Below are 288,358 nucleotides of genomic sequence, written 5' to 3' on the forward strand. Positions count from 1 at the left end.
ATTATGGTGATAGCTATTTCATTCTTCTCACCGATGACTATTCTAAAATGATGTGGGTGACATTTTTGAAGGAGAAATCAAAAGCATTTAGTAAATTTAAATCATTTAAAGCTCTGGTTGAGAATGAAACTGGTAAGAACTTGAAGTGTTTAAGATCAGATTGAGGAGGAGAATTCACATCTGATGAATTTGTTAAGTATTGTGATGAATAGGGTATCAAGAGACAGATGTCAGCTCCGAGGACACCAAAGCAAAATGGCATAGAAGAAAGGATGAATAGGACAATAATTGATGTTGCTAGAACCATGTTATTATCAGAGATTACTTTAGTGGTGAATATTTGCCAATGGCAAATTTTTCACGTCGGTGACCTAGGAAATGGTGAATATTTTGTACCAACTGGGGGTGGCAAGGTCGCCAAAACATTATCAATTTCTATCAAATTCATGACCTGATTGCCATATGTTTTATGTAATTAAATGTTTCTATGCATGGATTTTGCCAATACAATATACATTGGGCACACGGTAAATTTAATTTTTTCGCCTAAACTCTCCGAGGTTGCCTTAATAGATGACCATAATTCATCTATAGGCATGTGAATATTTGTTCACTAGGAGGACCCGATTCACCTAACATTTTGCCGACGCATGTCTCCATTCACCCCAACTTTCACCAACTATATTGTATTTTCTAATTATTTGGACTACCCATAATCGCCTCAAAAATTATATAAGTCATGTTATAGTTACGCGAGATTCACCAAATATTTGTATACCATATAAAATTCCCATGAAATTTGCCATATAAGGATTGGTATAAATACATGCAAAGATCAGATCTATCTCTACACAATCTAGTGGGTTCTAAGCTCTGAATTCTAATCAATAGCAAAGTTTCAGACTAAGGAAATTCATTGTTGTTGACTGCATTGGCGACTACTAGTGACCTAAAGGTGAGCGATCATATTTTTGAAGTGTTATAATGTTATTTTGAATTTATCTATATTTTTTTGCAATGTTGAGTTCATTTTTATTCAGTGGTGACTCGTCAGTGCCAAGTGGTCAGCAGAGACATTCAGACCTCAAACATCTAGATTGTAGATCGTAGGGACAATGAAACATATATTATACTTTATAATCTGTTATTGCTTCTTCAAAAAATTGATATTCTTTTGGCAGCCTTTATTTTGTTGGAGATGTCAAACAAGAAGAAGAGTAGGAAACCTGAATGTGGGGAAGGCCATGAGGGGCCAACAAAAAGAAGAACGTTGTCTTCGTACTTTGGCTTTGGAAAAGAGTGTGGTGAAAATCAGGAAGGTACATCATCACAAGTACAAGTATGAAATTCACAACCTACACCACATGTTGAAGACGAGAACGAACCTAATATCTCAGATCAGGATGATCTCAAAGAAGATTATCTGGTAGATGCCCAAGTTAGCTGGATTGATATAATCAAGTTAGGTGATAATGCCATTGATGATAATGCATGGAAGGGAAAAGAAAAGCCAGATCAAAAAAGGATGAACCACAATAAAAAAAGGATCGAGAGTGGGATATGTCGGTGAGGAATTTTCAACTTAATTGGGAATCAAAGTATCCATTCATTGAACTAGTGGAGAATCTAATTGAAGGTGAGCCTCCAATAGAATGCAAGTGTAAGATTTACACTTGGAAACATAACAAGGAAATTAGGTTGTAGCTAAAATTTGACACCATAGAAAAGCATATGGGTAAAGTTTATGAAAAGCAAATGATAGACGGGGTTGAAAAATCAGTGATAAGATGGAAAACAATGGAGGAATGTAAGCATGTGAGGAATGCCAAAGAGTATTATTTTCATGAGAAAATATAGATGAAGCCTACTGAAGTTAAAGGTTCTATTGAAGCTTTTTTTGGAAAAGCAATGCAAATAGAACAACTAGGAAAGTTGTTCAGTTAAGCGTTGTTTTTTATATTTTGAGTAAAGGGTGTGCTATGACAGATTTCCCATCAATTAGTGGTTTATTACAATTTTTGAAAGTTTCTAACTATCCTAATAGACACTGGTCAGTAAACAGTGAATGGGAATAGGCAAGTTGTCTTGCTGAGGTTGAAAAAGAAGATGTAAAGGAAAAAATAAGAGAGTCAAACTTTATTGCATTTTCTTTAGACGAAGTTACGACAGTAGAAAATACTTCATGGGTATGCATGCATGTTTATGCTATAGAGAATCATACCCGCAAACCTCATCTACTATCTATTGGTAAAATGAAGGAGAGTGTGACAACAAAAAATTTATTTCAGCTAGTAAAGAGAAGTTTAATTGAATATGGAGGTATGGATGACATGACGGTTGCCAAAAAATTGGTTTGTGTTGGAGCAGACGGAGCTTCAGTAATGCAAGGTCATAGGAATGGTCTTTGTACAAATATTGAAACTTCATTTGCACCGTACATTACTGCAATTCACTGCATGGCTCACAAAATGAATCTAGCTTTTGGAATTGTGAGAAAATTTGCTTCAGTTAAAAAAATTAAAATTTTAATTAGAGAGCTCTACTCACACTTTTATCGAAGTCCCAAGAGATTTATGGAATTTCAACACTTTGCTGATGGAATAACTGATGGGAACAAGCTTCTCAAGGATAATGATACCAGATGGATCTCTTTGGATGGTCGAACACATCTAGTTTTTTCAGAATATCCATCCTTGATTGGACTATTTCACACAACTCGTGATGAATCAGATCAACCAAAATTTCTTGAACTTATTCAGAGGTTAATTAATCTAGAAACACTCTTAACTTTAGCAGCTCTTCTGTCCATACTAGAGGAAATAAGGAATATTATGATGGCTTCCCAAAAAAGAGCTCTATATATTACAGAATATGCTACACTATGTAAGATGACATGCATAACCCTCAACAATCTCTATCAAAATCAACCAACACTATCTGATGAAAAATTTGTTAAGTGGCTATTATCTCATCATTGATCCTTCGTAGTAGGAGTAAATCACCCTACAAAATTTTATTTGAGTCCTTATCTTTCTAGAAATTCCTTGGTTCAATCCTTAATCCATTTGTAAATTGCCTCTTAATCTGTAGCGCCAAGTTTTAATGGTTTGTTTGAACCCCATGAACTCATTGAACCATTTTGAAGGGAGTTCATAGTGTTCATTTAGGTTCCACAGGTTCTAAGGTTTCTAAAAGGTTTTCTTGCTAACGTTCACTCAAAGTGTTTTGCAATAGTTCTTTTTCATGATCACGTATGATGTGTTATATCTTCTTTCTTCAGGCCATGAACCCTTTGAACCTAGTTCAAATAGTTCAGTGGTGTTCAACATGTTCAATGAGGTTCAAAAGATCGACGACACTTAATAGAGTTAATCTTTTCAAAAGAGAATTTTCTTGGCGCAGTGTACGCTTTGCACTACCTGAACTCTCGTGAAGTCAGTTCAGATTGTTAATGCATGTTCAAATCAGGTGCATCCAATGGGCTAAAAGACATGATGGTGCATTTATTGCTAAGCATGATGAAGATTGAACCATATCTTGGGTGACGTCAACTAGTTGAGTTTTCAAGGCAAGTAATCATTTTTGGGAATTGGTAGTTACTCCAAAAATGCTGCCATGCATTCAATGTATGAGTGTGATGTCCAATCCCAATGCTCAACACATTTGAGTTGATGATTGCAATTAATGCACTAAATAAGTTCGTATCATTTCTTTTTCTATAAGGTATGAAGTGATTAATTTTTGAAAACATGTTCTTCATTACTGCAGAGTTTTTGGATAGAAGATTTGTTTGCTGGTAGTCATCCGACTAGTCTCAACTATGAAGGTAAAGATAAGAAGCCATCTCACATCAAGCACAAGCTTAATTTGGCTCTGGACTTTTCTGCTCCTCAATAATCAAGGTCTCGGAGTGCTGTGCAAAAGAGAATGGACGAGATCAAAGACATGGAGGCTAAAGAAAAAATTCTTGATGCTTAGATTTTCGAAGTCGAGGACCTTGACAACGACATTGTAGACACCATGGATTCTCATGCAGTCACTATAGCCATGACACTGCCACCTAAGGTGATTAGAGGAACAGCTAGTTCAAGTGCAACTCCTAAATGGCTAACCACTTCAGTAAGCAAGAAATGAAGTTTCATTCCAGTGACCATCCCAATTTAGGACATGGTGGTTAAATACACAGGGAGGGGTCCCAAACAAAAGAAGTTCAAAACAACTACCAGATTGGATGCTAATGAAGAGACTGGGAAGTGGGTTGCCGAGATTTCTTCTTATAAGCCCAAAAAATGAGAATAATGAGGTAAATGTAGAGGACTTTGAGATCACCAAAGTGGAGCTCGGGAACATGAGTAGAGATTCAGATAATCACCTTTTCCAGGTATCAACTAAGAAGATGCTCACTAGGTCAAAAAAAGATGGGTAGGAGAAAAGAGAGCTAAAGCGACATATCAAAATTCTTTCTCAATTCATTGATAGTATCGGCCGCTTTGAAGCACTTCCCATATCACATGCTTCAGAAAGTTTTGACCCTACTACGCTAGAGAACAAGAAGCCGATGGGTCAAGTTCAGCAAGCCAAAAGCATTGCGGGGGCTGTGGAGAAATGGATTGAAGGAGTGATTAGAGATGGCAAAAATTATATCACAAGCTCTAGGAAGTTATGCGACAAGATGCAAAGACTCATTACAGAGATTCGGAATTAGATCGTGCCATGGGAAAAAGAAGAGCATAAATGGGAAAATGTCTTGCCCATGCTCACCAAGGTAGAAGAGTACGGAGCAACGAAATTTTTGACAGAACATTCAATCAAGTTGGAAACTAATGAGTGCCAACTCTTTGTATTGAAGAAGACTATAATGTGGCGGGTAATCACATTCAAGTTTGTGATTTCTGATGCCAGGGTTTCTAGTCATGAGCTTCAGGACTTTCAGTATAGCTTGGTCAATGACAATAAAGTGGTTAATCTGAACCATGATTGGCAACTAGGACTTTGTGGGCTAAACATGCAGGACATAGTAAAGGCTTTTAGGCTGCACATGGAGAAAGTTAAAGCCAAAGGCAATTTTACTCCCAAAGATATAACACAAATCACCCGAATCAAGTCCATGACATTTATTGGTAATGATCAGTTACCTAAGCATGTCGAGAAAATGGTGAAGCACAGGTGGGATAAGGAAGCCACAAAAGCAAAGATCAATGCCATGAAAAACCCAAGTCAGACTATAATTTAGGAGCTTGCAACTACCCACGATGCCCAGAAAAGTGGAGGAGAGGATGGTGATGGAGAAGAGGCATACCGAGATGATAATGCATTATTTTTATTTATTATGTTTTTTTCATAATCTGGCAACGACTTTGGGACATCTGTCCCTCAAATACGCTATTGGTTTTTATAACTGTTTCAGACTAGGTCAGGTTTTGAGGGAGACCTCCTCTGTTCTTTAAAGCTACTATAAATTAGATTAAGAGAGATAGAGAAGGGGTTGGAAAAAGTGACTTAGATTTTTTTTTAGAAGTTTGGTTTTGGTTGGAAGGAAGTCATCAGTTTTCAAATCTGAATTTGGAAAGAACTTATACGTGTATTATTGTGTCTTTGTTGCATGAAATATATATATATATATATATATATATATATATATATATATAAAGATCACATGCATTTTGGAGAAGGAAATCCTTTGAGTTTTGAATCTGTGTAATGGTATTTCTTTGCAAATATTAATCTAATTAAATGACTATGATCACCTTTCTGATGGTAAATGTTGTTATCATTCTAGGGCTTCTTTCTATGTGATTTAAAAAAAAGGATATATGTTTGGAAAGAGACTTTATTTCTCTTGCTGATTTTCTATGAAGTGTTGAATCAGTGTTTTTGAACTTAGTTTTGATTACCTCTGTTTTATATGGTGAAGTGTCTTGAAGAATAGTTTTTTCTGAAATATGTTAGCCTCTCATCTAATAATGAAGTAGGCAGCCTTACGTGCTTTCAGGTTAAAAGCATACCAGTTTATTTAGTTGGATTATTCCCTGAATAACTAATGGAGGGAGTTGTACCTATCAAAAATTTAGAGGGAAGTGATGCATACCAAACTTACCCAATTGTTTAGTTGAACTTTTGTCTTTCTAAAAGTGTAACAAAGCTTTGAATTAATTTAATTAGAAGAAGGACAAAATCTGTTCACTAACATATTTTTGGTGACTCCACTATGGAGATCGACATTCAATAGATCAGTATGCTATATATTTGCTAAAACTAAAACTCAACCAACAGTATCAATAAAGATCACCTGGTGTCAGAAAAAGAAGAAGAAAGAGAATGGTTGATAGATTTTTTTAGAGGTCCTAAAAGAATCAACTCTGGATTCTCATCCTTATACTAGATCACAAAGGAGGGAGGGAGTTTTTGATAACTTTTTTCAAAAACTGCAAGGGTTCTCATTCTCTACAAATTTCACTCCCAAGAGAAAGGTTAAAAGTAGACCTTCTTCCCATACTAGAACTACTCCCAAAATATCTCAATCTTCTAGCAATTGGAAAGCAGTAACACTTTCTGGAATCCAAGCTCCTCCTCTTGTAACCATTTTTCCTTCTTCAATCATGGCCCAACCATGGGGTGCCATAGTTGGCCCTCTTGCTCTCAGTGCCAATAATCCTCTTTCAAAAGAGGCTAGGGATGTTTTACCTAAGTTTAATGGAGATGGGAAAATCTCGGTTGAAGAACATTTGAATTCCTTCAATGTAGCCACTGGGATACTAGCAGTACAACATGAAGATGTGGTTGTTAGGCTCTTCGCCCAAACTCTTACTGAGGGAGCAGCAAATTGGTTCAGTCATCTGCAGGCTGGATCCATAATTGATTGGCAAACAATGAAAATTGCTTTTGAGAAACGATTCAAGAGTGTTGATGATGAGCACTTACTTTTGGCTCAGCTCACACAAATGAAGAAGGAGATTCATGAGCCAATGAGAGATTATGTGGCTAGGTATAATAAGATTATTCATAGGATTCCCCAGGCAAAAAGACCAACTGCTGATAACCAACAATGTTTCTTTATAAATTCTATGCCTCCTGATGTTGGTTTCCATCTCAAAAGAAATAGGCTAGCTGATCTTGACACTGCACAGAATCAAGCTATAGAGCTTGAAGATGATTTAATAATAGTTGGGAAGTGGAGAAAAGATGTGCAAATCCCTCAAGGTCAATCCCAACCTTCCACTTCTTCAACTGATCTAGTTGTCCAAAGATTAGTCAATGATATGATTGCTTTGAAGAGCCAGATACCAAAACCTGGAGTCTCCTACCCACAGCCCTATCAAGATATAAGTAGAAAACAACCAAACTAGTATAATTATGGGCAAACTTTGCAACTGGCTGCTTCCCTGTAAAGATTGCAAATAGAGGCCCCTCCTTATAAAGGTGCTATGTGCTCTTTTCACCTTACTACAGATCATGATCGGAATTCTTGTCCTGATATGATAAGGCATGTTCAAATGAAAAGCACAAAAGATGAACTGGGTGAGTTCACTGAGGCGGATAAGATTCAAGAAGTACCTAGTGACTCTGGATCATTCTACCTTGAAAATGAATCAGATTCAGAAAGAGGTGGTAATATTTTGTTAACTCTTAAAGACCCAGCATGTGCAATCCTTACAAGGAATCAATGAACCACCCAACCTGCTCCTTTTGCAAACTCTATTGGAACTAATTTCAAAGGTAAGGGTCTTGCAAGTAATGATTCTTCCTTTCATGCAAAGACTCCTAATGTTGAAATTCTACAAAGAAATACTGAAAGTAATGATAATTTTTCTCCTTCTCCCTCTTTTGGCATAATTGAATTTTGCAAAGCTTCAACTATCTAACTTTCCACTGTCGAACATTTAAAACTGAACTCGAGGGAATTAGACAAGTTGGTCAAATATGTAAAAGGAGATCCTACTTCAGAATCCTCAGTGCATAAGTGTATGGTTGATAATGATTTGTTTGCTGCTAAAAAACCTACATCAGCTCCTTGCCCTTCCACTGATTCGAGTAATCCTTGTGCCTTTCACAATGCCGAAGATAAGCTTGACATTGAAGGTCTGAAACCTGAACCTTTTTATATTTCTCTCCTCCTGAATGGCCAGAAGCTAAGCAATTGTATTATAGATTCAGGGGTGTCAGATAACATAATGCCATCATTTGTTTCTAGAGCATTGGGTTTAACGCTTACCAAGACATTTGGGAGATGTTACTCGATGGATGGGAAACAACTTCCTCTCATTGGGCAAGTAGAAGATGCTCAAGCAGTACTTGCAATGTGTCCTGATAAAAGGGTAAAGCTGACTATTTTGGTTGTTGACATTCCTACAAGTTATGGGATGCTTTTAATGTAAGGAAGTAAAGTAGCGGAAACAACTTCCTACACTAACCTTGAGAGGAGGGTAATGCAAAACTTTTTCAGATTGTTACAACAGTTACAGAAAATAGAAATAGATATAATAACATTCATACCACAACACAATGATTTACGTGGGGAAAACCCTTTCGGGAGAAAAACCCCACCCTCCAAAAGCAGCTCAATATTTTATTCAGCAATCAAAAACAGATTACAAAATACTTGCAGAGCAAGCTCTTTGCAGGAATACCATTAATTAGAGATTTAGAGGCAACTCAATAGCCATAAGACTCTTACACACAACCTCTATCTCACACACCTCATAAATAGGAGATACAATATAGGAAACCGTCAAACGGTATTACAAAACCATGGGCTAAAACCACCCAATAAGGTGTAGCCGACCTTATCTCCCTTCTAGATGCCCTATGACATGTTAAAGCACACATCAACACATGTCGCTCCCTTTTACAGCTCATTTATGTATTCGATACAAATTATTTTTCCTATTTCAGGAGTACAAACTTCCGGAGGCCATAACTTGAGAACCGGGTGTCCGATTGACGAACCGTTTGAAGCGCCGGAAAGCTCGCGAAGTGCTCTATCACCTCGTAACCTGCTTCGCCAGTTACGGCAACTTTTCAGGGCATTTCGGAGCCTCTAAAGTCCCCAAAATTAAGTTTAAACATTTTATTGCACCCCTCCAAGACGAAAACTTTAATATCTTCAAAACTAGCTGTGACCTTGCGACGCAACTTTACCGGAATGCTTATCTAGCCAACCAGAAGCTTCAGGGAGAGTTTCGCACCATTTCGTGCTCAAATAAAAACTTACTATAAATAGTAACCTCGCATAAATGCAAGGTTGAGACACCATTTTTCCCAACAAATCTCCCACTTGTCGAACACCTTGCATGAGCGGAAGGGAATGTCAACACAATGAATCAATTGCTAGGGGCCATAAGGCCCATAGACTCTGAACACCATCTGAACTTCTCTGTGCTCACAGCCTTAGTTAAAGCATCTGCAACATTCATCAAAGTGTCCACCTTAACCAGCTTCACCCTACCATCTTCGACCATATCTCTAACAAAATGATACTGAACATCAATATGTTTGGTCCGGGCATGAAATGTCGGGTTCTTAGCTAGGCTAATTGCACTCTGACTGTCACAGTAAACTGTCACTGTACCTTGTTTTATTCCAATATCCGAACACAGTCTCTTAAGCCAAATGGCCTCTTTACAAGCATGAGTAGCTGCCATATACTCTGCTTCAGTAGTGGATAAAGCAACCACAGCCTGTCGCTTACTCATCCAACTAATTGCACCACCAAACAAAGTAAACACATAAGCACTGGTGGATCTTCTGCTATCAATATCACCTACCCAATCTGAATCCACATAACCATGGATATCAAGGGAAGTCATGTCTCCAACTGAATTACCATGATAACACAAAGAATACTCTGAAGTACCCTTCAAATATCTGAAGACTCTTTTGACTGCATCCCAATGAACTCTACCAGGATTAGACATATATCTAGAAAGTACTCCCACTGCTTGGGCAATATCTGGTCTAGTACAGACCATAGCATACATCAAGCTTCCAACTGCACTCTGGTAAGGCACTCTGCTCATGTCTTCCATCTCCAATGGGGATGTAGGACAATCTGAAACAGATAGTTTCGTTCCAACTGTAAAAGGAACACTCAATGGTCTACAATTCTGCATGTTGAACCTCTGTAACACTGAATTCACATACTTACTCTGGCCTAGCCATAGCTTTCTGTTCGCCCTATCTCTTCTAATTTCCATCCCAAGAATGTGCTTTGCTGCACCAAGATCTTTCATTTCAAATTTAATAGCGAGCTGAGACTTCAGTTCTGAAATCATACCTTTCCCTTTACCAATGAATAACATATCATCAACATACAATGCAATGAATAAGAAATGATCACCATCAGATTTATAATAAACACAGTGATCTGATTTAGAACGTTCAAATCCCAAACTCAACACATATGTATCAAATTTCTGGTACCACATCCTAGGACTTTGTTTGAGGCCATACAAAGATTTCTTCAATTTACAGACCAAATTACTTTTGCCTTTCACCACATAGTGCTCCGGCTGTGTCATATAAATATCTTCCTCCAAATCACCATGAAGGAAAGCAGTTTTCACATCCATTTGTTCAACCTCTAAATCATAAGCAGTAGCAATAGAAAGCAAAAATCTAATGGATGTCATTTTTGCAACAGGAGAAAATATCTCACCGTAATCAACACCCTCAACCTGAGAGTAGCCTTTTGCAACCAACCTTGCTTTATACTTCTCAATGCTTCCATCTGAACCAATCTTTTTCTTGAACACCCATTTACAACCAACAGGTTTTCGTCCTTCAGGCAATGGTACAAGATCCCATGTATCATTCTTTTTCAAAGCTGCCATTTCTTCCTCCATAGCAATCTTCCAGGATTCTGCATCATTCATACCTAATGCCTCTTCTACAGATTTTGGTTCATCCACACTAGTATTCAGAGCAAAAATACATCTCCAATCATCAGGTGAATACCTTTCAGGTGGTTGTCTATGTCTTGTAGACCTTCGAACAAGCTGAGTTGGAGGTTCTTCCTCCTCTTCTGAAGATTCAGAGCTAGACGAGCTCTCCTCAAATTCTTGCCTATCTAGGGGTCTCGATTCAACTCTTTCAGGTGTAGAAGGAAGTTGAATCACATCTTCTTTTTTAGTCTGTTCTGGCTGCAATGTAACAGAAGGAGACTTAATTTCTCTAAAAATAACACTTCTACTGTGAATTACCTTTTGTGCAACAGGGTCCCAAAGCTTGTATCCTTTCACACCATAACTATACCCGATGAAGATACATTTCACAGCCTTGTTCTCCAACTTTGTTCGCTTCTCCTTTGGCACATGTGCATATGCCTCGCAACCAAAAACTCTAAGATGTCTCAATGAAGGCTTGTGACCTGACCATGCTTCCATAGGCGTTTTATCAACAAGAGCTGATGTAGGAGACCTGTTAATCAGGTAGCAAGCAGTGGCAACAGCTTCAGCCCAAAACTTTTGTTCGAGACCAGCACCACTCAACATACTCCTAGCCTTCTCCATCAGTGTCCTATTCATTCTTTCTGCAACTCCATTCTGCTGTGGAGAATACGGAGTTGTCTTCTGCCTGTTAATTCCACAGTCTTTACAGAATCTATCAAAATCATTAGAGCAAAACTCACCGCCATTATCAGTTCTCAAACATTTTATTTTCTTTCCAGTCTGCAACTCAACCATTGCTTTAAATTCTTTAAAATGACTAAAAACTTCAGATTTACTCTTTAGAAAATAAACCCATGTCCTTCTACTAAAATCATCAATAAATGAAACATAATATGTGGATTTTCCAATCGAAGAGACATCTACTGGACCAAACACATCAGAATGGATAAGATCCAAAACACCACAAGTTTTATGAGAACTCGAGTAAAACTGAACACGGTTTTGTTTTCCATAAATGCAATGCTCACAGAAATCAAAGTCAAGGTTACAGTCATTCAAACCTTCAACAAGGTTTTTATTTTTCAAGGTCCTTAGACCCTTTTCTCCAATGTGGCCAAGTCTCTGGTGCCATAACATAGTCTTCTCTGCAGGTAACTTTGCTTCAGACGAAAGAGCACCCTTAGGTACCCAAAAACCATTTCCATCTACTGAAGGTGAAACCTTCAAATCTTCCAGTGAAGTATCTGCAGATTTACTTTTTACAGAAGTGCTATTACACTCAATAGTGTATGCTTCAAGATTATACAAAGTGCCAAACCTGACACCTCTAGCAACTACCATAGCACCCTTAATCATCTTACATCCTGTTTCAGAAAAGACTACCTGCACACCTGCATCTATTAGTTTGCTCACAGATAACAGGTTTCGTTTTAATCCAGGGATATGCAGCACACCATTAATCCTTTTTATTCTACCATCAGAAAACCTGATTCTAACTTTACCTCGACCAACAATGTCTAGATGTGAATCATCACCCAAGTACACCTTACCTCCATTAAATCCTTCATATTCAGAAAACCAATTTCTATTGGAAGTCATATGAAAAGATGCACCTGAGTCAATTAGCCAGGCATCATTACCTGCATGAGTCGCCAAAGCCGCAATAAATGCATAGCCATCTTCCTTGTCGGACTCAGAATCAGAATCGAACCTTTTCTTTTTCTTCTTCTTCTTTTCTTCTTTGCAGTCCTTACGGATGTGACCCGGTTTACCACAATTCTAGCAAATGACTTTGGACTTTCTAGGAGATTTCGATCTCCCTTTGGATTTGGACTTGTCGCGCTTCTCATTCTTCTTGCCTTTCTCCTTAGGTCTTCCACGAACGGTTAGGGCTTCCTTTGAACTGATGGATACCAATTGAGCCACCAACATATTGAATGCTTCCAGGTGGTCCGCAATTCGTCCACCCTCTTCCATCTTCAAGGAATACAATTTCTTTCTTAAGAAAATTTGATTTAATAAAGATTTCACTTGATACATCTCACCAAGCTTAGTCCATAGCTTCTTTGCAGAGTTCTCTTCATGGACATTGATTAGAACAGAGTCTACCAGGCACAGTCTGATTAGACCCTTGGCTTTTTGGTCCATAACATCATACTGAGCTGCCGCAGTAGGATCTGAGGGCCTTTGGACATTCGCATCAACAGCATCCCAAAGATCTCGATCTATTAGCAGATCTTCCATCTTCAGCTTCCACATCTCAAAATTACTTCCATTAAATTTCTCCACCTCTATTCTCCCTGACGAACTCGCCATCTAAATATTCCTGCAACAAGATCAAAAAGTGTCTTTTGCACAATCTCCCACTCAAATCTGGATTAGTTCAAAAAACCCAACTGCCCACAATTGAAACCAAAGGTGATCAAGCTCTGATACCACTTGTAAGGAAGTAAAGTAGCGGAAACAACTTCCTACACTAACCTTGAGAGGAGGGTAATGCAAAACTTTTTCAGATTGTTACAACAGTTACAGAAAATAGAAATAGATATAATAGCATTCATACCACAACACAATGATTTACGTGGGGAAAACCCTTTCGGGAGAAAAACCCCACCCTCCAAAAGCAGCTCAATATTTTATTCAGCAATCAAAAACAGATTACAAAATACTTGCAGAGCAAGCTCTTCGCAGGAGTACCATTAATCAGAGATTCAGAGGCAACTCAATAGCCATAAGACTCTTACACACAACCTCTATCTCACACACCTCATAAATAGGAGATACAATACAGGAAACCGTCAAACGGTATTACAAAACCATGGGCTAAAACCACCCAATAAGGTGTAGCCGACCTTATCTCCCTTCTAGATGCCCTATGACATGTTAAAGCACACATCAACACGTGTCGCTCCCTTTTACAGCTCATTTATGTATTCGATACAAATTATTTTTCCTATTTCGGGAGTACAAACTTCCGGAGGCCATAACTTGAGAACCGGGTGTCCGATTGACGAACCGTTTGAAGCGCCGGAAAGCTCGCGAAGTGCTCTATCACCTCGTAACCCGCTTTGCTGGTTACGGCAACTTTTCAGGGCGTTTTGGAGCCTCTAAAGTCCCCAAAATTAAGTTTAAACATTTTATTGCACCCCTCCAAGACGAAAACTTTAATATCTTCAAAACTAGCTGTGACCTTGCGACGCAACTTTACCGGAATGCTTATCTAGCCAACCAGAAGCTTCAGGGAGAGTTTCGCACCATTTCGTGCTCAAATAAAAACTTACTATAAATAGTAACCTCGCATAAATGCAAGGTTGAGACACCATTTTTCCCAACATTTAAGTAGGACTTTTTGTAGAGATTTGGGGGGGAAATCAAGATGGACTGGTCAAAGGCTATTATTCCACTGGGAAAACAAAAGATCAAACTTGAACCTAAAATGAAAAATAAATATACAGTTTTTCCTTCTGATAATCCCAAAGCCTAGATTTTATTCCAAGAATGTGAGTTTGGAAATTATCTCATTCTTGCACCTAGTAGAAAGGAGTTAGAAGAAGCCATAGATGAACAAGAAGAGCTATGGCAAATGGAATTTGATGGAAGTTGTGCCAACTCTGGTTCGGGAGTAGGAGTAGTTCTGCTTTCACCTAATGGTAATGTTTTTCCTTTTTCTTTCAAACTAGATTTCAAGAATACAAATAACACTACAGAATATGAGACATTACTTTTAGGGTTAAATGAAACCAAATGTACGGGCATAAAAATGCTTAATATGAAAGGTGATGTTGAGCTGATTGTTAAACAAGAAGAAATGTTTACTCTATTAGGAATGATAGACTAAAACATTATAGAAATAGAGTTTGGGATGAAATAGAGTTTTTTGATGCTTTCTCAATTGAAGCTATACCAAGAGAGCAAAATACAAGGGCGGATTCATTGGTCATTTCAGCTTCTCTTCTATTGCCACACCCAGATTTTAAGAATGATTCCTATAGGATTGAAATGATTTATAGGCCTAGTATCCCTGACAATGTGAATCATTGGCAAGTTTTTGATACAGATTCTTAGATTAGAGATTTTATTGAGTGTACCTGTTCCTTTGTCCAATCATATTTTGAGGGTTCTGAAGATATGTGTAAAGAATTTTGTCCAGATCCTGGTATTGATGCTGATAAGAATTTAATTCAGCTCAAGGGGAACAAAATCCCAAAAGGATTAGTGACTCTAGAGAGGTTTTTCACCCATAATGATGTGTTCACCGGCAAGAAAATTCCTGATGATGATAGTAAGGTGGGTTGTGAAAAGATCAATCTTGGTGATGAATCTAATACTAAAATGGTAACCATCGGCAAATGTTGCTCTTCTGAAGAGAAGCAAATGCTCATTGAGTTATTGAAAGAATACATTGATGTGTTCGCTTGGTGTTATGATGATTTGAAGGAATTTAGAAGAGGTCAGTTTCAACATCAAATTCCATTAAAGCTTGGTGTTTCTCCTTTTAGACAAAAACTGAGAAATTTCAATCCCATGATGTCAGAAGAAATTTTCAAAGAGGTAGATAAAATGCTAAAGGTCAGAATTATATACCCAATGCACCATTCTACATGGGTAGCCAATATAGTACTTGTAAGGAAGAAAAATGGGGAAATTCGAATTTGTGTAGATTTCCACAATTTGAACCAGGCAAGTCTTAAGGACAACTATGCATTACCCAATATGGACCATATTTTGCAGACTATGGCTGGATCTGAAATGATGTCAATGTTAGATGGTTTTTCTGGCTACAATCAGATTAGTGTGGCAGAAAAGGAACAGTATAAAAAAAATTTTATCACCCCGTGGGGAACATTTGCATATAATCATATGCCTTTTGGTCTAATTAATGCCGGGGCGACTTTTCAAAGGGCCATGGATTCTTCTTTTAGGGATTTCTATGACAGGATTATTGTAGTTTACCAAGATGACTTGACTGTGTTTTCTAAAGAAAGGAAGAATCATCTCAAAGATCTGAGGGCATTTCTACAACGTTGTCGAGAACATGGTATCTCCTTGAATCGCAAAAAATTAGTGTTTTGTGTAACCGAAGGTAAACTATTGGGGCACATTGTTTTGAAAGAAGGTGTCAAGATTGATCCTGAAAGAGTCAATGCAATTAAAAACCTCAGCTTGCCTTCAAATCGGACTGGAGTGAGGTCATTTTTTGGCCAAGTAAATTTCCTAAGAAGGTTTGTACCTGAATTTGCAGAAACTACTAGGCATATCATAGGCTTGTTGAGTGAGAGGTACCCTTTTAAATTGATTGTTGAAGCCAAAGAAGCTTTTGAAAAGATTAAAAGTTTAGTTGCCAATGCACCAACCCTCATCAACCCAAATTTTAAATAGGATTTTATTATATACTGTTATGCCTCAGAACATACAATGTCAGGAATATTATTATAAGTAGATGAATCTGGGACTAAAGCACCCATAGCTTTCATGAGCATTCCTCTTTAAAAACATGAGCTTAAGTATTCACTCTCAGAAAAATAAGCCTTTGCTATGGTAAAAGTTGTAAAACAATTCAGATATTATCTGCATTCTCACTCTATGGTGTTTGTTCCAGATTCTGTAGTAAAAAGTATTTTGACTCAGTAGGAAGTTGGACTCAATAGAAGAGTGACATGGGTAACCAAAATTCAAGAATATGATCTGGATAATCATCCTACAAAGACGGTTAAGGGACAAGGTTTGTGCAAATTGATTGCAGAGAATAAGGTGGAAACAAATGAAGAGCTACCATTGACTCTTTTTGTTGGGTTGCAAGATACATGGTTTTCTAATGTGGCTTATTACCTGACCTATGGAAGTTGCCTGAGTCATTTGTCAACTAAAGAATAAAGGAATCTCAAATTAAAAGTAGCTAAGTATATAATCTAGCAAGACATTTTGTACAAAAAAGGCTTGGTTGGTACCTATTTGAGATGTGTAGATAGGCCTCAACAACAAAAACTTCTAGAAGTTTATCATGATGAAGCCTACGATGGACATTTCTCATCCTCAATAACTACTTTTAAGATTTTAAGAAATTGTTTTTATTGGCCTGGTATGTTTCATGATGCATATACTTATGTTAAGGGATGTGAAAAATGTCAACTCTTTTTTGGAAAACCACATTTAGTTGCTCTACCTTTAAGGCTTGTGGTGGTGGATGAACCTTTCAAACAATGGGTTATTGATTTCATTGGTCCAATAAATCCTCATTCCAGTGCTGGTCATATGTACATTCTGACAGCAACACATTATTTTACTAAGTGGGTGGAGGTTGTTCCCACTAAGAAGGAAAACTCAGAGGTGGTATGTGATTTTCTCAAAGATTGCATTTTAGTCCATTTTGGGGTCCCTCAAAAGATTGTAGCAGATAATGCATCGTATTTCTCCTCTAAAGAATTGACTATATTCTATTATGAACATCAAATTACTCTTTCACACTCCTCCAATTACTTCCCACAAGGCAATGGGTTGGCAAAATCAAGCAACAAGAACTTGGTAGCAATCATGAAGAAGTTAGTTGATGATAATGCTTGAAACTGGCATAAAAAGGTATATGAAGCCTTATGGGCAGATAGAATTACCCCTAAAAGGGCCATTGGAATGGCACCTTTTGAGCTGGTGTATGGGATTGGTGCAAAAGTTTCTTTACCCCTAGAATTGTCGGCATCCAAGCTTCAAACTATAATTGAGGATTCCTTTTTCCAAAATGCTCTGGAGAAGAGAGTTATGTATTTGATGAGGTTGGAAGAGGAAAGAGAGATGTTAGTGGATAGAATTACTGAGCATCAGAATAGGGTGAAGAAGATCTTTGATATGAGAGCTCGGCCAAGAGGTTTCCTTAAAGGAGATGAAGTACTGTTATGGGACAAGAGAAGGGAACCAAAGGGTACACATGCAAAATTTGATTCATTGTGGAAAGGTCCGTTCAAGATCGATGAAGTAGTGGGACCAAATGCATTCAGATTGAATTATTCTAATGGAACAGTTATGCCCTATACCTATAATGGGTAGGACCTCAAGCTCTACAAACTTTGAAATCTGTGGTTAAGAGTTCCTGTACATAGTAGATTAGTTGTTTTGTTTTGTGTTTGTTTGGTGTGTGTCCTCTTTGCCCCCTTTCTATTTTTGCTATGCAAAACCAAAGATGTAGAGTTCTTTCCATTTTTCACAAAATACAATACCCAGTCAGAGCCAATGTTATCTCGTCATTCATCCTTCATAGCAGGAGTAAATCGCCCTACAAAATTTTATTTGAGTCCTTATCTTCTGAGAAATTCCTTAGTTCAATCCTTAATCCGTTTGTAAATTGCCTCTTAATCCATAGCACTAAGTTTTAATGGTCTGTTTGAACCCCATGAACTCATTGAACCATTCTGAAGGGAGTTCAAAGTGTTCATTTAGGTTCCGCAGGTTCTAAGGTTTCTAAAAGGTTTTCATGCTAACGTTCACTCAAAGTGTTTTGCAGTGGTTCTTTTTCATGATCGCGTATGATGTGTTATAAATTCTTTCTCTAGGCCATGAAACCTTTGAACCTAGTTCAAACAGTTCAGTGGTGTTCAACATGTTCAATGAGGTTCAAAAGATCGGTGGCACTTAATAGAGTTAATCTTTTCAAAAGAGAATTTTCTTGGCTCAGTGTACGCTTTGCACTACCTGAACTCTCATGAAGTCAGTTCAGATTGTTCATGCATGTTCAAATCAGGTGGGTACCATGGGCTAAAAGACATGATGGTGCATTTATTGCTAAGTATGATGAAGATTGAACCATATCTTGGGTGATGTCAACTGGTTGAGTTTTCAAGGCACGTAATCATTTTTGGGAATTAGTGGTTACTCCAAAAATCCTGCCATGCATTCAATGCAGGTGTGTGATGTCCAATCCCAATGCTCAGCACATTTGAGTTGACGATTGGAATTAATGCACTAAATAAGTTTGTATCACTTCTTTTTCTATAAGGTATGAAGTGATTAATTTCTAAAAACTTGTTCTTCATTGTTGCGGAGTTTTTCGATAGAAGGTTTGTTTGCTGGTAGTTGTCTGACTGGTCTTAATTATGAAGGTAAAGATAAGAAGCCATCTCACATCAAGAAAAAGCTTAATTCAGCTTTGGACTTTTCTGCTCCTTGATATACAAGGTCACGAAGTGCCGCACAGAAGAGAATGAACCAGATCATCATAGAGGAAAAAGACAAAATTCTTGATGCTTAGATTTTCAAAGTCGAGGACCTTGATAGCATCATTGTCAACACCATGGACTCTCATGCAGTCACTGTAGCCATGACACTGCCACCTAAGGTGATCAGAGGAATAGCTAGTTCAAGTGCAACTCCTAAATGGCTAACCACTTCAGTAAGCAAGAAATGAAGTTTCATTCTAGTGACCATCCCAATTCAGGACATGGTGGTTAAATACATGGGGAGGGGTCCCAAACAAAAGAAGTTCAAAACAACTGCCAGATTGGATGTTGATGAAGAGACTATGAAGTGGATTGCCGAGATTGCTTCTTATAGGCCCAAAGATGAGAATAAAGAGGTAAATGCAGAGGACTTTGAGATCACCAAAGTGGATCTTGGGAACATGAGTAGAGATTCAAATAATCACCTTTTCTAGGTATCAGCTAAGAAGATGCTCACTAGGTCAGAAAAAGATGGGCAGGAGAAAAGAGAGCTGAAGAGGCATATCAAAATTCTTTCTCAATTCATTGATAGTATCAGCTGCTTTGGAGCACTTCCCATATCGCACGCTTTAGAAAGTTTTGACCCTACTATGCCAGACAACAAGAAGCTGATGGGTCAAGTTCAATGATCCAAAAGCATCGCGGGAGCTGCGGAGAAATGGATTGAAGGAGTGATTAGAGATGGTGAAAAGTATATCACAAGCTCCAGGAAGTTATGCGATGAGATGCAAAGCCTCATTGCAGAGATTCAGAATTAGATCATGCCATGGGAAAAAGAAGAGCATAAATGGGAAAATGTCTTGCCCATGCTCACCAAGATAGAAGAGTATGGAGCCACCAAATTTTGATAGAACATTCAATCAAGTTGGAAACTGATGAGTGCCAACTCTTTGTATTGAAAAAGACTATAATGTGGTGGGTAATCACATTCAAGTCTGTGATTTCTAATGCTAGAGTTTCTGTTCTTGAGCTTCAGGACTTTCAGTGTAGCTTGGTCAATGACAATAAAGTGGTTAATCCGGACCACGATTGGCAACTGGAACTTTGTGGGCTGAACACGCAGGACATAGTAAAGTCTTTTAGGCTACACATGGAGAAAGTTAAGGCCAAAGGCAATTTTACTCCCGAAGATATAACAGAAATTGCCCGAATCGAGTCCATGTCATTTATCAGTAACGATCAGTTACCTAAGCATGCTGAGAAAATGGTGAAGCACAGGTGGGATAAGGAATCCGCAAAAGAAAAGATAAATGCCATGAAAAACCTAAGTTAGACTATAATTCAGGAGTTTGCAACTGCCCATGATGCCCAGAAAAGTGGAGGAGAGGATGGCGATGGAGAAGAGGCATACCGAGATGATAATGCATTATTTTTATTTGTTATGTTTTTTTAATTATCTAGCAATGACTTCGAGACATTTGTCCCTCAAATACTCTGTTGGTTCTTATAACTATTTCGGAGGAGGTCGGGTTTTGAGGGAGACCTCCTCTATTCTTTAAAGCTACTATAAATTAGATTAAGAGAGATAGAGAAGCGGTTGGAATAAGAAACTTAGATTTTGTTTTTAGAAGATTGGTTTTGGTTGGAAGGAAGTGATCAGTTTTCAAATCTGAAATTGGAAAGAACTTATACGTGTATTGTTGTGTCTTTGTTGCATGAAATATATATATATATATATATATATATATTTATAAAGATCATATGTGTTTTGGAGAAGGAAAACCTTTGAGTTTTGAATCTGTGGAATGGTATTTCTTTGCAAATATTAATCTAATTAAATGACTGTGATCACCTTTCTAATGGTAAATGTTGCTATCATTCTGAGGCTCCTTTCTATGTGATTTAAAAAAAAGGATATATGTTTGGAAAGAGACTTTGTTTCTCTTGCTGATTTTCTATGAATTGTTGAATCAATGTTTTTGAACTTAGTTTTGATTACCTCTGGTTTACATGGTGAAGTGTCTTGAAGAATAGGTTTTTCTGAAATATGTTAGCCTCTCATCTAAGAATGAAGTAGGCAGCCTTACGTGCTTTTAGGTTAAAAGCATACCAGTTTATTTAGTTAGATTATTCCCTGAATAACTAATGGAGGGAGCTGTACCCATCAAAAATTCAGAGGGAAGTGATGCATACCACACTTACCCAACTGTTTAGTTGAACTTTTATCTTTGTAAAAGGGTAACAGAGCTTTCAATTAATTTAATTAGAAGAAGGACAAAATTTGTTCACTAACAGTGGTGGACACTCACAAATTTGAACAATCCTGATAACTTTTTACAAATCAGTGCAAACGGGGAGGTATGTGCCAATGTATGGGGAGTTGAGATACCAATGCACTTCTATGCCACGGTCGACCCTGAGGAACCAGGAAAGCTCCCCAGGAAGCAACTAGCAAGAGTTACAAGGGAAGATTTTGACAAGATTTTTGAGACTATAACTACTTCTGTGAAGAAAATTGTGTATGATCTTTCCTCAAAAATTAGAAGTAGAGTTCCTTCTGACAACCTACTCGAAGAAATGTCTATCATGTTTCCTCATTATTGGAGCCTCAATAGTGTAGCTGATTTTGAAAGTAAGCTACTGACTTTGATAAAACAATTTTGCATATCCAAAGAATTGAATGGAGTAACTATAAATGGAATATTAGATGAAAATCATCTTCAAGAGAAATCATCTCATTTTTCATACACTATGGCAAAATGGAGAACCCCAGTGAAGAGGGATCAGTAACAAGGCTTTGGAAACATATAGCTGAGAAGGCAGCGTTGCGTGATTCAATGTCAGAATATTTGAAGCTTGCTGATTTATGTCTGACCATGATATTGGGTTTGGTGGAAGATGAGAGAGTTTTCAATGCTTTGGGGTTACTAAAATCAAAGCTAAGAAACAAACTAGACAAAAATTTGGAAAATTGTTTGAGGCTCTATACATTTAGGTATGATGTCCACACTTTTCCTTACGATAGGGCACTACAAATCTGGAGGTCCAAATGTGAAAGAGGAGGTTTGGGTAACACTTCAAACCAAAGTGCTAGTGGGACTATTGAATCATGTACTGGACCTATTGGTAGCATTGAGATGCAGTTCAACGAAGGTATGCAAACTCAGAGTGAAGAAACCATAGACAAGAATCAAGAAAGCTCTGAATTTGATGAGGATGAATGGCAATTGTAAGAGATTGGTATTTATTAATCTTATTACTATATCTCATCATTCATATTACAAAAGCATATTACTTTTTGCAATTAGAATTTAATATTGATTTGTAATTGTATTTTTCAACTTTCTATTTCTAGATTTAAAATAGCATAATAAAAGACCATAATGTGTTTATTCATACAAAGATGTTTATTGTTTATTTAGACATGTTTGAGAACTTATATTTTCATTAATTATTTCAAAATATAGCCATATGATACAATTCATTTAATAGTAATACACCAATCTGTGTGATTCTCCATGCAAATTGCAAAAGTGAATACAAAGTTTCAGAACACTTTGCAAATGACCCTGAATTCCCTTTTATAGAAACAAGAGAGCAACAATAACTCCTGTGTGATTCTCCAATGTCCATGCAAAAGTGAATACAAAGTTTTAAAACCCTTTACAAATGACCCTGAATTCCCTTTTCTAGAAACAAGGGAGCAACAACACCTTCAGGTCAAATTGCAAGTTTGCAACATGTGAAGACTCAACATCAAAATCACAAACTCAACATAGATTTACATGGCCATCACAGGTTGTATTAGCAATTTAACAACTCCTACATGTCTGATGTCTCCTATTCAAAAAATAGAGATCAAAATTAAATATTAATTCATGCCATGACTATGGGATTTTGCCAAGATCAAGGGCACAATGAAAAGTATAAAAATAGAGACAAAGGAATGACAAGAACAAATTGTATTCTCATCAATATGAAAATGATCAATTGGATTCATCAATACAATGAATATAGGCTTGCTTATATAGGCAAGGCCATATGGATGTATGAGCACACAATCATGACATGTGGCTCAATGAGAAACAAGGGTAGGTAAGAAATACTAGGGGTAGGTAGAAGAAATAATATAATATTCCACAAGAGGTGGATGACCCACCGAATGTGGAGTGTAATAGCAAAATAAGACCACAAAAGGTGGAATTTCTCCTACAAGTTCTATCCCTATGTGCACACTTCCCTAAGTGTCTCAAATCCAAACTACGAAGAGATGCATTATCCTAAGTTAACTTAAGTAAAGTGTAATAATATCCATAATGAATATTTATTTACACCAACACCCCCCCTTAAGTGCAACTTAGGGGAATGAAGACTTAAGTCAACAATGCAAGATGGGTCCCGGCTACTAGGCCATGATAGGTACCCATGTACAATATGAAAATGCAAGCAAAACTATGCAAAGCAATCTCTCACAAACGGAGAAAGGGAGAAAATCCAATGGGAAAAAAACTCCCCCCCAAAAGAGAGATGAAAGTACTAAAGACTCTCAAAGAAGAAGGACAAAACCTCAAAGAGGAAAAAGTCCCCCCCATAAGAGAGGAAGGAGAAGTCAGCTAACCCCCCCTAATGACACATCCCGCACCTCCAAGAGAGCTCGCAACTACTGGAACTTACTTTCGGTGAAAGGTTTGGTGAATATGTCAGCAACCTGCTCCACTATAGGACAATACTACAAATCAATGACCTACTCTTGAATGAGCTCTTGGATATAGTGCATATGAATCTCAACGTGTTTGGTCCACTGGTGTTGGACCAGGTTCTTTGAGATGGCAATAGCACTCTGATTGTCGCAATGTAGAACTATCGGTCATGGAGTGGTGAATCCAAACTCTGTGAGAATTTGCTGGAGCCAAATGGTCTCAGTCATTGCGTTAACAGCGCCTTGATACTCAGCCTCAATCAAAGAGAGAGCAATAGCATGTTGCTTCTTTCTCTACCAACAAATGGGGCTTGAACCAAGGTGAAAACTATAACCGGAAGTAGACTTATGATCATCAAGATTGCCAGCCCAATCGGAGTCTATGTAACCAACCAAGTGAAGTCCTGTGCCTACTACATAGTGAATCCCATAGTGATGTGTACCCTGGATGTAATGAAGAATGCATTTGGTGGCTTTCCAATGAAGCTCATGTGGTTCCTGCATGAAGCAGGAAACCATGCCAACTATAAATGAAATATCAGGGTGTGTATGGGTCAAGTAGATGAGACTACCCACAAGCTGACGATACAAAGTGGCATCAATTGGTGGAGAAGAACACTGAGCCTCAAGCTTGACTCCTAAAAGAAAGGGAGTCGGGGCTCGCTTACAATCAGCCATATGAAAGCGTGCAAGTAGATCAAGAGCATACTTGGGCTGCGATAGTGTAATCCTAGAAGGTGACTATGAAATCTCTATCCTGAGAAAGTAGTGCAAAAGACCCAAGTTAGTCATAGCAAATTTGTCATGCAAAGAAGATTTGACCCTGCTAATGATGGATGCGGTACTCCCTATAATGATCAAGTCATCAACATAGAGCACAAGTATCAAGTGAGAGTCATCCTATCGCAAAATGTAGACATTCAGATCAGAATGACACTTGGTGAACCCTGCTAAGAGAAGAAAGGAATCCATCTTGGCATACCAAGCCCTGGGGGCCTACTTAAGGCCATAGAGATATTTCCTTAGTCTACAAACCAAGGAACTATCCTGGATGAAACCCCGTGGCTGCTCCATATAAATCTCCTCATCAAGATCACCATGAAGAAAAGCAATCTTCACATCCATCTGATGTATAGCCCAACCATGAGCTGCAACAATAGCAAGTGTCAAGTGAATGGAGTTCATCTTGGCTATGGGTACAAAGGTCTTAGTATAGTCAACACCTGCTACCTGGGAGAAACCTTTTGCAACAAGTTGAGCCTTGTACTTATCCACACTACCATCCACTACAAACTTGGTCTGATAGATCTGCTTACATCGAACCATCTTTCTCCCCTTAGGGAGATGGACTAAATCCCATGTGTTTTTCCTCATCAAGGAACTATACTCTTCTTCCATAGCTTGGTCCCACTCAAGAACCCCTGATGCTTCCTGAAATGTCTGTGGATCAAAAGCAGTAGCAATGAATGCATGTGGAAGATCCTGATGTTGTGATCAAGTTCTCCACGTATTTGAAGGATCCCCAACAAGAGAACCCATAGACTCAAGTGTCTGTCGAGCCCAATGAAATCTAGGTGGAGGTGGAGAACAAGGCTCCTCAACTGCAAGTGGACCCTGTGGAGGTGTAATCCTGCAAGTCGGAGTTGAAGGAGTCTCATCATTTGAATCACTAACATCACTATCCACAATGGAGGAAGGTGGAGGAGGTAGAGAGGCTAAGCTAGGAGAGATTTCCTCAAAGTGAACACTCCTCTCAATGAATACCTCATGTGTCTCAATATCCATCAATCTATATGCCTTAACACCCTCAGGATATCCAACAAATATGCAAGGTCGACTCTGTGGTTCCAATGCCTTGCATTTCTGCAGAGGTATGCGAGCCCATGCTGGACACCCAAAGACTCTTAAATGTCTCACAATCGGTTTCCTACTAGCCCAAGCCTCAAAAGGAGTAATACCTTACAAAGCTTTGTGAGGAACTTGATTTTGGATGTGTGTGGCACAACTGATAGCCTTGGCCCAAAAGGCGGGATCAAGAGAATGTGCATGAATCATACAACTAGCCATTTCTTTGAGAGTTCTATTCTTGCATTTTGCAACTCTATTCTGCTATGGAGTGTATGCTACAAAATGTTGAAGATCAATCCCCTCAAATGTACAAAAAATCTCAAGTCTTTTGTTCACATATTCCCTTCCATTATTTGTGTGAAGAATCTTCACCACTTTCCCGGATTGCTTCTCCACACGAGTCTTGAAGTCCTGAAATCTATCAAATACTTCACTCTTATGAATAATAAAGTAGACCCAAGTGAAGCGGGAGTAGTCATCAATGAAGGTGAGGACATAGCGGGCCTTACTAAATGAAGGTGCTGGAAATGGACCTGCTACATCGCTGTGAACAAGTTGAAGAACTTCCAAATCTCTCCAAGCTTTCCCTTTATCAAACTTTTCCTCGGGATGCTTGCCCATGGAACAACCTGAACATACACCCTCTAAAAAATTGATTTGAGGTAGACCTATGACCATGTCTTTAGTGCTGAGCTGCTGAAGATAGTGGTAGTTGAGGTGACCAAACCGCTCATGCCATAGCTTACTTTCTGAATTTGAATGAGTAAGCAAGGCCCTAGAAGGTTAACTTGGTACAAAGTGGGAGAATGAATAAAGCCTTGAGTTGTCATTGACTTGTCCCACTGCTACCAAGGCATCATCATCAAGTTCCTTTACCACAACTGAATCTGGTGTAAACTCAACCTTTTTCCCATTCCCATGGTGAGTGATTTGGTAGATAGAGAGAAGGTTGGTAGACAAGTTAGGAACATAGAGAACATTCTCAAATGTTCCATCATCCATGTCAATTGAACCTTTCCCTTCAACCTCTACTTGTGTATCATCACCTATGTAAATGTGAGGTACCTTAGATGGCTCCAATGAAGAAAACTACTCCTTTGTAGAACCCATGTGATATGAGGCACCTGAGTCAAGTATCCATTGCTATGAAGAACCTATAGTAGCCACAAATGCTTGCCCTTTTCCCTTAGATTGTGAGGAAGAGGAAGGAGTTGAATCCTTCTTTGTGTAGGCGGATGGCAAGTTGATGTTGTTTTTCTTGAGAAGATTTGTCAACTCATCAACTTGCTTGGTGTGGCATCGATGCTCATCATGACCATACTTCTTGCAATATGCACAGGTTGGCTTATCCTTCTTAGGTGGTGTCCCCTTCTTGGAAGAGGATAAAAATTGCCTTGTGATGGAGAGGATGATTGTCCTTTTTCCTGTTGTGGCTTAGACTTGGACTGCTTCTTCTTCTTGTTGGAATCTTTGCCTTGACTTTCTTGATTCCCTTGATTAGCCACCAAAGCCTGGGACTTTGAAGACTTGAGAAGCCCCATGTTCAACAACTTAGATTGTTCCAATATCAACATTTCTGTGAAAGCATCAAATGAAGGCATAACATAGGAACTCCCCACTATCAAATGATGAGTTTGGAAGCTAGACACAAATGTTGCATATTCTGGTGCAAGCTTGTCCAACAAGTTGAATATCAACTGAGCATCCTTTTTGTTAATTCCCCAATCTTAAGCTTTGCTCTTACCTCATTTGATTTGGTGACATAATCTTGGATTGTATCAAAACTCTTGGGATCCAAGTTGGTGAGCTCATTATCAATCTTATAACCTTTGATTTCATCAACTTGACCATACAATTTCTGAAACATATCCCAAGCATCTTTGAGTGTAGTACACTTTTCAATATGAAAGATGAGGTCATCTGATACATACTTGCACAAAGTTCCAAGAGCCATGCAATTCTTAGTGAGCCATTCTAACTAAGCATTAGGATCAGCCTTAGGATTAGGTGGTGCTGCTATTGTTCCATCTATGTAATGCATGAGACCTTTTTCCATTAATTTGCTCCATACTTTAATTTTCTATGATGCATAATTATGTGGAGTTAAAGGTGGAAATTTATGAGGACTCATTGCAACAAAAATGAAAGAGCACAAGGAAAGGGAGACACAATCACACAAGACGCCCCCCCAAATTCACTCAATCAAAGAACCCCCCCAAAAGTGATGATTTGGCACTTTATACTTAGTGCATGTACAATGGGCCACTTGCAAAAAATGGCAAAGTGGACTTCTGATTTCAATTTTACAACTGCCTCAATAAGGCCAAAAGAGACTCAAACTAATAATGCAAGAGATCTAAACTAAGATCCAAGCAATTTACAAGTACCAAATAGGTCAAATAAGACTAATATCTGAAAGTACAATTTCTACTTAAAATCTCTAAAATCTGATCATAGATTATGAAAGTAGATGAAAAAACATGTACTTTAAAAAAAAAATGGCACCTGAAAAGGAGGTTGTATGAGCTCAAATGAGGCCTTTGAAGTTGCAGAATTGAGGATTAGATAGGTACAGCTGAGAGAATCTGAAAATTCTGAAAAACCTATGCACCAAAACTAGAAAATAACCACACCACTATGAAGAGCATGAAAAATTAGACCAAATAAAAAAAAATTGCACCCAAAAAGGAGAAAAATTGAGCAAGTTATGGGCCTCCAAAGTTGACCCAAAAATCCAAACTGCTCAACGGAGAGAGGTCTAAAAATTTCCAAAAAAAATGCTGACTGGGCACTGACTGGGTGCTAACTGGGTGCTATTGACTAGGTGCTGATTGTGTGCCACTGACTGGGTAGAAGGTATGGATCCCAAAAATAATTTTCAAATTTTTTTTTCTTTTTTTTTCAAAAACAAATGTTCAAATTGGAAAATAATTTTTTTTTTCTTTTTTTTGAAAAAAATCCGAAAATTCCATACCGTACTACCCGAATTGGGCAGAAAATTTCCTCCACACCCAAAAATCGATTTTCACCAAAATAGGTCGAATTTATACTCAATTTTTATGGAAATCACCTCCCGGATGCAATGGTGAGGTCGAAAACACTCCAAGATGCCTCCAAAAAGAACAGTTCCTCAAATCCAAAAATAGAAGCCTTCCATGATGTCTCCAAAAACCAATCAATGAAGCCCCAATGGCTCTGATACCATGTGGGATTTTGCCAAGATCAAGGGCACAATGAAAAGTATAAAAATAGAGACAAAAGAATAACAAGAACAAACTGTATTCTCATCAATATGAAAATGATCAACTGGATTCATTAATACAATGAATATAGGCTTGCTTATACAGGCAAGGCCATATGGATGTATGAGCACACAATCATGACATGTGGCTCAATGAGAAACAAGGGTAGGTAAGAAATACTAGGAGTGTAACAGCAAAATAAGACCACAAAAGGTGGAATTTCTCCTACAAGTTCTACCCCTATGTGCACACTTCCCTAAGTGTCTCAAATCCAAACTACGAAGAGATGCATTATCCTAAGTTAACTTAGTAAAGTGTAATAATATCCATAATGAATATTTATTTACACCAACAATGACAAATTAAATATAAATAATAGTAGTGCCTAAAACCTAGTAATCAGAAATAGAGAAATGCATAAATGTTAAAGCTTGGGAGAATTTGAGAATACAAATTTACTGGCTGAAGTTTTGCACTGTGCATCATAGATTCATAGGTTGAATTAGCAAATTAGCAATAGCGAGTGCTGGTTTTTTCCTATTCACAAAATGGAGTTATTTCAAGTGATGCCAAATTCCAAACAAAAAAAGCATAAAACCTTGAAATTAAGAGTAAAAGAAGAAAATTGTGCAATACATACTATGATTCTTAAGATTTCTATCTTAGTTTTTGTAGGGTGCTTCACTCTTCATCTGATGGAAGGTCAATATTCTGTAAACTATGGAAAGTCAACTGCAACTTCGTCAACAATCCATATTTAGAAGATTGACTTGACATCACTGTTTCATCCAATACCGAATTTAGAGTTGTAAATGGTTGGATGAATTCCAGAAAGCTTTGGGGAGTTGTGTCCATAGGAAGCAAGTCTAAATCAGACTTCATTTTTATCTCCATTCTTTTTTTGTAAGCTTCTTTTCCAATGAAATTATTTGATGGGTCAACAGTCTTAGGCAAACCAAGTTTAATCAGATTATTTTTCTTTTCTTGCAACTTCAATATCTTTTTTCCACATTTTTCCATAACTTATGATGTTTCCCTTAGTTTCTAGCATTTTTGAATGATAGATGATGTGTTAACTGTGGCATCATTGTGGCTCTTAATTCCCTTGGATGCCAAGTAGCTGTCCCTGGTACTATAGACTACTTGTAGCATTTTTTTGCCATATCCTCTTTTGAATAAACATGTATGCTCTTCTCAAAGTGATTTTCATATAAATTACTCTCAGACTTTCATTCAATTCAAACCATTCACACACTTTGTCACTCCTCTGCATTATTTACCACCAAATGTTTTCTTGTATATACTTCGTTGTATTTTTCGTATTATCTTTCAATCTATCCTCCAAAGTTTTTATTTTATCATTTTCATTGTGTAGGTCTTCTTTCATTTGTGCACATTTTTTTCTTTCTTCCTCTACTTCCTCTTGCAAATGTTTTTCCTTTTCCTTCCCACGATCTAATAGGTCCTATATTTTTCTTATTTTGGTAGCAGCAGACTCATAACTTTTGTATAATTTTTGAAAACTGGCTCTTTCCTCATCAATTTTTTTACTACTTTTAGCCAGTTTTTCTATCAGGTCCTTCAATTCTACATCCATCTTCTCCTGCTCTGCAATTTCTACTGCAAAGCCTGATTTTTTTATCCTTTTCTATAAATCATTGCACTTGTTATTTGCTACTTTACTCCTTGATTTTTCATTTGCCAGGTCTGCCTATAACTTTTCTATTTGTTTCTCCAGTTTATTTTTTTCTCTCTCCACCTTTGGCAGTGAAGTTTAGACCACGTCGTTAGTCCTTTTTGACACACTAATTTTGTCCACATTATGTACTTTGGAAAAATCCATTTGGAGGGTGCTAACTTGAAATTCAGAGGGATATATCTGACTGTGTGGTGGATTTTTATCTTTAGTTGGGGTCGGGGGCATAAGAACCATGAACTCCATCATATCTTTATGTGGGTCATATGTTGGAAATACCTTGTTCCTTGCAGGTTGTTCATCTAAAACTTCAGTCAGGGAAACCCTATGAAATGCTTTCTTTTTTTCTTTATTTGCTTTTGTTGTGTGTTCATATTTTTCATAGTAATCATGAAATTGAAAATCTGGGCTTGCTGAAGCAATTGAATGTTTGAAAGGTGACATAGGAATAACAAAGGCTTTAGTTCCACTTGTTCCTATAGTTTTAACTAATGTTTGGCTAGGATTACCAACAACAATTCTTGATCCTGTCCCACTCCCATTGACACTTTCATGTGTAGTTTTCATAATCTTTTGAGGTGTGTGATCTGAAGCTGCAAATGATTGTTTTGTAGTGTCAGTGGCACTTGATATAGGATTTTGAATAATATGAGTATCTACCACTAGTGGCCTCTTGAGAGAGATATTTTATTGTAGCCCTTGTCCAACACCCAAACAACTAGTATCAGTAGTAGTACCCATGCCAACCCCACTAATCACAAGGACACTTGAATGAACAATAATGGGAATACTATACCTAGATTCCCCACCTATGGCAGTGGCACTTGATTCACCACCAATGGGAATACCATGATGTGGTGGTGGTTGTGGATTTGATCCTGAAACAAATGTAGGTTGACCTTGAGGGTAATGAGTAATACCTATCCATGATGAATCTAAAGAATCAAGTCCAATGACTGGTTTAACAAGAGCTTTTTATTTTGAATCTGATGAAGTTGTACCTGAAGTGGATACCAAATTCCCTCTCCTCTGCGGCCTAGACCACCACCTTCAAAACCCATTTTCTCCACAATGCTTGCCCCTTTGCTATATTTTTCTTTCATGGACTCATTGACTCCACCTAATATTTTAGGGACTATAGTAGTTATTGGAGTGGGCTCAACCTCATACTCATCATCATCTTCACTCATGTCATATGTTGTTGTGGGATGCTCCATATTCCACAATTTGCTAAACTCTTCATCCTCATCGATGGTCTCAAATTCTGCACTGGTCTTTGGTTCACCAAGATTCTTCCTCATAGTCCAAAAATCATTTATTTTGGTTTGAGTCCAAAAATTATCTTTACAATCTTGCATAATTGATTTGGGAATAGATTTTTTAGATGGATTAGTATATTTTTGGTAGAAATTGTAGGACCTCCTATTTTGGATGCCCTGGCCCTCCTCTGTTGTCCTTTGTGTGTGCAATGCCATAATTTGTGATGAAATTTCTTCTATTGAAATGTTATTGTCAACTAAAATTTTCTCCATCTCTTTTTTTACCTCATTCCAGGAGTCCATGTTTCTAATATTTTCTAGCAATGGTTTACTTTCATGTTGACATAACACTGAAGAGTTCCCATTTTTCTTAAGCCTTGCTTGAACTACACTGATTAGATCATACTGCCAAAGACCTATTGCCATTATGTGAACCGGTATGAGAACATAATGACATTGTATGTTGTCATTGATGTCAATATGTGAGAAGAGAGAACCGATATGTGTGTGAACTGGTAGATGTGTGAACCAGTAGATGTGAGAACTAGTATATGTGCCAAAGTGAAGCAGTATGTTTGTTCAAGGTGAACCAGCATATTGATATGGGAACTGGTACATGTTTGTTCAAGGTGAACCGACATGTTGATATGGGAATCGGTACATGGAACCTTTGTATGACTACCGGTTGGTAGTCTTAGGGTTTCTGGTTGGTAGTCTTAGGGTTTCCAGTTGAAGTACCTCAAGCCTGTGTGATGAGTTAGCAGTGTAACGAAGAACAGATCGTGTTGCCATATTAGCCTTGTGTGCATGAAGGATCTTGCATGAATGAGATTGTCCCTATCTACCTCGAGAATGTGCAAAGTCTGTAAACGGTGATAACGCGTGATGGGTTATCAGCTGCCATGAAATCGGTGGAAAATGAATGATGGAGAATGTCTTGAGATCAGGTCAAGACTATTGCATTTAATGCAATGTGCTCAATGGTTAGGATTGAACCATTTGAATTGCTTAACCTAACAGGTTTAGGGTTTAGGGTTTATGCTATCGACCTATCTGTTTCCTATAAGGTCATCCTTCTGAGGTTGTTGGCAAAAGTTGTGTGTGTGTATCCAAGTGAAGTGATACGTGATTCTTGCTAGACTAGAGGAGAGAAGTGATATCTACAGAGTGCAAGTGCAGAAGGTGAAGGGGAGCTAAAGCGGTTCTGCATTGGCATTGAGTGCTATCATCAAATCATTGTAATACTTGTTGATCTTTAACCACTTCAACAGTTGAGAAATCCCTTGACAGGGTAGCCTTAACCGGCTTGTTATAAATCCTTTAATAGGGTGACTCAAAGCTATTGAGTTCTTGAAATCATTTAACAAGGTAACCTTTAATCGGGTTTAACCCTTAACCGGGTATTCTAGCCATCCCTTAACCAGCTGATCCCTAATAGGATCGGTTCATAACAGAACCTATTGTATCATTCTTTAACCAGACAAGGCTCCTAACAGAGCGGACCTCTAAAGAGTTCAAAGACAAGCTTGTGGGTATTCATACCCACTGTGTTTTTTCCTAGTTGGGTTTCCACGTGAAAAATATGTGTGTCATATGTGATGTTTTCTTCATGTGATGATATGTTGTTTTCTGTCAAGCGGTGAATCATGTTGATCTAGTTGATTATATATATATATATCTTTGATGATAGATTACCTATTCATGCATTAGGGAGAAATGGAAATGAAGTGTTAGATTGTATGAGAAGATTAGTGTCAATTGGTTTATGCTTGTCTTAGTTATTCTGAGTTTTGCCAGTTGTACTCTGTTTAAAGACCGATAATACTAGTTGTCTGTCAATGCACAGTGTCTGTTGACAAACTAGTTTAAGATTGTGTTTTTGTCTGTAATGATTCACCCCCCCTCTTAGTACCAGTTTAGTACTATCCATTCATCATTGAGTTATCAATTGGTATCAAAGCGTCCTCCAGGTCCTCTGTGTTATAAGCTTAACCGCTTGAGGAAAAGATCCTAGTCCAAGGATGAAGAGAGAAGGTCCAAAGTTCAATAGAGATAACTTTAGTATATGGAAGGATAGAATGAAGATATTCATTAGAAGCATGGGTGCTCAACACTGGAGCTATGTTGAGAATTCTTATGTTGTCCCTACCGGTACTCTCACTGATGACCAAAGGAGAGAGATATAGGAGAATGGGCAAGTCGTGGAAGCCCTAATTAGTAGTTTATCTGACATTGAGATTATTGATGCCCAAGATAAAGTAAATCCCAAAGAAGTATGAGATACTCTTGAAAGTATCTATGGTGGTGATGAGAATGTAAAACAAGCTAAGGAAGAAATCCTTAGAGGGAAGTTTGAAGACATGCGGATGGTTGAAGGTGAAACCATTCAACAGTATGGAATAAGAATCAAAACTATTGTCAAAGATATCAAGAGTGCATGTGGTAAAATAGAAGATTCCATTGTAGCGAGCAAAGTTCTGAGATCCTTACTACCGGTCTATGCAATAAGGGTTGCTACTATTCAGGAGTTGAGATCGATTGACAAGACTAAGGTATCCTTAGACTCCATAATTATAAAGCTGACAGCCTATGAGCTGAACAGTTTTGATGGCAGTGTTTGAAAGACTGAATAAGCTTTTAAAGCCTCTGTTGTACCATCCAAAAAAGGAAAAGAAGAAATCACCAGTGATGAAACAAGATAGAGAAGAGTGATGGATGATGAGGAGTTTCTGATGGAATTTGAAGCTCTTTTTGCTAGGAAACTTCCAAAAGGAACTAGTAAATACAGAGGTAAGCTCCCTTTGAAATGTTTTTCTTGTAACTAGATAGGACATATTGCTATAAACTATCCTAATAGTGACAACAAGGATAAATTGGAAAGGTTCAAGAAATTCAAAGGAGGAAACCAAAGAAACTATTTTGTTGCAGTTGATGAATGTGTCACAGATGATGAATCAGAAGATGAAGAGAATGAAGACATTGTTTTTGTTGCTGTAAAGGAGGATGTGTTAGACAAGAAGGCTCTTGTCTCCCACTTTGATAATTCCAATGAGTGGATTATTGACAGTGGTTGTTCTCACCATATGACTGGTGACCAGAGCATGTTTCTATCCTTGGAAGAATATGATGGTGGTGTGGTTCATTTTGGCAATGATGCACCATGTATGGTTAAAGGAAGAGGGTCCATCTCTATGAATGGAAAGAGTAGTGCTGACAATGTGTATTGGGTTGATGGTCTTAGACACAACCTTTGAGTGTTGCCCAGCTAAATGATAGTGGACTCACGTTGGAATTCAAGAATGGATTGTGCAGAATCAAAGAAAAGTACGATGAAATTGTGGCCACCGGTATGTAGACCAAAGGTAACCTGTTTCAATTGAATGCTAATATCAGTACCTGTCTTATGGCTAAGTTTGATGATATCTAGATATGGCATAGGAGACTCTGCCATATAAACTTTGATAACATTGTGAAGGCCAATAAGAACAAGGTAGTTAGAGGATTGCCGGTGCTGAGCAAACTAGAAAATCCTTTGTGGAGAGAATGTCAACTAGGGAAAATGTCCTCCTCAACATTCAAAGGTAAATCTTTCACTGCAAACAATTTACTTGATCTTGTGCATATTGATTTGTGTGGTCCTATGAAAACTAGGAGTGTGCAAGGAGATAGGTATTTCATGATTCTGATTGATGATTTCTCAAGAATGATGTGGGTCACATTCTTGAAAGATAAGTTTGAAGCTTTTGGAAAGTTCAAAGCTTTCAGAGCACTGGTAGAAAAGGAAAGTGGTAGAAGAATCAAATGCCTTAGAACTGATCAAGGAGGGGAATTCACTTCTAGTGAATTCAACAAGTACTGTGAAGAATTTGGCATCAAGAGGCAATTGTCTACCCCCCAGACTCCACAACAGAATGGCCTAGTAGAGAGGAACAACCAGATAGTGGTTGAAGCAGCAAGAACAATGTTGATTCAAGGAAAGGTTGCTCACACCTTTTGGAGAGAAGTGGTGAGAACTTCAGTCTACACAATGAACCGGGTACTCATCAAGAAAGGTAAGGATAAAACTCCTTATGAGTATTGGACTAGTAAGACGCCTGTGGTTAGCTACTTTAGAGTGTTTGGTAGCAAATGTTACATCAAGAGGAGCGAACACCAGAGAAAATTTGATGCTAAGTTTGATGAGGGAATATTCCTAGGGTATTCCACCAAAAGAAAAGCTCTCAAGTGTTTCAACAATAGGACTCAGAAAATTGTTGAAAGCATCAATGTTAGAGTTGATGAAAACTCTAAAAAATCTGAGGAAACCGACAGCATTCAAGTAACAGATGAACCGGTTGCAACCTTCTAGGAACCGGTTGCCAATCAATCGAGTACCAGTAATAGTGTCCCTACACTGGTAAATACTGATGCTGATGAAGATAAGGATGAAGAGGAAAAGCAAGAAGAACTAGTCAAGACTATTCCTCAGTATGTAAAACTAAATCATGATCCTAAGCAGATCATAGGAGATAAGGATGCATGAATCCTTACAAGAAGGAAGATCAAAGAAAAATCATGTATGATCTCTGAATTTGAGCCTAAATCATTCAAAGAGGCACATAAAGATGAAGACTGGATCAAGGCAATGGAAGAGGAACTTAACAAGATAGAGAAAAACGGTACATGGTCCTTGGTACCCAGACCAGAGCATAAAAATGTCATTGGTACCAAATGGGTTTTCAGAAATATGCTGAATGAGGATGGCACAGTGATTAGAAACAAAGCCAGATTGGTGTGCAAGGGATATGCCCAAGAAGAAGGAGAAGACTATGGAGAAACCTTTGCTCCTATGGCTAGATTAGAAGGAGTTCGTATGCTTCTTGCATATGCTACTTTTAAAGGATTCAAAGTATATCAAATGGATGTAAAATCTGCATTCCTAAATAGTGTACTTGAAGAGGAGGTGTATATAGAGCAACTAGATGGGTTTTCCCTATCTGAAGATAGTGACATGGTGTGTAGGCTACATAAAGCCTTATATGGTCTAAAACAGGCACCTAGAGCATGGTATGAATGTCTGCACTCCCATCTTGTGAAAATTGGACTTGAGAGAACAAGTGAAGATAGCAATATCTACTTGAAATCTGAAGGAGATCAGATCCTGATCTGTGAGGTATTTGTTGATGACATTATTTTTGGTGGAGATAACAAGATGAGTCATGAGTTTGTAGATGAGATGAAGAAAGAGTTTGAGATGTCACTCATAGGGGAGATTAAGTTCTTCATTGGACTACAGATTCAATAGATGAAAGATGGAATCTTTATCACTTAGTCCAAGTATGTCAAAGAGGTGTTGAAAACTTTTGGCATGGAAGATAGCAAACCGGTTGGTACACCGATGGTGATCGGTTGCAAATTATCAAAAGAGGATGAGTCAGCACTGGTTGATGAGAAGGAATACCGATCAATGATTGGTAAGTTGCATTATGTAGTGCATAGCAGACCAGATATTGCACATGCAATTGGGATTACTGCAAGGTTCCAGAAAAGTCCAAGAGAATCCCACTTGGTTGCAGTCAAGCAAATTCTTAGGTATCTGAAGGGAACAGTTGACTATGGATTGTGGTACCCATATAGCAATGATTTCAACTTGAAAGTATTCACAGATGCTGATTGGGCAGGTAATGTGGATGACCAGAAGAGCACAACCAGTGGTGCATTCTTTCTCAGTGGTAGACTGGTCTCATGGATGAGTAAGAAGTAGAGTTGTATCTCTTAGTCTACTGTGGAAGCAGAGTATGTTACAACATTCATGAATTGCACTCAGACAATCTAGATGAAGCATGTATTAAATGGCTTCAAAGTTCCTATATCTGAACCAGTAAGTATATTTTGTGATAACACAAGTGCTATCAATATTTCAAAGAATCCAGTTTTACATTCCAGAACCAAGCATTTTGAGCTAAAGTATCATTTCTTGAGGGAAAAGGTTCAAAAAAAAGAGATTGCACTAGAACATGTTTCTAGTAAGGAGAAACTAGCAGACATATTCACTAAGCCTCTCCCAAAGGCCACATTTATGTACTTAAGAAGTGAATTAGGTGTACTGCCCCTTCAGGAGGTGAACTAAAAGTATTTGCTCCACATCAGTCCAGTATTGCACAGTCAAATTTTTTTTGGATTGATGTGTTGAAGGATGCTACTCCTTAGGGGAAGCAGCATAATGGAACAGGAAAGCTTGTGCCTCCACTTTGGCATTATTGTCAAAGGGGGAGAAGATGTGAAGCGGAGAAGATATCTGTAGAAATTGGGGGAGAAGATGTGAAGTGGAGAGATATCTTTGTATATTGCCATCAATACGAAAGGGGGAGATTGTTGGCATTATGTGAACTCGTATGAGGACATAATGACATTGTATGTTGTCATTGATGTCAATATGTGAGAAGAGAGAACCGGTATATGTGTGAATCGATAGATGTGTGACCCGGTAGATGTGAGAACCGGTATATGTGCCAGAGTGAAGTGGTATGTTTGTTCAAGGTGAACTGGCATGTTGATATGGGAACCGGTACATGTTTGTTCAAGGTGAACAGACATGTTGATATGGGAACCGGTAGATGGAACCTTTGTATGACTACTGGTTGGTAGTCTCAGGGTTTCTGGTTGAAGTACCTCAAGCCTCTGTGACTCAATTGGTGACCTTGTGTGATGAGTTAACAGTGTAACGAAGAACAGATCATGTTGCCACATTAGCCTTGTGCGCGTGAAGGATCTTGCATGAAGGAGATTGTCCCTGTCTACCTTGGGAATGTGCAAAGTCTGTAAATGGTGATAATGCATGATGGGTTATCAGCCACCATGAAATCGGTGGAAAATGAATGATGGAGAACATTTTGAGATCAGGTCAAGACTATTGCATTTAATGCAATATGCTCAATGGTCAGGATTGGACCATTTGAATTGCTTAACCTAACAGGTTTAGGGTTTAGGGTTTATGCTACTGACCTATATATTTCCCTATAAGGTTGATGTTGTGTTTCCTTCTGAGGTTGTTGGCAAAAGTTGTGTGTGTGTATCCAAGTAAAGTGATACATGATTCTTGCTAGACCGGAGGAGAGAAGTGATATCTGTAGAGTGCAAGTGCAGAAGGTGAAGAGGAGCTAAAGCGGATCTTCATTGGCATTGAGTGCTATCATCAGATCATTGTAATACCTATTGATCTTTAACCACTTCAACAGTTGAAAATCCCTTGACAGGGTAGCTTTAATCGGCTTGCTATAAATCCTTTAACAGGGTGACTCAAAGCTATTGAGTTCTTGAAATCCTTTAACAAGGTAACCTTTAACCAGGTTTAACCCTTAACTGGGTATTCTAGCCATCTCTTAATCGGGTGATCCCTTATAGGATCAGTTCCTAACAGAACCTATTGTATCAGTCTTTAGCCAGACAAGGCTCCTAACAGAGCAGAATTCTAAAGAGTTAAAAGAAAAGCTTGTGGGTATTTATCCCCATCGTGGTTTTTCCCAGTTGGGTTTCCACGTGAAAAATATGTGTGTCATATGTGATGTTTTCTTTTTGTGATGATATGTTGTTTTCTGTCAAGCGGTGAATCATGTTGATCTAGTTGATTATATATATATCTTTGATGATAGATTACCTGTTCATGCATTAGGGAGAAATGGAAATGAAGTGTTAGATTGTATGAGAAGATTAGTATCAACCGGTTTATGCTTGTCTCAGTTATTCTGAGTTTTGCTGATTGTACTCTATTTAAAGACTGACAATATTGTTTGTCTGTCAATGCACAGTGTCTGCTAACAAACTGGTTTAAGATTATGTTTTTTGTCTATACTGATTCACCCCCCCTCTTAGTACCGGTTTGGTACTATCCATTCATCATTGAGTTATCAAGACCCTCATCACCAAAGTTAAAAATTGTCAAAAAATCATGTGCCACATTGAATTCTTCTCTCTCAAATGTGAACCCTCCACATGAGAAAGGCAAGGAAGGAAATATGCTCTTCTTTTTCTAACCATGGAAGTCCCTATCTTTGGTCTCCAATTGCCGTACATATTCCAATGCAAATACCCTCTCTATCACATGTATTGGAATTTTAAATGGTTTTATTGTCGAATTGTAAAACCTTAACACAATGAATTCTTCCATGAAGAACTAGTCAACCAAATCTATTTGACTTCCGAGTTGAATGCAATCTCTACAAGACACATGCAACCTAGGCATTGGAGTGCTTGTAATTTCATTATACATTGGTGCCAAAAAGAAGTCTACAAAATGGTTGTAGTTCTTTTTGTTATCATGCATCCTTATCTTTGGTGTCCATTCATATATTGGACACTCTATTCTATTCTGAGTCTTCTTGTCAATCTTATAGTTCACAATTTGAAGATTGTTGGTCTCAAATATTGCATGATACTTGGATAGAAGGAGATAGCACAAGTAGGATGAGAACCTAAATGTCTTATAGGAACTTTTTTTGATCATTAGTAATTTGTTTTGCATGGATCAAACAATGTGCTCAATAAAATTATATCTTACTGGGTGACCTACACAATGGATATTATAAATCATTTCAAGAAGGCTTGCACCCAATTCCCTATCATTTTCCAATCCCAGGAAAAATGACAACAAGGAAATAGTATCCCCAACCCATGGAACAAAAATGTTAGAATCATAAGGAGGTTTATGATTCTGGTCCAACTGAATACCACTCTTTATTAGAGCTTTGATAAATGAATCTCTACGACTTGGATCTAGACTCTCATAATTCCCTGCCAGCTTTCCTATGTCAATTTGGACATTTGAGTTTTGTGCTTCAAATCCTAGGTTCAACAAATGAGCAAATTCTCCCTTGTTTATGGATAGAATTTCCTTGTTTGTATTTTTATTGACAATTTCTTTTTTATCTTCATCATAATTTTTGGCGCACACCATGACAAAATTAGGGCAAGGGAATACTTTAGGTAACACCATGCTTCCCAATCCAACATCCCACGATGCAATTTTATCTGTTCTTTGTTTTAACATCAGGTTGAAAATAGTAAATTTTGCCCTGGATGCATCTGCCACCTTACTAGACAATGCATATCATAAATATCTATGATATAATTTTCACCATGGATAGCAGGGTCATAAATATCATGGTATTCATCAGTGAAACCTGGTGTTTTAACTAGTTCGGTTAGGTACTTGGCTTCCTGTTTTCCCCATCACTATTGTTGTTAATAATTCAAAATAATGCTAGATAAAAACCTTAAAATGCTAACCCTCAAATTGGACCACGAGATTAAAAAAAGAAAAAAAGGTGGGATGTAAGTGTTCTAGATTTTACTCGTAATTTCTATTTCACTAGATTGGTGCAGCCAGTCTCTGTTGCAACTTGCATTCCTCAATATAGTAGTTGTTTTTGAATCTCCCTCGATTTACTAGTTTGTCCATGAAATGAAATATGATTATGATTTATGAGTCTTATTTTGAAAACTTTGAAAAGTACAAAAGTAATACCTAAAGGGAAAAATATCTAGAATCATGTTGTAATTTTATTAATTATTATTAATAACTATTCGATGTCGAAGGACAAAACATTCATTACTTCAATATAAATTTTGAGGACATTAAATGTAAAACGTTCAATTCTGGGCGAAGTTCTCACAAATGTGTTCATTTCCCACATTTGGGCTGCAATCCACCCTAAGCCATTGATCTTTGCTCATCCAATGGACAATGGTACCTATTGTCAGATGTCGTGGGTCCCATAACTTCTCCCATTTTTTGGGCACATCACCATACTTGTGTCACTTTTGAAGACTATTTTTTAAGTCTGTTTGATCATTTTAAACTTCCGGCCAAATTTTTTTTATAGCTTAATTATATTTAATTAAATTTTAAATGTTCAATTCCGGGTGAAGTTCTCACAAATGTGTTCACTTCCGACATTCGGGCTCAAATTCACCCTGAGTCGTTGATCTTTGCTCATCCAACAGATGATGGTACCTACTGTCAGATGTTGTCAATCCCATGACTTCTGCCATTTTTCAAGCACATCACCATACTCGTGTAACTTTTTGGGTCTATTTTTTAAGTTCGTTTAATCATTTTAAAATTCCTCCCAAAAAAGAGCTTTATAGACTTAATTATATTTAATTAAATTTAAAACATTCAATTATGGGCTAAGTTCTCACAAATGTGTTCACTTCCCACATTTGGGCCAAAATTGACCCTAAGTCATTAATCTTTGCTCATCCAACAGACGATGGTACCTGTTATCAGATGTCATGGGTCCCATGACTTCTACCATTTTTTGGGCATGTCACCATACTCATGTCACTTTTTGGGTCTATTTTTTGAGTCTGTTTAATCATTTTAAATTTCTGCCCAAAAAAGAGCTTTATAGACTTAATTATATTTAATTAAATTTAAAACATTCAATTCCAGGCGAAGTTCTCACAAATGTGTTCACTTCCCACATTTGGGCCAAAATCCACCCTAAGCCATTGATCTTTGCTCATCCAATAGATGATGGTACCAGTTGTCAAATGTCATGGGTCCCATGACTTCTGCCATTTTTCAGGCACGTCACCATACTCGTGTCACTTTTTGGCACTATTTTTTAAGTCTGTTTAATCATTTTAAACTTCCACTCGAAAAAGAGCTTTATAGACTTAATTACATTTAATTAAATTTAAAAAGTTCAATTCCGGGTGAAGTTCTCACAAATGTGTTCACTTCCCACATTTGTACCAAAATCCACCTTAAGCTGTTGATCTTTGGTTATCCAACAAACGATGGTACCTATTGTTAGATGTCGTCGGTCCCATAATAAGAGACATTTAAATATGTGCAATAGTTTGAGATAACTATAAAAAATATAATGTAAATATTATTTGTAAAAATATGAAATTCAAAAATAGTATAGAACATGAAACTTAGTTTCTAGAATAAAACAAATAACTAAATATAAATATAAATTTTGATATACAATTTGAAAGGTAAAAGTTTAATATAAAAAAGAAAACATTCAATATTAAATCTAAAATATTAATTTAAAGTTTAACAAAATTCTTTAAAAATATGTTTAAAAATATATATAAAAGTTCAACATAAATTTAGTATAATATAAATTTTAATTTAATAAATAAATAAAGACTAAAAATATATATAAAATTTCAACATAAATTTAGTTTGATATAAATTTAGTTTAATATAAATTTTAATTTAATATAATTTTATTGATAAATAATGTGGTGAATCTTATTGATAAACCTGCACCTCCTAAGGACCTATGCAATATGCATTACCTTTGATCCTAGTGTGACTATTGGAAATTGAAATTTAAAACACTTGACGGCCCACTATAAGTCTATATATCACTTGGAAAGATCAAAGAGATACTTCTCATTGATGATTGATCCAACATGTATGGTAAATGTAATAAGTTAAGAATATCTTTATACTTTACAATTGCATGAAGTAACATATTGATATGATAAATTTGATTTAGTGGTTAAGATCTTAGATGGTTTCTCTTGTCTTATTATAGGTTCTATTACTCATCCAGTTCCTGTTCCAATTGGTACTAAGTGCTTAGATGTCATTTTTGCTATCATTCCTAAATCCTACTTCAGATCAATTTTGTGTGAAGTTGGGACATCCTTGCCCTTTGATCTCTTCCATGAAAGCGATCCCATCTACCCTTCATAAATGTCTCAAATTTCTTCATTATGACAAAATTTGACAAAATATTAACTATAAATCATAGCATGTACCCGGTACCAACCCACACATGCACTAGTTCAAAACTTCAACAACAAGTAAGTTGGAGTTTTAATTCAAATCTTAATTGTATATTTATTAAATTATAATCAACCATAATCAATATACAAATAGTTAATGGAATGAACTGAATTTTTTATTTATATATTAAATATAGAGGAAGAAGCATTACATAAAAAATATCACAATATTAAATTTATTTCCATTGTTTAACATAATATTGAAATAACGTAGCTCATAGACAAAAAGCATTTGAAAAACTTTCATTAATTAAAAAGAAATAAAATTATAGAAAGCATTTTTATATCCATAAGACTCTAAGAGGCAAACTGAAACAAGCTGGAATTTGAAAAATTATCATTAATATTTATGCTTTGTAAATTTACAATTTTTACGTCTGAGACTTGAGTCCCTCAAAAACTTAAAAGTCAAAATGAGTGAGCCACTGAGCCTATGAGGTTTCGAGGACATAGGCAAAAAAAAAACTACTAGGGGGTTGGGGCTAGGGCACAGGTAGTGGATGATTTACAACTTTGCCCTAAGAATCTAGCCCTCCTTCCATGTAGAATTCTTTAGAGAGCATAAGCTGAGGGAATTCTTCAAGGCACATGTAGTTTGGAAAGTCATCAAGGAGCAACCATTTCTGGAGGAAGTCCCTGCCAATCCACACCCATTTCCTATGATGTGTCAAGTGCTCCGTATTCAGGTTTAGGAGAAATAGTTGCTTGGCCACTGACACTATTTAGTCAGGGAGGAGAAGCTTGGATAATTCACTTGCCCAATGGATCCCCATCCCTACTTATGCAAGGATGACAATAGTAATATCATCTCCAAGGAAATCTTCCTTAAAAACCTTCTTCAACAACATCAACATATCCACCTTGTCTCCTCCTAGGTCCAGATGAGATGCCAAGAATCGGGATGTAATGTCTGTGTTAACACATTATCTATTTTTCGTTTCATAGAAACTCTCTACCCAACATGACCCAACCTCCTTGCAGACTGATTGAGGGTTGTGTCTCTCACGGAGCCCAGAAAGGCCCTCTGGTCTTCAGCAAAAATGCTTCTCAAGTGGATGGGAATGTCCATCTCGAGAAATCAGATTAACAAATTAAACAACCTGAGCCTATAAACCTAAACCAGAGGAAGAATTTAAATACCATGAGCTCTGATGATTTATCTAGCAAATGGGAAAGGCTAATTGAAGATGAAAGAAGCAGAGGTCGTATATAAATAATTGAAGCTCTTGATTGTAATAATTACTTCTCTAACCGTATTAATTGCTTTAAATTTTTTTAAATCTTTTGTATCTCTGTAAATCTTTCCCATAAATGCACGAGTGTGTGAAATTGGAAACAACTATAAACTAGTACCAAGTTGGCAAGTACCAAATTGGAAGTCATGGGGATAGAGTGGATTGTAGTAAGTGAATAGATATATATTAAATGACCGAAATTATCGATCGTGATTCATGAAATTTGATACGTGTCTATTGAATCCAATTCCATTCTGGGCAATTTCTAGTGAGCTTTGTTCTCTTCAAAAAATTGGGCCGAAATAAAACTTCAGCCATTGATATACGATCATCGAACAGTTTAAAATCATTGATGGATTTTAGGTATGTGTCATGCTTCACGTGTCAAAGAGGCCACACTTATTGATACACCCTACAAAGTCTGGACTCAATGTGATGTACTGATGTGATGTGATGTTCCTTGTCTATTAAGGGCAATGAATTCATGAAATCGCCAATAAATTATATATTGTTCCATAAATAACAAAATATTCGCCAAAACAAATTAAATAATTTTTCAAGTGGTGGATAAAAATCGCCAATAGATTTCAATAATTTTTCCTTGGGAGTAAAATTTTTTGCCCATACAATTATATATTTGTTCCTTTTAACAAAAATTATTCACCTCCTACAATATATATTTTCCCCATAGAACAAGGTATAATTCACCAGAAATTTATGGAATTTTCATACCCTAGAAAAAAATCGCCAATACAAAATAATTTTTTGCCCCATTTTGAAAAAAAAATCCGCCATCAATATGAAAATTTCCCCTCGAAAATAATGTCTGATTCACCAGGATTTTACATAGTTGCCCAGGGGGTGGTTTCTTAAAGTTATCCCTGGTTATTATAGGGTGATGCACCTAAAATGTTTTGGAGAGAACTAGTCAGTACTGCTGTATACACTTTAAACTGGGTACTAGTTAAAAGAGGTAACAACAAGACACCTTATGAGCTACGGTATGGAAAAAATCCTTATGTAAGTTATTTCAAAAATTTTGGAAGTCAATGTTTTATTAAGAGAGATAAATTCACTGAGAAATTTGATGGAAAATCTGAGGGAATATTTCTTGGTTACTCTTCAAAGAGTAAAGCATATAAATGTTACAATAAGAGAACTAAGAAGATTGTTGAAAGTTATAATGTGAAGGTGGATGATCTTTCTGATAAGATTGAAGGTACAAGAAGATCAAAACCTGAAAAGGATAATGATAAACTTGTGATTATTGAACCGGAGGCACAAAAAGAAGAAGAACCGGCTAATGTAGAATTAGGTGCTCAACCAGTAAGCAATGACAATGGTGAAGAAAAGGAAGAACCTGATGCAAAAGATGCAGAACTAGTATAGGCAATACTTAGACATGTCAGGTTGAATCATTCATAAGAGAAGATAATCTGTGATAAGAATGTAGGTGTGCAGACAAGAAGAAAAATCAGAGAGAACTCTTGTTTAATATCAACAATAGAACCCAAGACAGTTAAGGAAGCACTAAAAGATGATGATTGGATTAATGCAATGAATGAAGAATTAGATCAAAATGAGAAGAATCTGGCATGATCACTTGTTCCTAGGCCATAGGATAAGAATGTAATTTGAACAAAATGGGTCTTTAGGAATAAGTTGGATAAAAAAGGAAAAGTTGTAAGAAAAAAAGCAATGTTAGTCTACAAAGGGTATGTACAAGAAGAAGGTGAGGATTATGGAGAGACCTTTCCACTAGCTGCTAGATTTGAAGGAGTAAGAATGTTGTTAGCATTTGCTGCATATAAAGGTTTCAAAGTTTACCAAATGGATGTCAAATCAGCCTTTCTAAATGGGATTTTAGAAGAAGAGGTATACATTGAGCAACCAGATGGCTTTTCCTTAACTGATGATAAATAAATGGTGTGTAAATTGTATAAAGATTTGTATGGTCTAAAGAAGGCACTAAGAGAATGATATGAGAGACTACATGCCCATTTAATCAAGATTGGATTCCAACGTACTAGTGAGGACAACAACATTTATCTGAAAACTGATGGAGACAAGATGCTAATAGCAAAAGTGTTTGTAGATGACATAATTTTTGGTGGCAATGATGATATGTGAATGAATTTTATTGATGAGATGAAAAGGAATTTGAAATGTCTCTAATCGATGAAATAAAGTTCTTTATTGGCTTACAGTTCCAACAACTGGATGGTGATATCTTTATTTGTTAGAGAAAGTATGTCAAAGAGGTGTTGCAGACATTTGGCATGGAAGAATGCAAACTGGTAGGAACACTGATAGTGACAGGCTGCAAGTTTTCCAAGAAAGATGATTTCCCTGTTGTTAGTGAAAAAGAGTATAGATCTATGATTTGCAAGCTACACTATATTGTTCATAGCAGATCAAACATTTCTCATGTTGTTGGATTAGTGGCTAGATTTCAAAAAGAGCCTAAGGAGAGTGGTGGCAGTGAAGACAATTTTACGGTATCTCAAAGGAACAGTAGACTATGGTTTATGGTATCCCTATAAAGGATATTTTTCTTTGGATGTCTTCACTGATGCAGATTAGACAGGTAATGTGGATGACTGGAAAAGAACAACCGATGGAGCCTTTCTACTTGGTGGAATATTAGTGGCATGGATGAGCAAGAAACAAACATGTGTTTCTCAATCTACAGCTGAATCAGAGTATGCAGCTGTATCCATGAATTGCATGTAGGCCATATGGATGAGACATGTTCTAGAAGGATTCAAAATAGATATGTCTAAACTAGTGACTATCTATTGTGATAATACAAGTACAATAAACATTTCAAAAAATCCTATTTTGCATGCAAGGATGAAAGATATTGAGTTGAAGTATCATTTTCTAAGGGAAAGAGTTCAAGAAAAATAGGTCAAGATGGAATATGTGAAGAGTAAAGATTAGATAGCTAATATCTTTACTAAGCCCTTACCAAAGACTACCTTTGAGTTTCTTAGAGGCAAATTAGGGGTTAGACCCCTACATCTAAAGAATTAAGATGCTAGAGATGCATCAATCCTGTGGAATTAATGTCTATCTTTCACTAAGGATTGATTAAGGTGAAGACTACTCCATAGGGGAGCAAGTCTGATATGATATTATGATTTTATGCTCTGATAATTTTATGATTTGACTAGCAGAGATGATGGAAGAGGCAGCAACAAAATTGAAGACAAGTGATGCATTTATGACACTCTTTGCATCCACAAATTAGAGCCTGCGTGTCTTGGAATAATGAGGGCCAACAATAGTCTATGCAAATAATTTTCATCATAGTGGTTTGAGCTTAGAAATGACCTCCCATAGGGCCACTATGGAACTCGTGCATAATCTTTTCAGTTTGTTGTGTGTTCATAAAACATAGTAGAACTTTGTCAAAGTTTTTCTTGAATAGGACACCCTCTAGCAACTAATAATTGCCACTTTGTAGTTTGTAGAACCTTTTATTTTCCACAGGGAGGCTTGAGGGAAAATTTCTGATTTTCATGAAAAGCTTCTGGTCAACAACCCAACCCATTTCCTATGCTTCTGTATGCATCAACATGGTTTCATCTTGAGATTCTCACAGATCTTTGGGCTTTTGATCTAAGTATTCACAGAGGCCCTTTCCTCAGATTACCTTGGTAGGCCTGACATCAATGTCATACTCAAGGATCTTGGTTATCCAATTCGCTCTCTGTTGGCATTGTGTTGTCATTGATGTCAATGAGTATGGGATGACCACCGATAGATGAGATGTATGTGCAACACTACTATGAAGGAGTACAGGATGTGATATTTGGATATCATCTTGTCTGCAGAACACTAGTATGCTGTGAGGTTGTAGAACAACAAGACTCCTACCGAATGAAGTGATGAATACTAAGAGGGGGGGTGAATTAGTATACAGAAAAATACTGTATTTAAACACTTAAACAGTCTAGTAATAAACCGGTAAAACAGTTTGACAGACAAACTGGTTAACACACATGCAAACCAAATAGAAAATAAGACATTCACCCACAGGAGAAATAATACCATAACACAAGATATTTGATGTGGAAACCCAAATGGGAAAAACCAAGGTGAGATGAAACTCACAAGTAACTATCTGTAGAATAGGAACCAAACTCGGTAAGGTCATACAATATTCTTTACCAGAACAAATCCTATTAGGAATCTCAATCTCTGGTAGGAGATAAGTCCGATTAAAGACTACCTTCCTAGAGGATTTTAGATCCACATATGTGAACCACTTTGTTAGAGGATTTTACAAAGGCTTGTTTGAGCCTACTCGGTTAAGGGTTTCAAACTTGTCAAAGATGTAAGTAATCAACAAGTGAATGATCTAGCAAATGGCACAAGTTGCTTGATTGGATCCACTAAGGCTCATAGCTAATGCATTTCAACATTACTTCAGTCTTTAGTAACTCTCACTCTGTTACACCTCACAGACTTGATCTTCTTAGTTAAGATCATACTTACAAAAACTCATCAACCACCTTAAACCCTAGCAATAGCCTAAAACCCCAGACATGATGTCCTTATAAAGGAATCTGATTTCATGTCGGTCCAATAGGATTACAATCCAATTTCCTAGGTTTAATGAATCTAGGCATACTAGGTAACACGACACAAAAAGCACCGCCAGAGTGTCAGCACCATCAAACAATTGGTGGATGGTAACTCATCACAAAATGCCGGTTGGTAACTCATCATAGAGTATTACCAGTTCATACAAAATACTGATTTACACAAAATACTGGTTGCCGATTTGACAAAAATGAAGACTAGAAAATATGTGTTCTATTGCTTTGATCCCTCGTACCGCTTGACATCCACGAGCCTCTTGGGGTCAACATATTGCTTCAGACCGATAAACACATTCAAAAAAACATCGATAGTCTAAAGATGATAATACATCATACTGGTTGGAACAAATACTGGTTGAGCTTTAACCCATACATATAAAAAGTGATCTCAATGCAAGTGTGTGTCCATCAATGACAATCACAACATAATCATCAAAAATGCGAACATGAAGATGCAGTCATCATGAAAAGCAATGACTGACAGTGTATGTGCTCACATCGGTTTACATATGCCTATTTGAAGATATGCTACACAAATAGGGAACTCACATGAGTAGATGACAAGGTGTTCCTCCACCAAGTAAGTGAAGCTTATCTCCTATATGCATTAAGTGCATTATAGTTTGGTGGGATAAGAGTAAATAAGGAAAGAACTTGAAGGATCACTCTAGGTCCACCGGTAAATTGAGGGAATGCCTTAAGTGCACGAGATTAGGGTTATGCACTAGACCAATAGAGAAGGCATGTTGAGATGTTGATACAGCAAAAGAGTGATGTGTCTATCATTCAGACAAACCGGCTGAGCAGATACAGTTAGAGGAGAATGGTCTGACCGATGAAGGAGTCTAGTGAAGGATGATGACTAGTATCATCAAGAGTGATAACCGGTATGTAAAACCCACCGATAATATGAGCAAGGTGTAGAATGCAGATATGATAAGGTTACTAGTATAGTGTGTGATACCGGCAAGGTTAACGAATCAATAGGAAAGAGGAACTAGTTGAGTGACTGGTCGGTGATCCTATTTGGACCAACATGAAGTGACAAGCTGAAGTTAGTTGATATGGATGCCACACGGAGTCAACATGGAGAACATGCATGTGGATAAAGATGGAATGTACATTGACAGGGGTATTGCAGGGTTGGTCAACTTTAATGAGAAGTCACTCAAATCACAAGACATGTTGCAGAGCTATTGCAAGGTTTTGAGGCTCAAGGTCTGGAAGGAAACTATGTGTCAGCTAAGAGTGATTGAGAAGATCAAGGTGAGAAGGAAACAACATAGTTATTTATAGTGGTTTTGATAGATGCAAGTCGAGGTAGAGGATCATGTTTTCTATATTTGGAAAATGTGTTTTAGAAGGCTCGTTAATGGTGGACATGTGCAGATGGATGTGAGGAAGATCAAATCATGCAAGATCTGATTGGATTTGGTTTTCCTTGAGGATGGTGAGGAAATCCTGACCGCCTAGATTTTGAATTGGTTATTGGAGGGAAAACCTGGCCATAAGTGTGGGGGCAGATAAGAATGTTTCTTGCTGCTGAATAGAAGAATATTGTGCAATTGCGAAGTGGAAGAGTTCTGCAAGTAAGAGCAAATCAGCCAAGTTCTCAACAAGAATCTATGAAGAGAGTGGGAGTTAGAAAGAACCTGGTTGAAGCTTTCAACTAGCTAGAAAGAAGAACTGGTAGTGTTCATACTGGTAGAAAAGATGTGAAGGAGACTGCAGAGAAGATAGACAAAAAAATGACAGAGAGTTGAATTAGTGAAGAGAAGAGCAGTGAGGAGGAGATACAGTGAGAGCAATTTAGAAGAGAGACAAACTAGTAGGGCTTACCAACATAGAAGCAATAGGTGAAGAGAAGCACATAAGTGAGTTGGTGAAGCAAAGAAGGTATCTCATCGATAGAGTAAGATATTTATAATGGTTGCAAGATTCACTTGTAACAAGATAACTACTTATATATTTGATATTTATATTGTGAACACTAAGTTGTAGCTCGGTGCAGGGGTTGTAGCTCCTTGGGTTGGTGCCCTAAAGTCAAGGGTTGGTGCTCCTTTAGGTTGTAGCCCATAAATTAGGTAGGGGTTGGTATCCTAAACTTTGTAACTGTGTTTTATTGTGAGGTTGGATTGGAGCAGTAGACTCCAACAACATTGCTCACTGAGGTTTTTCCCATCTTGGGTTTTCCTCATATATGTTGGTGTTATGTGTTGTCCCCTTGTGAGTGTGTTTGCATTTATGTTAGCCTCCTCCATAACCAGTAAGTCTGCATTGAGTTAAATCTATCAACTAGTATGCTCAAATAGGATTACAAAAGGGAAAGAGATTAGAGAACCACTTATTCACCCCCTCCCCCTCTCAGTGGTGCATTGTGTCTAACAATTGGTATCAAAGCATAGGTTCCTAGTTAGAAGAGTGTTCTCCAACTTGGGTAGATTTTGGCTTAAGGATATAATGGTTTGTTTAGTGTCTATCTTTTCTCTAGTATTTGATGGTTCAAAATTTTCTTTTTGGAGTTGTAGAATGGAAGTTTTCCTATCCTCTTTAGGGTTTGATGTATGGATGTTAGTAGTTGATGGTCTCCCTAGAAATGTCAATCTTCTTACTAGATTTGTAGAATAAAGAAGAAACCAGTGCAATGAAGAAGCCATGAAGGCTATTTTCACTGGACTCACTGGTGATGTCTCTTCACGGGTGGACAGGTGTAAAATAGTAAAGAGCTTATGGGAAAGATTGAAAAAGCTCTATGGAAATGTACCCTCAACTATAGAACTAGAAATTGAAGAAAATATGAGAAATACCTCTCATATTTATCTGGATGATGAAGATAGATCTCCTAGCAGCCGCAATAGTGATGAAGAAGGAGCTCAACTCTTCATGGCCCAAGAATTTGAAAGTGGTTGGGCAAACAGTTCCCCTCAACAAGATGTGTTGAGCAGTGATGATGATGAAGAGGAAGACAATGTAGATAAATCTAGCCATCAAGACCCTTCTGATGATGAAGAAGTAGCAGAAGTTGACCTTGAAGGAGAGCTTGTAAATACACTTGAAGAACTCAATAGAGTTAAAAGAGAATACAAGCTATTAAAGAATGTTGCTATTGTGGAGCAGAACCGATAAGTCAAATGCCTTGAAGAATCTGAGAAATGCATCTTAGAGTGTAAGACGTAGGTAGAAGACACCAATAAATTCTAGTGTGAAGATCTAGCCTCTCAGCTAGAGATAAAAGACAAAAAACTTTAGTGGCTAGTTGGAGAGAACAAAAGCTAGACCTCCCAAGTTAGATATGCTCCTTGAAAGAAGGTTGACCTGACCACAATTGGTGTGGAATTGCAGACAAAAGGGAAGATCAATGCTACAAAAAGGAATCTTCTTGCAGATCCCAGAGGTAAGGGGAAGATGGAAGAAGAAAACTTCATCGGAAGCAAGAAGATGAGGAAGCAGCAAAGGGGACCCTGTATCGATAGAGGACAGAAAAATGCTACTACCTATAGGGGGAAGCAAGTGTGGGAGAAGAAAAAGAGATCAGATGAAAGAGTTGCTCAAAATGGACAACCAAGGGTCCATTCTCAAAAAGGAAAAGATGGGGATGCGAAACTGGCAAGATCTCCTCATGGATGGCAAAGTAAATATGTAAGTCATATGCCATCATTTACTGGTTACTACTTTACATGTAATGATTATGGCCATATAGTAGGGGAATGTAGAAAGAGATCTAGAAAGGATAATGTAGGATCTCATAGAAATAATGCTTATGGGAAAGATGCATTCAGAAGTAGATACATGCATGTCCCTTCTCCCGATTATGCAAAGATTGTTTGCCATAACTATAATGGATCTAGCCATAGAGAGTTTGAATGTAGGAAGAGGAACCTACAGTCACATGGGGGCTGACAAAATGGCCATGCTCTATAAAAAAGTGAAAACAGAGCATATGGAAGGTAGAGACCTACATGGAACCAAAGGAGAAATGTCCCTAAAGGAGTAAGAGGTTCACTAGTTCCAGTTTCTAGTCAAAGCAACATGACAAGGAGAAGATGGTCAAGCTAGTATGCCAAGAGATTTCCCAATCATGATATGGGATGGAGGTTGTGTGCTACTATAGTACTACTTCTGGCCATAATGAAGAATCTAGAAATGGGAAGAAGGGTGAGATCAAGTAGGTATGGAGGAAGAAGACCATGAACCAGCACTATGCACTCAGCGCACAAGTGATATCTCCTAAGGCCTAAAGGAGATGTAGGATCCTAGGGGGAGTAGCATATTGAACTTATCTTCCACCCCCTCAGTAAAGGAGGAAACATGAAAGAACATGATGTTGCTAGTATGAAGGATGAAAATGTAAAGATAAGTGTGTATAGATGCTACCTTGACTACACACCTACAGATCAATGATGGATCACCACTGCATGTTTCAAAGAGTGAAGGTTAGCAATTGGCATCAGATGTTAAACAGTATGTGCATGATGTTACCAACATGTATGCTAACAGGTACTTGCAGGTTATGTAAGACAATGAGGACTGGAGAGCATTGCATTAGCTCCGGTAGCATGGAGTGAAATTATGTCTCAAGAGGTGTTGATGGAGACCTAAAAGACATATGTTGGCCCTAGTTGTTGGTCATATAGGCTTGCATGTCTTTAGGCTAACTGGTTTGTTTCTTGGCATGATGATGTCATTATATGGCATTGGGAAAATTCAGGATCATGTCATAGGTTGTGGTGGTTACAATGGAGTTGAAGGATCATCAAATGATCACATATGCATAGGTAAACCAGTATACGGAGAAGATTGAAGTCCTAGTAATGTACCTGACCAGAGATAAGAAACTTAGATGTATGACTTAGGGGGAGTTCAAGTGCTCATGATGAAGAGCTGGCTTGCTTGAACTTGCAAGGATACTGACTGCCTAAGTTGCAGGAGATGGAAATCACAGAGGTGTTGCAAATGTTTAGTATTCACTGACACATCAACAATTGGTATCAACCTTTCTATAAATTAAGTTCAAATTACATCGAACATGCATGCTCAATTGGTGTCAGTTGATGGTTAAGTTCCCCACCTCAAGTACTGTGAGTTGAGAAGATGTAACAACTAGTGACAAGATGAAAAATGGTATCAAAGGAAGTGTTATGTCCAAAAAGGACAAAGGGGGAGGAAAGTATTATGTCAGTGACCAGTACATACAAGAGAAATAATATCCTAACAGTGCCCTCTACCATTGTTGTCAAAGGGAGAGAAGGATTCTTTAGTATACCGCATATTACATGTATGTAAATCCATGGATCACAGTAAGGGGAAGAAAGACTATGTAGTATGTCAGATACTACATGTGTTGACATCAATGCCAAAGGGGGAGATTGTTGGAATTGTGTTGTCATTCATGTCAACCAGTATGGGATGACCACCGGTAGATGAGATGTATGTGCAACACTACTATGAAGGAGTACAAGATGTGATATCTTGGATATCATCTTGTGTACTTCTAGAACACCAGTAAGGGGGAGAAGATTGAATAGGTCACTGATATGTTGTGAGGTTGCAGAATAGAAGGACTCCTACTGGATGAAGATGCAATCATCATGAGAAGAAATGATAGATAGTGTATGTGCTCACACCGGTTTACATATGCTTGTTTGAAGATATGCTGCACAAATAGCGAACTCACATGAGAAGATGACAACTTGTTCCTCCACCAAGTAAGTGGAGCTTATCTCCTATATGCATTAAGTTCATTATAGTTTGGTGGGATAAGAGTAAATAGGTAGAGGTAAGAACTTGAAGGATCACTCTAGATTCACTGGTAAATTGAGGGAATGCCTTGAGTGAATGAGATCAGGGTTATGCACTAGACCGAAAAAGAAGGCATGCTGACATGCTGATACAGTAGAAGAGTGATGTGTCTATCATTCAGAAAAACCGACTAAGCAGATATAGTTAAAGGAGAATGGTCTGATTGATGAAGGAGTCTAGTGAAGGATGATGACTAGTATCATCAAGAGCGATAACTAGTATATAAAGCCCACTGGTAATATGAGCAAGGTGTAGAATGTAGCTATGATAAGGTTACCAATACAGTGTGTGATACCAGTGAGGTTAACAAATCAAAAGGAAAGAGAAACCAACTAAGTGACTAATCGGTGATCCTATTTAGACCAACATGAAGTGCCAAGCTAGCAGTTAGTCGATATGGATGCCACATGGAGTCAACATGGTGAACATGCATGTGGATAAAGATGGAATGTACATCAACAAGGTTGTTGTAGGGTTGGTTGACTTTAATGACAAGTCACTCAAATCATGGGACATGTTGCAAAGCTATTACAGGGGTTGAGGCTTGAGGTTTGGAAGACAAATATGTGTTAGCTAAGAGTGACTAAGAAGATCGAGGTGAGAAGGAAACAACAGAGTTATTACTAGTGGTTTTGACATATGCAAGTCGAGGTAGAGGATCGTGTTTCCTATATTTGGAAAATGTGTTTTAGAAGATGCATTAATGGCAGACGTGTACAGATGGATGTCAGGAAGATCAGATCATGCAAGATCTGATTGGATTTGGTTTGCCTCGAGGATGGTGAGGAAACCTTAACTACTTATATTTTGAATTGGTTTTTGGAGGGAAAACCTGGTCATAAGTGTGGGGGTCGAAGAGAATGTTCCTACTGCTAAATAGAAGAATATTATGTGATTGCAAAGTGGAAGACTTCTACAAGTAAGAGAAAATTAGCCAAGTGCTCAACGAGTAACTGTGAAGAGAGTGAGAGTTAGAGAGAACCTGGTTGAAGCTTTCAATCAGTTGGAAAGAAGAGATGGTAGTGTTCATACCAGTAGAACAGAGGTGAAGGAGACTGTAGAGAAGATAGATAGAAAATTGGCAAAGAGTTGAATTAGTGAAGAGCAGAGTAGTGAGGAGGAGATATAGTGAGAGAAATTCAAAAGAGAGACAAATTCATAGGGATTACCAGTAGAGAAATAGTAGGTGAAGAGCAGTAGAGAAGTGAGTCGATGAAGCAAAGAAAGTATCTCATCGACAGAGTAAGATATGTATAATGGTTGCAAGATTCACTTGTAACAAGATAACTACTTATATATTTTATGTTTACATTGTGAACACTGAATTATAGCTTGGTGTAGGGGCTGTAGCTCCTTGGGTTGGTACCCTAAAGTTAGGGGTTGGTGCTCCTTTGGGTTGTAGCCCATAAATCAGGTAGGGGTTGGTGCTCCTTAGGTTGGTGCCCTAAACTTTGTAACTATGTTTTATTTTGAGGTTGGATTGGTGTAGTAGACTCAAGAAACATTGCTCATTGAGGTTTTTCCCATCTTGGGTTTTCCTTGCATATGCTGGTGTTATGTGATGTCCCCTTGTGAGTGTGTTTGCATTTAAGTTAGTCTCCTCCATAACCGGTAAGTCTACATTGAGTTAAATCTATCAACCGGTATGCTCACATAGGATTACAAAAGGGAAAGAGATTAGAGAACCACTGCTTCACCCCCTCCCCCTCTTAGTGGTGCATTTTTTTTTATCACTTTCTTCTTTGTGATTTCTCCTTCCATGATGTACTCATGGACTGAGGGATGAGCCATGTAGACGGTCATTTTGTTACACGAAATGAAATTATTGAACTTCTTGAAGCCTTTTACAATGGAAAAGGCTTGTTTTCCCACAAAATTATATTTGATTTTATATGCTTTAAGCATTTTCTAATGTAAAGCAATTGGATTCTCACTTTTAGACTCTACATCCTTCTGGGTCAGCACAACAATGATGTTGAAATTTCTAGCATAAACATACATTATAAAATCCTTAGACATGTTCGGGTTGGCCAAGATAGGGGCAGATGAGATAGCCTCTTTAATATTTTCAAATTCTTCCTTGGCTTCCAAGTCCATTTGAAATGCATATCATTTTTAAGAATGAGGGTGATAGGTCTTACTATCCCAGCAAAATCCAAAGTGAATCTGCTGACGAAGTTGATCTTCCCCAAAAAAGACTGGACACCCTTTTTTTTCACTGGCAAGGAAATCTGTTTGATGGCTTTGACATGATCTAGGTTGATTGACACCCCTTCTTTGGATACTACATGCCCTAGCAGCTTCCCTTGAGGCACCCTGAAGATGCATTTCTTAGGGTTCTGGGAGATGCCAAATTCCAAGCATTTCTGAGAAACCAGCTCTAGATGATTGAAGTAATCCTCTTTGTGTTTTGAAAACATTGTTAAGTCATGCAAGTAAATTAGGGTTATCTTGTTAATTAGTTCTCGAAAGGCTATATCCATGGCCCTCTGAAAAAGTGGCACTGGCATTGGATAACCCAAAAGGAATCTTTTGATAGGAAAACATTCCCCACTTGGTGGTGAAAGTCATTTTATGCCGGTCCTCTAGTTTTAAAAGGACTTGATTATAATTGGAGAAGCCTTCGAGCATGGAGAACATTTCAGACCCGACCACTTTATGCAAAATTTGCTCCATCGGAGGCAAAGGATAATGATCCTTCAGGGAGGCTCTATTTAGGCCCTATAAGTCTACACAAAGGTGGATATCTCCATTCTTCTTCTGTAATAGAACCAAGTTAGCAACCCAGGTGCTATGCTTAACTAGATATATAATCTTGGAAAAAATCAGTATTTGCAGCTCTTGCGACATTAGGGATTTAATCTTTGGATTGACTGGACATTGCTTCTGTCGAACTGACTTTTCTCCTTCAGTTAGCTCAATGGTGTGTTGGATTACCTCTAAATTGTACCCACAAAGTTCATCATATGATCATGCGATCACCCCCATATATTCATCACAAAAATAGATGAGCCTTTCACTATCGCATTGGGGAACATCTTTCCCTACCTTGAGTTTTCGGTCATCCCCAACTTGGAGCTCGGTGTAATCCCCTTTGTCTATGGTGAATTTCCTTCTATCATTCATGGAATCTTCACAATCAAAAAGGTTTTCTAGAGTAATAAAACATTTGGGAAGTTTGTTTGTCTTTAGTTGGATCACCTGGTCACCATATGCTTCAGATACCTTAGGCTACAATTGGTCTACAAATTCCTCAAACTATTGGATGAACATAGCTATATGTTCATCTCTTTCAAAAACTTGCCAAGGGATGTCATTGTTGGGTATAACAGGTCTGACAACTACCTGAATGCTTTCTTTCTAATAATTCTGATGCTTGCCATACGATCAGCCACCTCATTTTATTTTGCAGGGAATTCTCTAAATATTGAATTTTTCAAAGTTCTCAATCAAGTCCTAGACCTTATGGCGGTAATAATACATGCAGACATGCTTTGCAGCTGAAATTCCTTAGAATTGATGGACTGCCAATTCTAAATCTCCTATCACTCTCAGTTGCTTGACTCTGAGGTGCTCTGCAAGACTTAAACTATGAACAAAGCCTTCACATTTTGCCTCATTGTTAGAACATGCAAATTGAATGCGGAAAGACCTCAAGGTCTATTCACCGGAAGGTGAACTGAGACAAATGCCTACTCCAGATCCGGTTTTGCATTTGGCTCCATCAAAGTGGAGGGTCCAAAGCACAGAGGTCAGGTCTTCTTTTTCTTTTTCTCTATCCTATAGGTCCTTTGACACTTTAGGAATTAGTTGGTCTTCATCAAAAATCACATACATCCCAATTTCAATAGAGTGGTAATTCCCATAAGGATCTAGATCTATGAATTCATTTAGGGAAACCTCTCAATCTGCAAATCGGTCTCCAGTTATCTCTTCCTTTTCTAATAATTCTACACATCTCATTTCTTCTCCTAAAGTGGACGTGTGGGTAGCTTCAAAGTTTATCATAGCTTCATTAGCTATATGCTCTGAATGAAGGTACTCAGATAATATTTTCAACTTGGCTCCATGTTTGGTCCTAAGGATAAGGTGAGACCAATCTAAATAGAGATATCCCCAACCTTGGCAGTGAAATCTTAGGACAAACAGAGGCTAGAAATAGGCGGAATATCAATGACTACTACCTCTTGAGCCACTGTGATGCTAGAGTGGGCGAATAAGGTAAGCGAGAGGTTTTTTATAATGCCCATAGTTTGGACTCTATTTCCATCTAACTACATGACTTCTCTATTTATGGGCTCATATTTGAAATTTATAACCTCTACTATTTTCTTAGGCATAACACTAGTACTAGTGCCATAATCAATCATGGAGTTGCAGAGCAACTTATCTCCAATGATGAGAGTCAGAAAGAAGGGATTGTGTTTTGGTTTACCTTCCCTTGTGTTAGTAGCAGCTTCAAGGCCTTGATTGGTAAGTACCACTGGAGTTTGTGATTGATCCCTTGAAAGAGGTCCACTATTCTTTGTATGAAAGCCGATTGCTGCTGGCTCGATGGATAGCTTTTCGGTTTCACTGAGTGCTTCCCACAAATGGTCTTTCTGCTCAAGAATGGTGAGGATATCCCATAGGGAAACATTCGTAGGAGCTTTCTTCAATTTCTCTACTATGTCAAGAATGGTAGGAATGGGAGCCTTTGAGTCTTTGGCCATATAGGGTATAAAACCTTTTGGGTTTTGAGGATTGGAGACTATAATAGATTGTTCTAACATTTTTTTTGTATTTTTTCGTAGCTATTGAATCATAGGTTCTCCTTTAAACCGGTGCTTGGAGCAGAGGTTATAATCATACTATACCCGTGACATCTTGGCAAATGATGTGGAGGCATCATTTGTGAGAACTGTCTCCTCTTCTTCCATCCATGAAAAGAGACTGTGGTCTAGGGTTATCCCGACCTCTTGTTCCATTGACATGCTCTGCATTTGAGTGGTCAATGAAGTGTTATCCATACCTAGAGAGGCATAGACCCTAGCATTGGGGCATATTCATTGACTCCTTTTCTTAACCACTTTCTATTGTAGGTTTCCTTTTAGAAAATTTTGTGACATAAGGGCATCGTTGTAGGGAAAGCACCATGAATTGGTATCCTTCGCTAGGTTATTCTGGCCAGCAATTAACTCTGTATTATGGTTAGGAGGTATAGATTTTAGAGAGGTCAGTATCGATACCAGCTAGTTATTTGACTGACCTTGGTTAGCTCTAGCACCACTTTGGTATTGGTTTTTTTGGTAAGGGGGTCTTGCTCCTTTATAGCTTTGACAAAGGGGTCTAGTAGGAGCCTGTTGGCTTTTAAGGTTAATGATTTCATTTCAAAAGGTCCTAAGAAATTTTTTCATATCATTGACCTCTACAGCTAGGGAAAAAGGAGAGAAAGTGCTCACTTGCTGAGTGTTCGAGTAGACATACATGGATTGAGAGGTGGAGGTAATCGAAGATGGTGTCTCAAGTGCTTGGCTTGTTAGCTTTAGAAAAACCAACATGGGTGGCGTCAAAGGAAGCTTCCTTGCATCAATTAAATTATTTTTTTCTCGAAAAAAAACCTCATAGGAATTTGAGAGTGTGCTACCACCCAAGGATTGGATCATGATAGAGATATCTAAATTGAAATCTTTTAGATAGAATATGAAAGCCATATTTGGGGGGATGAGCAGATATAGGTATTATTTGTTAGGTCTTTTAGAATCTGGTGTTGAAATCTATCATAGCCTCTAGAGGAGCCCTTCTTATCATTATAAGTTGCTACATCAAGGAAGATCTATCACCCTTTTTTAGTGAATCATTCAAAGAAATGATCTCTCAGTTGGTCCTAGTTCCCTATTGAGTTTGGCAAGAGAGATCTATACCAATCTTGAGCTTTTACTTTGAAAGAAGCAACAAGCAATCTCAATGCTACATTTTTCTATGTGACATTATGTATGATGCACACATTAGCTACATCCTGCAAGTGTTCCTTAGGAGTCTTGGACTCCTCACTAGTAAATTTTGTCAATTCTTTTAATGCATTAGTGGGGATAGCATCGCATTGAGCAGGAGGGGTTGGTGCGATAAGAGGACTACCACTATTCCAAGTGACAAAGTTTATTTGAGGTTGGACCACCATCATCATGTGAACTATCTGGAAAGGGATTTGCACTCCAACTCTCAATTCTACTTGGACCACAACTAGGGGAGGTAGCAATAATCAGCTATCTGATAAGAGTTCAATATTGAAACCCAAATTTCAAGGATTGGTAGACAAGGGTTTCACATAGTTTGTGAAATTTTCAATGTTCTATTAACACAAATGGGTCAGGTACATATTGAGAAGAATGTATGATGAATTTATGTGGTTGGACAGGCCCTACAAGATCACCAAGTCAGTTATCCAAGTTGTGATAGGTTTGTGTGCAACCAAAGAGCTGACATCATTAAAAGCAATAAAGAATGATATTGTTACCAATGCAACCAGGTCTAAGTTTTATAAACGGGTGATGACTATTGATGACATTCTAGAGGATGACATTTGGTTTGTATCAATAGTTATTAGTTATAAGATTTAATATTCTAGCAGAGTGAACTCTGTCTCTGGTACTGCTATATACGTTGCATATGAAATGATGAGAGAAAATAAGAAATATGATCTTTGTGAGTTGCTCTAGAGTGATCTTATTAAGAATCTGAACAAGATTAAAGAGAATAAGAAGCACCCTTTCAAGTATGGTACCCTACTTCTATGCATATTCTTCTACTTCATGAGTGAGGTTCTAGGAGTTGGGCAAGTGCAGTGGGCATTGTCGATTGATAAAAATGCTTCTATGAAAATAGCCTTATGGGAAACTCAGATGGGGGACTTGTGCGTGTTCACTGGGTGACCTCTGAGATTTTATAAGATGACTCTTCATACATGGGGGGAGAGAAGGGAAAGAAGTAAAACTTAAAACAAAGCTACTCTATAGCGATGCATTGAGATGATTTTAAAATAGTACAAGCACAAAGAAAACTTCACATACGTGCAGCTCTAAGGCCCATTCAACAATCTACATTCTCTAGAAAATCAAGATTGGAATACAAACAACTGCCCATTCAACATAAAGGAACAAATGCCATTCATATATCAGATAACAAGTGCAAAAGACATAGTTTAATCCATAGATTCTTACATCATATATTTTAGAAGTTATATAGAATTACAAAATGCACCAAAAAACACTCATGCAAGCTAAAATATAGTGATCATAAAGGCTAAAGGAACAATTTGATTATCATAGTCTCAAAAGTACAATCACAAATTAAAGGTGTAATTCTCCTAGCAATTGAATGCATTTTTCTTCTAAAAAATTTGAACCCTTAGAAGAGCAAAAATCATCACTTATATAATCAGGAACCAACGGTTTGGCAAAAAAATAGAGAGAGCAACCAAAACCATAAGCACAACTACCATCAAATCTTATAACAGCTGGATCAAAATGGAGGAACTCGTAACTGTTACTGAACTACATATCGCTAGTAAAAAACATCCCATATCTTAAAACATGTGCCAAATTCACTCGGTGGTTGATATAAGTATGACATGGTAGCAGGAGAGAGTTTTCTATGAACTGAACCAAACTGCATAAAGCACCCTGCGAGGAGTTGCTACATGACACAAACTAATTTTTTTTTAAAAAAACATTAGCCCACTAAAAGGTAGCAAAAAGGCAACCTGCCACACATTAACCTCTCTCAGCTTCTTGGCAAAGAGAAATGAAAAGCTCCAACTACGTGAGCCATGCTGCCACATGGAAGATGCGGGGATGTAGAAAATTAAAAACCCAGTCAACAAAAAATGAAAAGCAAGTCCTCGAAAGGGGCATGGTAGATGAAATTCTACAAGCATTTGATAGACTGATAGTTGTGATAATCTAGGAATACCTATACAAATCTGGTGAGTCCAAAGCCCAGAATGTAAATCTATGGGGTTATTTAAAAAATTTCTAGTAGGAGATGCATGAGAGGGACAAAATCCCTAAAATTTTTGTGGAGAAATATCAAGACACAATCTTCTTTTTGGTTACTGATCAGTGTTTGATTGAAGCAGTAGAGCCTCAGATGGTATGGATTCTACCTATGGGTTATGAAGTTGAGGAATTTTTTTTGGAATTATAAGCACAACATTTGCTGAGCCAACAAGTGGAGCCCAACGACGAGAGGTTTAGAGCATACAAGGAAAAGAGCTTAAAACTACATCAATAGTTCAAGAAGCCTGTAATCCAAAAGAAGGTGAGGAAGGAGGTAGAGGCTCTTATAGAGAACATGGGGATAACAAAGGAAGTGGTCCAGAAAGCTAGAGAGAACATTCTCTCTAAAGAGTATACTATGAAGAAGGAGTCTAAACCTGAAGCACCTAAGCTAAAGACAAGACAAACCGAAAGCACATCTCCCTCCTCCAATCGTGCTAAGCTTGCAAGCCAACCCAAACCATCAGTCAAGCCATCTGGTGGTGAGAATAAAAGGAAAATAGTTAGATTTGTGACTATAGATGATGAGGAAGCTGAGTCGAATGAAGTAGTGAAGGAGGTGAAGACTAGAGTTACTAAGGCCTCAAAAGTCACAAGGGAGAAGCCATCAGATAAAGGTAAAACTGGTAAGAAACCCAACACATTTGAGTTTGAAGAGGCAATAAAAAAAGGTAAATTCACTATTGTACCTCTTATAACATTAGGTCAGATTGTGAATGAATCAATAAAGAATGGGAACTTGAAGCTACTATCTGAGTGGTATGAAAATTTTGATGAAAATGGGAAAAGAACATTAGAAGAGGTTATTGTAGAGTATATGAATGTATATAGCAAAGATTTGATACAATTATTGTTAGTGATTCCGAAGAGTTTGTATGAAATTTTGTATGAAAGGAGACTAACTACTAGCAAAGAAGACTCAGAGAGACTAAAAGAGTATGTACTAGTAGAACTATTTTTGGTGATAGCTAAGGAGGAGATAGATAGAATTCTTAAGCTAGATAAAAATTAATTGCAAAGTAAGACTAGGGTAAATGATATAATGATCAAAAAAATTGATGAAGTTGTAAAGGATACAAAGAAAATTTTGAGGAAAGTTTTTCTTGAAAATCAGTATGAAGTCAATCTGAAAAAGGATCAAGATGATACTCATCTAGAAACTGAACAGACCAAGGTAGAAACACCTCCCATTCGAGAAGTACAATCAATTGAGCAAACTAAGGATGATATCACTTCAACTCTAGAAGATCAATCAATGGATGATACTTCTATCCCAAACATGCAGATTGGTGATCAGGGTGATGGAAATACTTAGGGAGAGGTTAGAGATGAGGATGCTACTGATAAGGGTAAAATAGGTGTAGGGGAAGAAGATATAGATAAGGGAAAGGATGATAATCCTTTGGACACTGAAGTACTTATGAAGGAAGTAGAAATAGAGATGGTTATAGAGAAAGTGTAGGTAGAGGTCAAGCAAGAAGCAATTCCAAAAGCAAGAGACACTGCAAAAGTAGTGAAGGGTAAGAAAGTAGTTGATGATTTGGAATTTGTGCAAGGACCAACTAATCTTGACTCTATGTCCCCCATACAAAATCATTAGTTAGTATCATTCACACAAATAAAGGCTAGTGAATATCTCTTAAGATCTCACATTCAGGACAAAATGTTTCTAACCCTGACATTTGGTATTTTGGAAAATTTGATGTCCTCATTTCAGAAAGTTCCATTAGATACCCCATCTAGATAGTTAAAGAGTTGAATCAATTCTGTAGATTCCCATTTTGAGTCCTTTGATAAGTATACTGAAGAAAAGATTCAAAATGAATTCAATACAAAAAGGCTTCAAACTTTCAAGAAAATGATTGTAAAAGATAGAACCACATTAGGTGTTTGTGTAAAGAGCATGCGATATGATAGTTCTGATACCTAATATAAGTATAGATCCAATAGCCAACAAGATGAGAGGGGGGGGGTGAATCATACAAACTTAATCATCCATAAAAACATTAGATTCAACCTCGGTAACATATATATCAGTCATATAACCAAAAACTGTCAAACATGCAAACTCAAAAGCATATGAACAATATAAACATCATAACACCAGATTTAATGTGGAAACCCAAATAGGGAAAAACCACTGTGGGATTTCAGACCCACTAAGAAATATACTCTTCTAGATTATGCTCGGTTAAAAGCAAATCTTGTTAAAGATTACAAACACATTGCTAGATGTGACCCGGTTAAGGGATTTCCCTCCAATATGTTAGGATCTTCACTTTGTTAGAAGTGACCTTATTAGAGGATTTCAAACACTCAATCAAAATGTCACCTTGTTAGAGGATTTACATATAAGACTGTTAAGTCCACTCAGTTAAGATATTTCCTATCACTTTCACAAAATAATAGTAATACAATCTATCTGCAACTTCACATCTAAAATGCTAAAGAAGATTCCTATTTGTTCAATATAATATAGACATAGAACTAATCTTGGCTATCTGTTGGGCATCAATAGTCTATTATTCTAATAGGTCTTCAAGCTTCTGTGCTCGGTAATCACTATGTAGCATCCCTATGCATACACTTGCCCACATACATTTTTTATCAACAGTTTCCTATTTATAAACAATCTTCTAACCGCTTAATCTCCTTGAACACATTTCCCATGATCAATCATAGCCATTAGATCTTCAATCTTGTCCAGGTTCATTGTATCTTTTGATCTGAAAATGTTTTACCCCACCTTGGAACTTGCACATTCACCTTGGAACTTGTGTTAGGGTAATGCGGTTCAATCTGAGCTATAGATATTCTTGCCGACTTTCCATTGCCTTAGATGCGTTTAGCAAACTTCTTCCATGGCTTGCCAATCATTGATCTACTCCAGCTCATCAACTTCTTTCATTAAATATCACATGTAAACATTTAATGCATTTTGTTATAGCTTGGTTACAACTCAGTGAATACTAAACTTCACTCTGTAGACATTTTGTCTTCATTAACCGACTGTGATAACCTTAGGGTTTACCGACTAGGTTCTTTGCTTGATAACATAGTATAGTATTAACCTTTACATTTTACAACATATGTATGATGTTAAAACAATCTAAAACATCAAGATCTCATCATTTTTTGACTCGGTAGAGTTGCCCATTGAATAACTTATCCCCTTATTCATCATATTCTTTCCTATGTCTTTACCTACTCCTTTATAATCTTCATATCATATTTCTTAAGATATGGCAACATCATATTGAATTAGAAAATCAATTTCTTGACATCAATGATAAAATAATAATATCAAGATAGTAAAACATCTTTAATCAGTTATGTCCATAATCATCAACAACCTTCTCAATATCCTTATAATGTAATATTGCCAACAATCTCCCCCTTTGGCATTGATGGCAAAACCAATTGATTTGACCTTTACAAGATTCGGATTGTTGTGATTCTGAAATGCTAAAATGCTCTCCCCCATTATTTCAGCCTTTAGTCTTCTCTCAGTCTTCTTAGGTCTTCTCCCCCTTTGTAGGTCTTCTCCCCTTTAGGTCTTCTCCCCCTTAGGTAGGTCTTCTCCCCCTTTGACAACAATGCCAAAAAGAAAAAGAACTAAAACATAATTTCTTTCTGTAAGAAGTTATTGCCTACTGTTGTGTATCAACTGAGTCTCAGTCAAAGCATTTGTCTTCAATTCTTGTTCCCTGTATCATTCTCTATATTATCCCAATATTAATTCCAGTACACTTTCAAAAAAACATTCTAAAGTGTATCAATCCAGCATTTGCTTCCCAAAAGATATTCAATAGAGTCATCGAAGTGATGCTTTCACCGAACTCGATCAGTGAGTAAAAGATAGGGGTAGGACCCCTAACTTACTTTTGAGATATTCAAAATTGTCCTTTGGTAGTGGCTTGGTGAAGATATCAGCTATCTGCTCCTTTGTGTTAACATATTCCAACACCACTTTCTTCTCTTGAGCTTCTTCTCTAAGATAATGATATTTGATAGAGATGTGCTTTGTCTTAGAGTGCATAATAGGGTTTTTTAAAATATTAATGGCACTACTATTGTCATAGAATATAGTTACTGGCTTGGTAACTTTCTCATTTATACCTTCCAACAGTTGTTTGATCCATGCAATGTTGGTACAATTCAGTGCTACTGCAACATATTCAGCTTCGACTGTTGACTGAGAAACACATCCTTGTTTCTTGCTAAGCCAACTCACTAGTCTTTCTCCTAAGAAGAAATCTCCTCCACTTGTGCTTTTTCTGTCATCAATGTTGCCTACCCAATCAACATCAGTATAAAATTTTAAATCAAAATCATTTCCTTTTTGATATACTAAGCCATAATCTTCAGTGCCTTTCAAGTATCTGAAAATTCTTTTGATTGCAGTCATGTGGATTTCTTTAGGATCTACAGAGAATCTTGCAACAATACCTAGTGCATGTGCTATATTTGGCCTATTGTGAACAACATATTGCAACTTTCCAATCATAGATCAGTAAAGTGTCTCATCAACAGATGCAGATTCATCATTCTTTGATAGTTTATAGTTGGTAGTCATAGGAGTACTTACTAGTTTTGAATCCTCCATTCCAAATTTCTTCAAGATTTCCTTTATGTACTTGGATTGAGTAATGAAAATGTCATTTTTCATTTGCAGTATCTGTAAGCCTATAAAATACTTTATCTTATTGATTAATGACATCTCAAATTCTTTTCTCATTTCATTTCTAAAGTTCTTGCATAAAGAGTCATTTCCACAAAATATAATATCATCAACAAATATAGCTGAGATTAGTATTCCATTTTCATCATTCTTCATGTACATGTTGTTGTTCTCACTTGTCCTTATAAAACCACTCTTAATCAAATAAGAGTGCAATCTCTCATACCATGCTCTAGGTGCTTGTTTCAGACCATATAAAGCTTTGTTCAATTTACATACCTGATCTTTATCATTGTCATCAACAAATCCTTCAGATTGTTTAATGAAAACTTCTTCTTCTAATATTCCATTCAGAAATGCAATTTTGACATCCATTTGATATACCTTGAAGTTTTTGAAAGTAGCATATGCCAACAATGTTCTAACTCCTTCACGTCTAGCAATAGCTGCAAAAGTCTCACCATAATCAATTCCTTCTTCTTGGGCATAACCTTTGCAAACTAATCTTGCTTTGTTTCGAATGACGTCACCTTTTTCATTTAGCTTGTTTCTGAAGATCCACTTTGTACCGATTACATTTTTGTCCTTCGGTCTTGGGACCAGTGTCCATGTGTCATTCTTCTTGATTTGATCAATCTCTTTAGTCATAGCATTTATCCAATCTTCACTGTTAAATGCCTCTTTCACAATTCTCGGTTCAAATTTAGATATCAAACATGCATTATGTCTCAGTTTGTTCCTTGTCATCACTAGATCATCCTTATCTCCTATATTCTAACTTGGTGCATGGTGTCTTCTAACATACTTGGCTAATATAGGCTTAGTAGGTTTTGTATGATCTTCTTCATCACTCGGTAACTGGATATTTTCTACATTTTCTTCAACAGTTATCTCGATAGGACTTCTTGGTTGCACATAGACAAAATCATCATAGTCTTCTAGTTCTTTGGAATTCCCTTCATCAGTTCTTTCTGCAAATTCATCAATTTTCACATTTTCACTTTCTACTATTTTGTTAGATGATTTGATCAGACATTTAAATGCTTTGCTTCTAGAAGAATATTCTATAAATGTTCCTTCTTCACTTTTCTGATCAAACTTGCCATTTCTATCATATTTATGAACATAGCATTTACTTCCAAAGATCTTAAAATAACTTACATTAGGTTTCTTGCCATACCAGATTTCATAAGGTGTCTTCAAAGTACCTTTCTTCATTTGAACTCAGTTCAAGGTGTAAATAGCTATGCTTATTGCTTCTCTCTAAAATGTTTGTGGAACCTTCTTCTCAATCATCAGTGTTCTAGCACAATCCACAATAGATCTATTTCTTCTTTCAACTATTCCATTCTGTTGTGGAGTTCTCGGTGCAGAGACTTGTCTTTTAATACCATGATCATTGCAAAATAGGTTGAACTTATCAAATGTGAACTCTCCTCCTCTATCTGATCTAAGACATTTCAGTTGTCTTCCTATTTCATTTTCAACTCTATCCTTGTACCACTTAAACATTTGAAAAGATTCTGATTTTTCTTTTAAAAACATTACTGACATCATCCTTGAATAGTCATCCACAAATAATATGAAATACTTATCACCGTAATAACTTTGAACTTTCATAGGACCACAAAGATCAATGTGCACAAGATCTAAAATTCCCTTAGAAGTGTAGGACTTACTTGTAAAGCATGATCTTGTCATTTTACCCATCTGGCATCCTCGGCACATAGCATTCTTAGGTTTTTCAAGACTCAGTAGACCTCTTACTCTGTGCTTCTTACTTATTTTGATCAGATTATCAAATTAACATGACAAAACCTTTTATGCCATAACCAGGTATTATCAATCTTTGCATGCAAACACTTATTGTGAGTTGAGTCAAGGTGAAATGTATTACCTTTTGTTTGTGTCCCGGTAGCAGCTAACTTTCCATTCTTGTCATGAACTTTGACAATTCCTTTCTGAAATTCTATTCAGTAACTTGTGTTGTTTAGTTGTGCTATACTCAACAAATTATATTTCAAACCTTCAACCCAATAAACATCATTGCATCTTGCTTTATCAAGAAGTGTTATGGATCCTTTACCTCTTACCAGACATAGTGCATCATTACCAAATCTAACATAGCCTCCATCATAATATTCTAATATAACAAACTTGTGTGTATCTCCTATCATATGATGTGAGCATCCACTGTCTATAATCCAAGAATCATTAGTGTTTATGTGAGATATTAGGGCTTTTTCTTCATACCTTTCTTCATCTAATCCATCCTTGATAGCCACATAAACAACTTCTTCTGTGTCAGTCTCATCTGATTTATCATCTTCAGATTCCTCATCAGCAATTAAGCATGTCTTTCTATCTCTTCTTCTGAAGTCTCGGTGTCCTCTGTAATGATTATCTTTCTATCTGTCATCTCGGTAATCTCTCTTTTCAGTAAAATCTTTGTCAGGATAGTTAGAAGCCATATGTCCAATCTTATCACAATTGAAACATTTCAAAGGTAGTTTTCCTTTATACTTACCTTTGCCTCTCGGTAACCTTTTGGCCAATGGTGCTTCAAACTCTTCTTTCTTTCTGATTTCTTCATACAGTTTGTGTACCTCCTCCATGTTCTTCCAAAATCTTTCACTTGCTCCACTGTGATCTCCTTCAGAGTACTTATACTTTCTTTCATTGTAATCATTAGATTCATTCAGACAAAAAGAACTAAATGCAGATTCAACTTTATTTACTGATGACCCACTATTATCAAAATTACTTAACTCAAATGCATGTAGCTTACCAATAGTAGCATCCAAGGAAATTGGCATATTAGGTGTAGACCTCAATTCATTGATTGCAGAGACTCAGATTGCATAGGTAGGTAAAAGGGTTCTTAACAACTTGTCACATCCTTTTCTTCAATAGTTCCTCCCACTCCTTTGATTTGATTTACAATCTCCTTTAGTCTTGTACTGTACTGGGTTATGTTCTCACCTTCATTCATCCTCATAGATTCAAGTTGTCCTCTTAAACTATCAACTTTTTCTCTTTGAACATGTTCATCTCCTCCATATACAAATATGAGCTTAGTCCACATTTCCTTTGCATCATTGCAGCCTTCTAGATCATTAAGCTCAGAATTAGTCAATGCAGATGTTATTTCAATCATTGCTTGAATATGTTCTTGCTTCGCCTTTATCTCTTTTATAGTCAATGGATAGGTGCTCGGTGCAACAAAATCATTCTCCATATAGTATATAGCATATTCTCCAACTCCTGATAGATGTAGCTTCATCGTTTTCTGCCATGTAGAGAAACTTGACTTATTCAACTTAGGTGCATCCCCCTTATACATCTTTGGATCTTTAACTCAAGTGCCTTTAAACTTTCCTTTCAGAGTCCAAAGCTCTGATACCAATTGATAGTTCTGATACAACCACTACAAAATCCATAGGAGGAAGTTAAGCCATGTCACAAACCCGAGCTTTGCACTGCACAACACAAGGAAACCAAGGGCTTACACCTTGCAACAATCCCCCCAGTGCAAGCAAGGGGTTTGTGATAGTTCTGATACTTAATATAAGTACAGATCCAATAGCCAACAAGATGAGAGGGGGGTTGAATCATACAAACTTAATCATCCATAAAAACATCAGATTCAACCTCGGTAACATATATATCAGTCATATAACCAAAAACTGTCAAACATGCAAACTCAAAAGCATATGAACAATATAAATCTCATAACACCAGATTTAACGTGGAAACCCAAATAGGGAAAAACCACTATGGGATTTCAGACCCACTAAGAAATATACTCTTCTAGAGTATGCTCAGTTAAAAGCAAATCCTGTTAAATATTACAAACACATTGCTAGATGTGACTCGGTTAAGGGATTTCCCTCAGATCTATTAGGATCTTCACTTTGTTAGAAGTGACCTTGTCAAAGGATTTGAAACACTCAATCAGAATGTCACCTTGTTAGAGGATTTACATATAAGACTATTAAGTCCACTTGGTTAAGATATTTCCTGTCACTTTCACAAAATAACAATAATATAATCTATATGCAACTTCACATCTAAAATGCTAAAGCAGATTCCTATTTGTTCAATACAATCTAGACATAGAACTAATCTTGTCTATCTGTTGGGCATCAATACTCTATTATTCTAATAGGTCTTCAAGCTTCTGTGCTCGGTAATCACTATGTAGCATCCCTATGCATACACTTGCCCGCATACCTTGTTTATCAATAGTTTCCTATTTATAAACAATCTTCTAACTACTTAATCTCCTTGATCACATTTCCCATGATCAATCATAGCCATCAGATCTTCAATCTTGTCTAGGTTCATTGTATCTTTTGATCTGAAAATGTTTTACCCCACCTTGGAACTTGCACATTCACCTTGGAACTTGTGTTAGGGTAATGCAGTTCAATCTGAGTTGTAGATCTTCTTGCCGAATTTCCATTGCCTTAGATTTGTTTAGAAAACTTCTTTGACACCTTGCCAATCATTGATCCACTCTAGCTCATCAGCTTCTTTCATTAAATATCACATGTAAAAATTTAATGCATTCTATTATAGCTCGGTTACAACTTGGTGAATACTAAACTTCACTCGGTAGACATTTTGTCTTCATTAACCGACTTTGATAACCTTAGGGTTTACCGACTAGGTTCCTTAGGGTTTAATGACTAGGTTCTTTGCTTGATAACATAGTATAGTATTAACCTTTACATTTTACAACATATGTATGATGTTAAAACAATCTAAAACATCAAGATCTCATCATTGTCTGACTTGGTAGAGTTGCCCATTGAATAACTTATCCCCTTATTCATCATATTCTTTCCTGTGTCTTTACCAACTCCTTTATAATCTTCATATCATATTTCTTAAGATATGGCAACATCATACTGAATTAGAAAATCAATTTCTTGACATCAATGACAAAATAATAATATCAAGATAGTGAAACATCTTTAATCAGTTATGTCCATAATCATCAACAACCTTCTCAATATCCTTATAATGTAATATTGCCAACATAATATGCTTTGTTCGAAGGTGAAAACTTGTACAAATCATGCCTATCCTTGAAAAAGTTCACTGTTGATATTGAAAAGATGTCTTACAAGCAGAAGGGTCAATTAGCAAGCATATCTCAATCGGTTGGTCCTCTATCCAGTTCTTTGAGCAATCATGAGAATCAAGTAATATCATTGCTTGAGAAGATAAAAAATTAGAGTTAAGATAGGGAGAGAATAATTGGTAGAGTTGGAGACCTTAGGAGTCTCATCACTCCTAGGTTGGACATTATACTTAGTGCCTTGAAGAATACCGAAGATGCCCTAGCCAACAATGATTTGACTGATTTAAAACCAAATTAAGAACAAACTTATATATTTAGTGGGTTGATAATAGTTTTGGAGAACTTGAGAAGGACTGGGATAGTCACCTGAATTCATTAAACAACCTTTATGTAGATACCTTCAAATTTTTTAAGGATTGTGTGTACATATGTAAATATCATTTTTGGCTTGAATTTTTGGTTTCCAAAACACTACCTTTTCCATTGATGTCAAAGTGGGAGTGTATAGGAGTGAAAAATGTTGATCTTAGGGGGAGTCATTGATTTCTAGAGTCTAATAGTTGGATTTTTGATTGCAGGGTATATCATTTTGGTTTTGGTCCAACACTTAATCATTTTCACTAAGTGTTTCCATCAATGCCAAAGGGGGATATTGTTGGCAAGAGACACTGCATTGATGTTCAAATGTTGTCATTGATGGCAACTAGAGTCAAATATCCAATCTGTAGTTCATGCTTTGATCATTTTGGAAGACTGATTGAGTATTGGTGAGGTTCAGTGGATAGAATAGGACATCTGACAAAGTGTACAATATTTTAGTTGGTGTGTAATGCCCACAAAAATACCTTAGAGAAATATGACTAACTACACATTATTATTTTTTTGTTTCTCTATCAATACAATACATAACATCACTTAAGTAATGCAATGAGCATACATTATCATTTAAACATCATGAATATAAAATATTTCACTTTAAACCATTAATCAATTGCATAATAAGGATATAAGAAATCATTACCACTACTTCTTGAGGGTATCTTAATGCCATTACTTATTCTAGCTACATGAGCAACAACATTTTACTCTACTTCAAAACAACACCTAATAACCTTATTCATTAATCAAGCATAAGTCCAACTTATTAAATCCTATTACTCATGATATGCAACCTACTTAATCATTTGTTCAATATAAATACACATGTTCAACCTACCAAGGGTATAGCATATCTTCTACTTTAAGCATTAAGCAGAAACATCATCCCTAAGCTATCACCATTATTACTACATTTGCATAATTTCCTTTTTAACATGCATTATGAATACCAATTGCATCATTAAATTCCAGTCCATAACACATATCAACATCTCAAGCATCCATTTCATTTATCTATAAATGCATTACAATACAACTTAGTGTCTATCATTACAATCATATATTATATCCCAAGCTTTCACTGTTAATAGAACAACATAGTCATTTCTCATGAGCAAGGCTCTTTTAATACATGAATCCATCTACAACTATTACAAGATAATTTCTTTACTTAAACTTTGACATCATTTACATTCTTTCTACAATAATCATCCATTAACTATATCAGAGAAGTATCCACATCCACGCAAGAAGAATCCAAAGATAGGTTTATCCTAATGGTTAAAAGCACCAACCACCTGACCATGTGGAGCCAAAGGAACCACCCCCCATGCTAGGAGATGACACAAAGTCCCAGCATACACTCTACATATAAGCTGACACTTAAACCAAAGAGACTAAACAAAATATGGACTCTCAATAAAGAACCATTCACAAAAAGACACAAGTAGAAACTCCTAGAAGCATGCAAATTAACAAAGCATCAATACATCTCAAGCATGGACACATGTAGGAGTGGCATGTCATCACATGCTATCCTCCCAATAATATTACCAACTCAACTCTTCAAGGCATAACACAACATTGATAGACATGTGGAGCCACCTCTACCCATGAGAGAATCAAGGGAGATTTGACTTACCACCGCAGTGATCTTCCCAAGCTTATCCTAAAACATCCTCCCTAGGATCAAGACATGGGGATCAACTATTCATTATCTTGATTAATTAAATATTTACCCATCCCATAAGTTTATTATTAGTGTTATCACTTGTTTAATAATAGGAAAACTTCCAATGCGCCATGGCGATCTAGATGGGAGGCTTATCAACTGACCACCTATCTCTCATGATCTTGGTCATCACATGGAAGCCCACTCCCCCTAACATGTTTCCAAAAGGTCATCCAACATAAACATACACATAAACATGAAAATCCAAAAGGCCATAATGGCAAGTAAAGTAACCTTAGGCCTCTTATCCAAAATAAATGTCAAAGCCATAATAAGGCAATCAAATCTGTCTCAACATGAAATAAAAGATAGCAACAAGGCACATCAACTTGCTGGTACAAAAGCAATAAAGCAATCCTCACAATCATGGCTCATCAACATGAAGGAGAAACTCAATAACTCTTAGGTAAGGAACTTCAACTTACCAAGATACAAAATCACATAAAATTTTCAAATCAGATCAATGCCAGTACTGGAAAATATCAAAATACTAACACAAATGCCTCTGGTACAAGGTCAAACCTAGAAAGTACAATATAGTTGACCAAACATGAAAAACATGAAGAAAGTGGATATTGGTGCATACACTTAGTTTTGTAGCGCATATGTCCAATCCTAAAGTGCATTTACACTATTCTATGGCATGTATGTAAGGTTTTGTAGCACATATATCCACTGAAGTGGCACATATGTCATAGAGGCCAAATTTTATGAAAATATTCAAAGTTACGAATCCAATTTAAAACTTACACAAGTAGGGTTAAATCCCAAAACCAACTACACTAAGATGCCCCAAAAATACCTTCAAGGAGGTGTAACTAATCAAAATAACATAAGACAAAGAAAAATATCTTTCCAAAAACATTACTCAACCATAGCACTAAAACTTCACCTAGAACTCGCAAAAAAGCCAATACAACTCAAAAGAAAGGCTTGAAAATACTATACAATAAGCAATCCATATAACCATGGAAAAGAGAGGTACAAGAAGCTCATAGAGAGCTCAACCTCACCCACACTCCTAAAATCATAATAAACAAACAAACAAACAAACAAACAACAAGAAATGGAGAAACACTCTTTAATCACAACAAATCACATCCCATGAGGACTTGCAGATTAAACACTCAAAGAATCATAGATATACAAGTTGTACATTCATGACAAAGGCCAATCACAGGGACAAATATCAAAATCCTAAACTATATAAAATGTAGCATAATACAAAGTCTTTTCCCCAAATATTTCTTTGATAACTATATTAACTATATGGGAAGAGAAATATTTCAACCCAAGCTCCCGGAAACAATATGTAGATACAGAGCATACAGAGAAATGAAAATAAAATAAAATACAAATGAAAGAGAGCTCCAACTTGCAACATGAGTGATGGAAGAAGGTTGTAGACATGCTGTCAATCAAAATCCAACAAAAGAAAACCCCAAAATCCCAAAACCAAGCTCAAAGATCAAAAATTGAAGAAGAAGCCAAAAGAATTTAACTCGAAAACACTCAAGAGTGAAAATAAAAACTATAAAAAAATGCAAAACCCTAGCCACAATTCCAACCAATCAAAATATTCCATTTTGGAATATATCTAACCTACCCATCTTAGGTTATAATTTTATTTCCCATTTCCAATTTCAACCAATGGGAACAAGTGGTAGGTGAGATTAATATAAAGCATATTTACAATATATAAGTGGGATGTAATATCATTTTATTCTAAGGTATTTATCCACCCCATACAAATAATAGACAAACTATATGTCATGCCCAAACTTTTGGGCACGAACGGGATTAGTTTTTTTTAAAAATAACTACCTAATAACATTAAATTTGCTAATACTAAATGCACTAATGAATTTTATCCTAACTATGTTTTGAGTTAACTCTAACCACTAACACAAGTAAGCGAAAATAATTTAAATTAAATGCGAAATACTAAAAGAGTTACTTATTATCTCATCAATTTTAATCATTAAGTTAAATAACCAAAACTCTCTAAATTAATTAACAAAGATAATACTAATCTCCAATAACCATTAATTGCTTTTAGGAACTAAATAAATTAGTCCTAACACTTAGATTATTAATGCCTATATTTTATTTTAACAATAATTAAATTGTGATTAAACTAATTCGACCAAAAGGTCATTAAATCCATAATGTAAATTGCCCTATAAAATTTAGTCTGAAATAGCCTAAATTTAGGTGGACTAAAAATTAATCCCCTATAGCCAAAATAACTTACAAAGAAAAATTGTTATAAGGTCCTAAAGATTAAACTCCAAAATAATTTAAAATCTAATAACATCATATTTAAAACTATATATATATATATATATATATATATATATATATATATATATATATATATATATATATATATATATATATATATATATATATATATATATATATATATATATATATATATATTCATTAAACACATATATAGTTATATATGTGGATATTTATTTTCTAAACAACCATAAAAATATCCATGTAACCTAATTAAAAATATTATGAGACAATGATAACCTAATTTTTGTTATAACTTAACCCTTCTTTTTTTTTCAAAAACCCAAACTACCCTAACCCGAACTGGGTTAGGGTTTTATTGTTTTGCAGGGAGGAGGGCCGAATTGGCCAAGGCGGAGGAGGAGAGGCCATGGCAGAGGGTTTTGTTTGCAGGAGGCGGTGGTGGGGCGGAGGTCACCCTCGTGCTTCCCATAGCAACGATCGCAATTGTGACTGTGGGTCTCGGCCCACAGCCCGACTGCGCCGCCGCTGTGGGGCGCAGCCCATGGGGGGGGGCGAAGCCTCCCCGATTGTGGGTTGCGGCCCACAGTGCGGGGTGGGGCGCCCAGCAGGTTCCTGTAGGGGCCGAGGCTCCCCATTTCCCCATTTTTAAAATTTTTTTTTGGTTTAATATATTTTTTTCTTTATTTAAAATATAAGTATATTTTAAATATATATATATATATATATATATATATATATATATTAGATGCATATTAAATCTAGGGCTAACTTTACTATGCAAATATATGTTTTGTTTTTTTTTAACTTTTTAAGAGATTAATAAAAAATTTCAGATTTGAATCAATGTTTTTTTTCTTTTTATTTTAAATACCTTATTGCTAAAATCAGAGATAGACTATTTAACTTTAGATTTATTTTCTACAAATAAGTAAAATGACAGAATTAAATAAATTTAACCAGCAACTATATTAGACTAGAAATCATTGAAATAAATCTTAGAGATAGACATGTTAATTTTTAGATTTTTTTTTGTTATAAATAAAAGGGAAAAATGACAGAGTTTAATAAACTATATTCAGCAACTACATTAATCTAGAATTATTTAAATTTAACCTTAGAGCATGTTAAATCTATTAAACCATGATTTGTATTTGGGAATAAATAGTTAGGACTAATGATTAATTTTCTCTTACTAACATGTAAGCTTTCTACTTTACTCATTTCCATTATTTCAATATGCATAAGGAGATAAAATGAACTTTTATTTTCTAATTACCATGTATACAACCAACATTATTTCAAGAACAACACATAACTTAAACCCAACATAAATATTTTATTTTGCATCAAAATAATACTTAATAAAAATAATGGATTTCTCTAATGTATATTTAAACTATAATATAGCCAACAATACAAGTGGGTGAGATACCCATCTAGTCTCTCATTTCTATTAAATGAGGACTTTAAATAAATGAGTACATTCCTAAAATAGTTACAACATATAGTTTCCCTTTTACATTGCTGCAACTTAAAATATAAAATATCTCATTCCCTAATATTTTTCTGCAATCAAATAAATCTAGCAATCTCCTAGCTTGTCTTTTTCTTTTCTTTCCAAGCAAACTGCAAGTAAATCGTGAGGCTATGACCATGGAGTGCTCACCTCCCAGCCTAGGCTTACTATAAACCACCCCTGAGCTTGGAGAACCAAGCCCTAGACAGGTTACACACATGCAAACACAACAAGCAAGGGAAATACACACAACAACACTTTCCCAACCAAGGCTGCACTTCACCACAAAATGTGATGATTTTACATGGGTGGTAGTGGACTAAATACCCTGAGGAGACTACAAGAATGGTAGATCACAAAGCCACCTCATGGCAAACAAAGATATATCATAAGTTCATTAACCCCACATCCTTATGCCCCCCAAGGCATTCATGCCATACTTTCCCTCTTTATGACCCCCAAATGCATAAACTAGGCCATGCAACAAGGGTCACATTTACACCCCTTGAGATCACTCTCATAATGAGAGCCTCTCACTCGAGGGCTATCAAACTTCTACCTCCCACAAGACCATCCTACTCTCCCAAGAGTAGAAGGCCTTGGTTACTCCCAAATTACAAGAAATGCATAAAAGAATAAAAGATATGATGCATAATAATGTTCACAAAAGAAAATACAAGAAAACAACTTTTACATACAAACAATATTTCCAACATAAACATGCAACATGAAAGAAACAAAAGGAGAAGATGAACCAACCTTCAATCTGCCCAAAGGTATGCTAGAACTAGTTTGAGGATGAGCAACCCAATTCCACAATCCTTTCTTCTACACTTAGCCAAATTTCTATCCCAAAAACTATTCTTTTCAAAATTGCATGATCTCCAAAAATGGACAGTGGGTGATTACCCACTAAGTCCCTAATCCTTTCTTAAGAAGGCCTTAGTGAGATTTCTCACAGGTTACTAAAACTAAAAAGGAAAAGTAAGAGAAAGTGGGAAAGGGATCTCACATCAAAAAGGAAGGTTACCTAACCTAGATGGCACCTTCTAAATTAATTTTTCGCTCACCTTAGGAAACCCACTTTTTGAAGTGACTAAACAACCACATGGGAGTAGTCACATGCCTAAAAATACTCCTAACCCATAGGTATACCTTATGGACTTTAGGAAACACCTTAAAACTACCCCTAGGAGTCCATTTGACCCCTTATAAACCCATCTGAAGTTAACTTTCGGGTCAAACCTAAGTTGACCACCCCAAAGACTCTCTACCCAAGGAAAATTTAGAACCACATTCAAATATTTGAAAAAGCTATGGTTGAAACAACTCCCTCCAAGAGACAAGTCAAAAATCAAGACATAAATCAACACATGTGTCAAGTGAGACAATAAAATACTTTACAAAATTTCACATGTAATTTGTCTCTTGTTGGATTTACACAAATTAATAATTCAATTTAACACACATGCAACATTTACTTTCACAAATAAAATACAATGCATACGGGGTGTTGTCTCTCCAAATAGACAAACCCTGATTTTACGAACGTACATAGGTCTAGGTTTGGTTCTCCATAATGTTTCCATGGTCACATGGATAATTTTTCTGCGCATCTCAATTACACATTAGTAATTCCAAATAACCTCATATAATATTAAACACATGAATAAGAATACACATCAAACACTCTGCATACAATTTATATTTAAACAAATTGATATATCTTATATCCAAATAAATTCATATAAGCAATTATCATAAACCTCATAATTTTGATCCATACATAAAACATGCATCCTATTTCTATCATCATAGTAAAGTCATGCAAATCCAATAATGACATACATCATCCCAAGTTTATCCTATTCTAGAATCATATAGAGTTCTATATCTATAAAGCATAGAAATGAAGCATCAACATACATCATTGTTATCCAAATCATGGAATCATATAAGTTCTAAAATCCATAATGCATAAAAATAAGACATCCATAATAGTCTCAACATGAAAATCACTGAAATGCTAGAATGATTTGGGGTAGGGCCTCACACTATATTAATAAGCCATAGGCTATAAATTAAATAATCCAAGTGGGGATTAGTAAATAAATAATTCAAAAGATCCTAAGTAAATAAATAACCATGACAAATATTAAAAGCTAAATAAAAAAATAAACCATAAACAATAAATAAATAAACCACAAATATAAATTAATCAATAAATATTGAATAAGTCATAAATCAACATTAAATAAATAAAAATTAAATATCAAATAATTAAATACTCAAAAGATCATAAAATAATTTAAATAATCCAAACAAAAATTAAACAACAAATAAACAATTGCACCTCAAATATTAATTAAACAATATATATTAAATATAATCATAAATTATAAATCATCAAAATATCAATTAATCAAATAATCAAAATACTGATAATTTAATGATTAATCTAAACATTAATAATCAAAATACTAATAATTCAATGATTAATCTAGACATTAATAATCACATCATCTCACATCAATAAACATACTCACATCACCAAGAGACCAAGCTTACTAATTGACATGGAAAATTATATCAAGATGTTGACAACTAACAGTGAACAACTAGACCTAGAGTATGCAACGGGAACTTGTGCCAACTCCAAACCACATGCCATTGGGATTTAAAGACACGCTTAGACCTGTGTAGCCAAGTGGAGTCAGTGTCTGGTACCTTGAAATCCTACATCAACAAAGAAATGATACAACAATATATATATATATATATATATATATATATATATATATATATATATATATATATATATATATATATATATATATATATATATATATATAATAACAAGAAAGTGATAGAGAATCACAGTGACACATCCCGCTAGCAATGAGTGATGTTGCATCGTCCACATCATGAAGGTAGTCATACAACAATCAAACACACCATAAGATCAACTTATCATAGGTAATCATTAAATTGGGTCAGTACATCTAAAACATCATCAAATGCATGATCAGTATAATTCATCAATATAGTAAGGCTTGTAAAATCCATCAAGCATATGAATACATATAAGATCCATCAACACCTATATTAATCAAATCATATGATTAATAATGATAGTACCATCATCCATATAAACCATTAGCATAGCATATATCCTCATAAGTCATCAAAGTGTCATATGTCCAAAAAATGTCTAACGTAATAACGAGTATCTGAAATATAAATAGAGTAATGATCGTAATCTAAAACATCATAAAATAGCATCTATGATATGAATAGAGTCATAAGAAATCATCAAAGCATCATCAATATGTCTAAATAAGTCTTATCGACACATATATTAAAAGATAAATTGGGGAGGGACACTACATCCTCCCCTCCTTTTCCTAGGCTTACTCTTGGAAGCCTGAAATAAATAGGGGTAACACACTCTCTATTAAACAACTCTGATAACTAAAGGGAAACTGAGAGGGGGGAGGGGTGAATCAATTTTCCACAAATGATACAGTTAATGTAGATTATAAACCATTCACCAAAGCATAAAGAAACAAAACAATGAAAAATAAATCATGAAAGTATAGATCACACAACACAAATATTTTTGACGTGGAAAACCTGGTAAAGGGAAAACCCATAGTAGGAAACCCTACCGATAGTCAGATAATACTTCTGCAACAGTATGTGAAAATATTACAATGACGATTGCACTTGCAATCAGGCCAACCACCTAGAGCGCACTACTCAACACAAAAGGAAGTCTCATTGACTTACATAAACATTGGATTACAATCCGAAGAAAATGAAATATGAAAATAACATCTCCTAATGTTGGATACAATTCTGGTAAAGCATAGATGTCTTCCCAGCAACACCAAAAACCTTCACAACCTTTTGTTGAATGATATATCCTTGTTCTCACATAAACTTCACTTTGACAATGTAGACATAAATTACCGATGTCAAATTATGAGTATATCACCTATATATACAGATTATCAACCTTGATAAAAAAGGTCAGCTAAACCCTAAACCCATAAACCATAATTACAAAGAATACATCACACAATGCCACTAGACCAGTATTATTATATACATTACATAGCATGGACCTAATTCAAATTCTCAAATAATTATATCGTTTGGAAATAGCACTAAGACCAAATGCAACATGTTTCACCAACCGATAGAAATCCTCAGTGCAATAGCACAAAATATCTAACTGGATCCAAATAGGACCACCAAATAATCATGCTAGCCAATGTGAAGCTACCAAACAATTATAACACGATCAGGAAACACCTTCAACACATTAGGAACCATTTCAAGAAGTCAGACCAAAACCACTTGACCATTTCATCAAACGTCACCTACTAGTACTGCTAACCGGTACCAAGAATATCAACTGGCTAACCAGAACACAACCGATAGATTTTGGAGAATCAAATCATGAACCAACTAAATATGAAATCCACATAATCATCTTGAATAACCATCCAAAACTAAATCCAACAATCTGATCATACTGGATCAAAATCTGCCAAAACCAAGACAAACCGGGAACCAACTAGGACACAATGTTTACATCAATGACAACACATAGTCCATACTAGCATATTGCCAACAATATCCCCCTTTGGTATTGATGGCAACATTAAATATGAAAAACATCCAAGTGCCAAGGAATTCCAACAATCTCCCGAACAACAAAATATCTCTCCATCTAAGATTATCTATTTTTCATATGAATACTTCTCCCCCTTTGACATCAATGACAAAGGTATAATGCCAGCTAACTACTCCTCCTGAGCAGCAACATCATCTTATCAACCCAGATCAGAAGATATGTCTGATAAGCTCACCAGATTGATGCATCCCTACATCTTTAAGTCTCTTCCAGAGGGGTGGTGACCCCCAACTGATCTCTGAGATATTCAAAAGTATCTTTAGGAAATGGTTTTGCTAGAATATTTACAATCTGTTCCTTAGTAGGAACATATATCAACCTGACTTCCTTTGCTTCAACCTTCTCCTTCAAGAAATTATACCTTATAGAGATATGTTTTGATTTGGAATGAAAGACTAGATTCTTTGACATATCAATAGCAATAGTATTATCACAGTGAATAACAATAGGCTCATCATAACTTATCCTTATATCATTCAACATTTGCTTCATTCATAAGATCTGAGTGTAGTTTGTTGCAACAACTACATATTCAGCTTCAACAGTAGATAATGAAGTGCATGATTGTTTTTTGCTAAGCCATGAGACCAATTTCTTCCCAAGATAGAATGATCCACCTATAGTACTCTTCTAATCATCAACATCTCCTGCCCAATCTGAGTCTGTATAGGCACATAATCTGAAATCATCATCCTTTGGATACCATAACCCATAATTTGTTGTTCCTTGCAAATATCTGAATATCCTTTTAACAACAATATCATGGCATTCTTTAGGATTAGACTGAAATCTAGAAGCAATGCAGACAACATTCATTATGTCCGGTCTAGTCTGAATTAAGTGCAGTAATCCACCAACCATTGATTTATATCTAGATGGGTTCACTTTAGGAGATTCATCATTCTTTGACAAATTGCAGCCGGTTATCATCAGAGTACCAACTAGTTTTGAATTTTCAAGTCCAAATTTCTTTGACAATTCCTTCACATACTTAGTTTGACAAATGAAAATACCTTTATCAGACTGAGTAATCTAGAAACCTAAGAAAAATTTCATCTCACCAATCATAGACATTTCAAATTTATTCTTCATGTCATTAACAAATTTTATGCATAGACTATCTTCTCCTCCAAAATGATATCATCAACAAAGACTTCAATGATAAGTATGTTATCATTTTCAATCTTATAATGTAAGTTACTATCAACATTACCTTTGCTAAATCTGAGCTAAGAAAGATATTTATCCAATCTAGCATACCAAGCTCTAGGGGCTTGTTTCAACCCATATAAAGCATTCTTTAGTCTCCAAACCATGTCTTTGTCCTCTGATAAATAAAATCCATCAGGTTGCTCAATGTATACTTCTTCTTCAAGATCTCCATTGAGAAATGTATAGTTGACATCCATTTGATGTACCTTGTAGTTCTTGTGTGTAGTGTAGGCAAGAAATAGTCTTACTGCATCAATCCTAGCAACAGGAGCATAAATCTCATAATCCATTCTTTCTTGCTGTGAGTATCCTTTGCAAACCAATCTAGCCTTGTTCCTTACAACCTGACTTTCCTCATTTAATTTGTTCCTAAAAACCTATTTATTTCCAATAACATTTTTATCTTTAGGTCTAGGGACCAATTCCCATGTATTATTCTTTTCTATCTGATCTAGTTCCTCTTCCATTGCTCTCATCCAATTTTCATCTTTACTTGATTCAATAAGTTACTCTGGTTCAATCTGAGAAATTAAACATACCTCTTAAGAAACTAACCTTCTTCTTCTCATCACACCTTTCCTCTTATCTCTAATGATCTGATCTTCATAATGATTCAACTTTACATACCTGGGAGTCTTTGAATTTTCTTGACTTTTTGACTCTTTCTACTCATCAATAGTCACTATGGAATTTTCTGATGTTACCAGAGCAACTAGATCAATGTTCTAAACTGATTCTTGTGCTACCGATTCTAATCTGACAATTTCATCTTTTGGTCCATAGTTATATAATCTGATCTAATTATTGCAATCCTCATCCAATTTGACATTTATGCTTTCCACTATTCTATTCAATCTCTTGTTATAACATCTATATGCTTTTCTCTTAGTAGAATAACCCAAAAATATACCTTCATCACATCTAGGATCAAATTTCCCTAATGCATCATCTCTTCTAATATAGCATTTACTTCCAAAAAATTTGAAATATTTGACAGTAGGAGTATGACCGAACCATAACTCATAAGGAGTCTTACCAATATCACCTTTTATGTGTACTCTATTGAAAGTGTAAAATGTAGGACTGACAACTTCTCTCCATTAAAAATGAGGCAATTTGGCTTCCATCATCATTTTTCTTACAACATCTAAGATAGTTCTATTCTTCCTTTCCACTATTCCATTCTATTGTGGAGTTCTAGGTGCAAAAAATTGTCTTCTGATTCCATGCTTCTCACAAAAGTTGTTGAACTCACCGAATGTGAATTCACTACCTTGATATGATCTTAAGCATTTTATCTTCAGTCCTATTTTTGTCTCAATGATATCTTTGAATATTTTGAATTTCTGAAGAGCTTCAGATTTTTCTTTCAAAAATGTAACCCACATCATTCTAGAGTAATCATTAATAAGAAACATAAAGTATCTATCACCTTGAAAACTTTTAGTTCTTGCCAGTCCACATAGATTAGTATGAATAAGATCAAGAATTTTATTAGATCTATCATGTATGCTTCTGAAATAAGTTCTTACTTGCTTACCCATTTGACATTCTCTACATACCAAATTATGAGGCTTGATAATCTTGGGCAAATATCTAACAACCTACATTGAATTGATCTTCAGTATACAATCAAAATTTATATGACATGCCCTCTTATGCCATAGCCAACATTATCAATCTAAGCAATCAAGAAGGCCTTCTCACGGGAGTTCAAGTGAAATATATTCCCTTTGGTTTGAGTTTTGGATGCAATTTCCAATCTAGATCTATTGATAAGCTTGCATTTTCCATCTTTGAATTGCAAATGAAATCCTCTATCCACCATCTAACCTACACTCAAAAGATTATGCTTCAAACTTTCAACATAGTAGACATTATCAGTATTAGTCTTACCATCCAAAGATATTATTTCTTTGCCTTTGATCTTGCATGCCTTGTTGTCTCCAAATCTGACTAGTCCACCATCAAATTCTTGTAGAGTAAAAAATTTCCTCTTATCACTAGTCATGTGATGTGAGAAACCATTGTCTATAACCCATTCATCCTTCTCTTCAATTTTAGTAGCTAAAGCCTTCTCCTTAGCAAGAGTTGTACCATTAACAGGTTCCAGAGAATCATCCTTGATAGCAATAAAGAGCCAATCTTTACCAGAGCTTCCATTATTGGATCTGCTTATAGGTTCATCATTATCAAAATCATCAGTAATACCAAAATCATCATCACCAACATAATAACATGATTTGTCCTTATTCCTTTTGTATCTAGGTTTGCTTTGATACTATGAATTAGACATAATTATTCATAAATCTTTCTTGATTCCTAGCTGTTCTTTTAGGACATCTAGAAGCATAATGACCAACCTTATTGCATGAAAAATATTTAAATGGGACTTTTCCTTCATACTTACTTCCAACTGGTCCTTTAGGAATTCTTATGGCAATTACGGCTTCCAATTCTTCAAGTTCTCTTTCTTCTCTTTCAATGTCTCCCAAATCTTTAGCATATAACTCTTTCCAAGATCAAGTGGAGATGAATGTAGAACAATGTCCAAAGACTCATATGTCTCCTCAAAAGATAAAGAGACCTCCTCCAAGTGTTGTACAAAAGTATCCACAATCATGTCAACCTCTAAAGATTGATCATGTAGAGAATGCACAAGAGGGTCAGAGTGATCCCTTGCAACAATCAAAGAAGGATCATCTTCATCAAAGACAAGATGAATGTCATCAATGATGTCTCCCAAATTTGCAATGTAGGATTCCACAAACAAACCTGCAGTGTCTGTCAAGTAGGTATCCCAATCAACTGAAGCTAGAAGACATGGAAAATCCTACTGAATTGAAACATAAGAAGGCAAAAATGTCACACTAGCTGCATCATTAGGTGCAATAGGTGGTGTGATATCAAGAGGAGGAGATGAAATGCAAGGCTCAAGATTGGGGTCACATGTGAGAATCCCCAAGTTCAAATGCCCAAAGTTCTCCTCAAAATCTAAATCATCAACATAGGAAGAATCAACCTCATCAATAGGACCAAAATCTGAAAAAAGAGTACAACCGAGATGCATGATCAACCACCCCAGTCATAATGATAGCTCCACTCTCCAAGTCTCTAATGATAACTAAATCAGGTGTAAACTCCATAGTTTTCCTAGTTTCCCCATGTGTGATTTGATAGATGGAAAGAAGATTGTTTGTCAAGTGGGGTACACACAACACATCATTGAAGGAGTTATCCCCAATGGCAATAGATCCTTTCCCAATCACATCCATGTATGTATGATTGCCCATCAAAATCTGTGGCATGTGGCAAGGCTCAAATGTAGAAAACATAGACTGCGAAGATGCCATATGATGAGAAGCCCCTGAATCTAGAAGCCATCTCCCTGAATTAGGACTTGTAGTAGCACAAAGAGCTTATCCCTTTCCTTTATCTATCCCAAAAGTGTGATCCTTTCCTTTATCCTTGGAAGAAGAAGTCAATGTAGACTTTCTAGAAGGTAGGTTGATTGTATTCTTCTCAAGAAGATTCTTCAACTCATCAATAACCTTCTTATAACAATGATGTTCATCATGTCCTGACTTCTTACAATATCCACAAAAAAAGATTATCCTTATATGATTTCCTCTTAGGTGAGAATGGTGAATCACCTTGTTGTGGAGAGAAAAATTGTCCTCCATCTTGTTATGGTTTTGACTTAGGTTGCTTTTGATTCTTGCCTTTTCCTTGATTACTTTGATTCCCTTTGTTAGCCACCAAAGCTTGTGACTTTTAATATTTGAGAATCCCCATTGTGGTCAACTTATATGTCTCAAGTATCAACATATCCATGAATGAATCAAATGAGGGAGAAGTGTATGAGGAACCTTGAGCTAACCTATGCGTGTGAAAGCTAGATACAAAGGCTGCATACTTTGAAGGAAGTTTGTCCAACAAGTTATAAACCAATTGAGCATTCTTTTTGTCAATTCTACAATCCTTTAGCTTTGCTCTTAACTCAGTTGCTTTTGTGACATAATCTTGGATTGTATCAAAATTATTGGGTTCCAAAGTTGTGAGTTCACTATCAAGCTTGTAGCCCTTAATCTCATCAACTTGACCATACAATTTTTGAAAAAATATCCCAAGCCTCTTTAATTGTTGTACACTTATCAATGTGAAAAATGGGGTCATTTGATACATACTTTCTAAGAGTTCCAAGTGCCTTAGAATTCTTAGTAAGCCATTCAATTTGAGCATTAGGATCAGGTGGTGTTGTAATAGTTTTATTTACATAATGAATGAGTCCTTTTTCCATTAGTTTACTCCATGCCTTAATCTTCCACAATGCATAATTATGAGGAGTTAAAAGTGAAAATTTAGGAGAACCCATAGCACCAAAATTGAAAAAACACAAGATAGAGAGAGGCACAATCACACAATACACCCCCCCCAAAATACTCAATCAAGAAACCCCCCTCAAAATGGTGATTTGGCACTTTATACTTAGTGTGTATACAATGGGCCACTTGCAAAAAAAGGAAAAGTGGACTTCTGATTTCAATTTACAACTTCTCAAAATGAGATCTAAGAGACTTCAACAAATACTACGAGTGATCTAAGCTGAGATCAAAGCGAAATACAAGTACCAAATATGCCAAGAATGGCCAAATACTAAAAGTACAATTTCTACTCAAAATCACTACAAAAAAATGGCATATTATGAAAGTAGATGAAAAAATATGCACTTTCAAAAAAAACTGCACTTGAAAAGGAGTCCATATGAGCCCAAACGAAGCCTCCAAAGTTGTTAAAATTGGGATTTTATGATTTCCGAAAAACCTATATCTGAAAATCAGAAAAATTTTGCACCATTGTATAGATCATGAAATTCTAACCCAAAACAAAAAAAAATTCTCGAAAAAAGCAATCCAGATGAGTGAGATATCGCTATTTGAAAATTGCCTACAAAATTATAATTTTTGGAAAATTTCCGCCTCAGCTTCAAACTTCAAATGCCTCTAGATTTGGCCTCTGAAATCCGATTTGGATGAAAAAAAGGCAAAATTGACTTTTTGGGACCTCTTAAATCCAATGGTCGCCTCAGATTTGACCCATCAAGCTTCAATAATAACTTGCAATAGAAAACTCCAAAATACACAACCCCAAATAGCATCAAATTTCTCTCAATTGGCAAACCAATGATGCTCTAATGGCTCTGATACCATGTGAGATTTTGCCAAGATCAAGAGGCAATGGGAAGTACAAATAAGCAAGATAAAATAGATGATAGAAGTAAACTGTATTCTATCAAGAGAAAATATTGATCAGCTGGATCATCAATCGTTCCATACAATGAATATGAGCCTGCTTATATAGACAAGGCTATATGGATATGTGAGCACACAAACATGACATGTGGCTCAATAAGAAATAAGGGTAGGTAGGAAATAGGTGTGGGTAGGTAGGAGAAAAAATATAATAGTCCACATGAGGTGGATCACCCACTGAATGTGGAGTGTAACAACAAGATCACACCATAAAAGGTGGAAATTCTCCTACACACACTATCCCAATGTGACACAAACACCCAAGTGTCTCATACCCAAACTACTGTGAAATGCATTTCCTAAGTAAACTTAAGTAAGGTGTAATAATATCCAAGATGAATAATTATTTACACCAACACTATCTTATGCTTACCAAAGATAGATGCTTTAAATGCAGTCTCTATTTTAGTAGCATTTTGATCTCCAAGTTCCTGAATCTCAAAAGTATTCAATTTCCCAAGTAATGTATCTATGGTAACAGGGGTATTTGACATTGTCAGGAGTTCATTTATCATAGTAGCCTTCATCTTGTAAGTTAGAGGAATAACTCTCAATATATTTAAAACAACCTCATCCTCAATTCCACCACATCACTTGATTTCCATGACAATCTCATTCACTTTATCCATGAAAGAACTTATCTTCTCATTTTCTTTCATCTTCAAAGTTTCATATCTCACCTGGTAACCTTCAATTTTTGCAATCTTTATAGCTTGATTTCTTTCATAGAGAGTTTCAAGCTTTAACCAGATCTACTTTGTATTTTGTAGCTCTATGACATTCAACAACTTCTCATCAAATAGAGCACTAAACAATGCTTCTTTTGCTCTAACATCATTTTCAGCTTTCTTCTATTCATTAGGAGGTGGTGGTGTTCTAGAACTAGGATCATGAGGTGTATACCCTTTCTCTGTTATCTCCCAAACTTTAGTTCCAAAACACCTTAAATGAATCTTCATTCGCTCCTTCCATATTTTGTAATTTGTACCATCAAATCTGGGACTCTCCTTCTATTAGGGATTAAATGTAGAAGTTGATGCCATCAGATCTCCTCAAGAAGTTAAGCTTCTGTAGAGAGGAACTTTCTCTGATACCAATTGTTAAACAACTCTGATAACTGGAGGAAAAGTGAGAGGTGGGGGGGGGGGTGTGTGAATTAGTTTTCCACAAATTATACAGTTAATGTAGATAATAAATCATTCACTGGAGCACAAATAAACAATATAATGAAAGATAAATCATGAAATTATAGATTCGACAACACCAATATTTTTGATGTGGAAAATCCGGTAAAGGGAAAAACCATGGTGGGAAACCCTACCCATAGTCAGATAATACTTTTGCAATCGTATGTGAAAATATTACAATGAGGATTGCACTTGTAATTAGGCCAACTACCTAGAGCACATTGCTCAAAACAAAAGGAAGTCTCACTAACTTACATAAACATTGGATTACAATCCAGAGAAAATGAACTGTGAAAATAGAATCTCCTAATGCTGGATATAGTTCCGGTAAAGCAGATGTCTGCCCTGCAACACCAGAAACCTTCACAACCTTTTGCTAAATTATATATCCTTTCTCTCACATAAAATTCACTTTGATAATGCATACATAAATTACTGATGCCAAATTATGAGTATATCACCTATATATAGAGATCATCAACCTTAATAAAAAAGGTCAGCTAAACCCTAAACCCATAAACCATAATTACAAAGGTTACATCACCTAATACCACTAGACCAATATTATGATTTAAATTACATATGATGGATCTAATTCAAATTCTCAAACAATTATATCCACCGAAAATAACGCTAAGACCAAATGCAACACATTTCACCAATTGGTAGAAACCCTTGGTGAAATAGCACAAAATATATAACTGGATCCAAATAGGACTACCAAATCATCACGCTAGCCAATGTGAAGCCACCAAATAATTATAACATGATCAGGAAACACGTTTATCATGTTAGGAACCATTTTAAGAAATTGGACCAAAACCACTTAACCATTTCATCAAATATCACCAACCAATACTGCTAACCGGTACCAAGAATATCAATCGGCTAAATAGAATACAAGCAATAGCTTCTGGAGCATCAAATCATAAACCAGATGAATATGACATCCATATAATCATCCTGAATAACCATCCAAAATAGAATCCAACAATCTGATCATATTGGATCAGAATCTGCCAAAACCATGACAACCCAAGAACCAAAACCAACTGAGACATAGTGTTGACATCAACGACAACACATAGTCCATACCAACATATTTCCAACACTCTCTTCCATGTCGCATCCTATCAAAATGCTAAAGAGTTCTCAATTAGGTCTTATTCAACCCTCTCCTACTCCATATCGCAACCTCTGAAGGTCATACCCTGGGGCTGGATGAAGTGCATGAGAACCCAAGAGGTTGTTTGTCCTCCACCTACAATGCATACCAATCCAAATTATGGAATTCATTAAGAAAATTATGGTCACAAAATGACTAAAAGAGACACATGATGGAGACAAGGCAAGTTGGGCACACACAATGCTTTTGCTGCGCGACTCTGAACACAACTAAAAGCAAGTAAACCACCACCAAATTGGTTTTTGAGTTAACTCAACCTTGGATCTAATGACTAACTAGCCACAACAAATGAAAACTACTCCACCAACATAGGAAGAGAAAGGATTGAAAAACACCAAATACAAACAAAATGAAAAAGTATCATATATTTTACTTGTAGTTCCCAAAAATATAGGTTCAACCACTACTAACCTCTAACCAAACACCTATGAAAATATCCGAAGGCAATGAATAGTGATATGTCCTTGCTGACTACAAACAAAGCAACTCTTCCACCTAATACCTTGACCAAATGAAGACGTACCTATTGGCAATATGGAGGAATTGATTATGTGTTGTATTGATGTTTGTCATTGATGTCAACACTAGCTATTTTGGTTGTCTACCGGGTTCCAGTAGAGTGGTTAGTTTGTGATGTTGATCTAGAGATCATCTTTGGTATGCTCCAATTTGTGGAATTGGTTTGGATCCATCATTCATGTCATTCAGATGTGTATCTCATTTAGTTGGATTAGGATTTGATGATTCAAAAGCTATCATATGTTCTAATAAGCCTTTTGTTTATCGGTAAGGGTTTTACTGGAAGAGATTTGTTGAAGATATTTTGATGAATTTGATAAGTGGTGTTGGTGTAGATTCTAGAAGGTTATTTGGATGCTTATGGTCATCTTGTTCATGTTCCTATTCATTGATGGTGTTGTATTTTGTACTGGACCTAATATTATCTTGCTTAGGTTATGGATTGGTTTATGTAACATGTTGGTGGATGCTCCCGATGTGTTACCAGTTGGATTTATTGATTGGTTTATGTTGTTTCAGCCCCAGGCCAACTTGGATTATCATTGGTTTGTGGTTTTATGTTATGGAATTATTGTATTATCTTTTAGGTGGCCGACCTAATTGTTTAGGTATTAGGTTGGTATATATATGATGTAAGAGCTCTTTGTAGATCATGGTATATGATATGGTTATGGGATTATTTGTGTGTGAATAAAGTTGTAAGCATATACAGAGGTTTTGGTCAATCATAGGTGATCAAATTAGGTTTGTGTAAGAGTTTTTAGATCACTAGTATTGAGATTAACTAGAACTGTACTCAGGCATAGAAGATGTTATTCTTCCAGTTCATTCTTCTTTCTAGATTGTAGTCCAAAGATCTTTTGTAGTCAGTGAGGATCCTTTATAATGAGAAGTGTTCTCTAGGTAGTGTGCCTTCTTGCAAGTACAGGCCCCTTATTGTAATCACATACTTACTGCAGAAGTATCATCTGACTATGGGTAGGCTTCCCATCATGGTTTTTCCCTTTACTAGGTTTTCCACGTACAAATATTGGTGTTGTGTTGTGGATGGATGGCAAATATGTTATGGTTTATGTTTATGCTTAATTGATATATCTTCTATTCCAGTATTTGGTTTATGTATTCTGGTAAAATGTTTTAAGTGCTTAAAGTTTAATAATCTATTGACAATTGATTCACCCCCCCAACTTTTAGTTGTCCACCGATTATCCTAACAATTGGTATTAGAGCTTGGTCCTCTCTGTAGACACTTAACCACTTGAGGAATATCCTATGGTGAATAATCATTCAACTTCAATTGCTTACTGTCATGCCCAAAATTTAGGGCAAAAACGGAACGATTTTTTTTTTTAAATACCAATTAATTAACAAGTTCACTCACATGACAAGCATTAATGAATTTGCCATAACTATATTCGAGCTAAATCTGAAATGAACCAAGCATCGATTATTGTTTAATTATATTTGTAGAAATCTAACTGATCTAATTTTATCTCCACGAGATACCTAGTCATTAAATTTTATTAAATCAATCACGTTAAAGAAAATAGGTGAGGAAAATTAATTCAATCTCCAATACGACTATATAGTCTATACATCCATTTTTTAATTTTAATGCTCTAATAAAATTAACTAGGGCAAAATTAAGTATTTATCAAATTAAATCAATTTAAAATTATAAGACTAGGCTTCATTCTCAAAATTATAAATTTCTCTTTCTATACTTCCTATTAGTAATCATACGGAGGTATTTATATATTTAAATCTCTATTAAATACTTACTCCAATAATACAACCAGTATATATATATATATATATATATATATATATATATATATATATATATATATATATATATATATATATATATATATATATATATATATACATATATATATATATAAAAATATATATAAATATTAATTCTTTTAAGAATAATAACTTTTCAATATAAAAGACATTATTTTTCCAACCCTAATTAGGGGTTTCTTTTTTTTTTATATAAAATGGCTCTAATTATATTAATTTAAAACATATTGTTTAACTTACCCTAGCCCTACCCGAGCTAGGGTTTAATCTCTCTTTTTTTTTGTTGGCTACCATTTATCTACCACAGGGCCGAAACCCCCATGGTGGCAGCCATTTTTTTTTTGCAGGTTTTGATTTCATGAAGGGGCGAACGCATGGAAGGGCAGGGGTAACCGGTGGCGGCGTGGCCTTGGCCGCCCACTGTGCACTGCACAGTGTTCGGCCCGTGCCGCCCACTGTGCAGCGCATAGTGTTCTGCCCGTGCCATTCACTGTGCACTGCACAGTGTGCGGCGTCGCTGTCCACTGTGCATTGCACAGTGAACGGCTATATATTTATATATATATATATATATATAAACATATATATATTTTTATATTATAAAAATTAAAAAAAAAAGAAAATTTTAAAAAAAATTTAGCAAAGGAATAAGGGGGCCGAAGTCACTGTGCAAGGCACAGTGGGCGGCGACGCCGCACACTATGCGATGCACAGTGGCTTCGGCCCCCTTATTCCTTTGCTAAATTTTTAAATTTTTTTTTTTTTTTTTTTAATTTTTATAATATAAAAATATATATATGTTTATATATATATATATATATTTAAATAAATACATTTTAATATATTTCTCAAGGCTAATTTTTTTTTATAAACAGGAACAAAAGAATTAACAAAGAAATCTCATTATGTTAATTTAATATATAAATATATACATATATATATATATATATATTTATATATATATATATTTATATATATATGGTGATAGAACTTAGGCTTCCATTTTCATTCTTTTTGCAGGGTCTTTATATGGCATGCTTGTATAAAAACATACATATATGTTTATATATGAATTTTTGCATGTACATTGCTATATATAAATATATATTTATGACTAATAGATTTAATCTCTTTTTTTTCTTAACTAACATCATAATCATGAAAGATTTTGGATAAACCAATGTAGGAAAAGATATATGGATTTTGCTTGTTTTTAATGGATAAATATTTGTTTCCAGAACTGTATCGAAAACTAAATATTGAAATCTAAGGGTATGAAGGAAACAAAATTTCTAAGACATATTTTTTTTGTTTAAAAGAAAATACTTAAGAAATACTATTTTAGGAAAACTCTATACTTTTCTGAAGCAAATACATATATTGATTTCTCAATTGTTAAAACAACTAATTTATTTACACGCTAACAGCTAATACAAATCATGATTTTTTTTGCAATTAAAAATGGAGAGAGATTCTCAGCTAAAAAGAAAAACTCAGATTTAAATAAAACTATTTTTTTTTTTTTTATATTACAAAAGAAGCTTTTGCATGCAAATCAAAGCAATCTCTTTACTTTTCAAAATAGAAATGGTAGTAAATCTAGCTTTTTACAAGTCTTTCAATATTCTGCAATTATTACAAGATACTTCTTTTTTTAACTACAATATTAAATCACATGTCCTATCTCAAAATTACAACTTGCCTCTTGTTCAACGAACGAGGTATTTTTCTACTAACAAATTTAAACAAATAACTGCAAATGGATTTAAGTATCTTTAACAATAGTCTTTTGCATCTTTTCATTGTTCCTATTCTCTTCTCCTGACTTTTCCTGCATAATAAAACACAATATGACCACAGAGTGCTCACCTCCCAGCCTAGGCTAACTGGTAGCCACCCTCAAGCTTGGAGAACCAATTTCCTAGATGGGTAACAAACAAGAAAACACATAGAAATCAAAAATACATACAGATTTTCAGACACACTCCCAACTTGGCTTCATAGCACCACACTTTGGTGGTGACTTCTTTTTTTAAGGGTGGTAGTGGACCAATTCCCTGAGGAGAACTGCAAGTATGAAATAAACAAGTAGCCACCTCATGGCACAATAAATATATCAAGAATCTCAACCCCTTATTCCTTATGCCCCCCAAAGGCTTTCTAGCCTTATATCCCTCCTTATGACCCCCATTGCACAAACAGGCCATGCAGCAAGGGTCACACAAAGATCCCTTGTGATCGCTCTCAAATGAGAGTCTCTCACTCGAGGGTTGTCACTACTACCACCCACAAGATCCTCTTCTCTCCCAAGAGTAAGAGGTCTTGAGAAAACTCCCAAAACACAACAAAGCATAATGCAAGATTTTCAAATGAAATTCTAAACAAGACATACAATAAAAACACAGATTTCTTTCACCAATTCATACACTCATACACATGCAAGAAAATAACCATTTAAAGAATGATCAAATCAACCTTAATCTACCCAATGGTAGTTTTGAAATTTGAGGAAGAGCTGCCCAATCCACCAATCTTCTTTCTTCTACCCTTAGTCAATTTTTCTATTCCAAACTATTATTTTCTTTTCAAAATTTCTCTTGTCTCCAAAAATGGAGAGTGGGTGATTACCCTCCAATTCCCAAAAATCTTGCTTAAGAAGCTCATTCTCTGAGTTCTCACAAGTTTCTAAAAACCAAAAAGGAAAGAAAAGAAGAATGCAAAAAGACTCTCATTCCAAAGGAAAAATCTCAATTAGATTTAAACTTCTAATTTTCAATTTTCGCACAACTCAAAAAAGCCAATTTTTAAAGCGTTAAAAAGATCATTAAAAAGTAGAAACTTGCCTAAAATTACCCCTAACCCCTAGGTATACCTTATGGGCTTTAGGAAACCCTATCAAACTACCCCTAGGTGTTCATTTAACCCATTTTTGCCCTAAATTTTGGGCATGACATTTTGGTATCAGAGCAAGGTTTCCACACTAGGAACCTTACTCCACTTACGTTTCGCCTTAGAATATTTAAAATTATTTTGTTAAATTGATTTTATCAGACTTTTGAATTTAATTGAATTAAATACTATTCTAAAAGAAATTAATTAATTAATTGTTTTACCTTATTTTCCTCTTAGGATGCCTCCAACGATGCGACAAGCTCGCAAGCGCGGATGGGGTCCTAGACATGTGCGCATAGCATGCGAGGAGGTAGAGAGGGAGACATCGGTTCCAGAGGAGAACTAAGGAGCACCTCCCAAATAGCCAAATGAACCTAACCGAGACCTCTTAGCAGCCATTTAAAATCTTATTGGCATAGTTCAGGAAAGGATCCTAGCAGAGAACCCTTAGGTTAGGAGTAATGACTCTGGGAGTCATAGATCTGTTGATAGAGAGCGAAGCAGGAGCCCAACTCCGATTCCTGTAGAGAGTCAGGGTGGTAACGAGCTAGAGTCTATGCATATGCAAGGACCACCTCCAGTGGTGGAACCAGTGTATTTTGAGAGAGCTCATCGAGATCCTAGGGATCTCATTAGGGAGGTCATGCGCCTCCAACCACCATCCTTCGGAGGGTCTACAGATGGAGTAGAGGCTGAGGCATGGCTTCTGAGTCTTGAGAGGTGCTTTGTGTTGCGTTCTTATGAGAGCAACTTGAAAGCACGTGTTGTAGTTCATCTTCTGAGAGGAACAGCCTCCACTTGGTGGAGATAGGAAGAGTACAAATGCGGATTAGTTCCTGATACTCTCACTTGGGAGATATTCACAGAGAGGTTTCGTGAGAGGTACCTATCAGAACACTTCAGGCAGCGTCGTATAGATGAATTTCATGATCTCCAACAAAAAGGCTTGTCAGTAACCCAGTATGAGAGTAAATTCTTTGAGTTGTTGCCTTATGTAGATTATCTAAAGGATGAGAAACTTCTTGTAAACTGCTTCATCAGGGGATTAAATGCTGGTATAGCTAGGCCTATTAGGATGTCCGCTCCAGAGAGCCTTTGGGTTGCTGTTGAGAAGGCACTGATTGCCGAGGAAATACAGGTCAGACCACAGGACAATAGGGATCGGTTTCCGAACCAAAATCCCGCACCTTAGACTTATGGATTCTAGAAACCACATTGGAAAGGAAACAACTGAAATTCTCAGGGGTTCTCCAAACCCCCTCCTCTGCAATAGACACCACAGAACTAGAGGCAGAAGCCTCCACAGTATCAGCAGGGCTCCAAGCCCAAGCAGTGGCAGACTCAGGGACAGAAATGTGATCAGAGAGCATAGGGGTAGTACACACAGCCGGCGGGGACTGTAATGCCCCGCCAGGAAACCCCGAAGGGATAAACCAAAATTACAAGAATAGAGTGCAAAATTTTTTTTTTAAAGTTACAACACATAAGATGCAACAAGATAACAAAGATTCAGATTACATAGCGGAAGACTTCAACTAACTCCTAAAGAGTTTCCCAATGAGATTACTTAAATTCACGATTCACTTTACTCACACAATTAATCCAAATAACTAATTATCTTAACAATGAGATAATTCTTGAAACAGGATAATGTCTTTCAAAAGATGGAAATATAATTCACAACCAAAGATTCATCATTAAGATCCATTCATAATCTTCATTCAAGCTTTTCCTTTAAAATTACAAACCATACATCTAACATTCTAATACACTAGGATTTCATCATAACATAAGAGATCTTCCCAAGCATATTTAAATTCCTTAACAACAACTGAGTAGATTCCATTACTCTAAGTTACAGTCATTCATATTCCAACTTATTTCATTTTAAAAGACAATTGCATACTAGCATCTACGATAAATCTCATCTAACCACTTAAGCATTCGATCAACATGGCATTCACGAAGGAACTGAATATAAGCATTTATAGTTAATTCCAATTATCCATTTAACCATTCTAACATAAGTTAATCATACATGATAAAGCTGAATAAAGGAAACATAAGAGAATGCATCACATAACACCATACTGATCTCGGAGTTCACCCCTAAAGGGCCACATCTCCGGGTCTGCGCAACTGCAAGACCCCTCTGATAAATAATAAAGTTAAGAATACAAGAGGTTGCACCATTACAATCTAGCCATCAAGGCGATACATAAACAATATACAAACGACCACATCGGTCCATTGATACATAAACGATCCCTGAGAAGTACAAGATCCAGCTGAACATAATCAAAGCTAAAACAAGAGTCCAGGAGAGCATCCATAAAACTGAGCCATCACCACCCAAGGTCTAACATGAAACCGACACTCACAAGGTAGAGACAAAAGGATGACCCACAAAGGTACTCCTAACAGGACAACACGACAACACACTAGCGAACGTAGGGACAAGTGTCATCACACAACCTGGTATGGATACCATGGCAAGTCTTCATAGGTCCCGACCCCATACACTGAGTCACCCTGGCAACCTAATCCAAGCTTCCGGCCCATCCAAGCCTTATGTGGACCCACACATCCTCTCGCGAAGACAAGGAAGATGGTTTGCCATTTCAGGCCTTCTCACAGCATGTCGAATCTATGATAGCACTCGTCTCATGTGTGAGGCACATTATCTTATTTAGAGATTACATTCTAATCTACTGTTAGGTTATCACTTATTAGACTCACTTTCGACGGGTTACCCAGCAGCCACTTTGGGCGCGGCCCCCAATCGAAAGCCACTTTCCCATACGACACTAGAACAACTCACATGAACTCAAAAACCAAGGAATAGGCATGGTCTGACGAACGGAGTTCAAGAAGAGAGAACAATCATCTGGTCAAACACGACTCAAGGGTAATCACTTACTGACGGTACTCTAACTAGAGACCCGACCAACAACGGTCAACCACAATCATCATTCGACTCACACACAAGGAGGATATGACCAACTATGACAACATCACAATACAACAGTCAACTCCAAAATCGAGGACTAAAACAGGCACCCCAAATCATGCCATACGACAGGGTCCTATTTAACAAAGCAAAACATGCCATTTCATAATTAAAGGTGAATACAGAAATTAAACTCGCAAGGCAATAATCAGAAAAGATAATATTTCCTCAAATTGATTTAATCATTACAAGTCGATCAAGTCCTCTACATGATCTAAAAACAGATTACGGTTATCTACCTCATCAAGGGATAAGTTGTTCTTGGTTTTTCTAACTCGACAAGGTTCAAGCATAGAACAGGCATATTAAGCCATAATGAGTTTTTTTTAACCAATTTATAATAATAAAATTCAAACAACCATTAATCAATTAAACAAGGTATTTAATCTCCAATCAAAACGTCATAGACATACTGGTTCGAAGTCAATCTCTACAGATTCATATTTATTTTTAATCCCAGATGCACTATACGGATCACAGAAATTTAAATATAAAAAGGAAACCCAAATGAAGATAATCATTATCAAAAGCATATCGTTAAATTTCTAATGCCCAACGATAAATATTTCACTACTTTACAATTACTCAATAATATATTCTACGATAATATTTAACATCATCAAGTAGAATTACATCGACAATATTAAATTGCAAAATAACAGTTCAGAACTTAATTGGAAAAGGTACCCAAGTCGTGAAATGAAATTGGATAATGATTAACCTATAACCCCATTATAAAATTAATCAATACCAATTTGACATTTAACATGATATTCCACCTTTAATCAAAATTAAGCATCTAATCTAAACTTAACATCAAAATACTTCCATTAAAATGATATAAATTATCATATGCATTTTTTTTTTTTAATACTAAAAAAAATACATTTAAAAAAACGGTATTAAAAACTACGTTTAAATAAAAAAAAATGCATTTAAATAAAACTATGCTCTTTATTTTTAAAAAACCGCGTTTTAAAACAATGAGGCGAGGGTTAGGGTCGTGCCCTAACCCTAGCGCCAGGGGAACACCCGCGAGTGGCGCTCATGGTGGTGCCCGTAGGTGTCGCAGCGCCCTGCGGCCACCGCGGCCCCTGCGGCCACCGCCGTGAGCCGCAGGCGCTGTGGACTGCAGTGGTCTGCGAGAAGGGCAAGGGAAACGGGGGGAGCAGCAAGCGGGACATGCGGGGGAAGGGGGAGGAGTGGGTGGAGCTCCGCTCCCCGCCTCCAAACCCCAAACCCGCGGTTTAAATGATAAAACAAATGTTACGCCCAGTTTGGAGTTAAAACAAAAGAAACCCCAAAACCCAGTTTAAAACAACTCGCCCAGCTCGGTTTTTTGATAATAAATTTGATTAAAACACGCACAGTCCGAACTAAGTTGACCGCACAGTTCAATAAAAAAAACATATATATTTCTTTAAACACAGTTCGGATAAAAACAACCAACTACCAGGTTTGATAAAGAATTCCGATTCAATACAAATTTGGTTTCACAAACTGAGATTGATTTCACATTTCCATTTCAAACAAAAAACCAAAATTGAGAGATAAATCCTACCTGATCTCGTGTTCCTGGCAAGATCTGTTGAGAGTCCAAATCTCCGGCTCCCAAATCCTCTCTTCTCCATCCAAAATCCTCCAATTTCATCTCCAAAATCTTTCCCAACCAAAATTCCTCCAAAAATGTCCATCCTCCCCAAATTTCCCCAAATTTGGGTTATATGGAAGAGTTGACCCCAAAAATTTCTATTTTTGGAATTAAAAAACTTTATTTACAAAAATACTCAAAAATTCATTCTTTCAACTCTAGCAACAATTTAACTTGCTTTTTCAATTAAAAATTGATTTCCTCAATTAATACGATTTAACCTTTCAAATTTTAAAAGCCAACAGAATGCAATAGAATCTATTGAATTTTAAATACAAAACTTCTTTTCATCAGCATATATAAAATGCAATTAATATTCCAAATCAGTCATTTAATCGAATTCACTCCGAATTCAAAACGAGCAATCCAATATCAACGAAAATCGCATAACGAAAACCAGAATAATTTAGTCCATAAATCTCTAATGCACAACGCATATTTAATCAAGATAATTTCTAAGGACTAAATAATCAATTTAACCAAACACACCAAGCACGCAAACCGAGAAGGTCAACCAAGCAGACGACTCGCAAACCCAAACAGGAAGGGGATTACCGACGACGACTGGTGATGCTCACTGGAGCATGACTAAGGTCAACTAGGGTCTTACGACCTCCTAATCCAACTCTAGGGATTAAAAAAAGGTACACTCAAACCTGCAAAACGAGGTGAAGACGAACCTCGCACTCATGCGGCATTGTACCTGAAATTTCCTGCAACCAAGAGTCATACATGCATACATATATAAAATTTAATGAAAGCGTTAGCCCGATATCAATACCACGAATTAGGTACACTAACAGCTTGCATACAACTAGTGAGAAAACCGCATCCATAGCTATGCGTTAAATCAACATCTGATTATAACATAATAATACGATAAACTAATCAAGATTAGACCAAGGTTAAAAATAGACTAGGGTAGGGGTACTACATTCTCCCCCCCTAGGTTCCGACTTACTCCTGGAAGTCGTAAGGCTAGATGAAGAACATGTCGTACGCATCAGCCCTGAAACTCATTCAACAAAGATCAAATTGCACATAGAAATCTTTTCATAAATAAATGAAATGTTTATTCTAAAATCCTTTATAACCCCATTATCCATTGGCAAGATACATCTAAAACCATACATTCCTTAAAATATTCTAGGAATTATCCACAATCATAGCAAAGAAACAAGAAATTTCTTCCTTTCATTTCACCAAATTAAAGCATAACAAAGAGGTAAACAACAATTACCATAATCATCGACCCAAAAATGACAAGAAGACATGCCATCATGATCAATTTCCTTTACCCATCCATCTTTATCATAAAATTTTATTGAATGGAACTAGCTCAAAATATCAATTTCTACAACCAAATTAACTTCCATGAAATAAGAGCAACATAAATAACTCAATTGATTACACTTGCCAAGCATAAGAACACCTTTCCAAAGACTATGTCCCATAACATAGTGACAAGCTAACACAATTTACTCCATGATACAAACAATAACCATCCCCATAACTGGAATGCATAACAGAAAAGGGCCACATGTGAGCATGTCTAATGCTCGGTCAAGGATAACATGCACGATCAGCATCTCTATGCCTGATCTCAGAACAACAATATGATCATAAATATCCAATATCTCACTCAAAGGCTCGATGGTGCTAGGCACACCATAGCAGTGCTACCTTCCATACAAGACCTTTGTGAATATCCCTTGTTGTGCAAGGTGGTTAGCCTCCAAGAGATAGTCACCACACATAGGTAGGTAGTGGGTACTAGCTGCGTCACAGCCTCACATACCCCCTATCCTCACGGTTCCCTATATCAAACTTCCTCGCACACACTCTACCAATTCCGTATCATACGTCCTTGGAGAGGAATTTCACATTACAACACAAGACCAGCATCCGAAAACAATAAGGATAAACCAGTTTAGCCACCAAAGTACAGATGAATAAAGATAATAAATCATCAATTCCAACAATAAGGTAAGAAAATAATCTGGAATTTCAACACCAAATCAAAGTGCAAAAGATCACAAGATCGTGGCCAAACCTTCAAAGTCAAGGTAAAATAAATTGCTGATCCCCAAAGAAATATAAAGAATACCACAACTACACATAACAGCACTGTGTGACTAGCATCTAGCCACCAACGAGGAAGGAAGGAACAACTGACTAGCTATTGTAGTAGCTCGTCATGTGGTGCGACATAGTCACACTATCCACATGGCATGGCGGTGTGCACCTCGACATCACCCCGCATCACGTCATCACGTGGCATGGCAATACCCCAAGTGGAGAAAGCACACAATGGACGTATCCCACATGGTAGTGCACCTCGCGGAGAAAGCACGCGCAGGTTACATCCCGCATAGTGACGTATCTAGAAGGATACTCGCCGTGAGTCAGAGGTATACATGACTATGGTCCACCCACATGCCCACCAACACATACTAACTGGCGGCACATGTGAATAAACCTACCTTTCATGAAGACAAGGCAAAGGATCCTCCAAATCATACCATCACTATACACAAGAATCACCATCCAAACTGCTCAATTAAGGAAGAGGAATAGGCTGAAACACATAAACCTATAACTAGGTTCATCAAAGGGAAAGTATTGAGTACACCTTGATACAGTTTAGTAGTACAACTATATCATTCCTCGAAGTAGAGAAGCTAAAGTCGCTTCGCACCGACATTACTCGTACGCCAATCCATACTATTCAAGGAACGGTCGCTTCGAATACTACCCCTAAAAATACTGAGTTACCCATAACCCGAGGTTTGGTACTCAATAGGGAAACAAATAAGCAACATCACATAAACAGTATGGTTTCCCATACTCATAAGCAACATATCCTCCATGGTTGATTACTTCACCAATCCATGGGCACATATAATAAGCACTGGTTTCTTACAATACACACAAATACACCAGTACTGGTTTAATCACATTTACGGGGAGTACTTTTCAGTAGGCTAATATCTATTCAAGGAAGATTTCAATTATGCTTTCTATATAAATAACTGAATCAAGTTTACTCTAGATTCAAGTACTGAAATTATTAACCATTCACAATTACATAAGGAAATAACATCTTTCTTGAATCTCACTAAGCATTCATAATCAAATTACTAGCTAAGCAAATTCATTTCTAAAGCTTAAGACTTTCATCTATCACTATGAAGCCAAAAGCAATAGTACATTTTCACATGTTTTATAAACATTCTATTTAAATCAACGCATTCTTTAATACCATTTCTAAAAAAAACTTATGATTAGGCAAAGAGAAGGGAAAGAGAGTTTGATAACCAAACTATTTCCTATGAAGACACAAGATCAATCAAGGTCACGCTACAATATCACATTTCTCACTATAAGCCTATCATTTAATTACACGGTTTCCATTTCGCTATCATTAGAAGGATGACAATCAGCTTAACAAAAACATTTCCAATAATTATGGTTGCAACAAGAGGTTCCAGTTTTCCAACAAAACAGAGATCAAGAGAAGCAATCTTAAAGATAATGCAAGACCTCATAAGAACACTCACTTATAATAATACAATATAGACACATGTCATAAATGCAACCTATTAGAAAACGCATTACGATCAAAGATAAGCAAGGAGTTATTAACCCCAAATAAAACATATTTATGCATGCACATCAAACAAGCTTTTCCATTCGCACTTTCTAACACATCAAGGTAATTCCACATACCCAAAAGCGAGTTCAATGGAGCATTAGCTTAAAATACATCTTCAATCAAACTGGTTCAATGATACACATAAGACAATTTTTCGGAGAACACATTAATACTCTCTCAAAGCTAAAATAACATGCTCTTTTTAACACTTCTTCTACAAAGCAAGCAGTTTCACATAATTCATCTATTCGCATAAAATGCACCTTACTAAGGTAGAATTTAATCATGCTACTCCTACAAAATACACATGGAGAATTCTTTAAACATACACATACAGTTTTCTCCCAATAACTGAAATAAATTTTTAAAACCCATAGCCCAATAATAATCTAAAAAAAAATAAGCTTCATAAGGCTCACACAAGGGTTCAAGAAGTCACACCCTTTTCTCTTGCAAACCAGAAACTCAAATCAAAGATAATTACACATATCCTGATCATTTCAATTTCCAGAAAGAGAGAGAGGAATGGCGATAATCATTTAATTTTCTATAAAATAAGCATTCAATAATTTCCATATTAGTCCTTCAAGTGGACAACATTAAGCTAAGTCATAATCTTAAACAAACACAATTCGCACTCTCGGATTCAAGACAAGCACAGACCAACCCAAATGGATTAGTCTAAAGAGTAAAACACTCAATAAGGGAAGGTACATACGACTCTCTTTCAGAATAAGAGTAATCGTAGACCAAGACATCAATAAGCACACAATGCACAATTAAACACTCAAACACCAACATCAAGAAGGCGAAACAAAGTGTGAACACACATGTTACACACAAGCTCAGGTCTGCTCAATCACTCACATGCAAAATGAGGACAAGCATACACATAAGGTCGATACACCTCACACAAATAGAGGGCACACGCGACACCAGAGATCCCAATGTTTGCAACATGGGCTCTGATACCAAATGTAATGCCCCGCCAGGAAACCCCGAAGGGATAAGCCAAAATTACAAGAATAGAGTGCAAATTTTTTTTTTTAAAGTTACAACACATAAGATGCAACAAGATAACAAAGATTCAGATTACATAGCGGAAGACTTCAACTAACTCCTAAAGAGTTTCCCAACGAGATTACTTAAATTCACGATTCACTTTACTCACACAATTAATCCAAATAACTAATTATCTTAACAACGAGATAATTCTTGAAACAGGATAATGTCTTTCAAAAGACGGAAATATAATTCACAAGCAAAGATTCATCATTAAGATCCATTCATAATCTTCATTCAAGCTTTTCCTTTAAAATTACAAACCATACATTTAACATTCTAATACACTAGGATTTCATCATAACATAAGAGATCTTCCCAAGCATATTTAAATTCCTTAACAACAACTGAGTAGATTCCATTACTCTAAGTTACAGTCATTCATATTCCAACTTATTTCATTTTAAAAGACAATTGCATACTAGCATCTACGATAAATCTCATCTAACCACTTAAGCATTCGATCAACATGGCATTCACGAAGGAACTGAATATAAGCATTTATAGTTAATTCCAATTATCCATTTAACCATTCTAACATAAGTTAATCATACATGATAAAGCTGAATAAAGGAAACATAAGAGAATGCATCACATAACACCATACTGATCTCGGAGTTCACCCCTAAAGGGCTACATCTCCGGGTCTGTGCAACTCCAAGACCCCTCTGATAAATAATAAAGTTAAGAATACAAGAGGTTGCACCATTACAATCCAGCCATCAAGGCGATACATAAACAATATACAAATGACCACATCGGTCCATTGAAACATAAACGATCCCTGAGAAGTACAGGATCCAGCTGAACATAATCAAAGCTAAAACAAGAGTCCAGGAGAGCATCCATAAAACTGAGCCATCACCACCCAAGGTCTAACATGAAACCGACACTCACAAGGTAGAGACAAAAGGACGACCCACAAAGGTACTCCTAACAGGACAACACGACAACACACTAGCGAACGTAGGGACAAGTGTCATCACACAACCTGGTATGGATACCATGGCAAGTCTTCATAGGTCCCGACCCCATACAATGAGTCACCCTGGCAACCTAATCCGAGCTTCCAGCCCATCCAAGCCTTATGTGGACCCACACATCCTCTCGCGAAGACAAGGAAGATGGTTTGCCATTTCAGGCCTTCTCACAGCAAGTCGAATCTATGATAGCACTCGTCTCATGTGTGAGGCACATTATCTTATTTAGAGATTACATTCTAATCTACTGTTAGGTTATCACTTATTAGACTCACTTTCGACGGGTTACCCAGCAGCCACTTTCGACGCGGCCCCCAATCGAAAGCCACTTTCCCATACGACACTAGAACAACTCACACGAACTCAAAAACCAAGGAATAGGCATGGTCTGACGAACGGAGTTCAAGAAGAGAGAACAATCATCTGGTCAAACACGACTCAAGGGTAATCACTTACTGACGGTACTCTAACTAGAGACTCGACCAACAACGGTCAACCACAATCATCATTCGACTCACACACAAGGAGGATATGACCAACTATGACAACATCACAATACAACAGTCAACTCGGAAATCGAGGACTAAAACAGGCACCCCAAATCATGCCATACGACAGGGTCCTATTTAACAAAGCAAAACATGCCATTTCATAATTAAAGGCGAATACAGAAATTAAACTCGCAAGGCAATAATCAGAAAAGATAATATTTCCTCAAATTGATTTAATCATTACAAGTCGATCAAGTCCTCTACATGATCTAAAAACAGATTACGGTTATCTACCTCATCAAGGGATAAGTTGTTCTTGGTTTTTCTAACTTGACAAGGTTCAAGCATAGAACAGGCATATTAAGCCATAATGAGTTTTTTTTAACCAATTTATATTAATAAAATTCAAACAACCATTAATCAATTAAACAAGGTATTTAATCTCCAATCAAAACGTCATAGACATACTGGTTCGAAGTCAATCTCTACAGATTCATATTTATTTTTAATCCCAGATGCACTATACGGATCACGGAAATTTAAATATAAAAAGGAAACCCAAATGAAGATAATCATTATCAAAAGCATATCGTTAAATTTCTAATGCCCAACGATAAATATTTCACTACTTTACAATTACTCAATAATATATTCTACGATAATATTTAACATCATCAAGTAGAATTACATCGACAATATTAAATTGCAAAATAACAGTTCAGAACTTAATTGGAAAAGGTACCCAAGTCGTGAAATGAAATTGGATAATGATTAACCTATAACCCCATTATAAAATTAATCAATACCAATTTGACATTTAACATGATATTCCACCTTTAATCAAAATTAAGCATCTAATCTAAACTTAACATCAAAATACTTCCATTAAAATGATATAAATTATCATATGCATTTTTTTTTTTTTAATACTAAAAAAAATACATTAAAAAAAAAGGTATTAAAAACTACGTTTAAATAAAAAAAAATGCATTTAAATAAAACTATGCTCTTTATTTTTAAAAAAACACGTTTTAAAATAATGAGGCGAGGGTTAGGGTCGTTGCCTAACCCTAGCGCCAGGGGAACACCCGCAAGCGGCGCTCACGGTGGTGCCCGTAGGTGTCGCGGCGCCCTGCGGCCACCGCGGCCCCTGCGGCCACCGCCGTAAGCCACAAGCACTGCGGACTGCAGTGGTCTGCGAGAAGGGCAAGGGAAACGGGGGGAGCAGCAAGGGGGACGTGCGGGGGAAGGGGGAGGAGCGGGTGGAGCTCCGCTCCCCGCCTCCAAACCCCAAACCCGCAGTTTAAACGATAAAACAAATGTTACGCCCAGTTTGGAGTTAAAACAAAAGAACCCCCAAAACCCAGTTTAAAACAACTCACCCAGCTCGGGTTTTTGATAATAAATTTGATTAAAACACGCACAGTCCGAACTAAGTTGAACGCACAGTTCAATAAAAAAAACATATATATTTCTTTAAACACAGTTCGGATAAAAACAACCAACTACCAGGTTTGATAAAGAATTCCGATTCAATACAAATTCGTTTTCACAAACTGAGATTGATTTCACATTTCCATTTCAAACAAAAAACCAAAATTGAGAGATAAATCCTACCTGATCTCGCTTTCCTGGCAAGATCTGTTGAGAGTCCAAATCTCCGGCTCCCAAATCCTCTCTTCTCCATCCAAAATCCTCCAATTTCATCTCCAAAATCTTTCCCAACCAAAATTCCTCCAAAAATGTCCATCCTCCCCAAATTTCCCCAAATTTGGGTTATATGGAAGAGTTGACCCCAAAAATTTCTATTTTTGGAATTAAAAATCTTTATTTACAAAAATACTCAAAAATTCATTCTTTCAACTCTAGCAACAATTTAACTTGCTTTTTCAATTAAAAATCGATTTCCTCAATTAATACGATTTAACCTTTCAAATTTTAAAAGCCAACAGAATGCAATAGAATCTATTGAATTTTAAATACAAAACTTCTTTTCATCAGCATATATAAAATGCAATTAATATTCCAAATCAGTCATTTAATCGAATTCACTCCCAATTCAAAACGAGCAATCCAATATCAACGAAAATCGCATAACGAAAAACAGAATAATTTAGTCCATAAATCTCTAATGCACAACGCATATTTAATCAAGATAATTACTAAGGACTAAATAATCAATTTAACCAAACACACCAAGCACGCAAACCGAGAAGGTCAACCAAGCAGACGACTCGCAAACCCAAACAGGAAGGGGATTACCGACGACGACTGGCGATGCTCACTGGAGCATGACTAAGGTCAACTAGGGTCTTACGACCTCCTAATCCAACTCTAGGGATTAAAAAAAGGTACACTCAAACCTGCAAAACCAGGTGAAGACGAACCTCGCACTCATGCGGCATTGTACCTGAAATTTCCTGCAACCAAGAGTCATACATGCATACATATATAAAATTTAATGAAAGTGTTAGCCCGATATCAATACTACGAATTAGGTACACTAACAGCTTGCATACAACTAGTGAGAAAACCGCATCCATAGCTATGCATTAAATCAACATCTGATTATAACATAATAATACGATAAACTAATCAAGATTAGACCAAGGTTAAAAATAGACTAGGGTAGGGGTACTACAGGGACTCAACAGTCCTCTAGGGGTGGGTACAGCGGATCCAGTAGGACAGGAGGTCAGGCATTCTCTAGGCCTCAGGGTGCCCAGTTTCAGGCACAGGGTGCTTACTTTATGTGTGGAGCCATGGGGCATATGGCGAGGGATTGCCCTTAGGGACAGGTAGCAGGGAGTCAGCGGATGGCCACTTCAGAGCTGACAGTTGGTGATATGGGCAGGTCCCATAGAGTATTCACAGTAGTTGACAACCGCCAGGCTAAGCATCAAGCCACGGTTATCGAATCTTCAGGTATAATCAAAGGTAACAATGTATCTATTTTGTTTGATTCAGGAGCTACTGACTCCTTTATATCTCCATCGGTTGTGGAGCATTGCGGGCTAGTGGCAACTAGACAGGGTGTCAGTTGGGAAGTGGAATTAGCTTCAGGAGCTAGAGTGTTAGTGGAATCAGAGGTTAGGGCATGTCAGCTGCAGATTGGCAAGACCACCACTTTAGTAGACCTTCGAGTGACTCCACTTGGATCTTACGGAATCGTACTTGGCATGGATTGGCTTTATGCTCACAGAGCTAAGATGGATTGCCACCTGAAAAGGATTGAGTGTGAGGATGATCATGGTTCGCCCATAGTTATTATCGGAATTCAGAGGCCCGTGTCTCTTCATATGATCTCTGCAATGCAGCTTAAGCGGAGCATGCGGAAGGGATGTCAGCTTTTTGCTATCACGATCAGTGACAAAGGAGAAGAGGAAGAAAAAGAAACATCGCTCGATGACCATCCTATCCTTAAGGGATATTTAGATGTATTTCCTTTAGAGTTGCCAGGAATGCCTCCCTGTAGAGAGATTGATTTTCATATAGACCTAGTACCAGGAGCCGAGCCAGATTCCAGAGCACCTTATAGGATGACCACAAATGAGTTAAATGAACTTAAAATTCAGCTTGAGGAACTTCTTGAGAAGGGTCATATTTGTCCTAGCGTATCCCCTTGGGGTGCACCAGTCATCTTCATGAAGAAGAAGGATGGATCTCTTCGATTGTGTATGGATTATCGTCAGCTAAATAAAGTAACCATCAAGAACCGATATCCTTTGCCCAGAATTGATGATTTATTCGACCAGCTTGAGGGTGCCAAAGTCTTTTCCAAAATAGATCTGAAGTCAGGATACCATCAGTTGAGAATAGTGGAAATGTGAGGCCTCACCTCGACTCAGTCTAACATTCAGTGGATTTTATATTTTAGACTATTATGGATACTTTATTTTGATGCATTTGGAGACTTAGAACTTATATGATTTCAAGATTTGGATAACATTGCTATGATTTGATGATTTACTTACATGCTTTATGAGATAGAACACTACATGATTATTAGATAGAATGATATTGCAATGATAGATGTCATTATTGAATTTGCAGGACTTTACTCTGAATATAGAACTATGATGTATGTTTAGTTTATGTGAATTGGGATGAAAATTGCTTATGTGAAATTGTTTGATAAAAGATGTATTCAATCTGTGCAGATGAAAATAGTATGCAAGTAATGATGTGTATTGTTATATTATTGAATTATATTATATGTGGATATTTGGAAGTACTAATGTGTAAATTGAGATGTGCAGGAAATTTACCATGTGATCATGGAAAATTACGGAGAATCAAACCTAGACTTATGTATATTCGTAAGCCAGGGTTTGTCTATTTGGAGAGACAACACCCCGTTTGTGTTGTATTTTATTCGTAACAATATATGCTGCATGAGTGTTAAGTGTTATTTAAATTTATTGTGTAAAAACCTCAAGAGACAATTTCATGTTTTATTTTTGTAAAAGTGTTTTATTTGTGTCACTTGACACGTGTGTATTTAAATTTAAATGTTTTATTTTGTCTCTTGGTGGGAAAGTGTTTAATTATAGTTTTCTTAAATAAATTAATGTGTTGTCATAAATACTTTGGGAATATAATATTTGGAGTGGTCAACTTATGTTTGACCCGAAAATAAACTTCAGAGGGGTTTAAAATGAGTTAAATGAACACCTAGGGGTAGTTTAATAGGGTTTCCTAAAGCCCATAAGGTATACCTAGGGGTTAGGGGTAATTTTAGGCAAGTTTCTACTTTATAATGATGTTTTTAACACTTTAAAAATTGGCTTTTTTGAGTTGAGCGAAAATTGAAAATTAGAAGTTAAATCTAATCAAGATTTTTCCTTTTGGAATGAGAGTCTTTTTGCATTTTTGCTTTCTTTCTTTTTTTTTGTTTTTTTGAGAATCCTATGAGAACTCAGAGAGTGAGCCTCTTAAGGAAGATTTTTGAGAACAGGAGGGTAATCACCCACTCTCCATTTTTGGAGACAGAAGAAAATTTGTAAAGAAAATAATGTTATGGAATAGAGAAAATTGATTAAGGGTAGAAAGAAAAAGATTTGTGGATTGGGCAGCTCTTCATCAAATATCATAATAACCTTTGGGCAGATTAAGGTTGGTTTCAATTTTTACTTTTAATGTCTTCTTCTTGTTTATGTCTGGAAGTTGTTGGTATAAGAAATCTGTGTTCTTGAAAGTTTGTGTTAGAAAATCTTTTGGTATTTTTGCTTTATGAATTGTTGTGTTTTGGGAGTTTTCTCAAGATCTCTTACTCTTGGGAGAGAAAAGGATCTTGAGGGTGGTAGCAGTGACAGCCCTCGAGTGAGAGACTCTCTTTTGAGAGTGATCACAAGGGATCTTTGTGTGACCCTTGTTGCATGGCCTGTTTGTGCAATGGGGGTCATAAGGAGGGATATAAGGCTAGAATGCCTTTGGGGGGCATAAGGAATAAGGGGTTGAGATTCTTGATATTATTATTGTGCCATGAGGTGGCTTCTTGTTTATTTCATACTTGCAGTTCTCCTTAGGGTATTGGTCCACTACCACCCTTTGAAAATGTTCATCACCAAAGTGTGGTGCTGTGAAAGCCAAGTTGGGAATGTGTCTGGAAAATCTGTATGCATTGCTTTCTATGTGTTTGCCTGTTTGTTACCCGTCTAGGAATTGGTTCTTCGAGCTCGGGGGTGGCTACCAGTTAGCCTAGGCTGGGAGGTGAGCACTCCATGGTCATATTCGTGTTTATCTATTATGCAGGAAAGACAGGAGAAAAAGAATAGGAACCATGAAAAAGACACTGAAGATTATTATTGAAGATTCTTAAATTCGGTTGCAGATGTTTGTTTAAAATTGTTATAGAAATGTGCCTCATTCATAGAAAAGAGAAGCAAGTTGTAATTATTGAAAATAGACTTGAAGTTTTATTGTTGTGGCTATACAAATAAACATCCTATAAATTGGTAGAATATCCTAGAGTTGTTTTAAAAAAAAAAGAAAAGCTTGTTTTATTTCTACTTCTGGTTTTTAGAAAAAGAAAAGTTATTTAAAGTTGCATGCAAAAGCTTCTTGTATTATGGAAAAAAAAAGGGATAGATTTTATTTAAATTTTATCTATATTTTTACTTGTGGCAAAATAGAAATTTATTTATGATGAAAGACCTTAAGTATTTTAAAGGAAAAAGATGTTTTATGTAAATATTTTATTAGAAGAAAAGAAAGAAATCAATGAATCTTCTTATTCTAGAGAAGTATATTGTAATTCTTATCATGTTTTTGTAAATGGTATTTTTAGTTAGTGTGATTAAAAAAAACTTATTATATATATATATATATTTCTGAATTATCTTAATGCTTTTCCCTTGTTATATTAGTTTAAAATTGTTGCATGTAAATCATTTCTTTCCTTTTAAAAAAAATAAAATATATAAGTATACATTTGAATATTTACACCTTTTAACTATGTTTATAAATTTATATAAATAAATAAATATATATATATATATATAAATATATATATATATATATATATATTTATATATAATATATATTTAAAAAAAAATTAAAAAAAAAGGAAATTATTTTGGGTCCACGTGGACCCCACTGTGTGTACGCACAGTGGAGGGCTACGCGGCGCCCACTGTGTGCACACACAGTGGAGCCGCTTTCGGCTCCCACTGTGTGGACACACAGTGGACGGCCACGGTCGCCACTATGTGGCCACACAGTGGGGAGCCGCTAGCGGCGCCCACTGTGTGGGCACACAGTGGTGCCACGACGCCCACTGTGCACCCACACAGTGGCGCACGACACTCCCCACCTTCAAACGTCCGAAACCTGCACAAAAAAAAAATCATAGCCGCCAAGGGGGTTTCGGCCCAACAAAATTTTCTGTAAAAAAAAATATGGGTTAAACCCTAGCCCGGGTGGGGCTAGGGCAGATTTGTTTTAAAAATAATATGTTAATTAGTTTGAATAATATATATGTGAGAAAATAGAACCCTAATTAGGGTTGGGGAAAAATATGGATTAATATTTAGAAGGTTAATGTGCTTTTGAATTAGAATTAAAATATTTAACATATATGTAATATATATATATATATATATATATATATATAAATATATGGATATATATATATATATATATGTATATATAAATTTTGATCATGATTTCGATTAAGTATCTAATTATAAATATATATATATATGTATATATAAATATATATATATATGTATATATAAATATATATATATATATGTATTTATATATAATTCTGGTTATAATTTGGAGCAAGTAATAAAGAGAAATTTAAAAAGGTTGATTAGACTATTTAGTCATATTGGAGATTAAATTAATTTTCCTCTCCTATTTCCTTTAGCTTGATTAATTTAATAAACCTAATGACTAGGTATCTCTTGGAGATAGAATTAAACCAGTTAGTTTTCCGCAATTAAAATTAAACAATTTATCGATGCTTAGTTTGTATCAGAATTAGCTCGAATTTAATAATGGAAATTTCATTAACGCTTGTCGTGAGAGTGAACTTGTTAATTAATTTAGTATGTTTTAAAAAAAAAATTTGTTCCGTTTTTGCCCTAAATTTTGGGCATGACAGGAAAGTGATATCCACAAGACCGCATTTCGCACTAGATATGGTCACTATGAGTTTACCGTAGTCCCGTTCGGACTTACGAATGCACCAACAGTTTTTATGAGCCTCATGAATGGGGTGTTCCGTACTTTTTTGGACCCTTTTGTTGTTGTATTCCTTGATGATATACTGATATATTCTTGGAATGAGAAGGAGCATGAGGAGCACCTGAAACAGGTATTGCAGTGTTTGTGGAATAATCAGTTGTTTGGCAGTTTGTCAAAATGTGCTTTCTTTCGGTCTGAGGTTAAGTACCTTGGGCACGTTATTTCTGGTGATGGGATCTCAGTTGACCCATCAAAGATTAGGGCTATTATGGATTGGCCAGTGCCTACCAGTGTGACAGAGGTCAGGAGTTTCATGGGCTTAGCAAGGTATTACTGACATTTTGTCGAGGGATTTTCCAGAGTCGCACACCCTATTACTTCTCTTCAGCGCAAAGGGAAGAAATTTGAGTGGATAGAGAAGTGCAAGAAGGCCTTTCAAGAACTCAAGAAGGAACTTACTAGCACTCCTATCCTTGTTGTACCAGATCCTACAGCTGACTTCATGGTTTGTACAGATGCTTCACTAGAGGGTTTAGGGGCAGTTCTTATGCAGGATGGTAGGGCCATAGCTTTTGAGTCTAGGAAACTTAAGACTCATGAACTTAATTATCCCACTCACGACCTTGAGCTCGCAGCAGTAGTGCATGCACTTGTGAGGTGGAGACACTTCCTTTTGGGACATCACTTCGAGTTGCATTCAGATCATCAAAGTTTTCAGTACATCTTCACTCAGCCGAACCTTAATGCACGTCAGAGGAGATGGATGGAGTTCTTGTGCGAATATGATTTTGACATTCAGTACATCAAAGGAAAGGAAAATGTAGTTGCAGATGCCTTGAGTAGGAGGCATCATGAGGTTTACACCATATCCATGGGCACGGATTTGAGGGACCGTATACTTCAGCACTTGCCAGAGGATGGATGGTATGCAGAGGTTGGTCAGGTAATATGATCTCAGGTTACTCTAGAAGGGAAATATGTGGATTATTCTTTGAGTCTGATGGACTGTTACGCCACACAGGGTGCATTTATGTACCTTCCTCTGGAGGGTTGTGAGAGTTCATTGTCACGAAGGCTCATAGAGCTCCTTATGCAGCACATCCCGGGGTTAAGAAGTTGCATGCTGACTTGAGGCAGTTGTATCATTGGTCGGGAATGCGGCAGCTCATTGTTGAGATAGTAGCTCGATGCCTCGAATGTCAGAGGGTAAAGGTAGAGCACCGCCCTCCAGGTGGGTTGCTTCAGTCTCATGCTATACTAGAGTGGAAGTGGGATATTATATCCATGGATTTCATCATTGGTCTTCCTATGTCTTCTCATCGCCATGATGCTATCTTGGTGACAGTTGACAAGTTGACCAAAGTAGCTCACTTTTCACCAGTTTGTACCACATTCACAGCTCTAGTAGTAGCATAGGTGTTCTTGCGAGACATTGTTAGACTACATGGCGTACCCTGCAAGATTATTTCTGACAGGGATTCTCTTTTCACTTCTTCCTTTTGGAAGTCATTGCAGGCAGCTATGGGCACTAAGCTCAATTTCAGTACGGCCTATCACCCGAAGATAGATGGTCAGACAGAGAGGGTCAATCAGGTGTTAGAGGATATGCTTCACATGTACGTCATGGATCATCAGACCTGGTGGGAGGAGTATCTTCCCTTAGTGGAGTTTGCCTATAACAATGGGCATCATACTTCTTTGGGGATGCCACCCTATCAGGCATTATACGACAAGCCTTGTAGGATGCCCTTGAGTTGGGATCACATAGAGGATAGAGTTGCTATTGGTCTTGAGATAGTTTGGGATATGGAATAGTAGGTGGATTTGATTAGGCAGCGTCTCAGAGAGGCTTAGGATAAATAGGAGAAATATGCTGATGCTAAGAAGATAGATCGTAGCTACTTGGTTGGAGACAGAGTTTTCTTGAGAGTGCGACCACATAAGAGTCCAATCCATTACGGAAAGGGTTCTAAGCTCACACCTCGCTTTGTAGGACCTTTTGAGATTCTTGAGAGGATAGGCCTAGTTGCCTACCGTTTGGCTTTGCCACCTAGCCTGTCACACATCCACGATGTGTTTCATGTTTCAGTTTTGAGAAAATATATCTATGATGAGTCTCACATTTTAGATTGGGATGCCTTGTAGGTGGAGTCAGATGGGCAGCTAGCTTTGGAGCCCATTCACATTTTGGCATGCCAGACATTGGCCCTTCGAGGTCAAGAGCTGGACCAGGTTAGGGTCCAGTGGGATTGTTATGATGAGGTTACAGCTTCATGGGAGGACGCAGCACGTATGAGATCAGAGTACCCCCACCTCTTTGATGAACTTCAGGAGGAAGTTCATGCCTAAGGGGGAGGATGTGAGGCCTCACCTCGACTCAGTCAGACATTCAGTGGATTTTATATTTAAACTATTATGGATACTTTATTTTGATGCATTTTGAGACTTAGAACTTACATGATTTCAGGATTTGGATAACATTGCTATGATTTGATGATTTTACTTATATGCTTTATGTGATAGAACACTACATGATTGTTAGATAAGATGATACTACAATGATAGATGTCGTTATTGAATTTGCAGGACTTTACTATGAATATAGTACTATGATGTACAGTTAAGTTTATGTGAATAGGGATGAAATTGCTTATGAGAATTTCCTTGATAAAAGATGTATTTAATCTGTGTAGATGAACACTGTATGCAAGTGATGATGTGTATTGTATTCCTTTGAATTATATTATATGTGGATATTTAAAAGTACTAATGTGTAAATTGAGTTGCGCAGGGAATTTACCATGTGACCATGGAAATTACGGAGAACCAAACCTAGACTTATTTATGTTCGTAAGCTAGGGTTTGTCTATTTGGAGAGACAACACCCCGTTTGTGTTGTATTTTATTCGTAACAGTATATTCTGCATGAGTGTTAAGTGTTATTTAATTTAATGTGTAAAAACCACAAGAGACAATTTCATGTTTTATTTTGTAAAAGTGTTTTTTATTTGTGTCACTTGACACATGCATGGATTTAAATTTAAATGTTTTATTTTGTCTCTTGGTGGGAAAGTGTTTTATTATAGTTTTTCTTAAATAATATAATGTGTTGTCATAAATACTTTGGGAATATAATCTTTGGAGTGGTCAACATATGTTTGACCCGAAAATAAACTTCAGAGGGGTTTAAAATGGGTTAAATGAACACCTAGGGGTAGTTTGATAGGGTTTCCTAAAGCCCATAAGGTATACCTAGGGGTTAGGGGTAATTTTAGGCAGGTTTCTACTTTTTAATGATCTTTTTAACGCTTTAAAAATTGGCTTTTTTGAGTTGTGCGAAAATTGAAAATTAGAAGTTTAAATCTAATTGAGATTTTTCCTTTGGAATGAGAGTCTTTTTGCATTCTGCTTTTCTTTCCTTTTTGGTTTTTAGAAACTTGTGAGAACTCAGAGAATGAGCTTCTTAATCAAGATTCTTAGGAATTGGAGGGTAATCACCCACTCTCCATTTTTGGAGACAAGAGAAATTTTGAAAAGAAAATAATAGTTTGGAATAGAAAAATTGACTAAGGGTAGAAGAAAGAAGATTGGTGGATTGGGCAACTCTTTCTCAAATTTCAAAACTACCATTGGGCAGATTAAGATTGGTTTGATCATTCTTTAAATGGTTATTTTCTTGCATGTGTATGAGTGTATGAATTGGTGAAAGAAATCTGTGTTTTTCTTGTATGTCTTGTTTGGAATTTCATTTGAAAATCTTGCATTATGCTTTGTTGTGTTTTGGGAGTTTTCTCAAGACCTCTTACTCTTGGGAGAGAAGAGGATCTTGTGGGTGCTAGCAGTGATAACCCTCGAGTGAGAGACTCTCGTTTGAGAGCGATCACAAGGGATCTTTGTGTGACCCTTGCTGCATGGCCCGTTTGTGCAATGGGGGTCATAAGGAGCGATATAAGGCTAGAAAGCCTTTGGGGGGCATAAGGAATAAGGGGTTGAGATTCTTGATATATTTATTGTGCCATGAGGTGGCTACTTGTTTATTTCATACTTGCAGTTCTCCTCAGGGAATTGGTCCACTACCACCCTTAAAAAAAGAAGTCACCACCAAAGTGTGGTGCTGTGAAGCCAAGTTGGGAGTGTGTCTGAAAATGTGTATGTATTTTTGCTTTCTATGTGTTTGCCTGTTTGTTACCCGTCTAGGAAATTGGTTCTCTGAGCTTGGGGGTGGCTACCAGTTAGCCTAGGCTGGGAGGTGAGCACTCCGTGGTCATATTGTGTTTTATTATGCAGGAAAAGTTAGGAGAAGAGAATAGGAACAGTGAAAAGATGCAGAAGACTATTGTTAAAGATACTTAAATCCATTTGTAGTTATTTGTTTAAATTTGTTAGTAGAAAAATACCTCATTCGTTGAATGAGAGGCAAGTTGTAATTTTGAGATAGGACATGTGATTTAATATTGTAGTTAAAAAAAGAAGTATCTTGTAATAATTGCAGAATATTGAAAGACTTGTAAAAGGCCAGATTTACTACCATTTCTATTTTGAAAAGTAAATAGATTGCTTTGATTTGCATGCAAAAGCTTCTTTTGTAATATAAAAAAAAAAAAAAATAGTTTTATTTAAATCTGAGTTCTTCTTTTTAGCTGAGAATCTCTCTCCATTTTTAATTGCAAAAAAAATCATGATTTGTATTAGCTGTTAGCATGTAAATAAATTAGTTGTTTTAATAATTGAGAAATCAATATATGTATTTGCTTCAGAAAAGTATAGAGTTTTCCTAAAATAGTATTTCTTAAGTATTTTCATTTAAACAAAAAAAATATAAGTCTTACAAATTTTGTTTCCTTCATACCCTTAGATTTCAATATTTAGTTTTCGATACAGTTCTGAAAACAAATATTTATCCATTAAAAACAAGCAAAATCCATATATCTTTTCCTACATTGGTTTATCCAAAATCTTTCATGATTATGATGTTAGTTAAGAAAAAAAAGAGATTAAATCTATTAGTCATAAATATATATTTATATATAGCAATGTACATGTAAAAATTCATATATAAACATATATGTATGTTTTTATACAAGCATACCATATAAAGACCCTGCAAAAAGAATGAAAATGGAAGCCTAAGTTCTATCACCCTCTCTCTCTCTCTCTCTCTCTCTCTCTCTCTCTCTCTATATATATATATATATATATATTAAATTAGCATAATGAGATTTCTTTGTTAATTCTTTTGTTCCTGTTTATAAAAAAAAATTAGCCTTGAGAAATATATTAAAATGTATTTATTTAAATATATATATATATTTATATATATATATAAACACATATATATTTTTATATTATAAAAATAAAAATAAAAGAAAATTTAAAAAAAAAAATTAGCAAAGGAATAAGGGGGCCAAAGCCACTATGCATCGCACAATTTTAAACCCCTCTGAAGTTTATTTTCGGGTCAAATATATGTTGACCACTCTAAAGATTATATTCCCAAAGTATTTATGACAACACATTATATTATTTAAGAAAAACTATAATAAAACACTTTCCCACCAAGAGACAAAATAAAACATTTAAATTTAAATCCACGCATGTGTCAAGTGACACAAATAAAAAACACTTTTACAAAATAAAACATGAAATTGTCTCTTGTGGTTTTTACACATTAAATTAAATAACACTTAACACTCATGCAGCATATACTGTTACGAATAAAATACAACACAAACGGGGTGTTGTCTCTCTAAATAGACAAACCCTGGCTTACGAACATACATAAGTCTAGGTTTGGTTCTCCGTAATTTCCATGGTCACATGGTAAATTTCCTGTGCATCTCAATTTACACATTAGTACTTTCAAATATCCACATATAATATAATTCAAAGGAATACAATACACATCATCACTTGCATACAGTGTTCATCTGCATAGATTAAATACATCTTTTATCAAGAAAATTCTCATAAGCAATTTCATCCCTATTCACATAAACTTAACCATACATCATAGTACTATATTCATAGTAAAGTCCTACAAATTCAATAACGACATCTATCATTGCAGTATCATCTTATCTAACAATCATGTAGTGTTCTATCACATAAAGCATATAGGTAAAATCATCAAATCATAGCAATGTTATCCAAATCCTGAAATTAGGTAAGTTCTAAGTCTCAAAATGCATCAAAATAAAGTATCCATAATAGTCTAAATATAAAATCCACTGAATGTTTGACTGAGTCGAGGTGAGGCCTCACACTTACCAGAAGGACAGTCCTAGGCTTGAAGGAACAAATTACAGAGTATGAAATCGTTAGATGGAGACTCATCTGAGATGTCTCAGAAAAGAGATTTGGGAGATCACTGAGAAAGGCTATACTCCTTATAATCTAGCATCTGACAATCCTCCTCTGGAAAACTTGGATAATAACATTGAAAATGACTGTAGAGCTAGAGAAGCCCTTTTGAGTGCCCTTTTAGATCATCAAGTAATGGGATTAACTGACAAATCATCTACAAAATCTATATGGAATAAGTTGGAGACTCTGAATGAAGGTGACCCTAATATTAAAATTGCTAAATTTGATGGTTACCGGGTGAGATATGAGAACCTGAAAATGGAGGAAGATGAAAGAATTGTTTCTTTGTGGAAAGAGTCAATGAAATTGTCATGGGAATTCAATGTTGTGGTGGATCTTTGAGCGAAGATGAGATTGTTTCTAAAGTATTGAGAGATTTACCACCAGCTTACAAGATGAAGGCTACTGCAATTAATGAGATAAAAACAATGTCTAACACTTCTGTTAATAGGGACATTCTGCTTAGAAAGTTATCTACTTTTGAGCTTGAGGAATTTAGTCCTCTGGGAGCTGCAAAGACTGAATCTGCTTTTCATGCATCTACATTATTAATCGACAAGAGTGATTGGAAAGTTTTATATGTGAAGGAACTAGAGGATATGAAGAAAGAAGATGAATAACTAGAGCAACTTGAAGCCTTATTTGCTAGAAGGGTACCTAAAGGTCCGATAGGAAGTAAGTATAAAGGAAAATCACCTTTTAAATGTTTTGCATGTAATAAGATAGGTCATTTTGCATCTAGATTTCTTGAAAGGAATTCAAGATTTGAGGAAAGAACTAGAAGATTTTTTAAACCTAACCATTAATATTAGAATAAGCATGAGTACAAGAGAAATAAAGACAAATCATGCTACTATGATGATGAGGAAGGTGTAATTGATGACTTTGATGATGAATGGGCAAATGATTCAGCTAGTGAATCTGACAATGGAAAGGAATGGGTATTCTTAGCTATTAAGGAAGATTCTCCAGTACCTAAAGAGAAGGCCCTTGTTGCTAAAGTTGAAGACAAGGATGAATGGGTGATAGACAGTGGATGTTCACATTATATAACTGGAGATAAAAAGAAGTTTCTATCTTTGCAAGAATTTGATGGTGGTCTAGTTAGATTTGGAGATGACAAAGCATGTATGATCAAAGGAAGAGGAACTATATCATTGGATGGTAAGCATAACACTGATCATGTCTACTATGTTGAAGGTTTAAGGTATAATCTTTTGAGTGTAGGATAGTTGGTGGATAAGGGATTTCAATTATAGTTCAAGGATGGAAAATACAAAATCATCAATAGATCTGGATTGGAGATTGCAATCGGTACTCAAACTAGAGGTAGCATCTTTCATTTGAACTCTAGTGAGAAGACATGTTTGATTGCACACATTGATGAGAGTTGGCTATGACATAAGAGGTTGTGTTATGCAAATTTTGATTGCATTGTAAAGATTAGTTCAACTCAGTTAGAGATATACCTAAGATTGTGAAGCGTTATAATCCAGTATGTAAGGAATGTCAAATGGGCAAGCAAGTCAGAACTTCTTTAAAGAGTATACAAGAAAAACCTAATGATTTTCTTGATCTTATTCATATTGATTTGTGTGGTCCTACTAGAATAAGAAGTTTTTAGGGTGATAGATATTTCATGCTAATCATTGATGATTATTGTAGAATGATGTGGGTTACTTTTCTAAGGGAGAAATATGAAGCCTTTGAAAAGTTTAAGATCTTTAATGCTAAAGTTGAGACAAAGACAGGGTTGAAGATTAAATGCTCAAGGTCAGATCAAGGTGGTGAATTCACATCTGGTTAATTTAATAGTTATTGTGAGAAGCATGGTATAAGGAGATAATTGTTTTCACCCTAGACACCTCAGCAGAATGGAGTTGTGGAAAGGAAGAATAGAACCATCTTGGATGTGGCTAGAACTATGATGATGGAAGCTGATTTTCCTCATACCTATTGGAGAGAAACTATGAGCACAATGGTATACACATTCAACAAATTTCATATCAAAGGAGACACTGGTAAGACACCTTATGAGTTATGGTTTGGTCATACACCTATAATTAAGTATTTCAGAATCTTTGGTAGTAAATGCTATATCAAAAGAGATGATTCCATTGAAAAGTTTGATCCTAGATGTGATGAAGGAATATTTCTTGGTATTCTAATGAAAGAAAAGCATATAGATGTTAATAACAAAAGATTGTAGATAATTGTGGAGAGTGATAATGTCAAGGTGGATGAGCAATATAGAGATCAAATCAAATCTTATGAGAGAGAACCAGAATTGGAAATGATCATAACTGAACTAGTAGTGGCTGTACTAGAACAAAATGTTGAACCAGTTACCCTGGCAGTATCAAAAAATTCAACGGTAACTAAAGATCAGAGCAAAGAAATAGAAAATTAGAAGACTCCTAGGTATGTAAGGTTGAATCATTCTGAATATCAGATTATTGGAGATGAGAGAAAAGGAGTCATGACAAGAAGAAGGTTGGCAGTTGAAGAGGTATGCTTAATTTCTCAAATTGAATTAGCATCAGTAGTTGAAGCATGTAAATATGAATGTTGGATGGAAGCTATGAAAGAGGAATTGGATCAGATAGAAAAGAACAACACATGGACTTTAGTTCCCCCACCTAGAAATAAGAATGTTATTGGAACTAAATGGGTTTTTAGGAATAAACTGAATGAAGATGGACAAGTTGTGAGAAACAAGGCTAGATTGGTTTGCAAAGGATATTCTCAGAAGGAAGGAATTGATTATGATGAAACTTTTGCACCGCTATCTAGGATTGAAGCTGTGAGATTATTTCTTTCTTATGTTGTACATAAGAACTACAAGGTTTATCAAATGGATGTTAAGTGTGAATTTCTAGATGGAGATCTTGAAGAGAAATTCTATATTGAGTAGCCTGATGGATTTTTAGTTACAAATGAAAAAAAAATGGTTTGCAGGTTGAGGAAAGCTTTATATGGATTGAAGCAAGCACCTAGAGCTTGTTATCCAAGATTGGATAAATATCTTTTGAATCTTGGTTTCACTAAAGGTAATGTTGACAATAACTTATATTATAAGATCACTAATGATGGCATATTGATTATTGAGGTCTTTGTTGATGATATCATTTTTGGAGGTGAGGATAAGTTATGTATAGAATTCGTTGATAATATGAAGAATGAATTTGAAATGTCTATGATTGGAGAAATGAGATTTTTCTTAGGTTTGCAAATTACTCAGACTGATAAAGGTATATTCATTTGTCAAACTAAGTATGCTAGAGATTTGCTGAAGAAATTTGGTATGGAAAATTCTAAACCAGTTGGTACTCCTATGGTTACAAGTGAGAAATTGACAAAGAAAGATATAACAGCTTTGGTAAATCCTACAAGGTACAAATATATGATTGAAGGTTTCTTATATTTGACTCAGACTAGACTGGATATAATGAATGCACTTTGTATTGTATCAAGATATCAGAGTGATCCTAGAGAGAATCATGAAAGTGCAATGAAAAGGATTTTCAGGTATTTGTAAGGAACAAATGAATATGGTTTGTGGTATCCTAAAGATGATGATATTATACTATGTGCATATACATATGCAGATTGAGCTGGAGACATAGATGACCGGAAGAGAACATCTAGTGGAGATTTGTTTCTTAGAAAGAAACTTGTTTCATGGACCAAGAAGAAATAGTCATGTACTTCTTTATCTACCACTGAAGTTGAGTATGTTGTTGTTGCTACTAACTATACACAAGTTTAATGGATGAAGTAAATGTTGAAGGATATAAGGGTAGACAATAATGAACTCATAGTTATTCACTGTGATAACTCTATTGCTATTGACATATCAAAAAATCGAGTATTTTATTCTAAGTCAAAGCACATTTCAATTAAGTATAACTTTTTGAAGGAGAAGGTAGAAGGAAATAAAGTCAGATTGGTTTATGTGAACACTAAAGAGCAAATTGTAGAAATATTCACTAAACCTTTTCCCAAGGAGTCATTTGAGTACTTCAAAGATAGATTGGGGGTCTCTGCCCCTCCGCTAGAGAATTCAGTGATTCTCATTGACATCAATATGGTATGCATTATCAGAACTATTATTCATTTTGGATTGATGTGGTGGTGCTACTACTCAAGTGGAGTAGTCAGCTTTGTGTTTCAGAGGTTCTATGATTTTTCTTTGATATTTATGTCAGATATCTAGCATTGATGTCAAAGGGAGAGAGATATTCATGTGAAAAATAGAGATTAACAGAGATATCAGTCATAGGGGTAGTTTGTTTCAAGTCTATGGTTGCTTGATTGGCTCAGAACTTCATTGATATATCATTTTGGGGAGATTGTTGGTTGTCTTCCATTGGGAGAGACTTGTTTGGCATTTCTTGGTTGTTGGATTTTTTTCACATCTAGTGTTGCCAACAATACCAAAGGGGGAGATTGTTGGCAATATGGAGGAATTGATTATGTGTTGCATTTATATTTGTCATTGATGTCAACACTAGTTATTCTGGTTGTCTACTGGTTTCTAGTAGAGTGGTTAGTTTGTGATGTTGATCTAAAGATCATCTCCAGTATGCTTCAGTTTGTGGAATTGGTTTGGATGCATCATTCATGTCATTCAGATGCGTATCTTATTCAGTTGGATCAAGATTTGATGATTCAAAATCTATCATATGTTCTAGTAAGCCTTTTGGTTACCAGTAAGGGTTTTACCAGCAGAGCTTTGTTGAAGATCTTTTGATGGATTTGATAAGTGGTGTTGATGCGGCTTCTAGAAGGTTATTTGGATGCTTATGGTCATCTTTTTTATGTTCCTATTGATTGGTGGTGTTTCATTTTGTAATATACATACTATTATCTTGCTTAGGTTATGGACTAGTTTATGTAACATGTTGGCGGATGCTCCCAATGCATTATTGGTCAAATTTATTGATTGGTTTATGTTGTTTCAGCCCCAAGCTGACTTGGATTATCATTGGTTTGTAGGTTTATGTTATGGATTTATTGTATTATCTTTTAGGTGGCTGACCTAATTGTTTAGGTCTTGGGTTGGTATATATATGATGTAAGATCTCTTTATAGATCATGGTATAGGATTATCTATATGTCAATAAAGTTGCAATCATATGAAGAGGTTTTGGTCGATCATCGGTGATCGAATTGGGTTTATGTTATAGGTTTTAGACCTTTGGTATTGAGCTTAACCAAAACTATACTCAGGCATAGGAGATGCTATTCTTGTAGTTTGTTCTTATTTTCGTATTGTAGTTCGAAGATCTTTTGTAGTCAGTGAGGCTCCTTTGTAATGAGCATTGTGCCTTCCTACAAGTGCAGGCCCCTTATTGTAATCACATACTTACTACAGAAGTATTATCTAACTATGGCTAGGCTTCCCACCATGGTTTTTCCCTTTACTAGGTTTTCCACATACAAATCTTGGTGTTGTATGTTGTGTATGGATGATAAATGTGTTATGGTTTATGTTTATCCTTAATTGATATATCTCCTATTCCAATATTTGGTTTATGTGTTCCAATAAAAGGTTTTAAGTGCTTAAAGTTTCATAATTTGTTGACAACTGATTCACCCCCTCTCAGTTGTCCATTGGTTATCCTAACTATACCACCTTGCTCAAAGCTATCCTTAATAAGGTTCTACTGAGAACCTCAAGCTAATTGCTAAACATGGAGATGAATGTCAGGCTACCTACTACACTTCTTATCCTTGTTCAATCTATATCTATAGTGTCTATTCTTAACTAAAGGAGGATGATTCCCAGCAACTCCTACCATCAACATCTCCACCCCTCTCACATCTGCTCCTAAAACTAGATCATTCATCAGTTGCACTCTGGGTGAAACTTCTGAAACTCAAACCAAGCTCTCCTAAATTGGGTGTACCTCACTCTGCCTCCAAAAATCTGATAAGAAATGAGCACAAAACTACTCTATGAACAACTCCCAAGTCACCATCATAACATCCAACTACAACCTCATCTCTTTAAAACACCACCATGAGTATGCCACACCATGAAGATGCATGATCACACATCTAGCCTTGGAATTGATGCTACATGTGTACATAGTAAAACACTTCCCTAAATCCAAGAGCCAATTTTGTACCTCAATCTTGCCACCTAATCCATCGAAAGTGGGAGGGTGAGTTCTAAGAAGCTCTCTCATGTGACCTATTGCATCGTCATCCTGATCGACCATTGCCACCTCTCTTCTTTCCTAATTTGCAGCTCCATACACTAGTACAACATATTGAAGATCCTCTTGCCTTTCTCCCAATTGCATGGGAAGCTCCTGGAGCATATTGATCAACTTTGGAACAGTATCACCAATTAGTGATCCTTCCTCTCATTGGATATGCTCCCCTTGGCATGCCTCATCTGCAACCTCGATACAAGGATCTCATCATGTCCCCAAATAAAATCCAACTCCATGACCGCTATCTTCAATAGATATCTTATTTAACCAAGATGCAAAGGACAACTATAAGGTACAATCTAGGACAACTTAATGTAAGAAAACAAAAAACATTGATAAAATGCTAGGCTGCCCCATGCTAAGTGAAAATAAGCACAATGGGCTCATATACATGCAATAAATACACTCAATCCCTAAATATTTTTCATGATACCCTCTTCTACCTAATGATCATATTTACCAAGTTATAATAGAAACAAATGGTAGAATCCTCCATTAATCACTTGCAATAACACCACAACTTACACCATTACTCTCAATGCACAACTAATAGCACATAGATGGTTAGAATTTCCTTCATAAATCATTAAGGAAATTAGTCAAACATATATCTATGCAAGAAAACAAATCTCTCTACTTACGCAACATTTTAATATTAGTTCCCAATCACATCCGCTTGTATTACTAATAGAAATCTCCTACTACATTGTTATACATCTATAGATATTACAAAAATCATAATTCTACTAGAAAAAACTTAATTTCCTAATGTTACACTATTAAATAGATACACACATCATTCTATTCAAACTCATCTCCTATCATTGCTTAGTTATAAATATTCATGAACTAAGTACTTTCAACATTTCAAGAGGGAATTGTCAATTTATAATTCTCCATACATCCTCATACAAGTTATTATAAATTCACACTACTAGAATCTGTTAAAAGAAACACTTTCTTAAAATTCAGATAAAGGAAATAACATTTGTACCTAGTCTACCTATTGATCAAGAAAAACATTTCTTGGATCCACATCAATCCTACACATGCAATGCACCACTCTTTACTTTATTTGATATGTATATTATAACATGGTGTTTTAACCTTCTAGTTAGTAAATACTTTTGCATCTATATGAAGAAGTATTCCATCTAACCAATTCTTCTTCTTTTAAAGGAAATAGAAATCATGGATGCAATTGAAAATTCCTAATATCAAATGCAGAGTTATTCCATCTAATTACTCTTTTAATAAATGCAAAATTCACATCCATTAATGGCTATTCAATCCTTTTATTCAATACCGATAACTCCTAGGTCCATGAATCTTTATGCAAATAGAGATAAAAAGGAAGAAAGGATATTTCCAACAATCAATAAACTCACACAAGGTTTATGCATGAACAATCCAATTTCTTAGACAATCTTTATGCATCTACTACATTCTTCCCTAAGGTATGCAATTTTAACTTCCCATGATATTTCCTAATATTACACATGCAACTAGAGACCCCAATCATTATTAAAGGATATGGTTAAATCAAACAATATTTTATTACATGCAGCATCATACATATTTATACACTTGATAGTTTCATATTCCACTAGCTATTATTCCTTATATCTACATAGGATATGGGATTATAGATAAAACACTCCTAGCTACCATTTCTTACATACATACGCATCTCCTACTATTTCTTTAATTTCACATCCTTATCTATACTAAATTGTTCTTTTATCCCAAAAACACTTCTTCTCACAATTCATGAAAAAATCCACATAACAAGATAATCTCATGAACATAGCATTAATTAAGATAATACACACAATATTTCCTCCTTCTATAGAATAACCATCTATATATAGGAGTAACAAATCTTAACATTCAGGGAAACACTGGGAATTATGAAACAATAGGATCGCATAAAATCACATAATCATCTCTCATCTAGGGCATGCATAAAGAATGAATACACATTTTGCACAAAGCCATGATTTGTAGGGGAGATTAAGGAGAAACACAAAGTATGGACAATTAAGATCACTAAACCTCTATTGACATTTTCCAACATAAATCTCAAAGGGCACTTAACTCAAGAGGAACAATATAACATACTGCACAAAACCAAGAGAAGCATCCTTAACTAGAGATCCGAGTGTTGCAACATGGGCTCTGATACTAGATGTAATGTCCGCCAAAATAACCTACAGAAATACGGCTAACTACACACTAATTTTTTTTTTTTTTATCTATCAATACAACACATAACATCACTTAAGCAATGCAGTGAGCATACATTACCATTTAAACATCATGAATATAAAATATTTCACTTTAAACCATTAATCAATTAAGCAAGTAGAATATAAGAAATCATTACAACTACCTCCCTAGGGTATCTTTGTTGGCATTGAGTTGTCATTGATGTCAACTGGTATTGCAGGAAAGCTACCAGTAGAGGTATGCCATCTTGTATGAAGAAGAGTGTACTGGTATGGTGAAAGACAAATAAAGTATTGAGAAGATTAACATGAAGACTTGTCAATGGATATGGTGGAAGACAAGTAGTTATTGATACTAGTAGTGGCTTCATTGGTATGAGGTGAGATGCATGTGTGTGTTAGCATGTTGAGTGACAACTGGTAAAGCATAAACCGTTCTGGAGGTTGGCTACCTTTTTTTGATGAAGATGCAGAATGTTAAAGTTATCACAAACCACCGAAGGTGAAGATGTGTTACCGGTGTAGTGTGCACTGTCGATTAGTAGAAGGAGAAGGTCTCATCGGTAAAGGCGTGTACTGGTATGAGTTTGCTGAATGATCAAGTATAAACTGACCATGGGTCAGTGAGCTGAGTGATTGACCATTTTGATGCCATGTGGAGCTGAGGTGGAAAACATGCAGATGTTAGTAAAGCCCCATTGACTTGGTTGTTGAAACATCTAGTCAACATTAATGAAACAACCACAAATCATGGGATGGTAACTGATTGAGGTGGCTTGAGGAAGAAAGAATGATAGAGAAAGATCAAGGATTAGTTGGCACCTAGATTGAAGGAAATAAATCAGACTGCAAGAAGATCTTGAGATGGAAACAACTGAGTTATTTATGAGTCGACAAATTTCAGGGTAGAAAATCATGTACAAGATTACTATCTTTAGGAAGTATGCATTGGATAATGGAAAACATGTACACATGCATTCCTTGAGCATAGGTGATCAATCAAAGACTGACTAGATTGGATCTCATGCTGATTTTGTTGAGTGAAGGAAACCCTAACTGCCCCAAGTTTGAATTGATTCTTGGTGGGAGAGCTCAAGTTTAGATATGATGACTTGAGACTGTGATTGTTGTTGCTGCAGTAAGAAGACAAGTGTGAAATTTTTGCTTGAGAGCCAAAGAGAAAAACACTTGAAGTGTTTATGAGCAAAATATTGACCTACAAGAAGAAGCAAAGAAAACTCGTATAAGGAACAACTAGTGGAGAGTGCATTTAGCACACAGATGACAAACTGACAGAAGGAATGTCTGATTAAGAGTGATTGATTTTGAGTTGAGAGGAGGAAGACATTGTGAGAGAGGATTGAGAAAGGTGATCAATAAAGTCAAGTAGCAGAGTGGGTGGAGAGAATATAGACTAGTAAGGGTGAAACTAACAGAGGAAAATATTGTAAGGTTGCAAAAATTCATTTGTAATAGTGATTTCATTAGTATATCTAAGTTTAATATTGTTTTCACTAAGTTGTAGCTTAGTGCAGGGGTTGTAGCTTTTTTAGTTTGTAGCCTATAAATTGTGCAGGGGTTGGTGCTCCTTGGGTTGGTGCCCTAAATTTTGTAATCAGAGTTTAATTGTGAGGCTGGATTGGAGCAGAAGATCTCCAACATCTATTCTCACTGAGGTTTTTCTCACATTGGGTTTTCCTCGTATATATTTGGTGTTGTGTGATTTATTCTTGTGCATGTGTTATGTTAATGCTTTAGCAAGTCCTTTCACACACTCTACTTGCATTTTTTAATTTACCGGATAGCACTTAGTTTGTTCTCTACTTTACCGATATCTTCTTTTGAATAAAATGAGTTCAAATCACTGATTCACCCCCTCTCAGTGATCCATTGTGTTCAACAATTGGTATTAGAGCATAGGTATCCTATTTTGTCAAAAGCGCTCTCTAGTTTGTGTAGATCCTATCAAGTGTTCACAATGGAAAGAAACAAATCAACCTCCTCAAAAGCTCCTATGTTTGATGGTGTCAACTATGCCATTTAGAGCAGAAGAATGAAAACCTACTTTTCCTCTCTAGGTTGTGATGTATGGATGTCAGTTGTGAATGGGTATACAATCCCTAATAATCCCCCTATTGATCCAGATGCTAAGAGGGAATATGAGAATAATGCTAAAGCTAAGAATGCCATTCTTAGTGGATTATCTGATAAAGAGTTTGTCAAAGTTATGCATTTCTCTTCTACCAAGGAAAATTGGGATAAGTTGCAGAAGATATTTGAAGGTGATGCTAAAGTCAAGGAAGCCAAGTTGCATTCTTTGAGAGCTCAACTTGAGGGTTTGAAGATGAGAGATAAAAAAAAGATTGCTAACTATCTTCAAAGGGTTGATGAAACAACAAATACCATTAGAGGGCTTGGAGAAGAAATAAAAGATGAGGTGGTAGTGAAGAAAGTACTTAGATCTCTTACATCTAAGTATGATACAAAGGTCTCAGCAATAGAAGAAGCAAAAGATCTGAAAGTATTCATAATGGATGAGTTGTATGGCTCCCTAATTTCTTATGAGATGAGGAATTTTGGTACTAATGCTGTGAAGAAAGAAGCCGCATTCGGGTGAACTCTCAAAGTTGGTTCCCACTTTTTGGTACATCCTGATTTTTGCTGAAATCATACATTTTTCAAAAAATATAATGATTTAAGCTTTACGAGGTCCCATTTGAAGTAATTAATTGAAGAGAGTTAAATCAAAGGCTCTTAGATCAAAATTTCTTTGATAGAACCTCTCTACTTCTAAATCATACTTGCAATGGAGTCTCCTTTACATCTATCAAATGTTGATAAAAAACCAATTTTACATTAGCTTTTGGGGGGCCAAATTAATTTATTTAATTTTTTTTTTTAAGTATTTAGTCCCTTATTATAAGCTTTCCAAATAGTATAATTTTTAATATATTTAATTTCACTAATATATTTTTATTTTATTTCTTATGAATGTAGGTTTTTCACTGAGCATGAACTTCTTTGTTCAATGCATTGGGAAAAATAGTAAAATAATTCAAAAAAGTTTTGAAAAATATCTATGCACTAGGTTTTGATGTTTTCTTTCTAAAAAAAAAATAAAATTGAATTTTCATATATATAGAACAAGTTATGTGTTAAAATGTACACCTATATCAAAATTATAATTAGTCTAACTTCACAACTTAATAAAATAAAAAGTATTCAACATATCAATATAAAACCAACTCCATGCCTTGGGTATTGATGTTACAAACCAAAATTTAAAAGAATTAAGTTTTTATCATTTATAAAAAAAAATTATACGTTTCGGGATACACATCACTCTTAAAAAATGTTGTTTGCTGTAAAATCCTACTTTTTGAGGGAGATGGAAAAATCAATAAAATTTAATTCAAATAAATTTTAAAAAAATATATTCATAATCTACAAACAAGATGTTAAAAATCACTAGTTTATATCATCTTCAAATTCTTAATGGTTTAAAAGTTAGAGGTGTCAGAAAGTGGAGGTTTTTTTCAAAATATTCATGTAAGTGTCAAAGTTGGTCAAAAAGTGGGAACCAGTATTGTGAGTTCGGCCATTCAAGACATACAAAAAAGGAAAAGAAGAATCTGCTCATGATGCAACCGATGAAGACTCTGATGACATCATGGAAAATTTTGTCAGAAAACTCAAGACAGGTTCAGGCAAATACAAAGGCAAGCTGCCTTTGAAATGTTTCAACTGTGGAAAGATTGGACATTTTTCTTCTGAATGTCCTTATGGTGATAAGAATGAAGATGATCAATCAAGCAGTAGCAGATCATATGGTAAGGATAGGAAGAAAAATGTCTACTGACATGGTAGAAGAGGATACTAGAAGTAGAGAAGTCTTTACACACATGCAAATGATAGCACATATGAGAAAAGTGCCTCAGATGACTGTTATAGTGGAGATGAAGTCAAAGCAAACCTTTTTATAGCTGAAGAGGTTCTGGTACCTGAAGAAGGAGAAGAGGAAGAGAAAGAAGGTGAAGTATATCTTGAAGCAAAACTCATTAGTTCCTTCGATGAGCTAAAGAAAACAAGAAGAGAGTTGAAGAAGATAAAAAGGGCTACAGCTGAAGAACAAGAGTTGTTGGAACAATCTCTTGAAGAGTCCAAGAAAACTATTGCAGATCTAAAACTCCAGTTGGAAGAGGCCAAGAGGATGTGTGAAGTTACTAGTACCAATATGAGTGAAAAGCAAAAGGAACATCATAATCTAGAAGCAGAAATAGTGAAACTCCGGAAGGACTTAGAGAAAAGTCAGGAAGAAATAAAAGTGAGAAGCAAATATGAAGGCAACACTGAAGCTATGGACAAGATGCTAAGCAAATAGAAGAAATCCAAAGATACTGGTGACCTAGGTTTTCAAAAAGGTCAAAGTTCAAATAGAAAAGACACATTCGATAAGGAAATACAATTCACTTCTTCAAATTAAGGTGAAGAGGAGAAGACATTCACGGTGGGAAAGGATACCGACAAGAAGACATATGCAGATGCTGCTAGAAACCGCTACACAAACTGATATGCTCAATCAATGAACCATAGACCATACTCAATGCACCGACATGTAGATCCAAGGAGAAATACAAGTACTGATCATGAAGGATTCACAAGGGTTAGCAGCATGAAAGGAAGACCCCTGGTGAGGCAGTCATTTGCAAGTTCAAGACAACCTAACCGGTATGTTCCAAATTTTCATGGTTATTGTCACTGGTGCAATAAGTTTGGTCATAGAATGGCAGACTATAGGAAAATGAGTGTCAACCCTAGTTTTGAGAGTAGAAACTCATTTTCTGCATTACAAAGTACAAATGTCATATGTTATAATTGCAATGAGTTTGGTCACAAGAGCTATGAATGTAGGAGTAATATGCAAATGTCCTACAAGAATGTATTGAGTACATCTTTTAGTACTAATGTGAAATGTTATAAGCTCAAAATTTTGGTCACATAGCAAGGCACTGTCACCTGAGGACTGACAAGAAAAAGAGAGTTGTATCGAATGAGAAGTTGGAAACAAAATTGGAACACAAAGTGAAAGAAGAGGAAAAGAAAGAAGAGAAACCTGTTTGGGTAGAGAAGGAGAGAAACAAGACAGAGTCCAGCCTGATTATGTAGATTGCCCTACATGCTGAAAGGAGGAACTTATGGGTAGTTGATAGTGGTTTCTCAAATCACATGACTGGAGATAAGAAAAATTTCATCAAGCTTGATGATTGGAATGGTGGTTCAGTCCGATTTGGTGACAACTGCTCCATCGAGATCAAAGGTCGAGGTACACTGAATATTGATGGAAAAATCAAGACTCATGATGTGTACTATGTGGAAGGTTTGAAGCATAACCTGCTGAGTGTAAGTGAGATGTGTGAGAAAGGGTAGAAGTTCTCATTTGACTCTACTAGTTGTCAGATAAGAAATCAGAGTACCGGTCAGGTGGTAGCATAAGGAAAGAGAATAGAGGGAAATGTCTACAACCTAAAGGGATGCTATGAGTCCCAATGCATGTGGGATAGGTTGATGAAAGTTGGTTGTAGCATCGGAGATTGGGCCATGTGAGTTTTGATAATTTGGTTAAGATAAGCAAGAATCTGTGTGTGAGAAACATACCTTAGAACATAAAACTAGCAAGTACATTCTATGATGAATGTGTCAGAGGTAAGAAAGCAAAGGTCAGCTTTAAAACAAAGGAATATAACACCTCAAGACCTTTGGAATTGATACATACAGACTTATGTGGGCCAACAAGGACAAGAGCATTGCTCGGTGAAAGGTATTTCATGATACTTATAGATGACTACTCAAGAATGACTTGGGTAACCTTCCTGCATGATAAGCCACAAGAATTTGAGAGGTTCAATATTTTCAGGAAGATGGTGGAAAATGAAAGTGGATACCAGATAAAATGCTTAAGATCAAACTGGGTGGAGAATTCTCTTAAAATGAGTTTGTTGACTACTGTGAGAGACATGGAATCCAAAGATAGTACTTAGCTGCAAGGACACCTCAACAAAATGGGGTGGTAGAGAGGAAAAATAGGACAGTGAAGGAGATGGCTAGGACAATGTTAAATGAGGCCAACATACCAGATATATACTAGAAGGAAGCAGTTCATACTACTTTCTACACTTTAAACTAGGTATAGTTAAGAGTGAATAGTCGAATAACCCCTTATGAGTTATAGAATGAAAGGAAACCATCACTCAAACACTTCAAAGTATTTGGAAGTAAGTGCTTCATTAAGAGAGATGCTGATGGATTGGGAAGTTTTGATTCCTAGAGTGATGAAGGAATTTTCTTGGGATACTCAGCCAATAGTAAAGCCTACAAATGCTACAACAAGAGATTAAGAAGAGTGGTTGAGAGTGTAAATGTGAGAATAGATGAAGACTCACATAGAGGAAAATTTGCACCTACACCCTACATTGATGAGTCAGATGTTGAATATGATGAACAATATAACAATGAGCCAGTAGAAGATGTACTAAACAAGATTCCCAATCGGTATGTGCAAAAGAATCATCCAAAAGAATAGATCATAGGAGATAGGAATGAAGGTGTGTAGACCAGAGGGAGATTAGCCCAGAAAGGTGAGTAGGTAAATTTCTATCTCATGACTAAAGTAGAGCCCAAAATTTTTGATGATGCTAGCTAAAGTGAGAAGTGGGTAGATGCCATGGATGAAGAACTGAGACAAATTGAGAAAAAATAGACTTGGGAACTTGTTCCTAGACTAGCAGACAAGAATGTCGTAGGTACCAAATGGTTCTATTGGAACAAGATGAATGAAGAAGGTAAGATAGTCCAGCATAAAGAAAGGTTAGTTTGAAAAGGGTATGCTCAAGTTGAAGGTATTGACTTTGAAGAAACCTTTGCACCAGTTGCAAGGTTCGAGGCAATAAGAATGTTTTTAGCCTTCTCAACCTATAAGGGATATAAGGTATATCAGATAGATGTAAAATATGATTTTCTCAATGGCAATCTTGAAGAAGATGTGTATCTGGAACAACTGTAAGGGTACTCAATGCATTAAGATGAGAGTTTTGTATGCCGATTGAAGAAAGCCTTGTATGATTTGAAGTAGGCTCCCAGAGCATGGTATTCCTAGTTAGACAATTACTTAAAGGAGCAAGGGTTCTGGAAAGGGACTGCAGACAACTTGTATGCCAAGATAAATGGAGATCACATGATTATAGTTGTTGTGTATGTGTAATGCCCTGCTAGGAACCCCGAAGGAAAAACCCACAAGGGTGAAACAATATTTTTTTTAAAAGTATAAACATCATAAGTGCATTTACACAACATGCATGATAACACAAGCGAAAGACATACACCAAAATTCCTTAAGGGTTACCAATGAAGAATTAACTTCAAGAATAATTTTTGTAACATCAAAATTCCACATATGCATCATTGACTCAATGATCACAAGAAGCCATAAGAAAATAAAGATTCATCATAGAAAGATTGAAAGGATACAATATAATCTCCACTTCAATAAGCATTTACTAACATCATCAAGGAAACTTGATAAAAACATCCAAACATAGGATTACATTGCTCTTCCAATACATAGCTTCTCAATAAACATATAAGGGTAGATCTCATCCAATTACAAGATTACATAAGATCAATATTAAAATGATACAATGACCACATAGGTCTACAAATACCAATAATCTCCAAAATATGAGATGATGCATGAGTCACGAACCACAGGAACACCTCTGAAGCCAATCCTTGCATGAAGGCACAAATTCAAACATCCGATGGGAAGTGGCACTACCACCCGACCATGCAATTCCCAAAAGGAATCACCCCACCATGCTAGGAGATAGCTGAAGACCCTCAAACAAGCATAAACATGACATGGTCGACAAAACAATATGACTCCATGACAGCACAATAAGACTCCACAAGAATCTAGGTGACTCAACTTCACAAACACAAGTGAACTAACATCACAAAACACAAGTGAACCAAATGAGAGAGTGTCATCGCATAGCTTAAGATGGTTACCTTGGTATAGACTCCATAGGTCCCATCTCACTGTCCTGGTAACCTCTCTCGACCGTCTGGCTCCAACTAAGTCTTATGCAGACCCTACCATCCTTTCATGAAGACAAGGTGGTTGGTTTGCCATTCCTAGCCTTCTCAAAACATTATGAGCCCTGTACTAGCACTCACCTATGCACGAGGTACAATTATCTTTATTAATGTTATGATACTACCCACCTAATCATTTCATTAGATTACCAGTTATTATCTGACTTTCGCTGAGTCGTAATGCCTACCACTTTGGGTGCAACCCCCAAGTGAAAGCCACTCTCTCAAAGGACACTACACAAGCATGGTCACTCCCTGAGGACCCTATGGTGAAGCAGACAGCCATAACACCACTATCAGAAACAAGTGGTCAAACAAGGACATACTGACTCTTGGCTAACCATAAGGCAAAGACACTACATGGTTATGACAATGAAGCCAACATATATCACTTGGTCAAAGGTACCAATTACACCACCACAGGATGACTAAACCACAGACCAAAATATCACAATACACACTTGCAAGGACAACTAAATACATCAAATCCACACTCAGAGAATCTTTTAGAATATCAGCATCATAAGCACTTGCAACATCATTGATTGAAATTAAATATAACACTCTTGCAATAGTCACATTATTCAATTCCCAAATCAATATTCCATCAAGAATGAAATCCACATTTAAACATACAACCTGTTATAACATGAATTCCAAATAGGCATTTAAATCATTTTTAGAATATATCCAAATCTACCAATTTGAATCTCTAATTCATGCCTTGATTTCCATTGGTAAAATTATTAACCACATAATAAAAATCACATGAAAATCACATTACATCACACAAAACCACTTTAAACATTCCATTTATAAAGTTTAAGTTCTTAACACAAACTAGTTTTGGAGACTGGTAAAGGCTTCAAGCAAAATAGGGTCAAGCAAACCCGTGGGTGTGCTGCTATTGAGCAACAGACACCGGTTACCGGGTATACTGCTACCACTGGTAACACTGCTACTACCAACTGGTAATACTACCACTTCGAACTAGTAGCACTTACCATTTTGAACTGGTAACACTCACCACTTTGAACCGATAACACTTACCACTTCAAACCGGTAACACTTACCAGTGCAAACCAGTAAAGATTACCACTTCAAACCAGTAAAGCTTACCACTACAAACCAATAAAGCTTACTACTTCAAACCGATAAAGCTTACCACTGCAAACTAGTAAAGCTTACCACTTCAAACTGATAAAGCTTACCACTACAAACCGGTAAAGATTACCACTTCAAACCGGTAAAGCTTACCACTACAAACTGGTAAAGCTCACCACTTCAAACATTCCACTTCTAGAATTATTTCATGGGCACACACATACATTGCCAATTTCCAAAATTTCAAGGGAGAGTTTACCAGCAAGGTAAATGGTGAAATAAAGATACTGGAAGGAAGAGCTAGACAAAAAAAGACATAATAGAAACAAGGATGCACCCAACAAGCCCAATCTAAAATTCTTTCTTTCAAAAGAAGAGGTAAATAAATAAATTGATTTCCAAGAACAAAACACATAGCAGATAGAGAAATGAACCATTTCTTTCCTAAATGCAACCATATGATATAGATTTCACAAAACTAGTAGTAATAAACACTAATTCTTCGATTTCATTTATTCTACAAACATCTACAGGAAGATTGAACAAATTTCCATGCATAGGAAGCAAACTGAAAATTACAAAACAAATTCAAAACAAGAAGGAAACCTCCAACTTTGAAGCAATTAGCGAGCAAAAGGGATGAAGCAAATCCAGTCTTGCAGCTAGGTCGAATTTCCAGCTCCTCCAAGAAGTTTTTCCAAAATTTTTCTCTCCAAAATTCTCTTCTTCTCCTACTGTGAATCTCTAGAATGGATGCCCCCAAAATATCTTTTAACCCAAGCTTCTAGGTTAAAGTTTTTCATCCAATCAAATTTAAATAGTTTAAAACTAAAAGGCAATCAGATTTATTTCTTTTCCAAAATAAAATAATAAATCTTTCCAACAATTAAAATGAAAAGAAAAAGTCAAATGAAAAAACAAAAAGGAAAGCTTTTATTAATTTCTTTTTCCAAATTACTTTCTTCCAACATAGACATTTTACCTTTTTAAATGGCTAGGCAATTTATTTATTTCACAAAAATATCAATGCAACCTTACACAATAAATTAAGCTATTTAAACCATTTAATCTAGCAATCATTAATTTAAATACACAATAATCACAAAGCATATTAATTAAATGATTACACCAACATAAGATATCATCATCCATTTAAATTAAATAACCATTTAAATAAATGAAAACATGCAAAACCAAGGCAGATCAAATGACGACTCTCAAATGACCAAACCAAGGCACCATGACATGCATAATAGCCAGACGGGGAAACACAACCGACTGACAACACTCACATTTGCGTAGCTGCAGTCAAGCTAGGGTACAACAACTATCTCCTCTACTCGCATCGGATATATAAGGCATGCTCAGACCTGCGAAACTAGGTGGAGTCAATACCTCGTACCTTCTTGGTACTAGTACCTACAATGTCCTACACCAAAGAACCACACGTGCATATAGACCAATATATATATATATAGAAACAGTAAACACGCCGATGAAGGAGAATCATGATGTTCCCTGTCTCACCAGAGTGAGTGAAGGAAATCATCCTCTCACATCCCAATACACTTATAAACATGCAACATATAAATAACGCATCGCAATAGAAGGGAAAAGTGTCAGTCCATGATAATGATCCATAAAATAACATTAATCATAAGCACTGAAATACTACATAAAATCATACATCATAAATCCAGACAAAGCATGGAATAACATCGCATACTATCCGAATCAAAATACAATAATGTTCCACAGAACAGTCACTGAAGTAACTCAAAACATACAAAAGAGGTTGATCGAGGAGGGGTACTACATCCTCCCCCCCAAGCCTAGGCTTTCTCTTGGAAGCCTAAAACAGATAAGAATAAAGCTCTATCATCTTCGCTACATCTTCCCAAGTCGCAAAGGACTCATCACTGGGGTCCCATAAGACCCTTACCTGCTTGATGGTGCGACCCCTGAGGGTCAAATCTTGATGTTGAAGGATGCGCACAGGCTCCATGGATAGCTGCCCGTCCTCATCCTACAAAGTGTTCCAATCAAGAAAATGGGTCACCTCACAACAATAAGGATGAAGAATAGAAACATGAAAAACATCATGGATGCGGGATAGACTCGGCGGCAAGGTAAGATGGTATGCAACAGGTCCTATCCTCTCAAGGATCTCAAAAGGGCCTACAAAGTGAGGTGCCAACTTAGAACCCTTTCCATAGTAGATCAAACTCTTCCGCGGATGCACTCTCAAGAACACATGGTCACCAACTAAAAACTAGCGATCGACTCTATGAGCATTGACATACTTCTTCTACCTATCCTAGGCAACAACCAAATGCCTACGAATCTGCTCAACCTACCGCTCCATCTCATGAAGCAAATCCAGGCCTAAACACACCCTATCCTCCAACCGATCCCAACTCAAAGGAGTATGGCAAGGATGACCATAGAATGCCTGGAAGGGCGACATGCCTATAGAGCTATGATATCCATTATTATAAGCAAACTCCACAAGGCAAAGATATTCCTCCTAGCATGACTACTGATCCATAACATACATGTGAAGCATGTCCTCCAAGACTTGATTCACATGCTTAGTTTGACCATCGGTCTCTGGGTGATAAGCTGAACTGAAGTTCAACTGGGTCCCCAAAGCATGCTGAAGCGAGGTCCACAAGGCTGATGTAAAGACAGGGTCTCTATCAAAAATGATCCGCCTTGGGATCCCATGCAACCTCACCACATCTTCCAAGAAGACTCATGCCACCACTGTTGTAGTATAAGAAGATCGAATAGGAACAAAATGAGCAACTTTGGTCAATCTATCCACAATGACCATGATGGCATCATGATGCTGCAAAGAAACAAGCAACCCTACTATGAAATCCATATAAATGATATCCCATTTCCAATCCGGTATCAAATTCAGCTGTAAAAGCCATGCAGGGTGTTGATGCTCTTCCTTCACCCACTGACATTCCAAACACTTGGATACAAAATCAGCAATGTCACATTTCATACCAGCCCAATGATATATTTGTCTAAGATTTGCGTGCATCTTCTTGACACCAAGGTGTGCCGAATAAGGTGCATGATGGTCCTCAGTCATGATCAAAACATGAAGGCCCTCCAAAGGAGGTACATAGATCCATCCAAGATGTCTAAGAAGACCATCTGACTCAAGAGTATATCTAGAAAATCTACCCTCCAATGGTCTTCCAAACTCCACCATGGCTCTAACATCCTGATACCAAGTGTCCTGAGGAAGAACTCCAAGAATTCTCTCACTCAATTCCACACCAAGGGACAGTGCTACAACCTCATGCTGCCTATGGCTCAAAGCATTTGCCACCACATTCTCTTTCCCTTGGATATAATGAACCTCAAAATCATACTCGCAGAGGAATTCCATCTATCTTCGCTGTCGAGCATTCAAGTTCGATTGCGTGAAAATGTACTGCAAACTGCGGTGATCACTATGTAGCTCAAATCGACGCCCTAATAGGAAATGTCTCCAACGAACCAACGCATGCACTACAACTACCAACTCCAAGTCATGAACTGGATAGTTCAACTCATGATCCTTGAGTTTGAGAGACTCATAGGCAACCACACATCTATCTTGCATAAGCACTACACCTATACCTTCCAAAGAGGCATCTGTGCATACCATGAAATCTCTGGATGGGTCAGGAAATGCCAAAATTGGAGCACTAACAAGGAGTTCCTTCAAGGTATGAAAAGCCAATTTGCACTTCTCTATCCAAACAAACTTCTTCCCTTTCCTCTCAAGACAAGTAATCGGATGGCCTATCTGAGAAAAGCTCTGAATAAAGCGATGGTAATATCCGGCCAAACCCATGAAACTAAAAACTTTAGAAACATTGGTCAACGTTGGCCAATCAACAATGGCTTGGATCTTAGAAGGATCCATGGATACACCTTCTCCCAAAACTATATGACCAAGATAGCCCACCACTGACTGGAAGAAATCACACTTTGCCAGATTCACAAAAAGTTGTTTCTCCCTCAAGCATTGAAATACCTGACGCAAGTGACCCTCATGCTCTTCCTTGGATCTAGAATAAATCAATATGTCATCCAAGAACACAAGAACAAAGTGGTCAAGGTAGCTGCGAAAAACCCCATTCATAAGACTCATGAACACTGAAGGCGCATTTGTCAACCCAAATGGCACCACTGTGAACTCATAGTGACCATAATGAGTATGAAACACCATCTTATGAATGTTGGCATCATGAATGCACAATTGATGATACCCAAACTTCAGGTCTATCTTAGAAAACACCTTGGCTCCCTTCACCTGATCAAAGAGATCATCAATCTGAGGCAATGGGTATCAATTCCGAATGGTTACCTTATTCAACTGTCGATAATCAATGCATAATCAAAGAGAACCATCCTTCTTCTTGACCAAGATAACCAGCACACCCCAAGAAGAAACACTAGGGTGAATGAATCCCTTGGCCAACAACTCCTCAACTTGCAACTTCAACTCACTCAACTCCTGAGTAGTCATCGATATGGTGTTCTCGAAATAGGTTCCGCTCCAAGAACCAAGTCAATGTGAAAATCTATGTCTCGTTTCAGAGGCATACCAGGAATATCCAAAGGAAACACATCTGCATACTCTCAAAGAATAGGGTGACCATCAAGAGTGATTTCTTGACTCTCTCCCTCATCCACATCCTCAAGAGCAACTGCAAAAAGTTGACACCCTTGACGCACACACCGCCTAAGTTGCATAGCGGAAATCATACATAAGGATATCGATCGCTGAACTCCAACAATCCCCACTCTTCTATCATGGTCATCTACACACTCTACTATCTTCTGACAATAGTCTACATGAGCGTTATGAGATGATAACCAATCCATCCCCAACACAACTCCATAGGACCCCAAAGCAATGACTCGAAGGTCCACTGAAGTGACAAAGGGTCTTAAGTCCAACTCACAGGTGGGAATGAAGGCATTGACAAACACTCACACACTAGTAGCCAACTCTACTTGCCACCTATCTGCCTGCTTAGCAGACATGAGCCCGCACCAGTCCACAATGGATGAAGAAATAAAAGAATCTAAAGCACCAGAATCAAAAAGTATAGAGATAGGGGTACCACGAAACACACCTATGGTCTCAATCATAGTACTCTAATGCTCAGCCTGTTGGTATTTTGGTATGGTTTTGTCATTGATGTCAAACACCTACTGAATACACCTACTTTAGAGATCTAGCAACATTCACCAGCAAGCAATAATTTGTGCAACAGTTACTATTTTATGATTCACCAGTAGGATATATTGTTCACTGGTACCTGGAATGACATGGAAGACACTTGGTAATGTCGAAGACATCGTGTGGACACTTTATTTTGAAGTAATAATCATTGGTATATTCATATTTGCATATTTTCTTTTACTGGCAAATAGGTCTAGGTTATCTAGGGTTACACCGGTAGGTTTATCTTTTCCAGATCAGCATGGCACGCTATGGAGATGATTTATTATTGTTGTAAATGCATTAAGCCAACATGTTTAATCAGTTATTGCATCGGATATTATATTATTTGTAAAATGTTTTTATTGTAATATCTTGTAGAGCCGACCTACTAAAATTGGTCTTAGGGTATGGTATAAATGTAAGATCTTATTTGTAAAGATCAAGTGTAAAATGCGAAAAAGATTTAAGTGAAGGTATATGCGAGATCAAGTAGAGGCATACATGAAGACATCATTTGAAGGTGAAGTTAGGTTTTTGTAGAAGCATATCAGCATTACACCGGTACTGAATCTAGCATATGAAGATGTTATTTTGTGCAGTTCATTCTTATTGGATTTAACCATCCAATTGTAGTTAGTGTGACTCCCATTTGCGATTGAGCAGTGAGCTCTAGGCTATTGGCCTTTCTGCATGTGTAGACTCCTTTTGTACACTTACTATCTGCAGTAGTATCATCTGATTGTGGGTAAGGTTTCCCACTGTGGTTTTTCCCCTTACAGGGTTTCCACATACAAATATTGGTGCCATGTGTTGTGGATGACTTTATGTTTATGTTTCATGCATTAATCCTTACCGGTATAGCGATTTATTGTTAACATTGTCTATCGGCATACTTAACTGGTTTACCAATATTAAGCATTAAGTTGGTTAATTATTTTTTGGCTTGAATTTATTAGACAACTGATTCACCCCCCCCTCTCAGTTGTCTTTGAGACCTAACAATTGGTATCAGAGCCTAGTCCTCTTTTTGTAGAAGTTTAACAACTTGAGGAGATCCAATGTCTACTAATTATTTCAGGAAGTACAATCCTAAACTTGATGGAACCAACTATGGGATATAGAAGATCAGAATGGAGACACATCTGAATTGCATTGGTAAAGACATCTGGGAAGTTACTAAGAATGGTTATACTGCTGCTGTAGCTGGTCAGACTACTCCAACCACCTTAGCCAAAGATGAAGAAAATGATTGCAAAGCAAGTGAAGCACTCTTGAGCGCATTATTAGATCAACAAATCATGGGATTATCAGATAGGTCTACTGCTAAAGCTATTTGGGATCACTTGGAAACACTAAATGAAGGAGATTCCACAGTCAAAATTGCAAATCTTGAAAGCTTTCGAGTCAGGTATGAACATCTGAAAATGGAAGAAGATGAAAGGATTTCTACTTTTATGGAAAGAGTAAATGAAATTGTTTTGGGTATCAAATGTTGTGGAGGAACCTTGAGTGAGGATGAGATTGTTTAAAAAATCTTAAGAGGTTTGCCACCAGCATATAAAATGAAGGTTACTGCTATAAATGAGTTGAGAACAATGCCTAATACATCAGTAACTAGGAATACATTGATTGGAAAACTTACAGCTTTTAAAATTAAGGAATTTGGTCTTGTTGCTACTATAAAGACTGATTTGGCCTTTAAAGCATCAACATCATCTACTCCATCATTTGACAAATCAGACTGGAAAGCCTTTTATGCAAGAGAACTTGAAGAAACCAGAAAGGAGAATGAAGAGCTTGAAGAACTTGAAGCACTTTTTGCAAGAAAAATGCCAAAAGGTCCAATTGGAAGTAAGTATGAAGGTAAAGCACCCTTTAAATGTTTTAACTGCAATAAGATTGGTCATATGGCTTCAAGATGCCCTGATAGACATGCTAGACTAAGAGAAGAAGCTAGAAGAACATACAAGCGTAATCCTGAATATCAAAGATACAAATTTAAGAAGAACAAAGATAAATCTTGTTACATTGCTGATGAAGGTGTGATTGATGATTCTGATGAGGATCTAGTAGACAATGGATGGGTTTTTGTCGCTATAACAGAAGATCAACTGACACCTATTGCTCAACCAGTAGAACAAGCCCTAGCAGCTAAAGTTGAATCAAAGGATGAATAGATTATTGACTCAGGATGCTCACATCATATGACTAGAGACAAAGGTAAATTCTTGAACTTTCAAGAATACAATGGAGGTTTAGTAAGATTTGGAGATGACAAAGCCCGTTCAATCAAAGGTAAGGGTTCAATATCTCTTGATGGTAAACATAACACTGACAATGTCTACTATGTTGAAGGATTAAAGCATAATCTTTTAAGTGTTGGTCAATTAGTTGAGAAAGGTTTTTAGTTACAATTTAAAAATGGAAAATGCAAAATCATGAATAGAACTAGCTTGGAAATTGCAACCAGTAATCAGACTAGAGGTAATATCTTTCATTTGAATAACAGTGAAAAGGCATGCTTAATTACACATATAGATGAAAGTTGGTTATGGCATAAGAGACTATGTCATGTAAATTTTGATTGCATGATAAAAATCAGTACTTCTAAGGTCATTAGAGATCTACCTAAAATTGTGAAACCTCATAACACAATTTGTAAGGAATGTCAATTTGGAAAACAAGTTAGAGCTAGTTTCAAAAGTATTCTAGAAAAATCCAATAATGCTCTTGATTTAATTCATACTGATTTATGTGGTCCAGCTAGAACTAAAAGCTTGCAAGGTGATAGATATTTTATGCTAATTATTGATGATTATTCTAGAATGTGTTGGGTTACTTTCCTCAGAGAAAAATCAAAAGCACTTGGGAAGTTCAAACTATTCAAAGCAATGGTTGAAAATGAAATTGGTAAGAAAATCAAATGTTTAAGATTAGATCAAGGAGGAGAATTCACATATAAGGATTTTAATACATTCTGTGAAGTGAATGGAATCAAAAGACAATTATCAGCACCTCGGACACCACAACAAAATGGAGTTGTTGAAAGGAAAAACTGAACTATCTTGGATGCAACAAGAAGTATGTTATCAAAAGAAAATCTACCACGTGTACTAGAGAGAGGGAGTAAGCACTGCTATCTATACATTCAATAAAGTTCACATCAAAGGTGAAACCGGTAAGACCCCTCATGAACTATGGTTTGGTAATATTCCTACTCTTAAGTATTTTAGAATTTTTGGAAGTAAATGTTATATTAGAAGAGATGAGTATATTGGCAAATTTGATCCTAGAAGTGATGAAGGAATATTTCTTGGTTATTCATCTAAGAGCAAGGCATATAGATGTTTTAATAAAAGATTGCAGAAAATTGTTGAGAGTACAAATGTAAAGATTGATGAACAATTTAGAGGAACTTCAAGGTATATAGACTCTGAACCGAAAATAGAAGTTATGACAAATGAACCTACATTGAATCCACCAATATAGAATGAAGATCCAGTTACCCCGATATCATCAAAAGATTCCACAGTAATTGAAGAACAACATCAAACAAAGACACCCCGGTATGTAAGACTAAATCATTTTGAAGATCAGATAATTGAAAACAAATTTAAAGGAGTTATGACAAGAGGAAGATTGGCAAGTGAAGAGGTATGTCTTATTTCTCAAATTGAACCATCATCTATCAATGAGGCATGTGAAGATAAATTTTGGATTAAAGCTATGGAAGAAGAATCAGGACAAATTGAGAAAAATAATACTTGGACATTAGTTCCCTGGCCTAAAGATAAAAATGTAATTGGAACCAAATGGGTATTTAGAAACAAACTTAATGAAGATGGAAAAGTTGTCAGAAATAAAGCAAGACTAGTGTGTAAGGGATATTCTTAGAAAGAAGGAGTTCATTACAATGAAACCTTTGCACCGGTAGCTAGAATTGAGGCAGTTAGATTATTCTTGGCTTTTGCAGCTCACAAGGATTACAAAGTTTATCAAATGGATATTAAATGTGCATTTTTTAATGGAGATCTTGAAGAGGAAGTTTATATTGAACAACCTGATGGATTTTCTTTGACAGATGACAATGATATGGTTTGCATGTTAAGAAAATCTTTGTATGGATTGAAACAAGCCCCAAGAGCTTGGTATGCAAGATTGGATAAGTATCTTTTAAAGATTGGTTTTACTAAAGGAAATGTAGATAGCAATTTATATTACAAAGTAACTAATGATGACATCTTGATTATTGAAGTATTTGTTGATGATATAATCTTTGGAGGAGAAGATGGATTATGTAAAGAATTTTCTCTTGAAATACAACAAGAATTTGAAATGTCTATGATTGGAGAAATAAAATTCTTTTTAGGATTGCAAATTGTACAAACTGATAAATGTATATTTTTGAGTCAATCTAAGTACTTGAAAGAACTACTTAAGAAATTTGGGATGGAGAACTCTAAACCGGTAAGCACACCTATGACTACAAATGACAAATTATCTCAAAAGGATGAATCTACACCTATTAATCCAACTAGATACAAATCTATGATAGGAGGTCTACTATATTTGACACAAACCAGACCTGATATTATGAATGCAATATGTATTGTTTCTAGATTTCAGAGTAATCCTAAGGAAAATCATGAATCAACAGTGAAAAGGATTTTTCGGTACTTACAAGGCACAACAAATCTTGGATTATGGTATCCTAAAGATGAAAATTTTGATCTATGTGCATATACAGATGCAAATTGGGTAGGAGATGTGGATGATAGAAAAAGAACCACTGGAGGAGCATTCTTTCTTGGAAAGAGATTAGTTTCTTGGTTGAGTAAGAAACAGAGTTGTACATCTTTATCAATAGTAGAATCAGAATATGTTGCAGCAACAACAAACTATACACAGGTACTTTGGCTTAAGCAAATGTTGAAAGACATAAAGATAAAATGCAAGGAACCTATTACTATATACTATGATAACACCGCAACAATTGATATATCTAAAAATTGGTATTACATTCTGAAACAAAACATGTTTCTATCAAACTGAATTTTCTAAGGGAAAAAGTTGAAGAAAAAGAGATAAAACTGGTTTATGTGAATACTAAAGAACAGCTTGCAGATATTTTCACAAAACCTTTGCCTAAGGAAATTTTTGAGTATCTCAGAGATCAGCTTGGAGTCATACCACCACCGGTAGAGACTTAGACAATTGATGATTATCATCAACCGACAAAATTAAATGGACAAATCTTTTATTTCGGTATTTGATGAGGAAGCTACTTCTTAGGGGGAGTAGTTGGTATATTGAATTGATTGGTATTTTGTATGAACTTGACTTTTTGTGACTTTGGCATTTGATGTCAAAGGGGGAGAGATATCTATGGAAAAACACATTATCCTTTTGGTAAGAAAAAGAGATTTTAGGGGAGAGATTTTGAAAAACAAATTTAAGGAGAAATTGGTATGAAAGATTGGTATTGTTACTCCCAGGGGGAGAAATGGAGATTGTTGGCTTTTGTATTTGGCATTTCTGTTTTGGCACTGTGATGGTTTTTCCATCTTGTGTTGCCATTAATGCCAAAGGGGGAGATTGTTGGTATTTTGGTATGGTTTTGTCATTGATGTCAAACACCTACTGAATACACCTACTTTGGAGATCCAACAACATTCACCGACAAGCAGTAATCTGTGCAACAGTTACTGGTATATGATTCATCAGTAGGATATATTGTTCACCGGTACCTAGAATGACATGGAAGACACTTGGTAATGTCGAAGACAACATGTGGACACTTTATTTTGAAGTAATAATCATTTTTATATTCATATTTGCATATTTTCTTTTATTGACAAATAGGTCCAAGTTATCTAGGGCTACACCGGTAGGTTTATCTTTTCCAGATCAGCATGGCACGCTATGGAGATGATTTATTATTGTTGTAAATGCATTAAGCTGACATGTTTAATCAGTTATTGCATCAGATATTATATTATTTGTAAAATGTTTTTATTGTAATATCTTGTAGAGCCGACCTACTAAAATTGGTCTTAGGGTATGGTATAAATGTAAGATCTTATTTGTAAAGATCAAGTGTGAAATGCAAAAAAGATTTAAGTGAAGGTATATGTGAGATCAAGAAGAGGCATACACAAAGACATCATTTGAAGGTGAAGTTAGGTTTTTGTAGAAGCATATCAGCATTACACCGGTACTGAATCTAGCATATGAAGATGCTATTTTGTGGAGTACATTCTTATTGGATTTAACTATCCAACTGTAGTCAGTGTGACTCCCATTTGTGATTGAGCAGTGAGCTCTAGACTGTTGGCCTTTCTGCATGTGTAGACCCTTTTTTTACACTTACTATCTGCAGTAGTATCATCTGATTATGGGTAAGGTTTCCCATTGGATTTTTTCCCCTTACAGGGTTTCCACGTACAAATATTGGTGTCATGTGTTGTGGATGCATTAATCCTTACTGGTATAGCGATTTACTGTTAACACTGTCTACCGGCATACTTAATTGGTTTACTGGCATTAAGCATTAAGTTGGTTAATTAGTTTTTGGTTTGAATTTATTAGACAACTGATTCATTCCCCCCTCTTAGTTGTCTCCGAGACCTAACAATCTGGCGGTCATCCACCACTGCAAAAAATCTAAAGGATCTACCTACATCCCCCACTATTTGCTCTGATGTGGCTGGCCTCTGACTAACCGACTAATGCGAATGTCGAGGACACTGAGCAGCCTTGTGGCCAAACTGACCACAAGTAAAGCAAGCTCCACTACCAGGTCCTCTACTCCTAGACGGTCCACTAGACTGCTGAAAGCTCTGCCCACTAGGGGCCTGAGATTCTCCCTGAGAATATTGTCCTGGAAAGGTCTACCTACCCCTCGGCCATCTCTTGCTCTTTTGAGACTAAGGGATGCCACCCGGATGGCCCTGAGGTTGCTTCGGTCTCAACGGCTACTACTGCTACTGTCCACCCTTGGTGGGTGTCTGAGGACCACTAAAAGGTGCAATAGTCTAGGACTGATTCCCTCTACCTCTAGACCCATTGAAAGGATCACTCCCAATATGAACTCTAGACTGGTCGCCATGAGCACAGCTAATGTTCTACTCCACTAACCTGGCTTTTGCCATGGCTACCTCTACTGAAGTAGGCTCAAAAACTCTTACTCCACCACTAATGCGGTCATTAAGACCCCTTAAGAAGTGCTGCACAAGCATAGCCTCATCATTGCCGATCCCAGCATACTATTTGAGCTCATAGAACTTGTTCTCAAACTGATCCATTGACAACCCAAACTGGTGCAGAGCATAGAACATGTCTTCTCGCGACTGCCTCCACTGGGGTGAGAGGAATCGTGCCCTGAACCTCTCCAAAAAGATCTCCCAAGATGCGGTGTTAATGCTTACACCGATCCTCTCCTCCTCTAATTTCCACCAAATATAAGTGAAGCTCTCCAGATGCATGATCGCACCTTGGTGTTGCTACTATAAGGATACATAGCAGAACACCGGTCTAAGTTGATAAGCCAGGTCTCTGCCTCGAGATCAATACCTTTTCCATCAAAGAAGGGAGGATTGGACATCATCAAGTCCCTCATGTGCCCTAAGATAGCTGGATCTGGGTCCACTAGGACCTCTATCCTTCTAGGAGATCTCTCTCTCTCTCTCTCTGGAAACTGCTAAAGCGGTTCCTCTACCCAGCCATGGATGGGCTGATCCATCTTGGGTCCGGGGCCTAGTCTAGCTAGCACCTCCTGTAACATCTAACACAGCTCCTCCCTTTCAAGAACCTGCTCTACTAAAGGTGGTTCCTCCTAATGAACCGACTACTCTCTATCCACACTCACATGAGTGGGTGGTGGTGAAGGACAATGGCGGTTGGAACCTCGACCCCTCCCTCCTCCTCTACCTCTGGTGTGACCACCAACATGGCCACCTCCCTTGGCTTTCCTAGCCATGACCTAACACTTGCACAAGAGAAAAAAAGTTCAAATCAAGGCAGAGAAACACATAAGGAAGTCACACCACAAGACCTACACAAAAAGGTCAAGGCAAATGGGCTCACTACAAACCTAGAGTACCCAGTGTTGAAACATGGGCTCTGATACCAAATGTAATGCCCTGCTAGGAACCCCGAAGGAAAAAACCACAAGGGTGAAACAATATATTTTTTTAAAAGTATAAACATCATAAGTGCATTTACACGACATGCATGATAACACAAGCAGAAGACTTACACCAGAATTCCTTAAGGGTTACCAACGAAGAATTAACTTCAAGAATAATTTTTGCAAAATCAAAATTCCACATATGCATCATTGACTCAATGATCACAAGAGCCATAAGCAAATAAAGATTCATCATAGAAAGATTGAAAGGATACAACATAATCTCCACTTCAATAAGTATTTACTAACATCATCAAGGAAACTTGATAAAAACATCCAAACATAGGATTACATTGCTCTTTCAATACATGGCTTCTTAATAAACATATAAGGATAGATCTCATCCAATTACAAGATTACATAAGATCAATATTAAAATGATACAATGACCACATAGGTCTACAAATACCAATAATCTCCAAAATATGAGATGATGCATGAGTCACGAACCACAGCAGCACCTGCGAAGCCAATCTTCGCATGAAGGCACAAATTTGAACATCCGATGGGAAGTGGCACTACCACCCGACCATGCAATTCCCAAAAGCAATCACCCCACCATGCTAGGAGATAGATGAGGACCCTCAAACAAGCATAAACATGACATGGTCGACAAAACAATATGACTCCATGACAACACAATAAGACTCCACAAGAATCTAGGTGACTCAACTTCACAAACATAAGTGAACCAAATGAGAGAGTGTCATCGCATAGCTTAAGATGGTTACCCTGGTACAGTCTCCAGAGGTCCCAACTCACTATCCTAGTAACCTCTCTATCCTAGTAACCTCTCTTTACCGTCCAGCTCCAATTAAGTCTTATGCAGACCCTACCATCTTTTTGTGAAGACAAGGTGGTTGGTTTGCCATTCCAGGCCTTCTCGGAACATTATGAGCCCTGTACTAGCACTCACCCATGCATGACGTACAATTATCTTTATTAATGTTATGATACTACCCACCTAATCATTTCATTAGATTACCAATTATTATTTGACTTTCGTTGGGTCGTAATTCCTACCACTTTGGGTGGAACCCCCAAGCGAAAGCCACTCTCTCAAAGGACACTACACAAGCATAGTCACTCCCCGAGGACCCTATGGTGAAGTAGACATCCATAACACCACTATCAAAAACAAGTGGTCAAACAAGGACATACTAACTCTTGGCTAACTAAAAGGCAAAGACACTACATGGTTATGAAAATGAAGCCAACATATATCACTTGGTCAAAGGTACCAATTACACCACCACAGGATGACTGAACCATAGACCAAAATATCACAATACACACTTGCAAGGAAAACTAAATACATCAAATCTGCACTCAGACTACCTTTGAGAATATCAGCATCATAAGCACTTGCAACATCATTGATTGAAATTAAATATAACACTCTTGCAACAGTCACATTATTCAATTCCCAAATCAATATTCCATCAAGAATGAAATCCACATTTAAACATTCAACTAGTTATAACATGAATGCCAAACAAGCATTTAAATCATTTTCAAAATATATCCAAATCTACCAATTTGAATCTCTAATTCATGCCTTGATTTCCATTGGTAAAATTATTAACCACATAATAAAAATCACATGAAAATCACATTACATCACACAAAACCACTTTAAACATTCCATTTATAAAGTTTATGTTCTTAACAAAAATCAGTTTTAGAGACCGGTAAAGGCTCCAAGCAAAACGGGGTCAAACAAATCCACCAGTGTGCTGTTGTCAGGTAAAAGACACCAGTTATCAGTTATGCTGCTACCACTGGTAACACTGCCACTACCAACCGGTAATACTACCACTTCGAACTAGTAGCACTTACCACTTTGAACCGGTAACACTCACCACTTTGAACCAGTAACACTTACCACTTCAAACCAGTAACACTTACCAATGCAAACGGGTAAATCTTACCACTTCAAACCGGTAAAGCTTCCCACTGCAAACCAGTAAATCTTACCACTTCAAATTGGTAAAGCTTACTACTGCAAACCGGTAAAGCTTACCACTTCAAACCGGTAAAGCTTACCACTACAAATCGGTAAAGCTTACCACTTCAAACATTCCACTTCCAAAATTATTTCACAGGCACACACATACAGTGCCAATTTCCAAAATTTCAAGGGAGAGTTTACCAGCAAGGTAAATGGTGAAATAAAGATACTGGAAGGAATACCTAGACAAAAAAAGACATAATAGAAACAAGGATGCACCCAACAAGCCCAATCTAAAATTCTTTCTTTCAAAAGAAGAGGTAAATAAATAAATTGATTTCCAAGAACAAAACACACAGTAGATATAGAAATGAACCATTTCTTTCCTAAATGCAACCATATGATATAGATTTAACAAAACCAGTAGTAATAAACACTAATTCTTTGATTTCAGTCATTCTACAAACATCTACAAGAAGATTGAACAAATTTCCATGCACAGGAAGTAAACTAAAAATTACAAAACAAATTCAAAACAAGAAGGAAACCTCCAACCTTGAAGCAATTAGCAAGAAAAAGGGATGAAGCAAATCCAGTCTTGCAGCTAGGTCAAATTTCTAGCTCCTCCAAGAAGTTTCTCCAGAATTTTTCTCTCCAAAATTCTCTTCTTCTCCTGTCGTGAATCTCTAGAATGGATGCCCCCAAAATATCTTTTAACCCAAGCTTCTAGGTTAAATTTTTTCATCCAATCAAATTTAAATATTTTAAAAGTAAAAGGCAATCAAATTTATTTCTTTTCCAAAATAAAATAATAATTCTTTCCAACAATTAAAATGAAAAGCAAAAGTCAAATGAAAAAACAAAAAGGAAAGCTTTTATTAATTTCTTTTTCCAAATTACTTTCTTCCAACATATGCATTTTACCTTTTTAAATGGCTAGGCAATTTATTTATTTCACAAAAATATCAATGCAACCTTACATAATAAATTAAGCCATTTTAACTATTTAATCTAGCAATCATTAATTTAAATACATAATAATCACAAAGCATATTAATTAAATGATTACACCAACATAAGATATCATCATCCATTTAAATTAAATAACCATTTAAACAAATGGAAACACACAAAACCAAGATAGATCAAATGACGACTCTTAAATGACCAAACCAAGGCACCATGACACGCATAACAGCCAGACGGGGAAACACAATTGACTGACAACACTCACACGTGCGTAACTACAATCAAGCTAGGGTACAACAACTATCTTCTCCACTCCCATTGGATATATAAGACATGCTCAGACCTGCGAAACCAAGTGGAGTCAATACCCCATACCTTCTCGGTACTAGTACCTGCAATGTCCTGCACCAAAGAACCACACATGCATATAGACCAATATATATATATAGACATGATAAACACACTGATGAAGGAGAATCGTGATGTTCCTTGTCTCACCAAAGTGAGTGAAGGAAAATCATCCCCTCGCATCCCAATACACTTACAAACACGCAACATATAAATAATGCATCGCAATAGAAGGGAAAAGTGTCAGTCCATGATAATGATCCATAAAATAACATTAATCATAAGCACTGAAATACTGCATAAAATCATACACCATAAATCCAAACAAAGCATGGAATAACATTGCATAATATCCGAATCAAAATACAATAATGTTCCACAGAACAGTCACAGAAGTAACTCAAAACATACAAAAGAGGTTGATCAAGGAGGGGTACTACATATGTGGATGATATTATCTTTGGGGGAGACAAGGACATCATGTGCAAAGAATTTGTAGATCAGATGAAGATAGAGTTTGAGATGTTCATGCTGGGTGAATTATCCCATTTTCTTGGTTTGTAGATCTCACAACAAGAGAAAATAATTTTCATCTCCCAAACCAAGTATGTGAACACTAATACATTTGGCCTAAAATTTTGACGAAGGTTTCTGATGGAGAAGGCATATTGTGACCAATTTGATTTTTTTTTGAAAAAATGCCGCATTTGTCATAATTCCAATGATAATTCAACATTTTGTTTTGACAGAGAAGCAATTGGCAATGAAATTTGTGCTTTTTTGAAAAAGTGCCAATGTTCATTGAAACTCCGACAACCGTGGGCATTACTTTAAAAAAAAACCAAAAAAAACCAAGTCATTTGATAAACATTAATCCTGCCTCTTCATCCCATCAACCTCTGCCATATTCACAGAAAAATTGGGAATTACAAGGAGGGAAATAGTTCTGGATTGCAGTGCCACCAAGATCCGGTTGAAGAAAAAAGGTATTGTAATCAACCAATTCATTCACATGATGTTTTCTTGAAGAAAAAATCGTTATGTTTGTGAAAATGTGTCAAATTTGTTTTATGTATTGATGAAATTGTTTGAATTTTACATAGGAGATTGCATTTGTTGTGGTTGATGATCAATTTTATCTTTATTATAATGAATTTTCCTACTCATAATTTTTTTTTCCCTAGCTCATATTCAGTCTGGTAGAAAAAGAGAAAAATAAGATTGATTTGGATGGTTGATCAAATGAAATGATCAATTATCCTCTTTATAGGAATAACCTCTTAGTGAAGACCCTAATTAAGGAGCGGGATGACCTAAACCTATGTGATCAAATAGGGAAGAACACAGATTGTGCCACTCTTGTATCTGACATCTATTGGAAGTGGCCTAAATGTAAGCTCTAGCTAAGGAGCTTACCTTGGGTATGGATGCTGGTATATATGGTTGTGATAGAAACTCCCTACTATAGGACTGTTAGACCACTGTGTAGTGATCGAGTGCCATTTTTTGTTAGTGTTTTGGAAGGGAGGATAAGCATACCATGATAGGAAGGTGGTATAAAATGGAAGTTGAGCGGTATAAGGTTATGAGGTGTGGGTTAGGATAAGATAGGGAGTTAAGTGATGAAGGATGTAATGGTGAAAGAGTAAGTTAGGATATGTTAGGGGTTTGGAAGGTAGGAAAGTGAATGGGGGGAGATAAAAGGATGTGAATGATGGAATGGGGTTAGGTAGGTTAAGTAAAAGTACATGTGTATGAGGTTAAGGTTTAGGATAGGATGTAGGAAAGTGAAGGAGGTTAAGAGAGGGGATATGAAAGGTAGATGCAAGGTAATAATGATAGGAAGTGAGGTAAAGGTTATGAGGTGTGGGTTAGAAAATAGGGTGTAGAAAATGGAAGGAAGGGTCATCCATGCCATAGTGCTTCAAGAGGAGCACATTCACATGAGGGACAAGAAGAGTCATTTCATGCCATAGTGTACCTCCTTAAACCTTCCACCAACACCAAACTCAATACCAAACTCTTTCCCAATCTCACTAATGGACTAACTCAACTTGCTGTCAAATTGTGACAGTCAATACAAGGTTTAGGATAGTAGTAATTAGGATCTTCTAATTATGGTGGGGCCTAGCCAATGTAGGGTTATATGAGGCAGGGGTAAGTTCAACAGTGATGTGTATTAGATTGTCATCAAAGTTTCCTATTAGTGTTACTTTGTATCAACATTAATCACTTATTGTCATTTCATTATAATCAGTTTGTTATTCCTTATAAGAATTTGTAGTATTACCATAATTTTCATAACCTGAATCTGATTGTATTATGTATTGTTGAGATTATGTGTAGATATATATATTTATATGTTATGTCTGGCAGTAACGTTATGTTATTTTAATGTTGTTTGAATAAATAGATAAAATTTACCTTCTTAACTTAATATGATATTAATTTTCATTGACTTGATAAGAACATCTTAATTTATATTCAATGATGCACAAATCTTAATTTAAATATGTATATCATACTAGTTGATATATACTCTAATGCTAACTCAGGAAATTTATGCTTATACGTACCTGACACTGAACTTACCCCTGTCTTTATCCCTACTAGTAGACTATCATTATTCATCTTGTATACACTCTCTAAACTTGGGCATTAAGGTTGTCCTATGCATTATCACATGACTATATTTTCTTGTTCCTAGGGTTGCCTATTGCTCTAAACATGATTAGGATTTTTCACTATGTTGACTACCACCTTTAATGGACTTCCATCATGAAGACTTATTACTATTGCCCTCTTTGACTGTCACAAGATGACTAAAATGTTTGCATAGATCTAGGACTAGTAAGATCCTTATATAGTTACTAGGATTCATGTCAAAGACACATAAAAGCACGATACCCAAGTTAGTAAGATCCTCTGATACTTAGTCATAGATCACATTCTAACAACAAATAGAAGGTCATATCTTGGTAACCTAACTAGTCCATTAGTAGTAGCTCAAAATGTTATCAAAGCTAGGTTAGGTTAGGATCCCCAAGAACCTATAATGTGTCTCATAATGAGTGTTTAAAATAATCTACACTCAAGCCAACAATGGAATGGTAAGAAAGGGGGCAGTAGCTCAATGGTAGATAAATTTATTAATAAATAGAATGCCTTAAGTTGGATTCCTAGCTATTTTATGAGTATTAGCTTAACATTTTCATGCATAAATAACATCTACTCCCACTACCATAGATGTAACTACCACCATTTCTCCTTCCACAACCTCTAGTCACCTTCATGTACCAAAGTCACTAGTGTCACACCTTTAGTATGAAAAATCCTTCACTTATCATCCACCATATGGCCTATTTATTAGATTTATTTTTTCTACATGTAAAAGCCATATGCACAAGATGGAATGATAATTGGTAGATTTAAAAGTCATATTCCACAACCTTTGCTAAAATCCTTTCTGCCAGTGCCAAAAGGTGAGGTCTGTAATAGGATGCGGCATCCATCAAAGCATAATAGAGATGAGATTTCTAACAAGATGGCATATCAAACAATGTAGGAAAGCATCAATTAAAAATAAATACAAGATTGCAGTTTATAGAGTTAACTTCATTTTGTCTTTTTGTGGCATTGAATTTCATAGTGTTTTAAAGAAGATATCATAGTTTTTCCAAAAAATGTCAAAACCCTACCTAGTGTTTACCGAGAGCAGTAAATAATGTATAGTTTGGTCTCTCATGCATATAAATTCACCCAAATGTGTGGGAAGGCCTTTTTTCATGCTATGTATCATATTATGTTGTGTATACAGATCCAAATTATATTTGGTACGTGTTTGGGCATGAGGACAGTCTGATATCTCTATGTATCAGATAGTAAAAAGTAGTAAGAGTGAAGAATTTGGTGGGAAGACCAAGCGATTGGTATTTTGAAGTGGTTGATGATAGAGAGAGGGGTGAGGTGACCCTATGAAACCTTCATAAGGGTTTGTGGATCAAAACCAAATGAAATAGATTAAATTTCTATGACTGTCCTAAGGGTATTGATTATCATAGTCATAGTTTTACTAGTGATATTGTTTTTGTTTTGATAGAGTTGTGTTTGTAAACCCAAGTGTGGACATGTAATGGAGTCATGATATTTCTTAATACTACATCAATACTTAACAACAACATAGTGTGTAGGCACCTAAAATATGAAAGGACTACATATTGGAAGGCGCATGTGATGATGCCATGAAAGGCTTGATATACCTATGTATCAGACTGAGAAAACCAATGAAAGACAAAAAAAAAATGCATTGAGAAGGCAAAAGGTTGAATTTCCTAATGTTTGTTGTTAAAGTGATGTGTGGAGACCCTTCCAAGTCAAATACCTTGTTGTAGTTTCAAAGGGTGGAAAAAGAATAAGCATTTTATTTACTGTCCTAATAGACCATCCATCATAACAATTATTACCAATGATGTGTGCATTGCAAACAAAGTTCTAGAGGAAGGCCCTTTCTATTGTAATGCCAAGTGAGTGTTCATAGACCTTGTGTAGGGTCCTCCAAGCCTAGAGTAAGGAGTTCAAAGCCTAGATACATTGATTTGGCCTTGTCGCCATCAATGAGTGTTGACCCAATAGGAGAAGTCATGAGACTGACAATTTTGGAAGTGTGAAATTATTGAGAGCCAACACTTATGTGTGAACCCTATCTTCACATATTATGATTAGTTGCCATGATACTTGACCCTATCCTCATGGTGTTGGCTCAATTCATATTAGTGTGTTTTGTTGAAGAAACATGATGTGAGAAGTTTGATGTAGAGGCAACGGTAGAACTTAGTATTTCATATTAGGACAACAACCACATTAATTAGGAAAGTCAAATAAAGTCTCTCCAATGTTTAGGATACACAAGGGCAACATTAGTGATGCAAGTATGTATGAGCATGGGAATGGATAGTTGCTTTCCTTTTAGATTGATTTGGTCACTATTGAGAGGATCCTATAAGGAATGACTATCACCATACTCTCGATGACTTCACAACATTGATAATGAATTCACATTAGAGAGTCATGGATTACCCGAATTAGACATTAGTCACCTTAAGATATGATACAAGGATTGCATACCACAAAGCCATTATATATGTTTGGAGATGAAAAAGAAGAGTTAAATGGTTTTGGTTCAATGATGATAATTTCTATGTTCAAGTAATTTAATTTGGTATATTATATTGAAACATGATTTCATAACTAACATTTCAACTTCTATATAACTAGTTCTATAGCCTGATTTTCTTGCCTGTGAAGAAAGACCATGTCAAACAATATCAACGAACAACAAAAGAAGGAGACAATTGCTAGATTGTGGTCTAACTTGAAAAGAAAAGGTGATGGAAAATGTTATTGTCCCTACAAAATTTGTAAGGGTTTAAAGACTAGAAGACTTCTAATCAAAACAACTAAGAAACATTGTAGGATGCATGGTCAAATTGAAGGTGGACATGATTATCGTCCATTGGTAAGTTTTTTATTATACAGTTTTAACAATTTATATACACAATAAATCACTTGATGATGAGATCATGATCATGGTTTATTTATGTTTATCAATTTTATATAGGTCGAGCACCTCGAAGCACATGATATGGTTCAACACAACCCAGAGAATATGGTTTTCAAAGTGGACGAACATGAAGGTGTGAATATCGAATCTGAAGATAATGATCCCATGGAAGATGACGATCATGAGCCACAAAACACAATTGAAGATGATGGTACAAATATATTGATCCATGACACATTTAGTACTCGTGCAGCTAATCATGATGATGAAGATGACCTTGATGTTGTTCATGATGTCCCTCTACTTGAGAAGGCATCTAAGGCCCTTTTTCAAGGCTCGCAGACAACTCTTCTCTTCACTGTATTATTGTTCGTGAACTTGAAGGTTATGAATTGTTTATCCAACATAACAATTTCACGTATGTTAAGGTATGTCATATATGCCATAATAAATGGTGAATCATACTGTACCATTAATATTCTTTATATTAACAAATTATATTTTTTTTTTGTAGATTGATAGGTGAGTTTTTGTTACCACCATCAAATATTCTACCTCGCTCATACCGAGAATTATATGCCATTATGAAAGATATTCGAATATAGTATCAAGCAATAGATTCTTCTCCCAATGATCATATTTTTATCACAAACAACATAAATTTTGAATTGAATGCCTTGAATGTCATATCAGTAGAGATCAAACAAATCAAATAACAAAAAGGGTTCCTCGCAAGGTTCTTCACTATATTCCCATTATTCCATGTATGCAATGATTACTCAAGTGCACTAGCTTGGCATAATTTATGGATTATCATGCATGCAATAGAAGTCGAGATGACATTATTTGAATTTCCACGAATGGTTTAGCATTTATAGAAATAGAGGAAAAGTGGCCACATTTTAAAGAAGAACCTCATAATCTCAGGCTTTCATTGGCAGCGAACAGTGTCAATCCATTTGGAAAGATGAGATTTGTTTACTCAGTGTGGCCTATTTTTGTTATCAACAATAACATTCCTCCATGGATGTCAATGAAGAGGGAGCACATAATGTTGGCAATGATTGTTCTAGGTATTTTATCATTTAAATATAGTCGTCTACATTTAATTATAAATATTGCAGTCAATGGTCATAATAATTATGTAATGTTTTTGTTCATTTGATTAGGTAAGTACCAAGTTAAAGATATGAATGTATATATAGAGCCTCTTATCAATGAGTTTTTGGAGTTATGGAATGGTGTCACTATGTATGATGTCTCTATACCAATAGGACAAAGACAATTTCAATTCCATGTGATGCTTCTATGGACAATACACGATGCCCCAGGGCTAACACATTTTTGTGGTATGTTATAGTGTTTAAGTTGTGTATGAACATTATAATTCAAAAAATTAGCATATTTAATCCAATTATACATTATCTTGTAGGTCTTCAAACAAGGGGAAAATTTGCATGTCTAGTTTGTGGTCCAAAGATGAAATCTCGTCATTCAAAAAGTTTAGGAAAGTAGGTGTTTGATGAGTATAGGCACTTTCTCCACAAAAATCATAAGTATCGAAATACTGAAAAACATATTTTCAATGGGAAAGAAGACAATACATCAAAGCCACGAAAAATAACATCTCACCTGTGGAAGTTGGAATATAATAGAATTAATCGTCAAGGTAATACCATTCTATCTAATGGTTTATGTCATAAAACATCTTTTCTATTTTGTTTTGTTTACTGATGATGTGATTGATGATCATGAAGGTCGTGAAGGCATAAATGACCACCTTCCTAAGGGACTAAAAATTTATCCCCAACAATTTAGTAGGTTGCCCTACTACGAGCAGTTACAAATTGTGCATTTATTTGATATTATGCATATTGGAAAGAATATAACAGAGACCTTATGGAAAATATTGTATGGAAGGCGTGACAAAAGTGACATTCAGGATTCCAATCATGCAATGATAAATGGCATTCAATCAAATAGCCATGGAGACCAAATTAATATAAGTGAGCTTCCTTGGTTATTGACGAACCAACAAAGCAATGCTATAAAAGAAGTCATACGAAAAATTTGATTTCCCATAGGATTTGCTGCGAACATAAACAATCTCATATCAATGAAAAGTGAATTTGGGTCAGGGATGAAAACGCATGATTGACATACCTTCATTAAGGTAATTCACATTCTTGTGTTTTTACTATGTATTTAAGTACTACGCATATGTCTACTTTTCATTGTATTATGTTAGAAAAAAATGAAAAGATAATTTTATAATTGTTGCAGTACGTTCTACCTCTATCTCTGCTAGACTAATTCGACAATAATGTCAAGCAAGTCATATATGATCTTGGAAAATACATGAGGTAAGTAGTGATATTTGTTTAGTTCATTGTATAGATATTATATTTGCGATTTGTTTTACTTGTTATGTAATATATTTTTTTGCATCTTGAATATCTTGTAGGTGGTTGTCATGTAAAGAAATCCATAAAGAAGATATAAAATATTGGAAGAGAAAAATTCCTCATATAATGTGTGAAATGCAAAAGTGTCTACCTCCATCTTTTTTCAATGCACAAGAACACTACCTCATACACCAGGTTGAGGAGATTGAATTGTGTGGACCTATACACACTAGGTCAATGTGGATGGTTGAGAGGCACTTGAAATTTTTGAAGGCTTTATTTCAACAAAGAGCACATCCTAAGGGTTCTATGGTGGAGGGATATATGGTATACTAGACTATGGTGTACATTTATGAATATCTTCCTAAGTTTGCAGCAAAGATCCACGTGGATCACATTTGGGATCCCAACCCCATTAACAAATTCAAAGGGTAGTACTTGACAGGGAAAGGTAGATTGAGGAAAGTGAGAGGTAATTATAAGATGTTATTGTAGTTAATTAATTCTTAATTTTGAAAATAAATTGGTTGTAAGATATCTATTTAATTTTTGTACAGTTGGTCGAGAGTGGGATGCACTACATTTGTATATTGTAAACAATCTTGATTGGATGATGGTATGGATTGAACGTTGTCAACATTCTGGATGCATATTAACATGGGAAGGTGTGGCTTCATTGGTTAAAGAAGCTCATCATAATGGAGATTCCAATGTTATGCAAAGGGAAATTGATTTAGCATATGGTTTAAGAGATAAATAGGTATGTATAAATTTATTAATCACCCATATGTTTATCAACTCACAATGCAATAAATTTTACATGTTTGACATATCGCAGGTCAAACACCACAACGCTATGTGTTGCAATGGTCATAAATTTCGCATAAAAAAGTTGGATCACATGAAGAAAACTTGTGATTCAGGCATCAATACAGTCTTTGAGGTGACAAATATTTCATCAAGAAATGACATACATCCTCAAGAGTCTCAAAATCGATACTATGGCATTTTGGATGATATACTTGAGTGTGACTTTAATTCCTTCAAATTAGTTTTGTTTGTCATCAAATGGTACAGGCTACGATTGAATAAAAATCATCCTGATAGAACTGTTATTGAACATGATAATGGTTTTACAATGGTTAATACAAGGTCATTTGAACTAGTTGGGGATGAGCCCTATGTTCTTCCAAGCCAATGTGAGCAAATATTTTACTTAGAGGTTCCACATAAACTAGGTTGGTCATTTGCTATTAGACATGATCCAAGAGGAAGGTTGATAAAGTATAATGTGATGGAAGAAGAAGATAATGAAGAAGTAGAAGATGAAGTAGATGATGATCATGATCGACAGTTTCTTGATGATGATGAAGAAGAAGAAGATGATGATGACGACAACGACGATGATGATGATGATGATGATGATGATGATGATGATGATGATGATGATGATGATGATGATGATGATGATGATGATGATGGTGATGGTGATGGTGATGGTGATGGTGATGGTGATGGTGATGATGATGATGGTAAAGATGATGATCATGATGATCATGATGATGATGATCATGATCATGATCATGATGTCCATGATGATGAATGAAATGTATGAGGTATGTGATTAGTATATTATCTATTTAATATTGATTTCTTGATAGAATTTTTTTTATATAATTAATTCATTATGTTTTGAATTCTAATGCCAATACATAATTAATTCATGATGCACCTTTTAATATGGAGATGGAGATAGGGAGAGTGACTATTTATGTGACATTTTTAAACTTTGTGTTTATTTATGGAATTTGGATTGTTTATTAGCTATGTGATGGATGTTGATTTAAAATACATATGTGATGGATTACATGTTTATGATGATACATGCGACATTTTTTGAACTTTGTGTTTATTTATAGAATGTGGATTGTTTATTACCTATGTGACGGATGGTGATTTATGACACATATGTGATGCTAATTATGATGCTCAATTACATATATGATGATACATCATGTGATGCTTATGATGCTTATGATACGTATGTATTTATTGTTTATCAACTTACAAATGTAGTAATGCTTATGATGCTCAATTGATGGTGTTGATTTCATGTATAGACTCTATGTGATGTTGTCACCCTTGGTGGGAACAGGTCATTGACTACAAACATCATCAACCATTTAGTTGAGGATGCTGCATATTCTACATAAAGTAAAGGTAAGGAATTAAAAAATTTACAATGATTTTGATGACAACATCTTTTTATTATTTAATACTCTTTTTGTCTACAAAGTTCATGTTGTTCATGTTGTGTGCTATGTAATTTCTAGCTAACATAAGATAATTGAATTACATGTGTAGGAACTTGAACCCCTTTGACGAGGATCCTGCATAGTCTCATGGATGGACATGTATAACTAGTCAATACACCCTATAGAAACAATTTATTTTTTTAAAATTACTTGGAAAACAAACTTCCTCAGTTTTTCAAACCTTGACATTAGCAACAAATCTAATACAGTTATCAACACTTGAGGCCCAAGTTGGACTTATTCAAATTTTAATCCCAAAATCAACTTTAGGGCCGACTTCTTCATCAACATTACCCTCATTTGCAAAATTTCTCTCTCATTACCAATTAACTCTCTCATTTGATGGAGTGCAGGTACCCCCAAATAGGTATTTGTCAGATCTATCTTTGTCAAGTGATGGAAATGCAGGAATATAAAATGAAAGTGAGACATATAGTATGTCTACAATAGGGAGATCAACAAGAGGTCAAAAGATTAGAAGAAAATTCAATAAACGCATGAAATTTTTCCTTTCTCAAGGGGGGTCATGTTCTTATGATGATGATGAGACCAAAGGCGACATTGAGGTGCCACTGAGGTACAAACATCTACAAAAACAATGGGTGCCCAAGGAACTTCCTCCAATAAACATCAATTTTTGTGTTAATGATAGGATATATCACATAGCACCTTCATCGTTACATGGTTTCGGCTTATTTTCCATGGATGACATAAAGGTTTGTTACAAAAAAATTGTTGAATTGATGGAGTTTGTCAAACCTTGTTACAATTACAATAATTAGATGCAGATTGTTCAATATAAAAAAAGTATGCATAGGTATGCACTGTCAGCAAATTATATACAACAGAAAGATAATGATCAAAGTAAACGAGTGGCTATATACATTGATGGTCGACCAAAAGCAACAGGGAATATTGTAGGTTTTATAAATAGTACGCGACCTGGGTCAACTAATAAACAACCCAATTGCATATTTGATGCGTGCGAGGGAAATCATGTATTCATATGTGCGATAAAATCAATAAGTGCAGGTGAAGAGATTCTAATCGATTACAGTTTGAATCATATAGATACAAACAAATTTAATATCATAGGGGTGGTACGTACTATATACCATTTAAATTAACCAACCTCCAATTAATGAATCCAATATACCATTTTATTATGAAGTTTTTTTGTTAAGTCTATTGGTTTAATTTCGCTAATGTTTTTTATATTTTTTCTTTGTCACAGGGCAACATGGATCCATCACATATCACAAATAGGGATGTAGGTCATGACACTTCTACTGAGTAGGTAAACCTCATTGTAATTGTACAAATTAGATAGAAGCAAACTGTTACATTATTATGTTCTTTTTTTTTAGTGATTTAGACTAATTTTGTAATTGTTAATGATATTCTTGACATAGATGGATGTTCGAGGAAAGGGAAAGGGAGTTGTAGTACCTGAACACCTTTCTAGGGATGTGGAATCAATAAGATTAAGTGATGATGACCCTGAAAATTCCACACACCCTATGGAATTCATAAAAAAGCCTTTTAGAAAAATTACTAAAGAGATTGTTGCTTTGACAGCTGTGCATGCTATGACTGATGAGATATGAGAGAGGGTGCAAGTATTGATTCAAACAACAGAAAACTTGCAAGTAAGAAGTAATGAAAGCATTAATTATAACAAAATTTTAATAATTGTTTATATTTTATTCTCTTTTATGTCATTAACTAAAATATGTACATGTTGTTTTTGCAGCAATTTATCTGCCCTCATGAAAGTCATTGCCATGATCAGGGTGTTACAGGTACTTCAAGTGATGATGATTTTCTTGTATTATCACTTGCTTGGATTATCAATTTGAGTACCCAAAACACATCATACTTAATACTGTCAATCTTCAAAATAAAGGTTCATCCTTGCTTACAATTCTTGCACTTTTTTATATATTTAATGTATTATTCTTTAGTTGTTGTCAATGTTCATATGCAAATGTCATCACTGCCTCATCAGAGGTTAGCCCCACTTGTATTGCCAACTTCAATGTCAGCAACACATAGCATGCAGACATCCTCTACTGCACGTCATATTGGCCCGCCCACTATTGGTAGATCCCTCTTTTTCTCTATCTTCTATTATGTGTTTATTTCCCTTCAAGCGTTCTTTCTTGGGGGCATTGCATAGTGGATTCATTTTCTGCAAGAAGAGATGTACATGAGGATGCACCAGAGGTGACTACTACTGATAACATACCATCATTTCCTAGATCTTCTCTTATTGCTAGTACGGGAATGTTGCAAGTCACATTGGTGGTGAGTGATGAAGAAATGATTCCCTTAAAGATACAAAAGGTTCTAGGTACTTTAAAATTATTATTATATATAGTCTAATTGTAATTTACTTTATGATCACTCATTTTGGACTAATGATCCCATGAAATTTTTGCAGGAAATGATATTTTCTATAAATATCTTAGTGACATTGCATTGCAGATATTTGGGTCCACCATACATAAAAGGTGGTACATCATATGCGAACTAACCCTAATCCACTATTTTGATTTCATATCATTGCTAGAATAGTATTTCTTTGATCCATTTCTTGAACTGTAATAAATGTAGCTTCAGTTCATTTCTGAATCTAACAGGTTTTTTTTTGCTTTAAAAGGTGGAATGACCAAGAAAAAAGGTTAAGAGATGAATTGACAAACCAAATGGTTGAGTGGTTTGGAAATGACACCTTTGACAAAACCAAGCTCCTTGAAAAAGCTAGTAAATATCTGAAGTATGTGAGGGACCAATATAGGACCCATTTAGAGAGGAACCTAAAGTACGAGCAACCCCCATGATTCCAGAGAGGGAGTGGAAGGACCTAATTTTGGATGCCAAGGAGAGAATTGAAAGGAAAAAAGGAAATACACCACCAAATGCTAGAAGGTACAGGATACTATTAAGAATGTAATTATGTACTAATTAATTACTCTTTATATTTATATAATCTAACATATTTCAAACTTTTTATAGACTAAGTGATAGGTTAAAGGCAACCAAGGAAAGACAAGAAAAGCACGAGCAACACAAACTTGGCTCTAGTGGTTATATGAAAGTTGCTACACGAATTGTAAGTATCTCATGTAAACAAAATATTGCATCAAAATATTAATAAATTGCAAATGATTTTTTTTTATCAAACAATGCAAGAAAAATTCTTGATGCTAAGCAAAAATGTAGGGCTCTGAATTCAATAGAGTGCCCATAGAAGATGACAAGAGAATTGCCTAACAGCAAGGCTATTCAGTCGTGGCTGATTGGCTTACGAGAATTGAGTGGGAATACACAATATTTGAGTGCATCTGTCACACAGGTAAATATGCTAAATGGAAATTGTTTCAAATTGAATACTTTACCAATAATCTAATTGATGTTGAGTTCCAACATAAAGTGACAATAGTTGTTTTAAATAAGCAAGCAATGATAACAATGTGCATGACATTGGAATGCAACCTGTTAATCGTGAAACACCACCTACACATGAAGGTCTAGATGGGCATCCCAGTAGTGGAGGTATTCATTTTCTATTCAAATTTATTTATGTAGTTATTAATACAATTAAACATCTTAATTTGTAATTAGAGTAGTAATTAATGTAATCTTTTTTGTTAATATTTTAGAGCATGTAGTTGGTGGTGACCAAGTGGAGCATGATCTGGGTAAACAACATCAGGAACGTGATGTTCCCCACTCGGCTAAAGAGAACCACTATTATTCCTTTAAAACAAATATAATTGTAATTGGTGTTCAGCATTAATGTAACCTTTAGTATTTCAACTCTAGATGATCTAGAGGGTGTTCAACATGTTGAGGTTGAGGCTAGACAAAATGATGTGGCCCCATCAGGTAAAGAGCGCAATAGTTATGTTCTCTAAATTAATGAAATACTTGTAACAATAATAATTTTTTTTTTGAATTTAACCCATTTCTTTGTTATTGCAGAGGACACCCCTTCACTTCAGTGTCCTCGTCCTCAGTATAAGACTAGGCATACATCAAGATCACAAGCAGAGGGCAGAACAACTGCAGAGGGGGGAAATGATGAAGAAACCGATGTTCCACTTAGTCTTTTCATAGCTTCAAAGAAAAAAGAAAAAAATAAATGATTGTAATCTACCTTATTTGATAATGACTGAGTTTTATGTGTTAGTGAATGTAATTATGTGCTAATTAATGGTTATGGATGATATGTGTTAATTAATATTGATGAATGTTGCATGTTAATTAATGTTAATCAATGTTATGTGTTAATGAACGTTATGTGATATTAATGAATGAATGTTATATTTTATTAATGGTAGAAGAATGAATGAATGAATGTTATAAGATGTTAACGGGAAATTTAGAGTGATGTTAGGGGGTGGGGGGGGGAGGGCCAAATGAGCTTCCACCTTCACACAGTTGGCACTATTATGTAGAGAATATTAAACTATTATTGAAACCAAGCGAAGCTCAACAAGATAACACACTTTTCAATATTTCATTATGTTGCATAGTTAATCTTATTGAATAATGTATATTGAATCTTAATTGAAAGGTCCAACAGAGCTGACACGAACAACAATACCACAAGTTGCTAGGTATAATGAACTCCCATATTGTCTTGTATGTACACTAACAATATGAGTTGCTTCTATTGTTGATACCCATGGTGGGACTACAAAAGTTATGAATATGCCTCATCCTTATAATTTTTTTTATTATTTGTCATTTTCTTTAGCATTTTGTTACTTCATGAATGAGATGTTTTCAGATGTCTATTCCATGAATACCTCTCTATTGTATGCTTCATGATCTCACTTCTGATTCAACTCTTTATATGTCATAAAATTGTATGAGCCTAATAGCTTCTACTCTTGTTGATAGTTTGGTGGCTCTAAGCAATGCCTCCTTCAAAGAAGCATGATCCTTGTAATTTTGGCCTTCCATGATGTGAAAAAGAGGTTATGTTATGAATAATGGTCCAGATGATTTAGTTATTTATTATTATGTTGAGTATGAGTAAATTTGGGCTTCCTTGACTATGGTCACTATTTTGTACTAACTATTGTCATTTAGTGTGATTTGAGCATGGACTTCAAGTAATCATGAGGGTGGAAACAATATTCAAGTGTTAGGGGGTATGCGGCCTTGACCAAGGGATGAAAGTATCGAGAAAGTACAAGTAATTCATATGTAGATCAATGTATCATTCACCTATTAATTCCTAGCAACATTCTCAAATAAACAAGCAAAGAGGTATGTTGAGTGCATATATACATTTTATGTTTACATGATTTAAGTAAGATATCAAACATGTAACTTAGATTGATTTGTAATTTCATTCATAAATATTAGATCATCCTTGTGGATTTTTGAATGCATAATGTTTTGTTGATTTCAATATCGTTATTGCAAGTACTCTTTTCAACATGAAACTCCACTCATTGAGGTCTCTTACTAAATGCAAGTCAGTTATGCTATCAATGATGATACGTTTTGCATGCATTTTATGGGGAAATCTTATTAATAGCTATGGTTGGGTTGTTAATTGTTTTGTGAAAATATATACAAGTAGATAGAGACATTAGAGTTATAAACACCATAAATTGTGTTTGAGATCATTGTCCTAATTGTAACAGTCAACCACCATTGGCCCAAGGCCACACCAAAACCGTTGTGACACCAAGGTTTGTGCATACTGGTGTAAGGGCTACTCTTAGGACATTTCATTACCATTACATATACACACCTAGTGGGGTTTCCAAACACAACTTGTTTGAGTAGGTAGTATCATTGGTAAACTTGTGATTGTCACAATTGGTACCCTTAGGACAATCATTAATATTTGGTCAATGGAACTTTTTAATGACTTCTAAATGCTTCTATGGGGTGTGCAGGGGTCCCACACATCTCTTCCAACATTCCATCCAAGGCACTTCACTCTCACCTATCTTATATTCCACTTTCTCTATGTTGCTATCCCAGATGTCCGATACATGTTGTTAACATTGATTTGATAACTCCAAATTCATATCTAAGCTCATCCTAAGGTAACATGTTCATAGTCAATCAATAAGCTTTCTCTATGTGATTTCAAGTAAGATATTGATCTATATAGTTAATTTTGTGATTGATTTGAGGGATACATCCATTGTCAAACCTTAAGAAAAATTGGTTCCATATCCTAGATTTATTTTGTTTTAATTCTTAGTGAGTAATTTTCAATAGTAATAAAGTGGTATATATCCTTATATTTCAATGACAAAAGATCAGTTATTTGAATAAATACATACAAACATAAAACATATTTTTCAAATCTTATCTATTACAATTAAATATATATAATGATACCATATTATGCATATCCCCATTTATATAATGAACAATAAAGACTTCTTTATAGTATTATATATTCATTATAGCTAATAATGCTTACCAAAAAAAAGAAAGATAAGAGTTTATATGGTGAACCATTCTGAAATAGATATGGTTGCAAATTGCTTTGATATATTATGTATAACAGATTGCTATAATCAAATTTTTGTGCTATTCTCTTGGATCCAATACTCATGATTTTGGATTTTAGATAGAGTGCCTCGCTAGATTACTTTGGACTATATGTGTAGATTCATTGTGGTTTATGCTAAAAGAATTCAAACAATTGTACATAGTTTATGGGTAACTTCACTTAACAAACTCATGTCTCATCTCAATTATGTTCAATTACTTTGTCAATTTGAAGATTTGGTCAAGTTTGAGGTAGGAACTCAAATTCCTCATTTGTTTTTCAATTGAATTGATTTTAGTTTGTTGCAAATGAATTGTTGAGTGAATTAAAGTATTCTTCCAATTTAAATCTCTCCATTTGGATGATGTATGAACTTAATTTGGAAATTACGAGTATATATGAGGTTATGCTATTCAATTCTATTTGGGATGTTGAAATGACAAATAGAGGGAGTTATGTATTGTTGAGTTGATTAGAATCAAAAGGCTAATCTTGCATTTTCATTTTATGCACTTTGAAATTTCAGGGTTTTTGAGGTCCATCAGTTAAGGGTGTTTGTCTTGGTCCCATAAACTATTTAGTCTCATGGATGTCATTAAAATATTTCATTCATTCCTTCATTCAGCAATGGTAATTGGCCTCATGACTAGCTTTTGGTCCAAACTTGGGAATGATTGAAAAGTGGTATTTGATGATTTTGAGATGATATTCTATTATGGAATCATGATAACATATATGTGAATTTTGATAAGGGATCAATTGGGATCCGTTCTCTTGGTGTTGTGCCCAATTGAGTATGTCTTGCTTATGTATGAAAATGGAATTTTGCAATTGAGACAATTTGATGTATTTGAGATGTCTTGAATTTAGATATGGCATGAGCTTAGTCCTAGAGTGAGACTAGGGAGTGGCTCCCACTCGTGTCCCTCATCTGAAAGTGGTATGCTTGGCATTCATGTTTGGGGAGTTTTGTAATCAAGTGATAACATAACAATAGACTTGGGTTAAAACAAATAACAAGAAAATTAGTTCCTTGAGCATGCCTTGAGGGCTATCACAACACCAAGGGTGTTATGGGAAGGCATGCTCACACATGGAGTGTTGGGACTTATGTGAAGAGGCATGCCCACTCACACAAGGATTATGTGATCATTGTTCTCGGTCATATGAGAGAATTCTTGGTTCCATATGGTTTGTCCCCATGTAGCACATACGATGAAAGACATACTTGCACATGAAGCATTGGGACTTGTGCAAAGAGACATACCCGCTCATGTAGCATAAGGATTGTGTGATTGTTGTTCTTGTCCATATGAGAGAATGCTTGGTTCCATATGGTGCATCCCCATGAGCACATACAATGAAAGGAAAGCCTGCACATGGAGCGTTGGGACTTGTGTGAAGAGAAATACAATGACACTTCCTCCACTACACTCTAGAATCTAATGCCTTGTGTAGTTTTAAAGTAGTGACCCTATGTGGATTCATGACTTGGTATCATCCTTCTCTATTGATTTTGCACTGTATTGTTCCATTACTTGTGTCATGTATGCATCGTGTATGGCATGTGTGATCCTAGCATCCCCCTTGTATACTTTGATTGACTATTTGGAACTATCTCCACAAGCACGATGGGGTGGACCTAAGGGTTCCACATGGTCAGGTGGCATTGCAAACCACCATTGGGGACTGATGGACTCAATTCATGATCACCTCAGAGAGAACTTCCACCTCCCTCAACACATGTTCTTTCTCTTTCATCTATTCTTGCAAGTTGCAATTCAAATGTATATTGAAATAATCATTATAATCATTGATGATATATATATTAAACACTCCAAGTGGAGATTGAAGTAATTGAACATAATTGATATGGTTTATGCTAACTTCACTTAAGTATATTATGGGCCCATAACCCATAGGTCCCAAGATCAATTTCATAACTAGAAAATAAGATATCTAAATGAGTTGAAAATTTTTAGGAGTAAACATGTGGGAATGTTGAACTATACAGGGGGAGAGATGACCTTTAAAATTTTATTTTTTTGTACCAAAATTTAAATTCAAATACCCTAGTTACTTAAACAAAAGAAAGGTTGGAACTATTTTATATCAAGTGTTTTGTGGGTGGTCATAATGCATTAATGTTTTCTTTTAAGATGCTAGTAACATTATTTTTAGTACTATCTTTACCTATTGTAATTTTCTATTGGACTCAATCAACCTAATAACCTTGTACATGTGATTTATTTTATTAAAGAGGATATTTATGTAGTCCAGAATGCATGATTATCATCTTTGAATATATGTTGAATATATAATAACGAGTGACTACTTAGTATGAGATATATACATGTCATTCAATGGGTATATGTCATGTATTGACATAGGACGACACTTTATATGAGATTATCAATTTGGTATATACTTATAAGAAATATGTGTATATATAGTAGATAAATTCATTTCATGTATATATATAGTAGATAAGTTTTGGTAGCTCCCAAGAACAACTAACCTAGATAAGGTAGATAAAATCATTTCATCTCCTTGATTAGCTTTAAAGGCTCTTGTATTTGGGTTAGGTAATTTCCTATCAGCACAATTTCTTAATAGGTTTACATGTACTCAGTGGTTTATACAGTCCTCTTAGGAGTTGGACCATCTCAACCATGGTGCACCTGATCATGTTAGGTTGAAACCAGTGTGCCTCATATTAGCTTCAAACCTATGCCCCCTATTGGTAGCTGATGGGGATAGAATATCATTCATTGCACATATCAATGAGGTGTGCTTTATGTCTAGATAATAATAATTTAAAAATAAAAATAAAAAATTCATCGAAATTATGACAGAGACTAAGTTTTCCACAGACGATGGAATCGTTGGACCAACGTTGAGCAAAGTTTCTAGAATCCATCGAAATTCCAACTCAAACTACACAAACATCTGATGAGGATGTTGTCTATCCAACAACACTTCCTTGTCAGATGGTTGTCAATGCATATTAATGGACCGATGACAAAACTATCGGACAAACAACATTCCCATCGGTGTAAAGTTTCAGACTTCCATCTACATTCCAATGCAATCTAAAAAACATTCGATGAGGATGTTGTATGTTCGACAACTTTTTTGACTGGAAGAGTGATCATGCCCATCATCGGCAGAGTCCATGGGGTTGTCGTACTTTCGATGGTCAGAGGCATCATCAACAAGTCCGACGATGAGTTTTCAATGGCTACTTTTGTCGGCAGTCCGACAAAAAGTAGTCACAATTCTGACAATCGGCCGTAAAAAATTAGCCCTGAATGTACTAGGCTGAAGATTTTTCAAATGGAGGATAGCAAACCAGTAAGTACTCCCATGGTTACCCGTTGTAAGTGAGAAAACTAGATGAATCACCAGAAGTTGAGAAAACAATGTATAGATCTATGATCGACAGTCTGTTGTATTTAACAACATCTAGACCGAATATTGTACAAGTTGTTTGCATGATAGCAAGATTCCAAGTTGCTCCTAAATAGTCTCACCTAAATGCAGTCAGAAGGATCTTTAGGTATCTACAAGGAACAATCAGCTATGGTCAGTGGTATCCAAAGAGAGGAGACTTCTCTTTGCAAGCTTATACTGATGCAGATTGGGCAGGAAATATAGATGACCAAAAAAGTACAAGTGGAGGTGCTTTCTACTTAGGAGACTAGTTAGTATCATGGCACAACAAGAAGCAAGATTCAGTATCATTATCTATTGTTAAGATAGAATATATCACAGCTACTACATGCTGCTCACAAGTTCTATGGATGAAGTAAACCCCAAAAGACATACAGGTGGAGATACCGGAACCCATTCCAATCTGGTGTGATAAATCAAGTGCAATCAACATCTCCAAGAATCTAGTAATGCACTCAAGAACAAAACACATTGCAATTAAGCATCACTTCTTGAGGGAAAAGGTAGCAGACAAGGAGGTTATGGTAGAATATGTTCCCACTGGTGAGCAGATTGCTAACATATTTACCAAGCCACTTCCATTGGGTCCTTTTGAGTACTTGAGACAAAAAATGGGAGCTGTCCCACCATATGGTAGCACTTAAATGCATGAGAGGATGCATGATTTAGGGGGAGTCTTGAATCATGAAGCATGGACATAGGGGGAGAGAGTGTCTTAACCAGATGTCATCAAAGGAGAGATTATTGGTGATAGACTAAGATTTCCTTTGCCATTGCTATCAAAGGGGAAGAGAAACCAGAAAAGGAATGTTTACATCAATGCCAAAGGGGGAGATTGTTGGGATTGAGTTGTCATTGATGTCAATCGATATTACAGGCAGGTTACCGATAGAGGTATGTCATACAGTATGAAGAAGAGTGTACCCATATGGTGAAAGATAAATAAAGTATTGAGAAGATTAACATGAAGACTTGTCAACCAGTATGGTGGAATACAAGTAGTTATTGAGTCTATTAGTAACTTCACCAATATGAGGTGAGATGCATGTGTGTTAGCATGTTGAGTGACAACTGATAGAGCATAAACTAGTTTGGAGGTTGGCTTCCTATTTTTGATGAAGAGGTAGAATGTTAAAGTTATCATAAACCACCAGAGGTGAAGATGTGTTACCGGTGTAGTGTGCACTGCTAGTTAGTATAAGGAGAAGGTCTCACTAGTAAAGGCATGTACCAGTATGAGTTTTTTGATTGATTAGGTATAAACTGACCGTGGGTTAGTGAGCTGAGTGATTGACCATTGTGATGCCATGTGGAGCCGAGGTGGAAAACATGCAGAGGTCAGTGAAGCCTCCATCGACTTGGTTGTTGAAACAACTAGTTGATATTAATGAAACAACCACAAATCATGGGATGGTAATTGATTGAGGTAGCTCAAGGAAGAAATAATGACATAGAAATATCAGGGAGTAGTTGGCACCTGGATCAAAGAAAATGAATCATAATGCAAGAAGATCTTGAGAAGGAAACAACTGATCTTTTTATGAGTCGAGATATTTTAGGGTAGAAAATCATGTACGAGATTGCTATCTTTAGCAAGTATGTATTAGATAATGGAAAACATGTACAGATGCATTCCTCAAGTATAGGTGATTGATCCAAGATAGACTAGATTGGATCTCATGCTGATTTTTTCAAGTGAAGGAAACCCTAACTGCCCCAAGTTTGAATTGATTCTTGGTGGTAAAGCTCAAGTTTCAATATAATGACTTGAGACTGTGATTTTTGTTGCTACAGTAAGAAGACAAGTGTGAAATTTCTACCTGAGATCCAAAGAGAAAAACACTTGAAGTGTTTATGAGTGAAGTATTGACCTACAAGGAGAAGAAGAGAAAACTAGTGGAGAGTGCATTGAACACATAGATGACAAACCGGCAGAAGTAGTGTCTGATTAAGAGTGATTGATTGTGAGTTGAGAGGAGGAAGACATTCTGAGAGAGGATTGAGAAAGGTGATCAGTAAAGTCAAGTAGCAAAGTGCGTGGAGATAATAAAGATTGGTAAGGGTGAAACTGGCAGAGGAAAATATTGTGAGGTTGCAAAAATTCATTTGTAACAGTGATTTCATTAATATATCTCAATTTTATATTATTTTCACTAAGTTGTAGCTTAGTGAAGGGGTTGTATCTCCTTTAGGTTGTAGCCTATAAATTGTGTAGGGGTTGGTGCTCCTTTGAGCTGGTGCTTATAAATCAGGGGTTGGTTCTCCTTGGGTCGGTGCCCTAAATTTTGTAATCAGAGTTTCATTGTGAAGTTGGATTGGAGCAGAAGATCTCCAGTAGCTATTCTCATCGAGGTTTTTCCCACATTGGGTTTTCCTCATATATATCTGGTGTTGTGTGATGTATTCTTGTCCATGTGTTATGTTAATGCTTTAGCAAGTCCTTTCACACACTCTACTTGCATTGTTTAAGTTACCAAATAGGACTCAGTTTGTTCTCTACTTTACTAGTGTCTTCTTTTGAATAAAAATAGTTTAAATCATTGATTCACCCCCCTCCCAGTGATCCATTGTGTCCAACAATCTTAACATCATTACTTATTCTACCTAGATGAGTGACAACATTTTACTCTACTTAAAAAAAACACCTAATAACCTTAGTAATTAATCAAGCTTAAGTGAAACTTATTAACTCCTATTACTCATGATATGCAACCTACTTAATCATTCATTCAATAAGATATTCTACCTTTCAATGCAAAACTATTTCCCCCTTATACTTAGGTTCATTTTATGCACCAATTCCAAATTTTCCTATTTACCCTTAACCAACCTTAAACTATTATGATTATCATTCATATACCATAATTAACCTTTATCTATGCATTAGCATGATTTCCATTTTCATTTAACATTCACATAACTATATACAATTCTATGCTCCTAGCATGTTCATTTCTTTATCATGATTCCTAAGAGCATAATGCAACAATCATAAGGTCTTCCTTAACCACATAATCTAATCCATTACAATAACAACTCATTACAAAACTATTAACTACATGAATTCAATTCAACACAAAATTAGGATGTAGTAGGATATGCTCTCGTCCATCTTCCAATTATAGTTATAATCTTAATCCACATCAACTAATACCATCTATTCTTTTTCTTTATGATAATCATCCATTCAACCATCCACCCATTCACATACTAGAGATTTCCATTAATAATAATAGTAATTCTTCTAAACATTCATATGAAACATTCATTTACAACCCAAGCATTACATGAATTCAATTTACCATTAGATCACAAGCTACAAAGTACAATATAATAAGTCCAAATCTTTTCAATCACAAATCATAATCATGTCCTATGATATCTTCTACCAATATACATACACATGTTCAACCTACTAAGGGTATAGCATATCTTCTACTTTAAGCATTAACTAGAAACATCATCCCTAAGCTATCACCATTATTACTACATTTTCATAATTTCCTTTTTAACATGACTCATCATGAATACCAATTGCATCATTAAATTCCAATCCATAACATGTATCAACATCTCAAGCATCCATTTCATTTATCTATAAATGCATTACAATACAACTCAATGTCTATCATTACAATCATATACTATATCCCAAGCTTTCACTATTAATAGAACAACATAGTCATTTCCCATGAGCAAGGCTCTCTTAATACATGAATTCATCTACAACTATTACAATATAATTTCTTTACTTAAACTCTGACATCATTTACATTCTTTCTGCAATAATCATCCATTAACTATATCTAATAAGTATCCACATCCCCACAAGAAGAATCCAAAGATAGGTTTATCCCAATGGTTAAAAGCACCAACCACCCGACCATGTGGAACCAAAGAAATGACCCCCCGTGCTAGGAGATGACACAAGGTCCCAACATACACTCTACATATAAGCTGACACTTAAACCAAATAGACTCTAAACAATAATATGGAATCTCAAGAAAGAACCATTCACAAGAAAACATAGGTAGAAACTCCTAGAGGTGTGCAAATCAACAAAGCATCGATACATCTCAAGCAGGGACACATGTAGGAGTGGAGTGTCATCACATGTTATCCTCCCCATAATATTGCCAACACAACTCTTCAAGGCATAACACAACATCAATAGACATGTGGAGCCACCTCTTTGCATGAGAGAATCAAGTGAGATTTGACTTAGCACCACAATGGTCTTCCCAAGATTATCCTAAAACATCCTCCCTAGGATCAAGACATGGGGATCAACTATTCATTATCTTGATCAGTTAATTATTTACCCATCCCATGAATTTATTATTAGTGTCATCACTTGTTTAATAATAGGAAAACTTCCAATGCACCCTAGCAATCTTGATGGGAGGCTTATCAACTCACTGCCTATCTCTCGTGGTCCCGGTCATCACATGGAATCCCACTCCCCCTAACATATTTTCAAAATAACAATAGAAAGAACAAGAGGCTCTAAATCATATGCAAATCTGAAACCATAATCATCATTATGCAGTCACACACATACACATAAACATGAACATCCAAAAGGCCATAATGGCAAGTAAAGAAACCTTGAGCCTCTTATCCAAAATAAACATCAAAGCCATAATAAGGCAATCAAATCTATCTCAATATAAAATAAAAGATAGCAGAAAGGCACATCAACTTGCTAGTACAAAAGCAATAAAGCAATCCTCACAATCATGGCTCATCAACATGAAGGAGAAACTCAATAACTCTTAGGTAAGGCACTTCAACTTATCAAGATACAAAATCACATAAATCTCAAATCAGATCAATGCCAATACTAGAAAATATCAAAATACTAACACAAATGCCTCTAGCACAAGGTCAAACCTAGAAAGTACAAAATAGTTGACCAAACTTGACAAACATGAAGAAAGTGTAGATTGGCGCACACACTCAATTTTGTAGCACATATGTCCAATCCTAAAGCACATTTACACTATTCTATGGTGCATATGTAAGGTTCTATACCACATATGTCCATTGAAGTGGCACATATTTCATAGAGGTCAAATTCGACGGAAATACTCGAAGTTACGAATCCAATTAAAATTTACACAAGTAGGGTTAAATCCCAAAACCAACTACACTGAAAACACCCCAAAAATACCTTCAAGGAGGTGTAATGAATCAAAATAAGATAAGAAAAAGAAAAAGATCTTTCCAAAAACATTACTCAGCCATAGGACCAAAACTTCACCCAAGACTCGTAAAAAGGCCAATACAACTCATATAGCTTACACACACATTATCAGGAGATAATAGAGTCAAAGAAAGGCTCAAAAATACCATACAATAAGCAATGCATATAACATCCATGGAAAAGACAGGTATAGGAAGCTCACAAATAGCTCACCCTCACCCAGACTCCTAAAATTAGAACAAAGAAACAACAAGAAATGGAGAAACAATCTTTAATCGCAACAAATCACATCCCATGAGGACTTGCAGATTAAACACTCAAAGCATCATAAATATACAAGTTGTGCATGTTGGCATTATGGATGAATTGATTATGTGTTGCATTAATTTTTTTTCATTGATGTCAACACTAGCTATTATCGTTGGTTATCAATAGACAAGTTTTGGTTATCGGTAGAAGATCTAGTGTTACCGACAGAAGAGACTATTTGTTTGACACTTTTGACATGTTTGGATCTATGGAATATGTTTGGTTACATGTGTTACATGCTTCTGGAGCATGTCTTGGTCAGATGGTATGGACTTGGTAATCGAATGCTAGCATACACTCTGGTAAACCCTTACCGACACTGGTTTATGGCTTTACCAACAAAGCTTTCACTGAGGAATCTTGATAGGATGCATTAGTGGTGTCGGTGTGGCTTCTAGATGGATTTCAAGATGCTAAAGAAGTTCTTTGATCATGCTTCACCTACTTGAAGAAATTGCTTTGGCGTGGTGGACACATAATAGGTCTGGTACCTATCTAGGTTATGGACTGGTATCATGTTAATGTGTACTCTACATGTTACCGAGATGTTTTATGGATTGGTTATTGTTGTCTTGGTCTTAAATGGACATGGCATATCATTGTAAAATGGATTTATGTATTGATCTTATTGTAATACCTTTTAGGTCACCGACCTAATTGGCCTAGGCCTTAGGGTTTATATAAATAAGAGGTAGAAACTCTTTGTAGAGTATCATGGTTATTGAAAAGGTCATGGTCAAGGAATTTAATGTGAGAATATTGTAATATAATTTAGGTAGAGGAGTTGGTCAATCATAGGTGATCAAATTGGGATTAAGGAAGAGGTCAAAGGCCTCTGGTATTGAGCTTAACCAGAACTATAATCAGGCATGGTAGATGATATCTCTAGCAGTTCACTCTATTGGATTTTTGTCCATTTATATTGAGAAGGTTTTAGCCTCTCTGTATTCAATGAGACTCTTTTTGTAATGAGCAGTACGCTCTAGGTAGTGTGCCTTCCTGCATGTGTAGGCCCTGCATTGTAACACATACTTTCTGTAGAAGTATCATCTGACTGTGGGTAGGCTTCCCACCATGGTTTTCCTCTTTTGGGGTTTTCCACATACAAATCATGGTGTTATGTTGTATGGTTTCTTTGCATTGATTATTTATATATTTGTTAAGTTGCATTGTTTATCGGTATCTGTTTCTGCTTTACCGATACTTAATTTGGTTAAAGGTTATATAGTGGATTAAATGTTATAATCTATTAACAACTGATTCACCCCCCCCCATCTTAGTTGTTCACTAGTTATCCTAACAATTGGTATCAGAGCTTTGATCCTCTTTTGCAAAAGCTTAATCGCTTGAGGTAGATCCTATGACAACTTACACTTCTAGTAATCCACCGACAACTATTTTCAAAAGATAAATCCCTAAGCTTGATGGAACAAACTATGGAATATGGAAGATTAGGATGGAGACTCATCTTAGATGTCTTGGAAAGGAGATTTGGGAGATCACTGAGAAAGGATATACACCTTATGATCCAACATCTGGCAATCCTGCTCCTGCAGACCTGGATAAAAATATTGAAAATGATTGTAGAGCTAGAGAAGCCCTCTTGTGTGCACTTACTAATCAACAGATCATGGGATTAACTGATAAATTATTGACAAAGGTTATGTGGGAGAAATTGAAAACTCTAAAAGAAGGTGACCCTACTATGAAAATTTCTAAACTTGATGGTTATGTTGGGATCCAAGAACACTAAGAGTGGGGGTGAATCAGTGTTCTATCGGTAAACAAAGATTTTATGCCTTTATACCAAACACATATAAAATGGTAAAAAAATATACATATAACTTGAAGCAAATAAACTATCCACATAAATGAACACCGTAACACACAGAATTTATACATGGAAAACCTCAATGAGGAAAAACCACGGTGGGATTTGTGACCCACAATATCAGTTTACTAGCCATATGAAAAGATATTACATATAATAGGGTCCTGCACTTGCAAGAAGGCACACTGCCTGGAGCACACTACTCATCACTAAAGAGTCTCACTAACTACAAGCTTCTGCCAAAGAAAATTACTGAAAATGAACTCAAGATTGCATCCGTTATGCCAAATAGAGTTTTGGTTCTAGTTCTGCTCTCTACCAGTTCATAACCTTGAACACTTCTACTGGTTTCTCTTCTCCTCCAAAATTCTTTCCAACCTATCCATATATCATTGCATAATATGACATTTGCATACAAAATGATCTATATACATATACTTCACATTATACAGTTCTGCTATTTTCTGTCTCACTTATTTTGCTTTCTATCACATATGTCATATATACAAAATGACCTAACAGCTTGACCTATATACCTATTACAAACAATATGCCTTATGTAGACTTACAATAAAATACAAAATATATTCAATGTTGGCTTCAACAATTACAAAATGATTTACTAAATAAATCCTCCTTGATGTCAACTTCCAAAGAAGTATTGATGTCAGTGTTGGTGTCAGTGTAGCCCTGAATGCTCCAAAGCTAGTATCTACTGGTATATGCCTCCTTGTGTCAGTTTATGACTTCCATCATATCTTGTTTCCATAAATGACAACAAAATGAATCCAACAAGTGTCAATTGCCAACAATCTCCCCCTTTGGTATTGATGGCAACACTCATGTGAAAAATGGATTCCATGTCGGTATGCTCCCCCTGAGCAATAAACTCCATCTGAAAAATGTTTCCCTAATATTTTTCACATATGAAAATACTCCCTCTTTGACATTAATTCCAAAGACCGAATAAAAGAAAACTGTTCGTTTCATTGGAGCTTAGCCATCATCAAGATTTTCGGGTATGCCTTTTGTAATAACTAAAGATATGTATCCCATATGGATTTGAAAGTATCAGAAATAGATGCCAGTCCACTTAGTAAGTGGGCAAGTGTTTCCTTCTCTTTAATATCTTCTGGTGTGGTTTTAGCTATCATATCCATGCATTCTTTCTTGTGAACACCCAATGAATCTAGTCTAGGACTTACCAATCCTCTTAGATTTCTTGCTCTTCTCATGATTTTATCTCTCTCCTTCTCAAAAGAAAAGATTTGGTTCTCCAATGATAAATTGTTTCCATCAATAAATTTTTATAGTGTAGTCAATCCATTAAAATAATTATCAATTTTAGCCATCTTGTCATATCTCCTTCAACCTGCTATCTTGATGGGATTCACCTAGCCTGCTCAACACTTCACCTAGCTAGTATTGCTCAAGTCCATGAACTCACTAGCCCTAGTTGCACTCTAGACCTCCAATTGCTTCTCAATATCTTCTAGGGCTTGATTCTTAACCATTCTCAGGTGTTTGTTTCAGGTGTTTTGGTTAGGAACCCTACCAATTCACAGTGCCTCTCAGGTGCTCAATTATGGCTTCTTGGCTTCAACTTGTCAAACTGTTCTCCTGTTGTTGTGAGATGATGTAGAAGTATGGAGGTGTCTTATAACATTTTTTAAGTGCATTTGGATTCCATTAGTGGTTTTCAAACTTTAGGTTTCTTACCAATTTCAAAATCTTGCCTAGAAAAGGACTACAAGGAATTAGCCCCAGAGTGAACTCACAATACTGGTTCCCACTTTTTGACCAACTTTGACACTTATATGAATATTTTGAAAAAAACCTTCACTTTCCGACACCTATAACTTTTAAACCGTTAAGAATTTGAAGATGATATAAACTAGTGATTTTTAACATCTTGTTTGTAGATTCTAAATATATTTTTTTCAAATTTGTTTGAATAAAATTTAATTGATTTTTCCATCTCCCTCAAAAAGTAGTTTTTTATAGCAAACAACATTTTTTAAGAGTGATGTGTATCCCGAAACGCATAATTTTTTTTCTATAAATGATAAAAGCTTAATTATTTTGAATTTTGGTTTGTAACATCAATACCTGGGGCATGCAGTTGGTTTGATAGTGATATGTTGAATATTTTTCATTTTATTAAGTTTTGAAGTTTGACTAATTATAATTTAGATATAGGTGTACGTTTGAACACATAACTTGTTCTATATATATCAAAATTCAATTTTATTTTTTTTGTTAGAAAGAAAACATCAATACCTAGTGCATAGATATTTTTCAGAATTTTTTTAACTTAGTTTACTATTTTTCCCAATGCGTTGAACAAAGAAGTTCATGTTTAGTGAAAAACCTACATTCATAAGAAATAAAATAAAAATATATTAATGAAATTAAATATATTAATTGTTATACTATTTGGAGATCTTATAGTAAGGACTAAATACTTTTAAAAAAAAAACTTTTAAATGAATTAATTTGACCCCCCAAAAGCTAATGTAAATTGTTTTTTTATCAGCATTTGATAGATGCAAAGGAGACTCCATTGCAAGTATGATTTAGAAGTAGAAAGGTACTATCAAAGAAATTTTGATCTAAGAGACTTTGATTTAACTCTCTTCAATTAATTACTTAAAATGGGACCTCTTAAAGCTTAAATCATTATATTTTTTTAAAAATGTATGATTTCAGCAAAAATCAGGTCGTACCAAAAAGTGGGAACCAGCTTTGTGAGTTCACCCCCCAATTAGGCCTCCTAATCCAGTTTTCTAGGGCTTGAGGGAAAATGATACAAAAGAACCCCTAATAATTTTGGATTTCCTTCAATTTTTCACTTAACCCCAAGATATTTTTGTGGTTTTGGCTTCCTATCCCATCATTCAATGTGCTAACCCCAAAATGAGGGTTTTGAAGGGTTTACTAGGCCTTTAACCGGTAGTGAATGAACAAGTTGGAGTTTTGGTATCAAATGGATTTTTAAAATCTTCTCCCTACATAGAAAACTCTATCCCAACTCTATGGACCCCTCCAAACTCTTAAATGGTGATTTGGCACTCACCCCTACACTTTACACCACGTTTTCACCTTATTTCCTCTAGCCGGGTTGCTCCTGGACTCGCCTAGAACAAGGTGATAGTCATGCTTAAAATCTTCTCTAGCACTTGAACCTACATATGTACAATGTATAGGTGGTTTCCTACCATTTCCCAACTAGTTTTGATGGCAGCACATGTGGAACTCATTGGGCAACCATATTTACAATAAAACTGCTATATATAAGCCAAAACTGGCTGTTTGCAAACAAGAACAAGAAAACACTAATGAACAGTATTTACAAAGCTTTAAATGGAAACAAAAGTACTATAAAACTCTAATTAAACTTAATCCATTAATGGATCAATGGATTCAATCCATTTTCACATTCAAAATGAGTAAAATCAAGCCAAAATGCTGCCAACAAGACTGAAAATGAGTAGTTTCAATTGTTGAACTTACATCACACACTTCTCTAGCCTTGGTAAATGTGAAAGAGAGGGTATTTATAGTTTTACCACACGTGGAGTCCTCCTAGGGCATTGTTTAATCCCTAACTCCACCGCTAAGCAATTCAGGACAAAAGTTGTCATGACAACTTTTTGCAACTTTACACTTTTGAACTTTTTGGTCTTCTCAACCTATAAGACCTATTCCAAGTCATCACATATGACTTTTCAAACATTTCTAAGAACTATTTAACCCTCCCTAATTCCTATACAAATTTTTGACACTTTTAACCTTCAAGAAGGTCAACTACCTACTCTAACCCACTATTTACACAAAAATGCAAACCTAAGAAGAATGAACTCAACCTAGGCCTACATTAACTCAAAACAATAACTCTTGGATCCTCCTAGAGTCCTTATTCATTACTAAGTTGGCTAGGGTTAGTACAAGCCAAAATTGTGAAAACTAGATAGCATAAGTCCTAAGTGCTCCTACACCATTCTCCCAAACAAAAGATCATGTCACCTCTTTGGGAATCAGATTTTGATCAATCCCAAGCTTCTTAAACTTTTTCTCAAGCACCCATGTAGCTTCAACATCATCCATACCCTGCCATTTGATTAGGTGCCCCCAATAGGCTTGATGCCTTGTCTTTTTGGTGATCCTTGAACTCAACACCTTCTCGGCCTTTGGATTTGGTTTGGCTGGTAACTAAAGGTTGTTCACATCATCTGATACCTCTGAGTGACTAGAATCTAAACCTTGAATTTGTCCCTTGTAGGAAATCAAGTTTTCTATGTTGAAAATTGGTGACAATCCTATGTCACTAGGTAGATTCACTTTGTATGCATTTTCTCCATACTTGGCTAGAATGGTACATGGACCTATCCTTCTCATTTGTAACTTATTAGGAACTCTTTGTTGTAGCCTTGCTTTGTTTAGGTGCACCATTACAAGATCTCCCACTTGAAATTGTAGATTTTCCTCTTTTCTTCAACTTTTTGCTTGAGTTTGCTTGTGTTCTCCATCAATGCTTGCTTGACTGATTCATGGACTTCCTTCATTGATTGAGAAAAATCTTCTGCATATCCACTTCTTGCTACTACACTACCTAAGTCTCTCAACTCCAAAATGCATTTTGGGTGCACTCCATAGACCACTTGAAAAGGGCTCTTGCTGGTAGTCCTATTCATGGTGTCATTGTATGCATATTCATTCTTTGAGAGTACTTGATCCCATGTTTGACCATATTCCTTAGTAAGGCACCTTAATAAGTTTCCCAAGCTTCTATTCACTACTTCAATCTTCCCATCTATTTGAGGATGGTAGGTTGATCCAAAATAGAGATTGGTGCCAAGCTTTTGCCAAAGTGTCTTCCAAAAATGACTCATGAATTTTGAGTCTCTATCTGAAACAATGCTCATGGTTAAACCATGTATCTTCACTACCTCTTTGAAGAACAATTGAGCTATTTGGCATGCATCATGAGTAGTCTTGCAAGGCACAAAGTGAGCCATTTTTCTAAATCTATCCACAATGACATAAATGCTATCATATCCCTATTTTGTCCTTGGTAAACCTACTACAAAGTCCATCCTAATGCATTTCCAAGGTCTATTTGGTATGGGAAGAGGTTGGTATAAACCAGCATTTGTAGAAGTACCTTTAGTGTTTTGGAAAACTATACAAGTCTCCACATTCTTCTTCACATCTTGATTCATCCTTGGCCAATAGTAGTACCTTTGAACCAACTCTTGAGTCTTATTGACTCCAAAATGTCCACTAAGGTTGCTATTATGCTTCTCTTGTATGAGATTTTCTCTCATTGAGCCTCTAGGCACACAAAGCTGCCCACCTCTAAACAATAGTCCATTTTGTGAAGTAAAATCAAAATACTCACTATGGAAGTGATTTTGATACTCCTTACACACCTTGTAGGCATTTGAGAAGTCTTCATCCTCTGGGTATAAGCCTCTAAAACTATCAACACCTATGCTTCTCAATTGGATCTCTTGGACTATCAAAATTCTTCTACTTAATGCATCAGCTACCTAGTTTAACTACCTTTTCTTGTGCTTAATGGTGAATGAATAGGCTTGCATATACTCCACCCATTTCATGTGTTTATGACTAAGTTTGTCTTGTGAGTTTAAGAAACTCAATGCTTGGTTGTCCATATAGACTACAAATTCTTTAGGGACGAGATAGTGTCTCCATTTTCTCAAAGCCTGCACTAAAGCATACAACTCAAGATCATAAAAGGAGTATTTCTTCTTGGAATCACTTAGCTTCTCACTATGGAAAGCTACTGGTCTTTCTTCTTGGCTTAGGACAACACCTACTGCAACATTGCTTGCATCACATTCCACAATGAAAAGTTTCTCAAAACTAGGCAACACCAGCACTGGTTGAGTAACTATCTTCTCCTTCAAGGTTTCAAAACCTTTATTTTCTTCCTCATTCCATTGAAATTTTGCCTTCATTCCACCTCTAATAGTGTCTAACATTGGTGCACATATAGCCCTGAATTGCATAATGAACTTCCTATAGTATTGAGCTAGTCCATGGAAGCTTCTCACCTCTGTTGCTAACTTGGGAGTGGGCCAATTTACAATGGCTTCAACCTTGCTGGGAACCATCTTGAGGTTTCCTTGAGACAAAACAAACCCAAGGTAAACCAACTTCTTCTTGAAAAACTCACACTTATCCAAGTTCATGGTTAGCTTTTCATTAGACAATCTTTGTAATACATCTTGCAAATGAGTAATATGATCTGCCCTATCCTTACTGAAAATGAGAATGTCATCCACGTATACCACCACAAATTTACCTATGAAGTCCTTCATCACTTCATTCATGAGTCTCATGAAGGTGCTTGGATCATTGGATAAGCCAAATGCATTACAAACCACTCATAAAGTCCCTCTGTTGTCTTGAATAATGTTTTCCACTCATCACCCTCCTTAATCCTAATTTGGTGATATCCACTTTTAAGGGAAATCTTGGTAAAGTACTTGGCTTCCCCTAAACAATCCGTGAGGTCTCCTATTCTAGGAATAGGCAACCTATATCTGATGGTGATCCTATTTATGGCTCTAGAATCAGTACACAACCTCCAAGTACCACCTTTCTTTGGGGCTAACATGGTAGGGACAACACAAGCGCTAATCCTTTTCCTAATTAGACCTTGGTCTAAGAGCTCTTGGATTTGTTTGGAAATCTCAATGTTTTGTTGGGGAGTCATCTTAAAAGCTGCCTTGTTAGGTAAGGATGCTCTGAGAATGAAGTCTATTTGATGTCTTATGGCTCTTTTAGGAGGTAATGTGGCTGGCTATCCATCACTTACTATGCCTTTAAATTTCTTCAACAAATCTTGCACCTCTTTTGGCAAATCTAGCTACTCTTTCTTGTCTTCCTCTTTAGGCTTCATCACTAATGCAAAACCTACACCTTCACCTTCCTCAAGTGTCCTCAAGAACTATTTTTCACTTACCAAAAGAACATTAGGCCCTGCTGCCCTTTTCTCACCTTCCTCAAGGATAGACTGAATCTTGAATATGACTCCATCTTTCTTGAATGAGTATGCATTCTTGGCTCCATCATGGATAGCTTGTCTATCAAATTTCCTTGGTCTTCCTAATAGAAGATGGCATGCATCAATAGGTAGGACATTACATAACACCTTGTCCTTATACCTTCTAATGGTAAAATCCACCCATGCTTGCTCATTGACTAGGACATGTTGGCCTTTGTTTAACCAAGTGACTCTATAAGGATTGTTGTGAGGTGTCCTTTGCAATTTGAGCTTACTCACTGCCTCTTCTGATACAATATTGTCTATAGACCCTGAATCAATGATCACCTTGCACACTTTATCCATAATCTGGCATTTTATTCTAAATAAGGACCTTCTTTGGCTAGGCTCTTCTCTGACCATTTCTTTGATCAAAGTTCTCCTTATCATCAAGTTGTCACCTACTTCTAACTCTAAGGAAACCTCTAAGATCTTGCTACATGAGGACTCTTCTTGAAGATAGTTCACTCTTCTTTCACTACCTTATGATGATGATCCCTTCTCTAGACACCTATATGCTGGATGGCCAAGTTGGTTACAATGGTAACACTTCATTGTTGCAAAATATGAGGAATCTCTACCTTGTCCACTAGATATTCCTCTGGAACCACTATTTGATCCCCTTCCTCTATTGAATCCTCATCTGCTAGTGCCACTCTCTTGCTGCTTTGTGAGTTTGGACTCACCTTGTGTTCTTTGTCTAGTACTTCTTCCCCGAAAGCCTCCCGTATGACCTCTATTGTCTTTTCCTCTACCCCTACCCCTATTGCTTCTTGAGTCATGTTTTCTTTTTAGTTTTTCCTCCACCTTAAGGGCAAGTTAAAAAGTTTGATGGACTATTTTTGGGTTCATTAGGCTGATTTCTTCTTGGATGTTCCACCATAGACCATTTAGGTACCTCGCAACCTTAAGACTCTCTTCTTCCACCACATGAGATCTAAGGCTAAGTTTGTGAAACTCCTCCATGTAGCTACTGACATCAAGGTCTTTCTATCTTAATTTTTGTCTCTTCCTATGAATTTGCACTTTATAGTCATTAGGGAGATAGACTTCTTTGATTTTGACTAACATCCCTTTCCAAGAAGAGATGGGTGCTTTGCCCATTTTCTTCCTCTCATCTTGTACAAATTGCTTGTTGGCATATGCACACTCCAATGAGACATTGAAGGTGATTGAAGGTTTTTTCATTGATGGCAACCTTACAAGCCTATGACACCGCCAAGGCATTAGCAGATCACACATTACACTGGCACTCAGAACACTAGCACCGACACAAAGAAAGGAAGCATACCAGCACAGAGCCTGACATGATTTTTGATATAATATATTTTGTTATTATTGTAAAAACTTTGTAAAGCTGACTTAATATCATTGTAAAATGACTTATATATATAAGAAGTCATTGTAGGACATTTTTGTAAGAAGGTAGAAAATAATAAGGCAGACCTATTATGCGAAATATAGGTTAAGGGATATATGTAAAGAATAGACCAGAAACTAGTATTGAATCAGGCATTGAAGATGCTATTGTAAAGTAGTACAAATTATTGGATTTATAAAATCCACATTGTAAGTCAGTGAGACTTCCCAATTGAGTAGTGAGCTCTAGGCAAGTGGCCTTCCTACATGTGCAGGCCCCTATTGTAAGTAATATTCTCTTATTGGCTAGTAAGTGGATATTGTGGGTCACAAATCCCACCGAGGTTTTTCCCACACTGGGTTTCCTTGTTAAATCATTGTGTTATGGTGTGATTTTCATGTGGTTTCTTTCATTTCTATTTATTACATTATTTCTTGCATACCGGTACACTGTTATAATATGTTTTGCATGTTTTAAGTTAAGAAATTCTAATTACCGGTTAGATATTGATTCACCCCCTCCTCTTAGTATCTGTAGGAATCCTAAAAATTGGTATCAGAGCTTGGTCTTCAATTTTCAGAAGTCTAACAGCTTGAGGAAGATCTTGGCACCGGTAAAGATGGAAAATTTGATGAAGCAACTTGAAGCAGCTCTTTCAGACTATGATATAGAAAAATTGAAAAACATTAAACTTGAAGATAATCTAAAGGGAGCTCATGATATCATTCAGGCACTTCAAGAGAATTTCACCATTGCAAGAAACAAGAGAAGAGAATTATGTGAAAAGATGCAAAATGAGAATGATGAAAAAGAATCACTTAATGATCGAATTAGCAAACTAAAACTAGAAAACATAACACAAAAGAATGAGATGCAAGATATGACCATGAGATTCTGCAAAGAAATTGAAGATAGGAAGAAGATTGAAGAAGAATTGTCTAGAAGACTAAGTGATGTAGCAAATGAAAATACAAGACTTAGCTATGAAAATGACCTATTGAAGACAGATCTGATGCATACATAGAATGACTCAAATGAACTAATGAGATAGAAAGAGATCTTACAAAGAGAACTGGATGTTGTAAATCAACACAAAGAGAAATTTAAGAAAAGCTCAAAGGAACTCGGTGACTTATTGAAGATTTAGAAACCTAATGGTGACACCTGTGGAATTGGCTTTGAAGTAAGAGAAAGCTCCGGTACTGCAAACACTCAGGATCACAGAAAACAAGTAAGGCAACCTAATGCTTATAAATTCAATGGAAAATACTTTAACTGTAATAAGTATGGGCATAGAGAAAATCAATGTAAATCTAGAAGTTATCAAAACATCAACACACCCACCAGTTAATGTTCAAAATGCAACAAGGTCGATCACAACTCTAAAAATTGTAGAATGAATGTGAGATGTTATGTCTGTGGAAGATTTGGACACTTATCTAATCAATGTAGAACACAAACCAGCATAGGTTATGGCAAAGCTATTCAGAAAAACAATGTAACTTGTTATGCATGTAACAAGATTGGGCATATTGCAAAATTCTATAGAAGTAAAGGATCACTGGTAGACAAAAAAAGTGCTAGCTTGAAAGGGAAAGAAAAAGTTGAAGAGGTAAAGCAAGAATTTTCAAAACAATGGATTAGAAAAGCAGATCTAAATGTTGGGAATACTCCTCCACTGATAGAATCAATTAACACCCCATCGGCTGAACAAAGTATTACTACACTGGCAGGACAGCGTAGTGCTCCACTGGCAGGAAGTTCTTCATCGAATTGAAGAAAGCTTCTTTGAGGGTTTGGAAAATCAAATAACACATGTGCCATTATCCCCTTGGTTAAAGATAAGAAGTTGAAAGATACTTATATACCAGTAGACATGTTAAGTTACTACTTAACTGGCATACATTTAATGTGGTAGATGGCAAATAAAGTTTATAAATTTGTGGTTTTGGCTCCATTTCACTTCACCGAGATTTCAAACCTACGAAGAGTGTGAAGATTCCGAGCTAAGGCATTCCAAGCAAGAAGTAAGAACACTCCAAGCAATCATCCATCCTAAAGGTAGAAAAAGGTATTTTTATCATGCCATCCACCTCTGCACTTGAATATATAGAAAACCCTAGTGTTGTAGAAGTTATAAAAAGACCTAGGCCCGTATTTCAAATAATTCTTGAAGTAGCAAAGAAAGATGATGCTATAGGTGTTTTTTCTCAAACTCCTAAGGGAGTGGTTTATGCTGAAGACCCAAGAATTTACATTCACTGCAACATTGAGGAATTAGGAGATGAAGAGATCAAAACAATCTTTAAAACTATTATATGTGATGAATCTATTAATGTAAAAGATGAAAATAAGATCATTGAAACCCTAGGATTTACAGAGATTCTTAGCATTCCTGAATTTCCCAAGGATGTTATAAGGATAGTCTTAAGCAGGGTGCATGGAGAATTTTTCTGGTTAGATGCAATCCATAAAATCACTAAGCTGTCAAAGTAGTGACAGGGTTACCCTCAACCAGTAAAAGACCAGATAAAACCAAGAAAGTGTCAAATGACCTAGTTATCAATCTAACCGGTGCTACATCTGATACAAGATCCCTTAGAGTTAATGATGTAACTGACATCAATGTAAGATTTATTAGCATGATATTAGGGTATAAGGCAACTCATGCAAACAGACTCAATTCAGTTTCAAGTCTATGCATTAAGAGTGCCTATGACATGTTCACAAATAATGCAAAGATTGATATATGTGAGTGGTTGAAAGATGAATTAATTGACAACTTAGGCAAAATTAAGGACAAGAAAGGAACTTTTAGGTTTGGCAAACTGCTAGTATGTCTGATGCTACATATAACCAAACAAGTTCCCAGTATAGGCTACAAAGAACTTGGATATGATATACCGGTAGGTAAACAGCTAACAGAACTATTCAAAAATATGGGAGAAGATAAGGATTAGAATATACAAGACTTTTTCCAAGCACTTAAGACCAAAATGAAGAAAAGAATCAGGTTATCACAAAAGATTGTTGACAAGTATAAAGACAACATATGTTTTGTAATCAAGAAAGATGAGATATGGATGGAAGTAGTCATCCCTAGGACTGTTTGGGTAACAGAAATGGGTTATGAAACAAATGACCTCATTATTGAAACATATGCCAAAGCACTTCTAGAAGCCCCTAAAGAACCTAAAGAAGAAGTATTTGGTAGTGCAGAAACTATTGAAAGCCAAATACAATCCCACAAAAGAGTGAAAAAGGTTGAAGCAGTAGTAAGAAGAGGTTCTAGGAAAGCAAAGGAAATCAAGGATAAAGTAATGGAACAAACTGGCATAACAGAGGATGAGTTAGCAGCTCCACAACCTGAAACTCACCTATCACCGAAAGGCACATCTTTGGAGACTGACATGCCTGCAACTTTCAAAAGAGTTGTAAGAAAAAGAAATCCCTCACCAACAACTACACCCTCACCTAGGAGGACAAGACAAAAGCAACAAGCAGTGAGATCTCTGGTAAGAAAGGCTACACCAAAGAAGAAATTAACACCTAAGAAAAGGAAAAGGACAAATAAGGACATGACCCCTCTTGATATATTGTTAAATGAAATAATAGAGGAAGAGAAATTGAAAAATATAGAGAAAATATATGACACTCTGACTGCTGATGAAAAAGAACAAGTAGAAAATAGTGTTATACTACACATGGATATGTATAAGAAATTTTTGATGGAAGTAGTAGGTGAATTGCCTGAGGAATTATTTAAGATATTCGAAGGTAGAAGACAAGCAGTAGTAGAACTTGACAAGAAAATCAAAGTAGAAAAGCTACTTGTTGTGTACCCGGTAAACTCACCCAAAGAGATTGATGACTTAATTGCTGAAGCCAACCAATCAGTATTTTCTACTGCACACCGGCACATTGCTTTAATGGTTGGAAGAGTTAATGAGGTGACTAAGGAGACTGAAAATGCATGGGACATTTTCTTAGTAGAAAAAGAGAAATAGAAGGAATACATGAGCTCCAAACCTATAAAGGTTTATCAGAAGGATAAAGACAAGGGTAAAGGTAAAGTTGGTGGACCACCTAGCATCAAAGTTAAAGACAACTTACCCCCACCTCCTTTGATTACTCCACCGGTAGTAGCAAACACAACAACAACTACAAAAGATCAACCAGTAGTGGAAAGTATGACTAAAGAGGATGTTAATCCTAATCCTGAAGTCCTATATATAGTAGATGTTGATACATAGAAGATCAACATTGTGGTAGAAAAAGATACATCTGGTAAGACTGATATGGCTAGTGAGCCTCCGATAGTTGAATAGACTAATAAAACAAGAGAAACCAGTAGATGATAAACAGGTAGGAACTGAGACTCAGAGTGAGACAATGCAACAAATAGAGCAATAGATAGAGCAACAGGCTCTAGAACTACAATAGGAATAGGAACAAATGGAACCGACAACTGGAGAAGTAGAAAAACCATTGCTTAAGGAAATGCAAACTCAAATAGACCTACCAGAGGTCAATACAAGCTTGGTTACTTCCACCACCGATAGTTTTTAGAATATAGGTTCATCATCATCAGGCTATAAATCAAATAATGTGACTGAAGTACTCTTAGATTCAATTAAGAGGATAATTGATTGCAGCTCATAGGCTTACAAAGCAATAGATGACACCATACCAATTTTGAAAAGACTAGCTCCAAATTGTAACATAGACAATAAGGATTCATTAAATCAAATTGAAATTTTGTCCAAGTACATCAATGAGAATATAGTGACTATTGAGAAAGTGAAGGAAGAGGCATTGAAGGACAAATTGGAAATTGAAAAACAAAAATTCTTTGATGAGCAGATAAAGAAGTGTACCAGAGAATTTGACACACTTCTACCGGAACTATGTAATTTACTAAAAGAGTTCAAGACTTTGTATAAAGACATATGTAAGACAAATATACTAACAACTGACATAGATAAGAAAATGAGCAAGGTACAAGATGAAATCAATAAACTTGCAAACAATTTTGTTAACTCACTAGATTCACTATCAATTTTTGAACAGCAGATAACAAATTTTGAGGATGAATTACTAAAGTTGGGAAGAGAAAAGGAGAAAATAATGGATAAGGCAAAAAGTTTAAGGATAAGACTGAGTCCAAGATTGGACTATCTAGCATTTATGCGGAAAGAAATATTTGAAGCACTTGTACAAGGAGAGAGGACACCGATAGAGCACGTGTAGCAACTCACCGGTACAGTTCAAAGGACAGAGACAGCAAAAAGTTTATGGAAAGTATAAACTTAATTTTGGCAGATATATTTCAATTGGTAACCACATAGGTACAAGGTTGAAACTACAAACTCTACTAACATCTTGACAACCTTTGTCATTGATGCCAAAGGGGAAGTAGTGGTATGAGAAAATTCAACATCACAAGAATCATATGCTCAGGGGGAGCACACATTTTTGGTAACATTTTTTTGGACTTCACATTTTTGGATTACAAGTTTTTGGACACTTTTTGAATTTCTCATGAGTGTTGCCATCAATGCAAAAGGGGGAGATTGTTGGCATATACACACTCCAATGAGACATTGAAGGTGATTGAAGGTTTTGTCATTGATGGCAACCTTACAATCCTATGACACCGGCAATGTATTAGCAGATCACACATTACATTGGCACTCAGAACAACGACACCGACATAGAGAAAGGAAGCATACTGGCACAGAGGCCGATAGGATTTTTGATATAATATATTTTTTTATTATTGTAAAAACTTTGTAAAGCCAACTTAATATCATTGTAAAATGACTTATATATATAGAAGAAGTCATTGCAGGACATTTTTGTAAGAAGGTAGAAAATAATAAGGCAGACCTATTATGCAAAATATAGGTTAAGGGATATATGTAAAAAACAGAGCAGAAACTGGTACTGAATCAGGCATTGAAGATGCTATTGTAAAGCAGTATAGATTATTGGATTTATAAAATCCACATTGTAAGTCAGTGAGACTTCCCAATTGAGCAGTGAGCTCTAGGCAAGTGGCCTTCCTGCATGTGCAGGCCACTATTGTAAGTAATATTCTCTTATTGGCCAATAAGTGGATATTGTGGGTCACAAATCCCACCGAGGTTTTTCCCACACTGGGTTTCCTCATTAAATCATTATGTTATGGTGTGATTCTCATGTGGTTTCTTTCATTTCTATTTATTACATTATTTCTTGCATATCGGTACACTGTTATAATATGTTCTGCACGTTTTAAGTTAAGAAATTCTAATTACCAGTTAAATACTGATTCACCCCCCCCCTCTTAGTATTTGTGGGAATCCTAACATTGCCACCATGTGAAGGAAGCTCCTTTCATCCTGGACTTGGCTACGCTGACTCTTTGAGCTTCAGTTATACCTTCACATTCAAAGTGGTTCTCCATACCTTCTATCCATTCTAGGACCACTTCTGCCTCCATCTTACTAGTGAACAATGGCAATCCTTCTAGTGATTTATCACTCAAGGATTTCAACGCCTTCAAGAAAGGTTATTGCTCTAGGACAAGATTTGGTTCAGGCACCTTGTCTATCTCTAACACTTATTTACCCTTCCCTTCTGCTCCTTCAACCTTTACCAACACTTCATCAGCCTTAGTTTCAATTGCACCAAGCTTACTCTCCAATTCAATCAATTTCTCTTTTAGGAGTCTATTCTCTTCCTCCTGATCATCCACTTTCCTTGACAACTTCGCATTTTTCACCATGTTTTTATCTCCTACAGATTCCACTGAGGACATCAACTCTTCTATCCTAAATCTTATAGGCTCTGATACCAGTTTGATGGGGTTCACCTAGCTTGCTCAACACTTTACCTAGCTGGTGTTGCTCAATTACACCAACTCACCAAGCCTAGTTGCACTCTAGACCTCTAAGTCCTTCTCAATCTCTTCTAGGAATTGATTCTTGACCATTCTCAGGTTTTTGTTTCAGGTGTTTTGGTTAGGAACCCTACCAATTCATAATGCCTCTCAGGTGCTCAATTATGGCTTCTTGGCTTCAACTTGTCAAATTACCCTCCTATTGTTGTGAGATGATGTAGAGGTGTGGAGGTGTCTTCTAACATTTTTTGAGTGCATTTGGAGTCCATTAGTGGTTTGCAACCTTTAGGTTTCTTACCAATTTCAAAATCTTTCCTAGAAAATGACTACAAGGAATGAGCCCCAATTAGGCCTCCCAATCTGGTTTTCTAGGGCTTGAGGGAAAATGATACAAAAGAACCCCTAATAATTTTGTATTTCCTTCAATGGTTAACTTAACCCCAAGATATTTTTTTAGTTTTGGCTTCCTATCCCATCATTCAATGTGCTAACCCCAAAATGAGGGTTTTGAAGGGTTTACTAGGCCTTTAACCGGTAGTAAATGAACAAGTTGTGGTTTTGGTATCAAATGGCTTTTTCAAATCTTCTCCCTACATAGAAAATTCTGTCCCAACTCCATGGACCCCTCCAAACTCTTAAATGGTGATTTGGCACTCACCCTTGCACTTTACACCATGTTTTCACCTTATTTCCTCTAGTCGGGTTGCTCCTAGACTCACCTAGAACAAGGTGACATTCATGCTTAACCTCTTCTCCAATACTTGAACCTACATATGTACAATGTATAGGTGGTTTCCTACCATGTCCCAACTAGCCGTGATGGCAGCACATGTGGAACTCATGGGGCAACCATATTTACAAGAAAACTGCTATATACAAGGCAAAACTAGTTGTTTGCAAACAAAAACAAGAAAACACTAATGAACAGTATTTACAAAGCTTGAAATGGAAACAATAGTACTATAACACTCTAATGAAACTCATTCCATTTTCACATTCAAAATGAGTAAAATCAAGCCAAAATGCGGCCAACAAGAGTGAAAATGAGTAGTTTCAGTTGTTGAACTTACATCACACACTTCTCCAACCTTGGTAAACATGAAAGAGAGGGTACTTATAGTTTTCCCACATGTGGAGTCCTCCTAGGGCATTAGATAATCCCTAACTCCACCGCTAACCAATTCAGGACAAAAGTTGTCATGACAACTTTCAAATGTTTTCATGACAACTTTTTGCAACTTTGCACTTTTGCACTTTTTGGTCTTCTCAACCTATAAGACCTATTCCAAGTCATCACATATGACTTTTCAAACATGTCTAAGACCTATTTAACCCTCCCTAATGCCTATACCAAGTTTTGACACTTTTGACCTTCAATAAGGTCAACTACCTACTCTAACCCACTATCTACGCAAAAATGCAAACCTAAGAAGAATGAACTCAACCTAGGCCTACATTAACTCAAAACAATAAATCTTGGACCCTCCTAGAGTCCTTATTCATTACTGACTTGGCTAGAGTTAGTACAATCCAAAATTGTGAAAACTAGATAACCTAAGTCCTAGGTGCTCCTGCACCATTCTCCCAAACAAAAGAAGATCATGTCACCTATTTGTGAATCAAATTCTGATCAATCCCAATCTTCTTAAACTTTTTCTCAAGAACCCATTTAGCTTCAGCATCATCCATACCCTACCATTTGATTAGGTTCTCCCAATATGCTTGATGCCTTTTCTTTTTGGGGATCCTTGAACTCAACACCTTCTCGGCCTTTGGATTTGGTTTGGTTGGTAACTGAAGGTTGTTCACATCATCCGATACCTCTGAGTGACTGCAATCTGAACCTTGAATTGGTCCCTTATAGGCAATCAAGTTTTCTGTGTTGAAAATTGGTGACAATCCTATGTCACTAGGTAGATCCACTTTGTATGCATTTTCTCCATTCTTGGCTAGAATGGTATATGGACCTATCCTTCTCATTTGTAACTTGTTAGGAACTCCTTTCTATAGCCTTGCTTTATTTAGGTGCACCATTACAAGATCTCCCACTTGAAATTGTAGATTTTTCCTCTTTTCTTCAACTTTTTGCTTGAGTTTGCTTGTGTTCTCCATCAATGCTTGCTTGACTGAGTTTAAAAGGAAAAGGTATTTTGGGTAGTTCTACTCAAGTTTTCAATGGGGAATCTAACAACATCTTTGCATAGAGTTAAAAAATGCTATCATCCAACTCATATCCAAGTTCAGTAATCTAGATTTTCTTAGGTTCAACTGCTTCCATAAGAATTTCATCAGTTTTTACCATGAAACAGATATTAGTGGAATAATTTTGCACAATGTTCTTTGAAATCCTCTCCCTTTGCCTCATGTTTTCTTGAAAAGTCTTAAAATACCCCCAAAGTTTCTCATCTCTGCCGGTACCAAGACCAGTGATAGCTTCCTTGATCTGCATACCTACTGATATGTCATGAGCCCAATGCTTTTTCCCTAGACCAAGTAGCTCATTCCGAAAGTAAAGCATTAAGCATACAATGAGATTACCATATCTGAAATTTCCTCTCTCAATTCCTTTTATCTTCCCAACGTTTAACATTAATTCACTCCTCATCCATTCACTCAAATCATATTTCACATTGTTTCTCAGCATCTGATATGCAGCATGTATGCAACAACTAGATACAAAATTCAATCGATTAGATTGAGTTACCTTATAGCCTAGTATCATGCTTGCAAACTTTATATCAATGTCGGTGATTGTGCTTATCCTCATTGATTTTTTATCAGGTGTAGCACCAGTGAGTTTCTCAACTGAAGTGTTTTAAATTTTCTTTCCAGGATCTTGTTTGACTGAAGGTAAGTCGGTGATCGCTTGAATAGCCTCCTTCATGATCATGTAAGGTCTATCTAGCCAAATAAACTCATTGTGAACCCTGCTCAAAATTTATTCGATAACTTCATCCTTGAATTCTGGTATGTACAGAATACCAGTTAACCCTAGATCCTCAATTGCTTTGAATTCTGGTTTGATAGTTCCAGAGTCTCCTAGTATCACAAATTGATATATATTTTTGATGTCCTCAGTGCCCAAATCTTCAAGGGTGTAGTGAATGTATGTTAGAGTATTCAGGTATTTACTTGATTAATTAAACAATATTTGTTTAATTATTTAAGTTCCCTTTATCTCTTTTACACTTAAGCTAACTTTAGGTGCATAATAATTAATTCTTTTATTAATTATTATGTGCAAGCCTAGGTTTTCCTTTTTAGGGTTTCTTGACCTATTAGAGGTTGAATTCTTTTCCTTTGTATTATTCCATTATCACATTACACATTTTGTGAATATTGAGCTCTCATCTTTTTGAGCATGTTTTCTGTGTATTGTTTTTTTGTTATTTGCTTCCTTGCTTCTCCTTGTAATAAGTTATTTAGCTTGTAGAGATCTTTAGGCTCTTGTGGTGTTGTATTTCTCAACTCTCACATGGTATCAGAGCTTCAAATCTGCAACTATTTGTTCTTGTTTTGAGAATATTTGCATTGGAAGCAGATCTGGGGTTTTAGGAAGTGTTTTTATGTACTTTGAGATAGGCCTTTTTTTTTTTCCTGAGCACTTTGGGCCTAAACGGACCTCACCATCATGTTCACAAGGTCCCAAAACCTCTGTAGTCATATAAAACTTGACCATTTTATACTCTTGAGCCTTTGGGAGTATTTTTTCTCTAGTACTAGGTTGTACAACCCTAGCATGCAATTCGAGAAAAAATCTCAAAAAAATAATTTTTGTCTTTTTACGGCATGCAAGCTGATTTTTTTATTTTTTGAAAAATAAATAAATAAATAAATAAAAAATAAAAAAAGTTATTGAAAAAAAAAACAAAAAAAGGGCGAAAAAAAGTGTTTTTTAACAAAAAAATTATTGGGGGGTTTCCCCATGGTACCATGGGGCCCCTTGACCTGCTGCAGGTGTAGCATTTCTGGCGGTTCTGACACCATCGGCCCCTAGCTCACTGGCGTCTGCCTTTCCGGCCCTGCCGGCACCGCTTTCTCGGCCCCCGCCACCGCACCACCCCTCTGGCCCCCGTTGCACTGCACCGCCCCACCACCGTGGCCCCTATCTGCAACCCTCTCCAACACCGCTGCCTCCCTGCACTCGCCGACCCCCTTGCTATGCTGCGGCCACCGCCGCAGCCTCCCTGCGTCGCCCACTAGCCCCTTGCCGCTGCCGAAAACTGCCCCAGCCATTACTGGGCCACTGCCCGACCACCACAGCACCACCCGCCTACCACCAGAGCGCCGCCCATGGGCCACCTCCATCCAACCTTGCCCTTGTTGCACCTCCCTCTTGCCTCTTTTAAAGGGGGGTTGGTTTTTTTACCATAACTTGAGAAACTAGAGTCATTTTTTTGAAAACGAATAGGCATTGAAAATCTCATTCTGAGCCGGACCTCATGGTGTTGGAATTTTTTTTCCAACTTTGTTATTTGACTATGTTTTTTTCCAGTCAAAGTGGGGTCTCTTTTTTGCACTTTGGGAGCCATAGAATGAGCATTCAAACTCCATTTTTTGAAAACTTTATATCATTGGAAAGATTGTCCTGTGTACTTTCCAGCCATATAAGTTTTATTTACAAATTCTGCTCCAGGAATATTTTCTTCAGTTTTTTTCTTTTCAGCACTCTATGGATATCTTGGTTGTTTCAGGTCTTGGGATCTCTTCTTTGAGTAGGATGTCTCAATTTTGGCTCTTCTTTTTGTTTTTAGTCTTCTTATCATTTTAGCTTCTTTTATGCAAATGCACTGAGATAAAGTGCCATCATGTATTGTTTACTTGGGATCTTGCACATCTTGTGCCTTATTGTACATGCACTACTTATAAAGTGCCATGAGGGGGTTCATGTTTGCCTTGTTTTCCATCTACCTTTTTCCAGTGATTGTTCCTTCCCCGACATTCACCTTATGTTGTGTGTCAAGTGAGTGTTCCTTCCATGACACTTTGTATTGTCTTTGCGCCTTCAATGTTCCTGGTTCTTCATCGTGCAGTTCTAGTTGGTCGTTCTTTTTAGTGTACTTGTCCCTCTCCCTTTTTCAGCATTATAGGGAGGTTTGTCCTATTGGTTCTAATGCTTCTGTGGTTTGATTGATCACCTCTTCAGGCTTTGGTTTCTCATGCCATCTATATCTTCAAGTTCAATTGTTTGCCTTTGTTTACCTTTTGATTCGAGTAGTGTCATTTGAGGGCACTCATACAAATTACAGTCTTCTCTACCTGGTCATGTTCTCTTTCGATGGAGGTTCTTCAGATCAGCAGTTATCCTTTGATAGTGTTTGTAGGTTCTTCATGCTTCAGTGATTCTTCTGATCTTCTCTTATTCCTATCTTTTTGGAACATTCTTGTTCGGAGGATTTTTCAGTCTTTCTTCTTGCCTTTTCCATCTCTGTTTGGAGTAGAGTTTTTTCCCACATGGTTTTCTCTATTTCTCCGGTTCATAGAGATTTGGTTGTATTTGGGTACCTGATCAGGCCTTATTGTCGAGACCTATCTTTCCTACTTTAAGTAGTTGTTCTAGGTTTTAGCTTCTCCCTAAGTCTAGCTTAAGGGGGGTGTTAGAGTAATCAGGCCTTTACTTGATTAATTAAATAACATTTTTTTAATTATTTAAGTTCCCTTTATCTCTTTTACACTTAAGCTAACTTTAGGTGCATAATAATTAATTCTTTTATTAATTAGTATGTGCAAGCCTAGGTTTTCCTTTTTAGGGTTTCTTCGCCTATTAGAGGTTGGATTCTTTTCCTTTGTATTATTCCATTATCACATTACACATTTTGTGAATATTGAGCTCTCATCTTTTTGAGCATATTTTCTATGTATTGTTTTTTTGTTATTTGCTTCCTTGCTTCTCCTTGTAATAGGTTATTCAGCTTGCAGAGATCTTTAGGCTCCCATGTTGTTGTATTTCTCAACTCTCACAATGTATGCCTTCACATCTTCAACATACATCACACCATCCAAAACCCTAGAAAATGCTCCTGCAGAGTCTTCCTTTTTAGAAATTTTGAGAACCTCATTAAATATTGGCCTTAATCTATCCTTGACTTCTACAATGGTGGGATTTGCAATAAAAGTAGGAGCTGAAGATCCAGATGTCATGTTGAAAAATACCTGAAAGTGAATGCCAGTGAAAGATTGATAATTGCTTGAAAAAAATTCACAATTCTTTTGCTTTCTCTTGACTCAGCTTTACTTCACTCTGAATGCTTGAATTCTTGGTGAGTGAAAATTAATTCACTTACCATCTTTTATCAGTGAATAAAAACCTAATTTTCCTCTATAATAAATGCTTCACCAACAACCCTACGGATGTCAGTTTCACAGTTATATGCTAAGTGAACCTTCATCGATGATGAGCACAATTCTCCAAATCTCTTCCTAGATCTTCTTAGATCTCTTCTGGGGTAATATGCAAAATTTAGCAATGACTTTTCCAACCCGTAACGCTTATACCTTAGTTACTGGTGGAATTTCCTATTGGTGGAGGAATACCCTATTCTATCAGTGGAGTTACCGGTATAGATCCATCTCCACTCGATTCTTTAGATTTTCTAACCCATCTCTTGGTGTAATCTTGTTTTATTTCATCTACCTTCTACTTTCCTTTCTCATTATCTTTATCATTATTAACCAGTTGATTCTTTCTTCTGCAATACTTAGCAATATGACCTATTTTGTTGCATGCATAACATGTAACATTGTTCTTTTGAATTTCTTTGACATATTCGGTGTTATTCCTTGACCTACAGTGATTAACAAAATGTCCAAACTTTCCACATGCATGACATTTAACATTCATTTTGAAATCTTCTGATTTATGACCATACTTCTTGTAGTTTGTGCATTGACCAGGAATAGAATTGTAGTTTTGCTTTGCTCTATTTCTACATTGTTTAGCCATATGCCCAAATTTGTTGCGAACAAAACATCTACCATTGAATTTATAAGCATTAGATTGCCTTACCGGTTTCCTCTATTCTGATGAGTTCTGCATACCAATTGTGTGATCATCATTTGTAGTACTGGAGCTTTCTCCTTGAGTAAATCCAAGTCTGCTAAAATCATGTCTTTGTCTTTTTTAGTAAGTCATTCAACTTTGCAACATTGATCCTAAACTATTCTTTATACTCACTTGCAGTAGTTAGATCATCTCTCAAAGTTACTATCTGTCTTTCCAACTCTTGTTTATTATTCTGGGATTGTACTAACTCATTTCTCAACATATCATTCTCATGAACCAATTTGCCACATTCTTCAGATTTGGTCTTCAAAGTTACAACAATGTTTTCTTCCTTCTTCTTTCTATCCTCAATCTCTTTAGACATCCTCATATTTAGATCTTTCATTTCATTCTTCATGAGAATGTTAGCTTGACTTAGTTTCTAGCATTGTTCCTTAAGAGAATTTTTCTCCTCATCATCTGGATTTTGCAAAAGTTCTTTTCTCTTGGCTTGACAGATGATAACCTTTCTTGTAGGATAAGAATGAACTCATTAGCAGAATTCAATTCTTCTTGCAATTTCAAGTTCTTCATCCTTTCATCATCATAATCCTCAAGAGACATCTCATGTTGCTTCTTCATAGCCATGTTCAAATATTTTGGTTTCAGGATCTTCCTCAAGATGTTAGACTTCTTTCGAGGTACCAAGCTTCGATACCAATTATTGGGATCCAAGAACACTGAGAGGGGGAGTGAATAAGTGTTTTGTCGGTGAACATAGGTTTTATACCTTTATACCAAACACATATAAACTGGTAAACAAATAAACATATAACTTGAAGCAAATAAACCATCCACATAAATGAACACCATAACACACATAATTTATACATGGAAAACCTCAATGAGGAAAAACCACGGTGGGATTTGTGACCCACAATATCAATTTATTCGCCATATGAAAAGATATTACATATAATAGGTGCTTGCACTTGTAGGAAGGCACACTGCTCATCACTAAAGAGTCTCACTAACTACAAGCTTCTACCAAAGAAAATTACTGAAAATGAACTCAAGATTGCATCTAGTATGCCAAATAGAGTTCTGGTTTTGGGTTTGCTCTGTACCGGTTCATAACCTTGAACACTTATAGCAATATCTCTTCTCCTCCAAAATTATTTCTAACCTATCCATAGATCATTGCATGATCTGACATTTGCATACAAAATGATCTATATACATATACTTCGCATTATACAGTTCAGCTATTTTCTATCTCACTTATTTCGCTTTCTATCACATATGCCATATATACAAAATGACCTAGTAGTCTGACCTATATACCTATTACAAAAAATATTCCTTATGTTGGCTTACAATACAATACAAAAGATATTCAATGTCAGCTTCAACAATTACAAAATGATTTAATAAATAAATCCTCCTTGATGTCAGCTTCCAAAGAAGTATTGATGCTGGTGCCAGTGTCGGTGCCAGTGTAGCCCTGAATGCTCCAAACCTGGTATCTGCTAGTATATGCCTCCTAGTGCCAGTTTATGAATTCCATCATATCTTGTTACCATCAATGACAACAAAATGAATCCAATGAGTGTCAATTGCCAATAGGTTATGGGGTAAGATATGAAAACTTGAAGATGGAAGATAATGAAAGAATTGTTGTGTTTATGGAAAGAGTAAATGAGATTGTTATGAGAATTCAATGTTGTGGAGAATCTTTGAGTGAAGATGAAATAGTTTCCAAAGTATTAAGAGCCCTTCCACTGGATTACAAGATGAAGGCAATTGCAATTAATGAGTTGAGAACAATAGAAAACTCTTTAGTTAACAGAGACATTCTGATTGGGAAATTACCTGCTTTTGAGCTTGAAGAATTTGGATCTTCTGGAGCTATAAAGTCTGAACCTTCTTTTCATGCATCATCATCATCATCTATCGACAAAATTGATTGGAAAGTCTTATATGCAAAATAATTGGAAGACATGAGGAAAGAAGATGAATAATTTGAGCAACTTGAAGCCTTATTTGCTAGAAGAGTACCTAAAGGTCCGATAGGAAGTAAGTATGAAGGAAAAGCACCTTTTAAATGTTTTGCATGTAATAAGATTGGTCATTTTGCATCTAGATGTCCTGAAAGGAATGCAAGATTTGAGGAAAGAGTTAAGAAATCATTTAAGCCTAACAAAAATAGATATAGATTCAAGAAATATAAATAATGCTACATAGCGGATGAGGAAGGAGTAAGTGATGTTTATGGAGATGAACTGACATAAGACTCTACTAGTGGATTCGACAATGGAAAGGAATGGGTTTTCTATTCTTTAAAGGAAGATGAACTGGAACTAGCTATCAAAAATAAAGAAAAGGCCTTGGCAGAAAAATTTGAAGATAAGGATGAATGGGTAATTGATAGTGGATGCTCACACCATATAAAGAAAAATTTTGTCACTACAAGAATACAATGGCGGTCAAGTCAGATTTGGAGATGACAAAGCATGTATGATCAAAGGTAGAGGTATTATTTCTTTGGATGGAAAGTATAACACTGATAATGTATATTATGTAGAAGGTTTAAAGCATAATCTTTCGAGTGTTGGTCAATTGGTTGACAAGGGTTTCCAACTTTAGTTTAAAGATAGAAAATGTAAAATCATTAACAAGGTTGGTTTGGAGATTGCGACCGGTATTCAGACTGGAGCTAATATCTTTCACTTGAACACTGGTAATAAGACATGTTTGATTGCTCATATTGATGAGAGTTGGTTATGGCATAAGAGGTTGCGTCATGTTAATTTTGATTGTATTGTTAAGATCAGTTCAACTAAGGCAGTTAGAGATATACCTAGGATTATGAAGCCTCATAATCTGGTATGTAAGGAATGTCAATTGGGAAAGAAAGTTAGAAGTTCTTTTAAGAGCTTTGAAGGTGATAGGTATTTCATGCTGATTATTGATGACTATTCTAGGATGATGTGGGTGATTTTTCATAGGGAGAAGTCTAAAGCCTTTGATAAATTAAAGATCTTTAAAACAAAGGTTGAAACTAGATTGAAAATCAAATGTCTAAGATCAGATCATGGCGGTGGGTTCACTTCTCATTAATTTAATAGTTACTATGAGACAAATGGCATTAGGAGACTATTATCTGCACCTAGAACTCCTCAGCAAAATGGAGTAGTGGAAAGAAAGAAGAGAACCATTTTGGATGTAGAAAGATCTATGATGATGGAAGCCAAATTGCCTCATATCTATTGGAGAGAAGCAATGAGTACAATAGTCTACACATTCAACAAAGTTCACATCAAAGGTGAAACCAGTAAGACCCCTTATGAACTATGGTTTGGACATACACATAATATTAAATATTTTAGAATTTTTGGAACTAAATTCTATATCAAAAGAGATGATTCTATTGGAAAGTTTGATCCTAGATGTGATGAGGGGATATTTCTTGGTTATTTGATTCAAAGAAAAGCATATAGATGTTATAATAAAAGATTGTAGAAAATTGTGGAGAGTGCTAATGTGAAAGTGGATGAGTAGTACATAAATCAATCTATATCATATGATAGGGAACTGGCAATGGAAATGATCATAACTGAACTGGTAATGCCTCAACCGACACAGGAATTTGAGATAGCTACACTGGCACAATTAGAAAATTCAACTGTGAGTGATGATCAGAGCAGTGAATCTGAAGTTCAAAAGACACCAAGGTATGTAAGATTAAATCATTCTAAAGATCAAATTATTGGAGATAGGAACAAAGGAGTTATGACAAGAAGAAGACTAACAAATGATGAGGTATGTCTTATTTCTCAAGTTGAACTGGCAATTGTTATTGAAGCTTGTAAGGATAAACATTGGTTAAAGGCTATGGAAGATGAATTAGATCAGATAGAGAAGAATGAAACTTGGACTTTAGTTCCTGGCCTAAAAATAAGATTGTTATTGGAACTAAATGGGTTTTTAGGAATAAACTGAATGAGGATGGTCAAGTTGTAAGAAACAAGGCTAGATTGGTTTGTAAGGGATATTATCAAATGGAAGGAATTGATTATGGTGAGACATTTGCACCTGTAGCTAGAATTGAAGCTGATAGACTATTTCTTGCCTATGCAGCTTATAAGAACTATAAGGTTTATCAAATGGATGTTAAATGTGCATTTTTGAATGGTTAACTTGAGGAAGAAGTATACATTGAGAAACCTAATGGTATTTCACTGATAGATGATAAAGATATGGGTTGCATATTGAAGAAAGCTTTATATGGATTGAAACAAGCTCCTAGAGTTGTGTATGCAAGGTTGGATAAATATCTTTTGAAGCTTGGTTTTACTAAAGGTAGTGTTGATAGTAATTTATATTATAAGATCACTGATGATGATATTCTGATTATTGAAGTATTTGTTGATGATATCATATTGGAGGAGAAGATAAATTGTGCATGGAATTTGCTAACAATATGAAGAGTGAATTTGAAATGTCCATGATTGGTGAGATGAGATTTTTCTTAGGTTTGCAGATTACTCAAATTGAAAAAGGCATTTTTATCTGTCAAACTAAGTATCTAAGGGAATTGTTGAAGAATTTTGGTATGGATAATTCCAAACCAGTAAGTACTCTTATGGTGACAAGTGAGAAATTATCTATCAAGGATACTTCTACACTGGTAAATCTGACAAGGTATAAGTCTATGATTGGTGATTTGTTATATTTGACTTAGACTAGATCGGATATTATGAATGTAGTAAGTATTATTTCAAGATATCAAAGTAATCCTAAAGAAAGTCATGAATGTGTAGTAAAAAGGATATTCCAGTATTTGCAAAGAACAACAAAGTATGGTTTATGGTATTCTAAAAATGATGATTTCACTTTATGTGCATATACTGATTTAGATTGGGCAGGAGATACTGATGATAGGAAGAGCACTTTTGTTGGAGCTTTCATTCTTGGAAATGATCTGGTTTCATGGATCAACAAAAGATAGTCATGCATTTCTTTATCTACTACAGAAGCTGAGTATGTTGCAACAACAACTAATTGCACTCAGGTCTTGTGGATGAAGCAAATGTTGAAGAATATCAGGGTAAGTTGTAGTAAACCGGTAGTTATCTACTGTGATAACTGCAACTATTGACATGTCTAATAATCTAGCATTTCACTCTAAGACTAAGCATATATCAATAAAGTATAACTTTCTGAAGGACAAGGTAGAAGCAAAGGAAGTCAAATTGGTTTATGTGAACACTAAAGAAGAGATTGCAGACGTATTCACTAAACTATTATCTAAGGAATCATTTGAGTATTTAAGAGACAGGTTAGGGGTTTCTGTCCCTCTGGAAGAGACTTGATTGATGCAGTTTGTCATCAGTCTTGTATGCACTATCAAAGATATTATTCATTTTGGTACTGATGAGTGGTGCTACTACTTATGGGGAGTAGTTAGCTTTGAGATACAAAGGTTTATATTCTTTCTTTGATATTTTTGCCAGATTTTTGGCATTGATGTCAAAGGGGGAGAGATAGTGATGTGAAAAATAAATTCAAAGATATCATTCATGGGGGGAGAGTTACTGATATTCAGGAGATTGTTGGTTGTCTTCTACAGGGGGAGACTTGTTTGGCATTTCTTGGTACTTAGATGTTTTTCACATCTAGTGTTGCCATCAATGCCAAAGGGGGAGATTGTTGGCATTATGGATGAATTGATTATGTGTTTCATTGATTTTTTGTCATTGATGTCAACACTAGCTGTTATGGTTGGTTACCGATAGACACGTTTTGGTTACTAGTAGAATATCTAGTGTTACCGATAGAAGAGACTATTTGTTGGACAATTTTGACATTTTTGGATCTATGGAATATGTTTGGTTACATGTGGTACGTGCTTCTAGAGCATGTCTTGGTCAAATGGTATGGACTTGGTAATTGGATGCTAGCATACACTCTGGTAAACCCTTATCGACACTGGTTTATGGCTTTATCGACAGAGCTTTCACTAAGGAATCTTGATAGGATGCATAAGCGGTGTTGGTGTGGCTTCTAGATGGATTTCAGGATGTTGAAGAAGTTCTTTGATCATTCTTCAACTACTTGAAGACATTGCTTTGTCATGGTGGACCCAGAATAGGTTTGGTACCTATCTAAGTTATGGACCGATATCATGTTAACGTGTACTCTACACATTACTAGGATGTTTTATGGATTGGTTATTGTTGTCTTGGTCTTAAGTCGTCATAGCATATCATTGTAAAATGGATTTATGTATTGATCTTATTGTAATATCTTTTAGGTGGCTAACCTAATTGGTTTAGGCCTTAGGGTTTGTATAAATAAGAGGTAGAAACTCTTTGTAGACTATCATGGTTATTGAAAAGGTCATGGTCAAGGAATGTAATGTGCGAATATTATAATATCATTCAGGTAGAAGAGTTGATCGATCATAGGTGATCGAATTGGGATTAAGGAAGAGATCAAAGGCCTCCAATATTGAGCTTAACTAGAACTGTAATCAGGCATGGTAGATGCTATCTCTCGCAGTTCACTTTATTGGATTGTTGTCCATTTATCTTGAGAAGGTTGTAGCCTCTTTGTAGTCAGTGAGACTCTTTTTGTAATGAGAAGTGCGCTCTAGGTAGTGTGCCTTCCTACATGTGTATGCACCTCACTATAACACATACTTTCTGCAGAAGTATCATCTGACTGTGGGTAGGCTTCCCACCATGGTTTTTCCCTTTCCAGGTTTTCCACATACAAATCATGGTGTTATGTGGTATGGTTGCTTTGCATTGATTATTTGTTTATTTGTTAAGTTGCATTGTTTACCAGTATATGTTTCTGCTTTACTGGTGCTTAATCTGGTTAAAGGTTATTTAGTGGATTAAATGTTATAATATGTTAACAATTGATTCACCCCCCCCCCCCACCTCTCAGTTGTTCACCTATTATCCTAATAGTGCATTCACGCCAAAGGCCAATCACAAGGACAAATATCAAAATCCCAAACTATATAGAATGCTGCATAATACTAAGTCTTTTCCCCAAATATTTCTTTGATAACTATATTAACTATATGGGAAGAGAAATATTTTAACCCAAGCTTCCAAAAACAATATGCAAACACAGAGCATACAAAGAAATGAAAAATAAAATAAAATACAAATGAAAGAGAGCTCCAACCTGCAACTTGAGTGATGGAAGAAGGTTGTATACACACCCTCAATCCAAATCCAGCAAAAGAGAACCCCAGAAGCCCAAAATGAAGTTGAAAGATAAAAAATTGCAAAAGAAGCTAGCAAAATGTAACCCGACAACACTCACAGGCTCAAAAATAAAAACTATAAAAAACTCAAAACCCTAGCCACAATTCCAACCAATCAAAATATTCCATTTTATATATCTTACCTATCCATCTTAGGTTATAATTTTATTTCCCATTTCCAATTTCAACCAATGGGAACAAGTGGTAGGTGAGATTAGTATAAAGCATATTTGCAATATATAAGTGGGATATGCTATCATTTTATTCTAAGGTATTTATCCACCTCATACAAATAATAGACAAGCTATATTAATAAACCATAGGCTATAAATTAAATAATCCAAGTGGGGGTTAATAGATAAATAATTCAAAAGATCCCAAGTAAATAAATAACCATGACAAATATTAAACACTAAATAAATAAACCATAAACAATAAATAGATAAATAAATAAACCACAAATATAAATTAATCAATAAATATTGAATAAGCCATAAATCAACATTAAATATATAAACATTAAATATCAAATAATTAAATACTCAAAAGCTCATAAAATAATTTAAATAATCCAAACAAATATTAAACTCCAAATAAATAATTGCACCTCAAATATTAATTAAACAATAGATATTAAATAAATCATAAATCATCAAAATATCAATTAATCAAATAATCAAAACACTAATAATCCAATGATTAATCTAGACATTAATAATCACATCATCTCACATCAATAAATACACTCACATCACCAAGAGACCAATCTTACTAACTAACATGGTAAATTATGTTGAGACGTTGACGACTCACAATGAACAACTAGACCTAAAGTATGTGAGGGGAACTTGTGTCAACTCTAAACCACATGCCATTGGGATTTAAAGACACACTCAGACTTGTGTAGCCAAGTGGATTGGGTGTCTAGTACCTACAAATTCTACATCCACAAAGCAACAATACAACATATACATATAGATATATATATATATAATAATAGGGAAGTGATAGAGAATTACAACAACACATCCTGCTCACAATGAGTGACATGACATCGTCCTTATCATGAAGACAGTCATACAACAATCAAACACACCATTAGATCAACTCATCATAGGTAATCATGAAATTGGGCCAGTACATCTAAAACATCATCAAATGCATGATCAGTATAATCCATCAATATAGTAATGCATGTAAAATGCATCAAGCATAGGAATACATATAAGATCCATCAACACCTATATTCATCAAATCACATGATCAATAATGATAGTACCATCATCCATATAAACCATCAACATAGCATATATCCTCATAAGTCATCAGAGTGTTATATGTCGAAATAATGTCTAGCATCATAATGACTATTTGAAATGTAAATAGAGTCAAGATCGTAATCTAAAACATCATAAAATAGCATCTATGATATGAATAGAGTCATAAGCAATCATCAAAGCATCATCAATATGTCTAAATAAGTCTTATCGACGCATAGATCAAATGATAAATCGAGGAGGGACACTACATGGTGGATCATTTTGGTTGAGTATTTTGTGTTGTAGATCTTAGAGAAGCATTTTAGATGTGTAAATTACCTTATTCCAGGTTTGTGGCCTCCTGTGTTGAGTTTTGAATAAGTTGGAAGATTCGGTAGATAGATTTTTGGTTAGAATAGTGTTTATCAGAAATAACATGTGGAAATTCATTGTGCTAATTTTGCAGGTCAATTTTGGTAGTTATTTGTGTGTTCAAGGATGTTGAGCTAGCATGTGGAAAACTTGCTCTGGTTTGCATGATTATTTTGGATCGGATTGAGCCGACTTAGTGTGCATGTTCCATCTTTTGTGTCATGTTATTGAAGCTAACTTGATGGATACCTAAATTAATGTCGATGATGTATAATACCAATTGATCTAATCATTTGTGATATCGATGGTAATGTGGAATATGTTTATGAGAATTTGTGCATAGTTTCATGTGTGCAAGTGAAAGATCTGAGCTCCAAAATATACTAGAATATCAAAACAGGGCAGTGTAGTAGAGCAAAGTAAGGATATGTAATTTTTCCTTAATTGGAACTGTTTTGGCATATGTAGATGTTTTCTATCAGTTCATACACTCCAATTATTATATGTAATCATTTTGTAAGGCAACGAGCCTTATGAGGTTGTAGCCCTTATTGTAATTGAGCAGTGAGCTCTAGGCAGTGTGCCTGAATGCATGTGCATTCCCCTCATGTAATATTATTATACTTCTAAAAAGGTATATTAATACTATGGGTTTCAATCCCACCGTGGTTTTTCCCGTAACTGGGTTTCCATGTAAAATTTTTGGTGTTATGGTGTTATTGTTATTTGCCTTGTGTTTCTGCATTCCACTTTTATTCATTTGCATTAAGTGGTTGAAAGTACATATTAAGCATGTTAAAATTTGTAGAAAACTAATTCACCCCCCCTCTTAGTGTTCCTTGATTCCAATAGTGAGTTTTAAAATGAAGATTTAGTATTTTTTCAAATCAATGTTTGACTAGGTTTCAATATGGCTAGAAAAGTGCAATTTCAGAAAATAGTTGAGTAGGTAACTTCATAGAATAAAATATTTTGCCTTGGGAATCACAATGAACATCTGTTTGATGTTTTGGATTCCTCATATGACATTCTACAATAGTACCAACTTTCAGGCCTTGAGGAGGTGATTAGACCAATTTTAAGAGCCATTTTCGAGAGCTACTCAAGTGATTTTGGTCAAAATCAGAAGTGTAGAAATGTCAAGTCAAATCATCAATTTCTCAATTCCTCAAGTATAGAACATATCTAGTTGGTATTCTAGAGAATATTCATAGGCAAACTATTTAGAAATGGTTTTTTTTTTAGTCAGGCCAACCAAAGGGCCCGACTAATGATAACGCTCAATAAGATCAGTTGGAACCCATCTGGAAGAAACACATATTATTTAAATCATTTTAGATTTAAATAATATTATTACATCACCAAATATACTTATGTAGAGAGGGGCATGAAATTTTTTAATTTGCGAGTTGATTTAAAATGGAGATGCAAGGGGCACATAAAATTAAAATACTTAAGATCACTTCAATAGTGATTTAAATATATTTCAAATATGGGCAAAGTGGGTAACCAGATATTTAAATTGTGATTATTTTTCCCACGTAAATGCTAAAAGGGAGATTTAAAATATAAATTCAAATTGCCACTAAAAATCATGCCCTCATAAAATAATATGTGAAGTAAAAACTTTGGCAATCCTGTGAAAACAAAAGGAGGGAGTGGATTTTAAAAGATTTTTTTGGAGCTCATGAAAGTGAGAAAGATTGAAAGACTTTTATTAAAGTCTTCATACATGTTTACCCCACAAGAATTTTCAAGGGCCGAGAGTGGAGTGCAGGATAGCAGGGAGAGGAGAAAAACAAAGCCCTTCCCCACCCCGTAGGATATCACAAGAAGCCAAAGGGAGGTCGTAGGGTAGCGAGAAGGACAACTTAGTCTCCCCACCACCCCATAGCTTGAAGGCAGGCATGTGAAAGAGGCCACAGGGAGATCATTGTTGAGTGAGGTGCAGAGAATACATTTCCCCACCATGCTGCAAAACATATAGGGATATGGAAACACACTGTGGGGGAAATATTGTGTAGCAAATGCAAGGAACAAATTTTGCCCATCACCCCGTAGCTTGAAGATGGGCAGAAAAGAAGTGTTACAGTGTAATAAGAAGTCAAAGCAAAAATGTAACATAGCACAAAAGGAAATTAAGGTAGGAAGTGTATGCAGATGGACACGCTCATTGTTAGGGTTCAGGAAGATAACTCCATATTCTATGCACAGGGTCACACAAGTTAATCCTTAGCTACTAAAGATTTTATCATAAATTGTGGGTTTCAACAAATTTTGTAAAGAATATGTGACACATTTCTGATGCCTAGGCTTTGAATGGTTATAACATAGGGAAGCAGTGTTGTAGGCCTTGGGCAGAATACAAACAACTCCATTAGGAGTGCCCAAATGTGCTTCTCTAAGACAATGAGGAGGAAAAAGAAGCCCTAGGCTTACTTCATTGTAAAGACGGTAGTTGCTTAGATGATAAAGAAAGAAGGAACATTTTCTAAGAAATGTTAGGATTATTTTATTCTATCTTGATGCCACTACAATCAAGCTAGGAACTATGATTATGATCACGCTTCTGGGTAGAAATGGAAAAATAGAGGATGGTATTCAATGTTTGAGAAAAGGGTACAATTTGTGGAGCGATGTATTTGTGAATAGTCAATGATTAATGAGTCCACTAAGGGTTGTAGTTGTTTTATGTTTGAATAACTCATGTGTGAGGCCCTACCCCAACCCATCCTATCTCTTCAGCTATTTTCATTTTGGAACTATTTTGGATGCTAGTTTTGACACACTATGGATAGAGAACTTTACATGGTCCCACGATTTTGGTAACATGGATATATATGGATGCTTCATTTCTATGCCTTGTGGATTATAGAATATTATATGATTCTAGATTAGGGTAATATTGTGATGATGCAGGTTATTATCTGAATTTCAGGATTTGTTATAATGTTAGAAAAATGTTTGCATATCTTCTAGATGGATCAAATTTTGAGGATTATGATGAAATTGCTTTGATTTGTGACAAATCGTATTTTATAATGTCAAGTCATTGCAGAATGAATGTATTGTATTCTGATTATGTGTTATATATTATATGAGGCTATTTGGGAAGTACTAATGTTTAAATTGAGATGTGCAGGAAATTATCCATGTGACCATGGAAATATTATGGAGAATCAAGCCTAGGCCAATGTGTGTTAGTAAAACCAAGGGTTGTCTATTTGGAGAGACAACACCCCGTATGTACTGTATTTTATTCGTAAATGTGAAATGTTGCATGAGTGTAATTTGTATTTATTGGATTGTTTAAATTGTTTAAGGGACAATTGCCACGTGTGTATTGTGATGTGGAATTATTTTGTAGTGTCACTTGACACCTATGTAGTATGTTGTGTTGGTAATTTGTCATGTCACCTTTTTGAGAGTTTTAATTTTGTTAATTGTTATATCTCCTAATTATCCTTGAAGGAACCAAGAAATCTAGGTTAGTGAGCCACAAGGAAGGTCAACTCAGAGTTGACCCGTAGGTTAACTTCAGGTGGACTTTCTAAAGGTCAAATCAACTCCTAGAGTCAATTTTAGAGCTTTTCTATTAGGCCTCATGGGGTACCTATGGGTGAAGGCCAAAATTGGCCATGTGTCTTTCCCTTAGGACTTGTTTAACCACCCAAAAAAGTGGTTTTCCCAAGATGGACGAATTCCATCTATAGGAGTGCCATCCTTGGTAGGATAACCTTCTTGGAGATAGTAATCCCTCTTCCCCATTTCATTTCCCTTCTCTAGACACCTAGGTTAGGGAGTGTGTAAGACCTAGGGAAGACCAATCCAATGGGGGATCTCTCACTCTATCCAAGAGGTTGGAAGGAGTGAGAGAGGCCTTCTTAGGCTAAGAATGGAAGCTTAGTGAGCTAATCACCCACTCTCCATCCTTGGAGATTTTTGGAAAAACTTGGGAGGAAAAACCAGTTTTAGGAATAGAGGAATTTGGGGGCCAAAGAATTGCAGAAAGTTGTGTGGATTGGGCAGCTCATCTCCAACTAAATTTAGCATACCCATTGGCAGAATAAGGTTGGTTTTTATCTCCTCTTGTTTATGTTGTTTATGTTAGTTTATGTTGTTTGTTGAAGGAAAGAAATGCTTGTAAAGAAAGTGTTTATGTAAATTGTTGTTGGAGAAAAGAATGTGTAGTTTCATTTCTATGTTTTTTTTTGTTTTGTGTTCTTGTTTTGGGAGTGTCCAAGATCTTCTACTCTTAGGAGACTAGGATGATCTTGGGGTGGAAGAAGCATGACAGCCTTGGGTGAGAGGCTCTCCTTAAGGAGAGTGATCTCAAGGGTGTCCTTTGTGACCCTTGCTGCATAGCCTTGTGTATGCATTTGGGGGTCATAAGGGGAGAGAATATGGCTTTGAGCCTTTGGGGGGGCATAAGGTGTGTGGGATGAATCTGCTGTGTATTTTGTGTTGCCATGAGGTGGCTTAAGTTATATTGTGGCTGCAGTCTCCCCAATGGTACTTGGTCCACTTCCACCCGTAGATTGATCATCACAAAGTGTGGTGAAAGTGTAGCTTGGGATGGGAAGGTGTATGTTTGTGTGTTTGCCCTATTGTTGTGTTGTAATGCTTGGTTGTAACCCCATCTAGGTCTTGATTCTCCTAGCTCGGGGGTGGCTTCTGGTAAGCCTAGGCTGGGAGGTGAGCATCCCATGGTCACAGTCCTAAATTTTACTTGCAGGTGGCTTGGGAAAAAGACTAGGAGTTGCAGATTGTTGTGTTGCAGACTTTTATTCAAATTTCTGATTTCTATTTAAAAGCAGAAAAGCAAAAAGAAAATGTAATTTTTATGATTTGTAGCAAAAAAAAAATGTATATGTAAATAGAGAACTTTAGATTGTTTTTCTGTTATCCTCTGTACAAAGATTAGGAATGAAAAGACTGATTAGTCTATTTACCTATTTTATATATGGGTCATTGTAAATTAAAAATCTGGAAAGCAATGTAATTTTTATTTATATTTTGATGTCCATTGTATTGCTGTAGACTACATCTAAATCTGGTCTGTTAACCTGTTTATTTACATCATTAGTAAAGAAAAGAGAAAGAAATGCATTAGGGTTCCTTATTTACTTGCATAGTTTAAATTCTGTTATTTTATGACTGTAAAAAAAAAAAGAGAACTAGTATTGTTTTTATTTCTTCATTATTTACTTGCATAGTTTAGATTACTGTTATTTTATGATTGTTAAAAAAAAAAAAGAACTAGTATTGTTTTATTTCTGTAGAAAGTAGGATGTATGACTGTTAAATAAGGAGAAAAAAAAAAATAGACCTATTCTTAATGCTGTTAGAAGACTAAGAATAGAATGTTTAAATGGTTAAAAAAAAAAAAAAATCTCAAACCAATATAAGGGTTTTTAGCCCTATTATTTCAACATATAATTATATATATCTATAGGTATATAAGTATATATATTGAAAATATATACCTATATATATATAAATATATATATAAGTCCCTGTACATGCATACCCCTGTAACAACGAAATAAAAGATAGATTCTGAATCTTGTGCATCCCTGTTACAAAACATATAAAAATATTGCAGAATAAACTTCTTAATCCTATATATATATATATATATATATATATATATATATATATATATATATATATATATATATATATATATATATATATATATATATATATATATATATATATATATATATATATATATATATATATATATATATATATATATATTCTGCATCTGAAAAACATATTCTGTGGATGCCTGTAGAAGAAAATATTTGCATATTCATAGAGGATATTGTGCACCGTATATATATATATATATACAAATGCATATTTGATATTCAAAAAAAACACATCATATAACATTTTAATACCCAAAAACACATCATTTAATAGTTTCAAACCCACGAAATAGAAAAAAAAAATGTTTTTTTTTTTAAAAATAAAAATAAAAAAATGGGAAAATGCGGGCACGAGCCGCGGGCCACTGTGTGTAACACAGTGGACGGCCACAGCCGAGCCACTGTGCTACACACAGTGGGCAGTGCCAAAGGGCACCGCACTGTGTGTAACACAGTGGAGCGATCGCGGCCGCCACTGTGCTACGCACAGCGAGCGGCGCCCGCCACTGTGTGTATACACAGTGGGCGGCGACTATGTCGTCCGCCACTATGTGTACACACAGTGAGCGGCACTGCCGCCACTGTGTGTATGCACAGCGCTGCCCAGATACCCCCCCACCTCTTCACACTTGGAAACCCTCCGCCTCCGTACCTGCAATCTCCCTCACTCAAAAGAAAACAAATAATAAAATAAAGGGTTTAATAAACCCTAACCCATTTCGGGTTAGGGTATAAAATGATAAAAAAATAAAAGGAGTAATATATAGAAAGGCAACCCTAAACCAATTTTGGGTTAGGGTTAGCATTTTAGGAATTTATATATATATATATATATATAAATGGGAGATTTAGATTGGAGTATTATAATTTGATTCTTAATTTATAATGAGGGTTAGTATTTAAGAATTTATATATATGATTATATATATATATATACAAGAAAATTTAAATTGGGATTTTAAACTTGATTTTTAATATATATAATGGGGTTATTTTAATAATGGAATTATTATATGTCCATTTATTCTTTAGGAGATTAAAATTTTAATATAGTAAAGGTAAAGGGATTTAAAAATGAAAGGGTTATCATAGTTGGAAACACCATACATTAAATCGATTAATTTATTTAATTAATCAATAGATTTCCCTCAATATATTTGGACATTAGGAAAATTTAAAAGGAGGAATTGTAGAATCAATTTTATGGACCATAAGCCTTTGTGATCAGTTTGGGCCGAATTTTAATTTAATCATCAAATTAAGAGGTTAGGGAAAATTAGAATTGGCCTTAGCTTATTGTCGGTTTTTTGTGGGCAAATGACATTGTAGTAATTCAAACCCTCATCGGTCGGATTTAAATAATAAATTTTGCATGAGCATCAATTAATTATTGGTATTTTCATTATAGGAATGGGAATGATTAAACTCATTAAGATAACCAATTATCCCTTGATTTAATTAGTGACAACTTGAGTTAGGTAATTGAGCTAGCCAATAATCCGTGATCCTAATTTAATCTTCTCTAAACTAGTCGCTCATTGGAGTTGGTTAATTAACCCAACCTTAGTAAACAATTTTATTCTCACACTAGATAAGACAAAACTCTAGTAAAGTTAATATTATTATTAGGATATATTGCGAGTTCTTGATGTCAAAAAAAATTTGTTGTTCCATTTTTTGTGCCCTAAAGTTTGGGCATGACATCATGGAATATGCCTTAGAAGGAGATAGAAATGAAAATTTGTAGATAGTGAGAGCTTGAACCAAACCTATGAAGGAAGCCAAAAATTTGAAAAGATTAAATTTCCCTTATGTAGGTGTTTCCCAAAGTCAAAATCACTTGTTTTTAATGATTGCAGTGAATTGGAAGGATGACACACAGATTGGGGCATTGTCCCCCACAGTACCAAAAGTGAGAAAGGCATTAACATGCTTCAAAATGCAAAGATTCTATGGATCCTCACTTGTAGAATGATGGTGAACTAGTCTTATCCAATGAGGGATTGATTATAATAGCATAAAGCATGGAACCAAGCCTTACAAAGTTACTATATGTGCAAAGAGGTTCTCCCATGAAAATCATTGAAGTGAGTTACATTTGATAGTGTTGGGGCACTTAATAAAGTTGAGAAAGCACCTAAAGAGCCCAATATGCTTCCACTATAGTAAATTGAACTCTTTCCAAAAGGATAGTATGGGGTTGTTGAAACACAGGTAATGTATAGAAAGTGACACGACTATCAAAAGGGAATTTTTCTATTTCAAGTTCAAAGAGAAAATGATTGCTACTAGTAGAGATGACAAAGGCACCAAAAGGAGAAAAATTTTTAGTCAAGGATAGAGGGCACAAATGCAAAAAATGACATTTACTATCACCAAAAGGGTTTTTGCTACTTTCAACAAGGAAAAGATAGAGGTTGTTGATAGAGATAGACAGTGAACCACATATAGCAATTTTCAGTCAAAGGGCAAAAGTGAGTGTGACAAGTGACTGCCCAAACATTTTTCTTGATTTTGTAGGCATCTTTAGCAGGATCAAAGTGCAGGTCAGAGGCAGATTTGAGGGGGAAGAATATAGATTTTAAAATTTAGAAAAAAATCAAAATTCAAGAAGAAGACATGTGTCAATTGTAGAACTCTTCTAGGGTTTCTCTTAGGGTTTTTCTTCTTTGTATTTAGCTTTTTGTCCTCCTCATAATGGGGGATTCTAATGTAATTTTTGAAAAAACATTTTGGTAGCAAGGCTTCCATGTACAGTCCACATTTTAGAAGCATGTTAGAGTTTTATTTCCAGCTTGTAGATGTTATGCTTTTGAATAGTTTATAACCAATATTCTAGCAAGTTTTATGATATTTTTGCAGCTATCTCCTATATATACTACTATCATTTAATGAAATACAAGATCAAGGATTCTTTATTTTGTCTCAACAAGTTCTGGTGTTGTTTTATCTTTAGCTTCTCTTCTAGGAAGAGATTAAATTGCTTATGATAAAATAAGTGATGTTATGTACATGTAGGGTCTTCAAGTATAGTTGTAGTGAAGCTCTAATAGAAGGTGATAATGTAATGCATTAATGCTTGGAATTGATTAGTAATATGTTGCACTATCTAGGTTTAATGTCTATTTGTTGTGGGTTGACTTTTCTGCCCTAAAGAAGGCACTGGTCATGGGGTTTGCATCCAATTTTTCAGAACCAAATCTTTTTAAATATCATTTTATTTCCTACATATAGGAGTAGTTTTAGTATATTAGTCCCAATGGTTGCCTAAATTCTTATAAACTAAGGTTGTAGCCAAAACTAGGAGTTTATTTATCTTTCCTTGGTATATTTTCATTGGGATAATCTGTTGTAGCATGCAATGTCTAGGCATAAAGTTGTTATAGGTTATTAGGACATTGTAAGGGAGACCCACCTTTATTTTGCAAAGCCTAAAGTGTAGGAGATCTTAGTCTTGTGACTGAATCTTATTCATTGGTCAAATCCAATTATGAGTTTGTTGATAAGTTAGTGGCTATTTCTTTATGACTTAGAATCTATTGATTTGGGCACCAACAAATTGGTGACTCTATTGGGGATAAGTGTCTAGAGTCTCTAGTTAGAAGTTTCAGCCCAGAAGAAGTTTTGTAACAACCTTTGTGAAAAAGATTCAAGAGATTCTACTGGTGAAGAAAGGACCTAGAATATTAAAATGTCTTGAATAACTCCCTATTGTTCAAAGAATGTTCCTCTGCAAGGAGGTGACAACTCTATCATGAATAGAACTTGATTAAAGTTGCAAAAGAGTTCTAGATGTTGAAGAAGTTCCAAGTCTAAAAATGTTCATTTGTAATAGCTCAAGACTCAAGAGATGATGGAGGGGCATTGCTAAAAAGTTGTTGCAAATCAAAGAAGATTCATGTCCCAATTATTTTGAGATATTAATGGTGATTTTCATCACTATTTGGTTCACACAAAGTTTGAAGACTCTATTGGAAGAACTAAAAAAAAATATTTGCATCTATGCAAAAGAAATTTCTCCATTCAAAGTTACATCATCTAGAGATGAAAAGGTACATGATTTCCATCTTGCTCTCATTTATTGGTCTTTCTATGTTGAATGCAATGATTGTCACACTTAAAATAATTTGTCCATTACTTTAGGATTTGCTAAGTTATGGCTTATTGTAATGGGTATGTTTATCCCATGGGTTATCCTTCATTTGTTTATGATTCAAACCCTAGGTATTGTCATACTAGCATGTATCCTAGTATTGCTTCATTGAGTTATGGTTATGGTTTTGCACCTTTTGTAAGTCTATATATGCAAGTACCTGTGCACAAACATGATAAAATAGTCAAAATATTAGAAGCCTTAGCCCAAATAGATAAAAAGATTGAAGAGTTGGATAGGTCTCAAGTATGTGGACCTACAACTATCATGCATCCAAGTATATGTGCACATGTATCAAGCCAAAGAGAAGAGGAAATGTCTAATATAAATATTGTAGATTTGAATAAAAGGTTGATGTCTCCATAGGCTTAGCTGAATGTAAACTATGGTATGCCTCCTATCCAAGTTATTGAAACCCCTATTAATTATTTTGATCCATTGTATGATTAGTTAGACCTATCATGGGTAGATTATAAGATTCAAAGTATGCCAACTCAAATTTATAATCAGATGCCCAATTTTGATGGTTTCAATATTTGTGAAGGGGGTGCACATGTCCAAAGATTTCATAGTTTCATGAATAAGCATTTGTTTAAAGAAGAGGACATGTGCATGAGGTTTTTTGTTAGGTCTCTTGATGCAAGATCTAAGGATTGGTATCTAAGTTTTCCTAAGAAATCCTTTTCTCATTAGGATGAACAAGTGGGTGCATACAGAAAAAGAGTTTGCAAAAGAACCTATCAATCTTGTCTCAGAATTATCTCAGATTAAGAAGCAAGATGAAGATACTAGTAGTGCTTTCAGCCATAGGTTTGCAATGGCCTGTCACAAATACCTGAAGGATTTAAGCCTGGTATTCCTGCTTGCATTAGTATGTATTTTGAAAGCTTTTGAAGAAGGTTCTAGTGCACAACTAGAGGATTTTAGAATGGTGGATATGCAGATGGCTTATACTTCCTTGGATATGATGGAAAGAATGAGACATGAATATATGAAAATTTTATTGTCCACAAATCTTAGTAATGATGGAAAGTGTACTGAAGTTACAAACAACACTATAGATGAAAGTTACCAAGTGATTCTAGCTTCAGAAGAAGACAAGTGTGTAATCAAGAGATTAGAGGGTGAAGATGGAGCAAGGTGCAGCGTGGGTACTGATGACAATGATAATGTTTGTGTCTTTTCTCAAAAAGTGTACCTATCAACAAATTATGATAATGAGAAGCCCAATATTAACACTTAGTGCAGTGTTACAGAGAAAAATAATGAGGAATGTAATCAATCCATGGAAGACCAAAGTGTAAGTGTGAGTTGTAATCATGAAGACCCAAGTGTAAATCAGCATGAACACATAGAAAATTTGCTTTCTATGGAAGATTGTGACCTTTCTTCTAATAAGATTGTTGGGGATTCAATCTCCTATGATAATGAAGTCTTATTTTGTAATCATACCATTGAGTTTTCATAGTTTGATGATGCTAGTAGTGTAGTTGATAATGATTTAGAACTTGGTGACAGTAGCAATAGTATTGGGGATCAAGAAGATGAAGAGGTAAAAGACATGAATTAGAGAAATGGTTTTTTAGGCAGTGAGCAGATTTCATATTTGTTGTTATTTGAGTATCAAAGGCATGTAGGAAAAAAGTGGTTTTGGATTCTTGTGCTTGTCTCAAGCTAAGAATGATACCCATTATGAGGCCATATATGACACTCACATCTCTGATTTTTTTTCTACTAGTGAGTTGGTTAGTATGTAGAGTGATAATGCACATGAAGATGAGGTAACATTCGATTGCCATACTTAAAGTGGTGATAGGCCTGAAAAGAGTGATGATGAATCCAATTTCTTCAATGTGTACAAGACCTCACCCCAATACATTGAGTCACATGGTGATGAGTTATCCTATGTGTTGGAGCCTTATTCTAAAAGTCTTCATATGGACTTGGGAACCAAGTTTAGTTTTGAATCAGAACTTTCTTGTGAGCTAGAATCACACTCTTGTGAGTGTATATGAGATTCTAACAACATTGCTACACCATGTGAGGATGAGGAAGTAAGTGAACCTATGGGTACGTTGAAACTTCCTAATGATCATTTTTTTTAGAGCAATGATTTACTAAGTGATCCAATATATGACTTCTCTAATCATGTATTGGCAAATTGTTTGCCCAAGTCACATGGTTTGTAAGAGAATCCTCTTGAGAGTTTTCAGTTTGATATAACAATTTGTGATGAAATTTTCTGGAATGATACCAACTATATGCGAATGCAATATTTTGTTGTTTTTCAGTTGGAAGAGGTTTTTATAGGGTGTGACAATGATATGAGTCATGATGAATGTTATGATCAGCATGTAAGTGTCTCATTTGGTGAGCATAACATATTTTTGTCACACAATAATTAGTATTTTTACTTTGTGCATGAGTTTCAAATGTTTGATCAGGGTGAATGCACTCATGATAATTAGTATGGTAGTTGGATCAGAAAGATCAATGTGTTTGGTCAGTTAGATTCCAACTATGTCTGCAGATTGGCCTCAATGCAATCAAAGGAAAACCATGTTTATGATAGAGGAAAGTGTAGACCTTTTTTTTTTTATGGCCTTGGGCCATCACATGTGGTTTGAGGTTCAAACCACAACCATATGGGGCAGATATGACCTTTTTTGACTCTACACCCCATGGATTAGGCACCCGATCTACTCCCAGAATGGTATCTCAGAGAGAAACAACCTGTCAGTTGTTGAAGCTACTAGGACAATGTTGATACAAGGAGGTGTAATGAAAACTTTTTGGAGAGAAGCTATCAGCACAACAGTCTACACTATGAACCAAATTCTGGTAAAGAGAGGTAAGGACAACACTCCTTATGAATATTGGTATGGTAGATCACCCGATGTTATCTATTTTAGAATATTTGTAAGAAAATATTTTATTAAGAGATGTGACTACATTAGCAAGTTTGAGGCTAAAAGTGATGAAGGTATATTTCTTAGCTATTCCACCAAGAGTAAGGCCTACAAGTGTTTTAACAACAGGACACAAAGAATTGTTGAGAGAACTGATGTTCGAGTGGATGAATTTCCTGAAGTCTTAGAGGAAACCAATTCAAAGAAAAAGGATGAAGATCCTTGCATTTTCATTTTGGAAACAAAAATTGTGAAATCTAAAACTGGCAAAGAAAATATTGATGCACCAGTTCAACTGGAATAGATAAATTCTGAAGTAGATGATGATAATGAAGAAGCTAAACCTAGAGATAATGATCATGTTATTCCAAGATATGTGAGATTGAATCACAGTCTTGAATAGATTAGTGGGGATAAAGATGGTGGAGTACTAACCAGAAGAAGAATCAGAGAGAACTCTTGCATGATCTCCACTATTGAACCAAGAACTGCTAAGGAAGCATTTGGTGATGATCATTGGGTTAAAGATATGGAGAAGGAATTAGATCAAATTGAGAAGAACAACACATGGACCTTGGTATCCTAACCGGTAAATAAAAATGTGATAGGGACTAAGTGGGTTTTTGAGAACAAGTTGAATGAAGATGGTGTTGTGGTTCGCAACAAAGCTAGGTTGGTATGAAAAGGTTATGCACAAGAGGAAGGAGAAGACTATGGTGAGAATTTTGCGCTAGTGGCAAGACTAGAAGGTGTCAAAACTTTACTTGCATTTGCAGCACACAAGAAATTCAAGGTATGCCAGATGGATGTTAAGTCAACATTTTTTAATGGGATACTTGAAGAAAAAGTATACATTGAGCAGCTAGATGGTTATGCTCTGACTAATAAGAAAGACATGGTATGTAGATTGCATAAAGCTTTATATGGGTTAAAGAAGGCACCAAGAGCATGGTATGAAAGGCTTCATACACATCTAATGAAGATAGGCTTTCTAAGAACTAGTGATGATAGTAACATATACCTTAAATGTGAAGGAGATCAAATACTAGTTAGTGAAGTATTTGTTGATGATATTATATTTGGAGGTAATGATGACATGAGCAACAGTTTTGCAGATGAAATGAAAACTTAGTTTGAAATGTCTTTAGTGGGGGAAATAAAACATTTCATAGGCTTGCAAATACATCAAATGAAGAATGGTATTCTCATCACATAGTCTAAGTATGTGAAAGAGGTTTTGAAGACTTTTGGCATGAGTGACTATAAGCCAGTTGGCACACCTATGGTTATATGTTGTAAGTTATCTAAGGAAGATGAGTCTAAATCTGTTGATGAGAAGGAATACAGGTCAATGATTGGAAAATTGCACTATGTTGTTCACAACAGACTGAACATAGCTCATGCAGTTGGCATAGTTGCTAGAATCCAGAAGAATCCTAAGGAAACACATCTGATAGCAACAAAGATAATTTTTAGATACTTGAAAGGTACTGTTGATTATGGGTTATGGTATCTATATGGAGGAAATTTTGACTTGAAGGTGTACACAGATGCAGATTGGGTAGGAAATGTTGATGACCAAAAAAGCACAACCAGTGCAGTATTTTTTATTGGAGGAAGGCTTGTTTCATGGAGTAGTAGAAAGTAGAGTTATACTTCACAATCTACTACTAAAGCTGAGTATGTTGCAGCTTACATGAATTGCACACAGGCTATATGGATGAGGCACATTTTAGAAGATTTTAAGATGAACATTTTAGAGCCTATAAAGATTTTATATGATAATAGAAGTGCCATAAATATTTCTAGGAACCCTATTTTGCACACATAAACCAAGCATATTGAATTGAAGTATCATTTCTTGAGGGAAAAAGTTCAAAGTCAAGATGTTATCTTAGAGCATGTTTCTACCAAGGAGCAACTTGTAGATATTTTTACTAAACCTCTACCTAAGACTACTTTTGAATATCTTAGAAGTTAGTTAGGGTTTGTCCCTCTTCATGAAGTCAGTTAAGTATGGTGTAGATTACATCAATCTTGGAGCTACTTGCAGAATTTTACAGGAGGATTAGTGTAGAAGTGGATGTATTCCATAGGGGGAGCATCAAGTTGTAGATTGTTGATGTATAGTGATATTTGACATTACATGTTTTACTTTCAGTTTGGCATTGCTGTCAAAGGGGGATAAGAATTATGTGATTATTGAACTAGCAACAAGCTGAAGACAAAGAGAACATGGTGAATACTTGGTAATGTAAACTAGGATTCCTATTCACAATCACACAACAATCAATGGTGTTGATATTTGTATTGCCATCAATGCCAAAGGGGTAAATTGTTGGTATTTGCATGATGATTGAATTAATGATATGTTATGTTGTCATTCATGTCAATTGAACCGGTAATGATATTGTTGTTATTCTTGTTATATTGCTACTATAACCGGTAGGAAGAATTTCTGAAGAGAACCAATAACCAGTGTAAAGGTATAAACCTTATCTATTGTTGTAATCAGTAAACCCTACCTATTGTTTTTGCTAAGCCCTAACTGATCAAGTTTATTGGTTATATTAGTTTATGATTTGATGATGAGCGGTAATAATTATGACATGTATGATTATTGTATGAAGACAATTCAAAGAGATTTTGGCGAGTTGTAATGGTTTTTGTCTAGGGAATGAAAAAATGTATTGCATCTAATGTAAAGCACGTGATGAGGTTCAAAGTTCGATGAAGCAGTGATCAAGGAGTGATCAAGGTTTTCTTGATTGATGTGCAGAGATTTCAATGTAATCCAATGGTCATACTTGAACCGAATTTGTTTATAATCTTGATAAGAGTTAGGTTTTTGTTGTGTTACCGACCTAATTGATTTGTATTTAAGGTTGATGAAATTGTTTAGTTGAGAGAGTTGGAAAACAAGATAGACACAGTTTAGTTGAGTGTGTGGTTGCCTAACCAGATGACATATCTATAGTTTGAGTAAAGGCAGATAGGAGCATGAAATGGATCTGATCAAGCAAGTGTAGTGCTATTCAGACAGATCAGCAAACTCCTATTGTTTTCTAACAATTATAGTAGAATTGAAATCCCCTAACCTGGTAAGCTCTAACAAGCTTGGTGCTATTCAAATCCTCTAACAAGGTGGTCCATTAGATTGGATTTTCAAATCCTCTACTAAGGTTACTCCTTACATGGTATTGCTTCTAACAAGGCATTTGTAGTCAATCCCTTAACTAGGTGATTCCTAACAAGATTAGTTCTTAGCAAGACTTTTTGTAAAGCTTTAACAAGCTAGGCTCCTAATAGGGTGAACTTTAAAAGAGTTCAGATATTATCTTGTGAGTCTCATCTCACCGTGGTTTTTACCTATTTTAGGTTTCCAAGTCAAAAATATTTGGGCCAAGTGGTGAATGTTTTTGTGGTTATGTTTTCATGATTGATTTACTTAACTACTTAACTATTTTGATAAGTCATGATAACTGAAAGCATTGAGAAATGAAGAAGTTGTTTACTGCTAATTTGTTGTAATAGACAACTGGTTTAGCTTATGAGTTTTTATCTTGACAGAGATTATTTCATTGTTAGTTCTAAGTTTACATTGATAGATTGATTGGTGAAGTTTGTATTAGTTTTTCTATCTACTGATTGACCCCCCCACCCCCTCTCAGTAGTTGTCTGGATACTTATTATTTCATCATACCATCAATTGGTATTAGAGCATATCAGGTCCTCTAAGATCTAAGTCTAACAACTTGAGATAAAGATCTTGTAGATCATGATGAAGAAGGAAGGTATGAAGTTTAATAAAGTTAATAAAGAGAACTACAGGATATGGAGTGACAAAATAAAAATTTATATCAAGAGTTTGGGTAGTCAGTATTAGGAACATGTCAATACTAAGTATATTGCACCTACTGGGATATTGACTGATGATCAGAAGAAAGAGAAACAAGAAAACCATCAAGCACTGGAGGATATTATTAGTTCTTTGACCAATGAAGAGTATTTAGATGTTCATGGTCTTGAAACTGCATATGAGGTATGGAAAAAACTTGAAGAGATTTATAGTGGTGATGAACATGTTAAGATTGCTAAAGAGGAGAGTTTAAGAGGAAATTTTCAGGACATGCAGATGGTTGAAGGTGAGAACATTCAACAGTATGGTCAAAGGATAAAAGAGATAGTTAGTGAAATTAAGAGTGCATGAGGCAAATTCAAAGATTGAAGGTACTGAGAACCCTGCTACTAGTCTATGCTATTTGAGTTGCATCTATTTATGAGCTGAAGTCCATTGAAAAAACTAAGGTAACTCTTGAATCCATCATTGGCAAGCTTACTGCTTTTGAATTAAATGGTTATGATGGTAGTGTATAGAAATGTGATTCTGCATTTAGAGCTTCTATTTCTAACCCATCTATGAGGAAAAGTAGAGATGCCAGTAACAATTATGAATCCAGATCCAGTAGAGAAGCAGATGATGAAGACAACTTAGTTGAGCTTGAAGAATTGTTGGCCAGACGGTTGCCTAGAGGTACAAGTAAATATAGAGGCAAATTACCTTTGAAATGTTTTTCATGCAACAAGATTGGACACATTGCTGCTAATTGTCCTAATGGTGATAATGAGAACAAATGAGATAATTTCAAGAAGTAAAAGGGTAAAGACAAAAGAGATTGTCTTATTGTTGTTGATGGTGGTACCACTGATGAAGAATCTAATGGTGATGCTAATGAAGATATTGTGTTTGTAGCCATTAAAGAATAGATGTCAGACTAGAAGGCATTAGTATCCAGGATGGATAACTCTAATGATTAGATCATTGATAGGGGTTGTTCACATCACATGATCGGTGATCAGAGAAAATTTCTTTCTTTGAAGGAATTTGATGGTAGAGTTGTAAGATTTAGTAATGACTCACCCTGCATGGTTAAAGGTAAGGGAACTATTTCTCTTAATGGAATGAGTAGTGCAGATGATGTCTAATGGGTTGAAGGTTTAAAGAACAATCTTTTGAGTGTGGCACAACTCAACAATAGAGGATACCCATTAGAATTTAAAAATGGCATGTGCAAGATCTATGACAATAAAGGTGAACTAATTGCAACCGGGAAGCAAACTAAAGGTAACTTATTTCATCTTAATCTTAAAGTTAGCAAATGTTTAATTGCAAAAAGAGATGATAGTTGGCTTTGGCATAAGAGATTTTTTCATATAAACTTTGATAACATTGTTAAAGTGAGTAAGTCCAAGACAGTGAGAGGTTTACCTTAGTTAGACAAACCAGTTAATTCTCTATGTAAAGAATGTTAGTTGGGAAAGATGACATCCTAAACTTTCAAGAGGAAATATTTTTCAGCAGTAGATTTGTTAGATTTGGTTCACACAGATCTTTGTGGACCAATAAGAACAAAAAGTATTCAAGATGACATACATTTTATGATCTTCACTAATGATTGCTCAAGGATGGTGTGGGTCACATTCTTGAAGGATAAGATTGAAGCTTTTGGTAAGTTCAACTCATTTAGGGCTTTAGCTAAGAAAGAGAGTGGTAAGAAGATAAAGTGTCTGAGGAAAGATCAAGGTGGTGAATTTACTTCTGAGGAATTCACTAGGTATTGTGAAGAAAATCGTATCAAGCGGCAACTTTCTGCACTGAGGACACCACAACAGAATGGTATCATAGAGAGAAACAACTAGTCAGTTGTTGAAGCTACTAGGACAATGTTGATACAAGGAGGTGTAGTGAAAAACTTTCTAGAGAGAAGCTGTTCGCACAACAGTCTATACTATGAACTAGATTCTGGTAAAGAGAGGTAAGGACAAGACTCCTTATGAATATTTGTATGGTAGATCACCTGATGTGAGCTATTTTAGAATATTTGGAAGAAATTTTTTTATTAAGAGAGGTGATTACATTATCAAATTTGAGGCTAAAAGTGATGAAGGTATATATCTTGGCTATTCCACCAAGAGTAAGGCCTACAAGTGTTTTAACAACCAGACACAGAGAATTGTTGAGGGCGTTGATGTTCGAGTGGATAAATTTCTTGAAGTCTCAGAGGAAACCAATTCAAAGAAAAAGGATGAATTTTCTTGCATTTTGATTTTGAAACCAGAAATTGTGAAATCTAAAACTGGCAAAGAAAATATTGATTCACCAGTTCAACCGAAATAGATAAATTTTGAATAAGATGGTAGGATGAACAAGATGAACCTAAAGATAATGATCATGTTATTCCAAGATATGTGAGATTGAATCATAGTCCTAAATAGATAATTGGGGATAAGGATGCTAGAGTACTAACCGGAAGAATAATCAGAGAGAACTCTTGCATGATCTCCACTATTGAACCAAGAACTGCTAAGGAAGCATTTGGTGATGATCATTGGGTTAAAGCTATGGAGGAGGAATTAGATCAAATTGTGAAGAACAACACATGGACCCTAGTACCCCGACTGGTAAATAAAAATGTGATAGGGACTAAGTGGGTTTTCAGGAACAAGTTGAATGAAGACGGTGTTGTGGTTTGCAACAAAGCCAGGTTGATATGCAAAGGTTGTGCAAAAGAGGAAGGAGAAGACTATGGTGAGACTTTTACACCAGTGGCAAGACTAAAAGGTGTCAGAACTTTACTTACATTTGTAGCAAACAAGAAATTCAAGGTATACTAGATCGATGTTAAGTCAACATTTTTGAATGGGATACTTTAAGAAGAAGTATACATTGAGCAGCTAGATGGTTATGCTCTGACTAATAATAAAGACATGGTATGTAGATTGCATAAAGCTTTATATGGATTAAAGAAAGCACCAAGAGCATGGTATGAAAGGCTTCATACACATCTGATGAAGATAGACTTTCTGAGAACTAGTGATGATAGTAACATATATCTCAAATCTGAAGGAGATCAAATACTAGTCAGTGAAGTATTTGTTGATGATATCATATTTGGAGGTAATGATGACATGAGCAAAAATTTTGTAGATGAAATGAAAAATGAGTTTGAAATATCTTTAGTGGGGGAAATAAAACATTTCATAGGCTTACAAATACATCAAATGAAGAATGGTATTTTCATCACATAGTCTAAGTATGTGAAAGAGGTCTTGAAGACTTTTTGCATGAGTGACTGTAAGCCAGTTGGCACCCCTATGGTTACATGTTGTAAGTTGTCCAAGGAAGATGAGTCTAAATCTATTGATGAGAAGGAATACAGGTTAATGATTGGAAAATTGCACTATGTTGTTCACAATATACCGAACATAGCTCATGCAATTGGCATAGTTGCTAGATTCCAGAAGAATCCTAAGGAAACACATCTGATAGCAATGGAGAGAATTTTAAGATACTTGAAATTTACTGTTGATTATGGGTTATGGTATCCATATGGAGGAAATTTTGACTTGAAGGTGTACATAGATGCAGATTGGGTAGGAAATGTTGATGACCGAAAAAGCACAACTGGTGGAGCATTTTTTCTTGGAGGAAGGCTTGTTTCAAGGAGTAGTTAAAAGCAGAGTTGTAATTCAAAATCTACTGTTGAAGCTGAGTATCTTGTAGCTTGCATGAATTGCAAATAGGTTATATGGATGAGGCACATTTTGGAAGGTTTTAAGATGAAGATCTTAGAACCTATATAGATTTTATGTGATAATACAACTACCATAAATAATTCTAAGAACCCCATTTTGCACGCACAAACTAAGCATATTGAATTGAAGTATCATTTCTTGAGGGAAAAAGTTCAAAGTAAAGATGCTATCTTAGAGCATGTTTCTACCAAGGAATCACTTGCATATATTTTTACTAAACCTCTGCCTAAGACTACTTTTGAATATCTTATAAGTCAGTTAGGGTTTGTCCCTCTTCATGAAGTCAGCTAAGTATGATGTAGATTACATCAGTCCTGGAGCTACTTTCATAATTTTATAGGAGGATTGGTGTAGAAGTGGATGTATTCTATAGGGGGGACATCAAGTTGCAAATTGTTAATGCATAGTGACATTTGACATTACATGTTTTATTTTCAATTTGGCATTGTTGTCAAAGGGGGAGAAGAATTTTGTGATTATGGAAAGGAGAACCAGTGACAAGCTGAAGACAAAGAGAACATGGTGAATACTTGGTAATGTAAACTAGGATTCCTATTCACAAACACGCAACAATCAATGGTGCTGACATTTGTATTTCCATCAATGCCAAAGGGGGAGATTGTTGGCATTTACATGAAGATTGAATTAATGATGTTATGTTGTCATTGATGTCAATTGAACCAATAATTATATTGTTGTTATATTGTTATTATAACTGGTAGGAAGAATTTGTGAAGAGAACCAGTAATCAGTGTAAAGGTATAAACCTTATCTATTGTTGTAACCAGTAAACCCTACCTATTGTTTTTGATAAATCCTAACCGATCAAGTTTATTGGTTATATTGGTTTATTATTTGATGATGAGCGATAATGATTATGACACATGATTATTGGATGAAGACAATTCAAAGAGATTTTGGTGAGTTGTTGTAACAATTTTTGTCTAGGGAATGAGAAAATGTATTGCATCTAATGTAAAGCACATGATGAGTTTCAAATTTCGATGAAGTGGTGATCAAGGAGCGATCAAGGTTTTCTTGATTGATGTGCAGATATTTCTATGTAATCCAATGGTCATGCTTGAACCGAATTTGTTTTTAATCTCGATGAGAGTTAGGTTTTCATTGTGTTACCGACCTAGTTGATTTGTATTTAAGGTCGATGAAATTGTTTAGTTGAGAGAGGTGGCAAAAGAGATAGACACAATTCAATTGAGTGTGTGGTTGCCTAACTGGATGATGTATCTGTAGTTTGAGTAAAGGCAGATAGGAGCATGAAATGGATCTGATCAAGCAAGTGTAGTGCTATTCAAACAGATCAGCAAACTCCTGTTGTTTTCTAACAATTACAGCATAATTGAAATCCCCTAATTGGGTAAGCTCTAACAAGCTTGGTGCTATTCAAATCCTCTAAAAAGGTGGTCCATTAGATTGGGTTTTCAAATCCTCTACCGAGGTTACTCCTTACAGGGTATTTCTTCTAACAAGGCATTTGTATTTAATCCCTTAACCGAGTGATTCCTAACAGGATCACTTCTTAATAGGACTTTTTGTAAAGCTTTAACAGGCTAGGCTCCTAACAGGGCGAACTTTAGAAGAGTTCAGATATTATCTTGTGAGTCTCATCTTACGGTGGTTTTTACCTATTTTGGGTTTCCACGTCAAAAATATTTATGTCAAGTGGTGAATGTTTTTATGGTTATGTTTTCATGATTGATTTACTTAACTAGTGAACTATTTTGATAAGTCATGATAATGGGAAGCATTGAGAAATGAAGAAGTTGTTTACTGTTAATTTGTTGTAACAGACAACCGGTTTAGCTTATGAGATTTTATCTTGACAGAGATTATTTCATTATTAGTTCTAAGTTTACATTGAGAGATTGATTGGTGAAGTTTGTATTAGTTTTACTATCTACTGATTCACCCCCCCCCCCTCTCAGTAGTTGACCAGATACTTATTCTTTCACCATACCATCATGCACATCAAAGTGGTTTTTCCCCATGATTGTTTATATGATTATCTACAAATTTTCCAGTTTGTCACCTCCCAACTCATAGTTTGATATTTTTTCATAGTCCATTCCAAATGCACTCTTTGAAGGATTCACAATTAGCACTCTTAGAATTTTTAGAGAAGGTAAGCTGGGACACCAATATTTTGCACATGTAATTGAAGCAGGATAAACCCTCTTGCATGCATGCTCAGGGTATCCACATTTACCAGCTTGCCAAGTGGCAGGTTTTAAAACAAAGATTTAATATTTTTCAAGGTAGTGTTTGATTGGGTTTCAGTGTGGCTAGAAAAGTGTTGTTCTAGAAAACAATTGTGTAGGTAACTTCATAGATTAAAATATTTTTCCTTAAGAATTATAATGAACATCCATTTCATGTTCTGGATTCCTCATATGACATTCTACCTGGTTACTAGCTTTCAAACTGTGAGGCCTCACCTTGACTCAGTCTGACATTCAGTGGATTTTATATTTAGACTATTATGGATACTTTATTTGGATGCATTTTCAGACTTAGAACTTATATGATTTCAGGATTTGGATAACATTGCTATGATTTGATGATTTACTTACATGCTTTATGAGATAGAACACTACATGATTGTTAGATAGGATGATATTGCAATGATAGATGTTGTTATTGAATTTGCAGGACTTTACTCTGAATATAGAACTATGATGTATGTTTAGTTTATGTGAATTGGGATGAAATTGCTTATGTGAAATTGCTTGATAAAAGATGTATTCAATCTGTGCAGATGAAAATTGTATGCAAATAATGATGTGTATTGTTATATTATTGAATTATATTATATATGGATATTTGGAAGTACTAATGTGTAAATTGAGATGCGCAGGAAATTTACCATGTGACCATGGAAAATTACGGAGAATCAAACCTAGACTTATGTATGTTCGTAAGCCAGGGTTTGTCTATTTGGAGAAACAACACCCCGTTTGTGTTGTATTTTATTCGTAACAGTATATGTTGCATGAGTGTTAAGTGTTAATTAAATTTATTGTGCAAAAACCACAAGAGACAATTTCATGTTTTATTTTTGTAAAAGTGTTTTATTTGTGTCACTTGACACATGTGTGGATTTAAATTTAAATATTTTATTTTGTCTCTTGGTGGGAAAGTGTTTAATTATAGTTTTCTTAAATAAAATAATGTGTTGTCATAAATACTTTGGGAATATAATATTTGGGGTGGTCAACTTATGTTTGACCCGAAAATAAACTTCAGAGGGGTTTAAAATGGGTTAAATGAACACCTAGGGGTAGTTTAATAGGGTTTCCTAAAGCCCATAAGGTATACCTAGGGGTTAGGGGTAATTTTAGGCAAGTTTCTACTTTATAATGATCTTTTTAACGCTTTAAAAATTGGTTTTTTTGAGTTGAGCGAAAATTGAAAATTAGAAGTTAAGTCTAATCAAGATTTTTCCTTTTGGAATGAGAGTCTTTTTGCATTTTTGCTTTCTTTCCTTTTTGGTTTTTAGAAACCTGTGAGAACTCTGAGAGTGAGCTTCTTAAGGAAGATTTTTGAGAATAGGAGGGTAATCACCCACTCTCCATTTTTGGAGACAGAAGAAAATTTGAAAAGAAAATAATGTTATGGAATAGAAAAATTGATTAAGGGTAGAAGGAAAGAGATTTGTGGATTGGGCAGCTCTTCATCAAATATCATAATACCTTTGGGCAGATTAAAGTTGGTTTCAATTATTCTTTTTAATGTCTTCTTCTTGTTTATGTCTGGAAGTTTGTTGGTGTAAGAAATCTGTGTTCTTGAAAGTTTATGTTAGAAAATCTTTTGGTATTTTTGCATTATGATTTGTTTGTGTTTTGGGAGTTTTCTCAAGACGTCTTACTCTTGGGAGAGAAGAGGATCTTGAGGGTGGTAGCAGTGACAACCCTTGAGTGAGAGACTCTCTTTTGAGAGCGATCACAACGGATCTTTGTGTGACCCTTGCTGCATGGCCTGTTTGTGCAATGGGGGTCATAAGGAGGGATATAAGGCTAGAATGCCTTTGGGGGGCATAAGGAATAAGGGGTTGAGATTCTTGATATTATTATTGTGCCATGAGGTGGCTTCTTGTTTATTTCATACTTGCAGTTCTCCTCAGGGTATTGGTCCACTAACACCCTTTGAAAATGTTCATCACCAAAGTGTGGTGTTGTCAAAGCCAAGTTGGGAATGTGTCTGGAAAATCTGTATGCATTTGCTTTCTATGTGTTTGCCTATTTGTTACCCGTCTAGGAATTGGTTCTCCGAGCTCAGGGGTGGCTACTAGTTAGCCTAGGCTGGGAGGTGAGCACTCCGTGGTCATATTTGTGTTTTTCTATTATGCAAGAAAGTCAGGAGAAAGAGAATAGGAACCATGAAAAAGACACAGAAGATTATTATTGAAGATACTTAAATTCAGTTGCAGATATTTGTTTAAATTTGTTATAGAAGTATGCCTCATTCATAGAAAAGAGAAGCAAGTTGTAATTCTTGAAAATAGACTTGAAGTTTTATTGTTGTGGCTATACAAAAAAACATCCTGTAAATTTGAAGAATATCTTAGAGTTGTAAAAAAAAAAAAAAAAAAGCTTGTTTTATTTCTACTTCTGATTTTTAGTAAAAGAAAAGTTATTTTGAGTTGCATGCAAAAGCTTCTTTGTATTATGGAAACAAAAAAATAGATTTCAATTAAAATTTATCTTTATTTACTTGTGACAAAGTAGGAGTCTATTTATGCTGAAAGATCTTAAGTATTTTAAAGAAAAAAGATGTTTTATGTAAATATTTTATTAGAGGAAAAATCAATGAATTTTTTTATTCTAGAGAAGTATATTGTATTTCTTAAAATTTATTTCTAAATTGTATTTTTAGTTAGTGTTGATTAAAAAAAAACTTATCATATATATATATATATATATATATATTTCTGAATTAACTTAATGCTTTTCCTTTGTTATATTAGTTCATAATTTTTGCGTGTAAATCCTTTTAAATATATATATATATATATATATATATATTAGAATATTTTCACCCTTTTAACTATGATTATAAATTTATATAAATATAAATATATATATATAAATATATATATAAATATATATATATATAAATATATATATATATTTATATATAATATATTTAAAAAAAAAAAAATTAAAAAAAAAAAGAGGGGAATTGTTTTTTTGGGTCCACATGGACCCCATTGTGTGTACGCATAGTGAGGGCCACGCGGCGTCCACTGTGTGCACACACAGTGGACCCGCTTCGGCTCCCACTGTGTGGACACACAGTGGACGGCCGCAGCCGCCACTGTGTGGCCACACAGTGGGAGAGCCGCTAGCAGTGCCCACTGTGTGGACACACAGTGGTGCCGCGACGCCCACTGTGCGCCCACACAGTGGCGCCACGGCCCTCCCCGCCTCCATCTCCGTAACCTGCACAAAATCATGGCCGCCTTGGAGTTTCGGCCCAGCAAAAAAAAAGTTCTCTGTAAAAAAAAATATATGGGTTAAACCCTAGCCCGGGTGAGGCTAGGGCATATGAATTTAAAAATAATATGATAATTAGAATTGTAAATATATATATAAGAAAATAGAACCCTAAATAGGGTTGGAGAAATATTGATTAATATTTAGAAAGTTATTGTGCTTTTGAAAAAGAATTAAAATATATAAAATATATGTAAATATATATATGCATCTATATATATATATATATATATATATAACTAACTCTGGTCATAATTTGGAGTAAGTATTTAATTATAAATATATATATATATATATGTATTTATAAATATATATATATATATATATTTATATAATTGTGGTTATAATTTGGAGTAAGTAATAAAGAGAAATTTTAAAAAATGGTTGATTAGACTATACAGTCATATTGGAGATTAAATTAATTTTTCCTCTCCTATTCCTTTAGCTTGATTGAATTAATAAACATAATGACTAGGTATCTCGTGGAGATAAAATTAAACCAGTTAGTTTTCCGCAAATAATATTTAACAAACTATCGATGCTTGGTTCGTCTCAGAACTAGCTCGAATATAATTATGGAAATTTCTATAACGCTTGTCATGTGAGTGAACTTGTTAAATAATTAGTATGTTTTAAAAAAAAATTGTTCTATTTTTGCCCTAAATTTTGGGCATGACATTTTGGTATCAGAGCAAGGTTTCCACACTAGGAGCCTTACTCACTTACGTTTCGCCTTGGAATATTTAAAATTATTTTGTTAAATGAAATTTTGAATTTAATTGAATTTAATTCTAAAAGAAATAAATTAATTATTTTGCCTTATTTTCCTCTTAGGATGCCTCTGACGATGCGACAAGCTCACAAGCGCGGATGGGGTCCTAGACGTGTGCGCATAGCACGCGATGAGGTAGAGAGGGAGGCATCGGTTCTAGAGGAGAACCCAGAAGCACCTCCCGAACAGCCAAATGAACCTAACCGTGACATTTTAGCAGCCATTCAGAATCTTATTGGCATTGTTCAGGAAAGGATCCCAGCAAAGAACCCTCAGGTTAGGAGTCATGACTCTGGGAGTCATAGATCTGTTGATAGGGAATGAAGCAGGAGCCTAGCTCCGATTCCTGTAGAGAGTCAGGGTGGAAATGAGCCAGAGTCAGTGCATATGCCAGGACCACCTCCAGCGGTGGAACCAGTTTATTTTGAGAGAGGTCATCGAGATCCAGGGGATCTCATCAGGGAGGTCATGCGCCTCCAACCACCATCCTTCGGAGGTTCTACAGATGGAGTAGAGGCCAAGGCATGGCTTCTAAGTCTTGAGAGGTGCTTTGCATTGTGTTCTTATGAGAGCAACTTGAAAGCACGTGTTGTAGTTCGTCTCCTGAGAGGGACAGCCTCCACCTGGTGGAGACAGGAAGAGTACAAATGCAGATTAGTTCCTGATACACTCACTTGGGAGATATTCACAGAGAGGTTCTGTGAGAGGTACCTATCAGAACACTTCAGGCAGCATCGTATAGATGAATTTCATGATCTCCAACAAAAAGGCTTGTTACTAACCCAGTATGAGAGTAAATTCTTTGAGTTGTTGCCATATGTAGATTATCTAAAGGATGAGAAACTTCTTGTAAACCACTTCATCAGGGGATTAAATGCCGGTATAGCCGGGCCTGTTAGGATGTCCGCCCCAGAGAGCCTTCGGGTTGCTATAGAGAAGGCACTGATTGCTGAGAAAATTCAGGTTGGACCATAGGACAATAGGGATCAGTTTCAGAACCGAAATCCTGCACCTCAGACTTATGGATTCCAGAAACCACATTGGAAAGGGAACAACCAAAATTCTCAGGGGTTTTCCAAACCTCCTCCACAATAGACACCACAGAACCAGAGGCAGAAGCCTCCACAATATCAGCAGGGCTCCAAGCCCAAGCAGTGGCAGACTCAGGGATAGAAACGTGATCAGAGAGCACAGGGGCAGTACACACAGCTGACGGGGACTCAGCAGTCCTCCAGGGGTGGGTACAGTGGATCCAGTAGGATAGGAGGTCAGTCATTCTCTAGGCCTCAGGGTGCCCAGTTCTAGGCACGGGGTGCTTGCTTTACACTTGGAGCCATGGGGCATATGGTGAGGGATTGCCCTTAGGGACAGGTAGCAGGGAGTCAGCAGATGGCCGCTTCAGAGCCGACAGTTGGTGATATGGGCAAGTCCCATAGAGTATTCGCAGCAGTTGACAACTGCCAGGCTAAGCATCAGGCCACGGTTATCGAATCTACAGGTATAATCAAAGGTAACAATGTATCTATTTTGTTTGATTCAGGAGCTACTGACTCCTTTATATCTCCATCGGTTGTGGAGCGTTGCGGGCTAGTGGCAACTAGGCAGGGTGTCAGATGGGAAGTGGAATTATCTTCAGGGGCTAGAGTGTCAGTGGAATCAGAGGTTAGGGCATGTCAGCTGCAGATTGGCAAGACCACCACTTTAGTAGACCTTAGAGTGACTCCACTTAGATCTTACGGAATTGTACTTGGCATGGATTGGCTTTATGCCCATAGAGCCAAGATGGATTGCCACCTGAAAAGGATCGAGTGTGAGGATGATCATGGTTTGCCCATAGTTATCACCAGGATTCAGAGGCCCGTGTCTCTTCGTATGATCTCCGCAATGCAGCTTAAGCGGAGCATGTGGAAGGGATGTCAGCTTTTTGCTATCACGATCAGTGACAGAAGGGAAGAGGAGGAAAAATAAACATCGCTCGATGGCCATCCTATCCTTAAGGGATATTCAGATGTATTTCCTTCAGAGTTACCGGGATTGCCTCCCCACAGAGAGATTGATTTTCATATAGACCCAGTACCAGGAGCCGAGCTAGTTTCCAGAGCACCTTATAGAATGACCACAAATGAGCTTAATGAACTTAAAATTCAGCTTGAAGAACTTCTTGAGAAGGGTCTGTCCGTCCTAGCGTATCCCCGTGGGGTGCACCAGTCATCTTCGTTAAGAAGAAGGATGGATCTCTCCGATTATGTATGGATTATCGGTAGCTAATTAAAGTAACCATCAAGAACTGATATCCTTTGCCCAAAATTGATGATTTATTTGACCAGCTTCAGGGTGCCAAAGTCTTTTCCAAAATAGATCTGAAGTCAGGATACCATTAGTTGAGAATAGTGGAAAGTGATATCCACAAGACCGCATTTCACACTAGATATGGTCACTATGAGTTTACCATAGTCCCCTTTGGACTTACGAATGCCCCAGCAGTTTTTATGAGCCTCATGAATGGGGTGTTCCATACCTTTCTGGACCGTTTTGTTATTGTGTTCCTCGATGATATACTAATATATTCTCGGAATGAGAAGGAGCATGAGGAGCACCTGAAACAGGTATTGTAGTGTTTACGGGATAACCAGTTGTTTGGCAGCCTATCAAAGTGTGCTTTCTTTCGATCTGAGGTCAAGTACCTTGGACACATTATTTTTGGTGATGGGATCTCAGTTGACCCATCAAAGATTAGGGCTATTATGGATTGGCCAGTGCCTACCAGTGTGACAGAGGTCAGGAGTTTCATGGGTTTAGCAAGGTATTACCGACGTTTTGTTGAGGGTTTCTCCAGAGTTGCACACCCTATTACATCTCTTCAGCGTAAAGGGAAGAAATTTGAGTGGACAGAGAAGTGCGAGAAGGCCTTTCAGGAACTCAAGAAGGCACTTACTAGCGCTCCTATCCTTTTTGTACTAGATCCTTCAGCTAACTTCATGGTTTGTACAGATGCTTCCCTAGAGGGTTTAGGGGCAGTTCTTATGCAGGGTGGTAGGGCCATAGCTTTTGAGTCTAGGAAACTTAAGACTCATGAACTTAATTATCCCACTGACGACCTTGAGCTCGCAGCAGTAGTGTATGCACTTGTGAGGTGGAGACACTTCCTTTTAGGACATCACTTCGAGTTGCATTCAGATCATCAGAGTCTTCAGTACATCTTCACTCAGCCGAACCTTAATGCACGTCAGAGGAGATGGATGGAGTTCTTGTGCGAATATGATTTTGACGTTCACTACATCAAAGGAAAGGAAAATGTAGTTGTAGATGCCTTGAGTAGGAGACGTCATGAGGTTTACACCATATCCATGGGCACAGACTTGAGAGACCGTATACTTCGGCACTTGTTAGAGGATGGATGGTATGCAGAGGTTTGTCAGGTATTACGTTCTCAGGTTACTCTAGAAGGGAAATATGTGGATTATTCTTTGGAGTCCGATGGACTGTTATGCCACAGAGGGCGCATTTATGTACCCTCCTCTGGAGGGTTGCGAGAGTTCATTGTCACGGAAGTTCATAGAGCTCCTTATGCAGTACATCCTAGGGTTAAGAAGTTGCATGCTGACTTGAGGCAGTTGTACCATTGGCCGGGAATGCGGCAGCTCATTGCTGAGATAGTAGCTCGATGCCTCGAGTGTCAGAGGGTAAAGGCGGAGCACCACCATCCAGGAGGGTTGCTTCAGTCTCATGCTATACCAGAGTGGAAGTGGGATACTATATCCATGGATTTCATCATTGGTCTCCCTATGTCTTCTCGTCACCATGATGCTATCTTGGTGATAGTTGACAAGTTGACCAAAGTAGCTCACTTTTCACCAGTTCGTACTACATTCACCGCTCCAGCAGTAGCACAGGTGTTCTTGCGAGACATTGTTAGACTACATGGCGTACCCCGCAAGATTATTTTTGACAAGGATTCTCTTTTCACTTCTTCCTTTTGGAAGTCATTACAGGCAGCCATGGGCACTAAGCTCAATTTCAGTACAGCTTATCACCTAGAGACAGATGGTCAGATAGAGAGGGTCAATCAGGTGTTAGAGGATATGCTTCATATGTACGTCATGGATCATCAGACCCAGTGGGAGGAGTATCTTCCCTTAGTGGAGTTTGCCTATAACAATGGGCATCACACTTCCTTGGGAATGCCACCCTACCAGGCATTATACGGTAGGCCTTGTAGGATGCCCTTGAGTTGGGATCGCATAGAGGATAGAGTTGCTATTGGTCCTAAGTTAGTTCAGGATATGGAACAGCAGGTGGATTTGATTAGGCAGCGTCTCAGAGAGGCTTAGGATAGACAGAAGAAATATGCTGATGCAAAGAGGATAGATCATAGCTACTTGGTTAGAGATAGAGTTTTCTTGAGACTTACGGAAAGGGTTCTAAGCTCACACCTCGCTTTGTAGGACCTTTTGAGATTCTGGAGAGGATAGGCCCAGTTGCCTACCGTTTAGTTTTGCCACCTAGCATGTCACGCATCCACGATGTGTTTCATGTTTCAGTTTTGAGAAAGTATATCTATGATGAGTCTCACATTTTAGATTGGGATGCCTTGCAGGTGGAGTCGGATGGGCAGCTAGCTTTGGAGCCCATTCGCATTTTGGCATGCTGGACGTTATCCCTTCGAGGTCGAGAGCTGGACCAGGTTATGGTCCAATGGGATTGTTATGATGAGGTTATGGCTTCATGGGAGGATGCACCACGTATGAGATCAGAGTACCCTCACCTATTTGATGAACTCCAGGAGGAAGTTCATGCCTAGAGGGGGAGGATGTGAGGCCTCACCTCGACTCAGTCTGACATTCAGTAGATTTTATATTTAGACTATTATGGATACTTTATTTGGATGCATTTTCAGACTTAGAACTTATATGATTTCAGGATTTGGATAACATTGCTATGATTTGATGATTTACTTACATGCTTTATGAGATAGAACACTACATGATTATTAGATAGGATGATATTGCAATGATAGATGTTGTTATTGAATTTGCAGGACTTTACTCTGAATATAGAACTATGATGTATGTTTAGTTTATGTGAATTGGGATGAAATTGCTTATGTGAAATTGCTTGATAAAAGATGTATTCAATCTGTGCAGATGAAAATTGTATGCAAATAATGATGTGTATTGTTATATTATTGAATTATATTATATATGGATATTTGGAAGTACTAATGTGTAAATTGAGATGCGCAGGAAATTTACCATGTGACCATGGAAAATTACGAAGAATCAAACCTAGACTTATGTATGTTCGTAAGCCAGGGTGTGTCTATTTGGAGAGACAACACCCCGTTTGTGTTGTATTTTATTCATAACAGTATATGCTGCATGAGTGTTAAGTGTTAATTAAATTTATTGTGTAAAAACCACAAGAGACAATTTCATGTTTTATTTTTGTAAAAGTGTTTTATTTGTGTCACTTGACACATGTGTGGATTTAAATTTAAATATTTTATTTTGTCTCTTGGTGGGAAAGTGTTTAATTATAGTTTTCTTAAATAAAATAATGTGTTGTCATAAATACTTTGGGAATATAATATTTGGGATGGTCAACTTATGTTTGACCCGAAAATAAACTTCAGAGGGGTTTAAAATGGGTTAAATGAACACCTAGGGGTAGTTTACTAGGATTTCCTAAAGCCCATAAGGTATACCTAGGGGTTAGGGGTAATTTTAGGCAAGTTTCTACTTTATAATGATCTTTTTAACGCTTTAAAAATTGGTTTTTTTGAGTTGAGCGAAAATTGAAAATTAGAAGTTAAATCTAATCAAGATTTTTCCTTTTGGAATGAGAGTCTTTTTGCATTTTTGCTTTCTTTCCTTTTTGGTTTTTAGAAACCTGTGAGAACTCTGAGAGTGAGCTTCTTAAGCAAGATTTTTGAGAATAGGAGGGTAGTCACCCACTCTCCATTTTTGGAGACAAAAGAAAATTTGAAAAGAAAATAATGTTATGGAATAGAAAAATTGATTAAGGGTAGAAGGAAAGAGATTCGTGGATTGGGCAGCTCTTCATCAAATATCATAATACCTTTGGGCAGATTAAGGTTGGTTTCAGTTATTCTTTTTAATGTCTTCTTCTTGCTTATTTTTGGAAGTTTGTTGGTGTAAGAAATCTGTGTTCTTGAAAGTTTATGTTAGAAAATCTTTTGGTATTTTTGCATTATGATTTGTTTGTGTTTTGGGAGTTTTCTCAAGACCTCTTACTCTTGGGAGAGAAGAGGATCTTGAGGGTGGTAGCAGTGACAACCCTCAAGTGAGAGACTCTCTTTTGAGAGAGATCACAACGGATCTTTGTGTGACCCTTGCAGCATGGCCTGTTTGTGCAATGGGGGTCATAAGGAGGGATATAAGGCTAGAATGCCTTTGGGGGGCATAAGGAATAAGGGGTTGAGATTCTTGATATTATTATTGTGCCATGAGGTGGCTTCTTGTTTATTTCATACTTGCAGTTCTCTTCAAGGTATTGGTCCACTACCACCCTTTGAAAATGTTCATCACCAAAGTGTGGTGCTGTGAAAGCCAAGTTGGGAATGTGTCTGGAAAATCTGTATGCATTTTCTTTCTATGTGTTTGCCTATTTGTTACCCATCTAGGAATTGGTTCTCCAAGCTCCGGGGTGGCTACCAGTTAGCCTAGGCTGGGAGGTGAGCACTCCGTGGTCATATTTGTGTTTTTCTATTATTTAGGAAAGTCAGGAGAAAGAGAATAGGAACCATGAAAGAGACACAGAAGATTATTATTGAAGATACTTAAATTCAGTTGCAGATATTTGTTTAAATTTGTTATAGAAGTATGCCTCATTCATAGAAAAGAGAAGCAAGTTGTAATTCTTGAAAATAGACTTGAAGTTTTATTGTTGTGGCTATACAAAGAAACATCCTGTAAATTTGAAGAATATCTTAGAGTTGTAAAAAAAAAAAAAAAAAAGCTTGTTTTATTTCTACTTCTGATTTTTAGTAAAAGAAAAGTTATTTTGAGTTGCATGCAAAAGCTTCTTTGTATTATGGAAACAAAAAAATAGATTTCAATTAAAATTTATCTTTATTTACTTGTGGCAAAGTAGGAGTCTATTTATGCTGAAAGATCTTAAGTATTTTAAAGAAAAAAGATGTTTTATGTAAATATTTTATTAGAGGAAAATTCAATGAATCTTTTTATTCTAGAGAAGTATATTGTATTTCTTAAAATGTATTTCTAAATTGTATTTTTAGTTAGTGTTGATTAAAAAAAAACTTATCATATATATATATATATATATATATATATATATATTTCTGAATTGACTTAATGCTTTTCCTTTGTTATATTAGTCCATAATTTTTGCATGTAAATCTTTTTTTTTTTTTTTTTAAATATATATATATATTGGAATATTTTCACCCTTTTAACTATGATTATAAATTTATATAAATATAAATATATATATATATATATGTATAATATATTTTTTTAAAAAAATAATTTAAAAAAAAAGAGGGGAATTTTTTTTTTTGGGTCCACGCGGACCCCACTGTGTGTACGCACAGTGAGGGCCGTGCGGCGCCCACTGTGTGCACACACAGTTGAGACGTTTCGGCTCCCACTATGTGGACACATAGTTGACGGCCGTGGTCGCCACTGTGTGGCCACATAGTGGGGGAGCCGCTAGTGGCGCCCACTGTGTGGACACACAGTGGTGCCGCGGTGCCCATTGTGTGCCCACACAGTGGCGCCATGGCCCTCCCCATCTCCATCTCCGTAACTTGCACAAAATCATGGCCGCCTTGGGATTTCGGCCTAGCAAAAAAAAATTCTCTGTAGAAAAAAATATGGGTTAAACCCTAGCCCGGGTGGGGCTAGGGCATATGAATTTAAAAATAATATGATAATTAGAATTGTAAATATATATATAAGAAAATAGAACCCTAAATAGGGTTGGAGAAATATTGATTAATATTTAGAAAGTTATTGTGCTTTTGAAAAAGAATTAAAATATATAAAATATATGTAAATATATATATGCATCTATATATATATATATATATAACTCTGGTCATAATTTGGATTAAGTATTTAATTATAAATATATATATATATATATATGTATATATATAAATATATATATATATATATTTATATAATTCTGGTTATAATTTGGAGTAAGTAATAAAGAGAAATTTAAAAAAATGGTTGATTAGACTATATAGTCATATTCGAGATTAAATTAATTTTTCCCCTCCTATTCCTTTAGCTTGATTGAATTAATAAACCTAATGACTAGGTATCTCGTGGAGGTAAAATTAAACCAGTTAGTTTTCCACAAATAATATTTAACAAACTATCGATGCTTGGTTCGTCTCAGAACTAGCTCAAATATAATTATGGAAATTTCTATAACGGTTGTCGTGTGAGTGAACTTGTTAAATAATTAGTATGTTTTAAAAAAAATTGTTCCGTTTTTGCCCTAAATTTTGGGCATGACACAAACCTTGAGGAGGTGTTTAGACTAGTTTTAAGAGCCATTTTAGAGAGCCACTCAAGTGATTTTGGTCAAAATCAGAAGTGTATAAATGTTGAGTCAAATCATTAGTTGCTCAATTCCTCGAGTCCAAAACATATGCAGTTGGTGTTCTAGAGCACTTTCATAGGCCAATTGTTTAGAAATGATTTTTTTTTAGTCGGATCCACCAAAGCACCTGACTAATGATAATGCCTAATAGGATTAGTTAGAACCTATCTGGAAGAAACACATATTATTTAATTCTTTTTGGATTTAAATAATATTATTACATCACTAAATCTACTTATGCAGAGAGGGGTTTGGAAATTTTTAATTGGCGAGTCAATTTAAAATGGAGATGCAAGGAGCACATAAAATTAAAATACTTGGATCACTTCAATAGTGATTTAAATATATTTTAAATATGGGAAAAGTGGGTAATGACATTTTTAAATTGTAATTATTTTGCCCACGTAAATGCTAAAAGGGAGATTAAAAATATAAATTCAAATTACCACTAAAAATCATGCCCTCAAAATTATATGTGAAGTAAAAACTTTGGCGGGCCTCTGAGAACAAAAGGAGGGAGTGGATTTTAAAAGATTTTTTTGAGCCCATGAAAGTGAGTAGGATTGGAATAATTTTATTAAAGTCTTAGTACATGTTTACCCTACAACACTTTTCAAGGGTCAAGAGTGGAGTGCGAGATAACGGGGAGAGGAGAAAAAGAAAGCCCTTCCCCACCCCGTAGGATATCACAGGAAGACAAAGGAAGGTTGTGGGGTAGAGAGAAGGGATACTTAGTCTCCCTGCCACCCTGTAGCTTGAAGGCAGGTCTATGAAAGAGGTCGCGGGGAGATTATTGCTAAGTGAGGTGTAGAGAATACATTTCCCCACAACCTCATGAAGCATATAGGTATATGGAAATGATACCATGGGGGAAGTAGTGTGTAGCATGTCTCTACCAAGGAACAACTTGTAGATATCTTTACTAAACCTCTGCCTAAGACCACTTTCAAGTATCTTAGAAGTCAATTAGGGGTTGTCCCTCTTCATGAAGTTAGTTGAGCAGTGTGCTGATTGCATCAGTCCCTGAATTACTTGTAGAATTTTGCATGGATTGATGAAGAAGTGGATGTATTCCATAGGGGGAGCATCAACATCATAGTGAGAGAAGAATTACATGTTTTTACTTTCACTTTCAAATTTTTGTCAAAGGGGGAGAAGAATTATGTGATTAAGGAGAAGAATTATGTGTCTGATTAGGTGAACCAGTGATAGGTTGAAGATAGATAGAGGAAGGTGAATTTTTGGTAATGTAAACCAGGATTCCTATTCACCAATCTCAGCAGCAATCAGAGGTGTTGATATTTGTATTGCCATCAATGCCAAAGGGGGAGATTTTTGGCATTTGCAGTTTGTTCACATTTTGCATAAGAGATTGCATTAATGATATGGTGTCATTGTTGTCAATTGAACCGGTAATGGTATTCATGTTATTGCTGATTTTGTTGTTTTTGATATTAGCTAGTAACCGACAAGAAGAGCTTTGTGGAAGATGTAGTAAACCGGTATGTTAAGTTTGTGAGTTGAACTGGTAAACCAGTGTTAAGGGTTAAACCTTTCTATGCATTGTAACCGGTAAACCCTATCAGATGTTAAACCCTAACTGATCAAGTTTGTTGGTGTAGATAGGAATTTGGAAATCATCAAAGCAAGTAGCAAATTAGACTAGCTCAATCACAAAAACCAGATTGCAATGACAAATCCTAAAAACATTCAATAGAAAACATGAAGACAAGATATTCAAAATGAAATTAAAGAAAACCAAATGCAGATATCTCCTTCATAATTCTCCATTGTCCTTCTTTCTCCTTCAAATTGCTTTGTTTGTGGATCTCACCTACAAGTGCATAAGCATAATATGAAAGCAAGATTGACACAACAACATAAGGATACTAGAAGCATGATTGATTGATCGGGGGCATGATTGAAGAAATTCATCCAATTTATAGATAAATTAGAGAAAAGACAAGATTACAATGATGAGATTTGAAAGGAAATTTCAAATCAAGAATGACAAATATGACAAATTATGACAAAATTGACACTTTCTATGCAAGATTGATTGATTGACAAATTATGACAAAATTGACAAAGTTGCTATGCAAAATTGATTGATTGACAAATTATGACAAATTATGACAAATTATGACAAGATTGAAATGTCATTCCCATGAAATTAGGGGAAATAGGAGAAAATAGAAAATTAGATGAATTGGAAATTAGGAAATTAGAAATTGATGAAAATTAGGAAATTACGAATTAGGAGAAATTAGTAAATTGGAAAATTAGGTAAATTAATTAATAATTTTTCATTAATTAATTAATTCACAAAAAGAGGGAGGAATTAATTAGCCAAATAAATAAATATTTAATTGTGACAAGAAGACTTAGGATAAATAAATTATTTAACCTAGATGGAAAATGACAAACAAGATTAAATGAATAAATCATAAAACCCTAGAAGATGAATTAGAAATGCAAGGATGACAATTAGATCTTGACAAAAGATAATTGATGTAGGGTCAATTTGATCATGATTCTGACTGACAAAGGACCAGTGTTGATAAATGATTAAAATTGGTTGACAAAAATCAATGACAAATTGACCAACATTGACAAGGAGATCAAATTGAAAAGTGCCAATTGACATGATTAAAGAGGACAAGGATCGATGACGAATCGATCGCAAAATGACAAAATTGGCAACGACAAGGATCGACAAGGATCAATGACAAATCGATCACAAAATGATGAGATTAACAAGACGACAAAACCCTAATTCTATCATCGATTAGGATTGATGATGTCCAAATGATGACAAATGAGCACGCACCATGATGCGACAGGATAAGATCGACCAAAATCATGACTGAAGATTGTTATCGACAAGACCTAATTTGAAAGTGATAAAAATGAGGAATCCAGAAGAAGGACTCGATGTTCGCAAATGATAAAGACCAAGTGCGCAACATAGAAGAAATGTTAATGCGATGCAAGAACCCTAAAATAAGGCAATGAGCAAATGTTAAAGTATGACTCCACAAGCGTTGACCATTTTTAGACATCTACAATTGGTTTATTATCTAATGAGTGGTAATGATGGAGACACATGTGATCATTGTATGAGGATAAGTTTAATCTATTTTGGCACATTTTTTTTCTAGGGAAGGAGCAAAGTGGATTGCATCTAATGCACAGTGCGTGATGAGTTACAAAGTCAGATGAAGCGGTGATCATGGAGCAGTTGAAATTTGTTAGGATTACCAAAGATACTGAGAGGAGGGGGGTGAATCAGTATCTAACTGGTTAACAAATTTTGTGACCTTATTAATTAATTTGCATTCCAAAACAATGTACTGGTAAACAAGAATTAATGCAGTAAATATGAACAATAAACACAACATAGAAAGCACACCATAACACAAGATTTTTGGCGAGGAAACCTAGTGTGGGAAAAACCTCGATGGGATTTGTGACCCACAATATTCACTCACTGGCCAATGAATGCATATTACTTACAATACTATGTGCCTGCACATGTAGGGAGGCCAACTACCTAGAGCTCACTACTCAAATACAAAATGGAAGTCTCACTGACTTAAAAAAATGGATTATGAAAATCCAATGTAATGTACTACTACAAAAAGCATCTGCTATGCTAGGTTTAGTACCAGTTGAAGCTCATACAATAACCATAACTGTTACTCCAAAATCTGCCTTAATATTCACTCTACATATCCATCCTACCATCTATATCTATATAATGATCTATAAGATCTCATACTTATATATGAGTCTTATTACAATATACCATGTCATCTTACAAAAGATATTACAATTAAATACAATATACAATGATCAAAATCCTATTGGCCAGGGTGCCGGTAAACATTCTTGTCACTACCGGTGAACTATTTGCCAATGTAGAATTTGTCGGTGCCGGTGCCTACTGGTGCCATAATATTGCAAGGTTGCCATCAATGACAATACCTTCAATCACCTACAATTCTCATTGGAGTGTGCAATGCCAACAATATCCCCCTTTGGCATTGATGGCAATACCCATGAGAAAAATTCAAAATTGTATCCAAAAATTGAAGTCCAAAAATCTTTACCAAAAACTGTGTGCTCCCCTAGAGCAGATGATCTCTTCTGTCAATCATTTTTCTCTTCTCTACTATTCTCCCTTTGACATCAATGATAAAGACTGTCAAAATTTCAACTAAGTGTAGTAGAGAAAAGAAAAATGATTGACATAAGAGATCATCTGCTCAGGGGGAGCACATAGTTTTTGGTAAAGATTTTTGGACTTCAATTTTTGGATACAATTTTGAATTTTTATTTGAGTTGATTTGCAGTAGCCAACTCATTTTCCAAGATTCCCTTCTATCTCATTAGTTCAATTTTATCATTTTGTGTGTGCATCAAATTTGTCTTCAACATATCATTTTCATGACTAAGTCTTTTGTTTTCATTTCTAGCATCATTGAGTCTCCTAGTCAAGTCATCTTCATTCTTCTTCCTATCTTCAATGTCTTTACAAAACCTCATAGTCATATCTTGCATCTCATTCCTCATAGCACTATTTTCTTGTCTCAAATTGTTCACAAGGTCATTAAGAGTTTCCTTTTCATCATCATCACTCTGCATCTTCTCATGAAGTTCTCTTCTTTTGTTTCTAGCAATAGTGAGATTTTCCTGAAGTCCTTGAATGAATTCTTGTGTAGTCTTTAGATCATCTTCAAGTTTGATATTCTTCAACTTTTCTGCATCATAATTTGCAAGAGCTTTTTCCAATTGCTTTCTCAAGTTTTCCATCTGTACCAGTGTCAAAATCTCCCTCAAGCTATTAGGCTTTCGAAAATAGAGGACCAGGCTCTGATACCAATTGTTAGGATTCCCAAAGATACTGAGAGGGGGGGGGTGAATCAGTATCTAACCGATTAATAGATTTTCTAACCTTATTAATTAATTTGCATTCCAAAACAATGTACTGGTAAACAAGAATTAATACAGTAAATATGAACAATAAACACAACATAGAAAGCATGCCATAACACAAGTTTTTGGTGAGGAAACCGGAGTGGGAAAAACCTCAGTGGGATTTGTGACCCACAATATTCACTCAATGGCCAATGAATGGATATTACTTACAATAGTGTGTGCCTACACATGCAGGGAGGCCAATTGCCTAGAGCTCACTACTCAAATACAAAATGGAAGTCTCACTGACTTACAAAAATGGATTATGGAAATCCAATATAATGTACTGCTACAAAAAGCATCTGCTATGCCAAGTTCAGTACCAGTTGAAGCTCATACAATAACCATAAACCTTACTCCAAAATCTGCCTTAATATTCACTCTAAATATTCATCCTATCATCTATATCTATATAATGATCTATAAGATTTCATACTTATATATGAGTCTTATTACAATATACCATGTCGGCTTACAAAAGATATTACAATTAAATACAATATACAATAATCAAAATCCTGTCGACCAGGGTGTCGGTAAACATTCTTGTTGTTGTCGGTGAACTATCTATTGGTGTAGAATCTGTCGGTGCCGGTGCCTGTTGGTACCATAAGATTTCAAGGTTTCCATCAATGACAATACCTTCAATCACCTACAATTCTCATTGGAGTGTGCAATGCCAACAAAATTTTCTTGAAGAATGTGAAGATATTGTCATGATTTCTAACGGTCAAGATTGTACCAACTTGTTTGTAATCTCAATGATGAGAATTAGGTTTTTATTGTGTTATCAACCTAATTGATTTGTATTTAAGATCAATAAAGATGTTTGTAAGAAGTTGTTGGCAAGATTGGCAGAAACCTGTTGAGTGTGCAGTTGCCTAATCGGTGAATGGATCTTCACTTTGAGTGAAGGTAGATTGAAGCTTAAAAGGACTTGATCAAGCAAATGTAGTGCTACTTAGACAGATCAAGAAAACCTGTTGTTCTCTAACAATTACAACAAAAGTTAAATCCCTTAACTGGGTAAGCTCTAACAAGCTTGGTTACTCATTAAATCCTCTAACAAGGTTGTCCATTAGCTTGGATTCTTAAATCCTCTAGCAAGGTTACTCCTAATAGGGTATTGTGCTTTTCATCAAGGCATATTTGTAAATCCCTTAATTGGGTGATTCCTAACAGGACTTATTGTAAAGCTTTAATAGGCTTGACTCCTAACAGAGCCAACTTTAGAAGAGTTCAGATAGCTATCCTTGTGAGTCTCATCTCACTTGGTTTAAACCTATTTAGGTTTTCCACATATAAACATTTGTGTCAAGTGGTGAATGATTTTGTGGTTATGATCTTATTTGTTGAGTTGATTAATTTCTGATAAGGCATGCTAATTGGAAATATTGAAAGATGAATATGTTCAAATATGATTAAACATTGTTGATATTTATAAGATTGAAGTTGTTTACTGTTAAGTTGTCATAACAGTTAAACCAGTTAATGTCAAGTATTCTTATGAATATTGATCTTGACTGAGATATGTTTACTTTGTGTGGTTGAATTTGAGTTTGGGAACTTTGTATCTATTTTTGAATACAATGATTCACCCCCCCTCTCAATATTCTATGGGATACTTATTCTTTCATCATACCATCAATTGTAATATCATTTAGGTAGAGGAGTTGGTTGATCATTGGTGATCGAATTGGATTCAAAAGAGGATTTAGTCCTTGGGCATTGAGCTTAACCAGGACTATAATCAGACATTATAGATTCTATCTCTAATAGTTCACTCTATTGGATTGTTGCCCATTTATCTTGTGATAGTTATTACCTCTCTGTAGTCAGTGAGACTCTTTTTGTAATGAGTAGTATGCTCTAGACAGTGTGCCTTCCTGCATGTGGAGGCTCCTCATTGTATCACATAATTTCTATAGAAGTATCATCTCATTGTGGGTAGGCTTCCCACCGTGGTTTTTCCCTTTTTAGGTTTTCCACATACAAATCATGGTGTTATGTGGTATGGTTGCATTGTGTTGATTATCTTCTTTATTGTTAAGTTTCATTGCTTACTGGTATCTGTTTCTGCTATTCAGGTATTTAAGTTTATGTGCTCTGGTTTATGGTTATTAAGTGGTTGGATTTGTATAATTTGTTAACAACTAATTCATCCCCCTCTCAGTTGTTCACTGGTTATCCTAACATAATCACCCCTAACTTCCCACTGAGATACTTAAAAGTATCCTTAGGCAGAGGCTATGTGAAGATATATGCAATCTATTCTTTAGTAGATACATACTCCAATCTGATTTCCTTCTCATTAACCTTCTCTCTCAAAAAGTGAAACTTGATAGATATATGCTTATTCTTTGAATGCAACACTAGATTATTAGAAATGTTAATTGCACTTGAATTGTCATAGTAAATAGCAATAGGTTCATCATACTCAACTTTGATATACTTTAACATCTTCTTCATCCATACCACCTGAGTACATTTATTTGCAGCAGCAATATATTTTGCCTCTAGAGTAAATAGAGAAATAGAATTTTGTTTTTTTCTAAACCATGAAACAAATATTTTTCCCAAGAAAAATACACCACCACTAGTACTCTTCTAGACATCTACATCACCTTCCCTTTCAACATCAATAAAAGAACTCAAAGTAAAGTCATCATCATTAGGATAACATAAACCAAAATCAACTGTGCCTTTCAAATATTTAAAAATTCTTTTAACAGCTACAACATGAGATTCCTTAGGATATGTTGTATATTGTTGCTGCTAGGATATGTTGTTGTCATTGATGTCAACATATTCCTGTGATTTTATTGATCTGGTATTTATAGATTGGTTTCTTGTGTTGGTGATTATGTGTTGAGTATTTCTAGTGCTCTTATATCATTCTTGATTGGTTTTAGTGATTCAAAAAGTTCATTGATCATATTTCATGATCCGGTTTATGGTTTTGGTATTCTGACCAGTACTTTACAGATTTCAATATATCCTCTAGTATATTCTGATGTGATCAGATCTTGTGATGCAGTTTTGGATTATTATTCTAGACATTCATGAGTATCTTCATTTCAGATGGTTTGTGATTTGGTACCTTGCAAGTTATCTTTCTATGTAGCAGTTGTTGATGTTTATGTTTTCCTACATTTTACATGTTGATCGATGAAGATTTTTTAAGTGGTTTTGGTGCAACTATTACAAATGTTTCTATTGGAGTTGAGGAAAAATCAACTGTACAACTCCTAAAGATCACCTACATGTAAACCTGTCATAAAAGGAGAGAAGAAAAAAAGCTATGGAGGCCAGAATTCAAAGATACAGAAAAGAGGAGTCATATTGATTGTGAAACAAGAATGCAATTTAATAATTACAGTTGTTATGAAAATACAAAGAGAGAAACCTTATAAAAGGATACTCAAAACCTTAAAGGTGAAAACCCTAATGAATTATAAGATTCTTAAGTTTAGCTTAAGCATGGAGTATAATAGACTAATAATTAAATAAATAATTATTAGCTAATAAAAGATAACTCCAACACCCCCCCTTAAGATAAACTTAGGGAGTAGCTAAAAAACAACTAAGGACTAAAAAAGCATGTAAAAAATGCATGAAAGAAACAATGGGTCCCAACAACTAGGCTTGATGAGGTACCCAAGTACAATAAAATCTTTGTAAAGTGGAGAAAAAGGAGAAAACCCTGTGGGATCAAAACTCCTCTCCAAGAAGAGATGAAAGCTCAAGCAAAGGACTAAGAAGCCTCCAAACAAGAGTGTTCCAGAAGATAGGAACAAAAAGAAGAGAATGAAGAACACCACTGAAGCATGAAATAGTTGTAAACACTGTCAAAGAGTAACTATTGATCTGAAGAACCTCCACTAAAATAGAACATGACTAGGTAGAGAAGACTGTAATATGCATGAGTGCCCTCAAATGACACTACTCAATTAGATGGCAAACATGGCAAACAAATGAACTCGGAGATACAAATGGCATGAAACACCAAAGCCTGAAGAGCTGATCAATCAAACCAAGGAAGCATTAGAACAACATGAAAAACCTCCCCATAATGCTAAAAAGGGAGAGGAACAAGTACACTGAAAAGAATAGCCAACAAGAATTGCATGATGAGGAACTAGGAACATCAAAGGTACGAATAAAGTACATAGTGTCATGGAAGGAACACTCACTTGACACACATCATGAAGCTAATGTCATGGAAGGAACACTCACATGAAAAAGGTAGATGGAAAACAAAAGGCAAACATCAACCCCCCATGGAACTTTATAAGTAGCGCATATACAATAAGGCACAAGATGTGCAAGATCCCAAATATACAATGCATGATGGAACTTTATCTCAGTGTGTTTGCATAAATAAAATGGTACAATGATCAAAAGAGATAGAAGACCAAAAATAGAAAAAATAGCCAAAGATGAGACACCCTACTCAAAGAAAGAGATCCCAGGACCTGAAATATCCAAGATATTCACCAGAGTGCTGAAAAGAAAAAAAACTGAATAAAACATACCTAGAGAAGAATCTAGAAATAAAAATCATATGAATGGAAAGAACATAGAACAATTTTTTCAATGATATAAAGTTTTTGAAAAATGGATTTCGGATGCTCAAGTTATGTCTCTCGGAGTACAAAAAGGAACCTTTGGCTTTGGCAAAAAAAATGCCATCAAAAATGAAAAATCAAAAGTTCAAACCTCCAGATCTAGATAGAGCTCAAAAAGAGTTTTCCGACGATATAAGGTTTTTAAAAAAGCACCTCCGTATGACCAAGTTATAGCCAAAAGAAAAAAAAACCCTCTTGTAGGGCATAAAGAGAGTAATATATATATATATATATATATATATATATATATATATATAATTTTTTTTACGAAAAATTTTCTAACGCATTTGTAGGTACAGTTGTATGGATTTTTGTGCCTCAAAAAATGTACCAATAAAAAAATTGTGAGCTCCATTTGGTACCAAAATTTACCAAAAAATAAGCTACCCCCAGAAATGAAAAAAAGCAACTGCATAAACCCTCAAATACACAGATCTAAAAAACAAGGCCCAAAATCTCTCATGAAGAGAACAGGGGCATGCAAATCTGGAGCTCTGATACCATATTGGAGTTGAGGAAAAATCAACTCTATAGCTCCCAAAGATCACCTGCATGCAAACCTGTCACAAAAGGAGATAAGCGAAAAAGCAATGGAGGCCAAAATTCAAAGATCCAGAAAAGAGGAGTCATATTGATTGTGCAACAAGAATGCAATTCAATAATTATAGTTGTTATGAAAATACAAAGAGAGAATCCTTATAAAAGGATACTCAAAACCCTAAAGGTGAAAACTCTAAAGAATTATAAGATTCCTAAGTTTAGTTTAAGCATGGAGTATAATAGACTAATAATTAAATAAATAATTATTAGCTAATAAAAGATAACTCCAATAGTTTATAATGTGTTTGTTGGTGTTTCCTAATCATGTCCTATTTGGTTTGATAATCTACAATTATCATTGTGTAATGCCCCGCCAGGAAACCCCTAAGGGTTTAAGTTAAAAACACTCAATTAGAGTGTAAATTTTTTTTTTTTAAATAATTATTAAGAGCGTTAATGAAAAGTTACATTATTAAGATAGATTGAAGTTATCTCAAAGTTATCTCTAACTAGATAACACAGCGGAAGGCTAAAAGATCCTAAGAGGTTTCCCAACGCGATTACATAACCTTACACCTAACTCAACTTGCGTCATTAGATTCATTAAACTGGATATCTTATTTACGAGATATTGCATAGATCTTGATTATATAAGTGTTCGACAGTCTGACCTCTTATAATTTTTAGGAAGCATTCATTTACTTTGGTGGTTAGGAGGCCTTTGGTAGATTATTTATTTCAGTGCACTTAAATTCATAATTTTCTTTTAGAGGTCTCCAATTGGTTCCAAGCGTTTAATATAACGAGGTTCTTTCAGTAGTTTTTTTTTTAAGATAACCATCCACCCTTGACGTCATCCTTTAATGCTATAAATATGCTTAATGAGATTCATTCGTTTAGGGTTAAACTACGATTAGTAAAACGAGGATTCCATCATTTGATTCTAAAGTATTCACTCACATTTGATATATAGTTTTTTTAAATATTAAAAGGTATGGTTAATAGGAAGAATTCGTTCCTTAAGGATTATCTACTATTAATAGAGTGAGGTCCCTTTATTTGATTCCATGCGTAGCCAACTAATGAATTGAAGTTCTTTTATGAAAGGTAAAATATGAGTAGCCATGGAAATTCATTTGGAGTTTTAATAGTACTACTAGATGGCTAAAATCATTACGTTGGAAATGTATTAGAGCCACATGAGTTCAACCTTTAACTTTAAGATATAGTTAGCAAGATAATATCTAACATTTCAAGATTAAAGTATAAGTTCCAAGAGATGTTCTTCCATTAGGATTGAATTACAATTATCTTGTTGCAAATCACTTTTTTTTTATTGTTAAATGAGTATAATGTGAGAGAGATTCTTTTATTAGATTTAATGTATCAACAACTAATTGAATCCCTTCTTTTTCAGTTCATCTTTAACAATCATAAAGAAATTCATTTGTTGGGGTTATAATTATGGTGGACTAGTTGAGTCTCACCAATTATCAAGTTAAATTTCGGTAAGGTTAATTTGTTAAGATTAAACGTAATTGACCAAACAACTATATCCAATATAATGAAACATAATTAACATGACGTTTCCCATTCTAGTTCAATCTTAGCAAGCATGAGGGATTCCTTTTATAAGGATTAAAATATGGATATCTAAATTGAGTTCACCCAATTATCAAATTAATCTGGTTAGGATTAATGTTAAGATTAAAATGTGAAATAACTTAACAAATCATCCAATGCAATGAAGCATAATTAACATGGCGAGAATTCATTCACTAAGGTAAAAGATAGATGTTTATATGATGTTCAACCTTTTAATCTCAATCTGGGAATTGTGACATAAGTTTCAACTTTGTTTTTCCCTTTTTACATTCAATCCATTAACATACTTATTAACAAAATTAATCCGATGAAGTAATTCTATCTAGATTTCTTCCACTATTACAATTTAAATTAACATTACCAATTTACTTTGTCCACACTTTAATTTCAATATTTAAATACCTTGCCATATTCATAATTCACAACGTTATATGAACTTAAATAACTACATTTACCCAGATGTTTAATGTTATGCACTTAAATTTGAATTCATTAAATTTCCACCATACACTTATGCAAGAATACAACCATTCATGATATTTTTAAACATAAAACAAAGCATGCTATAAACATCGCATAACACAGATATGATCTCAGAGTTCACCCCGGATGGGCTACATCTCCGGGTCTGCTCAACTGCAAGACCCCTTTGGTATTATATTGTTAGAAATACATAGTTTATAAATCTTTTACACCTTGCCACTTAGGCGAATACAATCAATAAACAATAGACACCTCCTTCAGGGTTTACATATTGGTCCCTTCTAGAGTGGCTCCAACTGAAACACTACAAGCAAATTACAAGTTCTAATGACTGACGATATTTTGACTAGGGCCTATTTCGGCTATGACAGACACAATTATCTAGATAACAAAGTCTGAAAAACAAGTACACCAAGGTATGACGCCACCCCAAACCAGGCAATTATGGAACTTATACTTACAACATTTTCCTTTTCAAATCGATACTATATCCAATTTACATGCATACTACTAACATACTGACGAAGTAATTACAAAATATACGAAAATAATTTCGATGCAAATTTCATACCCCCCCTATACTTTAGTTTTCATTTGTAACATTATACGATATAAAATCTATTTAAAAGAAGAACAACGTCTTATTATGATATATTTTATGACGATAGCAATGGTGTTTTATTTCAAGGGTCTTCAAAACAGTCAATATTTAACCTCTTCGCCAAGTATACTTTCCGATTATATTGGGTTCCAAAATTAATCGATGATCAAAATAAATTAACAATACATGACTAATAAAATGTTATTTCTTAATTAAATCCACAAATTTATATAAACACCAGCTTCGTATTTAATATATATATATATAAACATAATTTAGCGAAATAAAATTTAAATAAAACTAATTTCAAATAAACTGAACCCTTCCTCATCATGCTACAAAATAAAACCCTTTTTTTTTAATACATTCCCATGGCAATGTTTATAATATAAAATATTTTTTTTTTGTTTAAAACAATTACAAAGAAATATCATAAACTTCTTTTTTTTTGGTTTACTTTTGGGAAGAAACCCTAACAACACGCAGGTAAACTTTGTGTGGCGGCGCCACTGCGGTGCCTGCAGGCCCGCGGCGCCCTGCGGCCCCTGCGGCCACCGCAGTGCCGCGGCCACAGGCTTTATATGCATGCGGGTGGGGAGTTCCACGGAACCGCGAGCGGGGTAAACCATCGAGAAAGCGAGCGGGGAGAGGGGTGGAGGAGCGGGTGGAGCTCCACTCCCCGCCCTCCAACCCCAACCAAGGGTTATAACAAGAAAGACATGCGCCGTCCCGTAAAAATAACGCACAGGCCGATTTCCATTAGTTTGATATATATATATTTTTTTGAAAACACAGTCCAGAATATATAACAAGCAATAAACCCATTTCAAATTTGGGTAAAGAATTTTGGTTGAATAAAATCCGATTTAAATGATTATATTTTTGGTATGAAATTTTCCCTGAAGATAATCATCCATTCCAAACACAAAAAGGGGTTTTCAAGCACCCAACCAGCAAGGAGGAATAACACAAAATGCATAAACAGTCACAGCCATCTCTTCTCCATTTTTTTTTTGTGTTTCTTTTCAGAATAACCAAAATATCAAATGGGGAAGGATTTCCAATTAACAGTTCAAGGTTTTCTTCCAAACACATTTCTTATGATTTTAAATGCAAATACAAGATGCACAAGAGACCTACCTCCATTAGCATTCCTGGCATGAATTTGAGGAAGAGCTCCACCTGCAACTCCCAACAAGAAGGAAAAACTCCATTTTCTCCCACATTTTCCCCCCAAAAGAGAGCCCCCAAAAATGTCTCCAAAACTGGGTTAAAAAGTGAAACCCTAATTTTGCCCTAATTTTAAATTTTGAAATTAGGCATTTGTTTTTGAAATAAAATGAATGAAAAATGAAATGGAAGTCATTCATTTACCTTATTTAATACATCTCATTTGTTTTCCTTATTAAAATTATAATGCTTCTATTTCTTTTTAAATTTTTAATTTCTCAATATCGATTTAGTTCTACATTTATATTTTGGAACTATTGACCGGTTAAGGCATTTGATTAATTTAATTTTCTGAAAATCAAACTTTTATATTTTATCAACTATACAAGTTAGAAGACATAATTTCTTTTAAATAATAATAATTTACCCTTTTCCTTCCAAATGCGAAAATGCATAATTTATTTCTATCTCCCAAATGACTTTAAATTTTTCCTTTCCAAAAACGCATAACTCATTAAATTGATTATTTTAAAATTAGCTATTAAATTGACTCGCTATAACATAATAAAGCGACATTTTTAAATAAATGACTAATCTAATGCAGGAGTTTAATTTATTCTAATTTTTCAACTACGAATGCGTAAATGTTACAAATGCGTAAATGAGCACAATAACCCCAGTTAAATACCTTAAGCCTGCTACATTAATAATTTAAGGAAATCTCTTAAATTAATGATTAATCATATAAAAGAAGCTACCTATTTAAATTCCTATATCACTATTGTGTACGCCTACTCATTAATTTTGAATTTAATACTTAGGATAACAAACCTCGCTTACCTCGTGCGAGGCATGCAAATCGAGGAAGTCCTCCAAATCTCTCGACACGCATCCCAGTGAAAAGCAAGCCCCATGAATCCACACACGATGCTCACCTAACCATGGCTAAGGCAAGACGAGAGTTATATGACCACTAAATCTGAATTCAAAAGATGAAGGAGCATACTCAACCTTGCAAATTCCAAAGGAGGTGAACCTTGCCCTAAGCGGTGTTGTACCTGCAATCTCCTGCACCCATGAATTCATACAAGCATGCATATACATATACATATTCAATGAAGGCGTTAGCTCAAGATTTATCTCAAGGGTTAGGAAACAACCACATTTACACGAAAATCGATGCAAAGGCACAATAATAAGTATTCACAATTTATTTATATTATCTAAACTACACATTGCATATCGATTAATCTACCATTCAAGAATACCACATAGGAAGTCAATCAAGGTTAAACGGGTTTTAAAAGTCTGACTAGGGTATGGGCATTACACATTGTACATGGTTTTGGTGTTCTCCTTATTTGGTCATGTTGTTCATGCTATATGAGACTTATTTGGTGGTGTAGAGTGTTGTGGTTGATCTTGGAGTAATTTTTGGTGATGTAGCATGTTGGAGCATTTGATTTGGGTCTGTGTTATGCCATTTATGTTATAATATTGGTTTGGTGGTTGATCTTTGTATCGGGTGATGAGATTCTTTATATTATGTCTTTTTGGGTTGAGCTGACCTTATGCTAAGGTTGATGATCGGTATATATAGATGGATTATTCATGTAATTCATGTATTGGTGGTGTCTCCATTATTAGAAGAAGTTATTTATGCGAGCATAGTTAATCTATCCTTTGGTGTTGTGTCTAAGAAGAGATTGAAGTGTTGCAGATTATGGTGCTTAACTGGAACTATTATCAGACATTTGAGATGCTATTTCTTTAGTTCACGTAATCCGGATTGTTGTCCACTTAATTTGTAAGTTAGTGAGACTTCTTTAAGGTAGTGAACCTTCCCCAAGGGTTGTAGCCTTCCAGGTTATTGTTTTGATCAGTGAACTTGAATGCATGTGCATTCCCCATTGTAATTATTTCACATACTACTACAGAGTATCATTTCATTGTGGGTATGGTCCCACTGTGGTTTTTCCCTTTACTGGGTTTTCCATGTTTAAATCTTGGTGTTATGTGTTATGTTGTTATTGTATTTATCTTTCATTTGTTGCAGTTGATCAGTTTTGGTTTTAAGGTTGAAATTGTGCTTACCGATGACAACTGATTCACCCCCCTTCTCAATTGTCTCTCCTTGTTGTTGCTAACAATTGGTATCAGAGCTAGATCCTCTAGAAGAATCTTGACCACTTAAGGAGATTCAGGGTGGCAACTTATATGTATAAGAAGGAGAGTCCAAGGTTTGATGGTACTAACTATGCTATATGGAAGAACGAGATGTAATTTTATTTGAAGTGTCTTGGAGATGATTATTCGAAGATCACAAAGGATGTTTGTAGTTTTCCTCAGAATGGTCCTACTACTACTGATGAGATCAAATAGACAAAAAATAATATTAGAGAAAAGGAAGCCTTGTTAAGTGCTTTGACTGATTCTGAGATGGCTAATGTGATGGAATTGGAGACTACACATCAGATCTGGGTAAAGCTTGAAACTTTGTATGAAGGAGATAAACATGTCAAAGTTTCTAAGTTGTAGAGCTTAAAAGGGAAATATGAGAACCTGAAGATGAGTGAAGATGAGAACATAAACACATTTATGGCTAAAGTGAATGACCTTGTTCTAAAAATCAGGTGTGCCAGTGGAACTCTTGAAGAAGATGAGATTGTTGCTAAGGTGATGAGATCTTTACTGAAAGCTTATAAACGCAAGGTAGTTGTTATTGATGAAATCTGGAGTGTAACTACTATGACCAGAGATATGTTAGTTGGAAATATGTTGCATTTGAGATGAGAAAATTTGGTGAATCACATGGAAAGACTAAGACAACATTTAAAACATGTGTATCCAGAAAGCAGAGATATGATTCAAAAGATAGTTCAAGTAGGATATCTAGATATGAGAGAGAGAGAAGGGAAATGGAAGAGAAAGATAGAGAGTTGGATGAGCTTGAATCCTTGATTGCTCAAAGATTGCCTAAGGGAGTTGGTAAGTATGATGGAAAATTGCCTTTGAAATGTTTTTCTTGCAATAAGATAGGACACTTTGCATCTAAATGTCCAGAAAGAATGGCTAAATATGATAGACATGATAAGCATGCTAAGTATGAGAGAAATGACAAACATGAGAAGTGTGAGAAGTATGATAAGCCTTATAAGTTTAAACAAAAGCATAGATATGAAAAAAAATTCTATTATGTTGTTGATGAAGGTGTTACAGATGAAGAATCTGAGAATGGGAATTTTGGAGATGAGATTGTTGGCATTTTGGCACTAAGTTGTCATTACTGTCAACCAGCATGATGGAGATTCACATAAGGGTGATCATAAAGAATTAAGGTCTACTAGTAAAGTACAAACCAGTCTAAAGGATGGTTACTTGTTTATGATGAAGAGGCAGAATCTTAAAGTTGTCTCACACCATCAGAGGTGAAGATGTGCTACCAGTATAGGGTGCTTTACTAGTTAATAGAAGAAGAAGTCTCTACCAATAAAGGGTTGTACCAGTATGTGTTTTCCAAACTGAATGCATTTTGGTGGGCCATGTTTTGATCATTGTGATGCCATGTGGAGTAACGGTGGCAAGCGTGTTGTGGTTGGTGAAGCCTCATCGACAGGGTCAATGGAATAGATAATCACCATTAATGAAGGAGCAACAAATCATGGGATTATATCTGACTTACTGTGGCTTGAGGAAGAAGGAATGATAGAGGAAGATCAAAGAGTAGTTGGTGCCTGAATCTATAAAGGAAATCTGATTCAGGATGTCCTTCAAAAGGAAACTTCTGAAGTGCTTTATGTGCCGACTAATTTCATGACAGAAGATCTAATTCAAGATTGTCATTTCCAGAAAGTGTGCATTGGGTAATGGAAACCATGTGTAGGTGCATTCTTCAAGGACAGATGATCAATCTAAGATAGGTATGATTGGATCTCATAAAAATTATGTCGAAAAGAGGAAACCCTAACTGCTCAGGTTTTCAAATTGCACTTTGGCAGGAGAATTATTGTATAAGAAATGTGAGCTCCAGACATAATAGGTTGATGTTGTGAAGGAGTAGTGGTGTAGAAATATCAAGAGAGGAAAAAAAATTGTGATCCTTAGAAAGAATTATAAGAAATTTGTAGTGTGCAAGGTCAAGGATACCGGTGAGAGAATTATACTGGTAGTTCTATAGTCTTGCAAGTTGAGCTTAACCGGTAAGGTGTGGCAGAGCAGGCAGCATCCTAGTGTGATCTTGTGTGTTGAGAGATTGTGTGTGTGAGGGAGAGAAAGATAGTAGAGGTTGAGAATCAGAGACAGCAAGCCCATAACCAACAGTGTGAGTTTCAATGGGGGAGGAAAGATAATCAACCAATAGAGAGTTATTTGATCAAAGAGTTGCAGAATTCATTTGCAACAAGAAGCCTTAATTGTATTCAAATAGTATTTCAATATACATCACCAAGTTGAAGCTTGGTGGAGGGGCTGGTGCTTCTTGGGTTGGTGCCCTAAAAGTGCACGGGTTGGTGCCCAAAATCTTGTAAGTCGATGTTTTACTTGAGGCCGGATTGGAGCAATAGACTCTAGCAACTTTTCTCATCGATATTTTTCCCATATTGGGTTTTCCTCATAAATCTAGTGTTGTGAATCACTTGTGTGTGAATGATCTGTTTAGTCCTCTTCCCTATATTACCGGTATAACTACTTAAAATTTAAGTGAGTAATTGATATTCTAAGTTTAGATTAGAAAATATAAACCACTAATTCACCCCCCCTCTCAGTGGTATTTAGTGTTCAACAATTGGTATCAGAGAGAGGATGCCAGTTATATTTATACCTAGGGTTGATTCTGGACTTTGAAAACAATGGAAAGAAGTGAGTCTACTTCCTCAAAAGTCCCCATGTTTGATGGATCCAACTATGCCTTCTGGAGTAGAAGAATGCAAACCTATATTTCATCTCTTGGGTATGATGTGTGGATGTCGGTCAAGAATGGGTATGTTGTTCCTAATACTCCTCCCTCCGATCTGGATGTGAAAAGGGAGTATGTGTTGGTATTTTGGATATGTTGGTATAGTTTTTTCATTGATGTCAACACCTATCAACACTTATCAGCACTTGGAGATTCTTGGTTATGTTCACCGGCATATTCAGTGACTTATGCACAGTCACTGATATCTCGTTCTTTGATAGGTTATATTGTTCACCAGCACTTGGAATGACTTGGAGATTACTTGGTTATGTCAAAGACTTTTTTTGGATACTTTGTTTTGGTGATTTCATCATTGATCTAATCGGGTTTGCATATTTTCTATTACCGACAAATAGGTCTAGGTTATGCACCGACAAGCATTATCCATTCCAGATCAGTACGACACGTCATGAAGATGATTTGTTATTATTGTAAATGCATTGAGTTGACATGATGCATTGCATATTGATTCATTTGTAATTGATTTTATTGTAATATCTTTAGTGAGCTGATCTACTCATTTGGTCTTAGGTTTTGGTATATATGTAAGATCTCATTTGTGATATTGATATAGGAATAGTGGAAGAGGAATATAATAAGGTATATGTGAATATAAGCAGAGCTATACACCTAGACTTCATTCAAGATTCAAGGAGGTTTTTGAAGAAGACAAATTAGAGCTTAACCGGTACTGAATCCAACATATGAAGATGCTATTTTGAGCAGTACATTATCATTGGATTTAACCATCCAATTGTAGTCAGTGTGACTCCCATTTTGTTATTAAGCAGTGAACTCTATGCAGTTGGCCTTTCTGCATGTGCAAACTCCATATTGTACACACATATTATCTATAGTAGTATCATCTGATTGTGGGTAAGGTTTCCCACCTTGGTTTTTCCCCTTACAGGTTTTCCACATACAAATATCTATGTTATGTGTTGTGGATTTTATTTGTCTTTCTGTTTCATGCATTAAACTTTATCGGTACTGCAATTAACTATTAAAACTATTTACTAGCATAAAGTTTGGTTAAGTTATATTTGATTTGAAATTCATTGACAATTGATTCACCCCCCCCCCCTCTCAGTTGTCTCCAGGACCTAACAATTAGTATCAGAGCCTAGTCCTCTTTTTGCAGAAGTTTAACAACTTGAGGAGATCTTATGTCTTCTAACTATTTCAGGAAGGACAGTTCGAAACTTGATGGAACCAACTATGGCATATGGAAGATTAGAATGGAGACACATCTAAATGGCATTGGAAAGGAAATATGGGATGTTACAAAGAATGGCTATGTTTCTCCTACACAAGTTCAACCTATTCCACCAACCTTGGCTAAAGATGAGGAAAATGATTGCAAAGCAAGAGAATCACTTTTGAGTGCATTGTCAGATCAACAAATCATGGGATTATCAGACACATCTACTGCTAAAGCTATTTGGGAAAAATTGGAAACATTGAATGAAGGTGATACCACAATCAAAATTCCAAAACTGGAATGCTTCCAGGTCAAGTATGAAAATCTGGAAATGGAACAAGAAGAAAGGATTTTTGCTTTTATGGAAAGAGTAAATGAAATTGTTCTGGTTATGCAATGTTGTGGAGGATCCTTAAGTGAAGATGAAATTGTTTCTAAAGTTTTAAGAGAATTTCCACCGGCATATAAAAAGAAAGTAACTGCTATAAATGAATTAAGAACAATGCCTAATGCATCAGTATCTAGAGATACTTTGGTTGGAAAACTATCAGCTTTTGAACTTAAGGAATCTGGTCCTGTTACTACTATCAAGATAGATTTAGCTTTCAAAGCATCATCATCATCTGATAAATCTGATTGGAAAGCATTTTATGCAAGAGAACTTGAAGAAATCAGAAAAGAGAATGAAGAATTAGAAGAGCTTGAAGCACTATTTGCAAGGAAAATGCCTAAAGGTCTAGTTGGAAGTAAGTATGAAGGTAAAACACCATTTAAATATTTCAACTACAATAAAATTGGTCATATGGAATCTAGGTGTCCTGACAGACATGCAAGATTCAAAGAAGAAGCTAAAAGAACATATAAGCCTAACCCTGAATATCAGAGATACAAATTTAAGAAGAATAGAGACAAATCTTGTTACTATGCTGATGAAGGAGTTACTGATGATTCTGATGAGTAATCGATAGATAATGGATGGGTTTTTGTTGCTATAATAGAAGATCAACTGGCACCTACTATTTAACTAGTAGAGCAGGCCCTGGCAGCTAAAATTGAAGATAAGGATGAATGGATCATTGATTCTAGATGTTCACATCATATGACTAGTGATAAAAGTAAATCCTTAACCTTTCAGGAATACAATGGAGGTCTAGTAAGATTTGGGGATGATAAAGCTTGTTTGATTAAAGGAAAAGGCACTATATCTTTTGATGGTAAGCACAATATAGATAATGTTTACTATGTTGAAGGTTTGAAGCATAATCTTTTGAGTGTTGGTCAATTAGTTGAAAAAGGATTTCAGTTACAATTCAAGAATGGTAAATGCAAAATCATGAATAGAACTGACTTGGAAATTGCAACCAGTAATCAGACTAGAGGTAATATCTTTCATTTGAATAACAGTGAGAAAGCATGCTTGATTGAACATATTGATGAAAGTTGGTTATGGCATAAGAGACTTTGTCATGTAAATTTTGATTGCATTGTGAAAATCAGTACAACTAAGGCAATAAGAGATTTACCTAAGATTGTTAAACCTCACAATCTAGTATGTAAGGAATTTCAATTTGGAAAGAGCAAGTTAGAGCATCTTTTAAGAGTATACTAGAAAAATCCAATAATGTTCTTGACTTAATTCATACTAATTTATGTGGTCCAACAAGAACTAGAAGCTTACAAGGAGATAGGTATTTTATGCTAATCATTGATAACTATTATAGAATGTGTTGGGTTACTTTTCTCATAGAGAAATCAGAAGCCCTTGGGAAATTCAAACTATTCAAGAATGAAACGAGTAAGAAAATCAAGTGTTTGAGATTAGATCAAGGAGGTGAATTCACATCTAAGGAATTTAATACATTTTGTGAAGTGAATGGAATTAGGAGATAGCTATCAGCACCTCAGACACCCCAACAAAATGGAGTTGTGGAAAGAAAGAACAAAACTATTCTAGATGCAGCTAGAAGTATGTTATCAGAAGCAAATCTACCTCATGTATATTGGAGAGAAGTAGTGAGTACAATGGTTTACACATTCAAAAAAGTTCACATCAAAGGTGACACCGGTAAGACCCCTCATGAACTATGGTTTGGTAATACCCCTACTCTTAAATATTTCAGAATATTTGGAAGAAAATGTTATATTAGAAGAGATGAGTATATTGACAAATTTGATCCTAAAAGTGATGAAGGAATATTTCTTGGTTATTCATCTAAGAGCAAGGCATATAGATGTTTTAATAAGAGATTGCAAAAACTTGTTGAGAGTGCAAATGTGAAGATTGATGAACAATTTAGAGGAAATTCAAGGTACATGGACTCTGAATTGGTAATAGAGATAATATCAAATGAACCTACAATGAGTACATCAGTACAAAATGTTGATCTAGTCACACCGACATCATTTGAGGATTCCACAGTGACTAAAGAACAACAACAAGTAAAAACACCCCGGTATGTAAGATTGAATCACTCTGAAAGTCATATAATTGGGAACAAGTCTCAATGTGTTATGACTAGAGGAAGACTAGCAAATGAAGAGGTATGTCTTATTTCTCAAATTGAACCAGCATCAGTTAATGAGGCATGTGAAGATAAACATTGGATTAAAGCTATGGAAGATGAATTGGAACAAATTGAAAAAAATAACCCATGGACATTGGTTCCCCGACCTAAAGACAAAAATGTAATTGGAACTAAATGGGTAGTCAGAAATAAACTCAATGAAGATGGTAAGGTAATTATGAACAAAGCAAGATTAGTGTGTAAGGGATATTCATAGAAAGAAGGAATTTATTATAATGAAACCTTTGCACTGGTAGCTAGAATTGAGGTAGTCTGACTATTCTTAGCTTTTACAGCACACAAGAACTATAAAGTATATCAAATGGATGCTAAATATGCATTTCTGAATGGTGATCTTGAAGAGGAAGTTTACATTGAACAACCTGATGGATTTTCATTGATAAATGAAAAAGATATGGTTTACAGGTTAAGGAAAGCTTTGTATGGATTAAAGCAAGCTCCTAGAGCTTGGTATGCTAGATTGGACAAATATCTTTTGAAGATTGGTTACACTAAAGGTAATGCTGACAACAACTTATATTATAAAGTGACTAATGATGACATCTTGGTTATTAATTTTTTGTTGATGATATAATTTTTGGAGGAGAAGATGAATTATGTAAAGACTTTTCTAATAACATGCAAGAAGAATTTGAAATGTCTATGATTGGGGAGATAAAATTCTTCTTAGGATTGAAAATTTCATAGACTGATAAAGGTATATTCATAAGTCAATCAAAGTACTTGAAGGAATTACTAAAGAAATTTGGCATGGAAAACTCTAAACTGGTAAGCACACCTATGACTACAACTGATAAACTATCATTGAAGGATGATTCAACACCTGTTAATCTGACTAGATATGAGTCTATGATAGGAGGTTTACTATATTTGACACAAAAAAGACCTGATATTATGAATGCAGTATGTATTGTTTAAGATTTTAGAGTAATCCTAAAGAAAATCATAATTAGTAGTGAAAAGGATTTTTTGGTATCTACAAGGCACTACAAATCTTGGTTTATGGTATCCTAGAGATGAAAATTTTGATTTATGTGCATACACAAATGCAAATTGGACAGGAGATGTAGATGACAGAAAAAGCACCATCGGTGGAGTATTCTTTCTTGGTAGCACATTTATTTCTTGATTGAGCAAGAAATAGAGTTGCACATCTTTATCAACAGCACAATCAGAATATGTTGCAGCAGCAACTAATTGTACCCAGGTATTATGGATTAAGCAAATGTTGAAGGACATAAAGCTAAAATGCAAGGAACCTATAGCAATTTTCTATGATAATATGTAAGTAATTGATATATCTAATAATCCAATATTTCACTCAAAAACTAAACATGTTTCTATCAAATTCAATTTTGTGAAAGAGAATGTTGAAGCAAAAGAAGTGAAGTTGGTTTATGTGAATACCAAAGAGTATATTGCAAATACTTTTACTAAGCCTTTGCCTAAGGAATATTTTGAATATCTCAGAGAGCAGCTTGGGGTTATTGTTAGGATTCCCACAGATACTGAGAGGGGGGGGTGAATCAGTATCTAACCGGTTAAAAGATTTTCTTAACTTAAAACATGTAAAGCATATCAATATTGTATATCGGTAAACCAGAAATAACACAATAAATAGAGATAACAACAACCACATGAAAAACACACCATAACGCAGTAGTTTAACAAGGAAACCTGGTGTGGGAAAAACCTCAGTGGGATTTGTGACCCACAATATTCACTTACTGGCCAATAAGAGAATATTACTGCTGCAAGAGGGGCCTGCACATGTAAGAAGGCCAAGTGCCTAGAGCTCACTGCTCAATTACAAAATGGGAAGTCTCACTAACTTACAAAATGGATTATATAAATCCAATGTCTTGTACTGCTTCAAAATAGCATCTACTATGCCAGATCTAGTACTAGTTTATAGCTTTGCTTCATACATAAACCCTTAACCTATAATTCACATAATAGGTCTGCCTTATTTCACCTATCTTCTTCCTTACAAATGTTCTATAATGATCTCTTATATATAAGTCATTTTACAACTTGCCATGTCGGCTTACAATGATTTTACAATAATTAACAAAATATATTACAAACAAAATTCTTATCGGCTTCTATGCCGGTATGCTTCCTTTCACTACCAGTGGTCTCTATGCTCGTGTAGAGTCTATCTTTGTTGGTGTCGGTAAATTGTCTTGCCGGTGTCATAGGATTGCAAGGTTGCCATCAATGGCAAAACCTTCAATCACCTACAATGTCTCATTGGAGTGTGCATTTGCCAACAGATATACCCCCACTAGTAGAGACTTAGACAGTTGATGATTGTCATCAAACCGAGAGAATTAACAGAGAAATCTTTTTTTCTGGCTTTGATGAGGAGAGCTACTTCTCCAGGGGAGTAGTTGGATAAATTGATAAGTTGGTATTTTATAAATGTTTGAATCTGGTTTTTGTATTCCTTTGGCATTTGATGTCAAAGGGGGAGAGATATCTATGGAAAAACAAATTATCTTTTGGAGAGACATTATTCATTGGGGAGAGATTGTTACTCTCTGTATCTATATTTTGATTTCTGGTTAATGATCTCTTTGGGAGATTGTTGGTTTTTGGTTTTTGGCATTTTTGCTTTGGCACTTAGATGGTTTTTCCATCTTGTGTTTCCATCAATGCCAAAGGGGGAGATTGTTGGTGTTTTGGATATGTTGGTATGGTTTTGTCATTTATGTCAACACCTATCAACACTTATCAGCACTTGGAGATTCTTGGTTATGTTCACCGACATGTTCAGTGACTTATGCACAGTCACTGGTATCTCATTCTTTGGTAGGTTATATTATTTACCGGCACTTGGAATGACTTGGAGATTACTTGGTTATGTCAAAGACATTTTATGGACACATTTTTTGGTGATTTGGTCATTGATCTAATCGGATTTGCATATTTGTTGTTACCAGCAAATAGGTCTAGGTTATGCACCGGCAAGCATTATCCATTCTAGATCAACACGGCATGTCATGAAGATGATTTGTTATTATTGTAATGCATTGAGCCAACATGATGCATTGCATATTGCTTCATTTTTAATTGATTTTATTGTAGTATCTTTAGTGAGCTGACCTACTCATTTGGTCTTAGGTTTTGGTATATATGTAAGATCTCATTTGTGAGATTGATATAGGAATAGTGGAAGAGGAATATAATAAGGTATATGTGAATATAAGTAGAGCTCTACACATAGACATCATTCAAGATTCAAGGAGGTTTTTGAAGAAGACAAATTAGAGCTTAACCGATACTAAATCTAGCATATGAAGATGCTATTTTGAGCAGTACATTATCATTGGATTTAACCATCCAATTGTAGTCAGTGTGACTCCCATTTTGTGATTGACTAGTGAGCTCTGGGCAGTTGGCCTTTCTACATGTGTAGACTCCATATTGTACACACATCCTATCTGCAGTAGTATCATCTAATTGTGGGTAAGGTTTTCCACCGTGGTTTTTCCCCTTACAAGGTTTCCATGTACAAATATCTGTGTTATATGTTGTGGATGTTATTTGTCTTTCTGTTTCATGCATTAAACTTTACCAGTACTGCAATTAACTATTAAAATTGTTTACCGACATAAAGTTTGGTTAAGTTATATTTGATTTGAAATTCATTGACAATCGATTCACCCCCCCCCCCTCTTAGTTGTCTTCAGGACCTAACAGTATGAGAATAATGCAAAGGAAAAAATGCTATCCTAAGTGGATTTTCTGATAATGAATTTGTCAAAGTCATGCACTGTATTTTAGAAAAGGAGACATGGGACAAATTGCAGAGGTTGTTTGAGGGAGATGCAAAAGTCAAAGAATCCAAGCTAAAAACACTAAGAAGACAACTTGAAAGCATCAAAATGAAAGATGAGGAAAAGGTTGCAGACTATCTTCACAAATTTGATGAGACTATGAATACCATTAGAGGACTTGGAGAAGATATTGCAGATGAGATTCTTGTCAAGAAGATACTTAGATCTCTTACTCCCAAATATGATACTAAGGTGTCAGCCATAGAGGAAGCCAAGGATCTGAAGACTTTTACAATGGATGAGCTATTTGGCTCTCTGATAGCCTATAAGATGAGAACAATCGATGATACTTCCTCAAGGAAAGACACAACATTCAACATCACCAAAAGGGCAAAGAAGCTATTACTCATAAAGAATCCAGTGAAGATTTTGATGCAAAAGTATCAAACATTTTTAGGAAGCTCAAAAGAGGATCCAATCGGTACAAAGGAAAGCTACCACTTAAGTGCTTCAACTGTGGAAAGGTAGGACACTTCACTTTGAACTGTCCTCACAAAGAGACCGGTGGAGATGAGTCAAGAGAGTTCAGAAGATATAAAAACAAAGATAGTGGAAGGAGAGGCTACTAGAACCAGAACAACTTATATACCTTTAAGGATGACACAACAGACGATGAAAATGCCTCAGAAGATGATGACCATGAGAACAATAGAAAGTCAATCTCTTCATGGCACTTGACAAACCAACTGATGAAGATGAGGAAGAATAAGATATTGAGGCTGAAGTGGATTTGGAGAGGAAACTTAGTAGTTCTCTTGAAGAATTGAGTAAAACAAGAAGAGAACTCAAGAGGGTTAAGCTTGTTGGAGTAGATGAACAAGATCTTTTGAAACAGTCTCTAGAAGAGTTTGGTCAAGTCATATCTAACTTGAAGCTGCACTTGGAAGAAACTAAGAGGATATGTGAAGCTACAACCTTTGATCTGACAAAGAAAGAAAAGGAGCATCAAGAGATGGAAGAAGGAATAACAAAGCTTAGAAAGGAGCTTGAAAAAACCAAGGAAGAAATAAAAATAAGAAGCAAGTATGAAGGAAGCACTAAGGCCTTAGATAAGATGTTGAGAAAACAAAAGCAATCCAAAGACACCAGTGGCTTAGGCTTTGAAGAAGGTCAAAGTTCAACCCACAAAGATAAATCTGACAAAGAGATAATGTTCACCTCTTCAATCAAAGGTGAAGGAAAGAAGGCATTCACTATAAGAAAGGATACCAACAAAAAGACATATGTAGATGTTGTTGGAAATCGTCACTCAAACTGGTATGCATAAATGAACCGGAGGCCACACTTCTTGCACCAATATGTAAACCCAAGGAGGAATACTAGAATTGACCATGAAGGATTCACTAGATTTAACAACATGAAGGAAAGACCCTCCATGAGGTAGTTCCATTCAGGACCAAGATAGCCTAAACAATATGTTTCAAACTTTCATGGTTACTGTTACCGGTGTAATAAATTTGGACACAAAATAGTTGACTGTAGGTTAAACAATAAGCCTTCTATGAATTATGAAAGTAGAAACCCATTTAATACACTCTGGGATATGAATATTGTCTACTATCAGTGCAATGGATATGGTCATAAGAGTTTTGATTGTAGAAAGAATAAACCAACACCCTACAATAATTTTTAGGACATCCCCTTAAATGAAAATGTAAAATTCTATAATTGTCAAGATTTTGGACACATAGCAAAGTTATGCAAAAACAAGAAGATCAAGTAGATGAAGGAAAATCCAGATCAAGAGCCGGTAACTGAACCTAAGCTCAATATAGTAGCTGAAAAGAAGAAGGAAATAAAACCAATTTTGGTTGAGAAAGAAAAGGAAAAGGCAGAATCAAGTCTCATAGTACAGACAGCTTTGCATGTTGAAAGGAAAAATCTATGGGTGGTAGATAGTGGTTTCTCAAACCATATGATTGGTGACAAAAAGAAATTCATGAAACTTGAAGACTAGAATGGTGGATCAGTAAGGTTTGGAGATAATTCCTCCATCAAAATAAAGGGAAAAGGAACTCTAAGCATTGATGGAAAACTGAAGGCACATGACGTATATTATGTGGAAGGCCCCAAGCATAATCTATTGAGTGTAAGTCAAATGTGTGAAAAAGGTTACAAACTCACCTTTGACTCAACTGGTTGTCAGATAAAGAAAGACAGTACTGGTAAAGTTGTGGCAGAAGGAAAGAGAACTAATGGAAATGTTTATAATTTGAAGGAATGATATGAGTCCCAATGTATGCTAGGACAAGTAGATGAAAGTTGGTTGTAGCACAAAATATTAGGCCACATAAATTTTGATAACTTAGTTGCAGTAAGCAAAAAGGGGTGTGTGAGGAACATTTCACCCATCATCAAACTAGTAAACACATTTTGTGATGAATGTATAAAAGGTAAGCAAACAAAAGTGAGTATCAGAACAAAGGAGCACAACACATCAAGACCACTTGAGATTGTGCATACATATCTATGTGGTCCAACTCAAACAAGGGATCTTGCTAGTGAAAGATACTTTATGCTCTTCATTTATGACTACTCAAGAATGACATGGGTCACCTTTTTGCAAGATAAATCACAAGCTTTTGAAAGATTCAAGATCTTTTGGAAAATAGTGGAAAAGGAAAGTGGGTATAGATTAAAATGCCTAAGATCGGATAGGGGTGGAGAGTTCACATCAAATGAATTTGAAGATTATTGTGGAAAACATGGAATTAGAAGGAAATACTCTGCTCCTCAAACACTACAACAAAATGGTGTGGTAGAAAGGAAGAACAGGATAGTCAAGAAGATGGCCAGAACCATGTTAAATGAGGCCAGTCTGCCAGACACATATTGGAAAGAAGTTGTTCATACTACTGCATACACCTTGAACTAGGTTCAATTAAGAACTAACAACAAAATGACACCTTATGAGTTATGGTATGATTGGAAGCAATCAATCAAATACTTCAAAGTATTTGGAAGCAAGTGCTTCATCAAGAAAGATATGGATGGTTTAGGAAGTTTTGATTCTAGGAGTGATGAAGGAATCTTCCTTGGTTATTCATCTAACAACAAAGCCTACAAATGCTACAATAAAAGACTAACAAGAGTCATCGAGAGTGTGCATATTAAAGTTGATGAAGAAATGCAAAAAGGATGTCAACCACAGGTTAACTGGTATGATGACTCTGGTGATGAATATTGTGAAGTTCAGACAGATACTGAACCAAAGGTAGCATCCAAGAAGGCCCCCAACCGGTATGTAGAGTTGAATCACCTGGAGGAGCAAATTTTGGGAAATGTGAGTGATGGTGTGCAGACTAGAAGAAGACTTGCCCAAAATGATGAACAAGTCAACCTATGCCTCATGACTGAAGTTGAACCCAAAACATTCATTGAGACCAGTAAGAGATAAAAATGGATGGATGTTATGGAAGAAGAACTACACCAGATTGAGAAGAACAAGACTTGGGAATTAGTTCCTAGACCAGAAGACAAGAATATCATTGGCACAAAATGGGTCTACCAGAACAAGATGAATGAAGAAGGTAAGATTGTAAGGCACAAGGCTAGACTAGTATGCAAAGGTTACTCTCAAGTAGAGGGGATTGATTTTGAAGAAACATTTGCACTGGTGGCTAGATTAGAAGCAATTAGAATGTTTCTAGCTTACTCTTCCTACAAGGGCTATAAAGTATACCAAATGGATATAAAATTTTCTTTTCTAAATGGAAATTTGGAAGAAGAAGTATACATGGAGCAACCAAAAGAGTTTCTTCTACATGATGATGAGACATTTGTGTATCGATCAAACAAGGCTCTGTATGGTCTAAAGCAAGCTCCTAGAGCATGGTAATTAAGATTAGATCAGTATCTGAAGGAGCAAGGATTCAAAAACGGAAGTGCTGACAACAATTTATACATAAAGAAAGATGGGAATCACATGATTATTGTGGTTGTGTATGTAGATGACATCATCTTTGGAGGCAACAAGGATACACTCTGCAAAGAGTTTGTTGATCAGATTTAGTCAGAATTTGAGATGTCAATGCTTGGTGAATTGACTTACTTCCTTGGTTTGCAGATATTACAACAAGATAAAGGAATATTTATCTCTCAAATCAAGTATGCAAAGGAGATGTTGAAGAAATTCCAACTAGAAGATTGTAAACCGATAAGTACCCCCATGGTGATCGGCGGCAAATTGAGCAAGAGTGATGAATCGTTGATGGTGGATCAGACTTTGTACAGATCCATGATAGGCAGTCTCCTGTATCTAACTGCTTCAAGACTAGATATAATTCAGGTAGTATGCATGGTGGCTAGATTCTAAGCTACCCCAAAGCAATCACACATGAATGTTGTTAGCAAAATTTTTAGGTACCTATAAGGAACACTTAGCTATGGTTTGTGGTATCCTAAACAAGGAGTTTTTATCTTGGAATCATACACTAATGTTGATTGGGTAGGATGCATTGATGATAGAAAGAGCCCAAGCGGTGGTGCCTTCTTTCTAGGTGATCGGTTGGTTTCATGGCATAGCAAGAAGCAGGACTCAGTCTCCCTATCTACTATTGAAGCTAAATACATTGCTACTACTGCATGCTTCTCTTAGGTGCTTTGGATCAAGAAGACTCTCAAAGATATGTAGGTGGACATTACTAATCCTATTCTCATCTGGTGTAACAATTCGAGTGCAATCAACATAGCAAAGAATCCAATCATGCATTCAAGAACAAAACACATTGCTATTAAGTATCACTTTCTTAGAGAGAAGGTTGTAGGAGAGGAGATAAGGATGGATTATGTTCCTACTGGTGAACAAGTAGTAGACATTTTTACCAAACCATTACCAGTAAGCACTTTTGAGTACCTCCGATACAAGTTGGGAGTTGTGTCATCTGCCTAGGCAAGTTTTATGTGGCTCAGGTAGAGCTTGATATGAATCAAAGGGGGGGTGCATAGTACCCTTTGTCATTGTGTCAAAGGGGGAGAAATGTATCGGTATGAAGTGAATCATGAGAAGTTGACATCAATGCCAAAGGGGGAGATTGTTGGCATTTTGGCACTAAGCTGTCATTGATGTCAACCGACATGATGGAGATTCATATAAGGGTGAGCATAAAGAATGAAGGTCTACTGGTAATGTACAAACCAGTCTAAAGGATGGTTACTTGTTTATGATGAAGAGGAAAAATGTTAAATTTGTCTCACACCACCGAAGGTGAAGATGTGCTACTGGTATACGGTTCTCTACCAGTTAATAGAAGAAGAAGTCTCTACCAAAAAATGGTTGCACCAGTATGTGTTTTTTGGACTAACTGTGTGTTGGTGGGCCATGTTTTGTGTGGGCATATGGACACTCCAATGAGACATTGTGTGTGATTGAAGGTTTTGTCATTGATGGCAACCTTGCAATCCTATGGCACCGGCAAGACATTATACCGGCAAAACATTATTCAAGCAAGACAGTGCACCGACATCAGCAAGATCACTCTACACTGGCACCGGCATAGAAGATGTACACTGGCATAGAAGAGAACATGTATACCGGCACCGAGGCCGACAAGATTTTTGATATGTAGTATTTTGTGTATTATTGTAAGCCGACTTGGAAAATTGTAAAATGACTCTTGTATATAAAAGAGATCATTATAGACATTTACAATATATGGATAGGAAGTATAAATAAAATTATAAGGTAGACCTAATGTGTGAATTGTAGGTCAAGGGTATATGTAAAGGATAGAGCAAGAACCGGTACTGAATCTGGCATTGAAGATGCTATTGTAAAGCAATACAAAATATTGGATTTGTGTAAATCCTCATTGTAAGTCAGTGTGACTTCTCATTGAGCAGTGTGCTCTAGGCAGTTGGCCTTCCTGCATGTGTAGGCCCCTATTGTAAGTAATATTCTCTTATTGGCCAGTAAGTGAATATTGTGGGTCACAAATCCCACCGAGGTTTTTCCCACACCGGGTTTCCTCGTCAAACATCTTGTGTTATGGTGTTCTTTTCATGTGGATGTTTTTGATTCTGTTATTTACATTAATTCTTGCATGCCAGTATACTATTACTTTATGTTCTGCATGTTCTATTTTAAGAAAATTTCATTACCGGTCAGATACTGATTCACCCCCCCCCCTCTCAGTATCTATGGGAACCCTAAAAATTGGTATCAGAGCCTGGTCCTCTATTTTCAGAAACCTAATAGCTTGAGGAAGATCTTGACACCGGTAAAGATGGAAAATCTGATGAAGCAACTTGAAGGAGCTCTTACTGACTATGATGTAGAGAAGTTGAAAAATATCAAATTAGAAGATGATTTAAAAGATCCTTAGGACATTATTCAGGCACTCCAAGAAAATCTTACTATTACAAGAAATAAGAGAAGAGAACTTTGTGAAAAATTGCAAAATGAGAATGATGAAAAGGAATCACTTAATGATATGATAAGCAAATTGAAACAAGAGATCATGACAACAAAAAATGAAATGCAGGATATGACTATGAGATTTTGCAAAGAGATTGAGGACAGAAAGAAGAATGAAGAAGAATTGACCAAAAGACTAAGTGATGCAGCAAATGAGAACACAAGACTTAGCTATGAAAATGACATGTTGAAAACAAATCTGATGCATACTTAGAATGAATCGAATGAACTAATGAGACAAAAAGAAATCTTGGAAAGGGAATTGGAAACTACAAATGAACACAAAGAAAAATTCAAGAAAAGCTCAGAAGAACTTGGTACCTTATTGAAGAATCAAAAACCCAAAGATGACTCAGGAATTGGATTTGAAGTTGGAGAAAGCTCTGGTACTACAAATACCCAAGATCATAGCAAACCGGTAAGACCTTCTAATACTTACAAATTCAATGGAAAATGTTTTAACTGTAACAAATATGGTCATAGGGCAAATGAATGTAGATCTAGGAATTATCAGAATATCAATCCTCCCATCGGTCAATGCTCCAAATGCAACAAAATTGGTCATAACTCTGAAAATTGTAGAATGAATGTAAGATGTTATGTTTGTGGAAGATTTGGTCATTTATCAAATCAATGCAGAACACAAACTGGCATAGGTTATGGGAAAGCTATTCAGAAAAATAATGTAACTTGCTATGCATGTAACAAGATTGGTCATATTGCTAAATTTTGTAGAAGTAAAGGTACACCGGTAGACAACAAAAGTACTAGTTTGAAAGGTAAAGAAAAGGTTGAAGAGGTTAAGCAAGAATTCTCAAAGCAATGGATTAGAAAAGTTGGTCTAAATATTGGGGATACTCCTCCACTGGTAGAACCAACAAATGCTCCACTGATAGGACAATATGATGCTCCAATGGCAGGACAGAGCAATGCTCCACTGGCAGGATGTTCTTCATCAAATTGAATAAAATTATCTTGAGGGTTTGGCAATCTAATGACACATGTGCTATTATTCCCTCGGTTAGAGAAAAGAAGTTGAAAATCATTCATTATCGGCAAATAAAGTTGAGCTAATACATTACCAGCAAACAATTAATGTGGTAGGTAGCATAAAAGACTTTATAAAATAAGGTTTTGGCTCCATTTCATTTCACTGTGAATTCAAACTTTCAGAGAGCGTGAAGATTTCCGAGCTAAGGCATTTTCGAGCAAAGAGGCAAAGCACTTCAACAATCAATCCATCCAAAGGTAGAAAAAGGTATTTATCATCATGGAATCCTCCTTTGCACCTAAATTCATAGCAAACCCTATAGTAGTCAAAGTTATAAAATGACCTAGGCCTGTGATTCAGCTAGTTCTTGAGGTAGCTAAGAAAGATGACAACATAGGTGCTTTTTCCCAAATTCCAAAAGGTGTTGTTTATGCAGAAGACCCTAGAATGTATATTCATTGCAACATAGAGGAATTAGGTGATGAAGAAATCAAAAACATGTATAAGACTATTATATGTGACAATTTCAGAAATGTGAAACCTGAACATAAAGTTGTTGAAACCCTAGGATTCACTAAAATCCTCTGCATTCCTAAATTTCCCAAGGAAGTGGTTAGGATAGTTCTGAGCAGGGTACATGGTTCATTCTTTTGGCTTGACTTAGTGCATAAAATTACAAAGGAAGTTGTGAAAGCAGTAACAGGGTTACCCTCCACCAGTAGTAGACCCGACAAAACCAAGAAGGTCTCCAATGACTTAGTAACAAACTTAACTGGTGCAACATCTGACAAGAGATCATTGAGGGTTAATGATGTGACTGATACAAATGTTAGATTTGTTAGCATGATATTAGGTTACAAAGCAACTCATGCTAATAGGCTTAACTTAGTTTCCAATTTATGCATAAAGAGTGCTTATGACATGGTTAAGGACAATGTAAAAATTGATATCTGTGAATGGTTAAAGGATGAGTTAATTGACAATTTAGCAAAAATCAAGAAGGATAAGAAAGGAACCTTTAGATTTGGAAATTTACTTGTATGCTTAATGCTACATATAACCAAATAGGCTCCTGGTATAGGCAACAAGGATTTTGGATTTGACCTACTGGTAGGAAAACAATTATCTGACTTATTCAACAACATGGGTGAAAATAGAGAAAAGAATATCAATGAGTATTTTCAAGCACTAAAAGTCGGAATGAATAAAAGAATCAGACTATCAAAGGAAATTGTCAACAAATACAAGGATGACATATGTTTGGTAATAAAAAACAATGAGATCTGGATGGAAGCAGTCAACCCAAGGACAATCTGGGTAACATAGATGGGGTATGAAACAGATGACCACATAGTGGAAACTTATGCCAAAGCACTTCTAGAAGCCCCAATGAACCAAAGGAAGAAGTATTTGGTAGTGCTGAGACCATATAAAGTCAAATTCAATCTAAGAAGAGAGTGAAAAAGGTTGAGGCATTTGTGAGAAAAGGATCCATACAAGCAAAAGCCATAAAGGAAGATGTATTAAAGAAAATTGGCATAACTGAAGATGAGTTGGCAGCCCAACAACCTGAAACTCATCTATCATCGGTATATACTTCCTCAGAAGGAGATATGCCAGCAACTTTCAAAAGAGTTGTCAGGAAAAGAGACCCCTCATCGGCAACCACTCCTTCACCTAGAAGGACAAGATAGAAGCAACAAGTCGTAAGATCTCTGGTCAAGAAAGTCACACCTAAGAAGAAGCTGACCCCCAAAAAGAAGAAGAAGACAAACACTGACTTGGCCCCTCTTGACATATTACTGAATGAGATCACAAAGGAAGGTAAATTGAAAAACATAGGGAAAATCTATGACACCCTATCAGATGATGAGAAAGGACAAGTTGAGGAGAGTGTTATATTACACATGGACATGTATAAAAAGTTTTTGATGCAAGTCCTAAATGAAATTCTTGATGATCTATATAAAAGACTTGAGGCCAGAAGGCAAGGAATAATTGAATTGGATAAGAAAATTAAAATAGAAAAACTACTTGCAGTATACCTGGTTAATTCACCTAAGGAAATTGATGATCTGATAGCTTAGGCTAGCCAGACAGTTTTTTCCACTGCACACTGGCAAATTTCACTAATGGCAGGTAGAGTTACAGAAGTTTCAAAGGAAACAGAAAATGGTTGGGATACATTCTTGGTTGAAAAAGAAAAACAAGAAGAATATAGGAATCCCAAGCCCATTTTTGTATATCAGAAGGACAAAGGGAAAGGCAAAATTGGTGGACCACCAAGTATCAAGATTAGAGACAACTTACCCCCACCTCCTCTAAATACTCCATCGGTAAAAACAACAACTACAGAAGATCAACTGATAGCTGAGAGTATGGATACAGAGGATAATAATCCTAATCTTGAAGTCCTATATACTGTGAATGTTGATACTCAGAAGATCAACATAGTGGTAGATAAGGATACAATAGACAAATCAAGTATAGCCAAAGAGCCTCTGGTAACAAGAAACATAGAGCAACCAGCAGCAGATACAGCAAAAAAGATGGAATCTGGAACACAAACAGAGCAACCAACAGAGCTAAAGGCTTCAGAATAGATGCCACCAGTAAGAAATGATGCAGGAAAACCAGTGCTTAAAGAGATGGAGACACAAATAGACCTACTAGAGGTCAATACTAGCATGGTCACTTCCATCGGTACTCAGTTTGTTGGGTCACCATCAAATGTGACTGAGGTATTACTTGAATCTATCAAGAAAATAACTGATTATAGCTCACAAGCTTATAAAGCGATAGATGATTCAATTCCATTTTTGAAATCAATAGCTCCTAATTGTAATATAGATAATAAAGATTCTTTAGGCCAGTTGGATACACTTTGTAAATATATTTCTAGAAATTTTGAGCAAACAAAGGTAGAAACTATAAAGGAAATTGTAGAAAAAGAGAAACAGAAATTCTTTGAGGAAGGAATAAAGAAGTGTAACAGGGAATTTGACACACTTCTACCGGAACTGTGCAATTTATTGAAAGAGTACAAAACTCTGTACAAAGACACCTGTAAGATAAACTTTTTGACCATAGATGTAGACAAAAAGATGAGCAAGGTACAGGAAGAGATCAATAAACTTGCAGATAATTTTGTTAACTCACCGGATACATTATCAGTTTTTGAGGAAAAGATAACAAATTTTGAGGAAGAATTGCTCAAATTAGAAAGAGAGAAAGCGAAAATAATAAACAAGGCAAAATTCTTGAGATCTAAACTAAGTCCAAGATTGGACTATTTAGC

The sequence above is a fragment of the Cryptomeria japonica genome, chromosome 11 (genome assembly GCF_030272615.1).
Source record: "Cryptomeria japonica chromosome 11, Sugi_1.0, whole genome shotgun sequence".
In the NCBI taxonomy this organism is placed as follows: domain Eukaryota; kingdom Viridiplantae; phylum Streptophyta; class Pinopsida; order Cupressales; family Cupressaceae; genus Cryptomeria; species Cryptomeria japonica.